General features: G+C 37.5%; 2 protein-coding genes across 5 annotated transcripts; one reads left to right on the top strand and one right to left on the bottom strand.

Moving 5' to 3' along the window:
• Window positions 1-41,928: 41,928 nt before the first annotated feature.
• Window positions 41,929-194,375, bottom strand: PPP1R12A (protein phosphatase 1 regulatory subunit 12A). 4 transcript variants are annotated; one of them, XM_082634438.1, is made up of 25 exons: window positions 193,916-194,375; window positions 134,897-135,027; window positions 114,029-114,147; window positions 104,754-104,913; window positions 101,308-101,452; window positions 99,841-99,915; window positions 98,921-99,009; window positions 98,598-98,755; window positions 92,291-92,415; window positions 84,849-85,064; window positions 83,496-83,590; window positions 82,540-82,644; window positions 81,463-81,594; window positions 80,890-81,066; window positions 74,464-74,554; window positions 72,831-73,031; window positions 72,420-72,588; window positions 69,773-69,894; window positions 65,726-65,791; window positions 60,256-60,272; window positions 58,876-59,011; window positions 55,401-55,505; window positions 50,085-50,132; window positions 46,870-46,920; window positions 41,929-44,117 (listed from the first exon to the last, which is right to left on the bottom strand). In XM_082634438.1, the coding sequence occupies exons 1-25, from the start codon at window positions 194,150-194,152 to the stop codon at window positions 44,031-44,033; spliced, it is 3,057 nt and encodes a 1,018-aa protein (XP_082490564.1). In that variant the 5' UTR covers window positions 194,153-194,375; the 3' UTR covers window positions 41,929-44,030. The 4 variants fall into 4 exon arrangements, with proteins under 4 accessions (XP_082490564.1, XP_082490563.1, XP_082490565.1 ...); XM_082634437.1 differs by having other exon boundaries at window positions 81,463-81,630; XM_082634439.1 differs by lacking the exon at window positions 81,463-81,594.
• On the top strand, window positions 94,651-95,403 carry LOC309811573 (transcription initiation factor IIA subunit 2-like). Its single transcript, XM_082634441.1, has one exon. It carries the CDS (start codon window positions 94,779-94,781, stop codon window positions 95,106-95,108), a length of 330 nt encoding a protein of 109 aa, XP_082490567.1. The 5' UTR covers window positions 94,651-94,778; the 3' UTR covers window positions 95,109-95,403.
• Window positions 194,376-288,358: the final 93,983 nt, after the last annotated feature.

The following is a 288,358-nucleotide window of genomic DNA, read 5'->3' on the forward strand; positions in this document are numbered from 1 at the left end:
TATGTGTTTTATACTGATAAGTTTTCCCTTCTACCATCAACTGCTGTTAATCTTAGGCCAGATTTGTGGCCTGTCCGGGAAAGATCTAGGTTTTGTGGTGCCTGAAGCTTATAAAACTTAGGGCACCTTCTTTATGAAAAAGAATAGGTTAAAAAAATAGTTAGGGCCTCCCTGGTGGCGCAGTGGTTGAGAGTCCGCCTGCCGATGCAGGGGATACGGGTTCGTGCCCCGATCTGGGAGGATCCCATATGCCGCGGAGCGGCTGGGCCCGTGAGCCATGGCCGCTGGGCCTGCGCATCCGGAGCCTGTGCTCCGCAACGGGGGAGGCCACAACAGTGAGAGGCCCGCATACCGCAAAAAAAAAAAAAAAAAAAAAAAAAAAAAAAAAAAAAAAAAAAAAAATAGTTAGATGTGGGAACAGATGTATATGTATGACTGATTCACTTTGTTATGAAGCAGAAACTAATAAAAAAAGAAAAATTAAAAAAAAATAGTTAGAATGAGCAATTTTAAAGATTATAAATTTTAACAAATTGAAAAGTGCCATAAGCATCACAAAAATCCAGAAAAACAACCTAAATTATTCACTATTACTCTCTGACATATTTCTATAATACTGTTTTATCTGCATTTTTTTTTTTTTTTTTTTTCTGTACGCGGGCCTCTCACTGCTGTGGCCTCTCCCGTTGCGGAGCACAGGCTCCGGACGCGCAGGCTCAGCGGCCATGGCTCACGGGCATAGCCGCTCCGCAGCATGTGGGATCTTCCTGGACCAGGGCACGAACCCGTGTCCCCTGCATCGGCAGGCGGACCCTCAACCTCTGCGCCACCAGGGAAGCCCTGAATTTTTACTATTTATTTTGTTTTATTTTATTTTTGCCTGCACCACGCGGCTTGCGGGATCTTAGTTCCCGACCAGGTATTGAACCGGGGCCCACGGCAGTGAAAGCACAGAGTCCTAACTGCTGGACCACCAGGGAATTCCCAATTTTATTATTAATTGATGCATAAAATATCTGACTTCATACACAGATGTATCTTCTATTTGTAGTACACAAATATATATATTTGTGCATCATAAGCACAGGACCTCTATTGATCCTACCAGTTTTTCATTATCTGTCACTCCTTTCCATGTCCTAACCTCCTTACTCAGATTAAAGCTTATCATTATTAGCCTCCTCTGTGCCTACACTTGCTCAGCTAAAATAAAGCTAATTAAAAACAGCGTGGCATCCTTCCTAACTCTCCTTCAAATGCATGACCATAGTTTCAACTGGGCAGTGCGTACTATCTGGCAATCCTGCAGTCTTAGTAAGCTTGTTCACCTGTGCTGCAGAATGACTAATTCACATCAATCCCTTAAACCTCCAAAACCTCCTTATCCAACCCTCGCTCTCAGTTGATGCACTTGTTTGTTGACTAAAGTAGGACCTATGTGAGTGGGGCTCCTCATCTTGCCCCACACCTTTACCCACTTTCCTACATCTGGATCTACTCTCTGCCTCCTTACGTTTAGATGAAGTTCTTAGCTCCTTTCGAAGGCAGTCCTGGCATCTGTATCTTTCCCCTTGCAAGAGCTTTGCTCCTACAATTAATACTCTTCTCTCATGCATAATCAATTTCTTCTCTTTTAAATAATTCCTTTCAACATACAAATGCACTCTATATTAATTCCCTCTGTTTTAGTCTTCTACTTACTGCTGAAACAACTTAACATCTTAAACAACACAATTTTATCATCTTACAGTTCTGTAGATAGATGTCCTACAAGGATGGGTCTCACTGGGTTAAAATGAAGGAACCAGCAGGGCTGCATCACCTTCTGGAGGCTCTCTGGAAGAATCCATTTCCTTGCCCTTTCCAGCCTCTAGAGGCTGCCCACATTCCTTGGCTCTTGGTCTTCAAAGCAAGCCATGTCCCATCTCTCTGTGCATTCCCACCAGAGCCACATCTCCCTAGGATTCTCTTCTGCCTCCCCTTTCCACTTTTAAGGATCCTTGTGATTATACTGGGACCACCTGGATAATCCAGGATGATCTATTTTAAAATCAGCTGATTAGCAACCCTGATTCCATCTTCAACGTTAATTCTCTTTTGCCATAGAACTTATATTCACAGGTTCCAGGGATTACGGCCTGGAACTCTTCAGGGCCATTGTTCATCCTACCACACCTTCTTAAAGAAAAACATTTTCTCAGACTCTAGAATCGAATCTGGTCAATGTCCTATTTCTCTGTTCATGTTCACAGTCACAAGTCTTGGAAGAGTTATCTTCATTCACTGTTGCAGTCTTGTGGGAATGAGCCATTAACCTGTGGGGTCTGGGCTAACTCTGGCTAGCTAGTGTTGTAACTGAATTGTAGGACATTCAGTTGGTGTCCAGAGAGTGGGAGAATTGGTTAGTGTGGGAAAACCACGCACACATTTGGTGTCAGATATGTTGGGAGAAAGAACACAGTGTTTCCCCTTTTACCTTGTTAAGATGAAGATGTGATTTCCTGACAACCCAGCAATTGCACTCTTAGGTACCTACCCTAGAGAAACTCCGACATGAACACAGGGACACATGGACATAAATGTTCATCGCAGCACTAATTATAATAGTGAAAAAATGAAAAAGTACTTGTAGTTAGCAAGAGAGTGAATATATAAATTATAGTTTATTAGTATAATGGAACATTTATATCATTTCAAACTAGTTTCAAATGGATATGTAGGGACTTCCCTGGCAGTCCAGTGGTTAGGACTCTGCACTTCCACGTTAGGGGGCCCAGGACCTGATCCCTGTTCGGGGAACTAAGATCCCCCAGTGCAGTGAAAAAAAACAAAAAATATGTAAAGTATGATGTTCATATAAATTTCCAAAAGGTAAAATAGTATATATTTTTAACAGATACACATTTGTAATATAAATACAAACATACCAATTCAGCTTATTAGTTACTTCTGAAGACAGATGGAGGGAAAAGATATAGGAGCTGTAATGTTGCTGTTATTTATGTTTTATTTCTTTAAAAAGGAAAGAGATCTAAGATAAATGTGCATTAACATTTGTTAAATCTCAGTGTAGGGGGTACCTAGATTATTTGTTATATTATTTTCTGGACTTTTGTATATTTGAAATATGCTAGAATTTAAAGTAATTTTTAAAGGAAAAATACTTGGACTTGTATAAATAGTTTCATAAGAAGAGTTTTGACTTTAAAAGTCTGAAACTTTAACAAAATTGGACTTGCCCAACATGTCTTTGGGCAACCTTAAAATGTCCCCCTTTTTTGCCAAGCAAAAGAAGACATAAAATTGTAGAAAACTTAATGAAGCCATGTACCCTGGAAATATGTGAAATGGTTTATGGCTTGGGGCAAAGGAAGAAAACTGAAGCCATGCCAATGTCAAAAGTCACAATTCCCTTTAGAATCACCAATCTTTCTTCTAATATCTGGACACAGATCCTTAAAATGGCTCCTAAACCAGTTTCCTTCAACAGGCAAACAACTGGATGAAACCGCTGATGCCTCTCATTTTAACCAGTTCTTCCACTATCATTCTTTTTTTCATACATGGGTGCCACTATTTCTTCCACTAAAAATTGGAAGAAATATTCCAATTTTTCTGATCCCCCTTTGGAGACTTGGCAAGCCCTTGCCACTTTCCAAATGGTGAAAAAATGTCTTTGTCCAGGAAAACTTTGTGTGAATGGAACATTTTGGTTCTCTGGGCACAGATGGAGCACCTGAGCTCAGTAACACGCCTGGTTGGGCAACTTTGCTGAAGACGCTCCACACATTGTCATGACTCATTGCTCTCAGCATCAACAGGAATTGGGCTGTGCCAGCAGATCTGAAAAGAAACTTGTCTACTGCTGTGAAAGTCGGTGACTTTCACAGAGCCTGGTCCTGATATCAGCCTTTTCAAGAAAATTTAAAGAGAAAAGAGATCAGAGTAGGAAGCTCTTCTCCATTACACTTAGTCCACTTGTGGCTTTCCAAAGAACAAATCTTAAAGTATGTGATTGAACTTCATGCCTAAGTTGTATGTGTGCTCAATAGAGAGAGAGAGAGAGAAACAGAGAGAGAGGAAGAGAGAGAAAGAAAGCCTTCTCAGAACAATTTAACTGGGAGGTGTTCATTCCTAGTTTTGTTACATCATAGGTGTTTTTGACCGTGAGAATAAGATAAATCTTTTGATCCAAGGTCCTACATAGAGCATTCTGGATGCTGCTAAAAGAACTCCATCAACTCTTATAGCTCAGCTGCCATGTCAGGAAGTGAAGATAGAAAGCAAACAACAGTGTAAACTTTCCAGTGAAGAGGAAGGACTTTCTGTGGTCTGAAGCTCAAAGTCTTGTTTCTCTGCAAGCAGAAATCTTCAATACCCCAAAACACCATAAAATTCTTTTGAATGTTACTTCTGCTTAGATGACTTTAAAATTAAATCATGAATTCATCATCCTTTTTGGCCCACAGAAAGCTTCAGTGATGTACACCTCACCCAAGATGGTTCCATTGATACACAGTGGTGATGAGGCATGAATTCAACTCAGTCTTGGAGTATGTACTTTAACGTATATTAAGCCAATATTTTCAGAGCTTTTTGCCATTAAAAAAAAAATTGAAATTAAATGGATGACATAGATGACATAACACGACTTCTTATTCAAATCCAAAGCAGCCTTTCACTGGAATTCACTATTGAGTAAAGCTGAGATTGCCTTTTATTTTGTAGACACTTGGGTTTAATTTAAATTAATGAAGATAACATTTTGCATAATAATACTTATAGCAGTTATTTATTGCTTACTGCAAGCTAAGCACCATGATATTACTTCGTATACAATGTCTAACTTAACCCTTTAAACAGTCCTATGAGGGGAGCATCAATATTACTTCCCTTAAACAGATCAGAGAATTGAGACATTAGAGATTATGTAATTTACCCAGTGTCACACAGCTAGTACATGATAAAACCAAACATTTCAGCACGTATCTGTCTGATTCCAGAGCCCGTCCTTATATGTCAAAGGAATTAATTTTTAATGCAATAAAATAAACAGCTTGACCAGCTCAGTTTCTGTGCATTTTCCTGTGAAAGATTTCCTTTGATTTTATCACAAGCTTAGGGCTTCTTAATCAGTGAATCTTAGGGCTACGAACAACTAGACCGGACAAACCAGGCGGCATGGGCTCCCTGCACAGCTCCTCCCCTCTCTTTGCATCCTTGTGTCTGGCGCACAGCAGGTATAAGTGTTTGTCAAATGTCACACAAGCAGGATGGCTATCCTAAGGTGGCCCTGGAAGTAAGCTGACTGTCTCCCAGGGTTTTACTTGGGAGGCGGGGACAGTTTGGGGTAGGGAAGTACTCCTTGGTGTTTGTGCCCTAGCCAGCCTTTGATCCTCAGCTTTGCAGATTCAGAACTCTGATTTTATCAGCATCTGAAGCACTTATTCATGTCTCAGGGACACACAGTCATGTTAATGTAGCCCACTTGCCTGGGCTACGTTTGCTTAAGAGCCAAATAACTCAATTTATAATGAAAAATATGAAGGTCAGAAACCCAGGAACGTTAAAGTCATCGTGAACAGTGTGCATTCTCCAAGAAGGCAGACCTATGTGGGAGTGAAAGCTGGACTGTAAGCTTACTTGGTAAATATGGAAAATGAACAGGAGGGGTTAACTAGAGGAATCCAGTGTTTACTGGCCTCTGCTAAGAGAGCTTGAGACATTTATCTCCACAAATAAGGAGAGCCCTGCCAAACTGAACAGAACAGAATGGCTCTCCCCAGGACCTTTGCATTCCGACTCTTTTTTGCTAAGGAGGCTGCTAACTCTGCTACTGAGGGACACATTCTTCCTTTGCATATGCTAATGACTTTAATCTGGTTACGGTCCTGTTTTATTGGTCAGACCTCTTTCAGGTGAATTTGCATATTGCTGCAAAATCCATTTATTGACATTTTTTAAAGTTTAATTCCCCCAAGGCAATTTTATTGGTGGCCATTCTACTATAACTTCAGTGTACTAATGACTAGCATTTTCTAAGGCCACTCAATAGATCTTCCAATAGAATTTGCTCCTCCTAATTTTAAAGTCAATATATAAGCTGTATGAAGAAGAGGATTATAGTCATTCATTCAATGAACATTTAAGGGGTTACACCTACTATCTGTCAGGCTTGTTCCATGCAAGTTACTGTTTAAGCAATAGAGTACAAAGGCAAATGACACCTCCTACCTTCAAGGAGCCTGCAGGTGTGTAAACACATATGTAAACAAAAACAGATACCGTAAAAGACTATCTGAATAAAAAGACTTGTAAACAAAAAGATGGTGTTTAGTTCTAAATAGAAATAAGAACAAGTTATTATAAAATAGAAAACTAATAAGGACCTACTGTATAGCACAGGGAACTCTACTCAATACTCTGTAATGACCTATATGGGAATCTAAAAAAGAGTGGATATATGTATATGCATAACTGATTCACTTTGCTGTATAACAGAAACTAACACAACAATGTAAATCAACTACAACGAAATCCCTGGGGGCGCAGTGGTTAAGACTCTGTGCTCCCAATTCAGGGGGCCCAGGTTCGATCCCTGGCCAGGGAACTAGATCCCACGTGCATGCCTCAACTAGGAGTTGGCATGCCACAACAAAGGAGCCCACGTGGGCTTCCCTGGTGGCGCAGTGGTTGAGAGTCCGCCTGCCGATGCAGGGGACACGGGTTCGTGCCCCGATCCCGGAAGATCCCACATGCCGCGGAGCGGCTGGGCCCGCGAGCCATGGCCGCGGAGCCTGTGTGTCCGGAGCCTGTGCTCCGCAACGGGAGAGGCCACAGCAGTGAGAGGCCCGCGTACAGCAAAAAAAAAAAAAAAAAAAAAAAAAAAGGAGCCCACGTGCCACAACAAAGGAGCCGGTGAGCTGCAACTAAGACCTGGCACAACCAAAAAAAAAAAAAAAAAAAAGACCAAGTTGTTGTGCAAGCACAGACTGAGGAGAGATGCCTTCACCAAGAATGAATGGGAGATTTTTTTAAGTAGACAGAGGAATATGCATTCCAATAGACGGAACCACTTATGGAAAGGTACAGAAATATAAGTGCCTCCAAGGAATGGAGAAGGTACTGCCTCTGGAAGCTTGGGAGTGGACACAAAGGTGGGCTGGAGGGGACACAGGCATAGGGATGAGTCTACTTGAGTCTTCAGGGCCAAAGACACAGGAGACCTTTCCCACCTTCCCTCTTCCCGCTGGAATTCTCACCTCTTTTGCCTCTTGTGCCTCTGGCTATTAATTCTCTGTTACTTTCAGAAGCCTCTGCTTTCCTCAGGTAATTCCTTAAATCAGCGATTTTTAAACATTTATTTTTTTATTACATACTGCATATGTGTGGTACACTATTCAAACGAGGTAAGGGCACAGTGCGACAGATCAGGTTTCCCTCTGACTTACGACGGCCAGCCACAGAGTCCTGCTCTTCTGCGCCCGGGGGGGGCCTCTGGTTCCAGCTTCCTGCATAGCCTTCCAGAACGTCTCTGCATAGGCAGGTATGTGCACATGTTTATACACAAATGCATGTATGTATATAATTTTTTACACAAATAATAGACTACTACTACATCTTGCTTTCTTTGCTTTACAATAGATTTGGGGGATCTTTCCTTTTTTTTTTTTTTTTTTTTTTTTTTTGCAGTACGCGGGCCTCTCACCGCTGTGGCCTCTCTGTTGCGGAGCACAGGCTCCGGACGCGCAGGCTCAGCGGCCATGGCTCACGGGCCCAGCCGCTCTGCGGCATGTGGGATCCTCCTGGACCGGGGCACGAACCCTTGTCCCCTCCATCGGCAGGCGGACTCTCAACCACTGCGCCACCAGGGAAGCCCTTTCCATTTTTATGTATCCTTTTATTCATTCATTTGACAAGTCTTTATGGAGTGCCTACCATAGGCCAGGCACACTTAGGTGGTGAGGATATAGCAGTGGGCAAAATAGGTAAAATGTCTGCCTTCGTGGAAATTATATTCTAGTAGAAGGGGTACAGGAAAGAAAGACAAAAATCAAATAAGCACTGAAACACATAGAATGTGCCAGATGGTGATAAGTACTATGGAGAAAAACAAAGCAGAGTCCTGAGAGGGTAGAAGTTGGAGAGTGGCTGCAATGGTTGCAGGAGAGATAGAGACTGACAGATCTTGTTCCCTATTGGTCCAGTAGCACTCTGTCAGATGAATATATCATAATCTGTTTAATCAGTCCCCTACTGATAGAAATTTACATTGTTTCTAACATTTTGCTGTTACAGTGATGCAATTCTTGCACATATGTCATTTGACATATCCAAGAGTATATTTGTAGCTCAAATTCCAAGAAGTGGAATTGCCAGATTAAAGTCATTAGCATATGCAAAGGGTCTGTGCAGTTTTAAGAGATTTTGCCAAATTACTCTCAAAAGAGTACCAATTTACAGCCCTTTCAGCCATGAATGAGCGGACCACATCTTCATCAACACAGTATGTTGTCAAGATTCACGATGTTTGCCTATCTGATGAGTAAACCATGAAATCTTATAAGTCTAATTTGCATTCACTTTTTATGATCGAAGGTGAGTTTCTTCTCATGTATTTAAAGTCCATTTCTACATCTTGTAAACTATCTGTTCATATCCTTTGCCAAGTTTTCTATTATGTGTGTGTGTGGGGGGGTGGGGTTGGTTGTTTTGTTTTGCTTCATTTCTGATTTGTAGAAACTCTTTTCAGTAAAGAATTTACATCCTCTTTGGGATGTGAGTAGCAAATATTTTACTGAATGTGTCAGTTCTTTTGACTGTGTTTATAATAAATGGCTTTAGTGATACAGAAAATTTTTGTTATTATGTAGCTTAATTAAACCATCTTTTTAATGGCATCAGAAATTATTATTCTTTTTAACTTCCTGTGTTTTCTTCTAGTACTTTTACAATTTATTTTTTAACATTTAAATATTTGGAATCCATTCTGTATAAAGTATGAGGCATGGCTCAAATTTCTTTTTGACTGATTACCTAATTGTCCCAACAGTGTTTAAGAATAATTCCTGTTGGGCTTCCCTGGTGGCACAGTGGTTGAGAGTCCGCCTGCCGATGCAGGGGACACGGGTTCATGCCCTGGTCCGGGAAGATCCCACATTGCCACAGAGTGGCTGGGCCGGTGAGCCATGGCCGCTGAGCCTGCGCGTCCGGAGCCTGTGCTCCACAATGGGAGAGGCCACAACAGTGAGAGGCCCGCGTTCCACAAAAAAAAAAAAAAAAAAAAGAATAATTCCTCTTTTCTCCATTTTTAAAAAAATCCCACTTTTTCATATGCCAAATCTCAATAAACATTTGGGTCCAATTTGGATTTTCTAGTCAACTCCGTAGATTTGACTGTTCATTTATTCCACAAATGTATATGTGCCAGGCACTATTCTATACATGCATCAGTACCATATGTTATTTTATTTATTTATTTTTGTTTGGCCGTACCACGTGGCTTGCAGGATCTTAGTTCCCCAACCAAGGATCGAACCCGTGCCCCCTGCAGTGGAAGCACGGAGTCTTAACCACTGGAGCGCCAGGGAATTCCCATCAGTACCATATTTTAAATGTTTCAGCTTATAAAATACATTTTACTGTCTGATAGAAAAATGCATCTCATTTTTCTTATTTATTTTAGACTTTCCCTGGCTCTTTTTATTTGCTTGTTTTTCATTTGAACTTTAGAATCAATTTTCTAGTTCCAAAATAAATCATCTTAGTGTTTTTCTTGGGATTACCCAAAATTTTATAGATTAATTTAGGGAGAATTCACATCTTTGTCATGCTGAAATTTCCTGAACAAGAGCATGGGATATCATTTAGTATGTCTTTTTGTGTGTCCCTCACTAGTTTTCATTTAAATCTTTCACATGTTCTATACATTTTATCCTTTCTTTCAGTTTTTGTCTTCTTACTGGTTGTGTAATAATCTTTAGTTTCTATGTACTAATTTTGAGTTCTCTTATTGTTTCTGACAGTTTTTCATTTGATTCCCTTGAGTTTTCTGGGTAAACAATCATAGCATCATCAAATAATGATGATTTTGCTTCACTTTTTCCAATTTTTTAATTTTTATTTATGTCATCTAATTATGTTGGCTAAATAATAGTGGTGATAAAGAAGACCCTTAACTTATTCCTGATGTTACTGGGAATGCTGCTCTTTGTCATAGCTAGAAGCAGGAGTCTCCATTAGGTATTTTAATCATAAAAATCTGAGGTGCTTACCAGAGATCAAACTCTTTGAAAGAGATGAAGTTTATACAAAGATTCTTTCAAGTGATGGGGAGTTATCATAAGGCTATATTTAGACAAATGAGGGAGATAAGAAACACTGATGGTGTGTTTGCTAATTACTCTTTGTTTCACCCTTTTTTGTTAGCCCAACACTATTCTAACAATTTTATATATACCAGATTATCTGAAATTAATCTCATCAAGGATTACAGGCTCTACACAGAGGCAAAATGCCCCAAAAGGAAACTTAATTGATAGAAGTTTCAGTGTCTTGCTCTGACATTGCTCATTCTTTAAGGGATGTACCAGAGGAGAATTAAATTGCCAAACAGAAAGAGTAGGAAGGGAGTATGAGATCCAAATCACCTGGTAGTACAATAACTCATCAGCCTCTAATTAGCCAAAATTTGGCCTTAATTTAGAGGCTATCTTTTTTCCCCAAACATACAAAAATTTGGCCCCTGCTTGTCTAATCTATCAATACTCAAGTTTTCCTGTCTAGAAAAGTTGCTTTGAGATTGTGCAAAGGCTTTCACCTTTATTTTCCACATCGCCTTAAATAGAAGAGATCTTTAAAAAGATCTGTTGAATGTGTGATAGGTAATTAGTGCATCCTGTGTGGTTTTATATTACCAATATGTTGCAATGTCTCTTGAACAAAGGAAAGGCTTTAGTCTAAATATACATCAGCTTTTATTTATTTATTTATTTATTTATTTATTTTTGTGGTACGTGGGCCTCTCACTGCTGTGGCCTCTCCCGTTGCGGAGCACAGGCTCCAGATGCACAGGCTCAGCGGCCATGGCTCACTGGCCCAGCCACTCCGCGGCATGTGGGATCTTCCCAGACCGGGGCACGAACCCGTGTCCCCTGCATCGGCAGGCAGACTCTCAACCACTGCGCCACCAGGGAAGCCCCAACATCAGCTTTTAAAAAGATGATGAATGTAGATAGTTTCCAAATGTCATATTACTAGAAAACTATGTTTTTGGATTATTAACACTTGGACTTGTACTGAGTGTTTATCAATCATTATGGTTAAAATTTACTCTACCTTTTGCTATTTTATTTTTCATTTTCCTTTTAAAACACCCAAAAGGCACTGTAACCCTCTAAATCTGTTATTCATGAACAAAACGCATGTTGAGGTAAGGACATTTCTAAAGCCCCAAATTGCTGACTTTAAGAGGGTTTAGTCTGATTTTTTTCAAGGATGCAATGGTGGGAGGGAAGAGTTGAATAATTTTAGCACTATTCTACATGTGATAAGACGAAACTAGGACCATTTTAACAGCCTGGAAAAGGTTTGTCGAAACAACCCCTTTGCTTTCATTCTCCAAACTCTATTTAGAAGATCTGATTAATTGTCAATATAGGATCACTTTCCTAAATGGATTAATTCTCACCTCAGGTTCCTGGCTAACCTGTGGATCAGCAGCTTCCGAGCATTTTGACAATTCATAGTAATAAATATGTTTTACATTGTGAACTTATGCATGTATGTGTATAGTTTCTTAAGATGATACTTAATCGATCTACAGGTTTTACACTCTCTTATTTTCTGTTCTTAATCTAGCCTATCCCTTTCTGCTCTATTCATTTAAAAAATTCCTAGTTGTAACTTCTAACTCTGCAGTTTGAAAAACAATGCTATAGTCCACTGCTTCTCAGATTTTAATCACCTAGGGATCTTGTGAAAGTGCAGATTCTAATTGGGTAGGCCTGAGATACTGCATGTCTAACAAACTTGCAGGTGATGCTGATTGATGCTATGGTTTGTGGAGCACGCTTTGGAGAAGTAAGCCTGAAGATATTTATCTTTGGTTCTTGTGGCCCAATCTCTGGTTTATTCTGCTGAGACAAGGGTCTTAGAATCTTATTAAGTCCTTCTTTTTGTATTTTACATTTTGTTGGGGTGAACAATTAAATCTATAATTTCAGGTTGTGTTAAGTGCAGTGAAGAGAAATGACACAGGCTGAAGGGAAAGGTCATGGCAGTGAGGGGCGTTGGATGTTTTAGGCTGGGTGTTTAGGCAACGCCTAACTGGGACAGTGACATTTGACAAAGACCTAAACGAGGGGAGAAAACTGTGGGAAGATCTGGAGGAAGGACAGTCCAGGCAGAGAGAACAAAAAGGACACAGGCCCTGTATAAATAACAAGGAAAAACATACTCAATAGTTTCTAAACCAATAACATCACAACTGGTATTTCTGTTGCCTTATGTTACTATGAGTATCACAATAAATGTACAAAGCAGTGTTCAGAAAGAAACAGGCCCGTATCACAGGGAAGCAAGGCCCAAATTTCTTATTCTTCCATGACGTTATTCTAGTTGTATGGTACATAGTGTCATTAAAGGTTTGAACAATAAGACATAGTATAGGCTATTCAAGAAGTCAAAGGAGGGGAAAGAAAAGAGTTATACTGAGAAAGTATGGTATATTTGGCCATTTTGTAAATGGCTGAATATCACCAGTTTCATATGGTTCAACCTAAGAGCAAAAAGGAAGGGAAAATTGAGGGAAAGTATTTCTAAAAGATATGTTCATGCCACGTTAATGCTTTGAAGGACTCAACAGAAATGAAGATGGCCCTTCAGTATCAGAATCACCCAGGGGCTATATAGCATATTAGTTAAGATATGAATTTCAAAGTCAGACTTCATTTAATTGAATTCTGCATATATGTATACCACTTACTGCGTGATCTTGTCTTCTGCCTCAGTTTCTTTGCCTGTAAAAGGAAAAAATAATAATACTTACCTCATTGGGGGTTTGAGTAGATTAAATAGAATAAAACTGTAATGAGCTTAGAAATGTGCTTTAGTAAAAACCAAGTTTCCGGGACTTCCCTGGTGGTGCAGTGGTTAAGAATCCACCTGCCAATGCAGGGGACACGGGTTCAACCCCTGGTCCAGGAAGATCTCACATGCTGCAGAGCAACTAAGCCTGTGCGCCACAGCTACTGAGCATGTGCTCTAGAGCCCACGAGCCACAACGACTGAAGCCCGCGTGCCTAGAGCCTGTGCTCTGCAACAAGAGAAGCCACCACAATGAGAAGTCTGCGCACCACAATGAAGAGCAGCCCCTCTCGCTAGAACTAGATAAAACCCATGCGCAGCAATGAAGACCCAATGCAGCTAAAAATTAATTAATTAATTAATTAATTGATTAATTAAAAAAGAAACCAAGTTTCTACTAGATGTGTGATGTTATTTCTATCAGTCTTCTTCAATCAGAAAGGAAACCATGATGTTAGCAGTCATTTATGTGAGGGCAAATACGAATTTGGAGTTCCTAAGTATTTTTATGTATTTACTAGAGGAGATCAGGCTTTGCGGTCAAAAGGATCTGGATTTGTCTTTGGAGGAATTTATTTACCTTTTCTAAGTATCATCTTTTTCATCTGAAAAGTGAGCAAAAGATGTACCTAATTCATATGGTTGTTGTGAAAAGTAAATGAAATTATTTATGTAAAATCCTCAACGGAAAAGTCACAAAGTACTTAATAAGTCATAGCTATTACTATTAATAGTAATTAACTACATTGACCTGAATATTACAAATAGATTTCCTTACAGTTTTCTAAAATTAACCAATTCAAAAAAGATGTTAAATTTTTGTTTATTTTACAAACATCTTTGAATATTCTGTAATAGTCATTGCCTAGTTAATTTGTTTTAAATTGAATTAGAGGGACTTCTCTGGTGGTCCAGTGGTAAAGAATCTGCCTTCCAATGCAGGGGACGTGGGTTCGATCCCTGGTCGGGGAACTAAGATCCCACACGCCGCAGGGCAACTAATCCCGTGTACCACAACTACTGAGCCCACACTCCTCATCTAGAGAGCCTGCGTGCCACCCACGCACTCTGGAGTCCATGCGCCACAACTAGAGAGAGAAAACCTGCACACCACAACTAGAGAGAAGCCCAAGAGCCACACGAAGATCCCGTGTGCTGCAAATAAGACCCGATGCAGCCAAAAATAAGAAATAAATTAATAAAATAAATATTTTTAAAAAGTGAATTAGAATTTTAAAAAACATAAATTCTGTAGATGCATTCAGTTTCATATAGTTCATCTGTATAAACAGTGTTGTAATTTCAGGATGAGTACCACATAGAAACATTTAAAATATTATTAAATGTATCTTAAAAATTACAGTGTCTAGTTGTAAAGTTCTATGCAACAAAAGTGTAAAAAAAAATACAATGAAACAAAAATTCTGTTTGGTCTTTTGGTTAAACAAAGGCATATTTTGTTGTTTATTACAATAAAGAGGAGGCAACGAAAGGACTGACAGAGCCTAGTGAAAGGGGTGTCATCTATCTGAAGGGATAGCTTAAGCTCCATCTCCCTTCCTTAAATCTCCATTTAGCTCTGACACAGTGGTGCTGCCATTCATAGGCTTCAACTCTTAGGAGATATTCTTCCAACCAGAATGTTCTTATAAGTGATGTAATTTAAAAGGTGGGGAAGAAAGAGCAAGCATATTTGCTAAAATCAACTCAGAAGATTGAGAGAGAAGCAGATAGAAGGTGAACAAGGAAAGATCAGCTCAGATTGAGTCTTCAAATTGTTGTGAGAGGCATTTGTTTAGAAAGATACTCCTAGGGGTCCATATGTTCAAGGAGGGAAAGAATGAATTCAAAGATAATGTCATTGAGATGTATTTGATTAATGTAAAGGACAACACTAATGGTTATAGAAAAAGTGCTTTTCTATAACTTGAAAAGATAGAATTGATACACAACTTCATAAAACTTCATTGACCAGGAATGTATTTTCCCCTGAGGCTCAAGAGCTTTAAAGCCACATAAAATATTTCATTGTTTTGTGATTCATGATGCTGGCACATCTTACATCACATTCAATTAAAGAACAGTGCGTGTTTCTTCACATCATCTTCCCACAGAGAAACTGAGAAACACGAAGGCAAGTGACATAGTCAGGAGTAAAAATCTTCACTTCTATATTAAATATTTTTGTTCATTTCTTGTTTGGTATCTCCATACTCACTTTGAAGCTGTTGCTTCCAATGTGACTGGGTACTCATATTTTTCAATGTCTATCAGTCTGCAACAGTTTAGTTTTGGTCTGAACCAGATAGATGGTGCCTGAAGGTCCCTTCTACATGCATTGTTTTGACTTTGAAAGGAATGAGTCAGTATGACAGAGCGGTTAAAGTTCAGTATTTGGTTTCAGACAGGGCCCGTTCAAATGCAAGACCTGGCTTATTTACTTCAAGTCTTTAAGTCTCACTTTCCTTAACTGTAAAATAGATAGCTTTTATAATGCTTACTGCATTTGATTATTGAGAGCATTAATTGCATATAAGACAACCAACATAGTGCCTGACACATGGTAAAAACTAAAGGCGCAATAATTATTTTTGAGCTCTTTATTAGATAATGTTTGGAAAATTATAGGACTAGAATTTACTTATTAGGATGGGAACTTAAGTCCTTCTTGATTCACGAAGTGTCCTTAAGCTATAACGATCTCTTCTGCATTTGCCACTAATTGCACACTTAGGATACCTTTATTATTATTTTCCATCGCAGGGTAGAGATTATTGCCTCAAAGCATGAGATAAAAAAGACCAGCAATGAGATTCTACTTCTGGGAAGAGGGAGGAGATAAACTTTTCCCTACTTCTCTCATTAAGTATAGCTTAAACACTCTGCACATTCTCTGGAAAACAAACATAAATAGACTCTGAAAGGTGGAGAGAAGAAGCCAGACCAGATAGGAACCTTGGGACCCAAGGAATGACATGGCGGTAAATACCCTGAGTTTTCTTTTTGCCTTATGTATGCTGGACTGGGTGATGGAGAAGCTCACAAAAAACAGAAACACCAGTAGGTATAGACCATATATACATGTATAACTGAATCACTTTGCTGTACACTTGAAACTAACACAATATTGTAAGTTAACTGTACTTCAATTTTAAAAAACACCATAGATAAATAAAAATGGAATTCTAAAAAAAGTTTAAGTAACCTATAGGAAGACAGTAAAGAGAAAACAGAAATTGTGAATGATAATACTTTCCTCCTAAGATCAGGAATAAGGAAAGGATGTCTGCTCTCACCACTCTTCTTCAACATAGTTCTAGATGTTCTAGCCAGTGCAATAAAGCAAGAAGAGGAAATAAAAGGCATACTGATCAGAAAGGTAGAAGTAAAACTGTTTCTATTTGCAAATGACATAATTGTCTACATAGAAAACCCTAAGCAATCTACAAAAAACTTTTACAACCAATAAGTGAGTTCATCAAGGTTACAGGATACAAAGTAAGCATATTAAAATCAACTTTGTTTCTATATACTAGCAATTAATATGTAGACACAAACATTAAAATATAATATTACCTACAATAACTCAAAAAATTGAAATACTTAGATGTAAATATTACAAAACATGTCTAGGTTTTCTATGCTAAAAACTACAAAACACTGGTGAAAAAAATGAAAAAAGATCTAAATAAATGGAGAGACATACTGTTTTTGTTGATTGGAAGAATCAACATAGTAAAGATGACAATTTTCCCTTATTTGATATACAAGGTTAATGCAATTGCTATCCAAATTCCAGTAAGACTTTTGTAGATACAAACAAGATTATTCTAAAATGTATTGGGTTGGCCAAAAAGTTTCTTTGGGTTTTTCTGTACGAACTTTTTTGGCCAACACAATATACAGAAGGGCAAAGGAAATAAAACAGTTAAAACTTTGAAAAAGAAGAATGAAGTAGGAGGAATCAATCTTTTCAATTTCAAGATTTATCATGTAGCTTCTTTAATCAAGACAGTGTGGTGTTGGTGGAAAGATAGATACATAGATCAATGGGATAGATTAGAGAGACCAGAAAAAGACCCACATAAATATGCACAAAAGATTTTTGACAAGGTACAAGTACAATTCAATGAAAGAAAGGTAGCCTTTTTAAAATATGCTGCTGGAGTAATTGGATATTCATTTTATTTTCTTATTTATTAATTCTTTATTTATTTATTTTGGCTATGTTGGGTCTTGGTTGCAGCATGTGGACTCTTAGTTGTGGCATGCAAACTCTTAGTTGCGGTATGCATGTGGGATCTAGTTCCCCGACCAGGGATCGAACCTGGGCCCCCTGCATTGGGAGCATGGAGTCTTACCCACTGGGCCACCAGGGAAGTCCCAGACATACATTTAAAAAAAAGAATCTCAACCTAAACCTCAGATCTTATCCAAAAAGTAAGATCAAGGACATAACTGTAAAATATAAAACTATAAAACTTTTAGGCAAAAACATAAGAGAAAATCTTTGAGATCTAGAAATAGATAAAGCGTTCTTAGACTTGACACCAAAACCATGATCTATTAAAGGAAAAACTGATAAATTGAACTCCATCAAAACTTAAAAATTTGCTGTGCAAAAGATCCTGTTAAGAGGATGAAAAGACAAAGACTAGCATTTAGAATACATAAAGAACTCTCAAAACTTAAGTTTTTTAAAAACTCCAGTTAGAAAATGAGCAAAAGACACAAGGAGGCATTTCACCGAAAAGAATATATAGATAGCAAATAAGCACGTGAAAAGATGTTTAACAACATTAGCACTAATAGGGAAATATGAATTAAGATAAATCACTACACACTTACCAGAACAGTTAAAATAAAAAGAAGTAGTGAAGATCCTGATGAGGACAGGTGAAAACTGGATCATTCCCACATTGCTGGTGGGAACGTAAAATGGCACACGCTCTGGAAAATAGTTTAGCAGTTTCTTTAAAAAATAAACATGCAACTACATAATGACCTAATAATTGTGCTCCTGGGCACTTAACCCAGAGAAATAAAAACTTACGTTCACACAAAACTTGCACACGAATGCTTATAGCAACTTTATTTATAAGAGCCCCAAACTGAAAACAACCCAGATGTTCTTCAATGGATAAGCGGTTATAAATCTGTGGTACATCCATATCATGGAATACTCTTCAGCAATAAAAAAGAATGAACTCTTGATATATGAACAATCTAGATAAATCTCCAGAGAAGTATGATGAGAAAAAAAATAAAAGGTTATGTACTATATGATTCCACTTATGTATCATTTTTGAAATGATAAAATTATAAAATGGAGAACAAATTAGTAGTTCCCAGGGGCTAAGGACGGGTTAGAAGGAGGAGGGAAGTGTGTGTAGTTATAAAAGCACAACATAGGGATTCTTGTGTTGTTGTAATCTGTATCTTGACTGTATTAATATCAATATGCTGGTTGTGAAATGATACTATAATTTTGCAAATTATTACCATTGGGGGAAACTGGGTAGATTGTACATAGAACTTCTACTTTTTTTTTTTTTTTTGCAGTACGCGGGCCTCTCACTGTTGTGGCCTCTCCTGTTGTGGAGCACAGGCTCCGGACCCGCAGGCTCAGCGGCCATGGCTCACGGGCCCAGCCACTCCACGGCATGTGGGATCTTCCCGGACAGGGGCACGAACTCGTGTCCCCTGCATCGGCAGGCGGACTTTCAACCACTACGCCACCTTTGTTTTTTTACAACTGCGTGTGAATCTGTAATTTTCTGAAAGTAAAAAGTTTAACTGAAAAAAAAAAACCCACCAGAAGTCCTAGATTCTGATCCTATGTCTAGGTGATTTTTAGAAAGTCATTACATTACTCAGCTTCAGTTTACTCAACTGTAAAATGGAGGAAATGATACCTGCACTATATCCTGGAAGTGGGGAAATAAAGAGAAAAATTTTTAAAGAATTTGCACATGGCTACATACTCAGAATCAGACTTCTAGAACAGAAGGGACGTTAGTAATTTCCTATTTCATTGGTCTCCAAATTATTTTTTTCTGGACCACAGCCACCACAGGTTGGACATTGTGGAGAGTGATGGGAAGCTCTTTCTAAAGTCCCACCCCCACTCCCCTCACCACTCAGCCTTGCTTTCCTTTGTTTTCCATATTAGAATTCTGAGGGATTTTGTAGGAGAAAAGTGTTTCTTACTTAAGGCATTTTGAAAACAATTCTTCTAGTCCCAATCTTTCGTTTTACTGACCAGGAGACTGGTAACCAGGGAGGTTTAGTGACTTACTCAAGACACTAAGGTAGTTGGTGGTGGAGCTGAGAACAGAACTAGGGCTATTGACCCTCAGTCCAGGTTTTTTTTTCACTAAATCATGGTGCAAATAGCTTAATCAGGTAATACATTTGCTAATGTAATAACATGTATTGTTGTTTAGAGCCATAACTTCATACAGTCTTCCTTAAACAGATGGGGTGAATTTGTAGACATGTTGGTAACGGTGGTATTGGATATTGTTTATAGGTGGATGGAATTCAAGGAGTGTCTTAAACATACATCAGTTACAGTACATATTTGGAAAAAGCTTGTTGGTGCCACCTAGTGGTTCAAGTGATAGATATTAAGAGTAGTACTTAAGATATTTTAGAACCCCACTTTTGTTAATGCTATTTCTTTTTTTTCAAATAATTTTTATTTATTTTTGGCTTCTGTTGGGTCTTCGTTGCTGCATGCGGGCTTTCTCTAGTTGCAGTGACTGCGGGCTACTCTTCATTGCGGTGTGCGGGCTTCTCTTGTGGCGGAGCACGGGCTCTAGGAGCGCGAGCTTCAGTAGTTGTGGCACGTGGGCTCTAGAGCGCAGGCTCAGTAGTTGTGGCGCATGGGCTTAGTTGCTCCACGGCATGTGGGATCTTCCTGCACCAGGGCTTGAACCCGTGTCCCTGCATCTGGCAGGCAGATTCTCAACCACTGCGCCACCAGGGAAGTCCAATGCTATTTCAGTTGATACGCTAAAAGTCATTGCCAGCTACCTCAGCCACTTTATGATGTTTTAGGTGAAAATGCTTTTCTAAATACAAAATAAGAGGCTCATTTTGGTTTAGCTATAAAGTTTATCTCTGCTAATTAAAAAGTTTCTTCTTGATAGAGCAAATTACTTAGATAAATTATTTTCAAGCCCAGATTACTTGTTAATTGCAACTAATTTTTAAGTCAGAATAGTGAATCCTTAGTACAGATCCTTAGGATTCCTGTAAAACTAATAGTCAGGCTTAAAAGTATTAACATTCTTTTTTACAAAATCTGCAATTTGGATCTTTTACTAAATCAAGTATTACTCTGTATAAAAAAACCTTGTGGGCTTCCCTGGTGGCGCAGTGGTTGAGAGTCCGCCTGCCAATGCAGGGGACACGGGCTCGTGCCCCGGTCTGGGAAGATCCCACATGCTGCGGAGCGGCTGGGCCTGTGAGCCATGGCCGCTGAGCCTGTGCGTCCGGAGCCTGTGCTCCGCAATGGGAGAGGCCACAACAGTGAGAGGCCCGTGTACAGCAAAAAAAAAAAACAAAAACCTTGTGACCATGTTAAAGACTAATGTCATAAGGCCTGCAATTAGAATTAAGTGCACAATTTAACCATTAGAAGGGTTTCAACTCTTTGAAGTTTTCTAATGAACGTATATTTCTTTCAATGAAAACTTATACTTTAGCAGATATAATCCTTTTCCTAACATCAAAGCAATTATTTGAGCAGACCAATACATCCCAACAACTGTTGAACACTTAAAACGCTTAATTACTTCCACATTGTTCACCATGTAACAATTTTCATTCTTTTATGAGGGGTCATGAAAGGAGTGAATCATAAAATAATTTGTTTGCTAAAAGGTGTTATTAACTTTAGAAATTTCTGGTCTTCTGGGCTGGCCCACTTACCAAAGCTATTTTCGGAACAATGATGACTAAATACTCAAGTACACAAAAGATACTTGGTAGACAAGGATAAGGGAGGTTGTTAACAAGCCTGTGGAGGGAACCTGAATAAATCTGAGAAAAGCAGGATACAAAAGCAGACATGGAGAGAAATGGAACCAGTGACAGAAAGAGAAGAGAAAAACATTTAAGGAACAGAGGTGAGGTACCATCATGGCAAAAGCAAAAAAGGTCTGAGATAATGCTGAAAAAGTTTAACGAACAGGAGAAATTTGGAAAGCAAATTTACATTCCCATGTAAAAATATCAACCTGTGCAAAATTATGCAGTTGTTCCAGATTTATTAATTGAATATTTTTAACTATTGAGTAGAGGTACATTTTCACAATGCCAATTCAAAAAAGTTTTTTTAAGAAAACATGCAAATGTAGCCCATTTCCAAGGGCTTGGATCAGAGATGAAGTTTATGGGTAGCACTCATTAGTCATGTCAGGTAATATTAAATTCCTCATGTAAGTTACCCACTGACTAATTGAAGCTCTTGCCTCCTTAAAAAAAAAAAATCTGGACTCTATTGGAATACCCTCAGTTTTTTCCAATAAAAACACTTCAGACTGAATGTTGAAGACAGGTGGGAAAAAAATAGTTTTTTTTTTTTTTTTTTTTTTTGCGGTACGCAGGCCTCTCACTGCTGTGGCCTCTCCCGTTGTGGAGCACAGGCTCCGGACGCGCAGGCCCAGCGGCCATGGCTCACGGACCCAGCCGCTCCGCGGCATGTGGGATTTTCCCGGACCGGGGCACGAACCCGTGTCCCCTGCATTGGCAGGCGGACTCTCAACCACTGCGCCACCAGGGAAGCCCAAAAAATAGGTTTTGAAGGAAAAGTACATGAGGGCTTTTATGCTGACTTCCTGAAGTCACATGAAGTGGAATGTACACTGAGTCAGATATTGTTCTGATCCTGGCTTCATTACTTATGCCCTCAGCTCATGACTTCAGTTTCTTCTTCTGTAAAGTGGGCATAATACAGCCTCTTATGGTTGTTGAGAGGATTAAATCATATATAGATTAAATCATAGGATTAAATCATATATATGTGGGTAGGGCGCTTATCAATGCTTGGCACACAGAGGGTGATTAAGAAATGGTAATTTACTTTTTCAGACAATATTTAGTAAAGCAATCAGCAAAGCATTCTAAGTTCTTTCCCATGGTCTTTTAGTTTCATTGGCAGCATAGACTTGAACTGGCAAAGAAGTCACGAGCTGTTTTTAATGTCTCACATAAAATTCTTAATGCCCTAAGAATCTATTATTATATATAATTATAACAAGTAGATTTTGTACCTAGGGACACATTTTAAAATCTTCTAATAATTACGAGATAGTGAAACTCACTTCTTCCATTTTAACTTGAGGTCGCAAATTTTTTAGTTTAGAGCCAACATGGAACTTTTTAAAGAATAAGGGAATAATAACTATGTAGGCTACAAAAAGAGCACTTCTATTTTTAGGATTAGTAGTATCGACCAAATGTGAAAAGCTGGTGGCGTCTAAAGAGATTTTTGTACCAAGATTTGAGAAAATACTCTTGCTCCTATTAACATTTACAAAGATGTATAAATGAATACAGACTATAACTTTTAAGAATTCTATTTAAGACTCACTACCCCTTCTGATATTATTACTGTCCAAAATCCAGACCATAAACATGCCATAATTGATAATATGTCACTATTGAGATGTAGTGTCTACATGAGGGCTCCTCAACAACAGTTTAAAACTCACACACTCTCACATTAATAAGTTGTGCCTGTAGGCATACTTTCTTAACTCAGTGGTTTACTGATGAACTTAGCAAAAGAAAAGAAAATGGTTGGCATATTGGTAAAGGGCAAGTTCAGCCCTTTTTAAAAAATCTGGCAATTTAAAGTAAAATTATAATGGAAAGTTTAAATAAACTTTTAAAACTTTGAGCACTAATTATATGTAAGAAATAGTACCTAAGTATGCCTGTTTATGTAGCTTTGCCATTTGAAATCTTGCTTAATATTTCTCTTATTAAGCCACTAAATGTATTTTGTCTGTTTTTTCCAACTAGATTATTTAAAAAATTAAAGCCCTTCAATACTGTTCTTTGCTTTTTCAAATTCATATTATTGTCTCTTTATTTATATCTAATATTATTCTATTTGGTTTGTTATTCAATCATTCATTTGCTCACTCGATTTGGGCAAGGTTCGGATTTGCCTGTGTTCCTTAGGCACATATTCTAGCCAGGGCTGCAGGAGAAACACTTAGAAGTGCATTTCTTTTTTTTTTTTTTTTTAACATGTCTATTGGAGTACAATTGCTCCACAGTGGTGTGCTAGCCTCCGCTCTACAACAAAGTGAATCAGCCACACACACACACACACACACACACACACACACACACACACACACACACTCATCCCCATCTCTCCTCCCTCTTGCGTCTCCCTCCCACCCTCCCCATCCCACCCCTCCAGGTGGTCACAAAGCACCAGCTGATCTCCCCGTGCCATGTGGCTGCCTCCCACCAACCATCCATTCTACACTTGGCAGTGTACACATGTCCATGCCACTCTCTCACTTCGTCCCAGCCCACCCCCCCCCATGTCCTCAAGTCCATTCTCTAGTAGGTCTGCGTCTTTATATATTCGTCTAGAAGTGCATTTCTTTAATCTGAGCAGTTATTGAACTTTCCTTCAGCGTGGTTACAGTTTACCTCTTAGCCTCCTCTCTCTCTTCTATCTCAGGGAAAGAGATATGTATGCAAGTGAGTAGAGGGGCTTCCAAATGTTGCTCCATTCCCCAGGTCCAGATGGAAGGAAAGATGGGGTGAGCTGCACAGTTACAACCACTGCCATGTGCTCAGGGGCTCTGAAGGTATGAGAACGGAGAGGGCCTTTCACACCTGTGATGTAAGTTACCAATACCCATTGTCCTCAGCTCTTGCTCTTCATTCGTCACTTATGCCTCTGTGACATCCTAGCCTATTTGCCCAAGGATTCTCTGGTCTGATTAGGAGAGGCAGACTAAAAGGCTATAAAATCAATCCCAACTCTGCAATTCTATGGTGTTCACTAAACCTTTTTATTAAATTTCATCAGTGACAAAATGCTTCATTAAACCTAGATATTACTATCATATTTTTTGTTAGATTCAATGAATATCTTTTTTTTTCCTATGTCACTGAACTAGTTTTACCTTTTAGTATATCATATGCATTGTTCTTTCATGCTTAAAATAGCCCCTAAAATGGATTCAATCTGTACAAGTGTAAAGGAAAGGAATGACTCATTTTAGGGCCTTAGACAAAAATAAGATGTGCTGCTGACTTATGGTCTAGTGAGAGGAACTGATGTACTCATGGCCAATTATAACTACTGTGGCAGAGGCAGAAAGCAGTGGCATGAGAACCCAAAGAAAAACAGGCCTCTTGAGAAGGGTGCTATTTTAGCTGAGTCTTGACAGCTGCCTAGGAAACAAGGTACATGGTGGGCAAAGGCCTGGAAAGTCTGAGGCCTGTTCTGAGAATATTTGTTTTCATGGGTGGAGTGTAAAGGGGGCAAATCAAAGTGGGATCAAAGAGGTAAACCTGGCACAGTGCCTGGCATATGGTGGGTGCTCAATCAATATTGAAAGAAAGGAAGATGCATATGTCACTCCTGTGCTCAAAAACTTCCCATTATACTGAGAATAAAATCCTGGGCCTTACTCTGGTTCATGCGGCCCTGTGTTTCCTGCCCCCTTAACCTTCTCACCTTATTTCCTACCACTTGTCACCTTGGCTAGTGCTGCTCACTGGCTCCCTTCTCTTCTTCAAGCATGCCAAATCTGTTTCTGGCTCATGAATGGCAGTTCCCTCTGCTAATACCACTGTCCTTTCAGATATGCCCACAGCTCCATCTGTCACTTCCGTCAGGTCTCAGATCAAACATGTCCTCCTCAGAGGTGCCTTCCTTGACCACCTCTTCTGGAATAGTCACCCCAGTTACTATCCACTTTCTCTATTTTGATTTTTCTGTGTAGCACTTATTCATGCTTGATACTACATCCTTCGCTTATTTGTTAACATTCTATCCCCCCCACTAAACTATAAGTTAATTCACTGAGGATAGGGACTTTATTTTGTTTACCTCTGTATCTCCAGTGCCTCATATATAGTTGGTTTCAGTAAATTATTTAGGGAAGGAAAGGAGAGAGCAAGGGACCAGCTGATGGAGGGCTTTGAATACCATGTCCAGTTATTCTGCAGGACACTGTCTCACTAGCCATACCTCTTTACTCAAGTCTGGGCTTACATATGGACCCTCCATAAATTCTTAACACCTTTTCCTTCATTAAAGAGGAATATATTAAGTACCTAGCAGGTAGTTAATATATTATTATGCATGCGGGAGAAAAAAAAGAAATCAGTGGATGATTCTTTAAGTCTACAAAGGGCACTTATTATTGCCAGATGCTGGGCTAGGTGCTCGGAGTATAGCAATGAACAAGACAGATTTGCTCTCACGGAGCTTAGAAGCAAGTAGGGGGAGCTGCAGTGAAGCATGACCAGCGTTTTTTATAAGGGAGAAGCGTAGGTACTCTTACCTGCTCTTATTAGAGGAAAGGATGTTCATGCTGAGACCTGAGAGATGAGTTAGCCAAATAAAAGGGGAACAATAAAGAGTACCTCAGAGTGAGGAAGCAGAATGTGCCAAAGGGGGTGGGAAGAAATCAAAGAAGTCTGATATGCCTGGAGCCTTAAGTACTCTGTCTTCCAGGTACTTACATTCCAGTGGGGAAAAAAGACAGGCATTTGAGGCAGTTAAATAAGAATACAAGGATCTACAGGAGGAAGACCAGTGGTCATAGTAACTGAGTGAAACAGATCCTATAGAAGAGTCTTAGAGGAGAGAAATGAAGGGAGAATGTGGGCTAAAGGTAACTACAGGTCTTCAAGGAGAAGAAGGGATGCAAGAAGAACATGGAAAGCTGGTTGGGATGTAGCTAGATAGACAGAGGGAATGGACCTTCTGATCAGGAGAACTGGTGTTTGGAGGAATAGGATAAGACAGGACTGCGTAGACTGTTAAAGTGGGAGAGGACGAAGTGATAAGTCTTGGTAGCTAGCTTACAAAAGGAGGCCTTGGAATTTATTTGAGGATGATTAGGAGATAGTGAAAGTAAAATGTCAAGGAACAAGTAATTTAATAACAAATATTTACTGAGCACCTACTGTGTGCCAGATACTAGACAGTACCAATACAGCAGTGAATAAAACAAAGTTCCTGCCCTCATGGAGGTTACATTATAGGAGAAAATATCAGGTGATAAAAATACACAGGTTAGGGCCTCCCTGGTGGCGCAGTGGTTGAGAGTCCGCCTGCCGATGCAGGGGATACGGGTTCGTGCCCCGGTCTGGGAGGATCCCATATGCCGCGGAGCGGCTGGGCCCGTGAGCCATGGCCGCTGGGCCTGCGCATCCGGAGCCTGTGCTCCGCAACGGGAGAGGCCACAACAGTGAGAGGCCCGCATACCGCAAAAAGAAAAAAAAAAAAAAAAAAAAAAAAAAAATACACAGGTTAAACTGGGCAGGAAGGTTACTACTCAGAGCCAAGAGAAAGTGATGCAGATGAAATACTATTTAAAAGCAGGGAAAGAAGGACATGAGCAGAGATTAAATATGCTGAACAAAAGGCAAGACAAGAGCTCTGGGGTTTTGCTTTGCTTTACCTTCCTGACTTCCAGTTTGTTTATCCTCATTATTGAGAAATTAGTCTGAAGTTAAGACTTTTAAGGAATCAAGTATTGACTGAAGCCTGATATATTCTAGGTTAGTAAAAGTCTTAATTTATTTTACATGCAACTTTGTAACAATCTAAATTATTTAAAACAGGGATTCTCTCAGTCTCTCTGTTGCCTTACATGGGTGCCTTGCCTAAACCAGTCATCAATTGTGTAATCAATAATTTTCAATAATAGTTGAAATAGAACTGGTATATTGCACATGGTAGGCATTCAGTAAATATCTATTAAATGAATGAATGTTTTCTAATTATTTAATAAGTTAGAGCAGAATCAGAGTTTTTCTGATAATGTTCTCATTTACTTGAATTCTCATATACTATCCTGAATGGGAGAGAAAAAGGAGGGGCAGTATGTTCCTGCAGGTCGAAAGGATATTTCCGATAATTGCCAGTATGTCTTATCTATGCCAGAGGCCACCACCTAGGAATTCCTTGGGAATATGAAGGTCACCCATTAAGTGTGTCCCAGGGGGAAAAACTGAGAACTACTCCCTTAAAAATCACCCCCCAATTTTATCACTCTACAAATTACTTGTTTTCCTTTTTCCATATCCCTTGCTGATTTGCATCCAAATGTATACATATTAGTTGTATATGTATACTTTATTCATTATTTTAAGTAATATTAAGTTGGACATTTTAAATAAAACAGTCTAGATTCTCTACGGCAGATTCAGTTCAGTTATTCTTCTACTGTATAAGGTAATCCAACAGGTTTATTACCCAGGCATTTAACAATGAGTTGAGACTAATTGCCTTGGAATATGGCAGAGTTTCCTTGTTTCTTTAAGCTTCTCCAACACTTCTCCACCCTGCAAAACCAATCCACCCCCACCCAACAGCTGACCCAAGGATGACTCATGTTCTTCACTTTAACACACCTTTTACTTTAGTTTATATACTTCCTGCTATCTGGGATGCTTCTCACTCCATGAAAATTCTATTTTTAAAAGTTTAATTAAAAAATATCACATTACATGGGCTTCCCTGGTGGCGAAGTGGTTGAGAGTCTGCCTGCCGAGGCAGGGGACACGGGTTCGTGCCCCAGTCCGGGAAGATCCCACATGCCGCGGAGCGGCTAGGCCTGTGAGCCGTGGCCACTGAGCCTGCGTGTCTGGAGCCTGTGCTCTGCAACGGGAGAGGCCACAACAGTGAGAGGCCCGCGTACCACAAAAAAACAAAAAACAAAATATCACATTACAGAAAATTTGCAAAATAGAGGAAAAATATTACCTACAGAGCTATTCTCTAATATAAAACATTATATTTTGGTCTACTTGTTCAAGTCTTTTTTAAAGCTAGTTTTTAAATTATAAAATTAATACAAAGGTTTTGTTTCTAGTAATAGCAGAGTAGCTTATATTGGACTAAGCCTTCCTACAGATAACAGTTATTGACTTTGGATAAAATATATAAAATAGCTGAAGTGACCAAAAGCCAGCACAAACTGGAGAGGACTCAACCCTGGAGAAAAGGGAATCACACTTGGTGAGATCCATGTTTAAACAGATTTACCCCTGAGGGCATTCCCCAGTGAGTGCAGTAGAGAGTAACTAGAAATTAAGCTGCACTCTTATCAACTTGAGGTATCAGAGGACACAGTTTGGGGCTGCCAGACGAGGTGGAAATTCAGGGGGAGATTTTTGGAAATGAGAGCCATTGAGATGGGAGTTCCAAAATATGTGCACAAACTTCTTTCAAATTTTTGGATGACCTCTGATTTGCAAATACATGGTCTCAAAAAGCCTAGGAAAGAAACAGCTAGAAAATGCTGAGTAGAGATTCCAATTGTTGCCCACCATAGAAGAGACAGAGTTTGGAGTTTGAATCCTACTCTCTTAGTCCACTTGGGCTACTGTAATAAAATATCACAGGCTGGGTGGCTTATAAACAACAGAAATTTATTTCTCACAGTTCTGGAGGCTGGTAGTCCAAGATCAGGGTTCCAGCATGGTTGAGTGAGGGTTATCTTCCAGGTCGTAGGCTTCTTGTTGTATCCTCACATGGCAGAAGGGAGTAGGGAGCTCTGTGGGATCTCTTTTATAAAAGCACTAATCGCATTCATGAGAGCTCTATCCTCATGACCTAATCACCATTCCAAGACCCCACTTCCTAATACCATAACATTGGGTATTAGGATTTCAACATGTGAATTTGAGGGAGACAGAAACATTCAGACCATAGCACCTACCAAGTCCAAGGGGCTTGGTACACACTTCAAGCTTTTAATCGAAACTCAAGAGGGGCACAACTTTGAAGTAAAGACTATTTCCTAGAACTAAAGATTTGTTCTAAGACTAAGAGTAAAATTGAAATAGGTCTATCCTGTAAATGTAAAAAGTGAACATATACAAGTTCAAAGTCAGCAGCTGGTAACTTAGCTGCTTGCTAGAATGGAAATCAGAGCTTTTCAGAGAAAGATGAACTCATGTATTATCTACAATGTCTAGAATAAAAAATATTAAACATATAAAGACACAGGAAAACCATGACCCAAGATCAAGAGAAAAAGCAGTCAATAGAAACAGACCCTGGGATGACCTCTATGTTAGAATTAGCAGACAAGGACTTTAAAGCAGTTATATTTTCAAAGACAACAGAAAAAGATAGTTATGGCAAGTGAATAGATAGAGGAATTTCAGGAGAAAAACAAAATCTATTTTAAAAGAACTAAAATGAAATTCTAGAACTGAAAAGTACAATATCTAAAATGAAAAATTCTCTGGATGGGCATGACACCAGATAGAAGATGGCAAAAGGTTCAATGAATTGGAAGAAAGATCAACAGAAAAATATCCAGTCTGAAGAGCAAAGAGGAAAAGGATGAAGAAAAATGAACAAAGCCTTAGTAAGTTGTTAGACAACATCAAACAACCTAACATGCATGCAACTGGAATCCAAAAAGAGAAGAGAAAAATAATGTAATGGTAAAGAAAAATTATTTGAAAAAATAATAGCTGAAAATTTCCCAAATTTAATGAAAATATCAACTTACAGTTCCAAAAATTTCAGTAAACTCCTTGTAGCAAAAGTACAAAGAAAACCATACCTGTGCACTACCAAACTTCTGAAAACCAAAAATAAAGTCTTAAAACAACCAGAGGAAAAAAATGTATTACATATAGGGAACAAATGAAACAAATTATGGTTATATTCTCATCAGAAACAATGGAGGCCAGAAGACAATTGTGTGACAACTTTAAAGAGCTGAAAGAAAGAAAAAAGTCAACTAAGAATTCTATATCCAGAGAAAAATATCTCCAAAAATTAGAGACAAAAAAAAAAAAAAAAAAAAGAAACCTGAGAGAATTTATCACCAGCAGGCCTTCACTGTAAGGAATAAAAAAGATGTTCCTCAAGTTGAAAGTAACTGACATGATATGACATGTCTAGAGTTTGTCCAGTGCTTTGAAATGAAGAAGGGCTGCAGAAATGGGCCTACTTAGCAGACATTTTAAAAATATTTATTTATTTATTTATTTATTTGGTTGCGTCAGGTCTAGGTTTCAACAGGTGGGCTCCTTAGTTGCAGCATGTGGGCTCCTTAGTTGCGGTAGGTGGGCTCATTAGCTGTGGCTCACAGCTTCCTTAGTTGTGGCACACAAGCTCCTTAGTTATGGCATGTAAACTCTTAGTTGCAGCATGCATGTGGGATCTAGTTCCCCGACCAGGGATCAAACCCATGGCCCCTGCCTTGGGAGTGCAGTCTTATCCACTGTGCCACCAGGGAGTCCCAGCAGACATTTCTTTTTAACACCTTTATTGGAGTATAATTGCTTTACAACGGTGTGTTAGTTTCTGCTTTATAACAAAGTGAATCAGCTATACATATACATATATCCCCATATCTCCTCCCTCTTGTGTCTCCCTCCCACCCTCCCCATCCTACACCTCTAGGTGGTCACAAAGCACTGAGCTGATCTCCCTGTGCTATGCGGCTGCTTCCCACTAGCTATCTATCTTACAATTGGTAGTGTATATATGTCCATTGCATTCTCTCACTTCAGTCCAGCTTACCCTTCCCCCTCCCCATATCCTCAAATCCATTCTCTACATCTGTATCTTTATTCCTGTCCTGCCCCTAGGTTCTTCAGAACCTTTTTTTTTTAGATTCCATATATATGTGTTAGCATACGGTATTTGTTTTTCTCTTTCTGACTTACTTCACTCTGTATGACAGACTCTAGGTCCATCCACCTCACTACAAATAACTCAATCTCGTTTCTTTTTATGGCTGAGTAATATTCCACTGTATATACGTGCCACATCTTTTTTATCCATTCATCTGTTGATGGACACTTAGGTTGCTTCCATGACCTGGCTATTGTAAATAGTGCTGCAATGAACATTGGGGTGCATGTGTCTTTTTGAATTATGGTTTTCTCAGGGTATATGCGTAGTAGTGGGATTTCTGGGTCGTATGGTAGTTCTATTTTTAGTTTTTTTTGCATTACGTGGGCCTCTCACTGTTGTGGCCTCTCCCGCTGCGGAGCACAGGCTCCGGACTCGCAGGCTCAGCGGCCATGCCTCACGGGCCCAGCCACTCCATGGCACGTGGGATCTTCCTGAACCGGGGCACGAACCTGTGTCCCCTGCATCGGCAGGCGGACTCTCAACCACTGCGCCACCAGGGAAGCCCTATTTTTAGTTTTTTAAGGAACCTCCATACTGTTCTCCATAGTGGCTGTATCAATTTACATTCCCACCAACAGTGCAAGAGGGTTCCCTCTTCTCCACACCCTCTCCAGCATTTATTGTTTCTAGATTTTTTGATGATGGCCATTCTGACTGATGTGAGGTGATACCTCATTGTAGTTTTGATTTGCATTTCTCTAATGATTCGTGATGTTGAGCATCCTTTCATGTGTTTGTTGGCAATCTGTATATCTTCTTTGGAGAAATGTCTATTTAGGTCTTCTGCCCATTTTTGGTTTGGGTTGTTTGTTTTTTTGATATTGAACTGCATGAGCTCCAGCAGACATTTTTAAAATCATATGAACCAGTTGAACAAATCTCTGTAAGACCCTGTAGAAAAAGTTTTGATTTGAAGTGACAAGATTCTGGATCTTAAAGGAAATTGGATCTTTGGAAAAATCATATTGCAAAAGGAAATACTGGAATGTTTCCACTGCTGCTTGGGCTTGAGAGTGAGGAGGTATATCATGAAGTGTCCAGTTTTATTGAAACCACATGGAAGAACTGCAGGACAAAACTGAGGAGTATTTTCCCTCCTTTCCAAAACAAGTGTGACTCAGGGAGGGCCCCTTTCTCTAAATCTTCTGCTCAGCTCGAAAATTTGTGAGCTGCAGTCTGTGCATTGAAGATGAGATTCACTAACCTGTCCCTAGACAACTTCTGGATTTCTAGTAAAAAAAAAAATCCTTTCATTCAAAGGAAAATAATGGACATCACGCTGCAGTTTGCAACTCCTTACTTATGTGAATATGTGAACTGGCTTATTTATTTCAGGTGAAAGTGAAATCTGTCCTTGCTCTACGTTCATCCCAGAATTGAGAGCATACTAAAGCACATTACAGGGCTTCCCTGGTGGCGCAGTGGTTGAGAGTCTGCCTGCCGATGCAGGGCACACGGGTTCGTGCCCCGGTTCGGGAAGATCCCACATGCTGTGGAGCGGCTGGGCCCGTGAGCCATGGCCGCTGAGCCTGCGCGTCCGGAGCCTGTGCTCCGCAAGGGGAGAGGCCACAACAGTGAGAGGCCCACATACAGCCAAAAAAAAAAAAAAGCTATAAAGCACATTACAAGCAACACATGCAGTCTAAGAATCTTATAATGATATGGTCCTAATTCTTCCCTTCCATCTTTTGTGCTATTGTCATACATTTTACTTTTACGTGTTATAAACCATCAATATATTGTTTTTATTTTTCATGTAGTCAATTATTTTAAGAGCTATTAAGTATAAGAAAAATGTCCTTTATATTTACCTACATTTTAAGCACTTTCTCAAATCTTCATTTCTTTGTGGAGATCCAAATTACTGTCTGATATCCTATTACTTCTGCCTCAAGAACTTCCTTTAGGACTTCCCTCGTGGCACAGTGGTTAAGAATCTGCCTGCCAATGCAGGGGACACAGGTTCAATCTCTGGTCCGGGAAGATCCCACATGCTGCAGAGCAACTAAGCCCATGCGCCACAACTACTGAACCCATGTGCCGCAACTACTGAAGCCTGCATGCCTAGTGCCCGTGCTCCCCAACAAGAGGAGCCATTGCAATGAGAAGCCCACATACTGCAGCAAAGAATAGCCCCTGCTCACCACAACTAGAGAAAGCCAGTGTGCAGCAACAAAGACCCAATGCAGCCAAAAATAAATAAATAAATTTATTTTTTTTTAAAAAAAGAACTTCCTTTAACATCTTTCTGTAGCCTAGATCTGCTAATGCATTTTCCCAGTTTTGGGCCGAAAAAGCAGTTTTCCTTCATCTTTAAAAAATAGTCTTGTTGGGAATAGAATTCAGAGTCATCAGTTTTTTTCTTCTCGCACTTTAAAGACATCACTCCACTGTTGTTTGGCTTGCACAGGTTTGTATATAACGCTTTTTTCCCCCTTTGTCTACAAGATTTTCTCTGTAACTTTGGCCTTTCAGCAGTTTGAATATAGTGTGTCTCGTTTTTCTTTGTTTTTTAAATCCTTCCTGGCATTCTCTTGAGCTTTGTGCAACTGTGGTTTGATACATTTCTACATTTTCAGAAAATTCTTGACCACTATCTCTTCAAATATTTCTTCTGTCTCATTTTCTCTCTCCTTCTGGAATTCAAATTACACATATATTAGACCACATGATTTTGTCCCACATCTTTTGAGTGCTGTGTTGTTTCTAGTTTTTTTGCTTTTTTTTTTCTTTTTGAGCTTCAGTTTGGATAATTTCTATTTACCTACCTATCATCAACTTCACTCTTTCTTTCCTTGGCTGTGTCAAATCTGAATGTGTCTGTAGAAGATGTTCTTAAATTTGTTATCCTGATTTTTTATTCTACCATTTCATTTGACTCTTTCTTATAGCTTCTATTTTTCTTTTTTTTTTTGGCTGTGCCACAAAGCATGTGGGATCTTAGTTCCCTAACCAGGGATTGAACGTGCACCCCCTGCAGTGGAAGCGTGGAGTTTTAACCACTGGACCGCCAGGGAAGCCCCTCTTATAATTTTCTTGTCTGTTCATTCCTGTTCCTCACCTTTTCCACTGAGAGTTAACATGTTACTCATAATGATTTTATTTATTTTTATTTTAAATTTTTTTCTCATAATGATTTTAGATTTCCTATCAGATAGCTCCAATCAATATTCATGCAACCTCTAAATCTGGTTCTGATTGCTTTGTCTCTTGACAATGGGTTTGGAAGAGCTTTTTTGCTTTTTTCTATCTTGTACTTACTGATATCTTGCTGCTTATAATGCGTAGAACAGTAGAGATTGAGATACATAGTATTTATTACTGGATATGACACCTCTTCTGCTGGCCTGTAGAGGGTTGAGTCAATATAGTTAGGAATTGAGGTGGGTTTGTCTTTTGTTGTTGCTACATTTACCACTGGTTTTAAATTTCACTGGATTTACCTTGTGGTTAGGGTGAGAATTGGTTTACTAGAGACTTTTTCTCAATGATGTTCTGCTTCTACCTTAAGTCTTCTCTATTAGTTTGTTCCTCACAAGTGGTCTCTCCCTGCTCTTGTGCCTTCCCCCCACCATACACTTCTGTTGCTTGTTACCTGGTACTTGTTATTTGGTGCTTGCTGGGGGGTGGGGAGGGCAGTGAGAGGCTGGAAGAGCTCTCTGTATTCCTGCTTCAGCCTCAGGCTCAGCCAGACCCTGTATCTCTGGTCTCAGGAATGGAGTTTTCACAGTGATCTTGTACCTCACCTAGAGGTAGGAACCTGTAATGGACGGAAACTTCAATATTACTTGATAAGCACTGAATAATAAACTCATTTTATAGTATAACATTATCTTCCCTCAAACAAAAATCTCCTGTTGGATTCCTTTTGTAGGGATCCATTAAAGGTGATGCTTTCTTCTTTGAGGTGAATCTGCTCCACTTCAGATTAATTTTATCTGATTACAAACCTCCCCACTCCAGTTTCAAGAGTAAAAGTAAAATCTTCCTTAGTATTTTTAAGATTGAGTGGAACCAGTAATATGCTCCCAACATAGCTAGAGATTTCTCACTCCCCACTGATAATCCTTTTCATTCTCTACTAGTACAGACTTCGAGAATTTTTTTTTTTTTTTTTTTTTTAACATTTAGTTCCATTTCAGCCCAGGTGATCTAGATTTGAAACCTATAGGCCTATAGGCTAGTAGTTCTCAAATTTTATCTTGCATCATAATCCCTTGAGGGCTTGTTGAAAAAGACTGCTGGGCCCTATCTTCAGTTTCTGATTCAGCAAGTCTGGGGTGGAGCCCAAGAATATGCATTTCTAACAAGTTCCCAGGTGATGCTGACACTATGGGTCTTGTGATGTTCTCATGATGATCTACTGATATAGATTAAATATATATACATATATATGAACTGGTTAAGTCCATTTTCCTTAAAGGAGTTTAGCTATAGTAAGTAGTGACCCTGGTATATCTAGTCACTTAAGATATGCAGCAAAAATGGATGCATATTTTTAGATGTAGCTGAGTCCCTTCAGCATGCTGTGCAGTGTTTATGATGCACTGTAGGGAGTGCAGGCAGCTTAGGCTGAAATGTAAGAAGGCAGTTGTGTTGCCTTTCCTAACTTAAACTTGCAAGAGACTTAAGATTTTAGGACATTTGCTGCCCTATACCTGGAGTTTTAGGCTTTTTCTCTCTCTAGCAAGAAGAGAAAAGGCAAAGTAAGGGGAATGGCTGCCCCTTTTCTGATCAAATGTATGGGCCTGTCATCAAGGTGCTTGTTTCATATGAAAAAAATCCTTTTCCATTTCTATTTGATTTCCTGGTAAACTGGATTCGATTTGTCTGCATGTGCCCTTTTTCCCAGCCAGGTATATGTGGTATGATTGGACACATGATCTATTTTTAGACTATCACTGGTGTTACTCAAGGTTTGGGCTATATGATCTCCTTTTAACTATTAACATAGGATATCTACATTTTAGGTTCTCACAAGGGATTTTACTTTTGAATTCTCCATTTCCATTTAGAAGATGAACACGTGATATTGCAATGCAGTAGGTCTTAAAATATGGTCCCTGGACTAGCAGTATCAGCACCATCTGCGAACTTGACAGAAATGCTAATTCACTTGCCCCATCCCAGGCCCTAAATACTGAATTAGAAAATAAAAGTGGCGCCTAAACTATATTTGAACAAGCTCTCCAGGTGATTCAAACTTGAGAAACACTGCTGTAGGGGAATGATTAAGCTAACCAGTCCTGGGACATTCCTAGGACAAGAAAGACAGTGAATACTACACACTTGGATTATAGTACTTTGATCTCTCTTGCAACTATGTCATAACATTTGTGGAAGCACATCTTATATTCTAGATTTTTCTTTTGAAAGCAGAAATAAGAAACAACCATCTGAAGAGAAATACTACCCCACAAAGTAGAAACAAATGAGGACAATGTACATTAGGTATATAGACCAACTGTAAAATCCATGAGAAAATTCCTGCTTGAGAAGTGATCCAAAATGTTTATTTTGCCCAATGAACTGATGGGCTTCTTTTACATAGTAACGATGTTTGTAATAATCCATTTGTCCACTTCTAACTTGGTTGTCAAAGAGTTTTAGCAAATGTTTTACATTTAATTAAGTTTCCCCTTAGGAAACTGAGCCTAGATTTTCTAATATAATTATTCTCCCCAATTTATAATCCAATTCTTATCTCTTGTAAAAAATAATTTTACAGCTATAGAGTATGTGGCTTTATTATAAAGAGTGACAAAGTATTCTTGAGAAAAGGGTATGGACAAAGATAATAAAGCTCTTCAAGGAGCAAGTCTAGTGCATAGCATGTGGTCAATACACGTCTAAACAAGTCCCTCATCCAGCTCTCGGCTGCCTCTCCGACTCTCCGACATTCTCTCCTACTATTCTACTTCTTGCTCACTTAGCTATATAACTACATTAGCCTTACCGTTTGTCAAAACCCTCAAGAACATCTGCACCCCAAGGCCTTTGCTTACGTGGCTCCCTCTGCCTGGACATGCTCTTCTCCCAAACACCTGCACAGTTTTTGCCCTCCCTTCCTTCCAGTTTTGGCTCAAATGTTACCTTCTCGGTGAGGCCTTCTCTGACAAGCTCTCCCTCATTCCTGAAATCTCTTATCTTGCTCTATTTTTTCCATAGTATCTGTTATCTTCTAATGTTGTGTAGCTGCTTATTTTCAATCTTCCCATTCCTTGAATGTAACCTCCACAGGCAGGGATTTATCTTTACCTGTTTGCTTCTGGGTGTATTCCTACCCCGTAGGGCAGTCTGGCTTGGAAGCGCTAACAGGAACTTGAATGACTGAGACAAAGTCTGCAGGAATCAGAATGCTTATATTTAACATGTTACAAAGCTTTCTTAAAAACCTAGATGCCAGTCAAGACTTTTTCCTCCACAAAATGTATCACAATTATTGATTCACTCTTCCCTTTTAAAATAGAAGAAACAGATGAAAGAGAATTTAAAACCAGAAAACCAAGGTATGTATAGGGTGTCTGGAACATAGAAAACACTAAAATTTACCTCCCCTCCTCTCTGGTTTTTCTACTACTGGTCACAGTAAAGGAAGTAGTGGACATCAGAGGTGCAGTCTAGCATGGAGTAAGAATGAGATAGGCAGGACTCTAAATTTCAGACCAAAAGAGTAGATGAGATTATACAACTCTTATGCAGAAGATCATTCCGCAACAAGCTTAGTTGCATAACCTTGATCTGTATGTAGGCTGATAAATGGCCCAGATGACCTCAGGATATTTTCTGAGAAGTATTATGTAAACTTTAAAAACACCCAAAAGTAGGGATAATCCTGACATTCCAACAACTATGAATTTTAATGAAAATAAGAAATATGGAGTAGCGACTATCATTATGTATTTACTAAAACACTTACTAGCCCATACTTACCAGCTGCCTCTTCTGTGGCAATTGCATTTTGTATGGCACACCTATACACTTCTTGACACATCCCCCCACTTTTGGTAACAGGAACTGGGGTCCACAGATGGATTAGATGTACACGAGTAGAGAGTCAGTGTTCCTGGAATCTGTTAGGATAGATGTGGCATGGTTATAGAGGGGTACTTTTTCCTTTTTTCCAATGGTTGAAGGAGGTCCTCTGAAATCCACCTCATTTCTTTCTCCCTTACTGACCCCAGAGTAAAAAAAATTGGTGTTTATGGTTAATTGGGTATATTATTCTAAAACTTTGCTTTAATCTAAGAAGAAACAATCCTATTAAAATTTTTTACACATTAAAAGATTCTTTGGAAATACGTTATAAACATTTATCAAATGATCCCAGAAAAAGTAAATTACATTCTAAAGTAAATTAGTACTTTTAAAAGTCACAAATTATTAATGTGATTTCGTCAAAGTAATAATATAATAACTACATTTGTTGGGCATCAATCCGCTAAGCTCAAGAACTGTTCAAGGCACTACACAGATATGTCATTTACTTGAAAAAACTGAGTCCGAACGGATAAATGATTTGACCAGCGTCACACAATTATAAAGTGGTATAGGTGAGATTTACATTTACATCTGACTGAATCCAAAGCTCCTTCCACCCTGTCAAGTGTTTAAAAAATCAGTACCCCATAGGTTTTGCAAAGATATGCTATGGATCCCACAAAATTTTGATTCAAATTGTTTGCTAAAATGCTTTCCTCAAATTTATAAATACACTCACATACATGTCAAATTGTAAAACACTGGAGAGCACATACACACTAAGTTATATTGTCAAGTTACCTCATTTTTGTGTGGAGCTTCTTATGTCCAGTACTTGGTCTTGATTTTATTGAGGTCAGAACATACTCACACTAGAGTATACTGCTAGAGCACATGTTTAGCACGGTTATTGTGAAAGCAACTGAAGTTAAGATGCATCTGCTCAGTAATGCTCTGATCCTAAGAATCATATAGTAACAAGTGGGAGTCATGCTGTTATCACACATATCTTATACAGACCTATTTCATGTTGTGAGTACAGGCATCCTTCAGTATCTGTGGGGGATTGGTTCCAGGACTGCCATGGATACCAAAATCCGTGGCTACTCAAGTCCCTTAAATAAACTGGCATAGTAGTGTTGGCCCTCTGTATCTGTGGAGGCAGAGGGCCAACGGCGCTTTCTTTTGGGTTGGGGTCACATCTGTGAGTTAATGTGAATACAAATTTTGTTTTATATATTGGTATTCCACACATTTTCAGTGGGGGAGAAAAATGTGCTGCTAAAACCACAGCACTATCAATGTTGTCTATCTTACTTGGGAAAAAGAAAGATTCTTGGGAATTAAGCTCTCATCACCAATTTAAAAAATCTATTTTTGAAGGATGCAAAGGTTCTTTTGCATGTAGGTATATGAAAATCTTTTACAAATTTATGGTCTACTGGGCACAGTTAGAATTTGCACCAGGAAATCAACTAGATGCTTCAGCATTAAAAGCATTAATCTTTTTAAAAATCCCATTACAGGGCAAATGGTTTAGTAATAATAAGTCCTAAGGAGAGAAAAAATTAGTGGGTGTGGGGGAAGGGATGTGGGATTAGAGAATGTGGAAGAAAAAAAACCAAGAAATGCCATCCTCAAAGTGTAAAATGATCAAACTAAGTGATATAGGGGGAAAAGTCCTAGATTAGGATCTGGGGAAAAAACAATGGCAACCACCACTAAGTTTGAGTAAGAGCTCTGCTTTGTACTAGGCTTGGGATGTTGACCCAGTTAATAATCTCTACATCTCAGCTTTCTCACCTGTAATTTCTCACCTTTATTCACCCAGCCTGTTGTAAGAATCAAATGAGGTATCCTATTGAAACAGACTTGTATCAGAACAAACCTGTAAGAATAATTGAGCATGCGGAAGGGGAGAGAGGGTAAATCCTTCTCTTTCCCACTCCCATTGTCACAGACCTGTAAGACAAAGTACAGGCCCTACAAGCTGAATATTATTCAGGACAAAATCTACTAATATTGCTCATTTCTTTATACATTTCCTCCATGTTTTCTCTTCAGCCTTTCAAAATTAAAATATAGTTAATTTTTGTGACCTATATGTTTATTGGAATTTAAGCAGTGACAAGCTGTGACAGCCGGGCTCAAAAATGCTTACTTCTAATATAAACTTTAGAAAACTTGTAGTAAAATTTCAAATTATAGTAATAAGATAGAATTATTTATGTCACATTATAGAATTTTAAATTTCTGACTCCTGTGTTTTTATATTTATTACGTTGTAATCTGCTCATTTTGGGGGCTTGGAACAACAATATGACACTATGTCACTTACCTAAGGAAGCACTCTGTTGTTTCATAGCACATAACCCCAGAGAACCTTTCTAAAAGGAAAGTCAAGAAATGTATTTAGGGACTTCCCTAGTGGTCCAGTGGTAAAGAATCCACCTTCCAATGCAGGGGACGTGGGTTCGATCCCTGGTTGGGGAACTTAGATCCCACATGCTGCAGGGCAACTAAGCCCACGTACCACAACTATTGAGCCCGCATGCTGCAAACTACAGAGCCCACATGCCCTGGAGCCTGTGCCCCGCAACTAGAGAGAGAAAACTCACGCACCACAACTAGAGAGAAACCTACACGCCACAATGAAGAGCCCAAGCCACAACAAAAAGATCTCGCATGCCTCAATGAAGACCCCATGTGCTGCAACTAAGACCTGATGTAGCCAAAAAAAAAAAAAAAAAAAAAAAAGAAATGTAATTAGCTATTTAGAGATATATAATAGGAAAATAAATACTTCATTCTACACCCAATCCTTTTTGGACAATGGCTCTCATATGTACATCACCCCTGTGGAACATGCGAATTCAGACACACAGACAGCGTAAAACATGGAACATCACAGAAAAGACTGCTTATCAGTCAGCTTTCATCTTTTCAACCAAAGGTTTTCTCTAGCAAGATATGGCTAACGGATTGTTAATAACTGTTAACAGAGTTTGCTCTGTTTTCTGCTTATAATGACAAAGTGAAGGACAACCTACAAGGCTGTTATTTCCTACGGGAAATACATGGTCCTAGTTTGGAGACAATTTGACCTCTGGATATTTTCTTCTTACAACAACACTCAGTGAGTGCTGACACTGGGAGTCATGACTGTTTCAGATTAGCCAGGAAAGACTAAGCGGTAATAAACCTTTAAGCAAAAGAATAAAGTAGCGTAATGGATTAGTGAATATCTACTTTACGTATGAATACTCTCCTAGATAATTCTATCTGTGCATTTGGTTTGAAGTATTTGCATGTGAAACTTTTTGTATGGAGGACAAACAACAGTAATATCTATCATTCTGTGAGCATGCACAGGGAAAGTACTAGAAGTAGAAACAAGAGACACAGGCTTACTACAAGTCTTTTACCAAAGTTCCCAAACCAGAAATGCCTCTTATCTACTTACAGATGTGTAGTAGATGGGGGTTGAAACTTGGACAAATCTAGGTTGGAGAATGATCTACTATTTTACATTTCAATGGAATATTATCTTTATACGTATTCCCAAGCCTATGTTTGCAACTACAAAAAAGCATAGGTTTAATTTAGAAGCCACAAAATATTTAGGTAAATGAAATCTTTTGCTACAAAGCTACTATCTTGAAACTTACTTTTATCATTATTTTTTACCCACTTATTATCATAAAAAACTAGTTCTCAGATTCTGCACACAGACAGCTTTATGTAAAATATATAAACATTTGTCCAAATTGATACACAGATTGCATAAATATGGCAATTAAGATTGCATTTACAGATGTGCATGTACAATGTGCAAATTATCACAATATTACAATTTCAAAAATTATTCCAATTGGAATCCAAGTAAAGCAATTAGTGAAAAAATACCCATGCAGAATTTAAATATCTCAGAACAAAGTTGTAAACGTCTTCAGTAAAAGTTCACACATTTAAAATAGTTTTATTCATTTTATTTGTATATGTCAAAATACATTTTTATTTCCAAAATAGTGGGTTTTGCAACTAGTTTCATGCAGAAACAAGGTCTGCTCAATACTACCAATAAAATCAATATAGCACAGTAGCTGTTCAGTTTTAGATACAAAGAATAAATAACCTAAATACAAAACACTAAAATATTAGAAACATGTATTTAATCATTCTTCACAGGCATCCAAACTTCACAAATATAATCCTTAGCATGCCTAACTGTTGTGCAACCAGAACATGTTGCAGTCACTCAAACTGACCAATTATCTGTATATTTTACGTCCACATAAGACCATGGAAATTCTTTATATTCAGACCAACCATTCATACAGTTCAAATATAACCAAAAATAAAATTCCCACAACTATCCTTGTACCTTTAAAAATCAAGAATCCTGAGCTTGGTAGTAAGAGCATAACCTTATATCTTCATAAAACCAATCAAGAGAGAGAGGACTTAAAATCCTGCTTACCAAAACACCCTTTCCCAACCCCAAAGTAATCTAAAATAGGCAGTAGAACACAATGACCTTTTAAAATGAGGGGGGTACAAATTCACATTTAATATAGTATACAATACAATCAATAATACAATTAGCTACTATAAGCTTTACAATGTACAATTTATTCAAATGGCTGAACTGTTCAGTGGTTAAGGAGACAGTTATGTGCCAGAAAGATAGAGTATTTTTTGCATGGTTTAATGAAAATATAAAAGCTATTTGTCCAAATAAAAGCCATCTTCATATGCACTTGGTTTTGCTTTTTTTTAAAAAAAGGCCACTGAAATGTATAAAATGGTCTGAACATGATGGTGGTATCAAAGTCAATGCCTCTTCACATGGCAATAACAGTGCATTTAACACGAACTCACGTTAAGTCTGCAAATGATTTCATAGCATTACTCTGGCTAGCACAACAGTATAGACAGCACTCAGATAAATACAGGTATGTGAAGTGTGAAGCAATTACCTTATGGAACTTTAATTATGGTTGAATACTACCAAATGAAAACTGCAAATAAAAGTAAAAGCATTTTACAGTAGAAAACTTTTGTAAAGATAGGGCTCCACATAAACGTGTTATTTTAAAAGTCTTTATATCACATTGTTAGCAAATTTTGTTTTTAACACTATTATGGAGTAGCCTACTTTGCATTAACAGACACTGGAAATAAGAAAACAGTCAAGCATGCCATGTGGTGGTCTAAAAATCAAAACAATACACTTATTTATATATACAGCATCACTCAGTACCTGCTAAAATGAATGTGAAGATTAAAGAATCTAACATCTTATACTACAATAATAAAAAACAAACAAAAACAAAACAGTGACCAATGAAGGCAGAAAACAGGACTTAAAAGAATCTAATCTCAACTGACTTTAAAGCATTCATATAAGGAATAAATGCATATTGCACAAACGGTGAAAGCAAGTGTTCCACCAAGCAATTCAGTTCCAGGCGGGGGACAACACAGCATTAGCCTAATATATGACAATGATCTCAGAAGAGCAAGTGTTCCTTTCTGTAAATGAGAAAGCTGTGAGACAGGAGAAGAGTCTGCCACATGAAGAGTTAGAAGGAAAAAGTACAAACCCAAACTCAGATGTAAAGCAAAAAAAAAAAAATTAAATATCGAAAAACTGGAAACTGTGGCACATCAAAAAATGCTGAATAACTGTCTTCTGTGAGAGCTGAGTTTTTGTTGACACAAAAGTATTTATGTACAACTAAGGCTTACTGGTTAAATATCTGAGGCATATCTGGCCTTGAACACTTTCCTTATATGCTGGAGCTGTAAACAAGTTTTCTCAGTCATAAAAAAAAAATCTTCTCAGCAGCTGCATTAACATGAAACAATGGTCTTGATACAAGGAAAAAAACAAACAAACAAACAAAAACACCAGAAAATTAAACAAAACAAAACTCCTAGATAAGAGGGCATTTGGCAGGATATCCAAAAATGACAGTCTCCAAGGATTCTTCCCAGGCTTCCAGTGACTGTCAATTATGGTCCACTGGGTTACTAATATGTGCAATTCCATTACTTGCTGCTTTTTCTTTTTTTATTTGGAAAGTTTGCTTATAACTCTGATCAAGGCCCCATTTTCATCCTTTAGCCTCTGGTTGTCTGCTTTCAGGTCTGGTAACATCTATGAGAGGAAAAACAGAAGAGAAAATTTTAATTCAATAAAAAGATAAAATATGATTCTTAATAAATGTTATATTTTTACCACAAGACACATGAACAAGCTTTGTCAGTTATATATATTTCTAGTGACTAAAACATGTATCAGGGAGAAATCCCCCCTTTGTGAAGCTAATTAGTTTAATAAATGATGAAATGAAAGGTTTATTCTCCCAAAGTTATCAACTGAAATGTACTAAATCACTTGACATTATGAGTCACGAGCACACCATATTAGAGCAGCCAAGGAAAGGAAGCCTAGTTTTGTTAGGATAGGCTCTTAAAGGGAATTCCTTTAAGAGTTCCTGTCAGCCTAAATTAAGGCCTTTTGCTTTATTTATGTCAGACCTCAAACCATACTGTTATTCCACAAGAAAACCAGCCTACTTAGGGAAGTTTTGAGGGAATTAGACTTGTTCTAAATTATTAAAATTCCTTAAACGATTTACCTTGTATTAAGTTTAAGTGCCTAGTACAGTGTCTGATCCAAGATAAATGCTCAATTAAATGGTTACAAAGCAATTATTTCTATCATTAGAATAGTATAAAATAATTTATAAGCCCAAGTAGTAAGTCTGAATTTATAAAAATATCCAAGCATAGAAAAATATAACTAGTATTTGGAGTAAACAGAAAAACACACCCTTACATCCTGAAAACAAAACTATTTTTTGTTTTACAGACAGACTGAAGGAGGGGGTGGAATTATAATAAGTTAATTGGATTTTCTACTAAGAATGATTTAAATCACATGTGCTCTGTCAGATTTGCTTGGAAATGGAATAGCTTATATTTTAGACATTAAAATATACTTTCCAAGATATTTAGGTCTCTTTCCTCAGCTTTCAAAATGTACTAGGTTATCAAATTAGATACAAGTAAAACTACTTGCAAAATTACCTTAAGCAAAATCTTTATGAAGAGTTTAATATTATGTGGAACCAATCCATTCTTACCTGTGCTCAGAATGCATGGATATAAAATACAGTAATCTGAAGTTTATTAGGATAAACTAGTACCTTTATTAGGATGCCTCTGTTAATAGAAAACTAAGTGAATATTAACGAAGGTGGTTCTGACTGAAAATGAGATTGTTTTGAAAGGCAGGTACTTCATGTTTAATCTTCGGCTTCAACATATATTACTTATATGTACAATACATGTTCCATTTCCTTTCTAGTAAAGAATTTTAAACAGCCATATGTTTAAGTGCTAACAGATTCGTAGAGCCAAGATGTGCGCTAGCTTTGCGAACGTGCAGACCAGTCTTTTATCTAATGCCTCGATCGTTCCCTCAGTTTACCGCAGTTTACCAGTCACAATGCACAATCAGTAACACTTTCCAGCATGCCGAGAAGCCATGCATAATTAAACAGTTACGTGATAAGCTCCAGACACAATGGCGTTAATGTGTAAAAGTGAGCTCAAGACACGCTTACTAATACAAAAACACCTGCCTGGCTCTACTAAGAAGAAATGATGAAACTATAAGTTATAGATTCACAGACTGCAGTTGCCTACAGAACCCTGAGCGCCTGGCTACCACTCTTGTCAAGGCCCTATTCTCAGTCAGCAGTCGCTCATTTAATTCTCTCAGAGTTTGAATTTGCTTTATTTGGTGCAGATTCTGCAGGAATCAGAACATAAAGAAATAGAAGATAAAAAATAAGAAAGTGGAAAAGAGTACAATGAAAACATAAAGAATCACAGATAACAAATGTAAGAAGAAAAAAATTAAGAGTCTTAAAAGAATATTCCATGAAATTTGCAAAAGTAAACAGTATAGTTCTAAAATTCTTTATCAAACAAAATACACAGGCAAACAAAATCCAAAAACATTTTCTCCAAAGCCATTCAATAATGTTTTAATAAGAAACTAAATAATTCAATAGAAAAACATTTAAATCTTGAAATTCTAATTCTATGGGCATAATTTCCTATGCATTAGTCCATTAATTCATAATGTGATAGATATTTTATGCAAGACAATGTAATAAGAGGTAATCAATTAACTATGTCATTCTTTTTTCTCCTGAGAAGAATGTACCTTCCAATATTCAAAATGAACTTATTCTCACAGGTGATGCAGAGTTTGATAAACTGTACCTCTGACTGTCCACTACTCTAATGTCCTTTATTTTTTTTAATTTTTTAATTTTTTTTGTGGTACGCAGGCCTCTCACTGTTGTGGCCTCTCCCGTTGCAGAGCACAGGCTCCGGACTCGCAGGCTCAGTGGTCATGGCTCACGGGCCCAGCCACTCCGCGGCATGTGGGATCTTCCCGGACCGGAGCATGAACCCGTGTCCCCTGCATCGGCAGGCAGACTCTCAACCACTGCGCCACCAGGGAAGCCCCTAATGTCCTTTATTTTCAAAAGAGATTATTTTTATAGTGATCCCTCCTCACCAGTTATTCTCCAAGGAAAAGAGTATTTGAACTCCAACAAATAAATGATAAATCCCAAATCTTACAGTCATTATTGTCCAATTTATTCTATACCTGAACATCAAAAGTGCTATAAAAACTGATTAACAAAAAGATTTGAGTTTTAAACACTTTTCTAGCTCACCTAAAACCTGGATTCAGGAAGAAAGAGAAGCACAAGATATAGATAACTCATAAACTGTATAAGCAGCTTTAACAACAATTAATGTAAACACAGTATCTGTAATGGTACTGTAAATTTTGAGTTTATACTGCAGCATGATTTACTTACTTTGAGCTCTTCTTCCATTTCAGATATTCTTCTTTCTAGAGCTCTTCGTTCCTAGATGAATTTAAGGTACTAATGTTAATGATATAATTATTATATTCTTAAATTTTCTTCTAAATTGTGAAATCGTGACACTTTAGAATAAAAAATTAAATCAGGAGCAGTGTAGAAAAAGATGCGATGCCAGTGATGTGTAAAGAGCTTTCCAAAATTTGAGAGAAATAAATATGAAGGTCATTATTTTGTTACTTCCTGTAAGCTCTTTCTTTAAAGCTTTGACTTTCTGGTAAGATGCTACATAACACGTTCAAACTGTTTTTAGTTCACATAAAACTTAGGGATAGAGTAAACCAATACTCAAGACTGAGGATTGAATAGAAAAGAAAAAAAAAAAAACTCACACAAAGATGCAATTACTCTATAGTGATAAAAAGCAGAAAAGCAAGAAGCAAACGTGCCTAAAATATGTGTACTTCAAAATTTCAAAAGGATCTAAGAGATGTTCATCTCCTCCACCCACAATGTTAACTAGTCATTATTTGTCCAGTTGACTTCATAGCTTTGTATTTAGTTTGATACCCTACGTAGCATTAATGCAGTGAATCTAATGAAGAAGCAACTGTAGCATTTATTTTAAACTACCTTGTTTCAAAGAGTGATAGGCAAAGGCAACATACAGTATATTACTGCAGTGTACAGTTTTATTCTCCCTTAAATAATAAGCATTCTAGGGTGTTATGCAAAAAGCAAGCAGCAGTAATTAATGTGCTTAAAACTTTGGTTAGGTCATACCGCCCAGAAGATACTGACTCTTGCCGGTCACCTTTCAGATACAAACCATTTAAATTTAGTTTAATCATACTGAAACTATTTCTAAGACATTCTTTCCCAGATTAATAATTAATGTTGATATTTAGTAAAGCAGTACATTTACTGTAAATGTTAACGTTTTTAGAGTATGTGATTTTAAAAAATAGATGAAATCCTACCCATAGTCTTTTAAGTACTGTGTTATTCTACTATTAGCATGTTTAAACATTATTACACATTCAAAAATGTTACTTTTGATAAATAGAACTTTCTCCTATTTAACCATACATCCATGACACATTCATAAAAACCACTGCACTTCTCAAAATACTAGGACATATAATATCATATTTGATCCTCATAACTTTGTGAAATATCAGCAACAGCATTATTTCCTCCAACTGACAGGTAACAACCCCATCATTCTCAATTTTATTATGTGCCTTCAAGATTTTAACTATGTAGTGGCAAAGCAAGACAAGAACACTATACTGAACTGCCTCACTGCCAAATTGACAACTGTAAAGTTGCAGGAAATTTCTTATATTTAACAAATAAACTTATTATCATTTAAAAATATAGTTAAGAGAAAAAAATGCATATAAAGTGCTTAACTCAGTGCCTGCCTGGTATGTAAAAGAGTGCTAAATAAAAGTTAGCAGTTATTATTAATACTATGATTACCAATGTCTGTTAAACTGAAAGTAGATTAGCTACTTCATAATTTATCTGCATTTGACAGGCAGAAAGAGGAGGTCAGGTGAGAATGTCAGAATGTGAACATGTATATATTGTAGGTGTATAAGCCTAGATGGAAAAAAAAAGATAGACATTAAACCGTCACTTATCTCTACATGATAGGGAGATTTTATTTTCATCTTTTGTTAAAATTTTTGTAATAAATACATTACTTTCACAAAAATAAAATATTCTTAAAAATGTGACTATCTCAAAAATAAATAATATTTTGATTAAGTATATGGTTATCTATGTCTTTCATCTCAACTATTAGTATGGATAAAAGAGAACTGAAAACATTTCTTTACTGTTTCGCATATCTTGGATATAAAATTCAGTAAGTTATATTGTGATATAATAATCAACATTAAATTTAATAAAATAAGTGATTCCAAATTTTTAGCAATTATAAGTTAGATCAATAGTTTAAATGGCCCAGAACGATGATTTTTAAAACCTCATGAAATCATAGTTATTATACGTTACAATTTAGTAAATGACACAGACGTTAACTATTATGTTTATATATTCGGTATTTTTATCATTTCTCTCCTTTTTTGGGGTCAACAATGTAAATTTTTTTTTTTTTTTTTTGGTATGCGGGCCTCTCACTGTTGTGGCCTCTCCCGTTGCGGAGCACAGGTTCTGGACGCACAGGCTCAGTGGCCATGGCTCACGGGCCTAGCCACTCTGCGGTATGTGGGATCCTTCCGGACCGGGGCACGAACCCGTGTCCCCTGCATCGGCAGGCGGACTCTCAACCACTGCACCACCAGGGAAGCCCAACAACGTAAATTTTTAAAATGGAATGGAAGAAAATATTCTCATATCAAGTGCTCTTGACTATTCTTTGATCTAGAGATCAGAGCTCCACAGTATGTAATTGCTTCTCTGGCTGAAACCTTGAAAATCTAGCCACTGCTCAGCTGTACTACAGGTACTCTTTGAGTTAATTTTTCCATAAACTTCTGATCATTTATAGATCTTCAACTGCTCAGACTAACTTGTGGAGTTTTTCTTATGCCCACTGCCAAATTCCTGGGCAATAATAATAATAAAAGGAGAAAAATACAAGTGAATATATCATGGCCAGATAAAAAATTGTAAAAGACATAAAATGGTAAAAGGATTTTCTTGTAATCTTTTTTTTGTTTGTTTTAGAAGAGCCTACTTAAGTTAAATATTTAAACTCAAAATTAAATAATACTGTTAAATTAACTTTAAAAAGAATCTGAAAATTAGGTCCCCAGATCTTTAAAAACTTTAAGAATGGAAGTATTTTAATTTTGTAAAGAATTAAACTAAATGTATATATGATTAAAGTGTTTTAAGTATATCACCACAGAAAATCAAGGAGAGATAAATGGCATTTAAAAAGTATCAGATTCACTATCACAATGTGTACATTTAAGAATTAAGGCAAGATGTTTTTTTGTACATTAAAAGAATAACATGGTAAATTAAAATTAAGAAGGTAATTTCACCCCATAAGACTCTATAAAGAAGATAAGCAAGAAAACATTCATAATCAAATTACTGAGTATTAATTTAAACTAATGAAAACTACCATCCATAAAAACAAAACTAAAGAAAACCAAAACAACCTACCATTGCTTATATAAAAAACAAAGGGGGAAATTGATTACTTATTCAGTAAGATGGATACTTACCCTTTTTTCCATTTCCAATAGTGACCTATCAGCAAATCTTTCTTGTCTCTGCAAGGAAGTAAGAAATATAAAAGAGATGTAACTGCAATAAAGATGGGGAAAGGGAGAGGACCACAGTAACTCTCCTCTACTGGTATTCAAAGAAATCACACTATTCAGGAGTAATACCCAGGTGTAAGCAAAGAAGAGAGAAAACAGGATTTCTACTGAAATAATAAAGAGTTAGAGGAATGCTTAGGAATACAATGGTCTCCATAGTTCTCATCGTTTATGTATCGTTTCTCCTCGGGTCTTTACAGTTGAGCTGAGAGTAAGGATGGGTGAGTACTATGGAACAAAGCCAAAAATATCCCAGTTTTCCCTCCGATGTTCAAGCTCTCTTTTCCTACACCAGGAAGAGTGGCTAACCTTAGTGCTCAGATTCCATGACCTTGACTGAAATGTACTTTGGACCAGGTTGTGTGACCGTATCCATGCAGTCAGACCAGTAAACTGGCCTTTTGGTCCTCTCTCACAGCTACCTTAGTCTTGCTCACTCCTTCTTCTCTAGAGTTTTTTTTTCCCAATCATCCATGTTCCAAAACTGGTAAGAGGGTTCATATCCACTGTCACTTATGAGAAATCCTAACCATATAGCTTTTCTTCTGGTAAGCTCAGGTCTCATTTTTTTCTGCTTCTTGTACTATGCAATCAACTAAAGTTGATAAATACTGAGATCTGGGGGATGAAAAGGACCCTTGGGGTTTTAAGCCACATGCTGCACTCAATACCAGAGAGCTGTGCATATGGGTATTGAGCACAGGACCAGTTAAAAAACAAGTGCTTAGTTCTCATTTACTTTGACCTCTGTTTATACATCTCCCTTGGGAATTCCTGGTCTATTTGCTGAAAATGAATTCATCAAAGGGCTCATTCCCCAGAAGCCAATCTGCTGAATAACCAATTTAAAAAATTTACCAAACATGGTTTTTGACTACTTAATAAGAATGCTCTGCTATGATCATTAACCACAAAATATACTTTAAAAAACTCTCTCTACATACATATATATGGTTCATCACTGATTAAGCACAACTTCACTGTTTACTTTGGTGATTTAAAAAACATTTCTTGGGACTTCCCTGGTGGCGCAGTGGTTAAGAATCTGCCTGCCAATGCAGGGGACACGGGTTCAAGCCCTGGTCCGGGAAGGTACCACATGCCATGCAGCAACTAAGCCTGAGCGCCACAACTACTGAGCCCACATGCCACAACTACTGAAGTGCTCATGCCTAGAGCCCGTGCTCCACAACAAGAGAAGCCACCGTAATGAGAAGCCTGCGCACTGCAATGAAGAGTAGCCCCCGCTTGCCACAACTAGAGAAAGCCGGCACGCAGGAACAAAGACCCAAAGCAGCCATAAATAAGTAAGTAAGTAAATATATAAATAAATAAAATAAAATAAAATAAAATAAAAACCATTTCTTTAGGGGACTTCCCTGGTGGCGCAGAGGTTAAGAATCCACCTGCCAACGCAGGGGACATTGGTTTGATCCCTGGTCTGGGAAGATCCCACATGCCGCGGAGGAACTAAGCCTGTGTGCCACAACTACTGAAGCCCGTGCACCTAGAGCCCATGCTCTGCAACAAGAGAAGCCACCGCAATGAGAAACCCGTGCACCACAACAAAGAGTAGCCTCCGCAAGTAGAGAAAGCCCATGTGCAGCAACGAAGACTCAACTCAGCCAAAAATAAATAAATAAATAAATAAAATAAATTAACAAAACAAACCAAACCAAACATTTCTTTATATAGTTTTCTCTTCTGTCAACCCTTTCAACATTCATATTTTTGTATCATCAGGGCTTGTAAACCAAGATACTTTTTGACCCCTTTTTGCACAATTTCTCTTTTAACGTTATAGTATATAAATAAAGATCTAAATCATGGCCATCTAACTTGTTTAATTTAATTTAATTTTTTTTTTTGCCCACACTGCACAGGTTGCAGGATCTTAGTTCCCCATCCAGGAATTGAACCCATGGCCTCAGCAATGAAAGCACGGAGCCCTAACCACTGGACTGCCAGGGAATTCCTAATCTGTTGTTTTAAATGATTTTATTTTTTGTGCTTACTCTTTCTGGAAAAATAGAAGTTAATGTATTCCCATTGCTTACTGTTAGAAATCAAATTCAGAATTTCAAATAAGATGAGACTTTCAGGGATTTCCCTGGTGGCACAGTGGTTAAGAATCCACCTGCAAGGCAGGGGACACAGGTTTGAGCCCTGATCTGGGAAGATCCCACATGCTGCGGAGCAACTAAGCCTATGTGCCACAACTACTGAGACCGCACGCCACAGCTACTGAAGCCCACAACCTAGAGCCCGCGCTCTGCAACAAGAGAAGCCACCGCGATGAGAAGCCCGCACACCGCAATGAAGAGTAGCCCCCGTTCACTGCAACTAGAGAAAGCCTGTGAGCAGCAACGAAGACCCAACACAGCCAAAAATAAATAAATAAATATTTAAAAAGATGAGACTTTCAGCTAATCCTGATATACTTTTGATGTTTTTATTTTATTTTTAATTAATTAATTAATTTTATTTACTGTTTTTATTTTGGCTGCGTTGGGTCTTCAGTGCTGCTCGCGGGCTTTCTCTAGTTGAGGTGAGCGAGGGCTACTCTTCGTTGGGTTGCGCGGGCTTCTCATCGCGGTGGCTTCTCTTGTTGCGGAGCACGGGCTCTAGGTGGGCATGCGGGCTCAGTAGTTGTGGCTCACGGGCTTAGTTGTTCTGCAGCATGTGGGATCTTCCCAGACCAGGGCTCAAACCCGTGTCCCCTGCATTGGCAGGTGGATTCTTAACCACTGCGCCACCAAGGAAGCCCAACTTTAGTTAATATTTTTGGTAAATATTCTAGTTAAAGCTGTTAAAATAACAATTGGTAAACCTGGTGAATTCACATTTGACAAAATAATTATTCATCAACTGGTTTCTGGTAAATTAACCTATTTCCCTCCCTTGAAGACTGTACAGGGAGTAGGGTGGCTGGGTTAAGGCAGGATTCAAGGATTCTAGAGTCCTTGGCTAAATACTATCACATAGACCTGAACTTCAACTTTAATTCTTTTGGCTGCGCTGCGGCTTTTGCACCATCTTAGTTCCCCAACCAGGGATTGAATCCGGGCCCACGGCAGTGAAAGCACGGAGGCCTAACCACTGGACCACCAGGGAATTCCCAAGATTAATTCCTAACAGGATGATGGTTCCCTTGGAAAAATCCCACGTGACTATCAAAACTGCCACTACTATGTATATTCATGAACAGTTATAAAAGAAATGTTAAAAAAAAAACAAACATCAGGTGGAAAGATTCACAGTAGACTTAAATGCTCAGGATAAGTAACTCTAAAATTGAACAAAAAGTTTAATGTCCTATCAGTTTTACCTTTACATATATCCCTAAATTTTTGAAATGACATTTACATAGTGTAAGATACTAACTTTGAATATTTACTCATTATCTCATACTCTAATTACCCCTCCTATTATTAATTCAGTATACTGGGCATGATACTTAGAATGCCTGCTAAGACAGAAGCTGTCATACTCTTTAATGCGGTGACTTTATTTCTCTGGCCACAGGCAATGGGATCAGAAATTGGTACCTGACCCAAAGGAAGCTTGCAAGAGTTGTCCAGTGTCCTATGAAATGGTCACTAATAGGTCTATGGGCACTAACAGGACTGCTTCACGTTGATGATAACTGGCTAATTCTATCAGTTCCCCTGTCTTCTAGAGTTTGAATGAGAAACATATAGGAAAAATTAGATGACAAGAGAGTAGGCAGAAAAGCAGAGAAACATAGAGATGGCAGTAAGCAGTGGAAACACAGATTAGCTGAATCACCATACGACAGAATACTACAGTAGGGAGCAGTGGACATTTTTATTTAGAAAATATTATGACCAAATCTCTAGAGCTGAAACTATTTTCAGGGAACTAGTTATGATATTTCGCAGTGGCTCACTAAGCTACTAATGCAACCTGAAGAATGATGACGTTCCAGTTTACCATGAAGCCTAAGTGTAAGACGGCAAGTTTAAACTTGTGTGACAGCCCAAGTTTTTATGACACCTCACTATGAAACGTGTTCTTGTTCTGCTGTACTTCACTGTGTATCTTCATAGTAAACCCTCATTACCTGATGGAATCTGAGTCTTCATAACCTCACAAGGTTAGCGTGATGCCTGCAAATTTAGCACAGTCTCCACTGTACATAAACAATTGCTTCACAATGTAATAGTGGTTAACAACAAAAAAGGACCTGGTAATAAGTGTAAGTTCAACATAGAGAAGTAATTTTAAAAATTATGAGAAAGATGAGTATAAAAGAATGGTCACAGAAAGTATGCAGTCTCATTTATAGAACTGAGGATGCCATTTTAGATCAGTGTTTTCAAACTGGATTCTAAAAGTTTAGTGCAGAAATGTGTTTATGCTAGAAAGTCTTATGTTAAAATTAAACAAGTTTGTTTCCTTAAAAATTACAGGACTCGTTAGAGCCTTTAACATATAAATAAACCCTGTAAAATCTCCAAGATATAGAATATATAGTATTTCTCAGTTTCTTGGATCACAAAGCTCTTTCCTCTTCTTTTTTTTTTTTGTTTTGAAGAGGGGCAAGAGAAGGAAGAGGGAATGTGCCAGAACTATCTCCCAGAGCTAGTGTTTTATGAAAAAAGAGCTTGGGAGACAATTCTTAGATCATACACATCCTAGATCATATGTACAAGGCTGTGAGTTCTGCTTGGCTATCCTAGTTTTCTTGTCTAAAATGATCTCTGCTAGGTTGTTGCACAGAAGGAAGGTAAAAGGAGTTATGACTAAAATTATCTTCTTCCAGAATTATTATGTCAAATCAGGCTTTTTTGGATTAAACAGGAAACATTCATAATGAATAAAGATTATTATACAAAATTTTATGGCTTTAAGAAGATTCTGTATAGATGCTTTGCCTTGCTACATTTGGTATGCTGGAAATAAGCTGGAAATAAGCATTTAAAATCCTTCATGTACCACAACATAGGTATTAAAAGGCTTAAAAATACTTTGACTTTCTACAGTAAGGCTATATATGTCCATATTTTAAATTTACTTTAGAAGAAAATAAATTATCGGTAAACTGTATTATCTTGATTCTGTCCTACTAATAAATAAGCTATTATCAATAACCAAACTTATATCTAGAACACAAGAGAACATTTCAATGCAATTTTTAGATAGAACAAATCACAACCATTACCTTTAGAGTAACAAAGAGAAAAAGGTACAAACCTGGGTGGCCTTTTCCAATTGTAATTTAAGATCTGTCAGTTCCATATTTGTATCATGTAGCTGTGCTTTCAGCTTTTCATTTTCAGCTAGAATTTGTTCATAAAGCTATATAAATTAGGGGAGAAGAACAAATTACTTTTCTGCTTTTTTACTATTTTAAGAAGATTTCCCATTGATTATATTATTAAAACAGAAAGATTAATGTAACATATGAACTATTAAAGAAAGTATTAAAAATATTTTAATGCTTTGTGGTCTCAAGGCAGAAATTTTTGGTTATTCAGGTGTATTTGTCCCACATAAACTCTTTAAAAACTAGTTCTGGTATTTAAAATTTATTACTTCACTGAAAATCCTGACTTTTCAGTTTGATTTTAAAAATTCAGTTATCTGATAAAGAGGGACCACACAGCTGCACAGTGACCTCAGCTGGAGTTCAGGAGCATTATGATTTTTATTTGGGGTCTGTGAGCTTTTCTGCCTATCATTCACTCTTTAATTCCTGATACTGAGATGGGAGTATCAGTTGCATTTATCATTATACTTGTATTATTTTTACTAAAGGTAAAAGGAAAGTGAAATATTTCTTGAACACTTTCATAGCCCTTGAATCTACTACTTCTTTTTTCCTCATCTCTACTACTACAACCATAGATGTCTACAGTCATCTCTTACCTAGACATTTCTATTATTAGAATTGTTCTCCTGACCTCTCTTTAATCTGTTTTATACAAAGCAGCAAGAGTTAAATTCTCAAAATGACAATCTAATAATTTTCATAGGCCAACCAATCCATTAACCTCGATACATTAAAAACCCTTGGATGGCTTCCCAATGTTCTCAGTATAAGGAAATCCTTATAACAGCCTGTAAGGCACTGATGGTTTGGTCCCAGCCTACACATCTGTAGGTGCAAACTCACGCCGCCATCCCCTTCGCCCTACTAGCCATACTGAACATTTAATTGCTTCAGTACATCGTGTACCTCCCACCACCAGGCTGGCTTGTGTGCTTACCCTTCTCTCCATCTGGAACACTTGTTTCTCCCATGTTTGCCAGTTAACTCCTAATCGTCCTTCTGTTCTTGGCTGAAGTGTTACTTCCTTAGGAAATCTATCCTTAGGTCCTGTCACTTTCTTTTGTTAGACACTTTTATAAAACTGTTTCTTTATTTCAGGATAATGGTTTCAATTTAAAAATTATCCATTGATTTGTATCACTGTATGATAAGGTCTGTCTGGAAGATGCTCATAAGAGCAGGGACAGGATCTCCATCTCCACTGCCCATGAGCAGAACTTCACTACTAATTTAAGCACAATTCAGTGTTCAGTTCTTTACTGAACGAATGAATCTTATTCCTAACATAAACTGACCCCCTACCTTCCTTTTCTTGTTGATTTGGCTTGTAAGAAAGTGGGTGATTCAAATAGCCGCCAAATACCTGGGGACATGTACAAATACCACACAACCTTTTCCTCCACAACAAACTTCATTAGGTTTATTCAAAGCTTACAATATGAAGAATCATGATCTTCAGAATTCTAGATTATTTTGTTGCCAGGGCTCATTTCTTAATTAGTTCCGTCCTTAACCCTTAACAGCACTTGAACTATCTCACAAGTTTTTTGGTTACCTAGGAAATACTATACTCCTGGGAAAAGCTATATTCTTTGTTTGGCTGCTTCCTATTAACAAATAAAAGATTTCACACGCACACCCCTACCCCAAATCTACTCAGTGCCCCCTTTCAGCTACCACAGTATTACAGTACTGGCCTGAGAGACTTAAATGTGCAGGAAGTCCTGGGTACTTTCCCTTTTCCTTCAAATAAACAAATAGTTTTTTTGTTTGTTTGTTTTTTTTACATCTGATGTGTTAGTTTCTGCTTCATAACAAAGTGAATCAGTTATACATATGTTCCCATATCTCTTCTCTCTTGCGTCTCCCTCCCTCCCACCCTCCCTATCCCACCCCTCTAGGTGGTCACAAAGCACTGAGCTGATCTCCCTGTGCTATGCAGCTGCTTCCCACTAGCTATCTACTTTATATTTGGTAGTGTATATATGTCCATGCCACTCTCTCACTTTGTCACAGCTTACCCTTCCCCCTCCCCATATCTTCAAGTCCATTCTCTAGTAGGTCTGTGTCTTTATTCCCGTCTTACCCCTAGGTTCTTCATGACCTTTTTTTTTCTTTCTTAGATTCCATATATATGTGTTAGCATACGGTATTTGTTTTTCTCTTTCTGACTTACTTCACTCTGTATGACAGACTCTAGGTCCATCCACCTCACTACAAATAACTCAATTTCGTTTCTTTTTTTTTTTGCGGTATGTGGGCCTCTCACTGTTGTGGCCTCTCCCGTTGCAGAGCACAGGCTCCAGAGGCGCAGGCTCAATGTCAATGGCTCACGGGCCCAGCCGCTCCGCGGCATGTGGGATCTTCCCGGACCGGGGCACGAACCCGTGTCCCCTGCATCGGCAGGCAGACTCTCAACCACTGCGCCACCAGGGAAGCCCCAATTTCGTTTCTTTTTATGGCTGAGTAATATTCCATTGTATATATGTGCCACATCTTCTTTATCCATTCATCTGTTGATGGACACTTAGGTTGCTTCCATCTCCTGGCTATTGTAAATAGAGCTGCAATGAACATTATGGTACATGACTCTTTTTGAATTATGGTTTTCTCAGGATATATGCCCAGTAGTGGGAGTGCTGGGTCATATGGTAGTTCTATTTGTAGTTTCTTAAGGAACCTCCATACCGTTCTCCATAGTGGCTGTACCAATTTACATTCCCACCAGCAGTGCAAGAGGGTTCTCTTTTCTCCACACCCTCTCCAGCATTTATTCTTTCTAGAGTTTTTGATGATGGCCATTCTGACTGGTGTGAGATGATATCTCACGGTAGTTTTGATTTGCATTTCTCTAATGATTAATGATGTTGAGCATCCTTTCATGTGCTTGTTGGCAATCTGTATATCTTCTTTGGAGAAATGTCTATTTAGGTCTTCTGCCCATTTTTGGATTGGGTTGTTTGTTTTTTTGTTATTGAGCTGCATGAGCTGCTTGTAAATTTTGGAGATTAATCCTTTGTCAGTTGCTTCATTTGCAAATATTTTCTCCCATTCTGAGGGTTGTCTTTTGGTCTTGTTTATGGTTTCCTTTGTTGTACAAAAGCTTTTAAGTTTCATTAGGTCCCATTTGTTTATTTTTGTTTTTATTTCCATTTCTCTAGGAGGTGGGTCAAAAAGCATCTTGCTGTGATTTATGTCATAGAGTGTTCTGCCTATGTTTTCCTCTAAACAAATAGCTTTTTATATTCTACTTACCATTAATTGCCCAAAACTGAAACTTTAAGTAAGTTATTTCAATAAACTGATTTAATTATGAGCTTCCAGGAGTAATATCCAAACATAAAAATCTCAACAAAAAGATTATTTTTAATTAAATATAAATAAATAACCCAGTACCTTTTTAAAGTCAGTTGAATCATCCTTTTCTAGCCTGCTACTGTAAGGTTTTCTTTCTTCTGAATAACTGTATGATCCAGAGCGACCCAGCAAGGAATCATACCGATCACTAGCTGATGTAGAACTGATTTCGTATCTTCAAAAGATGAGTTTGAGTCAAAATCTTTATTATAGGCTTTCACAACTTACATTAACATGCATCCTAGTATATTTAACTAGATATTCCAAAATGGTAGGTAATATTCTCCTTCATCGGTTATCTAATTAACTTTCATAATATATAATAAATAAATGGGAAGTTATTTTTAACACTAATTTCCCTTGAGAAGGGGAGTTCAAAATCTCTATATTTGAAAGTCGAAACTGGTTTTACATCATGATAAATTATTTCAACAATTTTAAACTGTATATTTTTTCCCCCACATTTTAACATCTCTAAAATCAGAACAAGGCTTACAAGTGATGGGTATTATAGTTTAACTGGTAGCACTTTTCCTTTTTTTAAGTGGCATACAATTGTATTTTAAAATTAGTAACATTTTAGATGATGAACTAACTAGAGTCTATCTGAAGTGACAGATAGTACTATGCCATTTTATATAAGGGACTTGAGCATCTGTGAATTTTGGTATCCGCTGCGGAAGCCAGGGCGGGGGAGGGCGGATCCTGGAACCAATCCCTCAGGGATACTGAGGACAACAGAACAGTTTGTCCTAAACAAGAAGAACATATCTCATTTGAAAATGAGGATCCTCTTATTATCTAGTTCTGAATTTGCGTTACTTTTTCTGATAAATGCTACTGCCTCTACACTTCAATTCAACAGAATCATCAGTATATAAAAATTTGTTCTTAGTTTTATAAAGCTTTGGTTAACAATTATGGGCAAGAGGAACAAAAATTAGATTCAAGGATATTGTGGAGGTTCTCTGAAAAGATGAACAATTTGAGCTAGAAGACACTTTTAAAAAGTGTCTTCATTGGTTTTCTTTTATCTGAAGCAGGGATAAGAGAGAAGATTCTGAATACCTAGTGAAATAAATTTCTGGTGGGTTTCATCAGTCTCTGATGTGAATAATGAGATGGTCAGTGTTGAAGTAAAACTTAGGATGGTTAGGAAAACTAAGAAAAGTTATCACTGTTGCAAAGATCTGAGAAAAAATCTTTCTTAGTGACTTACTGTAACTATCTAACTAGAAGTAAAGCCATTGATGAAGAAAGCTATTAACACTTATCAGGTCATCTAAATATCTATAGATTTTTTATTATTAAAATAATTCTACCAACTTAAAAAATTTATAAATTTCTAGCAACATATTTTTAGAAAGGATAAAAATGAGAAAAAGGTCAGTAAAAGAAAAAAAAAAAAGTAAAACATACCTAGAAATGGAATCCGTCTATAAAGAGAGAAAAACATAAGCATAACTAAATTTTTATGCTTTCATTAAAGTAACTTATTGATTAATCAAGAAAATTTAACACCAATACTGTTTTCACACTATTAAACTAACACCTATTTATTATATACACTTTAATGTGGTTGTTCTTACAAAGAAATTCTAGAACAGTCACTGTATATTTCTACTTGTCTAATACTATACGATTACATTTGCCAATTTATAGTCATATTTTGTGAATTTCTACAAAATGGCGCCATACATTATTTTTTTAATTAGAAGGGAAAAAAAGAGAGACTAAGACATATCCATTACTTACAACCCGCTTAGCAGGAAAAAGTAACATTTATATTAAGAAATGCAAGTTTATTATGGGACATCTCAAAGCAATTATCTTTCCCATTTTTCTGTTTTTGAGGCCATCAGAGGCAAACAAATGAATGCCTAAAGCATTTTATGTATGACAGTATATACATATTTTGCTTAAAACTTATTTTCTGGAAATCCAGCTACATGTTCCTTCAACGTTTAGCAATTAGGGGACAGGAAACTATAATTAATTTTCTTAAGCAAGTGGTATGCTATACTGAAGTTCCAAAACTCTTCTTATCTAAATGGTGAAATGATTAATAGGATAAAATAGTCTTATTGAAGTCAAAGAATTTTTGGGGGGTGGTCATCTTTAGCTCTTTCTCTTTCTATTGAAACACTCACTTAATCTATAATTTTCTATAAAGTAACTATTCAGAAATGGTTTGTTAAATTTCTGAATTTAGATATTTATACTTACCCTTGAATGCACTGTGATATTACTGGGTTCCTTTGGGACTGTCTGAAGTCTCATTCAGACTAAAAATGTCTTCCTAAGTCTATTTAAGTTTCCTTTGCAAAACCAATTTCTTACCTGCTTCCTATTTTTTTGATGTAATGCTTTATTCATTGATTTATTTTTTAATTTTATAATAATGAACAATTTTGAAGTTAAATTTCAATTTTCATGATATTCAAACTCATAAGCTGCTAAAAGAGTAGATTTTGAAAGTTCTTATCACAAGAAAAAAAATTTGTACTTATGCGTGGTGATGATGTTAACTAGACTTATTGTGCTAATCATTTCACAATACACAAATATTAACAACTTTATACATGTGCAACTAATATAATGTTATATGTCAATTATATCTCAATTTAAAAAAAGAGCAGAAACAAACAAAAGATATTATTTATCCAAATTCAGGAAACTAGCCACACATGAAATAAAATGTATACATATCAAATGAAAACATCACATCTCACCTCACAGTCTGCACTCTGGTTCACTGATTTAAAATTTAAGAATAAATAAAAACTCCAAGTAGTCAGAGAAATCACTCAAATTCTATTTCTTTGCCTTTAAAAAGCATGGTGCTAGTATTGGTTATGTTTTATATTTTAAAAATTGTAGTAGAAAGCACATAAAACAAAATATACCATGTAAGCCACTTTTAAGAGTATAGTTCAGTAGCACTGACGATATTCACACTGTTGTGCAACAGCTCTCTAGAATTTTTTTCATCTTGCAAAACTGTGATTTTATACTTATTAAACAAAACCTCATATTCTCCTACCCCTAGCTCCTGGCAACCACAATTCTACTTTCTGTTACCCATGAGTTTGAATACTCTAGGTACCTCATTTAGGTAGAATCACACAGTATGTGTTTCTTGTGAATTGCTTATTTCACTTAGCATAATGTCCTTGTGGTTCCCTGTGTTTCAAAATAATTTTTCCAAAGTAAAAAAGCCCTTTAAGTTTTTCTAATTACAGTACCATAAACTCATATAAAATACCACAGTATAAAAAGTTCCTCTATAATTCCCCATCTCTCAAACACCCTAGATAACCACTGTTAATCTTTTCTGTATACATCTTTGTGAACACATAAAATATCTATCCATGCAAATACATTTTGATATATTCCCAACTAATAGACAATTAGGATGTTTTCAATATTTTGCTTCAAGAGCCATGCTGCTGTTAACACTTTAGACTTGTCTTTCCAAACTTAAGTCATTTCATTGGGAATAAATTTCTCAAAGTGGAATTGCTAAGCTAAAAGGCATGAACTTTTTCTCAAGCCTTCAGATTTGTACTGCTAAATTGATTTCCCAAGAAAACATATTAATTATAATCCCAAAATCTTATATGAAAATGCCTATTTCAATACTAATCATGCCAAACCTAAGCATTATTAACCTTTGCCAATTTCACTTTTGTATTAATTGTTATATCTTTGGTTATTAATCAGAGTAAATGTAGTTTAAGCTTGTTGGCCATTTATATTTCTTCTTTTGTAACATTTATAAATTTCATGGATTCTGCCTCTATTTTACTGTCTTTTAAATAGTACAAATATTAATCTTCTAAATGTTACAAAAGAGGGCTAAGCTTATTCACTTTTTAAAATTTTATTTATTTATTTATGGCTGCACTGGGTTTTCATTGCTGTGCACAGGCTTTCTCTAGTTGCGGCAAGTGGGGGCTACTCTTCGCTGCGGTGTGCGGGCTTCTCACTGTGGTGGCTTCTCTTGTTGTGGAGCACGGGCTCTAGGCGCACGGGCTTCAGCAGTTGTGGCTCGCGGGCTCTAGGGCACAGGCTCAGTAGTTGTGGTGCATGGGCTTAGTTGCTCCACGGCCTGTGGGATCTTCCTGGACCAGGGATCGAACCTGTATCCCCTGCATTGGCAGGCGGACTCTCAACCACTGCGCCATCAGGGAAGCCCCAGCTTATTTACTTTTAACTGAGCAAATGTGTCTCAATTTTAATACGGGAGTCTTTTTTGCCATTTTCTAGATTTACATGTTTAAATAATCAAATCTGCTAATCTTTTCTTTCTAGTTTCTTGCCTTGGTGTCTGTCTCACTTAAATTTTTGATTTATTACTAATGTTCTTTTCATGGTAAAAGTTTTATCATCCAATAGTTTAATGAAACCAAATTATAATAACCCAAGCAACAGAAGCCCCATTTTTGGAAATAATGAACCATATTATGATAAAGTAATTCAAATTTCATCTTAATTTTAATTTATATCCTAAAGGTAGCTTCACAGGTAATTCAAAATATTTAACAACTTTTTGGCAACTTACAATTTACTTTGAAGCAAAAAAGTATATGCTACAAAGCCATTTTTCAATTTGGTGAACTGGGATTCTATAAACTGGATACAAGTTTTTTTATCAGACACACTTCTGAGATAATGATAAAATGCACCGAAGAATTGTGTTGCTCATACTTTTTCACAGAAAAAAAAGGGCTGATGCTACAAATTTTCATAAGAGAGCAACACTTACTTAGTGGAAGCACTTTTCTAGTCTATTGTAAAGACACTATGGGTTAGTGTCTTAACCTCCACTCTTCCTTTTCCTCATGGTACAGCAGTCATTAAGTTTAGATAAGATAGTATGTAGCCCACATTAGCAGCAAAACAGCTGCAATATATCAGTAGTAGGCCTTGTCTGACATAGAGGGTTGTGTAATATAACTGAATTATAATAAATTCTCTTTGTTTAATCCAGTTTAAGCTGGGTTTTGCGTTACTTGTAACTGAAAAAAATGCTAGCACAAAGTAAGATCAAAACAATCCTCTATTTAAAATGAACAAAAACTATTTAAATTGTTTGGAACTAAGAAAAATTTTCTTCATAGAAACAATATTCTACTCAACCTTAATGTATCTCATGTATAATTTTAACAGTAAAACTTAAATATAACATATATCAATATGCTTCAAAATCACAACTTTGTAAGCCAGAAAATCTTTCCCCTCCTATCCCAGCCTGCTGGGATGGGGGATCTGGGTGATATGGCAGTGAGAAGGGTCAGCTGGAGATGGTTTACTAATTCCTTTGCTTTTGTTTACCTGTCCATTGTTTTTCCTTGAAAGATGGGAGTTCATAGTGGGCAAGGAAGATGATGGACAAGTTTACAGAATATAATAAAGAAGAGACATAGGTGAAATGGGTGAGTGCTGACAACTGATAGGCAAAGGGTTTAAAAATGACAAAACTTTTGCCCTGCCAATAATTTACCCTTGTTAGTAATTAATTCCTCAATCTGTCTAGCTATCTAAAGGTAAAATAAAAGTAACTTTTGGGTCAAAATAGGCCCTAAGAGTAATGTCCAGAGTCACCTAGCACAGAGAACCAACTTCTGGGCACTTCACATTGTTGCAGATCCCTGCAACTGAAAGTAATTTTAACAGCTTTATGTAGGAACGCCAAGTCAAAATGAAGAAAATATGATCAGAATACCATTTCAGGCTAGACAGTGCTGAGTTTAAAACATTAAGACTAACTTATGTTGTACAGATCTACCCTTATGTGAATACAGCTCTTCTAAGTATGTCAGCTTTGTGCACAGCCAAACAATAGGGAACAGAGGGGCAAAAAAACTAGTGGGAAGAAACTTTCATCATCTGCTAGCTATGCAAACTTGTCATTCAAACTTGCCTTAGTTTCTTCATCAATACTGAGGGGGCAAGGTGGGGGGACTTTTCCTGAAGATTATTGGGGAAGATCAGCTGTGATAAGGAATGTGAAATCTTTTAGAGACACTACATTTCTAAACAAATGTAAAGCAAGTTAAAATGACCTATTATCTTCTCCAGAATACAGCTTTGCCATTTACAAAACTAAAATCTGGATCTGGTAAGGTATGCACTACTTCTGGATATTCTTTAGATATTTTTCTTTGGTCAAAGGTTATTACAGGTAGCCCCTGCTTTTCAAAAGTTCGTTTACGCCACTTTGCTTTTACGAGAAAAGGCAAAAAGTGCACAGTACTCAACATGTTTTACAGCGAGCCATTACAGAGGCGGCACACCCTCAGCAGCAAAAGAGGCACCGCCAAGCTCCTTCCCTGGGAACTACACTCAGTTTAAGCTGTCACAGCTTTGGACTGTGTCTTTGAGCACCACAATTTATCTCAATTTATCTCTTGCAACCGGTAGCAAGATGTGTCCTAAGGTAATTCCCTCTTCACTTTATGTGGCTTACTGAAGATTATGGAACACTCTACTTTTGGAGAGCAGTGGAAACCTGTATTCTCTTCTTTGTTTTTTCTTTTCAACTTTGAAGGTTAATTTACATATTTCTTTTCAACTTTGAAGGTTAATTTACATACAATAAACTACATCCACTTAGAGTACACAGTTTGATGAGTTTTGACAGTTGTGTATATCCAAAAAAATACCTCTACAATCAAGATCTAGAACATTCCCAATGTCTCTAAAATACTCTTTGTGCCCCTTTCCAGTCCCTCCACGCCTGATTCCAGAAAACCACTGATGGTCTATCCCCAGCAGGCAGGTACAGTGTGCAGTAACTGTCTGACATAAATAAATATAAACACAAGTAAACAGTAACCCTTAAAAAATACGAATACTTCTAAATACAAAAAGTAATGTTATTTACCTGAGTTTCTTTCTTATTGGATCCCTCTTCTGTATCTGATTGTTGTTCTTGTTCATTTTCATCACTCTAAAATAGATTTTAAAAAAGTAAAGATAAATTTCAAACGATTAATATTTAAATACATTAGGATTTTTATAATTTAAAATGACCCTTGAGAAAAACCTAACAGGAAATGGATCAAAAGGAAAACTGTTTTTTAAGTGTGACTTTTTTTGCCTTATTTAGAGGAAGCCTATCTTGTCTGCATGGTACAATATAAGTAGGTTAGCGTATATGGTGAAGAAAGACCATGTACCTAACATTCTGATTTAGGAAACACATACTGGGGATGAGGAAGCTGGAGGCTTAGCATGAAAAAGATGATACTCAATTTTATATTGTAATGTTACTGCATGTACTTTAATAGTCAATATAGATACTATGTAGCTGCTCAACTATAATGAGGCAGCAAAAATAGGAAACTCCTTAAGTAAGAAAAGCTCTATTCTATAAGCTTGGCAAGATTTATACAACGGTCCTATTATATTTAGGTAGTTCAGCTATCTAGAAATTTTTTGGGAATTTACAGCACACCAAATAGAAAACTAAGGTCTCAGTAGGCTAAAAACCTAGACTCCCAGACAATAGGAATATTCCACTAGAAGGCCTGAACATCTCAACAAACCATAAAGGATTGAAAGAAAAGGGAAATTTGCAATCAAACATATCTGGCTCAGGCTCACTATAAAAATACCACAGGCTTTAAAACTAAATCATCCTATTTCACACTGGTACAGCTATTTTCAGCTGTGTGACTTAGTGTAAATTTATTAAAAAAATTTTTGAGCCACAGTTATCTCCTCCACAAGTGGGGATAAAAACCTTATAGAATTGCCCTAAGGATTATAGAGGATCTTTGTACAAACTATCATGTGGTACCTAGCAAAAATGATATGTGAAGTTACTGAGTGAACAGGAGAAATCAATGCTGCTACTGCCAGTATTACTTATTAATATAAATGTATTAATTCCGCAACATGAACTAATTATCTTTATGCGTTACTGTTTCATGGAAGAACACAGGAACTGGAAATTTAAAAACTGGGGAGGGGACTTCCCTGGTGGCACAGTGGTTAAGAATCCGCCTGCCAATGCAGGGGACACGGGTTTGATCCCTGGTCCAGGAAGATCCCACATGCCGTGAAGCAACTAAGCCCATGTGCCACAACTACTGAGCCTGCGCTCTATAGAGCCTGTGAGCCACAACTACTGAACCCGCATGCCTAGAGCCTGTGCCCTACAACAAGAGAAGCCACCACAATGAGAAGCCCGTGCACCGCAACGAAGAGTAGCCCCCACTTGCCGCAACTAGAGAAAGCCCGAGCACAGCAACAAAGACCCAATGCAGCCATAAATAAATAAATAAATAAACTTATTTAAAATGAAAAAAAAAAAAAGTGGGGAGGCTCAGACGTCCTGAAAAGTAGTAACTAAGGAAAAAAAAAGGAAACCTAATAATATAACAGAGTAAAAACACTACCTTATCTTTGACAGAGCCCTTGGTTCTTTTTGTATATTTTCTGATATAGGTCCAATCATGAGGCCATGAAAAGGGAAGGAGACTTGTGCTGATGGTTGATTACAACACAATTCAATGCAAGCTCAAACTAAAGAGATGAGTATTGCCCATATGGATCTCAGGAAGAACTCTTATAATGCTGGTTAAGTGTATGACTCCAGAAAGAGGATTTCTGAAGGGAGAGCTGGTGTACATAAAATTGGGGAAACATAAATACTGTATAATAAACCTTTGCCTGTCAAACCCCCAATACATATAAGGTATTAAAAAGATAATTTTTAAGTAGGAAGAGTTACTATGTTAAGGTGCTAAGACTGTGAGGTTTTATGTTACTCTTATTAAAATGTTACTGGGCAATCAGTGAGAATCAACCAGACATCATGTACTTCCTGACAGAGGACAAAACACCCTGCCAAGAGAATACTGAACCAAAATCTGATCATTTCTCTACCTCAAACTACCAATTTATAGGAAACATAAAAAGCTCCATGACTGTGTTAAACTACAGTTCAGGGATATAACCCAGTTCATTCAAAAATAACTGTAAGAAGAAAAGAGATGGAGGACATAACTGATTACAAGAGACTTTAAAGAAATAACTAATCATAATGTATGGTCCTTATTTGGTTCCTACTCAAATCAGCAAAGTATAAAATTAGAACAGGGACCTCCCTGGTGGTCCAGTGGGTAAGACTCTGCTCCCAATGCAGGGGGCCCGGGTTTGATCCCTGGTCGGGGAACTAGATTCCACACGCATGCTGCAACTGAGAGTCCACACGCCGCAACTAATAGACCTGGCAATGCCAAAATAAATAAATAAATAAATAAATATTTAGGACTTCCCTGGTGGCGCAGTGAGAATCTGCCTGCCAATGCAGGGGACACAGGTTCGAGCCCTGGTCTGGGAAGATCCCACATGCCATGGAGCAACTAAGCCCGTGCACCACAACTACTGACCCTGCACTCTAGAGCCCGTGAGCCACAACTACTGAGTCCACACCCTGCAACTACTGAAGCCCGTGTGCCTAGAGCCTGTGCTCCATAACAAGAGAAGCCACTGCAATGAGAAGGCCGAGCACCGCAACAAAGAGTAGCCCCCGCTCACCACAGTTAGAGAAAGCCCACGCACAGCAACCCAACGCAGCCAAAAATAAAACAGTCTATGGAAAAACTGAGAAATCTAATACTAAATGCCTACTGAGGAGGGTCTTGCAACAAAGCAAATAAATTCTAGCCATATGCCCAGAAAGATTCAGGAATTGTAGATTAAAAAAAAACCCAAAAAAATCAAAATAAAATAAAATAACTATTTAAAAAATAAAATAAAATTACAACAAACCATTTATGGCAATATGAGTCAACAGGACATTAAAACTGACTGGATATTCAATATTAAGGATTTATTGTCAATTTATTTAAAAATAAACGTGATCATGGTATTGTGATTATTGTGGTTACTTTTATTATTTTTTAAAAATAAAATTTTAATATTTTTTAAAAAGGTGTCCTTATTTCTTAAAAACACAGACTGAAGTTTTTACATATAAAATGATATTACTAAGATTTTCTTCAAAATAATATGAGAGTTGGGAAAGTGGTGGGGATTTAGCTTAAACAATAAAACCTGGGGTGGGGCCATATACTTTTTTATGTTTGAACTTTTCTGTATTAAAAAATTTTTTTAATGAAAAAAAAAATCAACTGGCTAAAAAAACAATCCTCCCAAAACCAAATTATTTCTGCCTTCCTGTAGGTATATGTTGTATTGAAACAGTATAAATTTTACTTTAACCAGGTTACCCCATAGCTCTTCTTTCTCTTGCATATGAATATCAATGTCAGGCATACAATCAGGGATCAAGAAAAAAAAATTTTAATTTATAGGACTGTTATAATTTGATAAGTAAAGCACTGCATCTATCCAGCATCACCTGAGATGGAAATAGTTATGTATATCATAATCATATTCATGAAAATAGGATTAAATGTAAAGCATCTTTCTTTCAAGAACCGCTAAGATAGGGGCTTCCCAGGTGGCGCAGTGGTTGAGGGTCTGCCTGCCGATGCGGGGGGCGCAGGTTCGTGCCCCGGTCCGGGAGGATCCCATGTGCCGCGGAGCGGCTGGGCCCGGGAGAGGCCACAGCAGTGAGAGGCCCGTGTACCGCGGGGAAAGAAAAAGAAAAAAAAAAAAGAACCGCTAAGATCAATGAGCAGTTTAGCCATTATACAATAATCAACATCTGTACACTGAGCTGCAGCCATTATTATTTTTATTCCAATATTGGGACAGTATTCTTGCTTTTAATACCAGAAATCTAAGTAGTTGTTTATTCTTATAAAGAAGAACTCTTCTGATTTAAATAAGTCAGCTCTAACACATAGTGATGATCTAAAGAATATATAATCTGAGGCATATAAGAAATCATTAGTGTACATTCTTGGAAAGATTAAGCATACTATCAAGTAGTTATATTTTAATAGCTTCTCACATCTTGTGTCCAGAATGAAACTCCTGTAGATCTTCTTTTCTCTCTTGGTCGCCGTCGTTCTCTGATTGATTTAGGTTGTGATTTATCTTCTCCCTCTTTTTCTTCTTCTCTCTTTTCTCCCTCTGTTAAGGATTAAAATTATTCATATGGCAGCCATGTATCTTGATAGTATTTTGCAGTGTACATGTGAAAATAATTCTAAGTCAACCTCCTTTGTGAAGCCTTCTAAAATTCTCCAATCAGAAATAATTTTTGCCCCTCCCAGTGCTCCTATAACACTTGGCTTAAACATGTATCTGTATCTCTCATTAGATACGTTTTTGAGAATCAAGATAAGAACTAGTTTTAATTACGTCATTTTTCTAGTGCCTAAAACAAAAATTTTGCTAAAAAGACACACTTACTATTTGCTGAACAGAAAATAATTGAATCCTACGAAGAGAATGGGGTCCCAGTTATTAACGTCTGACAGAAAGATAGTTATTATACCTAACATTAACACTTCAACATAGTTATTATACCCAAACAGTGCATAATGATGGAACAGCTAGTGGGCATCATACAAATTTATCAGTTTCTGCTTCTACCATTCCCAGTCCTCCTTCAGCAGTAGAACGAATACAGTAGTCACTTAATTTTCTATTAGTATCTAAGAGCAAACCTTTTTTTTTGTTGCTGGGGAAAGAATTATCTTTTATTAAAAACAAATCAATGTTAGTCTTCAAATTTGTTCCCTTCCTCGGATAGTTAAAATAGCTTCAGACTTACATACTAGAAGAATATTAGGGCCTCTGAATATGCTGTAAAAAGTAGACAGGGCTTCCCTAGTGGCGCAGTGGTTGGGGGTCTGCCTGCCAATGCTGGGGACACAGGTTCGATGCCTGGTCCAGCAGGATCCCACATGCCGTGGAGCGGCTAAGCCTGTGTACCACAACTACTGAGCCTGCGCTCTGGAGCCCACGAGCCACAACTACTGAAGCCTGTGCATCTAGGGCCCGTGCTCCACAACGGGAGAAGCCGCCGCAATGAGAGGCCCACACACCGCAACAAGGAGTGGCCCCTGCTCACTGCTGCAACTGGAGAGAGCCCTTGGGCAGCAATGAAGACCCAACGCAGCCAAAAAAAAAAGTAGATTGTAAAAAAAAAAAAAAAGATATATATGGAACAAAGTAACGTTAAAAATGATTTTTAAAAGGCTCCTTGTGTCATTGTCTCCTTGCTGTGCAGAAAAAGAAGCAAAAGAAACCCCAGAATTATAGTATTAAGAGGGGTTTTAAAGTTGCTTTTAGAATTAGTTTACAGCAAAGGTCGCAAACTCCAACACAGAGAGTGGCCATCCAGGCAGGTTACATAGAGGTAAAATGGGCCAGGAGGGCACTACTCCAAAGGGGTGGGGGTGGGGCTGCTACTACTTGGCTCTAATCAATTGTTGACCTGTGAGAATTCAGAGCTAGCGTGGCCATATCTTCCAACTTTTCAATAGAAGACAGAAATCTGAACTTTTATGCAGATACCCCTAATTTTAAATGTTGGCTCAAAATTTTTACAAACATTAGATGGGCCTCACACTTAGTGGTTTAAAGAACTGAAATATCTCAATGACCAACAAAAGAAAAGCCAGCTGGAAGTTGAAAAAAATTTAATTTTCTGAAGTTTATTCCTACATGATTACTGATATTATCGTGACTACAATGAAGACTTTGCTTTAAAAAAATTTTTTTTTAATTAATTTATTTTATTTTTGGCTGCGTTGGGTCTTTGTTGCTGCACGTGGGCTTTTCTCTAGTTGCAGCAAGCAGGGGCTACTCTTCATTGCAGTGTGCGGGTTTCTCATTGTGGTGGCTTCTCTTGTTGCAGAGCACAGGCTCTAAGTGCATGGGTTTCAGTAGCTGTGGATCACGGGCTCTAGAGCACAGGTTCAGTAGTTGTGGCGCACAAGCTTTGTTGCTCGCCGGCATGTGGGAACTTCCCAGACCAGAGCCCGAACCCGTGTTCCCTGCACTGGCAGGCAGATTCTTAACCACTGCACCACCATGGAAGCCTGAGATTTTGCTTTTAAAATATAAAATACCTACAATTAGGAATAATTTTATTTAGTAGCCATCTCTTATTTAAAGGAGGAGTTAATTAGTGTTTACATAGGAAGCTTATATGAAATAATAGGAAATGTTAATAGCATCAATATGCCAATATATAGCTGAAAAAGAAATCTATTTCTCAAGAAATAAGCATAAAAATAAGTTTTTTTGGCAAGGACATTACATATGTTAAATGATTTTTATTTAAAACAACTTCACAGAAAACAATTAAAAGATATCTACATAATATGCAAGAAATGACTTGAAACATTAATAAAATGCTCCTGGAAATAATCACCCCACCAGTTTTTCAATACTAACTTTTCTATGTTGATGGACATAAAGATTTTTGAAGGCAATAAAGATATACGTATCAATGCCAGACCATATTATTTTCTGTCTTTATTTTCTACTTTTCTCATTCTCAACCATCATGTTCTTTCTGGTTAGGGAGAATGAGTCCTAGTTTAGGATGTTGTTTCTCTTCTGTTAAACTATTAGTTAGGGAAAACCAACTCAAAGAATTAATCTGAAGGAAACAAAGTGTTTTCAAAATTTGGTCTTCTTACCTCTTTCATTTTCCTTTGTTAATCCTCTGGAGTAAGCAGAAGTTATACCTACAAGACTATTTGGCCTGTTTAGTTGACTTGAAGCATAGAGTGAACTACTCATGGTAGAAAGCGAAGAGGATGGAGTGGTTGAACTTGAAGTTGATACTGGTCTGTAGCGTTGATAAGTCTGTGAAACATTAAAATTAACACCCATTTGAAATATTAAACATAGATAAAAACTTATAAGACACTTAAATTATTTCAAAGGAAAAGTAATGTTCTAATCATGTCAAAATAATTTAGATTTCCAGTTAAAATCCTTATGGATATTTTGTATATGGTTTGTTAGTATATAAATCTCTTGCATCTTGAGAATCACAGGAGCTATCCGTGCCACCTGACCTAGCGGTGTTGTTGGTATACTATTACCTCATCATATGTTCTGGAGTACTTTTGTTTATGTTCATCTTCTCTAGATGTCTCTGACTCCTTCTTTTCTTCTTGCTTCTCTTTATCCTGTTTTTCTTTTTCCTCTTTTTCTTTTTCTTCATTTTCTTGTTCTCTGGTTCGGGTAGAACGACTCCTTCCTATCGTTTTCTCAGCTTCCTGAAGATCAGTCAATGTCACCCCCTGCACGCAAAGAAAGATAAATTTAACTATGAGAGGCACTAAGGCTCATTTCAAAGGAATATTTTATAAGTAGATATATTAAATATGAATGTATTAAAAGTCAAAGATGCATGTTTGGAATTGGTTTGCAAATTGAAACAGAATTTCTAGTCACATTCATTCTATGAAGAATCATCATGAGCAAGCACAATAATAGGTACTGGGAAAGAAATAAAATATGTGCAAGAAATTGTCTCTGTATTCAAGAAATTAAAAGAATAGCACAGGAACTGACCATATGAATATAAATATTCCCAAGAAGTTCAGAGAAAGAATGAAAAACCAATATATGCATTATTTATATATTAAATTGATATGTATTTATGTTTCTATATATGTATATGCACACAGAGAAGATTTCAGTAAAGAAGTAATTTTTGAAGGTTAAGTCTTGAAAAGAATAGGTTGGATTTCAAGAAGTTAAGACACGAAGACAGAAAAAATATGTTAAGTAATGGCAAGGATTAAACACTTGACTCTGGGGACTTCTCTGGTGGTCCAGTGGTCAAGAATCTCTCTTCCAATGCTGGGCATGTGGGTCTGATCCCTGGTCGAGGAAATAAGATCCCACATGCCGCGGAGCAACTAAACCCGCGTGCCACAACTACTGAGCTCACGTGCCTCAACAAGAGAGCCCACGTGCCACAAACTATTGAGCCCATGCACTCTGGAGCCTGCGCGCCACAACTACAGAGCCCACATGCCCTGGAGCTCACGCGCCATAACTAGAGAGAGAAAATCCACACACCACAACTAGAGAGAAGCCCACACGCTGCAACGAAGAGCCCACGTGCCTCACCGAAAAGACCCCATATGCCTCAACAAAGATCCTGCGTGTTGCAACTAAGACCCGAGGTAGCCGAAAAAATAAAGAAAATAAATAAATAAAATAAATAAACAGTTGAATCTGGACTTTGGAGCCCCTCAACTGTAGGAAAGGGAAGACACGAGAGATACAGGAGAGAGAATGGCGATGGGGTAAGAAGTTGATAACTAGCTTGAGTGACATTTTTCTCATAATTGTATATCAGCTTTTTGATATACCTAATATAAAAGACCTATTTCCCATACCTTCCAAATACGCATAGAATTCTTTAATAATTATGCGACATCATATATGATTAATTTTAACACTGATCAAATACCCTGAGCCAGACACTATATTAGGAGTAGAAAAATAAATACTTAAAGACATACAAAGGCATATGCTACTTAGACGAAATGTAACATTAACAGTATAGCCACATAAAAAGGCTACGGTAGGATTGCTAAGGCAGCTTTTATCTTTTAAGATTATTCATATTATATAGTGACATCAATATTTTCACAGAAATGTGAAAAAGTGAAAGATAATTTATTTTGAACTTTTATATATTATACACATTAAATATACCTGTGTTGATCTTCTAGACTGTCTTGCTTGTCTAGATCTTGCTTTTCTTTGGGATTCAGACTCTTCATCTCTAACAGGAGTGAGGTATGATCTACAGTAATAAATAAAAATTGTCACTTGGAGATGCAATACCTGTGAATGTAATTACACATGAACGTGCGTAAGTGAAACATTTAAGTTTAGCATTTTAATGGATTTTAAGAAAGAGTCTTCAGAAAATGGTTAAACCCACTCTGAAATTCAACAATGCAATTTGATAGTTTTTTAGATTGGAACTACTCATATTAACATATTTTTAAAGTTCTTCCTAACCACAGTTTTGTTTGTTTTTAAACTAGGTAGCATCATTCCTCTTAGCTCCTTTCTTGATTTCCTGCAACACCATCCTAGATGATATGTGAAGTTACAAGGTTAAACTCTAGACTGTCAATGTCTTTTTATGGTAAAGGACTGAATGTAATATTTAGGATATGGGGTGACTAGTGAGGAAGCAGCACTCCCTGCATTCTTGTCATTGTGCATTTACTAATAATGTTTTTGGCAGACATCACACTCTTGTTCATACCTTAAGTCCTCTAAAAATTCAAGTGTTTTTATACACGAACTGCTTTAAAATCAGCATCTTATTCTTGGGTCACTGATTTTCTCATACAGAGAAGAGGATTTGGCATTTATGTTCACTAGATTTTATATTATAAATCTAAGCCTATGTTCCATCCTGTCACAAGGTATGCACAATTTCAAAAGCATGCAATCTATGTCAAGAGGTAAATAATGAATTAAAGGGTTGAACAAGCAAAGACAAGGCAGAACCCTGCAACATAAGAAAACTTCCTTCTTATGATCAATATTATTCAGGAAGTTCAATTGTTAACACTTTATCTAGTTATACTACCATCTAGCTCACATTTCTCAGAGAACATTCTGAACTTGAGTATCTCTATTTTCTGTTGTTCATTAAGTTTATCAATAACCTATCATCATACCCCTATCTCCAAATGTTATTATTTAAAAACTGTTAACCTTAGTGTTCTTCTCAATTTGTAATTCATTCTGCTCTTTAACCTCCCTGACGCTATTCACATATTTGTAACAAACTTTAGAATTTATTCTTTGTTTTATGCCTTATGTTTTATTTTTTCTGTGTCCTTTAAAGCTCTAAGTTCAGAGAGTATGACCCATCTTCAAACACCTTACAGTTATTTACAGTTCCTTCAGAATTCTTTTTAGAGAACTCTCATTCTTTTTGATACATAGGAACGTGTCTTTCCCTCCAAAGTCTTGAATTTTTTGGAATCTGTCTCTCTAAAACTAGAATACAAGATTCATTATTCCTAGGATTTGTCTCCTTGGATAACTAACCCTAAGACGACATAGTCATTTCTCACCCAAGATCCTGGTTGCCTCCATTTCATCAATTAACTCCTACTTATTGGTTAAAGTTAGTTCTAGAGGACTGTTTCTTCTTGCTTCTACTCTAATCACAGATAAACTGTAAAGCAAGGTAAGTCAAAAATTCTCAAGAGGGTGTTTTTACTTGAATGAGACATCCAGCAAACTTAGTTGAAAATCCCATCACTTCTATATTCTGACTTGTTGTTTTTATCATCTGCTTTGAGAAAATGTCACTTGTGTTCTCTATTCGGCTGAATAACTTATGGCACTATATGATAAGGATAAAACTTTTTTTCCCTCTTTATCCGTATGTTTTCTATCATTTTTTACCTCTAGGTTTCTAGAATATCCTGAACAATTATGTCTTTTTGCTATCATAGTAGCACTACATTTATCTCATCAATAAGGCACAGCTTATCAAATTGAAGCATTTCACTGAAGAGCTCTATCCTATCAAATTTGGTTTCTATTAAAAACTGGTACTGACTTAAGTTCATAAATAAAATTTTAATTTTTTTAATTAAAAAAAATTTGTCTCCCTAAAAGTGAAAGGCAAGGGAGAAGTCACTAAATAAAACATTTTGCTTACCACCATTTCCATAGTTTAACTTTCTCTTAGTTGAAATTCTGTATGGCTTCATCTGTACCAACGCACAAACCCAGAGATGAATACAACTGGTAGGATACCGGCCCTCTCTCCCTTCTATGATGCTCAAAAGCTTGATATTCCTTTTTCTCCCATTGTTTTATTATTTCTATTCTATATATCAATTCTCTTGAGTTTTAAGGTTTTTATTCAGCTATAACAGATACTTTCTCATTTTTATTACAACTCCAGTGATTTTCTGGGACAAGAAAGAGGATAACCAATAAATTTGTTGTTAGAGTTTAAGAAACATTAATTCTGCAATACGATTTTGGTATCGTTTGTTGTAGAAGTTGATTATATAAATGTGGAAAATACTATACATTCTAACCTTCTCCAGGAAAATAACAATATATTAGAGGGTCTGAAAAGGACTGAGGGAAGAAACCTGTTTAACTGTGTTTAACTCAGCATTTTCCAAGACCATTTAAGCAGGAAAAACTTTTTTTTTCTTTTGTGGTACATCTATTAAATGTGTAAAAGTTCTCTGTGAAATATTAGCCTGTAAAATGGCTATTTTTTTCATCCATTCATTTAACACTTATTTATGCATCTACAGGTCCTATGCAATTTACTGCCTTTTGGACTTCCACCAGATGAGGAAAAAAAAAAAAAAATAACAGAAAGAGAAGAAACCTAGATGTGATAGCAAATCTAGTTTAACAAAAGTTTATAGCAGCCTAGACAGCTGCATGTATCACTTCAGCATTTCATGAGCTGCTCTGAAAGTACAAATGGACATGAAAGACTGAATTCTTATTTCCACTATGTACAAAGTTTTCATATATAGTTTAAAAGAACTGCATTGTCACTATGCCCCTTTACCCCATGGCAAATAGCACTATCAACCATCACACTCTCTCCCAAGAAGCCTAGATTCTTTTTCAATACTTTCAAGCTGCCATGAAAGTTAATAAATCTATTTATCATATCTGGTTTAACATATGCAGGTTAGGGGCATAAAAATTACTAGCTGAAAGACTTGTAAAATCTGTTCATTTAAAATTTCCATACAAACATTTGCTCCAAATTAGCATAAAAACCTAGCCTATCGACTTGTAATATACGAAATATATTTGATGGTCCCCATCTGAAATTCAGTTCCTTTCTCCTCCTTGAGGTGTCTATACAGAGCAGATCTCTAAGAACAGGATGTAGAGAAAACAAATAATTCATATTTTTAATATGTGTTTAATTCCAAAGAGGTGATCATCAAAAAGATGGCAGAACATACCAAACTGCATTACTATATCATATTGTCATATTGATCTCTTTTGTATAACTGTATAGGGTATATAATTTTACTTACTAGTCTTAGATTGCCCACTATTTTATGAACAATCCAAAGGTTATTTTTAAATTAAGGTTTTTTCCCTCAGTAAAAGCAATTATTCTATATATTATTTCCCCGACATTTATTAGCTGAAATATTTATATTTGTTTATAATATTTATATTTTGGTTAGTCAACCAAATTACATCTCTAAAAAACTGAATACCAGCCCTTGCTTCTCACTCAGCATTTTTCCTTCCAGAAGGAAAATAAGTGGACAAATGGGAGCTGGCTGAGCCAAGGCAAAATGGTAGAAAAGAGTAGTTGTACCGAACCATGTGAATTCATACTACAAATACGAAGTTATTAGTAAGGTACTGTTTTGCAGTTTGAAAAGACTATGGAGAATTAGAAATGCCTAAACAATGTAAGAATTTGCCATCTTGCTCCATCTATCTATCTGTCTATCTATCTATCTATCTATCTATCTAGATATTCTGCCACCCTGCAAGGCTTGCTGGATCTGTTCCCTGACCAGGGATTGAACTCAGGCCATGGCAGTGAAAGCCTGGAATCTTAACCTCTAGGCCACCAGGGAACCTCGCCATGCTCCATCTATTTAAAGCTAGCTTCTCCTCCCTGCTCCCCAATGCCTCCTCCCTCGAATTAATCAATTGGAAATCTTTATACAAACAGAAAATTTTCATCCAAACCTGATCAATGAAAACAGGAAAAGTCAACAATAATGTGGAATTTAATAGTGTATACAGTAACTTTACATAATATCTAAAAGTACATATGTAAGGGTACCTAAAAATGGCATAAATGTATTAGTATCTTTTTCAGCCACAGTATATTCTTAAATCACCATACATACATCTGGGGGCAAATTTTCAACTATATACATTTTGAAACCATTAATGAAATTTAATTAAAAAGACAAACAGGGGAATTCCCTGGCAGTCCAGTGGTTAGGATCTGTGCCTTCACTGCTGAAGGCACTGGTTCAATCCCTGGTTGGGGAACTAAGATCCCACAAGCCAAGCAGCGCGGCCAAGAACAACAAAAAAAGACAGACAAGGCCAAAATTGCAAACAATTATTTGACATGAAACAAAACACAAACATTAATATTATTGCATACATCACTGAAACAAGTGAAACAAAATTTCTGTAATGTAGACCAGGAAAAATGTCAATAGACATATTTTATTTCTTATGATATGAGAACCTGCTCTGTCCTAACAATATCACCAAATATTTAATTCTCAATCTTTAAAGTCTTCCAGGATTTATTCTAAAAAGCTGAAACTCAATACTTTCCAACAATATAAAAAAATAAAGAAATCCGAGGTTAAGAATCATCATTTGCTTGTTCTGAAACAACTGATGATTTTGGGGAGACATTCATTGGCTTTAATTGTCATTGGAAAAATTTTTTTAAAGTATGGAATGCTAGAGATAGAAAGGATTCTAGAAGTTAAAAACTATATAAATCAAATACCTCATTTTACAGAAGAATAAATTCTGACCCACAGAGAACTCTTACCTTAGGATTAAGGCACAGCAAGGAGTAAAAGACCAAGACCTCCTGAACCTTTTCCCCTTCAGCTCCCCACCTCCCAAAAAACCAAGGCCCTCAAATTCATTTTCACTAGAAGAGAATGATGAGTGCCTATGAACCTCTAATTTCTGTAGGCTATGTGGTCTCATTGAAAACACCTCAAAAACCTAAAACGGACTAAACTTAAGAGAAAAACAAGAATAATTAAAATATGATATGACCTATACTGGTATTCAAGAACCACAGAATGCTAACTGCCTATAGTGCTGTTAGAGAAGTATCATTAAATTTCACCATCAAAATAGAAATGAAGCATAAATATATTGACAGAAACTAAAGATATAATGATAGGAAAGAAAACTTTTTTAATTAAAAAAGTTTTCAAAACATTGAACATTTTGTTACTTTTCATATATTCACCACAAATATTACTATAAGGATGCTACTACTTACAACAGGCCATGCGCTTTGCTAGGCATCAGAGACAAAAGATGTTTAAGACTGTATATGAATACTATGTGTTAGAAATAAAACCAAATTAATCTGGTTGATATTTTAGTTAAGGAAAATATCAGTTCTGTAGCTAATTTTTCAAGAATAAAATATTTAAAGAGGTTACGTTTAGTTTCCTAAGATGTTCTTTCTCAAGAGGGAAAACCAAATTCAAAGCTAGGGACTATGCATGATACAGCAGACAGAACCCTGGACTGATTCTCCTGTAATACTGGGCCTAGCCTTAGCTCTCATACTTACTAACCACATAAAAGTGGAAAAGTCACTTAATATCTCTGGGGATCAGTTTCCTTCTGTAAAGGATATCATAAAAGATAATAGGTAAATTCCTTTCCACATCTATGATTCCATACCAATTGGCTGCAACAGGAAGAAGTGAGCAATGCTCATAAAAATGTTTTAAGCACATAAAACAAATTCACAGACCCTTTAAAAAGTTTACTTAACAATTGCCTTCTATGTACCAGAATTAAAACTAAGTGAATGTAGTTAACATACTTAAAATGATTTGGCTTACACATATGCATAAGAAGCCATTCTTCACCAAAAGAATTTTAAAATGAAATTCTCAAAAATAACAACAAAAATCGTTAAACATGCATCAAATTTCTTAATAATGAGGTAGAAGGGGGAAACAATGAGAAGAATAAAAACCTGTTTTTGTCATGTTACATCTAGTTTTCCATGAGTATGATTTGCTTAGTATGTGTTTAGAGTATGCGCTTAGATCTTCATCACAAAAATGTTTTGAATTAAAGAAACCATTAAAACTAAGATGGCTAAGTGTGAAGACAACTCTCTGGCTCAGGGCCTTTAAACAAGCACATTAATTCTGTCAGAGGTGGGTTACCAAGCCTAAAGGCTAATAATTGCTAATTATATCAATTTACATAGTTCTGAGCTGATCTAGGTTACCTCATGTATTAACCTACAGAAGAGATAGTCACCAACTTCCCAAAATTAAAAAACCAAACAAAGCAAACAACTTTCATCATTGGGCAAGATAGATCAGCAGTCCTATTAGGACCTTTACACACCTGCGTCTCTCCCTGACCTCCGAAGTGGAGGAGACAGTGCCAGCAGTAGTTGCAGTCAGGGTTGTGGTAGAGGCTGCGGCATTTACAACAGTTGGAGCAACAGGAATGGTCACTGCCGTAGGAACACTGTCCTTTTCCTTTTCAGTACTATCCTCAGCCCACAAACGATTTGAGGTACTATAGCATCATAAGCAGCAACACAAAAAAGAGAAAAGGGAAACAGCTAAACAAGGAAAGCACTTTCTAGCAGCTGAAAACATGTGACTACAGGGATGGATTTTTTGAAAACATAAGGTGAGACATCTTTCATCTATGAACCAAAAAGTTCACCCAGAGCTGTCACAGAGAAATTTACACTTTAAGCAGCTTAATGCAAGGAAAGTTCGTAAGTCAGAAACTTAATATTTTTTCCCCAGACATGCATAACTGCCTCTTTTTGGAACCAATTTTTGTTTGTAAATCATTTAACAAGGTCAATGAAAAAATCCAGAGCCCCACAATCTTCTAAACAAAAACGCATGCACATACATAAGCACACAGTAGGCCTGAACACAAAATGTATCTGTGACTCACCTGCTTTGTGTGCCTGCTGAGGAAGAACCCGCTGTAATCTTTGTAGTAGTGCTTGTGCTGGAAAGCAGGCTTTTCTGAAGCCCAGCTGCAGAGGTAACTGTTGGTGTTGATGTGGTGCTTGGAACACTAGAACTAATCAAATCATCTTGTCTTCTACCAAAGGAGCAACTAAAGGAAAGAGTCATATCTATATAGAATGTGTTTGGATGTGTATTCTATAGCCAATGCCTATACATTATACAGATTCACAAGGCTAGGAAAAGAATCTAAAAGACTGTGTTCCTAAATACGCCACCGGCTCCAGCACCAAGAGTTGCATCTACAACTTGCTAGAGTCTAGATGATTTCCCTAATTTGGTAGTGTCTCATTTTACTGCATCCCCCACCCACCAACGAGATTCAAAGATGATCTGATAGTTCACATTTCTGGAGTGGCTCCAGGTCACATGGTCATGCCAGGTTGGGTCTGGAAAAACACTTTGGTTTGGTTTTACTCCGGGAAAGTTAAGACTTAAGCATTTTCTAAGAAATTGTTTTGGCAATGGGTCACATCCCTAGGAGTGACCCATGCCTGTATTATACTTGTTGATCTTTTAGTCTTTTTTTGGTTGCTTTTAGCAGAGAAAATAACACATAGATTTTCCACCCCCTCTCCAATATGATATTACCAACATTCCAATTCAAGGCATTTCCATTGCTCTGAGTTCTAACACAGGTAGAAACTTTCCAGGTCACCACATGAGATCAATTAATTGATCTATTTCAACTGCTCTAGTCAATTATATAATTGACTTATATATAATTACATACAGAGCTCCTTTTTTAATATCCTATAATCTAAAAGATACTTCATAGCATATCAAATTTAATTTAAAAATATAATAGGAAGGCATAAGTAGGAGCAAATTTTCACCCATCTTTAAATATATATTCTGTGTCTTTAAACGAAGTTTTATTTAAATAACAAAAGATATATTTAATAAAGGCACATTTTTAATGTTATATTAAGTTGAGAGCTCCAAACTGCCTCATATTTTAATAAAAGAATACATAAAAGTTACTTAAGAATATTATTACCTTTTATAATAAGTTGATCCTTCATTAATTGAGCTATTCTTTTTGAGATCATCTTCCCATTTTCTTCTTGTATATGAACTACTTGTTCGCAAACTTGAAGAATCTCTGTGAAAAAAATATCCTTCAGAATCTGGTAGATAATTTTAAAATAGGGTTAAAGAAGCTGTATTTTAATAAACATCTGTTGAAGCAGAAACTAGTAAAATCCCTTAGAAGAACACTCTGGAATATTTATTAAGAAGTGAAAGCAATTCACTAAGATTCCAGTTCTAAGATTCTATCCCAAAGGTATAATCCTAACTATAGGGGGGAAATTTTAATGTTTGCAGAAGTTTTATTTATGATGACAAAATATTAGACAATTTAAATGCCCATGGTTTGGGGAGGGGAAATGGTTACTTTAACCTCAGCAAATCTACTCTATGGAACACTATGTACTAATGAAAAACAGTGCTTAATGAAAATACATACTAACGTATAAGACATTACGAGATCTTAAGTGAAAGAAAAAGTCAAGACACAAAATTGAATATTATAACATGATTACAATTATATTAAAAATTCTCATACTCTGTATGTGCTGAAAAGTAGGAAGAAACAAATTAAAATGTTGACAATCATCAAGTAAGGGCTTTTTCTCCCTTCTTCTTTCTCCTTTTCTATTATGTTCCAAATATTTAGAAAGCATATACAAGTCTGTGACCTCACCTGCCACCACTGCCCCCTCACTCTGTTACAAGCATAATGCCTTCATTTTTTTTTGCTATTTCATGAACATACCAAGCCTGCACCTCCTCAAGTCCATGTACTTGGTGTTCTTCCTATTAGGAATACCCTCCATCTCTTCCTGAAATCCATATCCCACATAATTACAACAATGCTCATGTTTTAACTCTCATGCTAGATAGTAAAGATTTTATAGTAAAACAAAATAAAACAAGTCATAATGAATCCACCTGTTTTCTTTCTCTTCAATGTCAGATGTACTGGCTAGTCGTCTTGGTATTGTAGGTGTGACATATGCAAGCCTAGTTCCTTTACTATCTTTCTCCTACACAACAGGGAGAAAAAAGTGAAAATAAATCTGTGATGATTATAGGTGCTGCTAAAAGTATTATGGAAAGAGTATTCAACAATGTATAATTACACATCCATCATAGTTTATTTTATAATATTTCCATAATTCCTAAACTCCAAAATTGATGTCTATCAATATTCAAGTACTGTAAACACTAAAAGACAGCCTGTTCAAATTAATTTTCTTTTCCTTCTTCTTTAATCTAGAATTAGCTCTTTTTTAAAATAAGAAAAATTCCTCCACATTTTAATGACTTTTTCTGAAACTTCTGTAACATTTACTGTAATGTCGTATTGTAAGATAAAATATCTTTACTTCTTTCAGAGAAATAAGGTCTCAAATACAGTTCACTGATAAATCTCAATTATTTACATTATACAAGCTATTTACTACCTTGATATACTATGTTTTAAAAATATAACATTAAAATATACAAAACAAAAAGTTATTTAAATTATATTTAACCAAATCTGGCTGAGAGTATAGTGACAATGACTTCTGTTACATTCTCATTATACTGGCATCAAGTACTTGGAAAACAAATGGAAAAAAAATTTATACAAAATAAAAAATATTTCAATTACTTAATGAGAAATTCATTTCCGAATTTCTGATGCATGTAAACACTCCTGTCTAGAGCAAGAAAACTGTAAGGAAAAAAATGTCCAAGCACTAAAAATGCAATAGAAAATAAAGAATCCAATTATACAAAATAGCACTGAATGAACTGTGATGCATTCTATTTAATGCAATTTAATACTGCCTTTCAAAATATAGTTATTAAAGTTGCTCACTAGGACAAAGCTGTGATGTATCAGATGAAAAAGCAGGTAAAGAAATTGCAGATATTGGATAAATGCAACTTATGAGTATAATCACATTCTAGAACAAATGTGTTCCTAAACTTTCAAAACCCTTCTTAATAAATAAAATTAGCTTGCTCCTTGATACATTTTATTGTAAATTCTCAAACAGACTAAAGGATTCCTTTAATTGAGTATAGTCTCATAATTTATGTTTTGGGCAAATACACGTGATCTTCCCCATTATTATATCCCATATAAACATCTGCTTAAGGTAGGTACATTTGTATTATCATGTAATTCATTAAGCCAGGTGAATTAAGTTGATACATAGATCTAATGATACTTAGTAGAAAATCCAACGGATCTGATTCCTGGAAAACAAATTATCGTAGTTTTTATAGAAACCAAATTGTGAAACAGATTACCTTTTCTTTATTATCCAAAGAGGAGGAAAGCCTGGGACTTGAAGCTGAACGCATAACACCTGCAGTGTCTTTTTCTTTCTGGGCCTCTTTAGATGCTGTGATTTCTGCAAGTGCGCCATAACTACCAGTCTTTCTAAGTCCTAACCTCCAAGATGCAGGAGACTCATCTTTTCTCTCTTCTTCTTTGGGAGAAATTTTTGTAGCTGAAGTTGGAAACTGTTTTTATATTGTTTTATTTTTAAGGAAAAGGAGAAAAATTATACAATACTGATCAGTCCTTAAACTGAAAATGAGAAGTTTACAGATAATATGTTTAAAATTATAGTTAATAGTTTCAGGAGAAACACTTTTACTAAGCAGGTTAATGTCTTAGTCAAAAATGTAAAGATCTAAAACTGAAGAAGGAAATACTACCTTTCCAGATGTTAGATTTAAGAACACACACTCCACACTTTGTATCACACAGAAAAATTATGATGCAAATACAGAGAACAGAAATGAGCACACCATAATGACTTAAAACCATGCATCTTTGAAACCAATATTCATATTAAACTTGTTATGTTGTAACCTAATATAAATCCTTGCACATCGAAATGCCTCACCATAGATTTTTCACCCTTACTGGGCACAAGAACAATGCCAGTTTTGCGCAAGCCCTGCCTCCATGATGCAGGATCTACTGATTCCACCACAGGCATGATAGGAGCAATGAAATCATACTAAAGCCAATTAAAATAAGACAGGTAAAGAGATAAAGATTGAAAGTATGAAAACAGGAAAGGAAGTTATGAGCAAAACAGACTTTTCTCTTTTTAAAAGAATTTTATAATAAATTAAAACCCAACAACTGGGTAATTATCCAATCTTTAAAAGTCACTGGGAACAAGTTCCAGTTTTAGCATGAGAGAATCTGAAAGAATCTAATACAGAAACTTCTAAGGCAGTTCAAGGCACATAGAGCAGATAGTATTACAGTATGAAGTGAAAAAACTACTGCCCTTGAATTTTGTTTTTATTCATTTTGTACTTGGGTTAAAAAATTTTAAATCCATCATCATCAACAAAAAAGTAATCATCAGTGTATTTCTAATTATAATATTTAATTCATTAATATTTTAAATATCATAGCCTTAAATTTACTGTTTGATTTTTCCACCAAACATGAAACATTTCAATTAAAAACTGTTTTTGCACAAATATTTATTTCATTTTCAGGGCTTTCTAACTGCCCTAAAAATGAAACGTCTGTTGTCTGTAACTAGTTCACCTCATTAACTTCACTTACAGAGTTTCAATATTCAACCACAGTTAAATATAGATGGTAAATATAGCAACTATCTAGTTACTACAAGCATAGGATATAGATTAAAAAAAAAAAAAACCAAAACAACCTTTCTTTCACACCTATTACCAAGGTTTGCCATAACAGCAGTTTAATAGAGCTTGTTAAAGCACCCATAATGTTGGAGGGCTAATTCCTAGACAAAACTGCTACAAGATACCTCCAATACTTCCAATAATCAATTCCTAACAATAAGGTTGCAAAGAGACTCAAGATATACAAGCATTTTTCAGTTCCCAAAATGCTCGCTGAGGCATTCCAGGGCGCAAGAACAAAATCACAGGGGTGCTGTGGGATATTTTAAAGTTTTGAGAGAAGTACAGTGACATCTGTTGGACACTGCACAAATTGCCATTATTAACTTATTTGTACCTAACTACTTAATAAATGAAACCAAGAGGTATTTTTTTTTTTTTTTTGCCAAATGGCACTGTGAAAAAAAATTAGTAAAACACTAAGGTGTCCACCTACTGAGAAAGTCCAGGAAGCTCTGTAATATTTTACATAATATGATAGGCACTGAGATGATTCCTTATTGATTTCAGAGTTTAAAGTCATGGTACTTGAGAACAGAGGTTGGCAAACTTTTCTTTCTGTAAAGGGCCAGACTGTAAACTTTAGGCTTTGTAGACTATAGAGTCTCTGCTGTAACTACTCATCTATGCCGCTGTAGCACAAACCCAGCCATAGGTAGTACACAAATGAATGAATGTGGCTGTGTTACATAAAACTTTATTTAGGGGCAATGAAATTTGAATTTGTGTCACAAAATATTCTTTTTCTTTTCATCCTCCCCTGCCTCTGCCAAGCATTTAAAAGTATTAAAACCATTCTAACTTGCAGGCTGTACAAAAAACAGGTAGTGGGCCACCTTTGGCCCACAGACCATGGTTTGCCAATCCCTCCCTACCCCAGAACTTCCCCCAAACTGGAAACAAATGTTATTCCTCCATGATAAAATCGTCATATAGCAAATAATATTTGCTGAGTGTTATAACAGAAGCTAACATTTAACAAACATTTACTTGTGTGAGGCCCTAAACTAAGTGGTAAATATGGGTTATCTCATTTAATCCTACAATCACCCAATGAAATAGCATTTTACTATTATCCAATATTTTAGAGTTGAGAAAAATGAGGCAATATTATCAAGTTTGAAATTTTGTTGCACTGTTACGACTTATATACCTCCTCTCCACCTAACATGGATTTAAATACTGGTTTATGTGTTTAAAAGCATCTTTCAATTTTTGGTATATAAATAAACCTCTCTGAAAAACTCAAGTATACCTAGTCCCTGAAATTCTTCTTTTGGTTTTTATAACTAGGACACTATTTTGACTTTCCTACTCTCTGACTACCCCTCTCCTGGTCTTTTTGTTGTTGTTGGTAGCAACTGTCCTTGTCATAGCCCTGTAACATAAGCACTCCAAGAGTCTGTTCTTGTATCTCCTATCTTCTCTTTATACTTTCTTCTGAATGTTGGGAGTAGGGTCTTCTTATATCCTCAGGCTAAATATTAATTGTATTCAGCTTATTCTCAAATTTGTTATTCTCCAGCTCAATCTGACTCCTAAATTCCTAGTCCTGAATTTCGATTTACCTGTAGAATGGACTATATGTAACTAAAATTGGAACCTGAAACTCAACATGTTTAAAGTCAAATACCTTTATTTTCAAACCAACTCTTCCTCAGTTCCCTATTTCTGTTACTGGCACCAAAAATCTCTTCAATCCCCTAAATTTCTTTTTTTTTTTTGGCCCCATTGTGTGGCATGTGGGATGTGGGATCTTAGTTCCCTGACCAGGGATCGAACCTATGCCCCCTGTGCTGAAAGCACAAAGTCTTAACCACTGGATGCCTGGGAAGTCCCAACTCCCTAAATTTGAAACTTTGTAGTCATGTTTGACTTCTCTGTCATCTTCCTCCATCTACAAATTAAGTGCCAAGTCTCTAAGTCTCCTCCTCTCCTTTATAAGTCCACTGCCACTTCTCTGGTTTATATTCTTATCATGTTAGGCAATTTCAGTGACTTTGTAATAAACCTTCTCTCAGTCGGTCTCTCACCTTCAAATACACCTGCACATTGCTGCCAGAGTGACATTCTAAAATTCTCTCATGGCCTTGTTCAAACATCTATGATCCTCTACTATCTATCAAATTATGAAAATGTTACCATAGTAATGAAAACATTCCAATTTGGCTCTGCTTTTCCTGCTTTACTTCGTATATGTAGCCTATACATCAGTCAAACTAGACAACTCATTTTTCCTGCAACACTCCACATTATCCCTACTTTTTTTTTTTTTTTTCTTTTTGCGGTATGCGGGCCTCTCACTGTTGTGGCCTCTCCCGTTGCGGAGCACAGGCTCCGGACGCGCAGGCCCAGCGGCCATGGCTCACGGGCCCAGCCGCTCCGCGGCATATGGGATCCTCCCAGACCGGGGCACGAACCCGCATCCCCTGCATCGGCAGGCGGACTCTCAACCACTGCGCCACCAGGGAGGCCCTATCCCTACTTTTGATCACACTGTTTCTCTTCTCTCTTTTTCAACAGACTATACAAACTCTCCTCTCTGTTAGTTGAAATACTACCTCATTCTTCAAGATCTATCTCAAATGTTCTAACTCCATTACCTCAAATCAAAAATGATTTCTTCCATTTAAAAACCATCATTCTACAATTATACACTTTTACTGGTATACTTCATGTACCCACAGCACATAGTAGTCTTACTAAATTTTATTATGATGTAGGTTCAATAAGCAAGAACATGTAATTCCAAGAAAACTCTGAATTTTTACCATCTAGCAAAGAAAATATAGTTTATGCTTATTGGAATATACATGTATACAGCAGAGTAGGTAATCCTTTTCAGAGATCTCAACAATATTTATTTTGACTAGAGAGTTATATATAAACATTGTTAGTTAAACTTATTGTTAGTTGAAACTTTAACTAACAATAAACTTATTGTTAGATAAAAATTTAATATAAAATGTATATTATTTAACTTATTGTAAGTTAAATAATGCGATAAACTTACTATTTTTAGTTTACTTACTATTATTTAGTTTACTATTTTAAATCATAAGATCAAACTAATGGTTTTATAGATAATATATCCATAAATGATAGGCCTGATCTCACTGCTACAGGAATCATTCTATAATTTTAGCTGACAAGTTAACAACTTAAGAGAAGATCATTTAAAGTGAATATACCTATGTTTCTCTGCAGTTATCATGAGTTATTATAGAATATAAGTGATATTTAATACTGTTTTAGAGCTTCCAGTTTCGTGATCTATTCCTTGCCATGAATGTTAGAGAGAGAGAGAGAGAGAGAGAGAGAGAGAGAGAGAGAGAGAGAGAGAGTGTGTGTGTGTGTGTGTGTGTGTGTGTGTGTGTGTGTGTGTGTATTTAGATACATAGTTTATGTACTGGTGGAGGAAGCTAGAGAACTTAGGATAACCTGTCTAGATAATAGAAGCAGAGTAGTAAGTGGCACCTAAAAATAGACAGAACTCTTAATTAATTACAAAATCTTTTACGATGCATTTACAAATTAAGAATTCATCCAAGGAAATTTCTGTTAGGTCTCTAAGTTACAAGGAAAATCTTGAAACAAATGAAAAAAAACCCACTAAAATGCTAAATTAAAGTAAATACAGTATCACTGAACATGGTAACAGGCTTTAAGAATCATATAATACTGATAAAACTTAAAAATACTTCATTTTTTTGTACACCATGACTTTATTACTTTGAATAAAATTTGCCCATAAAACTTTAAGAACAAAGACTGAAACAATGTAATCTTTAAAGCAAGTTATGATGCTTTAAGTGGAGAATAAAATGGAGTTTCTAAATATGCAAATTAGAGAAACAGTTGTCATTAGATCAATTTAATTACAGAATCAGAAGTAATACTGAATAAGAACTTTTATAGCAAAGAAATTACTGGCCCACTGATCTAACAGAGCTATTAAGTATTTGCTTTCAGTGAGGGCAGTTGGCATAAACTGAGAAGTAAACTGCCATAAATCTAGGGTTATGCTTGAGAAAAATATAATTGATAATAAGAACCCTATTGTAATTACTTGACTACAGTAGGAAAGAGATTGCTTAGTTAAATACTCAAAAGACTGACAGCTGGTTTCTTGGCCAGCTATTCCAGGGGGGATGGGGCTTCTGGGAACTTGATAAATCTACAGTTCTAACAGATAATCAAAAGAGCTAAAGTTTAGTATTCACTGAAGAAGTATAAAGGGGTTCTAGAATTAATAAAGCTTTAGTTAAAGCAGCTCATGGTGACACCAGTTATGGCATAACTATCTTGAAAATTTTGCAGACAGACTGCTTCTGGAGAATTTCATTTTAAAGCATATGAAATTATGACCATTTGAGGATGGGTTCTAACTGAATTCAAGAAACCCTCAGTTCTAGAATACAGAAGGTAATAATTCAGTCACAGAGTCTTCTGATATTCAAACTGTACCAGTGAAATTCATACATTTCTACCACTAAGAATTCATACTACTGCTTTCCTTTGGAAGAGTTTTAGAGGAGGATTATTAATAACAGTATGGATTTTTAAAGAATTCTCTAGTTTATGATTTTAAAAGGTTCAAATTTTGACCACTTGGAGCCAAATCCAAAGATTAGCAAAACTGACAATATGATAGAAACACTGTGGGGATTTAAAATCAATCCTCAAACCCATGCAAGCCAAATAACGTCAGATAAACAACAAAACAAGAAGTCCAAAGGCAGAGACTTAATAAGTAAACACAATGTATAATCCCTGAGTGGACACTTAATTTGAAAAATCAACAGCTAGAAAGATGTTACTAGGAGGACAACTGGGAAAATTTTGAGTATGGTCTGTATATTAGTGAACATAAATAATGGTATTATATCAATGTTAAATTTTCTAAGTATGATGATTTCAGTGAGGGAATGAAGGATAATGCCTTTGTACTTAAGAGATACATACTCAAGTATTTAGGAATAAAGTGTTACAGTGAGAGCGGTCAATTCTTAAATGGTTCCAGGAAAAAAAAAAAAGTACACGTGAGTGTGAATATGTCTACGTGTATGCGTGTGCGTGTGTGCATGTGTGTGTTACACAGAGAAGGAAATGAGTTTACTCCTAAAAGTTAGGTAAGGGCTGGTGGGGCCTTTAAAAAGAGACCAGTAGGTTAAAAAAAAAAAACAAACCCCCACAGAAAACCCTTAATCTTTAATTAGAGTTAAAAGAAGTATAGGTTCTGAAACAGCAGGGAAAAGAAAAGTCTTTAACAGATCAACAAGAAAGTAAGGATGAAGAATAAATGGAGAACGAAATAAGGAAGAGGAAGAAATGAAACTAACATTTTGGGAGCATTCAGTCACTAGCCAAACTCTCTCAATTACTGCTTAACAATGTTAACTTATTTTCTCTTTGTTATTATTTTTGTTTTGTCCTTTTTAGGAGGAACAGATAAGGAAGACAGTCACTTGCTCAAGGTCACAACAACTAACAAGAGGGGGGGTCAGCTGTTGACCTCTGGTTTGTTCTGACATACCTGGTGCTTTGTAAATGAATTAGAAAATCTAGATTCCAGTTCTCTCAGTAACTTGTGGTAGTACTTTTTGTGCTTAACTTATACACATGTGAAATTACCAAAATGCACCTTTACTCAACAGAAATAAAGGATACAAACCCCATGCTTCTCAAAAGTTCAATGGAAATAAAAAACTACCATGATCAGTAGTTTTTCATATGAAAAATTTTATCTTTCTGCTATTTATTGGGTTGGCCAAAAAATTCGCTGGTTAATGAATATGCTGCTCAATAAAGTTCCTGGTGAAAATGAAAAAGTCTCTTATTTTACTTAAAACCGAACAAACTTTTTGGCCAACCCGATATTTTTTTGTTAATGATCAACTGCAAAAAGTACTTGAAAAAAAGAATATAATAGATTCAGAGGAAATGAAAATACATTCTTATTCTAAAACCTTAAATAAACTTAGAACTGTCTTAATGCTTTAGCTCAAATGGTACTTACACAGAATACATTGATTTTTAACAAACACAATTTGGGCTTTTACCTTTTTAATAGGCGATGTAGGTGTTGCCTGACCAGATGACACAGTAGGTGTTGTAACAGCTACAGGAGCTGCTTGTGTACTAGAAGTATTGGCATTAGTTACAGAAGCCATGGATTTTGTCTTATCTTTAGGGAAAGGAAAAGAAAAAAAAAACACTAAGAGTCATGATTCTAGATTAATTCAGTTTCAATGGTATTGAAAATAGCATTTTATACTGTATTTTTGCTTAAGGTTTTGTTAATTCAGTCTTTTCCCACTATTATCCCTTTTAACAAGTGACATTTTCAAGGAGTTTCTAGAAATGTCTCAATAGGTATGGTATGAGACTTAAATAAGAACACAACACACAATCAGACTTTTAAGAATAAAAAGCACAAATAAAATCTGACTCTGACTTGTGTACTTTTAACACTATGGAAAATTTTTTTAAGTTTTAAATTAATATTTAAAACTTGAATACATGAATACAACGTAACTTCAAAAAATGCAAGAGCTATGCAGTGTTCCAATGAATAAACAACTTACCTTGCTTATCTAAAACTTATAGCTCTTCTTTATTCTAGGAAATCTAAAAGTGCTCTTTGTTGGTAATGACTTATATTCCTGTCAAACTATGCTTAAATGTCACAAAGAGCATTCCTTCTCACCCCTAAAAAATCTGAAGTTAAATGGGCACAATATCAGCTAAATTAGGTTAAATCTCTTCTCACAATGTATCAAGACAATTTCCAACTAGTAATTGATCACTTAGAAAAAGATTTTTGAAATATTAGAAAAAAATCAATATGATGCTAGCAAAAATTCAAAGACTGCATTTGAGCACATAAATCAAACTGGCCTTTAGCAAAAGTCACATATAAATTTAAACCTTTAAATTAACTGTAATTTATAAACGGGCTAGAAAATTTCACTTTTCAAATGGTCAAAAGTCATTTTAGGGCTTCCCTGGTGGCGCCGTGGTTGAGAGTCCGCCTGCCGATGCAGGGGACACGGGTTCGTGCCCCAGTCCGGGAGGATCCCACATGCCGCAGAGCGGCTGGGCCCGTGAGCCATGGCCGCTGAGCCTGCGCGTCTGGAGCCTGTGCTCCGCAACAGGAGAGGCCAAAACAGTGAGAGGCCCGCGCACCGCATTAAAAAAAAAAAAAAAAAAAAAGTCATTTTATCCAGTTTTAAAATATTCCTTTAGTTTCAAAATGGGATAGGAAAGGTATCTTTCTATACTTTTGTGAAGAAGTATACTGCTTTTAAAGCCCTATGAGATACTCATTTTCATTATACTACCTCTCTCCCTTCTTTAGGTCAGTTTTGCAAAGAATCTTCCACCATAAATTACCATTATGAGTAAGTAGACAACATTAACAAATACTTATCTTTAGGGCAAATACAAACTTCCCACTAATAATTCTGAATTTGCAATGATTCATTCAGTCCTATTTGTGACTAAGAAAACATCTGTAAGATGTTAGTAGGGTGAAAAGCATAATCTTAAACTGTATCAAAGGACAAGGCCAAACTGGCATATTTAAGAATCAGTATAACCACAGCTTTTCAAATAAACTGAATGAGCGAGAAACTCAGTCTAATAAACTTTTTTCTCATTGTTAAATCCCTCTTTTCATTCAACAGAAGCTAAGCCTATTCAGCACAGTTAAGTACAAATCACGTATACTCTAATTAGACATCCTCCTGGAAAACAATCCATCCAACCGGAGAGAGTAATTCAACGAATATTTATTAAGTGTCTGATACCTCAAGTACTGTCCTAGGCACTGGGGATATATATCAGTCAATGAAAAGACAAAATATCTTAACTGCATAAAGTTTACAGTCTAGTAGGAGAAATAAATAATAAACTAAAGCTCAACATGTGTTTTTTCATTTTATTTTCTCCTTCTCCCCTTATTTTCTCCAGGTTTAAAATTTTTTTATATTATTGAAATCTATACATCAAAGAATGTATATGCATGTATGCAAACATTTATGTTTGGTTTAAGAATAATAATGAAACAAACCTCAGGTGTCCACCATCTAACTTAAGTAAACATTATCAGTGTTACTGAAGCCCTTTCTATCCATTTGATTTCAATGAAGAATAAAAACTTCATGTCCTAGAGAAAAAAAAAAAAAAAAACCTAAAAGCAAAACTATGCTTCCCTATTCTCATTCCTTCAACTACCTCTGAAAAATTTATAAATCATTTGGAAGGAAACTAAACTTTTGGTTGAGTTCCTATTTTCAATCTGATTTATAAGAAACTGATTAAAAAATGGTTTGAAAAATATTTTATGAAAGAAAATTCAGCAAAATAGTTATTTAACATAAAAGTTTCCCAAGGAAATAACCTTACAAAAAGAAACAGTTTAGAAATTGTCAGATCACGCTGGGTTTCTGGCCAACCCACTTCTGTCGGCTCCGAGGCGGGAAGCGCCTTTTCCACAGGATATCAATGCAAGCCTGAATAAGAAGAAGAATTTCTCCCTCCTAAGCCATGGCATATCAGTTGTACAGAAATACCACTTTGGGAAACAGTCTTCAGGAGAGCCTCGATGAGCTTATACAGTCTCAACAGATTACCCCCCAACTTGCCCTTCAAGTTCTACTTCAGTTTGATAAGGCTATAAATTCAGCGTTGGCACAGAGGGTCAGGAACAGAGTCAATTTCAGGGACTCTCTAAATACATACAGATTCTGCGATAATGTGTGGACTTTTGTATTGAATGATGTTGAATTCAGAGAGGTGACAGAACTTATTAAAGTGGATAAAGTGAAAATTGTAGCCTGTGATGGTAAAAATACTGGCTCCAATACTACAGAATGAATAGGAAAAAAATGGCTTTTTAATGCCATCCTGTTATTGTTCATCACTTTTTGAAGAGAAGCATAGAAGAGACTTTTTAAAAATTTATTCTAGCATTGCAGAAATGACTACACTGTGCCATACTATCAGAGAATTCCAGTAGAAAGAAGCTTATAATTCTGTACCTTGTTACATTACCTTGTTATACAGCATGAAGAAACAGAACTTTTTTTTAATGACAAATCAAACATTGTGGCCTTCCTAAGACCATTCTTTAATAAATTCATTTTAAAACTCAAAAAAAAAAAAAAAAGAAATTGTCAGATCAAGCTATACCTCTACAGGGAAATGGCTGCTTTCTCAAGCTTGCCAAATAAAGTATGATAAAGCCTTGTTGATATTAGAAGAGTGAGAGAGAAGGAAACACACAGCATTTACATGGATTAATTCTTGAGATAGAGTTAAATTTTCCTGGCACAACTGGCTACAAGCAACAGGAAGAACAAAATTATCAAGTACAATGTTTCAGAGGAACATTTAAAGTTAGCTCACTGAGAAGAGAGAGATTGGTATGCTTAAACTCCAAATTGGGAAATTAATATAATACAATTTGATGGTAATTACTTCTATTCATACTTATAGAACAGAAGAGTTTAAAGAACGATCCAGATAGCCTAGTCCAATACTTCTCATTCTACAAGCAAGGAAGTTTCAACCAAAGGACAGGAGACTTGCTAGTTAGTGGCAAGACTGGCCTAAATCTGAAGTCTTTTTGTTTTAAATAGCTCCCTGGTGCCTAATACTGAACAGTGAACTGTATAGAAGGGACCAATTAAGAAAAAAATAGGTAGAAAAATCTCAGGAATCTCTGTGAGATATCTGGACTTCCAGTTCTTGAATTCTACTGCATGAGCTAGGAGATCTGGGTGCTGGTCCTGGCTTTCGTGTGCACATGTGCATATAGTTTAATTTGTAATGATATATTTTACTAGAGACTGGGGGCCAAGGCATGTCTCATAGAGGGAGATTAACTACATAAAAATAACTTTAAATACTTGCAAAAGTATCTGAGTCAATTTAAATTTCAATATCATTTCATCTTTCAAATGAACTGAACAAATTTAACTGAATGTTACTAGGTAAGCATGTACATTAATCTTATTTAAATTAGTAGACTTTAATTTTATACATTACATGAAAATTAACATTTATTACAAAGCAATTGATTGTTATATAGTATCCATGTAAAGCAGGTATTATTACCCTGATTTTACAGAGAAATCAGAGATTAAATAACTTACCCACATCTACAGTTACATGCAAGAATCAGTCCATGTTCTTGAACACTGTACATGCTGATTCTCATATAATTTGTTTTTATAATTCGAAATACTTTAATTAGTATGTTATACAAATAAATTATAATATTCAATGACTACCTGTTGTTCTACTGCCAATTTTACCTATATTACTGTGTCATCAAGGCAAAAGATATGTTGACTCACCTGATCAGCAATGTCACAGCAATAAATAAAAAATTAAATCCCTAAGTGACTAGAATCTAGCCATTTATAAATTTCAAAAACTCTGTGTATTTCCAAAAAATAATTTACTTGTAGGATTAGTAAGTTTCAAGAAAATAAAGAAATCCATAACACATCATCTGGCAACAAAGCTAGCCTGTGCCCATTTAGCAATATCTTGTTTTTAATGGGAAACAGGATTATCAGTACGTTCCTTAACATGTTTATTTAGTAAACTTTAGCTTCTCACATTTTCTTAGAGAAAATATTTTACTGAGTAAGTAAAAATAACTGATTCAAAACTTGCTGTTGTGTCTAGAGGAAATATGGGGAGTCTAAGAAATTCTAGGGCTCCATTTGTGTTTACTAATGATCACCAAACTGGTCCTGATAATGATGACAGTTTTTCATTGATAAAAAACTGAATGAAAATGCAATACCTTTTCGGATAAATACGTTAAAATGCCAAAATGCCAGGTTATACAACTCAAAGGTAGCAATCCTGGAATCTTATGCTCTTCAGGAGTTTTTTTGGGGGGTTTTGTTTTTCTTAAGATTTTTTTGATGTGGACCATTTTTAAAGTCTTCATTGCATTTGTTACAATATTGCTTCTGTTTTATGTTTTGGGTTTTTTTTGGCTGCGAGGCATGTGGGGTCCTAGCTCCCCAACCATGGATTGAACCCGCACCCCCTGAAGTGGAAGGCAAAGTCCCAACCACTGGACCACCAGGGAAGTCCCTCTTCAGAAGTCTGAGTGATTAGCTGATACAGAATAAAAGCAATTCAGTAAACAAAATCTATAAAAACATGTGAGCCAGAGGGAAAAAAAAACAGAAAACATATCCTTGATAATAAAAAGGGAAAGAATGTAAATTGTAAATTGTTATAAAAAGGGAAAGAATGTAAATAGTAAAGCAATTTGGCAGCATCTATGAAAAGTGAAAATATGATTCAATAATCCAATGTTTAAGTGTATCTATTAGAGAACCTCTTGCACATATACACAGGGAGGCAATTATAAAATGATTGCTGCAGCATTATTTACAACACAACATTGGGAATAAGGTAAATTTTTATCAAAAGGGAAATTAATGTATTTAATGAATACTATACAACAACTAAAAGGATAAGTTACATATATAAAGACACAGATAGATACAAACAAACCTAAAAAATACAACTTTCAAGTAAAAAATGCAAGTTGCATAACAACTCCTAGGGAATAATAAAAACACAAAACAACCTTATAATTACTATATATTACTTCTGAATGTAAGATAAGAGTATAAAAATAGACTAGAAGATTCAGAAAAAAAACTCACGATAGTGATTTGGGAAAGAAAGGAAAGAGAAGTAGATTAGGGCTGATGGTTAAAGAAGACAATGGTAATGTTTTAATTTTATTAAAAGAAAAACTATAAGCAAATATAGCTAAATGTCAACAGCTGTTAAGTTTTGGTAGTTGGAATATGAATGTTTATTATATTATACTTTTCTGCATCTTTAAATTTTCTCAAAACAAAGTAAATTTCCCCACACCTCTACAGGAAAAAATCTTGACTCCGCCCCAACTTTCTAAAACTTTAGTATTACTGAGAAAATATTTGGGATGCTGTTGGAGCCAGCTTCCTGTACTTTCAGGTCTCAGAAAGCAGCAGGAGCATTCTTGAGCTGCTGGGAACCCATCTAACCCTATCTGCACCATCCAAAGGGACTCTTAGAAGCCTCTTCACCTTCTACAAACCTAAAAATATAGGTCAGTAAAATGCAGAGGTGATCAATTCCCTGCCTCCAGGTAAGCAGAGAACAATAAAATCACAGCTATACTTAAATTTCTAACACTCCCTGAAAGGCAATTTACTGGCTTGGGAGGTATCCTAACAAGTAGCATGTCAGTCTGAAAAGTTTCAAAATTAAAGCCTGACCTCATCTTACTTTACACTTCATCAAAATTCACTGAAAATCCCTTTATCCTTCAAATTTTACCTGTTTCAGCTTCTGATTCTGAGTCATCTTCCTCATCTTCTTCACTAGAGCAACTAGATTCATCTTTTTTTCCTTCTTCTTCATCATCAACCTTTTCTTGTTCCAGAGATTCAATACGGGATGCGTTTTTCTCAGGCTCAATAATCAATGTCTCTTTGCTGTGAAAGGAAAAAAGCCTTGAAATAATTATAAACACAAAAGGTGAAAATACATAATGAATACATTAATTTTTCCTAGAACCACAAAATCTAATAATCATACTTGTGACTATCATGACAACTCATTTAAAACAATAACAAAACCTACTTTAATATTTTACTTACTTTTTAAAGGTTTTCTGTGATTGATTATTGTCCATATTGGCTGTTGATTCAATCAGTGGAGATTTCTTCTCCCGTTTTTCACTATGGAGCTTTATAAAAGTTATGCAAAGGAAAATAAGAATACTATTAAAATAACATTAATGAGTAAAATACAGAATTTAAAATAATAACAAAGTAGCTTCCCAAACACTAAATAAAAACAAAACACAAAACAAATAAAGATTTAAGTTTTACCTAAAAAGAAAAGGGCTTGGATAAAGAATAAAAAGAACTAGACAGTTTAAAAGCTGCACAGAAGGGACTTCCCTGGCAGTCCAGTGGTTAAGACTTTGCACATCCCCTGCAGGGGACATGGGTTCAATCCCTGGCTGGGGAACTAAGATCTGCTGTGCAGTGCAGCCAAAACAACAACAAGAACAACAACAAACCACTCCACAAAGGACTAAGTTGGATTTTTTTTTAAAGAAGCCTCCAACTTTAGTTTACTGAAAAACCAGGGACCATTAACCATTTAGGATGTCTGATAATATTTTACTTAAACATCTGCTTCCTAGTTTTCTAACTCCTTGCTTATCTAGTGTATGCTATTTTAGAAATCTGAGATTTTATAGTCTCTACCCTCTAAGCAAACTTTCTTATGAAATTACAAAAAGATACTATTATTGAGAACATATACATTATAGAAGTATTCATTTTGGGAAAGGGATGCTAGAGAAATGGGGATAAGCAACACAAAAGGCTAAAGAAACACCACCACTACTCCTTTATTCTCATTCACTGTCATTTAATTTGATCGCTAGGAATAACTTAAAACCAAACACTACAAAACATCACAAGAATGCTTTTTCAGCTGTCTAAAATTCAAAGTTATTAAGAGAATTCACTAATAGAGACAATTTTTAGACAGTCATCAAACATACCAGATTTTGTTTCTTTTGCAACTCTTCTAAATATCCTAAAATGTCTTCATCTGCTACATCAAAGGCTGTCTGGCCCTACGCAGGAAACAAGAGGGTTGGTGATAATAAAAAAATCAATAAATTATAAAATGCCTTCAGTGATTCTGTATGATCATACAGAAAGAAGTTAGATAACATTTTTTATGGTAGGTATAAAACATGGTACATATGACTTGAAGGAGATGTATGAGAAATCCATGTGAGAGATAAGCAGCTGATATACCTCCACTTACTTTTTTTGGTAACACCTTTATTGATCTATAATTCACATACAAGTCACCCGTTTTAAAGTATGCAATTCGATGGTTTTAGTGTATTCACAGAGTTTTACAACCATCACCACAATCAATTTTAGAACGTTTTCATCACCCCAAAAAGAAATGACATATCCATTAGCAATCCCCTCCCCACTCCCCCTCCCCCTCCCCCTGTCTGAGGCAACCACTAATATACTTTCTGTCACTACAGACTTGCCTATTCCAGACATTTCATATAAATGGAATCATACAATATATGGTCCTTTGTGACTGGCTTCTTTCACTTTGCAAACTGTTTTCAAGGTTCATCCATATTGTAGCATGTATCTACTTCATTCTTTTTCATTGCTGAATAATATTCCATTGCATGATATACCACCCTTTTGCTAATCTCTTCACCAGATGATGGACATCTGCTTTTGCTTTCTGGTACACAATGAATAATACTGCTATGAACATTTGTGTATAATTTTTGTGTGGACATCTGTTTAAATTTTCTTGGGTATATAGTTATGAGTGGAATTACTGGGTCATGTGGTAACTCCAAGTTTAACCTTTTTGAGATCTTATTTCTACTTTACTGCCATAAAAATTAATTAAATTCTTAGTAGAGTAATAAAATAAACATATGTATTTCCAAACTACTTAAAAGTTCAGCCAGCCACAGGTATGACTTAGTTTCAAAAAGCAGTCCAGGTGAACATCTGTCACATCTATTTTTGTTCATAGTGGAAAAGAAAATTTCAAAGAGCTGCTGGCCAAAAATAGTAAGGATTTTTCCCGCTGCTAGCTCAGTCCTTATAATAACCCTACTGGTACAAGTTTCCAGAATGCCAGAAAGTTCATTATTTAGAATATATTCCACCTTATATGTTTGCAAAATTTCTTAATTTATGAATTTCTAAGAATATCAATGGAAGCACCCAAATCTACTCGACACGTATGGTAATACTATTACAGAAAAAGTAATACTTCTTTGTCGAACAAGACCAAATCACCTCATAAGTAGCTGGAAAAGACTTAATAATAAAAATGAATAAATGATTCACAAAATGTTTTGCACAGTTAATAAAACTTAATAGAATTAAATAATTTATATTCTCATAACATTTTTTAGACTAAAACTATATTTTAGAAGTTAAAATATTTAAAGTACATTTGAAAGGCCTACCACTTTGTTGACCATCTCCATATCACACAGACTGTCCACTAAAATTCGACATGCTTCTTCTTTACCCCAATGAGCTGCAGCATGAAGAGGTGTCCAGCCATCATAATCTTTAATATTAACATCATAGCCTGCCTGTATTAAAAGTCTAAACAAATTACAGTGAATTAGATCATCATTAAAATCTAGAAATGATTGGACATAATTAACAGCTATATACCATGCAAGTTAACAAAAATTTGCAATATATTTCTTTTCATAGTTCAGAATCCCTCCTCCCCTCAACAAATTAGCTAGGACAAAAGAATTCTCAGAAAACACTGGCATAGAGGATCTTGAGTTACTGCCATAATAATGAATTCAGTTTTAATTAATTCCTAATGACTATGAGTCTTATGGTTTGGTATGGCACTGATTAATTCTTGTTAATATGTTCCTAACTGAAAATTTTGCAGGAAAGTCTATAAGTTTTCAAAACTATTGGATCCATTTGGATGTTAAACTGATTTATTGTAGGGAATGTCTTCAAGTGTCCATATGACATATCATCTCAAACTGAACGTGTTCTAAAAAGATACTGGGATCAAACAAAGTTATTTGTAGTGTCATTGTTGCCTTGCGGTTAAGGAACTGGTTTGTGAAAGCCTTCATGAAACTTTATGATCTACCATTGGAAATTTTCATAGGAAACTGACTGTTAGAAACAAAACAGAGCAAAACAAATATTCCAAGGGGTCAAGTATACTTTTCTGTAGCAGTAGAAAGCAGATATTCTAATCATCAACAAAGCTAGAAAACAGGAATACGTTTTAATACAATGAAAAGAGTTGCATAAATGTTAGTATGCCCTTATAACTGTATATTGACATCAACCTTTATTTTATTTAGAAATTAAGCCCACAGAGAACAAAGAATGGGTCTATAAATTGCACACAGCACAGCGCCACACACAAAGGCGAACACTAAATACTTTATAACTCAAATCTGGTTAACCTTTACCTTACTTTCCAAGATGTTGACCTTGAGAAGGGCTTCTTTTTACCTACAGGAGGTGGTAGTGATAGCTAATATATAACCATTTATTTATGTTTCAAGAACTGATCCCCTATTTCCTAACAATATCTAAAGCAGATGTTTTTAATTATGGCTCCATAGTGGAACCATCTGAAAAACTTGCTATTGAAAAAAACAAAAAACAAAAAAAAAGCTTTCCCAGCTCCACCCCAGTTCCATTGAATTAATCAGTATCTTGGGAGATGGGCCCTATCAATCTGTACTTTTAATAAGTCCTGCATATGATCTCACATCACTGCCTGTCTCCTGCCTGCAGATCAATATTTAAGAGCCAGTGATCTAAAAAACACTCTAATAGATATAAGTCAGAAGATTTAGGTTAAAAAAATATGGCCACTAACATAAATATTATCAGATACTTTATTAATAGAGACAAAAATAAGACTGGAATATAAGATAATAAAAATATACCCCCAATAGGAAATATGAACTATAATAATGTTAAATATCCTGAACAATACAAAATTCTAAGTACTTGAGAGTCTGTGTGGAGAGAAAGGTAGACACACCCCCCCACCCCCCCCCAAACATAAGGCTCTCTATATGCCAGGCCATGCAAGGATACTCAAAAAAATAAGACAGTATTTATTATGCTCAAGGAACTTCTAATAGAGGACAAAAGTTAAGTAAAACATCAATCAACCCTCACAGACAGGTTCTATGATGAAGCTGCAATAGGAGTACAGAGCTGAAAAGCATAAAAATCAACTGAAAGTGTGTTTGGCGGGGAGGGGGTAAGTGGGGAGACAGTTACATTTGAAATGGATCTCTTCTGTTTATTTTTGATTTCATATTTTCTTTCCTAAGTAAAATATTCACAAGTTTCAAAACTAAAAAAGAATAAATGGCTCGATAGCAAAGTCACTTTCCCACTGCTGACCTTTAGCCAACCAGTTTCCCTGCCCTAGAGATAACCATACTAACTACTTTTGATTAGATCCTTACAGAGAGATTTTATGCATACATAAATAAATACAACTTAAATTTTTAAAACATAAACACAAATGAGGCATAGTTCTTAACACATCCTAGTGCTCTTTCCATATCTATAAGTAGTGTTTTAATCGCTATAGAGTATTCTAGTGAAAGGATGTATCATGATCTATTCAACCATTCTACTCCAATTATAAACAATGCTGCTAGCACATACCTTATTTCCTATGTGAGTGAGAATATCTGTAGAAAAAATTTCTAGGGATTTCCCTGGTGGCACAGTGGTTAAGAATGTGCCTGCCAATGCAGGGGACATGGGTTCGAGCCCTGGTCCAGGAAGATCCCACATGCTGCAGAGCAACTAAGCCTGTGCACCACAACTACTGAAGCTTGTGCTCTACAGCCCCTGCTCTGCAATGAGAAGCCACTGCAGTGAGAAGCCCGCGCACTGCAACAAAGAGTAGCCCCCGCTCACCGCAACGAGAGAAAGCCCGTGTGCAGCAACGAAGACCCAACATAGCCAAAAGTAAATAAATAAAATAAATAAATTTCAAAAAAAGTTAACTGTACTATTCTAGGAGAAGGCTTAAATTACTGAAGTGAGTAGGGATTGAAATAGGAGGGAAACCTGGAATAACTGACCCACTTAAACTTCTTCACTGTTTTTACTGAGGAGAGGGAATAAGAAGGGATTGATATAAGAAACCAAAGTAGAACAAAAGCAACATAGAGGGTGCAGTAGATTTTGCTGAGGGCCAGTCTTATTAGCCTTCACATAGATATAACAAAAGTTATGCACTGAATTGTCTTGTCCATATAGTTGCCAACACCTTTGCACTGCATAAGTAAAAACCAAAACACAAATTTATTGTGACATAAAGAAGCTTTGTCCCAAAAATATTTGTCGATCAGTATATAACCCTATATCGTCTAAGTTGCTTATGGTTTAATATTTAATATTATGCTAACAGCACTCTGAATTCCAGTGTTCATGTAGTGAAAATCTAAAACAAAATCAGATAAATTACATGTAAATAAACAATCAGTAGGAATCAAGCTCTCAGAATTTGATAGTATGTTTATATACAACATTGTTCTTAGTCTCTGTATCCAGAGCTAACCTATCTGGGAATCTCAAAGTGACTCTAATAATTTACTAGGCCAGAAGGTAACATATAATGGTTGTCTGACACTTAAATTTCACTTATTGGAAAACTGCAATGGAAGAACAGTAGAATACTCAAAATTTGAGAGTGAAAGAAAGAACTTTAGAAATAAAGCAATAACATTCAAGGTAGTTTTCTCTTTCTCCCTATAAACAGACATTAAATAACTTACACAAGCTGTTTCAAAATAATGTTAGCAGGTATCTTAAAAAAAGGAAAAGTGAAATAAAGAAAACAAATCAAAGCAGAAAAACAACTGTGAGAAGCAATACTTACTTTAAAACTTCTGTATAGCCTTTAGCAGCTGCAACATGAAGTGCTGTACCTCCAGATTTTGCATGCCGGACATCATTTATATGGCCACTATTTAGCCATTGTCTTGCATCTCTAAGCATTATTCGTTCTTCTTCCTTTCGAGCTGCTTCTATATCAACCCCTGATAAAATAAAATATTTTTTTTCATTTTTTTCTCTATAGTAAATGTTTTTGTTCGGAAATAAAATTATCCAAAACATTCCAAGTTTAATTGAAAATTAAAAGTGAAATTATATTTTTGAAAAATGGGCTGCTTAGAACAAGCTGGTTAAATAAAGAAATGTAGGAATACTGTAGATGTTTTATTAGCATTCTCTATTGACTATTTAATTTTTGCCCTACAGTATTATTTTGGCTTTCTTTTTACCTTTTCTGCTTATTCCTTTTGTTTTTGAAGATTTGAATACTCCCCAAGGTATTCCCCATCCTTTGGTCTAAAAAAAAAGTTTGTTGTTTTAAACAATCATATGTATTTAAGTCTCAAATTTTTATCCACTGCTTTGACCAGTTCTCTGAACTCTAGCCTAGTAGGTACAAATGTTTATTGAACACTTCAACTTGGAGGTCCTGTCCTCATCTAAGATTGAAGAGACCTTAAATCAGATTATTCTTCTACCAACACCTCTTTCTTTTTCCAACATAGTACATTGTTCATGCCATCAGTATCAGTTTTATAATTTTGGTAAGTTATATAGATGTTTATTCATCTAAAAGCATTAAGCGCTATGCTAGGTTGAGGTGATAAGAGTGGGGAGAATTCAAAAAGGAACATGACCTTCAAAGAGCTCAACACCCTGAGAAAAAAATTAAAATAGAAATGATAATCCTGAAATTCCTCAGTGATCTCATGTTATCTTATGGCTTCAAATGCTGGTTATTTAATAAATAGCACATACCATGATGCATTTATACTCCAAAAGACAATGAGCTTATTTAAAAAGGTAAATATACTGCTTTTTTATCTTGTATCCCCACCATATGGATGGATACCTGATACAAAGTAAAAGGGATCAGTAAATGTTTACTGAATGAATGATGAATACATAAATACACGAGTAAAAAATAATTACACACACACACAACTCCTCAGCTAAGATCTCTTCTATAATTCACATCCATGTATCCAACTGGCTGGTTGGAATTTTTCATTCACTCATTCATTCAATCAATCAGTCAATATGTACTGAGTCTCTACTATATGTCAGGTACTTTATTAGGTGTTAGGGGTTTAGAGGTGAACCTATTACATGGCAGATGATACATCTGCAAAGGAAAAAAAAGCAGAGTAAAGGTACAGAGGGTAATGAGAAAGAGTTGTTATTTTATATAGGTTGGTAAAGAACAGTCTTTTTGATAAGGTGACATTACAGCAAGAAATAAAGTGACAGTCATACCATAATCTTAGAGAATATTCCAGACAGAGGAAAGTACTACAGATCTTCCTTGACTTACAATGGGGTTACATTCTGATAAATCCATCAAAAGTTGAAAATACCCTAAGTCTAAACTGCATATGATATACCTATCCTGTCATAGCTAAGTGCAGCCTACCTTAGACACGCTCAGAATACTTACATTAGCCTACAGTTGGGAAAAATCATCTAACACAAAGTCTGTTTTATAAATAAATTATTAAGTGCTGAATATCTCATGTAATTTACTGAACACTGTACTGAAAGTGAAAAACAGAATGGTCATATAGGTATAGAATGGTTGTTTAAGTGTATCAGTTTGGTTGTTTACCCTCATGATCACGTAGCTGACCAGAAGTTGCAGCTTGCTGCTGTTGACCAGCGTCACTAGGGAATATGTGCTGCACATCACTAGCCCAGGAAAAGATTGAAACTCAAAATCTGAAGTATGGTTTCTACTGAATGTGTATTGCTTTCACACCATCGTAAAGTTGAAGAATCGTTAAACTGAACCACTATAAGTCAGGGACTGTCTGTAGTAAGCACTACAGGGGGCAGGGGGCAGGGTGACAACATCTGACTCAATTTAAGAGGAGCACTTAAGCTGAAAACTGAGGTATAGACTGGGAGGCTATAACAATAATTCAGGCAAGAGATGATGGTAACTTGAACCAGGGTGTAGCAGTGAAGGTAGTAAAGAGGTTAGATTCTGCATTCTTCAAGGCAAACCAACAGAATTTGCTGTTAGTTTGGATGTAGGAGAAAAAGAGAAGTCAAGGATGAATCAAAGGTTTTTAGCCTGAGCAACTAGAAAAATTAAATTTTCAGTTTCGGAAATGTGAAGTTTGAAATGCACTAACAGACATCCAATTGGAGTTAGCTGGATATCTGTCTGGAGAACAGAGAAGAGGTCAAAACTAGGGATGTAATATAATACATAATAAAATAATATAACAGTCACTTCAAACTCAATGCTAAAATCTTATCTCAATTTTCCCTAGCCACTCTGCTTGCTGTTTGTCTTATATTTCCTATATTAGGTTCCAATACTTACCCAGAAACCCGGAAGTCATCCTTAATCCCTCCCTTTACCTTATCCCCAGCCTCCATCCAATTAGTCAGCAGATTCTGAGTTGCCATTCCTAAAATGTCTTCTTTTTTTTCTTCCTAAAATGTCTTCTTAATGGCCCCTAATCACTATTTTAGTTCGTCTTATGTCTCTCACACTTTGACGACTACAGCTGGCCCTTAATTCATTCTCCTCAGTTCCTTCTGAGTCATTCCCCACATCATCGCCAGACTGGTTTTTCTGTAGCAAAATACAATCATCTCTCTTTTCTATAAAAAAAAAATCTGTCAATGATTGCTCACCTCCTACAAGACAAAGCTCAGCTCTTTAGTGTAGCAGACAGAGCCTTTTATGATTTGGTCTCCATGCGTTTTTAATCTCTAGTCTTTCTCCTCTATCATCACCCAGTGTTCTAACCATATAGATCTTCACATAGATCAAGTACATCATGTGCCTGTGCTGTTGTGCAAGCTAGTGTCCTCTATCTGGAATGTATCCTTACCTTGCTTGCTTAGTAAATTACCATTTATTCAAGATACAACTAAACTGTTCAATTGAAGCTCAATCTCAAAAAAGTAGGCCATGACTGAAAAACATTTTTAAAATCCCGAGATTACAGAAGTTCAGGTAAAGTCATCTTCAAACTAGAGATCTCATTTTTTTCCCCAAATGTTTGCTCTTGGTGCTAGACCCAGCTATCCTCTTGAATTTTTCTTTTTTTCCCTAAATATTTACTTATTTATTTATTTGGCTGTATCAGGTCTTAGTTGTGGCATGCAGGCTCAGTAGTTGTGGTGCACGGGCTCTAGAGCACATGGGCTTAATAGTTGCAGCATGCAGGCTTAGTTGCCCCATGGCACGTGGAATCTTGGTTCCGTGACCAGAGATTGAACCCACGTCCCCTGTGTTGGAAGGCGGATTCTTAACCACTGGACCACCAGGGAAGTCCCTCATTACTACATTTGAGAGAAATTTGCAATAAGGTTTTCCAAATAGACTTTATAAAAACAATTATATACACTATATATATGTAACAGACAAAACCTATTATAATCTTTAATTACAAAATATCACCATTTCTATAATAATGCAATTTTATACATATAAAAATTTCCTTTCAAAAGATAATTAGCCCATCTTATTTAAAATGCCTTCTAATGTTATTCATAAAAGAAATTATAAAGCTGTAACTGTTAATACATTAAGAATAATCTTTCTACTAAATGAATTTTCTCAGACTGATTTATTTTATTTTCTTATGCTTAATTTTTTTTACTATGTCTTTTAATACATGAACATCTTTATTATAGTTATCCCTTTTCTCCTTATCATCTTAAAGAGTCTGACTTTTATTGTCTTTTATTATTCTAAATTTCCTCTGGACTTGAAATAAAAAAACAGCTACTTCTTACTTCTGGATTTATCTCATTTCATGCTATCTTCACCCAATTACAAAGCAGTTACCCCCTGCTGCCACCAAATTGTGCCTTTATATGAATTATATATAAATACAACTCAAGTTTAAAATTAAAGTACACGTGAAGAGAAATTTCTTATGCTTAAGAAAATCCAGTTAGAGAAAAAAAACCCACCCTTGTTCTTAAAATCTTTTCAAAAATACCACTGATTAGAGCAATAGACCATTAATTTTTGTTTAAACCCCACTGGACTATGTATTACAATACCTGTTTTCTAATTCCAGTGCTTTAACTAGGCTAGCAACCTTGAGAAAGCCATAACTTCTTTGAATATTAGTATAATGGGTTAAGAACACAGACCTGAACCTAGACTGCTGGGTTTCAATCCCTGATTTGCCACTTACTAGCTCTATTATCTTGGGCAAGACACAACCTACACTAATATTCAGCTCTTTTATTTGTAAGATAGGAGTAATGAAAGTATATACCTATCCACAATGTTGTGAGGATTAAATTAATTAACATTATATGTGAAGTGTTTATATCAGGAATAAGCACCAAGGTGTTAATTATCATGATCAGTTCTAAAAGTCTATGATTCTGCTTCTCTTTTACTGCATTGTGGTATAATAGGAAGAAGATCTTATAATGAATTTAATTGGTCCTTAATCCACCTATAATTGCAAGGTTTTTAAACAACGAAAACAATGTATATTGAACTAAATTGGGTGTGATATAATAAAGTGATTAGACTATTTAACATCTGTCACTGCTATAAAAAAAACAGTAGGGCTTCCCTGGTGGCACAGTGGTAGAGAGTCCACCTGCCGATGCAGGGGACACGGGTTCGTGCCCCGGTCCGGGAGGATCCCACGTGCCACGGGGCGCCTGGGCCCGTGAGCCATGGCTGCTGAGCCTGTGCGTCCGGAGCCTGTGCTCCGCAAGGGGAGAGGCCACAACAGTGAGAGGCCCGCGTACCGCAAAAAACAAAACAAAACAAAACAGTAAATGTTAGCTTGAAATGTAGCCAATTCTCATAGGTAAGAAAAAATAAAATCAAATTGGAATTTTGTTAGCTAAGAAATGCAAAAATTGACTTGTGTCCCACACTAAATAAAGAAAATTGCATTAAAACATTAACCAGAAATACTTTCATCTACTATTCAATCATTACTACTTTCAAAGGCAATCTACTCAGGCATGACTAGTTGTTAATCAAATATATTAGAATAAGAAATAAGAGCCAAAAGAGTGATTAAAGAATTTTAAAATATTAAATAATAACTTTCATACCAGGATAAATAATTTGAGAAATTTTGTCATTACTAGAGATATATTTAGGGTGCTCTTTTTATAAATGTTAAACACTATTAGAGATGCCTCTATCTTTTGTTTCTTCAGAATAAAGTTATGCTATATAAATTCATGTATTCCCATTATATGAATAAAATGAATATCATGAAATATTTTCTAAGAGATATTCCTAATAAAATGCAGTATGGTACAGTGATGAAGAGTGTGGGCTCAAGGTATCTGTTACACTGTTTGGGACTGAACTACATATAGCACGACTTCCTACATGTATGACCTTGGGCAAATCACTGAGCCTCAGCTTCTCATCTGTAAAATGGGGTGATAGTAGTATTAACCTCTTAGAATTGCTGTGAGGATGAAATGAAATAATGCTTGTAAAGCCTTTTGCTCAATGCCTGGCAAATAATCGGTATTTAATAAGAGTTAGCTATTATTTTTAGTATCAGCTCTTTACTTTGCAGTTTCAGGGTCATACTATATACTATTTTCCAGAATTTCCCCTCACCTATTATTTTCCCAGATTTACATTTTCCATCCTGACATTTCCTAAATTCCAACAGTGCACTGAACACTGTCATCTAGATGTGCTTTAGCAACCAAACTCAATATATCCCAAAACAAACTCATACACTCTCTAAATCCGTTCCTGCTTTGTCCCACATTTTCCCGAGTGAATTTATCCAATCATCACTTCTTAAACTGGAAACTTCAGGAGGCAAATTAGCTTGCCTCAATTCTTCCTTCATTTTCACATTCAATTCTCCACCAAGCTGTTTTAATTTTACCTTAATATTTTCTGAAAACAGTCCTGGCTCTTTGCTCTTTTCCATCTTAAGTGTAACCATTTTGGCCCTTTTCATCTTTCACCTGGATTAAGTGAAGAATCTTCTTCAAGGAAGGCATGCCACCATGTATCCCCCACTCTAATGCATCCTCCAGATTACCCTCAGCTGCTTTATTACTAAAAACCAAATCCAATCAGGTTAATGTCCTGCTTGGGGATCTCTGTTGCATCTGTCTAATGCCTACAAAAGAGATGTCCACCATCTGGCTCCAGCCTAATCTTTTCAAGCCTCAACCTCATACTAATTCCATCCTGACTTTTCACTCCATTCCAATTCTAATGAATTCTCCACGTATGCTATGTCTCCAATTCCTTTTCTTTGCACATGTTGATACCCCTGTCTCACATGCCTTTTTTGTCCACTACCCCCTTCTTTGCCAAGTAAACTCCCTCTCAAATGTCATCACTCTCAAACCCTTCCTGACTACTGCAAACAGTCATAGGCTTTTCTGTTCTCCCACATCATTCTGTTCCTACCTATATTTTAGCACATAGCACACTGCATTGTGGGGCTCTGTTTATATATTTGTCACTTCTATACACCGTGAAATCCTTAAGAACAAAGTGTGTCTCTTAAAAAAAAAAATACCCAAAAATACCCAGCACTCAGAACATATGCTGGCACCTTAATCAAAACTGAATGAATCATTACAACTAAAATCAGCCTTGCTAACAGTTTCCTTTATATAGAAGGAAACTAAAGACAAGAAGTTTTCAGTATATATCCCTGCCTTTCCCAGTTCATAATAATTGCTAACTACTATTAAACAATATTGTTGCTATCTATCTGGGCACTCACCAGGGCAAGCTGGACAGGTAAGGGACTCTTCATCCAGGTTGATGCTTTATACCTATTCTTCCAGCTTCTTCAAGTCTTGAAGATCCCATTACTCCAAAATTGCTTGCTTAGGATACAGCTGTTAAAAGCTCTTCTGTGTATTTATCCAAGCTCCAGTTATGACTACTTTCCTAATGTGTGCCTTGTTTCTCCTGATCTCCAGGTACCTTCAGCCACTTGTTACAATGCCTCAACTCTATTTAGGCATTTAAATATTTCTTCAGTTTTAGTGCCTAAGATATATATTTTTTAAACAACCAGGTAGTCATTATGAATTTTCCTAATCCCAAGGAATAAAAATCTCTTTTCAAGGAACTGACTTAGCTTCTATTTCGCTGCTTTTATTTCCTGATGAACCACATTTCAGCAGGAGTCAACCTTCTAAACCAATATCCCATACCTTAGGATAATACAGTTATCTTCTGATAATACCCATTTAATCACTGCCTAGACATAACTTAATATAGTGGAAATCACACAGTAATATATATATATATATATATATATATATATATACATATATATATATTAGTTTTTTTAAGTTGTAGTAAAATATGCATAACAAAATTTACCATCTTAATAACCATTTTAAATAGACAGTTCAGTAGTGTTAAGTACATTTACACTGTTGCTCAATCAATGTCTAGAACTCTTTTCATTTTGCAAAACTGAAATGCTATGCTAATTAAGCAACAAGTCCCCATTCCCACTTCCTCCTAGCTCCTGACGACCATCATTCCACTTTCTCTATGATTTTGAGTACTTGAGGTACCTCATGGTAAGTGGAATCATACAGTATTTGCCTTTTTGTGACTGGCTTATTTCACATAGCATAATGTTCTCAAGGTTCATCCAGGCTGTAGCATATGTCAGAATTTCCTTCTTAATGCTGAGCAGCATTTTCTGTAAGTATATACTACATTTTGTTTATTCATTCATCCATTGATGAACACTTGGTTTTCTTCCATCTTTTAGTTATTGTGAATAATGTTATAAACCTGGGTGTACAAAAATCTCTTTGAAACCTTCCTTTGAATTCTTTGGTTATATGCCCAGAAGAGGAATTGCTGTATTATACAGCTTTATATTTATTGAGATATAATTCACATATTATTTAAAGTATACAATTCAGTGGTTTTAGTAAATGTGCAGAGCTGTGCAACCATTACCACAAACAGTTTTAGAACACTCATCACTCCTGAAAGAAATTCTACCCATAAGCAACTATTCCTCATCTATAAATAGACACCTCCCAAATTTATATCTCCAGCTTGTACCTCTCTCTATTAACATATTCAACTGCTTGGATATCTAACAGGCAAAACAAACTTAACATGTCTGAAAAATGAACCCTGAGCTCTCCCTACAAAACTTACTTTTCCCACAACATTCACACCTCTCATAAAAACTTCACACCCATCTAGTGGCTCAAACCAAAAATCTTAGGATCTTCCCTGCCTTCTTCTTTCTTACACACTGTAGTTTTAATCACTCAATGATCTTCTTGGCCAAACCTTCAACATGTATCTAAAATCCAGTCTTCTCTCATCACTCTGTCTACTACCACCCTGCTCCTGCCCTTGCCGTTCTCCTACTCCTGCCCTTACCTTCCTATAATCTATTCTCAACACAACAGCCCCAGAGATCCTTTCTAAAGCAAGTCAGATCATGTCACTCCTCCATCTCAATCCCTCCACTAGCTCACTATTTCACTCAGATTAAAAGCTAAAATCCTTCCAGTGGCCCACAAGGCCCTATGTGATAGGGTCCACTGCTACTTCTGTGACCTCAGCTCCTTCCAGCCTCTTCCTTGTTCTGCCTGCTTCCGTCATACCGGTCACACTCGCTGCTTCTCTGAAAACACCAGGCACCCTCCCATCCTTGAATTCATTGGTTCCTCTGTATGCAATGTTCTTTCCCCAGACCTACATGATTCATACCATCACCCCAGTAAGACCTTTGCTTAAATACCACCTTATCAGTGACGACTTCTTGACCACTCTTTAAATTTGCAGTGTGTCTCATTCACCCCGTACACTTCCTTATCCCCTTTGCCTGTTTTACTTCCCTCCAAAGCTGTTATTGACAGATAATTTTATGCCTTACCCTACCACTCATGATACTTCTTTCAACTTTAAAAATATTAAAAAGACGTAGAGTTAAGAATCATATATTTTTTCAAGTAGAACCTTACTTCACATATTGTTAGGTAAACTGATTTTTTTTCCACTCAAATTACGATTGCCCTTCAATGTCAACAATCATTTATTGAAAAAGTCAAGTATCATATTCTTTACAAAACAGTTTTAAACATATTTTCCATCTAGGTTGGTCACCTTACCTTGCCGATTAACTTCATTTTGAAGTAGCTCTTCCATTGCCTCCTCCTCAGCAATATCTAAAGGTGTGTCTCCTTCACTGTTGACAGCTCCTACATGTGCTCCCTGACCAATCAAAAACCTGTAAAATTAAAGGGAAGAGAGTTAAGCAATGATGGTATCATCAAAACAAGACTGAATGCATAGCTAATGAGGCAAGCTCCTATGCAAGAGCAGCAATAAAAACCAAGGATAGCATAGGTATTATTTAAGTTTTAAGAAACTACCATAAAGCATGTTTTCTTTCCTTTTTAAAATTTTATATTTCCTAAAATTTTTCTATAATGTACACATATTAACTAATACAAAAATGTTATTTTAAAATAATTACCAAGTCTTTCATAGGATTATTTCAGACTGTCTCCATTAAGATTTTTCATTATCTCCATATTGACTAGTTTACTAACTGAACTTCATGCTCCCACTCTCATGCCATAAGCAATAGTTCTTAACCTTGGGCTCATGGGCATAATTCAGAAGGTCATTCAGCTGATACAGATATATTAAAACACTGTGTATGTTCATCACTATTTTGAAATTAAGGTAATTATTAGACCAACTACTAAGTCTTTTTATTTAATGTGTTACTAAAGAAGCACATACACACTTTGTACTCAATATTTTATTTTACGCATCCAAAACGCAATACTAAGAACATATTCACAGGCTTCATCAAACCTGACAAAGGGATCCAGATACAAAATGGTTGCGAATCTCTTTCACTATGCCAACTGCACATCTCCCAGAATCATCTATTTAACACAACCAGAGTCAATTTCCAACTTAAAATTCTTTGAATTGTCCATGCTAGGAGAAAACATACCTACATGGCCCTTACTGATCTGGTTTTGTCTTCTTTTCAGCCTCATTCCTCTTCCTTTTTGCATCACACTTTAGACTCCAACAATATGGAACTGTTTGTAGTTCCAGATTAAGCCATGTTCTTTTGGCATCCCTGATTTTACTTTTCTATTAAAGAATGGCTCCCTTTTCTCTGATGTTCCTAATCAATCTAACTCTTATTTGTAAATTTTTTTTTACAAGCTACATGACGATATTCGTATTATCAAAACAGTGAAGGAAAAAAAGCCCTCAGAGTTTTAAAAAAAAGAAGAAAAAAAGAAAAAACTCCCTTACATCTCTCCTTCTGTTATCATGTTCCCTCCCCAGGGATAAACACTATCAACAGCATGGCAAATATCTTTCTGGTACCTTTGCTATGAATTTATGTGTGTGTCTATAAAGAAATATATACAGTCACTTTGGAGGTTCTTTTTGTAAAACAAAAATTAATGGGGTTACTTTAAATGTACTGGAGTGCAACACTCGCCTTCTAATAGCTGAAAAATATTCCACAATATGGCTGGATCATACTTTTATTTAATGCCATCCTCCTAATGGATGTGTTCTTAAATGGACATTTGACATTATCAATCTTTAAAATTTTTCTCAACGTGATGAGAATAAAGCATCGTATCGTTGTTTTCTTTCCTGATTACACACGAGTTTGAAAAAAATCTGGATGTGTTCACTAGCATTTGTATTTTCTCCTTTTGTGAACGTCTTATTCACTTCTTTTGCTTATATTTTTGTGTGCCTTAACTCAACAAATACTTATGGGGTGTTGTTATAGATTGAATGGTTTTGTGTTCCTCCAAAATTCATGTTGAAGCCCCAAACCACCAATATGATGCTATTAGGAGGTAGGGCTTTGGGGAGGTAATTAGGTGTAGATGAGGTAGAGGTTGGAGAACCCATGATGGGATGAATGTTGTTAAAGGGGAAGAGAGTAGAGCTCGCTGCCTCTCTGCATGGAGGGCACAGCAAGACGGCAGCCATCTGCAAGTCAGGAAAAGAGCCCTCACCAGACACAGAATTGGCCAGCACCTGGATCTTGTACCGTCTAGTCTCCAGAACTGTGAGAAACAACTGTCTGTTGTTTAAGCATCCCAGTTTATGGCACTTTCTTACAGCAGCCAAAGCTGACTGAGACAGGTGTCTACTATGTATCTACCACTATGTTACATGTCAGGCATATAATAGTAAGCAAAAACAAATGCAGATCTTCCCCTCAAAGATCTTATAATCTAGAAAGAGAGCTAGATTAATTCCCTAAATACATGTAAAACTTTGATGTCTTATAACAGTGAGTTATGTCTACAAGTTAATAATAGAATAATTTGATTTAGTAAGGTCAGGAAAGGAGTCTCTGAACAATATATAGGTACTAGCAAACATAATGGAAGGAGAGTATGTTCCAGAAGAGAGAACAAAAGGCACCAAAAACCTGTGACAGGAAGTGTGTATAGCTAGACAAGGGTTTGGTTCATTCTCCTGAGAGTAAATGAAAGAATCAATCTCTATATAATATGTCAGGTACACCCCAAAGTCAGTAAATGTTTATTCTGTAAGATCTGTAAATGATCAACTATGTGTTTCAAAAAGATCACTTTGTGAAGTATGGAAAATAAATGAGAATGGAGAAAGAATGAAAGTAGTCCAGCCAATGAGCTACTGCAGCAGTAGACAAAAATTATGTTGGAAGCTTGAATTTGATGGAGGAAATGGATAAATTCTGAGATATCTAGGAGATACTAGAGATCAGCTGGATATGAGAAGCGAGGGTGAGGAAGGTGTCTATGATACACTGAAGTTCTTGACTTGTCTGTGATAGATGGATGGTGGTACTAATAAATGATACACAAAATAATAAGTTATTCCCTCCTTCTGACAAATAGATGTGCTACAAATATTTTTTCCATATTGTCACCACATTAAAAAAAAAAAGCAAACCTTTTCTTACAGCATTTTGTATTTGAGTGAAATTTAAAGGTTGTATGAAGTCAGGTCTGTCAATCTTTTGCTTTAAGAAGGACTTTACCAACTAGCTATTGATATCTGTGTGGAGATGTAACTTTTACAAGACACACACACACATAGAAAGAGAAAGACAGAAAAAGGAAAGAATATATACTATAAGGTTAACAGAGGTAGCATTAGGAGGAATTTGCTTTTTTAATTTTTTTAATTTTATTTTTTAGCCACACTGTGTGGCATGTAGGATCTCAGTTCCCGGACCAGGGATCAAACCCACGCCCCCTGCAGTGGAACTGTGAAGTCTTAACTACTGGACCACCAGGGAAGTCCCACATTAGGAGGGACTTGTATTAGTTGGGGTTTTCGTTGGGGGGGGGGATTTTTTTTGTTATCCTAGTTTTCTGCAGCAAGTCTATTTTGTGTATGTATATTAGACCACAAAAATGGCTACCATGCCATTTTGTAGCCTGGTATTTTTACAATTAATAATGTTATAAACATTTCTCCTTGTGCAAAACAATGTTTCATTTTTATGATCTTCACGGGGACTTCTACAAACAGAAGTCATATTTGAATTGAAGAAACTTTTTCTGTTTCACAGTTTTAAAAAATGTAATATAAAACTAATGAAGAACATTTACATACTACAAATAAATAAATAAATGAATCTGGAGCCAAAAAAATAAGATATTAGTGGAGTAGAACTTGTGCTATGCTCCAGGGGAATATGTACATATTCTGCTAGGCAAAATCTCAAACAATCAGAGATATTTACATAAAACCACGGATATTTTGCTTAGGTAGTAGAAATCATTCACAGGATGTAAAGACAGAATAAAAGGAAGACCTCAGAGTGGCTGCAGTGCTAGCAGAGGGAAGCAGAGTCTCAAGGAAATAACAGGTCAAAGCCAAAAAGAGACAATCCAAAATTTATATAAACAGGAAGGATGTTAAGAGAAACTAACAAGAGTAAAGTTCCGAAAACTGCTGGCAGGAAGTAGGGCCTGGAGCAATCCCTGAGCCAAAAGTTTAGGTATAAATATGTATGCATACAATTCACAAACCTCTCCATGACTCAAGAACTATTATTTGCAAATGTAAAATAAATAAATAAATAAATAAACCCCCATGGCATTAATTCTTATTCACCACGAATAATCTCAAAAAGCCATTCAAAGATTGGTTGGGTGAAAAAAAAAGCATAAACATTTAAATACTGCAGACTTCGGGTTTGGTTCCCACCTCTGTTTCTTGACAGTTGTGTGATATTCATCAACTTAAAACATTTGAAACCTAGCTTATAGGTAACTTACAGGGCTGTGTTATGTTTAAATGAGTTAATGTCTAAAAACAAAATTAAAATTCTATCTGTTATCACATCATGCAAAATCATCACACTTAGAAAGCAATGTTTAAGATAATGTGAAACAAAATACAGGCTATCTGGAATACCAGACACTCACTTTGTGGGACCCTTGGAGATACTGAAAACAGATGGTCAGATTTCCTTCAGAACAAAAAGGGCTGGGGTATTAAAAGCAGCTCATGGGACTGCTGATTAGGAAAAATACACTATATTTATTGTAAGATTTCTTGGGGGAAAAAAAAAACTATGAAGATTTCACACAGGAGTCCCAAACTGAAAGTCAGAATATTAGGCTGTTTCTCAGATGGGTAACTTTTTTGAATGCTTCAAGGTTTAAAAAAAAAAAAAAAAAAAAGGGCAGGCTTTTATTTGCTTAACAATGGTTAATGATGTCCTTAAGCAATACAAAAGAGGCCAACATAGGAGATGCCACCTATTGAATGATGAAAATCATTATAAATTACTGAAGTGAAAAATGGCAAACTGCTAGGTTTACTGAGATTTATAATAACCTACAGCTTTGAGTCAATAAATAATTTTGGATAATTAATAAACCTCAAATTCAAGACATGATTCAAATGGATTTCTACAAAATTATTTGCATATGTGTGAATTTAAAAATCTAAGAAAAGGTGTAAAACTTGTTAACCAAGTTATCGGTTGCAGCTTGGATGTGGTATATTAGATGGATAGGATTCTATCTGGGTTAGAATGATTCAGTGTTAACTGAATTCAGCAGACAAATTTGACAGTCTAATAATTATCTTGGATTCTGAGTTTTGCCAAAAGCCAAACCACAGAAGAGATTGAGAAGGAGAAATAGTTCATTTTAAAAATTTGATGTTTTAATTAAAGCCCCTGTCTTTAAATTAGAAGCTAATGAGAACACAGTAATCAAAGAGACAAAGAGAAAGAAATTTCAACAGCAAGAGCTGAATATATTTAATTTATTTTTTTTTTTAGCTGTGTTGGGTCTTCGTTTCTGTGCGAGGGCTTTCTCTAGTTGTGGCAAGTGGGGACCACTCTTCATCGCGGTGCACAGGCCTCTCACTGTCACGGCCTCTCTTGTTGCGGAGCACAGGCTCCAGACGTGCAGGCTCAGCAGTTGTGGCCCACGGGCCCAGCTGCTCCACGGCATGTGGGATCTTCCCAGACCAGGGCTCGAACCCGTGTCCCCTGCATTGGCAGGCAGATTCTCAACCACTGCGCCACCAGGGAAGCCCTGAATATATTTAGTGTTTAAACTTAATGTACATTGTTTTATTTACTGTAGAAAAACTAGTATCAAGAAATTGTTTTAGCCAATACATGGATTTTTCATGTATTCAATATAAGAATTTTTAAAATTCGAAATGTCAGTGCAGCCTTAAAAAAGTGGTTCTGTCATACAGATGAATCTCAAGGCCATTATGGCAAGCAAAATAAGTCAGTCACAAAAGGCCAAACGCTATATGATTCCACTCATATGAAGTGTCTAAAGTTGTCAAAATCATAAAAACAGCAAATAGAAAGGTGGTTACCAAGGGCTAGGGGAGTGGGGAGGGGAAATTAGTGTTTACCAGGTAGTTTTAGCATTGCAAGATGAAAAATCCTAGAGATCTGCTGCAAAACAATGTGAATATGCTTAACACTATTAAACCGTACACTTTAAAATGGCCAAGATGATATATTTAATATTATGTTTTTACCACAATAAAAAAAACCCCACAAAGTCAGAAAACCACTGAAATAGTTGTTTCTTGAAAATTTAAATGAATTACTCAAAGCCATCCAATGAGACAGAAATTATGAAAACTAAGCTACCTGAACTTTTCAAAGACGGGTAAGAGAACACTGTACTATTAACTTCAAAAATAAATGCAGGGCCTCCCTGGTGGCGCAGTGGTTGAGAGTCCGCCTGCCGATGCAGGGGATACGGGTTCGTGCCCCGGTCTGGGAGGATCCCATATGCCGCGGAGCGGCTGGGCCCGTGAGCCATGGCCGCTGGGCCTGCGCGTCCGGAGCCTGTGCTCCGCAACGGGAGAGGCCACAACAGTGAGAGGCCCGCATACCGCAAAAAGAAAAAAAAAAAAATAAAAAAATAAATGCAGACTTCCTTGGTGGCACAGTGGTTAAGAATCTGCCTGCCAATTCAGGGGACACGGGTTCGATCCCTGGTCCAGGAACATCCCACATGCCGTGGTGCAACTAAGCCCCTGTGCCACAACTACTGAGCCTGCACCCTAGAGCCCGCGAGCCACAACTACTTAGCCTGTGTGCCATAACTACTGAAGCCCACGCGCCTACAGCCCGTGCTCCGCAACAAGAGAAGCCGCTGCAATGAGAAGCTTGCGTACCGCAACAAAGAGTAGCCCCACTCGCCACAACTAGAGAAAGCCCACATGCATCAACAAAGACCCAACGCAGCCAAAAATAAATAAAATATATTAAAATATATATTAAAATAAATAAATAAGTAAATGCTATTTTCTTTTGGAAGCCGCTGAGCAACATAAAATCAGTGCAAATAACCTTATGCATCTTCAGTGGGAATGCACTTTCCTATTTCCTATTTGAAGTTCGATATCACAGTAAAAAACAGTTGAGGGCTTCCCTGGTGGCGCAGTGGTTGAGAGTCCACCTGCCGATGCAGGGGACACGGGTTCATGCCCCGGTCCTGGAAGATCCCACATGCCGCGGAGCGGTTGGGCTTGTGAGCCATGGCCGCTGAGCCTGCGTGTCCGGAGCCTGTGCTCCGCAGCAGGAGAGGCCACAACAGTGAGAGGCCCATGTACTGCCAAAAAGAAAAAAAAAAAAAAAAAAAAAGTTGAAAGTAACTGTAACAGTAAGAATCCAAACAAAGGTTCTGACCTGGAACTTTTGCAGGTTTTCTTTAAAATAACAGTTCTTTCCTTCAGCACCTGACAAATGTTGTGCCACTTCCTTCTGGTCTCCATGTTTCTGATGAGAAGTCTGCTTTAATGCAATGCCCCCTGCCCCAATGTTATAGTAGTTCCTTTCTCATTGCTTTCAAGATTTTTACTTTGCCTTTTGTTTTCAGAACTGCTCTGGTTTATCCTGTTTGAAATTTGCTAAACTTCTTGAATCTGTAGGTTTGTATCTTTTGCCAAGTTTGAGTAAGTTTTTAGCCATCATTTATTATTTCTTTAAATACTTTTCCAGCCATGCCCTCTTTCTCTTCTTCTGGGACTCCAATGGCATAAATGTTAGCTCTCTGGTATACTCCCACAGGCCCCTGAGGCTCTGTTCATTTTATTTTAGTCTATTTTCTCTCTGTTGCCCAGATTTGGTAATTTCTATTGTTCTGTTTTTCAGTTCACCAATTCTTCCTTCTATCGCCTCCATTCTGCTGCTGAGCCTATCTGCTATTTATTTCGGTTACTGGATTTTTCAGTTCCAAAATTCCCATTTGGTTCCCCTTCATATCTTCTATTTTTTGCAGACTTTTTTTTGGCTGAGACTTTTTTTCATTTGTTTGAAGCACACTTGTAATTGGTTGTTGAAGCCTGTGAGAGCTGCTCTATAATCTTTGTCAAATAATTTTAAGATTAATATCTCTGTAATCTTAATGCTGGTCTCTATTGTCTTTTTCATTCCATTTGAGAGGTTCCTTGGTATGACAACTGATTTTCAATTGAAATTGGAACACTCTGGGCATTATATTATGAGACTCTAGATTGTGTTTAAATCTTCTATGTTAGCTGACTATATTTGGCCCTGCTCTAGCAGAAAAGATGGGGAGATGCCATCTCATTATTACAAGCTAAGGGTAGAAGTTCAGGTTCCCCACTCAGCCACCATTGACACTAGCGATGGAACAGCTCCTTGTTACTTCTGACTCCCCACCAAGCCTTCACCGATACCTCTCTGGCTAAGGAGGCTATGGGTGCCTCACTACTACACCCTATGTGGCCTCCACTGACACCATAAGGGGAGAAAGAGTTAGGCCTCTTTACTGATGGGTGGTGGTGAAAGTATTTACTCTCTACCAGGCCTCTTCTGACTCCACCCCAGTGGGGAGGAGTAGGAGCTCCTTTTTACTGCCAGGTGGGGGTGTAAGTCCAGGCTTCCCACGTGGTCTCCAGTGCCAGTTAGGGGAGGGCTAGTTAACTATCCAATGGGGATGAAAATCTCAGCAGGTTCTGTATCTGGCCTAATCTGACATCATGACAGTAGAGGTGCTAGGGTACCTCATGATAGCCTGGTAATGTTGGAAGTCTACGCTCTCTACCTGGCCTCTGTTACTGAGGGTATGGGTGGGACCGAAGTTTTTTTCTGCAGTGTTTGGCTGGAGTAGTTTTTTTTTTTAATTTTTTTTTAAGGTTTTAGGGTGCCCCTCTCCTAGTATTTGGTTAAAGAGGTTAGGCTTTTGTTGGGGCTTTTTGGGGGGGGCAGTGTGGGGCCATTGGTGATTCTGGGTTATCAGGTTCCTCAGTTCCAAGTGTGGTATATCTGAGGCAAAGAGAAAAGCCAGAAAATTACTCCTGTCATTCTTTGGATCCTGAGATTCCCAGGTGTTCTGTCTTCTATCTTATAGAGTCTTTGTATATTTTATATATCATGTTCAGGGTTTTTAGTTGTATTCAGCAGGAGGAATAGGGAAAAAACGTATCTATTCTATTTTCCAAGAAGCAGAAATTCTCATTTTAATTGTCAGGAAATTGTAATGTTTATAACATTACCAATTTTAACCTTTTAAAAAATTTCATTTTGTCAAAATCCCACAGGTAGAAGTATTATTTTTATATATAAACCCTGTTACTAGTCCAATAACATGGACTAATGTACCTTGCCAAATACTGTGCTAAATTTCTGGCATCATGGTTTCACAATTATGCTACAGATACAATTAATTATGCAGATAGCAAAGACCAGGCTATTGTATGTGAGAGAAATGAATCTATTTGTGAAAGTGGGCTCTATTTTCCAGTTATCTAGGCACCCGGATTGTCAAAACAAAACAAAACACAAAAACAAATTCAAAATGTGCAGAAGGATTTCAATTCCTCTCCTCTCTTTGCAAAGCCACCTTTAAATACAGGAAATTCTGTAGGTTTTGTCTTCAGCATTTCTTATTTCTCTTAATTATTCCCCAGAGCAGTGACTAGACTTCTTTGACCACGCACTAACTCCTGAAAATGCATAGTTATTTATTAAAATCAATTACGTGCACTACTGTCTTACTCTATTACTGTATCTCCCCATTCCCAGAGGCAAAAATCCTACTCATTGTGTAATAATTCTAAGATGTACATTTTCCCCAAATTTTAACATTGCTGAAATCTTCTACAATCTATTGACCTTACAATCAGTTATGTCTTAGCAAAGGATAATGGCCACGATATGGTTGTCATCATCTGTCTTCATGTAACCCCAGTCACGGCTATTCATATTGTTTTCAAGTTCAACTGATTTATGTGCATTCATACCTTTGATACCTTAGTTACTGAGCTTAACTGTTACTTAAGAGGTCTTCCTTGATGGTGTCTGACGCTTTTTGTTGATACCTTGTAGTAAGATCAAGAACACACCACCAACGACACTGGCAGATCGCTACCAGCGGCTTAAGAAGAAAACCCCAAAGGCAGCAATAAAACGCGCTTAAGCAATGCTGCATCCAAGACACTGCAATCAGATAAAGAATGATACTGTGTGTGTGGGGGAAACCCCAAGGTGCTTAAAAACAAAATATCACACACACTGTACTACAGTTTTTTTTTTAACCTTTTAAACTGGTACATAAAATAATGACAATGTGTTATGACGATGGCATCTTAGATTTGATGAAATTCAGTTCATGTATTATAAACATACCCAAAGAAGTCCTGGCTTCCTACTGCACCTTTTTAATTGGCGTCTCAAACTAGGCCTATTTAAATTCACATTCCACTACGCTCTTTCCTCTGCTTCCCTCAATCTTGCTCTTTAATTCCTTAATACTAAAGTTAAAGGGCATCATTTTCCCAAATACAAAGGCTAGAAAGGGAGGCAGAATGGTGTAGCGTCTTAAAGTGCAGACTTGACAAGTTAGACTGTCTAGGTTCAAATCCTAGCTCTGCCAATTATCATGTGTGATTTCTCTCTATGACTCAGTTTCCTCACCTATAAAATAAGAATTATAATACAGGCCAACCATCACTCATCCAAACCCAGATTTCAAAACTTTTCTTTTTTAATTAATTAATTAATTAATTAATTAATTATCTATTTATGTATGGCTGCATTGGGTCTTCGTTGTTGTGCGCGGGCTTTCTCTAGTCGTGGCGGGTGGGGGCTACTCTTCATTGCAGTGCATGGGCTTCTCACTGCAGTGGCTTGTCTTGTTGCGGAGCACAGGCTCTAGGCATGTTGACTTCAGTAGTTGTGGCTCACGGGCTTAGTTGCTCCATGGCACGTGGGATCTTCCCAGACCAGGACTCAAACCTGTGTCCCCTGCACCGGCAGGTGGATTACTAACCACTGCACCTCCAGGGAAGCCCTCAAAACTTTTCATATTTTAGAAATATAATATTGTAGATTATGCAACACCCTTATTGAGTCTGGGGCAGTACTCCGTAACCAAACACGTTAATATTTTTGCAAAAAATAAGTTTAGTTAACTGGGGGAGAAACAAAGACTATAAATAGCCTCGTATCAGTTCAAGTCACAGTGAGTTGCCAAATGAGCCTACACCAAACTTACAATGTATTTTGTCATTTTTCAGAGTTTTGAGGGTTTGGAATTGTGCATCTGGGCCTGTGGGGTGGTGGCAGCAATATATTTTCATGTAATTGTTGGGATGACCAAAATTATGTATATTAAAGGACTTAGAGCAGTGACTGGCACACAGTAAGCACTCAATAAATGCTAGCTATTATCAGCATTATCACTACCTTTGATTTTTCCTCCCACCTTACTATCAAGATCCAGTGAATCACACCAAGCCTTATTAATTTTATTTTCCAAATTTCTTTCAGATCTGCCCCACTTCCAAGCTCACTGCCACTGCCCTGTCTCTAACTCCCTAATCCCTAATCTGTTCAAACACCCTAATCAGTCAAGAATTGTCTTCTTAAAATACAGAGTAAGGATCATCATGTTCCTAAAAACGCATCACCACTAAAGGTCAGATAGCAAGGCATACAAATTCCTCTGTGCTGTAGTCACAGCTCCCTCTTCTTGTCTTATCAGTTACTCTCTCCATATACCACTAACACTCCTCTCCTCAAAAAACGACGACTCCAGGGGGCTTCCCTGGTGGCGCAGTGCTTGAGAGTCCGCCTGCCAATGCAGGGGACATGGGTTCGTGCCCTGGTCCGGGAAGATCCCACATGCCGCGGAGCGGCTGGGCCCGTGAGCCATGGCCATTGAGCCTGCACGCCTGGAGCCTGTGCTTCGCAACGGGAGAGGCCACAACAGTGAGAGGCCCGAGTAACGCAAAAAAAACAAAACAAAACAAAACAAAAAAAATGATGACTCCAAAGAAGTCCAATGCAATCACGACCAGTACTTACTTGGTTAACCAGAAAAGCTGATTAAAATAGGGAATAGTAAGGGCTTCCCTGGTGGCGCAGTGGTTGAGAGTCTGCCTGCCGATGCAGGGGACACGGGTTCGTGCCCCGGTCCGGGAAGATCCCATGTGCCACAGAGCGGCTGGGCCCGTGAGCCATGGCCGCTGAGCCTGCGTGTCTGGAGCCTGTGCTCCACAATGGGAGAGGCCACAACAGTGAGAGGCCCGTGTACAGCAAAAAAAGAAAAAAAAAGGGAATAGTAAAACACAATACATATTTGAAAATAAATGCAAGACATTTATTTCAACGTAGACAATACTGGGGAACGTCTCCAATGACTTAAATCCATGCTCCCTTTCTTACATAAATGACAGTCATAATGCACTGTCTAAGACTTCAAAGTGTCTTAAAGTGAAACAAACACTAGAAGTCAACAGAAAAGCAATCTGAGTATATACTCCTAGATATTTTTTCTTTCAGTCTTTCATTTGTTGCACCCACACCTAATTAAACAGCAATTATATTTTTAGGACCTTGCCTTTATTGAGGCTTTCCAAAATATTTAACTTAGTAATAGCAATAACTTTCTTTTCTGTACACATTTCATCAGTTTTGGATATTTAATTAAATTATAAAATCACTAACAAGTGGAATAGATATTAATAGGCTAGAACACACACAACTAACTTTTGGTAGGCTTGCAATTCAACTGGTGGAAACAGAAGTAAGTGAGCCTAGTAGAAGTAGTCTATTTGTTGCAATGTTCAGTTTTAACAACTTTATGGGAATCAATCAATATGTTTTAACAAAGAAATGGCAAATGTTAGTTAATAGAGTGGAGGCCAGTTGAAAGAGCTTTAACCATGTATTATTTCCCATTCATGACTAACATGACTTTTCTCAGACAACTCCCAACTCCCAGAGGCAAAAACCCTGCTCATTGTTTAATATAACAGTTAATGTCACCTCCTCTGGAATCTTTCTCTGAATGGCCTAAACAGAATTGATCACTTCTTCCTCCGTGTTCCTTGTACATCTCTTCGTCCATTTATTCTATCTAGTACTGGCAAGTCAAAGCTTGAAGATTAGGAGCGGTTGCAGTCATTTTTACATCTTACAATGCCTAACGCTACTATAGGAGACAGTTGTGATAGAACAGAAAGAACATCAGAATTTGAGTCTTGAGAATGAGGGTCCAGTTCTGATTGTGAAATGGAAATAACAGTGAACACGCCCATAGAGTTGTTAAAAAAAAACTGAGTAGGAATGTATATGAGAATATTAGTTTCGGGCAAATATACCTCATTATTATTATAGCAAAATATAAATAAGTATCTTGTGAATAAAATTTTAGCATTTTCAAAGGATCTTAGATTCAGTTTCACCTTCTGAGACTTCTAATCAAAATATAGTCTGCTTTACACTAACTATGTATCATTCTTGACAAGAAATATGTAAATAACCGAAATGCATGGATTTGCCAACTCTTCTTGGTGCTCAAATACCCACATATCAAAGTAAAGAGGACAAATGACTACTTCACTCTCCCCTGCTCCTCTCATCTAGCTAGGTCTGCTCTAAGACCAAATGATCAGATGATAGTTTTCTTTATTAAATAATCCAGGAGAACCAAGAGCTTAGCTATTTTTCACTAAAAGTAGTGACCAAAAATAGAATTATGAATAACAACAACTAATTCAGCTAACTTTACTGATAACTAAATATATGCCATAGATTGTGCCAAGTGTCTTATAAACACTATCTCATCTAATCTTCACAATAATCTTATAGAATAGGGATAAGCGTTAACATTCCTATTTTAAAGATGAGGAAACAGAGGTTCAGAGAAGCTGGTAATTTGTCTAAAGTTAATAGCAATTAAATAGCAGAGTTAAGATTAAAGTAGAGTTGTCTCATTTCTGAGCTTGATATCAGGAATATTATAACGTTTCTCATAGGCATGGTGGTGCAATTTATATAGTTCTTAAATTGGTAGGAATTTCTGATTCTTTTACCAAAAATAACAACATTATTGAATTCCAGGCGGAGGAATCAGCAGGTGCAGACTATGAAGCAAGATGCCTAGTTTGTTTAAAGGCTCAGCAAGGGGACCCGTTTGGCCAACAAAGAGAGCCTGGAGAACGTGGAGAAAATGATACCAGAGAGGTCACAGAGGGTCAAACCACAGCCTGTAGGCCACCAGAACTCTGGTTTCTAAATGCATTATAAACCCACTGGAGGGTGAAGGGCTTTGAATAAAAATGTGATGTTATTCCACTTGCAATATTTTAAAAGGATCATTCTGGCTGCTGTGCAGAAAACAGATGGGGGGAAGAGGATGGTTATGGTTAGAATGACTCCAACTGCAATAATTTCAGTGAAGAACAGCATCCAGGATCAGGGAGAAATGAAAGAGGTGATGAAACAGTTAGATACTGGATATATTCTGAAGGATAAGCCAAGAGAAATCTTGAGGATTCTGTTGTATGTTTATGAAATAAAGGTTATAGTGAAGAAGCCATGCCATAGATAAGCCACCAGAAATATTTTAAAAAATTATATCCTTAAATAGCTGATTCTTTAATGATCAAATAACAAAGCTAATGAAACTTTTTCCATGCTGTAAATAAGACCATGAAGATGTCACTGAATGTCACTACCAGTATATTATAATGATATGAAATCTTAAGCAATGTCTTCAAAACTACTCCAAACGTGAAGAAAAATAGGTTAAATGTACTAATTAATCAACATTCCATTCTATATACTATGAAACTACATAATGCTAGCCTAACACAGGGCTAATTTTCTGTGCTACTGAAAAAGTTTAGTACAAACACTAAAGCTACTCAAGATAAAAGTGTTCCTTAAACATCTGTGGCAGAAGCCTAAAAAAGAAATGTAGTGACAAAATTAAAGAGACAAAAGAGATAATAATCACATCAATAACCAAAATGTTAATAAAACAAATCATTTAAGTTTTATTATTCAAATACAAAATAATTTTTTTATTCTTATAAGTCATAGGAATTTTTGTTTATATGAAAAATAAAGACACTGCCAAGGCTAAAGTTACAGTCATTCAAATGAATAACATTCACTGGCCCATCAAGAAGGACAAGCTGAATAAACTACAATGACACTGCACAATAGAGTACTAAATACTACACCTGAAGAGAACAATGAGAAATAGCTCTATAACCCACTATATAGTGGTCTCCAGGAAAGACTGTTAAATGAAAAAAGAAAAGTGGAGAAATAGTGTATGATAGTCTTTCATTTATCTGCAAAGGGGGAATAATACTTATATTAAAACACAAACTGGGATAAAATATAAAATTTTAAAATGTTACCCATAGGAAATAGGGTGGTAGAGTAGGGACTGCCATTAGAACCTGGTATTTTATGTAAATTATAAAACAAAATTAAACTAAACAAAAAACAAACTTAAACAATGAACTTAATGGTATATCTAGTTAGTGGCATAACCACACAGAAAAGAATTATTCCAAGTGACTTCAGCACACACAGTAATTTGATGGTATATTCCAAGTGGGATACCATAAGGACAAAAAGAAATGTCACCCCCCTCACCCCTGCCAAAAAACCAAAAACAAACCCCCAAACTTCAAACAGCTTTCAGTAATCATTATTGTTGTGGTACTGTTATAAGCAATCTAATGTATATGTAATATATGATGAAGCAAATTAGTAATTATGTGTTATTTTAATTCTATAGTTCTTGGCAATAAAGTAGGGGAGAAAGGAAATATTGATACAAGATAGAAGAGGTTAAAGAAAGACAACCTGATGCTGAATTTGAATTTGAAAGAATGATCAATGCAGCAGCAATGAGCACGTCTAGCACCCATTACAAGGAACAGGTTTCCTTAGAGAAATGGCAATTCCAGACCCAGGGCAGGAAATATAAAAGATGAGTCTGGAACATTTTTATACTACTAAAGAGCAAGGAAGCTTTTAAAGATCACTTTATTTGGTCATGTCCCAAGGTCTTAGAAGCCAACATGAAGAGACTCTTGTAGACCAAAGATGGTATAATTTGCTAATTAACAAGGGCAATAATTGCAATGGATTGAAATACATCAAGTACGTTTAAATGAATGTGCTCAAGTTATTTAGATCTCAAAAAAAATCAATTAGTCCTTTTTGAAGGTAACTAGTAAACCAACTCATTATTTTAAAAATCAGTTTTCCTATAAAACTTGTACAAGGGGTAACCAAATAGTAGATATGAGGCAGTTTCCTTTAAAAAATATTCCAGCTAATAAAAAAGAAAGACAAAACTTAAATGCTGCCATCGTAAAACTCCTATATCTTCATCTAATTATTTCTTCATCTCATTATTCTTTTATCTATTATTTCTTTATTTTATTTGTTATTATTTCTTGGTTATTGAAAGCCAAGTCAGAGGACTTGGTTTTCAATGTTTTGCACATAATTTAAATATATAATTCAGTTAGACTTAATGGCTAGAGTTATAATTAACCGATTGTTATAGACTGGAACAATAAATTGAATAAATTGAATACATAATTTCTTGGGCTCCATAATCATTCTAGTATGTCCAGAAGTCATAGTTCTAGTATGTCCAATTTTACTTCTAGTCCATAGCCCAATGACATCAAACTACAACTTTTAGGGAAGAATACCTTGATGTGACAGTGAGAATTTTATACTGCCTGTATTAGTTTGCTAGTATTACCATAACAAAATACCATAGACAAAGTGGCTTAAACAATAGAAATTTATTTTCTCATAGTTCTAGAGGCTGGAAGACCAAGATCAGGGTGTTGGCAGGTTTGGTTTCTTCTGAGACTTCTCTCCTTGGCTTACAGATGGCCACCTTCTAACAGTGTCCTTACTTTGTCTTTTCTCTCTGTGTGCAAGCCCCTGGTGCCACTTTTTGTGTCCAAATTTCCTCTTATAAAGATACAGTAAGATTGGATTAGGGCCCACCCTAAGGGCCTCATTTCAATTTAATCATCTCCATCTATACAGTCACATTCCAAGGTTCTGGGGGTTAGGCCTTCAACATATGAATTTTGTGGGGACATGATTCAGAGCGTAACACTGTCAATTCAGCACCCCAAAGGAAGAGAATAATGTTAATGCATACATTTCAATATGTGACCCATCAGTACATAGTAAAACAATGCATATACTGACCTTTAACATTATGCTCCCCAAACTCACTTCATTTATTCTTCCTCTAATCCACTCTGGCGAAGGGGCATTATTCAACAATCTCTATTTTTGGTTTTCCCTAAGACTTCTACCTTATTCATAGCAGGGAGATGTTGAAAGTAATTATTTTGGTGAAAATGTGAGAAAATTGAGCCAGAATATGAAGAGCTCTCATTCATCTATTCACTTGGCTTTTGCTGGGCTAGAGACCAGATGTGAAAGTGTTACTTGTCGAGAAACTAAACTGCAACCCCACGTTCTTTGTTCTGCTGTCTCCAATAGAGGTCAAACATTTAGAACTCGCTGCATCCTACCCAATCATCCACAGAGCCTCATAGTGAACTATCTGTGCGTCACTGTTTGCTTTACCTCTCAGTGCAACAGGGTTGAATTAGTACTATGCTGTGCAAAATGTAGTTGGTAAAGAAGCATGTAAACAACTGATATGTTAGAGATGATGAAGAATCAGCCAGGGGCCTCCCTGGTGGCGCAGTGGTTGAGAGTCCGCCTGCCGATGCAGGGGATGCGGGTTCGTGCCCCGGTCTGGGAGGATCCCATATGCTGCGGAGCGGCTGGGCCCGTGAGCCATGGCCGCTGGGCCTGTGCGTCCGGAGCCTGTGCTCCGCAACGGGAGAGGCCACAACAGTGAGAGGCCCACGTACAGCAAAAAAAAAAAAAAAAAAAAAAAAAAAAAAAAGAATCAGCCAGGAACATTAGGAGGGTTTCTGGAAGAAGTGATTCTAACACAAACTGCAGCTTGTGTCTGCTGCAGTCTGGTAGTAGCTGGTCAAGTAAAGAAATGAGGCAAATGAATCACTATGAGCAAAGGCACAATGATATGAAACAGCAGGGAATGCTGGGGAACTGCAAGTGGTCTAGTATTGACAGAGTGAAAAACGTAGAAAGCAATATGAGAAACAAGAGCTAGGAAGAAGCCGGATCATTCCCATTTTATAAATAATATTAATCATAGAGGCTAAGTAGCTCAGCCAAGGGCACAAAGGTCGAGGATGGCAGAACCAAGATTTGCAAACAAATTTAACTCCAAACACATCACTTAGCAGAGTGACCCAATTTTCCATGGTTTATAACTGTTGTCTCTACGTCATTATTAATAGGGCCTTCCTTTATCCTATAAATGCTCTGATTTGGGAGGTATCTTTCATTCTACCTCTTAAGCCACCATGCTGTATGTTTTCTAGACCCAAGAAAACTAGGATTTTGGATTTCATTAACTTCTCTCCCTCATTAGTGAAATTAATTACTGAAAGAGATAATGCTGGTGAAAATAATCATGCATTTAGAAGGGTTTTAGGCAATCATCACGTAACAAATAGCCCTGTATATACGAGAGTTGAACTGTCTTTTATAAAAATATTATCATTATTTAAAAAAAAGAATCTCAGAGGGCAGAAAGAGCCAAAAAGGAAAAGTCATCATTCTTTTAATTTTAATTTTGTTCAAAAAAACAATAAATTTAAATATAGTTGACCCTTGAGCAACATGAGGGTCAGGGGTGCTGACTTTCCCTGCAGTTAAAAATCTGTGAATAACTTATAGTTGGCCCTCCACATAAGCAGACCCCCTGTACCCATGGTTCCTCAGTATTCCTGGTTCCACAACAGCGGATTCAACCAACTGCAGATCACTTAGTACTGAAGTATATACTGTTCAAAAAAATCCATGTATAAGTGGAACCACGCAGTTCAAACCTGTGTTGTTCAAGAGTCAATTATACTTCAGTTATACCACAGCCATTAATGCCATAAATGCCTATATAAAGGTAGTTAGATCAGCAAAACTAAAGTCAACCTTGGTCAAAATAGGTCATGTTTGTTTGTATAAGTCCCATGAAACATATATTCCGTATCCCACCTTCCAAAAGGAAGAAAAGTTGTAGTTACTCTACTGAAACTATTAACACCTGCAGCAGACTGCTCACCCCTCCTCACACTTACTTCCTGGGATTAAGAAAACTGAATATGCCAGATACTTGTTTCTCCCAGCAAAGACATGGGCAAATTACCAAGCCCAGGCCAACATAAGTCCCTTAAGGGGAAATATGCTGCAGTCAGAGGGCTCTCTAGGGAAGATTTCCCTCCTTGATAGTCACAGAATATGGAGAAGATACTTTCCACTCCCCATCCACTTTTTATTTTGCTCTTGGATGTGCATATGTAAAAACACAATTCAGGAGCTGTGGCAATCATCTTGTGACCAGGAGGGGACAAGGCTAAGAATAAAGTCCATATTTGGGAAAGGCAGAAGAAGAAAACACCTGAAAGACTCCAAGCCCTGATGACAGCACTGAGCAGCTTAATAAATAAACCTGAATGCCCTTCCTCTAAACTATGTATTATCCTGTACAACAAGTACCCTTTCTCTTTAGGTCAGTTTAAGTTTGATGCTGTTACTTACATCTAAAATCATCCCAACTGACACAATGGGTTGTTAATCAAGTCTACAAGAGGAAATTATTCAGGACAATTATTATTGTCTTTTCAAACTCAGAGGCATGAATTAAAAAGGAAACACAGGATTACACATCTGAAGAAAGAAGCTGGGTTTTCATTTTCCCAAAAAGATAAAAAAGATAATGGTCAAAAGTTAATACACACTGAGTATTTCCTATGTGCCAGGAACTATACTTGGTGGGTTATCTCAGTTAACCCTCACAACAAACCTAGAAAATATTATTCCCGTTCTACAGAGGAGAAAGCAGATGATTATAAAAGTTAAGCAACTTGCCCAAGGTCATACCCGCTGAGAGTGGTGGAGGAAGCCTTCATAATCCACATTAGTTGACTTAAGAGCCTAAGTACCAAATATTTAAGGACAGCTGAAGATAAATGCACCTTAGCTATTTTTTTCTATGAAGATGAAGTCCAAGCCCTTTGTTGAGCATGAAAAGAACAGAAAGGAATAAAGAGAACCACAATTAAAATTATGAATAACCACTGTTGATTTACAATGGCAAAAAGAATCCTTCATTTTACACATAAAGAAATCAAAGCCCAGAAGGAGGAAACAAATTATCAAAAGGTGTAGCGCACTCAGTGTTAGAGTCAAATAGCTCAGATTTTCTGATTCCCAGAGCACTTTTCATTTCACCAAACACGGCCTCTCCTTTAAACTGGTATACTGTACCTCCAATACACATGGGGGCTGGAGGCAGTGTATGTGTGCGTGAAATGTACAAAGAAATAAAACTATGAAGACTTACTAAGAGAGATTCACAGAGTAGGACTACCATATTCAATATTTATTAGCTGATAAGCTTTGATGCGAGCAGATAGACAATAAAAATGTTTACGGTGCTGGATATACAGCAACAAGAAAAAATAAGATAATTCGATGAAAAAATTATTTTGTCAGGATATGTATACTTCCTTGTTAAATTTTTGAAGAATCAAATTTTCTCAGAAAGTACTCCCCTATTAAAGGTAGTTAAGAATACAATGACTATTTTCACTAAATTTTCATGTTTTTAGAAAACAATCTTAATAAAAACTAAGCATAAATATATTGAATAATTGGAGAACTATGTATCATATTCTTTCTTTAGCAAAGTAACCTAATTCAGAATTATTGTTAATTTCCCCTAACAATTCGTGATTACACAGGGATATACTAGATTGCTAAATATTAACCCTGAATCATTTGACAATACGTGTACTCAAAAGAAAAGGAGATGGGGCTGGAGAATGTGTACAATTACTCATATCAATTCAAAGTACCAAAAGTCAAAGGTGGTAGGGAGACAAGAAGATGATCTCACACCAAGAGACTATATTTGGATTCCCATGATCTACTTACTCTCTTTCCTGGGAAGAATAATTTTTATGAATTAAGGTAATGTAAGAGTTCACTCATTTATCTATAACAACAATTTCTATAAAATCTCAAGTCTCTAAATAGTATTTGGATAAAAACAAACACAGAACTAGCTTACTCTGCAATATCAAGATATCCACAAGAAGCAGCTGCATGTAGTGGTATCCAGCCTTCGTTATCAGGTTGATTAATATTTGCTCCATTTTCTACCAGAAACTTCACCATATCAACATTGTCATCAATGCAAGCCTAAAAACAAAATAGAAAGCAGGATTAGAAAATTTTTGAATCAGTACTCCCAACAACACATCAGTAGAATAAAATTCTTATTTTGAAGCTTTTATAACATATTTTCTATAAGGTAGTCTCTTGCCATCTTGATTGTACTGCTATGAAGTAGGCCAATGGTACTACCTAAATTTTAATAGTCCTTATTACTTAGATACTCATATAATACTGTATGTGACTAGACTTTTTATGCCAACCCCATGAGGAAAACAAGTACATGTCAACATGGAAACAATCAAAACATTATAATTAAGTACCAATAATATCCTCTATAGCAGTGGTTCCCAAACTGTGGTCTGTTTAGGGAGTGGGATCCCTTCAGGGAGGTGACAAGGTCAAAACTATTTCCAAAGTAATACTAAGATGGTATTTCCCTTTTCACTGTGTTGACATGTGCACTTGAGTATGCAAAAGCACTAGTGGTAAATATGTTTCTGTCTAAGAATATATCAAGGCAGTGGCAAAACAAACAAACAAACAAACAAAAGCACAGCACTTTACTGTCCCTGTATTCACCACTCTGCACTCACAGGTTTTTTTTCTTTCCCAAGCTATTTTTACTTATGAATGTCCTTGACAATGCAGTAAAAACTAAATTTTATTAAATTTTGACTCTTGAATATACATCTTTTAAATACTCTGTGGAACAAGACAGGAAGCATGAATAAAGCATTTCTTCCAAGTATAATGACTGCCCTGAGGAAAAACACTTGTGCAATTAATTTGCAAGCTGATCTAGCCACTTTTTCCATGGAACATCATTTTTTTAAAAAATTTTTATTGGGGTATAGTTGATTTACAATGCTGTGTTAGTTTCAGGTGTACAGCAAAGTGAATCTGTTATACATATCCATATATCCACTCTTTTTTAAATATTCTTTTCCCATATAGGCCATTATGGAATATATTTTTACTTAAATGGCAAACTATAGTTAGTCTAACTTGGATGTTGGCAGAAATTTTCTTGAAAATGAACAAAATCTGTCAAAAAAACTAACAGTATTTGTTGCCAATGATAAAATTCAAGCTTTCAGGAGTAAATGAATTAGTTATTTTAATTAAAAAATGCCATTTATATAACATGGGTAAAGTATTGCTTTAATTCATTTAAAAATGAATTAATAAATATATAGAGTCCTCTGTTTTAACCTCTAGTACTGTAAATATTAATATATACAACCCACAGAAACAAAGCTCTTTGAAGTCCTTCATAATTTTTAAGAGTATAAAGGGGTCCTGAGATGAAGCATTTTGAGAACCGCAGCCTATAGTAAATAAGAAGGGAACTTTTTCAATGCTTACTTTGTGCCAAGTAGTATGATTGGTGCTTTATCTATTTTACTGATTTGTATATATTATCCTCACAAAATCCCCCATGAGAATGGGAATTTTGCTGTATCCCCAGCACCTTTTACCATTCTTTGCACGTGGTAGGGGCTCAATAAATGAATAAATGAACAAGAAAGCTAAGATTCAAAGAGATCAAGTAGCCTGAATAAGCCACAGAGATGGGAAATGATAGAGCTGAGATTCTATCACAGATGTTCAGATTCCAAAAAATAAGCTCTTTCCACACTTAACACCATATCCACAGATGTTCCTATTTCACCAACTATTTCTCACCTATTTTGCAGTCTCTGAAACAGGATATCATACACTCTAGGCACTTAATAAGTGCTTGCTGTATAAATAAAACCAATTTTCCTTTACCTATCACAGAAGCAAAAGAAAACAGTTTTAGTAGCTTTTTCCTAGGGGGGAAAAATGACAAAGTTGGTGTCAGGAAAAGCACTAAGGACAAAGTACTTTACACCTAAAGTGGAAAAACACTGACAAGTGTTTGGCTGTAGGCTCTAGTTCTGGCTCTGCCACAGATTTTATAGCTGTGAACAAGTAATTTAAACTTTTTGGGCTCTGTCTTTCAAGTGGAGGAAAGAAGCTGGTGGGTTACATATCTCTAAGATTCCCTAACATATTTAACATTCTTATATATCCAAGATTCTTCCCTTTGGAACAAGTTACAGGCAATCTGAAGGCAAGATCTCAAAGTGCCCAAACAGTACACATAGCAAATGGTAAATGAGTATAGATAAACAACATTCATATAAAGTTTAAATATATACTGCTTGGGAAAAGAGTCTGTTTTTTCAAGGAGCAGTGGTTAAAGGGTAGGAGAGATTTGAGAACCACAGCTATCTAATAACAAGAAACATCAAAATTCTACTGTATTATGAAGTAGTTTATAAAATGTTATTTGAGATAGCTAATGACTCACAGTGGCTTGAAATAATATTAGATCTATTTATAAGTTTAAGCATTAATTTTCCTTGAGAAAAGATATTAAATTGTATTCTCTCTCTCAACCTCTTTTAATTCCTACAGGCTCCAAAACAGTATTCTGATTTTATCATTGATATAAAAATAAAAAACTCGGGGCTTCCCTGGTGGCGCAGTGGTTGAGAGTCCGCCTGCCGATGCAGGGGACATGGGTTTGTGCCCCGGTCCGGGAAGATCCCACATGCCGCAGAGCAGCTGGGCTCGTGAGCCATGGCTGCTAAGCCTGCGCGTCTGGAGCCTGTGCTCCGCAACGGGAGAGGCCACAGCAGTGAGAGGCCCATGTACCGCAAAAAAAAAACAAAAACAAAAAACAAACTCTACCTGATAAATGTTTTTTAATACAAATATGATTATTGTTTTTTAAAAATGGAGAAAAACGTCAAAACAAGAAATTATAATAAAGATATATGGGAAATGCTCACAATATATTAAGTTTTTAAAAAAGGATACAAAACAGTTTGCCTAATATGATTCTAATTTTACTTTAAAAACTACACAAAAGACTAGAAGAATATATAAGTTAATAGTCATTATCATTGGTTGTGTGACTATGAATAATTTTTATTCTTTAAATTTTTCTATATTTTCAAAATGTGTACAATGAATAGGCAGTGTTTACATAAAAAGAAAATCTAAGCCTTGATTCTTAAATGAAAAATATTAAATCTACTGTATGGATATGGAGAAACAACCAATTGCTGATAAAAGTGTAAAATTCATATAACCCCTTCAGAAAACCATTTGACAGTATCTACTAAAGCTATATAGAATTGATAAATAAATGGGGTGGGATGCATGTGTGTATGGGGAGAGTCTACTCATGTAATAGAATCCTATACATCAATGAAAAAAGAACAACAAACAAGAAGAACAAACTAATGCTACCTTCAACAACATGGGTAATCCCTGCAGACATAATACGTGAGCGAAAAAAAGCAGACACAAAGGATACAAACTGTAAGTTTCCAGGAAAAACTAATCCCTGGTTATAAAGCTCAGAATCCTGGTAAATTTGTGGGGAATAATAGGAGGGGCAGGAGGGAGCTTTTTGGAAGACTGGAAATGTTCCCTAGCTCTCTGATTTTTTACATAGGCATATATATATGTAAAAATTCACTGAATTATATGCTGTATACTTCATTGTATGCAAATTATACCTCATTTAAAAAAAAAGAAAAAGAAAAAAATAGGCTACCATGTATTAAAAGCCTACTGTATATTATCTCCAGTATAAAACACTTTATCTTTCTCTAAATTGCATATGCTAAAACAGGTCTTCCTTTAATTTCTATCCCCTGCCTCCCGAGGCTCCATGTATCAAATAGAATCTCTCTTTTAACTGATAATCTTTAAATATTATGAGTTCTCTCCGCTGCCCAAATTCTCACATATTCTTTTATAGGCTAAGCATCCCTAATTTCTCTGGCTATTCCTCATATTATATATGCTTAGAATTATATATGCTAAGGCCCTAGAAATACAAGGAAGGGAAAAGATCACATTAGTATAGGAGGCTAGTCCATAAACAACAATGATTAGGTAAGGGTATAATAGCAGTGGGTAGAAAGTACTAAAATATCATTGGGAACATAAAGAGATCTTGTGATTAAGACAGTCCATAAAGGAGAATACATTTGAGCAAGGTTTTGAAGATTACATAGGAGTTGTTCAACTCGCAATTCAACTAGAAGGAACTTCACTGAGCAGATGGACTATGACTTAAAAAATGTATGGAATAAATGAACAGAAAGTCATCCAGTGGTAGATAGTATCTGCAAGTTATAAAACAGAATAAAGCTAGGTGGTAAGAGGTCTGAATATATTGCAGGTAAAAAATCTGAACATAATGCAAAGATGACAGGATTTGACATTAGAGGTGGTTTTCAACCTAACTTTCTACTCCTACTCATCAAGAAAACCTGCTACACTCCCATCAGTAATAGTGGCTCAATTCAGCAGTAGGAGTAAGTAGGAGAAAACACTGTAGAATTTCAGGTAGATGATGTTTGAAAAACCTATTCAGAGTTTAAAAGCAGAGGGTTGACATGATCAGATCAGTATTTCAGAAAGATTACTGGAAGTAGTATGAAGAGAGGAGCCTGAACTAAGCAACACCAGTTACTCAGAATGGATATTAAGAGAAATCTGGGAGAAAATGTACAAGGCTTAATTAAAGATTGGATATGAAGGGCGAGGGACAGGGAGAGGTCATTCATGAAAATAAATACCACAGGTTTGAAAAGCAGGTTGGAGGAAGAAAGATAACTTTAGTTTTGGATATGCTGAATTGATTATAGGTGTCTGTATACTTATCTAATGATGCATATCCAGTAGCCACCTGAATATGCAGATCTAGAGCTTAAAAATGAATGTGGGATAAAAATATCTATTTGGGAATTACCTGCATTAAGGTAATAATTAAAATAATGGGACCTAAAAGCACTCAGGGAAAGAATGTAGAGAAGTGATTTCTATGAAAATAGTAAGAGAAAGGTTAAAACTAAATTATAATCAGTATATTCTACTTGGAGGACAAAGACATTTGTGGTATTTTATTCAGTCAGTTATAGAGAGTTCTCAAGAAGCTCATCATCTAGTATGGAAGACAAATACACAAGTAAATAAAAATATCAAAATGAATATGATAAATACAGTTATATGGCTGCACACTTCTTAACATGGAAGCCAAGAAGAGAAGAACTAAAGAAGAATGGTTGTAGTCAGGGAATACTTCCTGGAGGAGGCTCTACACCTGAACTTAACATATGAACAAGTAACAAACACTTCCTGGTGTATGAAGATGCAAAGTCACATATGGGGAGGATAAAGGTAGGCAGGATCAAGAACAGAGTCTTATTTGCCATCTTATGAGTAATTCTTTGACAGTGAAGATAAAAGATCCTCAGGACAAATGGTTAATTTTTAAAGTTTCTCCATTTTAAGAAGGTGACTGCCCTGGCTCTTTGAAAAAATTAAGTTAACATTAGGAATAGCTATTCCCCAGTAAATGAAATGTTGCTGATTTTGATTTTAAATGTTTGTTTTTAAGTCACTATAACTTAAGAAACATCAACAAAAATACCTGAAGCAGTTAATGTTAAATGTGCTTGTGCCTTTATTTTGTTTAAATGTAAAAAGTTTTTGAAATGTTTAAATATAAATTAAATGCTAAAGACATCGTTGTAGAACATATATTATAAAGGAATCTCAAGTTTGTGCTGTAAATTGTTCAGTGTTCTCCTGAATGTTTACAACGCATACACAATAAACTGGCAGACATGCCCATAAAAATATTCTTGCTAAGAGAATCAAAAGCTAACACATGCAGCACATTAAGATACATGACTTGCTGACTGTAAATATCTGACTAAATATGGTCAGTTTATTAAGCCATATATGGAAAGAAACAGAGCGACTCAAATACACTTCTAAAATCTTATCTGACATGATTTAAGTTTTTCTTAAATACATATTCCGAGCCATTACCAATAATAGATGATTGTGTGAAGACACTTTTGTCATTTAATCCCAGGTACGGGCAGCTTTGTTAACTTGAGCTATAAACTATCTCAATAAACTAGTTCAAGTACATAAAACATCTGTTTTTATTGAAAAGGAGGCCTAGTTATTCTTCTCAGCAAGTTAGCGCAAGGACAACCCAACCTTTGTTCCCCACTCATGTTTAGGAAAAAGTTCAAAAGCCTAGTAACAAAGAATTGAATTATAAAGGGGCTACACAAAGTTGGCTCTAAGAAGACAGAGTCCATGCCTTAAAGATAGATTCTGGGTGAGGCACGTGGAGTTGAAAAATCATTAAATTTCATTCCTAGAAGAGATAAAAACAAATGTGTTTAGCAACCATTCAATTCAATTGAGTAAAATCACAATTACAAAATAAACAGCATTTGAAATAAATTCTAACACTGTTATATTCCTTTTCATGAACAGACTCTAGAGCCAGATTGTCTGGGATTAATCCAGTTCTGCCAGTAGGCTGGTTGTCGTTGGGTCAATTATATAACATCCTGTGTGCCACAATTTCCTCTGGAAAATGAGGACAACAATAGTACCTACTTCAAAAGTTTACTATGAGACGTATATGAATTAATATATAAATCACTTAGAGTAGTACCTGTCAAATAGTAGGTACTATTATGTTTATATCAAGACATAATCCAAATGCTCAATCAACCCCATTAAATTTTTTTTCTTTTTCAATTCTCATCCAAAACTTACTATTTCATCCCTTTAAAATTACAAAACAAAGTTAAATGGTGGAGACTTGTCAAATATTCTTTGTAGTACCACTTTTGGTAAAAGTCCTCCTACTTACTAATGATTTCTAAGAGGATGATTAAATTTTAAAAGATGCATTAAGAAAATTTTAGGGATCAAACTTCCTTCCAACAAACTTTTACATATAGAAGTTTTAAATAAGCTCATTTGTACAAATTACATACAACACAAGACAGTAAAACAAAGGAAAAGATTTTGTTGTATAAATGTAATTATACCAACTTAGGTGAAAATATAATTATAGTCAATTAGATGAAATGCTTACAATTTGTACCTAATCATTACTAACACAGTTAATTATTGAAAGGTAAAAGACAAATTAATCTGAATACAGAAGTTCTCTAAAACAATTTCTACTTCCTTGAAACAATTCTTTATGACTCTTAGTAAGGAAAACTCAGTTCTACTCAACTGATAGGAAGAGAAATTTGTAGATACACCAGAAAATAGTCCATGCCCTAAGCATTCAGGGTGACACAGATGTCAGTGAGTATGTGTAAAGAGGAAGTAAACTGGAGATGTCCAAACAAGTTTTTGTTCTATTTTAAAGAAAACTTGGACATATCAAAGGAGGAATCACAGGTATAGTTCATACAAGAAAAATAATGAAGAACTCCGAGCAGCATTCCCATACTAAACAATAAAAAATATTGATAAATACCTTGGTCTTGCATTGAGACTGGCAAATAAATGAGCATGTACAATCTTAGGAGATCATCTATTATATTTAATAATGAAAACAAGTAAGTTCAGCACTGCATTTTAGTTCAATGATTTTTTTTTTTTTGCCTTTCTTATCTTATTTTTTATAAGCAGGTAGGGTCTCTAGACATAAAAATAAAGACCTGGCCTTACAATAAATCCTATGTTCAAATGATAAAAATGATTGGAAGAATAAAGTTCAAAACACAGATTATACACAATGGCTAAACCATGGGAAATTCTTCATTGGGATTAAGAAAAATTCAGACTTACATAATATATATAGTATCCATAGGAGACACAATGCCTGACAAGGAGAAGATCCAATTTATCTTTGTGGATTGAATGAACTGGACAAGGCAAAAAGACTATAACAAAAATCTGAAAAAAGTCTTTTGAGAAAAAATTTCTAGGGGAAAAGTATAGTCATTGGTATCTGTGGGAGACTGCTTCCAGTACTCCCTGCAGATACCAAAATCTGCGGATGCTCAAGTCCCTTATATAAAATGGGGTAGTATTTGATTATAACCTACGCACATCCTCCTGTATACTTTAAATCATCTCTAGATTATTTAAAATACCTAATACAATGTAAATGGTTGTAAATACAATGTAAATGCTATGTAAAGAGTTGAAAGCTTGTGGCAATTTCAACTTTTGCTTTTTGGAACTTTCTGGAATTTTTTTGTGGACTATTTTCAACTCTTGGTTAGTTGAATCCTTGGATGTAGAGGAGGGCCAACTATAATCGACACATTGCATAAACATTCATACTTCATCTAACAAGTACTACGTATTTGAATGAGAATGCCAAAAACTGGAAATCATAATTATTCCAAGATTAAAACACACCCTTTATCTACTCTTATTACACAACTGTTATTTCCTTTATTGATAAAGATCTATAAAGTAGTAAGTCAAACCTAGATCTTTAGAGGCCAAAGACTTTTATTTGAGGACTCAGTAAGGGAAGAATATTACTTCTAGAGTTTAGAATCCTTATGGGTATAAAAATGTTAAACTTTGGGATCATTCTTTGACAAATAACTTTTATGGACTGCCTACTATATATAAAGCAATGAGCCAGCCACTTTGGTGGATACAAGGACCAGCAGTAGAGAGTATATTTTTTGTTTCCTTTATGCACGCTGCCTGTCACATAGCAAGTCCATAATAAATACATGTAAAATGAATCAAAATAAAATGCAAACCTCTCCTTAATGAGCAGGTGTTTATGACCTAGTGTATGTGTACATAAAACTGTACTAAGTACTGTATAAGACATGCTGCCTTTATTACTGTTGCATGTGCTCCAGTCTTTTCTCACTACTGGATTATAATCTCTTAAGAATAGAAATTGTCTTATATATCCCACAATGCCTAACAGTGTTACTCAGCAAATTTTTCTTAATGGACTAAAACAATTGATCATGTAGTACTGTTCTCAGGATGCTTATAATCTACTTAGGAAAATAAGATAAGCAGATAAAGAAAAATACTAAGCAATTTAAAAGCAACACAGCATTAGTGCTGGGAAAATTGGACAGCGACACGTAAAAGAATGAAATTAGAACACTACTTAACACCATACACAAAAATAAACTCCAAATGGATTAGAGACCTAAATGTAAGACCAGACACTACAAAACTCTTAGAGGAAAACACAGGAAAAACACTCTGACATAAATCATAGCAAGCTCTTTTTTGACCCACCTCCTAGAGTGATGAAAATAAAAAGAAAAATAAACAAATGGGACCTAATGAAACTTAAAAGCTTTTGCACAGCAAAGGAACCCATAAACAAGACAAAAAGACAACCCTCAGAATGGGAAAAAATATTTGCAAATGAAGCAAGGGACAAAGGATTAATCTCCAAAATATACAAACAGCTCATAGAGCTCAATATCAAAAAAGCAAACAACCCAATCCAAAAATGGGGAGAAGACGTAAATAGACATTTCACCAAAGAAGACATACAGATGGCCAAGAGGCACATGAAAAGATGCTCGACATCACTAATTATTTTTTAATTAATTATTTATTTATTTTTGGTTGCATTGGGTCTTTGTTGCTGTGCGCAGGCTTTCTCTAGTTGCGGTGAGAGTGGTGTGCGGGCTTCTCATTGCGGTGGCTTCTCTTGTTGCAGAGCACGGGATCCAGTAGTTGTGGCACGGGGGCTCAGTAGTTGTGGCTTGTGGGCTCTAGAGCACAGGCTCAGTAATTGTGGCGCATGGGCTTAGATGCTCCGCGGCATGCGGGATCTTTCCAGACCAGGGCTCGAACCCGTGTCCCCTTCACTGGCAGGCAGATTCTTAACCACTGCACCACCAGGGAAGCCCCCAAATCACTAATTATTAGGGAAATGCAAATCAAAACTACGATGAGGTATCACCTCACATCTTGTCAGAATGGCCATCATCAAAAAATCCAGAAACAATAAATGCTGGAGAGGGTGTGGAGAAAAGGGAACCCTTTTGCACTGTTGGTGGGAATGTAAATTGATACAGCCACTATGGAGAACAGTATGGAGGTTCCTTAAGAAACTAAAAATAGAACTACCATATGACCCAGCAATCCCACTACTGGGCATATACCCCAAGAAAAACGTAATTCAAAACAACACAAGTATCCCAATGTTCACTGCAGCACTATTTACAATAGCCAGGACATGGAAACAACCTAAATGCTCAACGACAGATGAATGGATAAAGAAGATGTGGTACATATATACAATGGAATATTACTCAGCCATATAAATAAATGAAATTGGGTCATTTATAGAGATGTGGGTGGACCTAGAGACAGTCATACAGAGTGAAGTAAGCCAGAAAGAAAGAAACAAATACCATATATTAACGCATATATGTGGAATCTAGAAAAATGGTACAGATGCACCTATCTGTAGGGCAGGAATAGAGACGTAGACATAGAGAACAGACATGTGGACACAGGGCAGGAAGGGGAGGGTGGGATGAATTGGGAGATTAGGTTTGACATAAATACACTACCATGTGTAAAACAGACAGCAAGTGGAAACCTGCTGTATAGCACAGGGAGCTCAGCTCGGTGCTCTGTGACAACCTAGATGGGTGGGATGGGGTGGGGGGGAGGGAGGTCCAAGAGGGAGGGGATATAGGTATACATATAGCTGATTCACTTCATTGTACAGCAGAAACTAACACAACACTGTAAAGCAATTTTACTCCAATTAAAAAAAAAAGTTCACCTCCCCCAAAATAAAAGCAAAATAGCATTAATAAAAGAAAAGTGGGTACGTGAATAGAGATGAGTTAAAGAAATCTTTTTATACATAATAAATCCTTTACCAGGTTTCATTACTGTCTGAGCTCTGGAGATAGAAAGCCAGCTACAGGTAGCTGTTTTCCTTGTTGAATTCCTTTATCAGACATGATCACACACTGACCTAGAGGTGTTTAATCAATGAATATATACCAATAAGAAAATAATTTAATTTCAGGGAAAGTAATAAAAGCTTTTACATACTGTTTTATGCAATTCAATTAAAAACAACAACAACAGGTTACAAAGGAGTATGTATAATATGATTCAATTCTCTTCATTGATATTCCTTTGCAAGACTCTGGAAGAATACATGTATACCTCATTTTATTGTGCTTCACAGATACTGAATTTTCTTACATTGCAGATACTGCCTTTTTTTTTTTTTTTAACAATCTGAAAGTCTGGCAACTCTAGGTCAAGCAAGTCTATCAGTACAATTCTTACCAACAGCATTTCCTTACTCTGTGTCTCTGTGTCACATTTTGGTAGTTCTCCCAATATTCCAAACTTTTTCGTTATTATTATATTTGTTATGATGGTCTGTGATCAGTTATCTTTGATGTTAATATTGCAAAAAGATTATGACTCGCTGAAGGCTCAGATGATTGCATTTTTAGCAATAATGTATTTTCAAATTAAGGTATGTACACTCTTTTAAAGACATAATGCTATTTCACACTTAACAGACTACAATATAGTGTAAATATAACTATTATAGGTACTAGGAAACCCAAGAATTCATGTGACTTGCTGTATTTGGATATTCACTTTACTGCGGTGGCCTGGAACTGAACCTGCAATATCTCCGAGGTATGTCTCTATATGCCAAAATGTTAATTAATAGAAGTCAAAGTCATTGAGTTATTTTCCAAAAACCTTATAGTAAGGACATAAAATTCTTATGGTTTTCCAAAACAAAAAAGAAAATCGCATAGTTGTTAGCTATCTGTTTCTTGATGAATTTCTTCAGTGCTCAGCAAAATATGTGGCCAATAAATAGCACAGACTCTTCATTAATTCAATAAATATTTATTAAGTGCCCACTACAGCAAGATACCATGCCAGCTGCTAGGAATACACTGGGGAAGGATATAAACCAGATTTCTATACTTATAAAGCTTACACAGTCCAGCAAACAAGAAAGATAACTAAACAAACAATAACAAGAGGCATGATAAATGCTATGGACTTAACTAGAGAACTTAACCTAGATTTAGGAGAAGGAGAGGAGAAATCAGAATCTCTGAGAATGGTGTTAAGGAATTTCCACTTTAAAAAGGCTCCCCATCTAAACCATAAAAACACACTAGATTGAGAACCACTGATATCCCCAGTAACTGAAGCTAGAGAAATAAACAAGGCACAAACAGCATACGTAAAATGTGATCAGAAAAGCCTATGTCAAACCCGGGGAGCTATGAGAATTTAATAAAGGGGAGACAAAATAAAGGGGAAGAAAAAATAAAATAAAAATTAAAAATATACATAGGTATGTAAGTATGCAAAAATTCAGGTAGAGAAAGCAGTGTGGAAGAAAATGCAACTCGACAAACTAAAGGAAATGCCCCATATTTTGGTGCTACTTAACAACACAATGAAAAAAACACGAGATCAAAAGGTAAGAAGATAAACCCTATTTAACAAAAAATTCAGCCAATTAAAATAAATTCAGAAATCAAGACACAGTGGTCAAAACTCATAACAAGTGAATCAAAAATAATGTAAATATTATAAATTCTAACAAGGTAGAAATATTAATACAGCTAACAAAACAAGATTAGGGGAGAGAAGAGCAGAAACGAATGAGTGCTGATTTCCTAATCTTTCCTAATGAGTAGTATGATCTTTCTAAAACTGGAACGTGGTTCAAAAAAATCCTATTGCAATGTATTGATATTATTCATAGCCTGTTTTCTTAATCTTAAAGGAATATTTAAGGAAATACTCCGTAGTTATAAAGAAAATTTATCTAAAATTTAAACATTACTTCAGTATTCAGGTTTTTTTCTTTTGGCAAATTAAAGCAACTCAATTTTACACATTTTAATTAAAATAGTATACATAATATGTCATTTTAAATAAAAGTATATCAAAGAATTTGCACAGAGATTCTAAAATAATGTTTCCTAAATGAATGATGGTTAGTTATGGATAATCAACATCCACTAAGCAACTATTATTACTTTTTTTTTCAGCATATAGCACATTTCTTAACTCAAAGTTAAAAAAAGAGCCAAACACTTCCTACAATAAATTCAGTCTAATCAGAAATAAACATATATATAGATAAAATTACAAAACAATAAAGCCTCTCTAAAATTCTCCTCATTTAGTATACATGGATTATTTCAGTATACCTTTTCTAAAACCTCAAGAATTAAAACTATATATTAAAAATTGAAATATATATATTTCTATATATTAAAAAAATCAAATTCGGGGAAAGGGAGAGGTTTGGGAAGGGAAAGGCAAATTTTTTGATATACCATGACATGAATAGGTGGAAAAAATTAGGGAAAAGTCAATCTAAGCTTTGGAGTTATATTTTTACAACCTTTTCAGAAACGAAAGAGCAAAGATATGTCTAACAAATGTTGAGAAGCTGGTAGCTGTTCTGCTATATTCAGACATGCTTTGGCAAAAAATATCAAGGATGAAGTTAAGAATATATGAGTCTCGGTCCTGAGGGAAAAAGTTGAAAAAAAAATCTTATTTGGTTATTTTAACCAAATATTATTTTCCATTTTAGCCTACCAAGCTAGTCTGCGTTTCTGGGACCATTGATGGAAGACTTAAGGGAGCAGGAGTTAATACTTCCAAGTCCTAAGAGGAGCACCAAACCTTCAAATGGAGAGCAGAGGAGAAAAAAAAAAAGGTGAAAATATAGATGATTTTCAAGTATTCTGCTGAACACTAAGAAAAGGAGAACGAAACAGTTCCCAGGGAGCAAGGCACAGTAAATAGGAACGAACTGTTAGGTATTTACTAATATAAGTTGAGGAATGTAAAATACCACAAAAATGATTTCAATTTGATGCTTGTGTAAGTAGCCTCTAAAATAGCAATGATTCCTGCCTCATCCTCAACAAGTTTACATCCTTGTGTAAACTCCTCCCCTGGAGTGTGGACCAGACTGAGGGACTTGCTTCTAACAAATGGAATGAAGTAGAAGTAATGGTACGTCACTTTTAAGACTAGGCTATTAAAAGAGCGTAGCTTCCATCTTGGCATGAACCCTCTCTTGCCCTCTCCCAAATTGCTCACAACTTGGGAAAACTCAATTGCAGTGTCAAGAAGCAGTCTAATTAAGAGGCCCATGTGGCAAGGAAGCAAGACCTGCCAATAATGAGCTTTGAAGTGGATCCTTCCCCCCCTCCCCCCATCCCAAGTTAAGCCTTCAGACAACATGAAGTCCCAGCCAATAGCTTGAATTCAATCAAAGTACCTAGATAAACTACAGCCAAATTCCTTAACCATAGAAAATTTGGGTAATAAATGTTTGACATTTTAAGTTTAGGGGTAATTTGTTATGTGGTGATAAATAACAGCTACATTGCTGGATTTTTGATGAATGTAGAAGGCATTTATATCAGTTTTCATTGCTTCGGTTTGTGTGTATCCAAATATCCTGTTCCCTTCTGTACTTAATCTCTAATCTGTCTTTTCTCATGTATTTCCACTCCTCTTAAATGTGGTAAGTTAGTCCTTCAAGCTATTATCTAAATTTAGACCTATCACTCTATTTCCACAAATTCAAAGCTCTAATCACAATGGACCACGCTCCATTTCTTGAATATGCCAAACAATCTGAAACTATAACTTCAGAATAAATAACAATCACCTGATAATGTACCAGTACTCATGCTTGATGAGTAAAAAGGTATTTGATATAAAAGAAAATAACCTTCTAACTAACCAGAGTTATCCTAATAAACAATAAAAATTACTACTCTTTCAATATTTATGTTTGAGGATGGAGGGCATATGAATAGCAAGAATTAAAGTCAGCTTTTATACATTGCTTTGCATTGAGGGAAAAGGATATGTATAATTTTCTACTGCATAATTCATTCGTTTGATCATTTTCCCAAGACTATTATAAAAAGATGCCAGTATTTTTCATTTACAGATTATGGAGTTTTGACATTCCTTCAAATGTAAATAACTAGTCAAAAGAGAAAGTAATAAGGCAGAAATAAAAATACCTAAATTTTCAATTTGCCTCTTGAAACAACTGTCAGCATGCAGCCCTTCTGAATGCAATTCATCACAAAAATTTACTGTAGTATTTCCCAAACTGTTTCCATGAAATTACTAAAATGAAAAGGTTAATAAATGGTCTTTAATAAAAGGGTTCTTAAAAATAGTTAAATTTAGGAAATACTGGATTAAACAGATTTCTTTACTGCAGAACTTGTCAACAAGTCTCTTTTCCCACTGACATCTATTTTTATCACCAAAATCTTTTTTTTTTGCGGTACGTGGGCCTCTCATGGTTGTGGCCTCTCCGGTTGCGGAGCACAGGCTCCGGACGCGCAGGCTCAGCGGCCATGGCTCACGGGCCCAGCCGCTCCGCGGCATGTGGGATCTTCCTGGACCGGGGCACGAACCCGTGTCCCCTGCATCGGCAGGCGAACTCTCAACCACTGTGCCACCAGGGAAGTCCCAAAATCTATTTTTATGTCCAAGTTAAGGCAGACAGTCTGGGAACCATTGTCCCATACACACGATGTATCTGTAATATAACAAACAAGTCTCTCTCACAGAATGAACTAATTTCATAATTTTACACTGTTTTTCACCTCTAAGGGAAAAACCTTGAATGCAGATTTTGTGTACCAATAACTGCATGGAATCAAGAAACTTCTGAAAGGTTTTCTGTTGTTGTTGTTTATCTAAACCAAACAATCAATAATTAACGTGGCTAACTCAACACATTACAAATGAGATTTTCACTTTTGGGGATGGTTCTCCAGCTACCTAGAAGACTTTGACAAACACACGCATCTCTGCCAGAAAGACAGAAGCTACAAAATTCTGCTAAGATAGATGTGACAAAGGATCTTTAGATAAAACAAAACACAGTGCTAAAAACCCTACAAAGCACACGCTCATGCTCCATCACAAAAAAAGCAGGTTGGCAGGAGGAAGGGGTTGAGTTCAGTTGCCAAGAAAAGTAACCTGATCATAAAAATTCAATTCTTTCTGATCCTACGAATTAACTAAGGCAGTTTGGGACTTCTCGTGAAGAAGACAAAGGGAACCTATGAGTAATGGCTGAGGCACTGCTAGACCTTATAGACTGCTCCTCAATTTAGTCTTCTTTTAACCATCTTAATCCTTTATTTCTGACAACTTTTCCAGCCTATGTTCATGTAGCTAGAATTAAATCATTCTCTTCTTCCATTTTCTGTAACACTATGAACACACCTCTCCTAACACACTTAGAACACTGTGTGATAATTATCTACCCATATGTACTATTTCTGCGTTCATTTTCCTATCCTTCTGCTTCCACTACTGTGAGCTCTTAAAGGCAAGGACTTCATTATGTATTCAGAGCATAGACTACATTAGGCAGTAATCAAACACTGAATGGAGGAAACAGTAGGATTTAGCTTCAGTGTAGGACTCAGAAATAGGTTGCTGATTCTTTGTTACCTGTAGATGACTGTACCAGAAATTAATTTTTCCATGTCATATCTGACTTACTATAGTGGATAAGTTAAAACACATTTTGCAATCTTCCTATGTTAGGGGGAATAATACCTTCCCTTTTCTTACATGAAAAATCTATAACTAAGAATTTTAGTATCTACAAAGTATTAAACTATCTTGCAGTTAAACATACAATTGAGCGACACAGATCACTCAGAAAAATCACATTCTTCAAAGCAGAAGATGACTAGAGCTGAATAAGATCATACCAGGATAGAAATAAGTTATTGTTTTAGCGGCCCTTTGGTGGTGATCACTGCTGCTCCTGAATGTTTACACTTTTTTCACCTGTGTCCCCTAGTCAGGTAGCAGGAGTTCCAAGGTAGGAAAGACTCCAAACAATTAATGATTCCACTTTCACCTACCCTAACGCCTGCCTTTAGTGAAACTTGCACTTCTTAATTGTACCATATGCAGATAGGATCCCTTCCCCTCATCTAGAGTCAGATAAAATTAACGGTTTTATTTTTAAGTTTCCTTTTAGAAACATCAAATTATATAACCAATATCATGTACTGTTTGGTTACAAATAACATTACCATTCTAGCCTAAAACTACTGCTACAAAAGCAATTCCTGTTTTGTGTAAGACAGACTCCCAATGCACATAAGGTTCTTAGTAATTTAGCTGCTGTGGTAATAAAGGCAGCCAAGAAGAGAGCACTGAAGACAAAGTGAAAGCCAGCTAGTTTTTTTTTTTTGTTTCTTTTTTGGAGTGGTGCCTTGCATTTCACTGAAAGTCTAAAAGCTAAGTCTTGACCATATAAGGCTTTGGGATTCCCATGGATAGAAATGCCTAGGCAACAGTCAAATCTAATAACCTTAAAATACATGAAATACAGGTACTAAACTACCATGAGAGGGTTCTTATTTTTTGCTCCAGTTTCACTTAAATATATTCTTACAGATAATCCCCAAAGTGTTCCTGCAAAACATTACGATCAAATTCACAAAGCTGAAATATATAAAAAGTATATATAACTCACAGAAAATTCCTTAAAAAATAAGCAACTTTTAATGGAAATCCTCCTAAAGTCTGTTACACATCCCTCTGTCATTTTAAACACATACAAAAAAATGCAATTTCATTTCTCTCCATTAACTCATTATGGTGTCAACGATTAAACTCTTGATGTTATATAACAATGTCCTTCTGGACAATAGTGTATACAGCTAAAATGATACCTAACATGCTTTTTGGGAATCGTTTGCTTTTAATAGGTTTTCTGCTTTCTATCTTGCTCCCATCTGTCACCTCCCGAAACTACATGACAGCATCCTATCTTCATCTTAATTTGTAGCTCTTAATTTGCCAAACATTAAAAAAAAAATGAGCCTAAAATAAGAGTACATAGGGAGATGGGTTCAAGATGGCAGAGTAGAAGGATGTGCAATCACTCCCTCCTGCAAGAGCACTGGCATCACAACTAACTACTGAACAATCATCGATGCTGGAACTCACCAAAAAAGATATCCCACCTCCAAAGACAAAGGAGAAGCCACAATGAGACGGTAGGAGGGGTGCAATCACAATAAAACCAAATCCCATAACTGCTGGGTGGGTGATTCACAAACTGGAGAACACTTATACCACAGATGTCTACTCACTGGAGTGAAGGTTCTGAGCCCCACATCAGGATTCCCAACCTGGGGGTCTGGCAACGGGAGGAGGAATTCCCAGAGACGTGTGCAGCAGGACCCAAGGGAAAGGAGCAGTGACCCCACAGGAGACTGAACCAGACCTACCTGCTAGTGTGGGAGGGTCTCCTCTAGAGGCGGGGGTGGCTGTGGCTCACCACAGGGACAAGGACACTGGCAGCAGAAGCTCTGGGAAATACTCCTTGGCGTGAGCCCTCCCAGAGTCCCCCATTAGCCCCACCAAAGAGCCTGTAGGTGCCAGTGCTGGGATGCCTACAACCGACAGGGAGGGAACTCAGCCTCACCCATCAGCACACAAGCGGATTAAAGTTTTACTGAGCTCTGCCCACCAGAGCAACACCCAGCTCTACTCACCACCAGTCCCTCCCATCAGGAAGCTTGCACAAGCCTCTTACATAGCCTCATCCACCAGAGGGCAGGCAGCAGAAGCAAGAAGAACTACAATCCTGCAGCCTATGGAACGAAAACCACATTCACAGACAGACAGACAAGAGGAAAAGGCAGAGGACTATGTACCAGACGAAGGAACAACATAAAACCCCAGAAAAACAACTAAGCGAAGTGAAGATAGGCAACCTTCCAGAAAAAAGAATTAAGAATAATGATAGTGAAGATGATCCATGACCTCGGGAAAAGAATGCAGGCAAAGATCGAGAAGATACAAGAAATGTTTAACAAAGACCTAGAAGAACAAACGACTAGAAGAATTAAAGAACAAACAGAGATGAACAATACAATAACTGAAATGAAAAATACACTAGAAAGAATCAGTAGCAGAATAACTGAGGCAGAAGAATGGACAAGTGACCTGGAAGACAGAATGGTGGAATTCACTGCCATGGCACAGAATAAAGAAAAAACAATGAAAAGAAATGAAGACAGCCTAAGAGACCTCTGGGACAACATTAAATGCACCAACATTCACATTATAGAGGTCCCAGAAGGAGAGCAGAGACAGAAAGGACCCGAGAAAATATCTGAAGAGATTATAGTCAAAAGCTTCCTTAACATGGGAAAGGAAATAGCCACCCAAGTCCAGGAAGTGCAGAAAGTCCCAGGCAGGATAAACCCAAGGAGGCACACGCCGAGAAACATAGTAATCAAACTGACAAAAATTAAAGACAAAGGAAAATTATTAAAAGCAACAAGAGAAAAACGACAAATAACATACAAGGGAACTCACATAAGGTTAACAGCTGATTTCTCAGTAGAAACTCTGCAAGTCAGAAGGGAGTGGCACGATATATTTAAAGTGATGAAAGGGAAGAACCTACAACCAAGATTACTCTACCTGGCAAGGATCTCATTCAGACTCGACAGAGAAATCAAAAGTTTTACAGACCAGCAAAAGCTAAGAGAATTCAGCACCACCAAACCAGCTTTACAACAAATGCTAAAGAAACTTCTCTAGGTGGGACACAAAAGAGAAGAAGAAGACCCACAAAAACACACCCAAAACAATTAAGAAAATGGTCATAGGAACATACATATCGATAATAACCTTGAATGTAAATGCATTAAATGCCCCAACCAAAAGACACAGACTGGCTGAATGGATAAAAAAAAAGAACCATATATATGCTGTCTACAAGAGACCCACTTCAGACCTAGGGACACATACAGACTGAAAGTGAAGGGATGGAAAAAGATACTCCATGCAAATGGAAATTAAAAGAAAGCTGGAGTAGCAATAGTCGTATCAGATAACATAGACTTTAAAAAATAAAGACTGTTACAAGAGTAAGGGGGGACACTACATAATGATCAAGGGATCAATCCAAGAAGAAGATATAACAATTATAAATATATATGAACCCAACATAGGAGCACCTCAATATATAAGGCAAATGCTAACAACCATGAAAGGAGAAATGGACAGTAACACAATAATAATAGGGGACTTTAACACCCCACTAACCCCAATGGACAGATCATCCCGACAGAAGATTAATAAGGAAACGGAAGCTTTAAATGACCCAATAGACCAGATAAATTTAATTGCTATTTATAGGACACTGCATCCCAAAACAGCAGATTACACTTTCTTCTCAAGCACACAAGGAACATTCTGCAGGATAGATCACATCTTGGGTCAAAAATCAAGCCTTGGTAAATGTAAGAAAATTGAAATCATGTCAAGCACCTTTTCCGACCGCAATGCTATGAGATCAGAAATGAATTACAGGGAAAACAACGTAAAAAACACAAACACATGGAGGCTAAACAATACATTACTAAATAACCAAGAGATCACTGAAGAAATCAAAGAGGAAATTAAAAAATACCTAGAAACAAATGACAACGAAACCACAACGATCCAAAACCTATGGGATGCACCAAAAGCAGTTCTAAGAGGGAAGTTCATAGCAATACAAGCCCACCTCAAGAAACAAGAAAAATCTCAAATAAACAATCTAACCTTACACCTAAGAAAGAAGAACAAATAAAACCCCAAAGTTAGTAGAAGGAAAGAAATCATAAAGATCAGAGCAGAAATAAATGAAATAGAAACAAAGAAAATACTGGCAAAGATCAATAAAACTAAAACTTGGTTCTTTGAGAAGATAAACAAAATTGATAAACCTTTAGCCAGACTCATCAAGAAAATGAGGGAGAGGACTCAAATCAATACAATCAGAAATTAAAAAGGGGAAGTCACAATGGACACTCCAGAAATACAAAGCATAAGAGACTACTACAAGCAACTCTATGCCAATAAAATGGACAACCTGGAAGAAATGGACAAATTCTTAGAAAGGTATAAACTTCCAAGAACCAGGAAGAAATAGAGAACATGAACAGACCAATCACAAGAAATGAAATTGAAACTGTGATTAAAAATCTTCCAACAAATAAAAGTCCAGGACCAAATGGCTTCATAGGTGAATTCTATCAAATATTTAGAGGAGCTAACATCCACCCTTCTCAAACTCTTCCAAAAAACTGCAGAGGAAGGAACACTCCCAGACTCATTCTATGAGGCCACCATCACGCTGATACGAAGACCAGACAAAGATACTACAAAAAAAGAAAATTACAGAACAATATCACTGATGAATATAGATGTAAAAATCCTCAACAAAATACTAGCAAACAGAATCCAACAGCACATTAAAAGGATCATACACCATGATCAAGTGGGGTTTATCCCAGGGATGCAAGGATTCTTCAATATACACAAATCAATCAATGTGATACACCATATTAACAAACTGAAGAATAAAAACCACATGATCATGTCAACAGATGCAGAAAAATTTTTGACAAAATTCAACATCCATTTATGATAAAAACTGTCCAGAAAGCGGGCCCAGAGGGAACCTACCTCAACATAATAAAGGCCATATGTGACAAACCCACAGCAAACATCATTCTCAATGGTGAAAAACTGAAAGCATTTCCTCTGAGATCCGGAACAAGACAAGGATGTCCACTGTCGCCACTATTACTCAACATAGTTTTGCAAGTCCTAGCCATGGCAATCAGAGAAGAAAAGGAAATAAAAGGAATACAAATTGGAAAAGAAGAAGTAAAAATGTCACTGTTGGCAGATGACATGATACTATACATAGAGAAGCCTAAAGATGCCAGCAGAAAACTACGAGAGCTAATCAATGCATTTGGTAAAGTTACAGGATACAAAATTAATGCACAGAAATCTCTTGCATTCCTATACTAACAATGAAAGATCAGAAAGAGAAATTAAGGAAACAATCCCATTCACCACTGCAACATCAAGAATAAAATCCCTAGGAATAAACCTACCTAAGGAGGTAAAAGACCTGTACTCAGAAAACTATAAGACACTGATGAAAGAAATCAAAGATGACACAAACAGATGGAGAGATATACCATGTTCTTGGATTGGAAGAATCAATATTGTAAAAATGACTATACTACCTAGAGCAATCTACAGATTCGATGCAATCCCTATCAAATTACCAATGGCATTTTTTACAGAACTAGAACAAAAAATCTTAAAATTTGTATGGAGACACAAAAGACCCCGAATAGCCAAAGTAATCTTGAGGGAAAAAAATGGAGCTGGAGGAATCAGACTCCCTGACTTCAGACTATACTACAAAGCTACACTAATCAAGACAATACGGTACTGGTGCAAAAACAGAAATATAGATCAATGGAACAGGACAGAAAGCCCAGAGACAAACCCACACACCTATGGTCAACTAATCTATGACAAAGAGGACAAGGATATACAACGCAAAAAAGACAGTCTCTTCAATAAGTGGTGCTGGGAAAACTGGACAACTACATGTAAAAGAATGAAATTAGAACACTCCCTAACACCATATACAAAAATAAACTCCAAATGGATTAAAGATCTACATGTAAGACTGGACACTATAAAACTGTTAGAGGAAAACACAGGACGAACACTCTGACATAAATCACAGCAAGATCTTTTTTGACCCACCTCCTAGACTAATGAAAATAAAAACAAAAATAAACAAATGGGACCTAATGAAATGTAAAAGCTTTTGCACAGGAAAGGAATCTATAAACAAGATGAAAAGACAACCCTCAGAATAGGAGAAACTATTTGCAAATGAATCAACGGACAAAGGATTAATCTCCAAAATATATAAACAGCTCATGCAGCTTAATATTTAAAAAATAAACAACCCAATCAAACAATGAGCAGAGACCTAAATAGACATTTCTCCAAAGAAGACATACAGATGGCCAAGAGGCACATGAAAAGCTGCTCAACATCACTAATTATCAGAGAAATGCAAATCAAAACTACATTGAGGTATCACCTCACACCAGTCAGAATGGGCATCATCAGAAAATCTATAAACAACAAATGCTGAAGAGGGTGTGGAGAAAAGGGAACCCTCTTGCACTGTTGGTTGGAATGTAAATTGATACAGCCACTATGGAGGACAGTATGGAGGTTCGTTAAAAAACTAAAAATAGAATTACCATATGACCCAGCAATCCCACTCCTGGGCATATAACCAGAGAAAACCGTAATTCCAAAAGACACATGCACCCCAATGTTCACTGCAGCACTATTTACAATAGCCAGGTCATGGAAGCAAGCTAAATGCCCACTGACAGACAAATGGATAAAGAAGATGTGGTACATTTAGACAATGGAATATTACTCTGCAATAAAAAGGAACGAAATTGGGTCATTTGTAGAGACATGGATGGACCCAGAAACAGTCATACAGAGTGAGGTAAGTCAGAAAGAGAAAAGCAAATATCGTATATTAACGCATGTATGTGGAATCTAGAAAAATGGTACAGATGAACCGGTTTGCAAGGTAGAAATAGAGACACAGATGTAGAGAACAAACATATGGACAGCAAGGGGGGAGAGCGGGGTGGGGATGGTGGCGGAGGGATGAATTGGGAGATTGGGATTGGCTTATATACACTAATATGTATAAAATAGATAACTAATAAAAACCTGAAGAGAGAAAAAAAGAGTACCTAGAAACTATATGAGGACTTCTAAATAAAATAAAAGTACTTGTGCTTAAGCGTGTGCATTCTGCAACATCTGTTCCAGTTCCATGAATAATGCTTATTTACTAGCTGTTGTTTCGGTCATACAGTTTCCAATATGAGAAAACAATGATTCGAGCAATTACGCAGAGGACAGACCTCAGCAAGTCACATCAAAACTGACAACTGCTCTGAACCGGGGAACTCATGTCTGTTATTGGCGATGTTTTCCTCGCATGGGGGTGATGAAGAGAACAGTCACGTGATGCAATCAGTGCCGATCGTTTCAGAGCTCCTGGAAAAACCAGTGACCCCAAGAAAACGAGCAAAGACCCTGAGATAACAGTCCACGTTTACATTGCTTATGTTTCACTGACAACATTGCATGCTCATGTCTTTAGAATAATAAGATGTCCTGATAACTTACTGTGTGATTTTAATTGTCAAGGATTCAAGAGCAAACACAGGGAAAGTAGAAGTTCATTTCACAAAACTGAGTGTGTCAAGCTCAGTGGAGCAGTCATGTCTAATACAGATGGAAATCTTTTCGTTTTTAAAAAAATAAATTTATTTATTTATTTATATTTTTGGCTGCATTGAGTCTTCATTGCTGCGCACACGCTTTCTCTAGTTGCAGCGAGCAGGGGCTACTCTTCTTTGTGGTGCACGGGCTTCTCATTGCGGTGGCTTGTCTTGTTGCGGACCACGGGCTCTAGGCGCACAGGCTCAGTAGTTATGGTTCACAGGCTCTAGAGCACAGGCTCAGTAGTTGTGGCGCATGGTCTTACTTACTCCGCAGAATGTGGGATCTTCCCGGACCAGGGACTGAACCTGCGTCCTCTGCATTGGCAGGCAGATACATAACCACTGCGCCACCAGGGAAGTCCCGGGAAATCTTTTCTGACAGAGCTATTTCATGTTAACAAGAGAACAGATTATATAAATAAGACATGAAGGTAAACCCCCAAGCTCTGTTTTATCACAATAGTCTTCCTTCTCCAGAAAATATCTTTCAGAAGAGCAAAAACAGTTTCTGGACTTTAATACCCTTCACCAGCATGGTTCAGATCTTTTCAGTAACTATTGAACATATATCATTTATTGTGATACAACAGGTTGGGCATACAAATATGAATCATGATTGATACAGATCCATATGAAATACACGGTTTTAATTGGGAGCCAAATAGGAAATACTTTAACATGGCAAGCACCTTACTTTGTAGGAGCTAAGAAGACAGAAAGAGCCTAGAGAGAGAGGAGTCAGAGCTTCTAGGAGTATGTGTCTTTAAGAATAAAGAAATGGTGAAGGCTAAAACAATATTCCTAAAAGGTAGGGAGTAAGATATCAGATAGAGAGCGTGTGGTATTGCAGAAGGACCATAAAGTGCAAGAGATGATAGGTGATGAGGCAGAATTAAGTGGAGATAAGAGGGGGAGATGGGCTTCCCTGGTGGCGCAGTGGTTGAGAGTCCGCCTGCCGATGCAGGGGACACGGGTTCGTGCCCCGGTCCGGGAAGATCCCACATGCCGCAGAGTGGCTGGGCCTGCGAGCCATGGCTGCTGAGTCTGCACGTCCGGAGCACAGCTCCGCAACGGGAGAGGCCACAACAGTGAGAGGCCGGCGTACCGCAAAAAAAAAAAAAAGAGGGGTAGACTGTGGCTGGCCTTGCAGATCAGGCTAAGGAGACTAAATGTATTCTGTACAACAAACAAGGTGTGTCCAATATGAGTAATATAAAGGGATTCATCGAAAAGGAAAAAAAATTCCCACAAACTATCCTAAAATTAACTGAAATTATTTTTATTATGTTATTTAAATAGCTACTAACATAAACTTAGGCCGTTATACATGCCTTAGTATATATGTAAATCTAAACAAATTTATAAATTTTCTCATGACTTTTTTCTTTAGTTTGTAAAGGGGTCTGTGATGTCAACTGGCTGGGAATTTACCCCCATCCAATTGCAAACATGACATTTTCACTAAATTTTCACTAAATCCATTTTCACTAAATCCATCCATTTTCACTAAATCTCATTTGTTGCTGACAGTTAAATCTGTTATATTTGGCACCAACACCAACGCAAATGCAAATGTCTTCAACTGAAGCTAAGAAGCAGTATTCAGTTGTAAAATTCAACTGAAACTAAGAAGCAGTATTCATGGGTAGCTAGAAATACCCATCTTCCTGGCTACCCATGGTCATATATTTTAGATTATCTTCACAATGAAAACTCAAGAATTTAGACATTCTTATTGAGATAGTGATTAAGAGAAAAAGCATCTTAAGAATGCCTCCTAAATTTCTGGCTTATGTGATTAGATGGAAGACAATGCCACCATTTCCAAATGTGTCAGCTCTAAGATCTTAGAATTCTGAAATTCCCAGAGAAGAATATGGTGTCCTATTCTACATCTTCCTCCCTCTTTGGACTGAATCTCTTCTTTTTTGGTGCTCATTGTGAATTCCTGATTCTTGACCCCTTCCAATTCTCCCCAGTCCACCATTCACAGGCTTTATTTGCCTACTCTATTTCAACTATTCATTCAGCACCCCAGAATTTCTTGCCAGTCTTTAGGGCTGAGTAGTATCATCCATTTGCTCTCTGTGCTCTTATAAAGATGCTGTGAAGCAATGCTAGAAATATTATGAAACCATACTAATTTGGTCCATTATAACATCACTCTAACCTCACTGTATTATTCTACTCTCCTTCTCTTTCCCTGAATCCCTATCACATTGTATTTACCACTCCAAATCTCCTCCAGTCTCCTTATATTAAATCCTATTCCTCCACAATGCCACCTGAGATAAATACCCAATAGCTATACTTTTACACTATAAAGAAAACTGAAATGGTCAATGGCAATCTAAGATCTCACTGTTCCCACATTAAAAGTTCTTACATCTCCCTTCTTTCTTCTCTTTTTGGTTTGGGAGAAGAAATGTCCCACCATTCCGAAACTAATTCCTAATGACTTATTACACAAATGCCTTCTACTTTTCTATATTTATGCTTCAATATTTTACCCTATGCATCAGCCAACCTGAACTACTCACTAGTTCAATTCTTATCCTGGTATCTCTTGTAATGTTGCTCCCTCCTTCTATAATGCTTTCCCTATATCTCTGCCTAGACTGCACCCCTGCCCCAACAAAAATTCTTTCCATTCCTCTACATCCTAAAAACTACATAAAACACAAAAATATTTATTGACACTACCTTCCACGTATAGTATTTCCCACTTTTCCTTTACATTTTATTATAAAAATGTTCAAACATATAGCAAAGTTGAAAGACTTTTACTGTGAATACCTATGTATCCATCATCTAGATTATATTATTAATATGTTATTACTTGCTTGGAATATATAGCTATCTACCCTTTATCCATCATTCCTTTATCCATCCATTAATCCAGCTACTTTAAAAAGTACCAAAAAAGTAAGGCTGCAGAAATTAGTATAGATAATTAGTAAATTATCTCCCTAAATACTTCAGCATGTGTATCATTAATTAGAGTTCAATATTTGTTTAGTTTTCTTTTGATACAAAACTTACATACTATGAAATGCAAGGAACTTAAATGTATATTCACTGTGTTTTAACTAATGCATAAACCTGTGTAACCCGAACCTCTATCAATATTTAGAACCTACCATCACTACAGAAAGTTCCTTCAGGTTGCTTTCTACTCAACTCCCACACCCCCATTGTAAAAGCAACCACTACTTTTTTTTTTCACCATAAATAAGGTGTGGCTATTTAAAAATTTTATGTAAGTGGAATTCTAGAGTATACCCTTATTATGTGAAAGCCTTTCTGTAAGCAAGATGTTCATGAGATTCATTCATGTAGCTGTAGGTATCAGTGGTTTGTCCTTTTAATTGCTGAGTGGCTATTTCCTTGTATGGCGATATCATTATTTATCCATTCCTCTACTGATGAACACCTGGGCTGTTTCCAGTTTTCAACTGTTAAGAATAAAGCTGTTATGAACATTCTGGTATGAGTCTTTTCAGAACATATGTTTTCATTTCTTAGGCAAACACTAGGAACAGAATTCTGGGCAGACGTATATTTACGTTTATAAGAAATTGACGAACATTTCCCCAAAGTAACTGTACTAATTTATATCTCCACCAATAATGAGTTCCCATTGCTCCGCATTCTCACCAACATTTGATGACGTGTTTTATTTTGTTTTGTTTTCATTTAGCCACTGATTGGTGTAACATTCCCCCTTTCTGAAAATAACTGGCATTGTGTTTGTACGTTTCCTCTTATCCTGTGTGGAATTAGTTATATTTGCACTTGACTTGCCCCATTAGACTATATACACGTCTTGAAGCTACAAATTGTGTTAGTTCCCTTTCCCCCTACAATGTTTATAGCAGAGTGCTTTGCACATGCCAAAACAATAAATGTCAGTTTAATTTAATTGATTATTAAAATTTATTTGTCCTCCCCATTCTGGATAAGCAACGGCAAAAAAAAAATCCAAAAGGCACATATGTGAAATGAGGCTACAGACAAGCAAGGGTTGGTAACAATCCTCCAATTTTATCATAGTCCTCTGCTAAACTACGAAACAACCCTAAAATCATTTATTATGCTGTTTTTCCTATAATAGTGTCATATCTAGACACACATATATAAAAACATACAGAAACAGAACATAAGCTCCATGTAGACTCACAAGCAAAGGAATTTTTGTCTGCTTAGTTCGTTGATGTATCCTAGTGTCTAGAATAGTGCCTACCAGGTAATAGGCACACAAATATTTGTTGAATAAATACACATACATGTTTCTACAAATGTGCCTTTAAATCAATAGCAGTGAACTTAAAACAATCAACAACAAAGCTTCTTACAGTTATAACTTTAACACCTTTAAACCCTAATACCCATGAATATATCCTTTTATAAATAGTTAAGTTTCTGTCTGGGATTTTAAAATATTTTCCAAAGTGAATCTTCACCCAATCTGGAATGGTCATTATCTTTAACTTAAGTATACAAGTTAGGGAAGCATACACACTGAATTTTACAGAAAGAAGGTGGCTCCTGAATAGCCTCCGCAGATGTACCAAATCAAGCCGGCAATCAATGATATAGTATAGGATTGTCCACTTACTAAAAATCTTAATTTAACTATTCAACCTGTATACCTATGCACCAAATAAATTAGGGAGAGCAATTTCATACTGTCCACTTCTATTCAAAGCCCGAAGATGAAGTCTTTGAAACTGGTCGTTGTGAAGAGAATTCGCATTCTTCATACCATTGAACATCTCCTGAATATCTAGCAAACAGGATTCTATGTACTATGCTACGTGCTCAGGCTACAAACACAAAATTATGGAACTTACATTTTAGTGGAATAGGCAGTCAAGTAAATAAACAATTACAGAACTGTTACAGAAATGTGCAAGAGTTCAAGGACAACACTCAAGACGGCTCTAGATCGGGAACAAGTTAGGATAAGCTTCTTGGCAGAAGTAACTGCTTGAGATACCTAATCACATGAACCAGAAAAACAGAGGTCATCTTCTGAAGTGAAAACACACGAGTAATCATGCTCAAGAGTCAGCTTTCTCTAGAGCAATTGATCCTGTTCAGGAGGGTTCCTATAGCTTTTGAAGAACAGTTGAAAGCTATTTGGATTGCTGACATGACAGTTGAAGGGCATTTGATTTGTTCTCAGTTCTTAATGATTATAAATAAAGTCATTATAAAATCTGCATACGAGTTTTTGTGTGACCAAATGTTTTCACTTCTCTTGCAGAGGCAAAAGGCTTGCTTTAACTTGCTCCTCACTTTTTGGAGTCATTACAAGAAAAAAAAAAAAAAAACAGACAGTTCTTGGTGTACTCTGATGCTTTTGCAAAAATGTTCCTATAAAAGGGTTTCATCTTCAAGGAATTCATGGAAGAGACTCTGACAAGTACAGATTTCTGGTAACTGACTATACTGCTGAACTGAATGAATAAGCATTTTCAGAACTCTAATGGAAAACTGATGAATTCATAAAAGGGCTAACAAAAGGTCAAGATGGAAAAAAATTAATTACATGGGACTGAGTGAACTGATGAGGATGATTATAATTTTTGTGACTTTCTGTTTGAATCATAAAAAAAAAAATCCCACAAGGACTCAGAGGCAAAAGCTATACAAATCAATTTTCACTGCAAAGTAAAGGAGCTGTTACAGTGGAGGATTCCTGGACTGAATGTCAATATTACGACATAGTGTGAGTGTGTTTCGTGTTTGGTAATTGCAGTCATTGTTGCTTTTGTTGTGGTCATCTATTTACAATGCTTGGTGTCAGTCTATTTATCTCTTGTAAAAATAAAATACAGTGTGTGTGTGTGTGTGTGTGTGTGTGTGTGTGAAAAAGAAATACCTCTATTTCACCATAAGAACAATGTTTGATAAAGTTTTTGGTGGCTATTAAGAAGGTCCCTTCTAATTCTATTTGATAAGATTTTTGAAGTACCTAATCTTTTTTAATCAAAAGATTTGTCTCTATTTTGTTCATTATGTATTTTCTACCTTTTCTTAATGTGATTTATTATGTTGGTAGATATTCTAGGATTGAATTTTCCTTGCCTTTGTGAGATAAATCTTATACGGTTGTGATGTATTATGATTTTAAACATTATTTGATTCAGTTTGTTAAAAAAATTTTATTCAACATTTTTACATCTCTTTTTATGAATGAGTTTGGCTTGAAATGTTTCCTTCTTGTATTATACTTGTTTGATTTTGGAATCAAAGTTTTGGAAGCCTCATAAGTTGATGAGTTTTATTCCTTTTCCTCTTGTTCAAAACCTTTTGAGGGCTTCCCTGGTGGCGCAGTGGTTGAGAATCTGCCTGCCGGTGCAGGGGACACGGGTTCGAGCCCTGGTCTGGGAAGATCCCACATGCCGTGGAACAACTAGGCCCGTGAGCTACAACTACTGAGCCTGCGCGTCTGGAGCCTGTGCTCTGCAATATGAGAAGCCACCATAGTGAGAGGCCCGCGCACCACGATGAAGAGTGGCCCCCGCGTGCCACAACTAGAGAAAGCCCTCGCACAGAATTGAAAACCCAATACAGCCAAAAAATAAAAAAATATAAAAATAAATTAATTAAAAAACAAACAAACAAAAAACAAAAACATTTTGAATAAGGTCGAAATTATTTATTCTTGAGGGTTTGGTAGAATATGCTTATAAGACAATCTGGCCCAGGGATTCACCCACCTCCAGAATGGGTTTTAACCACTGATTTAATTACTTTAACAATTAGTGTATATTCTATTTTTCTTGGGTCAGTTTTTATACGTTTTGCTAAAAAATTGTTCATTTTATTTAGACTTTCAATTGTGTGGTTATAAAATTTCATCCTCTTTTCTTATCTAATACATACATGTAAGACTAGAAATGTCCCCCTGGAACAGTTTCCAGAACTTTTGATTTGTAGTGTTCTCATTGTCAAAAACATTTTCATTTTAAATTATTTTATTTAAAAATATTTTGTTTTTTCAGCTATACTGAGATATGATCGACAAATAAAATTGTAATATTTAATATATGTATACATTGTAAAAACAAACAAACAAACAAACATAGGACAATTGCATAGCTCTCTTAAAGGTAAATACTACCAAGCAGTAATAATAACAGCTATTTACTATCTGAATCTGCCAAAAAAGAAAGACAGTGAGAAAGAGAAAAAGAAGCAAAGTAAAAATTGGATTTAAATCCAAAGAGAAGTTACTGAATTTTAAAATTAAATCATTCAACAATTATTTACTGAGAATTCACTATGAGTCAAGCACTATGATAAATGCTTGGGCTTCACTGGTGGATAAATAAATAAATAAATGTATAATTACACCCTAAAAGAAGAGATATGAAAGAACAGGGTGGTAACAGGGAAAGATAGGTTTGAGGAGAATAAGACAGGGAATCAGCGAAGGTCTGCTTCAGAAAGTCACAAAGCTTAATGAATAGGAGTTAGCCAAAGGGTAGAGAGACTGTTTCAGACAAAGGGAAAATGCACAGGGACTCGAGGTATGAAAAAGCTTAGATAATTAAAGGTGTGAAGGAAGTGAAGCTAGAATATTGATGAGCAAAGGGAAGAGACTACAAAAGTCAGCTGATCCTGATAGGTCTAGTTAGATTTGGGATCTTTTTCCCTAACAACTTTGTTCAACTTGGATAGAGTGTCATCCACTTTATACTCATGGCAATTCCTCTAAGAGAGATATAAAATTCAAAGTGGATTTCAAGTCTATAATTAGTGTTCTCTATCAAAAAACACATTTCCTCTGAGCTTCAGCTGTTACTGATAATATCAATACCAATGTTTAGAAACACTGACATTTCCTCTTAAGCCCTTTTATTAGTATTGCATTTTATACGCCATTTTTATATAGTATTTCATCTAATCCTTATAGCTGGTCCAATTTTTCTAGCAAATGCTACATTTTTGAAATCTTTGATTCCTAAATTGAAAAAAAAGTACAAGATTCTTATTCTAAATTATAAAATTCAATTCAACAAGCATTTATTTACCTGATACAAAAAAGACAGTTTTCGGGGCTTCCCTGGTGGCGCAGTGGTTAAGAATCTGCTTGCCAATGCAGGGGACACGGGTTCAATCCCTGGTCCTGGAAGATCCCACATACCGCGGAGCAACTAAGCCTGTGCGCCGCAACTACTGAGCCTGCGCTCTAGAGCCCACAAGCCAAAACTACTGAAGCCTGCTGCCTAGAGCCCGTGCTCCACAACAAGAAAAGCCACCACAATGAGAAGCCCACGCACCACAACGAAGAGGAGCCCCACTCGCCGCAACTAGAGAAAGCCCGCGCACAGTAATGAAGACCCAACGCAGTCAAAAATAAATAAATTTATTTAAAAAAAGACAGCTTTCAGTGGTAAAATATGGAGGTTGAACTTTCAAAGTAACTTACTTTTTTTTTGAAAGCTTTGCTTCCATGCTGTTAACCTTATAAAGTAATTTTTAACCGGTTCTACCAAAATATCAGTCAAGCAGAACTTAAATTTTTGTATTATTCTAAATACCACAGTGTGGACCTTGATAATAAGTCCACTGGACCTTGATAATTTAAGTCCATATCTTGTTTTCCAGTTTCATGTGTATATGCTGTATTTTATCCTTTTTGCTATTACAGTTAATCCTTCAAGAAAATGAAGGTAAATATAAATACAATCATGAATTCACAGCTCTTCAAAAGAATGTGTGTGAAACCACACTACACAACTATTACTGTCTAGCTGACACACTTTCTCCTCTACTCAGTAACTCTGCCTTTCCACCCACACATTAGATTTTTTCCCCTGAAAATCTGCTGGTGTATATCATCTACAAGCAGGAAAGTAATTACCTTTATGTAAAAGTTCTTCCCTTTCGTCCCAATTCTGCTGGAATAGAATAAAATGATTCCATTTATATGTAGTGCTTAATTAAGCAGAGAAAATGTTCTAAATGACTAAAGTCATATCAGATACATTCATTATGGACCCACAATTAGATATAAACTCAAAGGCAGGTACTTTCTATTTGTCCTCCAACACCTAGCGAAAGGTCTGAAACAGCAGTTACGCAAATATTAGCTCCCTTTCCCTCTTGGTAGGAAAGGCTGTACTAGGTCCTTTCACTTACACTACCTCATTTCATCCTCCCAGAACCCTGCTACAGAATATTATGATCCTTACTTAACAGACTCTGAAGGGGAAAGGACTCCAATTGTAGAAGTTCTTCCTTCTATATTTTACTAGCTCTCTATTTTTTCAAAACCTACACCACTCTACAATATAACATTTTATGAAGCAATTGGCTTAAACTTTAATAAACTTGAAAATATCTGCAGACTTCACTTGCTTGATACTCAGCTTTCTGAAAGGCAAATAGCTCTAGGTACTTAAAAGGGCCAAATAAAAGAGTGTGGTAGGGCCTCCCTGGTGGCGCAGTGGTTGAGAGTCCACCTGCCGATGCAGGGGACACGGGTTCGTGCCCCGGTCCGGGAAGATCCCACATGCCGCGGAGCGGCTGGGCCCATGAGCCATGGCCGCTGAGCCTGTGCGTCCGGAGCCTGTGCTCCGCCATGGGAGAGGCCACAACAGTGAGAGGCCCGCATACAGCAAAAAAAAAAAAAAAAAAAAGAGTGTGGTATAGATGTAAAGCAGAAAGCAAGGTGAAAAAAGAACTATTGTTTAATTCTTCAAGACACATTGAAGCATCTTCACTTTGCTTGAAGTGAATACCAAGACCACCCAAGTTTAAACACAAATACAAAAACATTTCCAAAACCTAAAATAGCAAAAATTCATGTTTGAAAATCCGCTTTAACACGTTATGCTGTAATTCAATTCACAGATGGCTTGGCTAATCTTTCTTCCAGCTGCCATGTTACCAAAATAACCTTTCTTCACTAATTCTATTCATGTTTTACTACAGCTATTATATTCCTGCTTGGTATACTTAACACCCGTCAAACAATTTTTACAGGTCGTTCTGCAAATTTCTGTGTAAATATGCTGACAAAATAAAACTGAAAAGCCCACTAATCTAAAGATGTCACCACTAGAGCTTAGTAATATAAACTGGGGTATATGAAAACTACACACCGACACAGACATACACCTATGCAAGGCAGAGGGACTGCAAGGAGATTCATTAACATAGAGTAAAGGGACTTCCTTTGTTTTTCCTTTTCTCTCTCACTCTCTCTCTCTGTTTTCTTCCTTTTTTAGTATTTTCCAAGTTCTCTACGGGGCTTATGTATAACAAAATTAAAAAGAGAAAAAGACTAAAAAAAGTGAACATTCAGCAAATATCAGTAGAAAAAAATCAGATAGCTTTTCATGGCTTATTGTATATAAGACTGATTATACTTCATAAATTATCTAAGTTTATTTTTATTCATTCATAATTCAATTTTAAAATGTATTTCATTAATATGTAAATATAGGTTAAAATAATTCTCTGGCTCCTCTCACTCAAGGTCTCTAAAGTATATTAGTACAGGAGAGAGGCAGGTTGGAGGAGTGTAGCTGCCATTTAGAAGGCAGCCCTTGTGAAAAAGATAACAAAGAGAAGTAAAATGCCTTTTGATAAACTTCCCAACTACCCTAAGAAATTAAGACAAGTCCTAATGCTTTTCTTAGTTCTACTGGAACTTATTGCTCATGATTCTTCATTTATGATAAACATACTTTAGCCTTCAAAGACAGCTAACAACATAAAATTTACCTTCAAAACTGGGGGGAAAATTTTTCAGTGTCCAAAGATACTCAGCCTGTACTAACAAAAAAGATCATCAAGTTTACAATAAAAAATTTAAAGTATAGAATATTTCCTTGGGAGGAGATGAAAACAAGAAATTGGTAAATAGAGCAAGCACCTTCATTCTACTACTGTCTACTTTCACTAATGGTGGACTTAACCTCATTTTATTACTGTATATAAAAATAAATCTATTTTCTTTAAAAATTGGAAGACTGCTATACTCTATAGTGTATTGGTTAATAAGGGTTCATAGCATTTTAAAGGGAGTGATCTCCACTATTAGCCTCAGGAGCAATCAGGCTACTTGCTACAGTAAATTTCTGAAAGAATAGAAGGCTTCTTCCTATAAATGGGTCTCTGAGACTGGAAATGTTTAGTTAGGATACTAACTCATAATTCATTTCTCTTATATAAAGCTTTCTTTAAACAATGTTAAATTTTACAGTGTCTTGCAGAGTAAAGAGTACAATCGTTCCTAAAATTTACTTCTATTTAAAACAGGATGATGATCCAAAGCACTGTATTTAACTATTCCAGATCTTCAAAGAGCATAATGCTTGTGGTACTGTAAGTATCAATGATAACTGCCATACCTAAACGAGGGTCTAGTTTTACTTTTATTCCAAAATAGGAAGACAACAGTTAATAACAGAAAACAACAGATGCCTTTGAATTTTCTACTGAAACTAGTAACGGCTTTTCTTGTAGTCTTTTTGTTTTTCATCTCCCTGTCATCCACAGTCCTGTAAAACGCAGAAGTTCTAAACTTGGAATCAGATTATCCAATGAAAACAAACAAGCTTTTAGTAATGGAAAAAATGACTTAATAGAAGAGCAGAAGCTAGCAGAAAAGCAGGTATATGACCCCATTCATGTAAATTGAAAATGAGACAAAAGCATTTAATGAGGCTTTTTACATGATGTCTTGACAAAAGGGACATCTTAAAGAACTTAACAGAATCATAAAATACTAATATAAACCAGTGACCTGTTAGTTCTGTGTTACACTTTAGTCATTATATGTTCAGTTACTATATTTCAGGTAAAGGTATTTAGAACCAAGGACTGATAATTCAAAAATTAACTATACCACTATCAGTCAGGGTCCTACATTTCTTGTCTAATAGCACCTACAATCATAAACAGCAAGCTCTGGGACAGTAGAGAATATTAGCTGGCAAAAGCAAACCTTGGTGTTCCCTGGCTGTATAAAGGGAGCTGCTTGGCATACCCCATTGGTACACTTTAGATAACTGATCTACCAGATCTGCTCTAGCCTATCTACTGAACTATAATTAGCCCCAGGGATTCTTTAGGATACCAAGAGAGGTAGAATCTGGTGATTCAAGTAGCCCAGAGGCACTATAGCACGGTGTTCATGAGAACAATGTTGAGTCAAGATCCAACTCCCAGCTCTGCAATGTATAAGCTTTGTTGTGACTTTGGAGTCACAATTGCATCTCATTTTCTTCATTGGTATAATAGAAAAATAAGATTAAAAATATTTACCTCATATGATTGTTGTGAGACAATATAACTGCCTAAAACAGTGTTTATTATATAGTTAAACGTTATTTATGTTTACTATTTATTATTCCCATGAGATCAGTCCCTCTGAAGATGGAGAGATGTGAATTCCCACACTTTTTATAAGAACCTGTTACAAACTAAAAGTTCTATGGCCTAACCATAGCCTCTATTTAATGTCATATCATTTTCAAAATAAAAAGGGGAGGAATCATTTTGTAAACTGACAACAAATCATATTTATCATTTGGGTGGGACTAAAGAAGAGAGGAACTTATTGGGCGAGAAAAGGGCCTATGTGAGTTAGTCTAAAAGACCCAACTCAAACAGAACTGGATGGAATAACTATGACAACAATTAAAATGAACCTTCAAAGTACATTTCAAAATATAATATCCATTAATTACTTTGTCCTAAAAATTTTTTTTCTGATCTTTGTAAGAGCTACACAAAATTAAAATACTTTAAGTCTTGTTTACTCCACTATGAATTCCATTCCTTAAAAACATGAGTTAATGCATTAGAACATATGAGAGTTAATGCATTAGAACACATGAATAAAAAAAACAACCCTCCAATTTTGAGGGTTAGTCATTGTACAAAGCTGAATACTATCAGTTCAAATTATTTTAAAATTTCTCAATTTAGTATTCACTATATGCAACTCTATTAAAACAGAGAATGTAGCTAGTGGCTAAGAAAGTTAATATTACTGACTTGGAAAGCAGAAAAAAATGTATCAATTCCTAACTTTTTATAACATCCAATAAAAATCACTTTGTAACTTTAGCAAAGAATTCTAAAGATAAAAATGATAAAATACTGATCCAAAACCCAACTCTTTCTTGGTAAATAGGAAACCTACAGTATCAAATAAAATCAAAGGGAGACTGGAAGGAATATTTTCATCTCTGAGCTGAACTACTGAAATGGCTTCCAAGCTGCTATTTTCCATAACTATCAAATAAATTTCCTCCAATGGACCTTAATTCATTCACTCCAGTGTTATATTCTTTTTTTTTTTTCTTTTTTTCTTTTTGCGGTACGCGGGCCTCTCACTGCTGTGGCCTCTCCCGCTGTGGAGCACAGGCTCCGGACGCGCAGGCTCAGCGGCCATGGCTCACGGGCCCAGCCGCATCGCAGCATGTGGGATCTTCCCGGACCGGGGCACGAACCCGTGTCCCCTGCATCGGCAGGCGGACTCTCAACCGCTGCGCCACCAGGGAAGCCCCCAGTGTTATATTCTTTACCAATTTATACACCAAGTCTATACTTCTAGGCTTGCCACTATGCATCCTCCCAATCTTCCTTCACAGGCTATTCTCCATTTCCTAAAACTAAACCTCCTTCAGGCCCAAAACCCTGATTGCATTTTCATCACCTGGGTTCAGCTCCTTCCTCACTCGCCTCCTTCAGCACATTTTAAAGACTGTGAAAAATTCTACCTTACCTTTGTTTTATGAATCATCTCAAACATACAAACCACAGAGTTCTTACACCCTCCCCCACCTAGAATACCTTTTAACATCTTGTAAAATACCAGTGTTCAACTGAAGAGCCATCTGAGAAAAGATCTGTTGTCTGAACAATTGCAATAGCCTCTGGAACTGGCCTCCTGGTGGAACTCCCTCTTCCCTCCTCCCCCACACCTCAATCTTTTCTATAGGTAGCAGTTGTCTCTTAAAAATGCAAATCTGATTATATTAAGGCAATTAAATATCTCCAATGCATTTCCAGAGCTCTCAGTATGAAATGGATTTAATAGGACTTACTGGGTCCTACTAGATCTGACCTCGACCTACCTCTCTATACCTCTTGTGGTACAATTCTTCTCATCAGTGTGCTCTGGTCACACTTCCGTTGGGTTCTTCCTTGGGCCTTGCTCCCTCCCTCCTTCCTATGAAGGGCTTTTATATGTTGTTTCCTTTGTCCAGAACCTATTCCTCAAGATCCTACCCCTCCACTCTCTACCAACTTTACCAAGTCATACCAATTCATCCTTCAGCTCTCAGTTCAACCATCACTTCCACAGAGATCCCATCCAAACTCTCAAAACCTTTCGTTCCCTTTATTATGTATTTTTAAATGAAATATATTTGACATATACAATATTTTATGCTTTTCAGTCAAAATACTCAACACTGATTGATCATTCGATTAATGAGAGCAAAAGTTTGTCTGTATTCCTTAGCTCCTAGTACCAAGCCTGGCACATACAAAGAACTCAACAAACATTGTTAAATTCATGAAATACTCATAGTTCAGTCACCAACTAATCAGTATAGCAGAATCTCTGCCCTCTATAAATATAAATTCTAACAGTTTTATAATGAATCAGTTTAATAAGGAGCCTCAGCAGTCTCCTGTGAAATTTCAGCTTTAAAAGATGTAGTAATCCAGAGACTCCCCTGGTGGCACAGTGGTTAAAGAATCCGCCTGCCAATGCAGGGGACACGAGTTCAATCCCTGGTCCAGGAAGATCCCACATGCTGCGGAGCAACTAAGCCCGTGCGCCACAACTACTGAGCCTGTGCTCTAGAGCCCACGTGCCACAACTACTGAAGCCTGCACGCCTAGAGCCCGTGTTCCGCAACAAGAAAAGCCACCACAATGAGAAGTCCATGCACCAAAACCAAGAGTAGCCCCCGCTCGCCACAACTAGAGAAAGTCCAGGTGCAGCAACGAAGACCCAACGCAGCCAAATATAAAAAAAGGATTTTAATTTTAAAAAATTGTATTAAAAAAGATGTAGTAATCCAGAGTAAATGTTTCCATTGGTATTATACATGTCTAACCTAGAAAAAGATAAAACTTTAAAAAATATTTGAATTCATTTGAAATCTCACATACTTCTTATACCAGCAGTGTATAAGAATTCTGGTTTCTCCACATCCTTCTCAGCATTTAGTATTATCAGTCTTTTAAATTTTAGCCATTCTGGTGGATATGTACTAACACCTTACTGTGATCTTAACTTGCATTTCTCTGATGAATGATATTGAATAATTTTTTGTCATTTAATACCATTTGAATATTAATGGTGAACATTTATCACCATTTGAATATTTTCTTTTGTGATGTGCCTGATTGTGTATTTTTTCTTACTCATTTATAGTTTAATACATACATACACACACATACACACCCCTGAATGTAAGCCCTATGTCAACTGTGAGACAAATATCTTCCCATTCTGAAGCTTACTTCTCTTAATGCTATCTTTTGAGGGACAGAAATTCTTCATTTTAATGTACTCCAATTAATCAGTCTCTCCTTTTATGGTTAAAGATTTTTGTGTCCTGTTTAAACATATTTTCCCTACCTGAAGTTTATAAAGATATCTTCATATGTTACCTTCTTCAATATCTATTATTATATATTTCACATTTAGATCTACAATCCATCTCAAATTGATCTTTGTGTATGGTACAAAGTATAGGGTGTCAACTCCTTTTCCATATGGATAGGTTGACTGAGTTCTATTTATTTTCCATCAGAGTAAATAAGTCCTCTCACCTGTCTGTTCTTTTTTTTTTTAACTTTTATTTTATATCAGAGTAGGGTTGGTTAACAATGTTTGTTAGTTTCAGGTGTAGAGCAAAGTGATTCAGTTATATATATACATGTATCCGTCCTTTTTCAAATTCTTTTCCCATTTAGGTTTTTATACAGTATTGAGCAGAGTTCCCTGTGCTGTACAATAGGGTCCTTGTTGATTACCTATTTTAAATATAGCAGTGTGTACACATCAATCCCAAGCTCCCAATCTGTCCCTCCCCTCTCACCTTTTTGTTCTTAAAGATTAACCTGGCTATATCTGGCCTTTTTCATTTATATATCAGATTGTCATTTTTCACACACACACACACACACACACACAACTAGGATTTTGGTTCAGCTTGTGTTGATTCTGTGATTGGTTTGGAGTTAACTTCTTTATAATAGTCAATCTTCCAAACCATGAACATGGTATTATATATCCCTTCACTTATTTAGCTCAGAGGTTCTCTGAAACCCTTACAGGAAGTCTGGCAAGGTTAATACTCTCATTCTCTCACAAGTGTATGGTGGAATTTTTCAGAAGCTAAATATGTGAAATCACAACAGACTATGTGCAGAAATAGTTACGAGAATCCACTTATCTTCTATTAAGCAAGACATTAAAATCTGCAAAATGTAAAACAATGCCCTTCTTAATTAAATTTTTTGACTTGAAAAATGCTTATCTTTCATAAACATGTTATTTACATTGGCATATGAGCTATTATTTTTAAATAAATAAAACTTTAAAGATTTTTGAGCTTTACTTTCTAATTTGTTAAATACTGGAAGACAGCCAACATAAACAAAAAAGGTCTTTGAGTTCTTCACTATTTTTTTTACATTAAAATAATAATAGACAAAAAATAATAATAAAAATTTTAATATTATTTTATTGAGTTAATTATAGATTCACATGTAGTTGTAAGAAATAATAGAGATATTCCTTTGCACAGTTTCTCTTAATGGTAAAATTCTGTGAAAACTGTATACAGTAACATTATATCCATGACATTGACATTGATATAATCCATCTGTCTTATTCAGATTTCCCCAGTTTTACTTGCCCTGTTTGGTGCAGTCTGTTCTCAAGTTTTAAGAGTATAAAGGGGGCCTTGAAACAGAAAGGTTTGAGAACTGCTGATTTAAGATTTAACGTTTATTTATGCTTTTTCATTTTAATAGATTGTGCATTTATACAATCGACATTTGCTTCTTTATGAACTCACTTATTAATTCTAGCTTTGTCTTCCTCATTTCCTCATAATACATTATTTAGAATGACAGAGTAGGTATGTTTGCTCAGAGGCACCCAACCCCACCAGCTACTGTTGATGACCTCAGATGATATATGAATAACCTAAGGTGGATCAATTGGTCCCTTTCCTGGGAATCCAGAATTAGAACTCAGAAGGAGATCAATCTCTCTGGATATCTAGACCAGATACAAATTCTGAAATTGTTGGTGTCCTTTTATTTTGCCTTCAGAACTGGGAAAACAAGAAATCTAGTTTGCTGTAAAAAAGAATAAAGTGGATTTGGCGGAAACAATGATGAGAAACTTAGAAGACTTCCTGGGTTACATACACTTCCTGGCTCTAATTCATTCCAGAAGCCAAGACTCTATAAGACATCTCTATAATCTTACAGTGAATTACTTTATTTAGGCTAGTTCCAATGGGCTTTTCTTACTTACAACAAAGAATCCCAACTAACATGTGCAAGAGGTCTTCTACCACTTTCCTACTCGGGGCTCTCCTAATACCACGGGTAAGTATGTGGCTTTGAAAACTGGCTCCCTTTTTTTTTTGAGGGGCTCAAAAGAAAATAGTTGAGCCGATGATTTGGGGGTCTTAAGGTATATGAAGAACTGCAACTGTGTGTATATAATTATGTATACATTTGTTAACAAATCTAGAAAAAGGACTGGAATATAGGTTTTCCTCGGTAGAAATAATTTTATTATACAAAGCCATTCCACCAGTAAGTAATCAAAAGAAGGCTGTAACTGGTAAGATCTGCTGAAACAGTAGACAAATCTCAAACTGTAGAACTAGACACAGTTCTGCAGATGTGATCTAACAGTATAAAGGAACAAATTTTTTAAAAAAATCTAGACTAAATACTAATTTCGCTTTACACTGAATTAGTACATTTTAAAGTGATTATACTGTTGTCAGACACTGGGCTTCCTTTTACACTTTCAAGCAACATTTTTCTCATGTTTGTCAAAGATGGTCTCTACCAACCTATAGCCATCAATATTTTAATGCAGAATTTTACATTAATATCCATTATCTTTTCATTTTACTGTTTAAAACCTACTACTTCACGCTTTCTAGAGTTCTCTCTCAGCTTCTACAGTTTAATCTACTAAAATGTTGAATAAGATAGGGTCAAAAACACAAGGACCACTACACTTTATTCCTTCCTCTGGGTTGACACTGAGTGATTAATCAGTAGACTGACGTGTATACAGTGGTTCATCCAGCGGTTAATCCATCCAATCCTGCTAATATTCATGTCAGATTTTTGTCATGTTAACCGCAAAGATCTAACAAGAGCCTGTCCAAGTGCTGTACTACAAAATCAAGCTACACTAGGTTTGCAACATTTCCCTCATTTGAACTTACCAACCTTGTCAAAAAAGGAAGTAAAGATAGGTCAACAGAAAACTTGTTTTCAGAAAACTCAAATGGGCATCTAGTGATCAACATAACCTCTTCTAAAACTATACACTTAATAATGGATATTAGAATTCTGCTGGTTACAGTAGAAGACCATTTTTAACAAATGTACATGTAAGTTAAGGGCTATGCCATCAGTTATTTCCTTCTTCCTAGTCTTGCTCCATTTCACAACTCTTAAAAGCCCTCTTTTCACTGTCTTCAAAAATATTTTCACAAAATTCACATAACTCTAAGTTTCACCATTCCTGATGCTATTCTTAGAGATTTAAGGCCATTTTTTTCAATTCATTCTTAAAACAGGTATTCATCATTAAATTCATCATTTTCATATTCATATAAAACAAGGCAAAAGAGCTCACTGTATAAAAATTGCTTTTCTATCTTTTAAAATCCCTTTATTCCTCAAAACTATCTGCTTTTTTGGAAATTATGCTTATCTTTTCTTGGTAGTCTACGTGCCAAAAGCTTCAAAATACATCCAACTAAACCCCTAATTCATTTTCTTACTTGTAAAACTCTCCCAAGGTGTACATCATAATGACAATCAATCTTTCCTTATGAAATAAAAGGTTCAGAGAAAAGACAGGCATAATATAGAAATAAATATTTAAAACACCAGCTTCCTTGAGTGGACAAAGACTAGCAAACTAACATTCATTATGTCAATGTCTCTATATTTAATCCTGAATACATTACTGGAAGTAGCCATTCAGGCATTTTTCTCCAGTTCAGATTCATCTTCATCACTTTCTTCTGCTTGTTGTAAAAGATTCAAAGATGACATAATCCAGAATATCCATAACCATTAATAGTTGGGGTAATTTCCCCAGATTTTTTTCTATGCAAACAACATTTCCCTCCAAATAGAATCACATTATACATACTGTCTTGCAACTAACTTTCCAACACTTAAGTGTAATTTAAAAGGGAACAATTTATGTATCATCAGTCCATTTCACACATAAAACAAACATACACATAATCTCCCCCCACTCCCCAATAAGACTGGCTTTAAATGTCAAGGGTGGGTTAAAAAGCGGAAAAAATGCCACGGTAATTTTGAATTAAGGTTTAATATATATAGTAACCAGGCTCGCCGCGCCACTTCCCACTCGCAGCCTCATGCCTCGCTCCTCTCCGACATAGCAAAAATATCCAGCCCTATAGAGACTGAACGGTGCGTGGAGTCTCTAACTGCTGTTTTCCAAAAGCATGCTGGAAGGGATGGTAACAACAGCAAACTCTCCAAGGCCAAGTTCCTTATCTTCATGAATACAGAGCTGGGTGCCTTCACAAAGAACCAGAAGGACCCTGGTGTCCTTGACCGCATGATGAAGAAACTGGACCTCGACTCTGATGGGCAGCTAGATTTCCAAGAATTTCTTAATCTTATTGGCGGCCTGGCCATAGCTTGCCATGACTCCTTTATTAAGTCAACCTCTTCCCAGAAGTAAATTGGAGGAGTCTTCGGGCCTGGCCTCCAGCCCCACTCCCTTTCCTTCAGCCTCCCAATTATCATCTACCCCTCACAGCCCACACATACCCTGAGCCCGGCGCACCCACCACCCCAAGCAGGCCACTCCGGCTGGCAGTAATAAAAGCATATTGTTTTTTAAAGCACACACTGGAGAGTCAGTAAATTTGTGCAAGGGAGGGAGATGACTGGGAGGAATATAAATTAGATTGATGGAAACAGTTACCAGAAGTTGCAAAGTAAATAATAAAAGTGCATCTTGGGTGTATACATAATCATGGTTAATGATATCAACATAATCATCTCTAAATTTCTCAGGCTGATGGAGAGACGTCACTTACTGTTCATTCATTAAATGTCTATACACCCCTACTACAGTACTGTCACAGGCTCTGAGGATACAGTCAGCAAGACAGACAAGGTCCTGCCTTCACTGAGGTTACCTTCTAGTGGGGGGAAAACAACAAATGAATAAACAAACAAATAAACAAAGAACTATGAGAGTACAAAAACTATATAATAACCATTTCCTATTTCACTTAAGCTAAAACAAACCCAATGATGCTTGCTCAGGGTCAAAATAACCCACACAACCTTTCTGTAGAACTGCTACTTTTCTCATTACCTGTGCAACTTTAAAAAAACATTAAAATATGCAAAAAAGTCACAAATACTCAAAGCAACTCTAGTAATATTTTGAGCAAAAAAGAAAAAATATATCAATGTATAAGGTTTTTAGTTAAAGCTAATATTTTACCTTTATTTTCCCTGAAAACACAGCTTACTAAATTTAGAAACTGAAAAAAGTCAGAGGATTTTTTTTTTTTTTTGGCTGCACTGTGCAGCTTGCAGGAGCTTAGTTCCCCGACCAGAGATCAAACCCTTGCCCACTGCAACGGAAGCCCAGAGTCCTAACCACTGGACCACCAAGGAACTGCCAGAGACTGTTGAATGAATTCTTTTTGTGTGTGTGTGTGTGTGGTACGTGGGCCTCTCACTGTTGTGGCCTCTCCCGTTGCGGAGCACAGGCTCCGGATGCGCAGGCTCAGCGGCCATGGCTCACGGGCCCAGCCGCTCCGCAGCATGTGGGATCTTCCCGGACCGGGGCACGAGCCCGTGTCCCCTGCCTTGGCAGGCGGGCTCTCAACCACTGCGCCACCAGGGAAGCCCTGAATGAATTCTTTAACTGTACAATTCTTAGCAAAATCCAACAGTCCTGTGCTCTACCGCTCCACATCCCCATATCCCTAAAAAGACACACTCTGCCCTCCTCCACAGTATCATAAAAATAAATCTAACCTTACTTAAAAGTTCTTAATTAATTCTTCTGAAGTGAAACGCAAAGAAAATCAAACACAAAACTTTGCATGTATTTTTGGACAGTTCACCAAAGCCCTAAAAACTCTAATCACGAATCCTTATCCTGTGGTTTTCCTGTAGCCTCGTAAATTCTTTTCTATTTGGTATTCAAAGAGATCTAAGAAAATAGGCTAACTCCAAGACAAAACACCCTCCAAACAAGATTTTTATACATTATTTATAAGGAGGCCACCTCTCCTCAACAGCCTACATGTCCTTTAGCATACCTTTCACAGTTGATTGTAATTTCTTGCTTACTGCCTGTCTCCCCCAATAGCATTCAAATACACTCTGCTCCTGACCTACCTATACAGCAAGCACAATTTACTGAACGAACACATCCTGTGAAAAGCACTCCATTCACCGAGTCATGCAAACCGGAAACCAAGTGCACCCACATCTTTGCCTCTATTCCCTCACTTCAAACCCCTTCCAATTCCTACCAATTCTATTTCTTAAATATGTCCTGAGTTCATCTACTATTTACCAACTTCACCTCCACTAAGCTAGCTCATCTCTTAGACTCCTCAAGTTCCTGAACGAGTCTCCCTGCCTCCAGTCTTGTCCTCTTTTCAGTTGCATTCGCCACGCTGCAGCCAAAGTGATTTTTCTTAAAGAGAAAATTTGACTGTCTCATTTAACCTGATTAAAATCCTTCAACACTTCTACACACCTCCAGCTCTTTGCACATACTACTCCCTCTCTCTGAAATCGTTTCCGGCACCCTCCCCTCCCTTACAACTTCGGCTAACTTTTACTCATCACGCAGCAGCTTAAACAATAACTTTCTCCAGGAAGCCTTCCCCTTCCCCAAATCAACTTCCACACCACTTTGTACTACAACCATTACATATCATTACACATAACGGACATAAATGTATAACTTCCTTCTGTTTATCTATATACCCTAATACACTGCAAGCTGTGTTAGGGCAGGGACAATGACTGGCTGTCTTGTCATCATAACTACAGAGACGAATACCAAGCCTCTGCCAGTGCCTCCATTTTTAGTGGTGAACACTGATAAATACCTAATTTCATTCTTTAAAACTACAACAGCCTATTGTAAATTAATTCACACATTATATAACAACCCATTCCAAGTATATAATTACAAGGTTTTGGTATATCCAGTCGTGCAACCATCAGCACAATTAATTTTATAACATTTTTATCAACCTAAAAAGAAATGCTATACCAATTAGCAGTCACTCCCCATTCCCCCTCAATACCTCCAGCCTTTGGCAACCATTAATCTATCTTGTGTCTCTACAGACTTACCTATTCTGAACATTTCATATAAATGGAATCCTACAATATGTGGTCTTTTGTGACTGGTGTCTTTCACGTAGCATAATGTATTGAAGACTCATCTGTGTTGCACCAGGTATCAGTACTTAGTTTCTTTTTATTGCCAGACAACATCCCACTGATTTCAGTAACAAAACATACCACATCTTATTTATTCATCAGCACATTTTGTGCTGTTCCCACTTTCTGGCTATTTCAATAATGATGCTGTAAACGTTAACATACGTGTTTCTGTGTGGGCATATGTTTTCAGTTCTCGAGTATACACCTAGGAGTAGGACTGCTCGGTTATATGGCAACTCTATGTTTAACCTTCTGAGGAACTGCCAGACCGTTTTGAAAGTGGTTGAAAATGGTTGCACCGCTTTACATTACCACCAGCAGTGTATGAGGGATGGAATTTCTCCATACCCTAGTCAATACTTGTTATAATCTGTCGTTTTTATTATAGCCATTCCACTGAGTGTGAAGTAGTATCTCATTACGGTTTTGAGTTGCACTTTCCTGATGGCTAAGCAATTTTACTCTAAGCTCCATGAAGGTAGCGTTGATATCTCTTTTGTTTAAAAGCATATCCTCCCCCGTACTTAACAGTGTATGACACAAAGTAGGCCTTTAATTCTGTTAAGTGAATATATAAAAAGGTAGTATGGGTTTGGGAGTATTTCTTTTTCAGGTGTGCATGTTGGAAGCAGACGGAGTAAACACAAGAAGACCCTGAGATTGTAGTTTAGTAAGTGGAAGACTGACAACATCAAAAATAAGATGTAGACGCAGTGGTTAAGAATCTGCCTGCCAATGCACGGGACGCGGGTTCGAGCCCTGCTCTGGGAAGATCCCACATGCCGCGGAGCAACTAAGCCCGTGAGCCACAACTACTGAGCCTGCACGTCTGGAGCCTGCGCTCCACAACAGGAGAGGCCGTGACAGTGAGAGGCCCGCGCACCGTGACGAAGAGTGGTCCCCGCTCGCCACAACTGGAGAAAGCCCTCGCACAGAAATGAAGACCCAATACAGCCAAAAATATAAATAAATAAATAAATTTATTTATTTTAAAAAATAATAAGATGTAGATTATATAAAAAGGAGAACAGATCATATAAAAAGAGAACAGTTGAAACTCTAAGAATGAATGATATGGAAAAGAAAAAATAGACACACAGAGAACTTTGGAACATTCTTCTTTAAGAAAGAAACAGATCAGAAAAAGAAACTGAACAGGAGCATTCAGAAGACAAACAAGGAGGGAACAGGGTCATTACAGACTCAAGACATCTCTTAAGTTCCTGTAACTTAAACATAGCTTTCTCAGGGATATCTATCCTGACATTCTAGGTTAAGTCCTCCTAGTAAAAAATTTCATCTTACCCTAGATCTATTCTAACACTCACTGCCACCTCCTCTAGATTACACACTACATGCACACAGGGACCTTATGTCAGGCATATGATAAATAATGATTTATATATTTGTTCATGAATGAGTTAATCACTCATTTAAACGAATAATAGCAACATTTACCTGCAAATACAAATACTGTTTAATATTTCAAACAACTTACAAATTTTCTTAACACACAGAGTCAGACAGATTTTTCTATGGGTTCCTCAGAGAAGGGAGATGACATCATCACATTATGAACGTAACATGTGTGTCAGCCAGAGTCCTTTCAAGGTTAGTCTTCTATATTAAATATACTAGAGACTTTACTGAAAATATCTTTTGCATAAACAAGCATTAAAACAGCATGTTATCTTGGGCAAAACATATAAAATTGCAGGTGAAATCTCTAAGATAAACAATCCGAACGATACAATGTCATGAGTGAGCAAAGATATACATAGTGTAATATCCACCTATCATGAGAAATTGAAAATATACTAAATATTCATCATCAGACAACTGGGAAAATAAATTTTAGGATGTACTCACACATGTACACACAAACTCACACAGTGGACCCAATATTCATTAACACAGAAATACTTCTAAAAATGTATAATTTAGAAAGTAGGTTATAAACCAGAAAATTAAATATAAACTCACTTTTAGAAAATTATATATTGGATAGAGATGGATAAAGAGAGTCTATTAAAGTTTTAAATGGGGCTAGCTAGCTCCATGCCTGAAAATCTGAATAGCATTTATTTTCTTTTTTTATATTTTTCTATCATGCTTTAACTACTCAAATAATTATTATTCTTCAATTTCTGTTTGGGATAAAATACATATAGAACAATAAACAAACTTGAAAGTAAGCCATGTTTAAAATTAAAAAGGAGATGGTGAAGACAAAAAGCAAGAGTAGAAGGCACTGAAGGCCTAATAATTACTTGAGGCATTTTCATGTATACCACATTGTGAAAATCAGAAATTTAAAAACATTTTAGTGTTTTTATTAAAAGATGGCTAAAAGTTAAATAGCAAAAGATATTTTAAAAGGGAAAAAACTTGAATATTAGGCAAAATTTTTATGCAGATCATTCCATGTACTTGGAAAGGATATAAACTGTTGAACATGTCATCTGTTCTAATCTTTTAAGAAGAACTGTACAAATTAACTTATCTTTGAGAAAAACAATAGCTCTTAATGAAATATGGTGTCATGATCTGGCAACAGCCGCATCAAAATCTTTTGTGGAAAACACAAAAAAAGGCCATGGTTCAATTCACAAGCTATATAAGCTATTGACTTGTTTCACGCAAAATTCAGAACACAAACGAAGAGTGCGCTAAGTTAATCATAAAGCAATTCTGAAGCATACTCTCAAGTCCAAACAATGTAAAAAGAGTTGACTAAAATCCAAGACGGACTCTTTATGATCACGTTCCAATTAAGAAAAAGCTTTTTAGAAAATATCATTTAATCACTGATAGTATTTATTAACCATGATTACCCAGCATCTACTATTTTCACCCGACATGTCTCCAATGACTATCATCTTCAAAATTTACAAACCTCCCTGAAAGTAAAAAAACAATAACACAAACTCAACTCAACACAGAGGATATTCAAAAGAACCTGCTGGAACTGAAGCTCCGATAGAAAAGTTCCAGAAATGTTCCAAGCAAAAGTACAAATATTAGATTAATATTTAGAACCATCTAAAATAATTTTGAAGGCTAATAAAATGTATACACTTTAGTTTGTTTACTACAAAGTAAAGGTAATTGATGTGTGTGTATGTGTTTTAACAGTTAATCCAGGAAAATATACTTTCCCATGTGGTTAACTTCTAAACGGTATCAAGTCACAAAATTTCTCCTTTGCACTATTCAAGTATTCAAGAAAATGGTACAAACTTTCTACAACCTTATGATTTTTTTTTCGTTAGGAAACATGTTAAATATGTAAAATAGGTATTTTCAGCTCATATGAGTTAATAATCAAATTAAAGTAACACTTTTTAGTCACTGAAGCTCTCCCTGCGGAATATCTCACTCAGTGCACATAACGCATTTAAAATAGATTACTAAAAAGGTGACAGCTGAGGAATGCCTTCATTTCTTTCCATGGTTTCTACTGAATGTCATTTCAGAAATGCCTATATAACACATGACAATGTGGAATGTCTCCACCCATGAAAGAGCATTCAAGTCAAGCAAGCACACTTAGGGCAGTTACACAGAGCTCAACTTTGTCTTTTTATGGTTAGCCAGCATAACAATGAAAAGCTAAACAACCAAAATACTAACAAGGTCAGAAAAATAGTGACATACAGGGATCCATAGTGAAAGTGTTATTTAGGGAAAAAATATGATTAAGATCATTAGAAAATATGAATTAGCTTCTAATGACATATGCTAGGGATTCCTTTTCTAAGCCAACACTGGATGATTTGTTTAAAGAAATTTATTTTTAAAGTATGTTACATAAACTGAGCAAAATTCTACTTGTATAGGTAATCAGGAACACATTCCATTTCAAAAAAAATCTAAGATCCTGCTAAATTTTGACTGTAATAATGGTTACCTTTACATTATAATTATTATAAAGTAAGTTATTGGTATACACTTTTTAATTAGAACATTTTAATGTTTGCTGGTTGTTATATTTACCCAGACTGTCATCATTTTGTTCTCTATGAACTCTGCTCTTCACAAGATTAGTCTGCACTGTGTTCATTTTTTAAAAATCAACAAACATTTACTGTGCACCTGCTAAAATAAAATGCAGATACCAAAGGGGATTTAAAGAAAAATGAATCAAAGTCCCCACTTGAAGGAATTCACTATTCTGTCCGGAGATAAGATATACTAACAATAGCAGGTAGTGTGTAACTGCCAAACTTAGGGTTTAAATAGTAAGTGAAAGAATTACTGTGCAACCCCGTGGTCAAGCAGGTCCACACTTTATGCTTTGAGCTGTGTCTTAATACAAATAAGCTGGGAAATGCATTCCAGAGAAAGATTACATATGCAGAGGCTTATGGAAATATAAATATGAAACCAGTGGTTCCTAAAGAAAGCTTTCACCAATCTCCTGAATCTCTTCAGGTAAATTCTTTTTCCACTTCTTACTGAGTGATCAGGGACCAGGCACTTGCACCCTGATGATATGGCCTGCCACCACCTGTACTCTCTCATATCCTACCAAATGGAGAATATAGGGAATAAAGTTTTGAAATCTGCTCACCCTTAACTACTCTACTTCATGGAAGAGCATCAAGAACATCTGTTGTCAATACAGCAATAATCTTACAGACTGATATATGAGTCTCCACTGTCCTTTATTTGGATACTATATCCTTTTCTTCTTGTTAAAGTATTCTTTCTTTTATGAAATGATGATGGTAGGTTATCAAGTTGTTTGTTTTTAACGCCCTAACATGACAACATAAATTAGGTTCTCCTCTTTTAGTCATCAAAATTAAAACAAAGAACAAAAAACAAAAACCATTTCATTGGTCCGTGAAATGTACAATTCTGGGAACCAATGATTTCATAGGCAACAAGTAAATCACATTTCAGATGGTGCTCTCACTTACTACCACTAAGAAAAAAAAATTCTATTGCCTTTTCTAAGGTAAGACTTGAAATATAATTTGGCTAAATTCTGCAAAATGATTTAAGGAATGGAATATTCTTATGACTTGGATATTCCTACTAACAAAAGGCTTCCAATTAAAATCAAACATGATAAATATTAAAAAGTTTGTTTTACTCCAATAAAGATGTAAAAAAAAAGTTGTTTTTTTTTTTACTAATTCAGAATTTAAATTTAATTCAGGTAACTTTACTAGCATTTCATGTAATGTCTCAAGTCCTAATTATAAATAATAATAATCATTGTACAGAAAGTAAATTTCAGAAGATTAAGCTAAATGGTGGTGACAAGCCGGAGCTTGCTTGCTTGCTTGCCTTCCTTCTTTCACTATCGCTGATATGAGTTTACCTATAATTTATATCTTTTCATTGAAAAAGTTAAGTCTGTGAATGTATAAAGCACTTACTGTAAATGAGTATGTAAAAATGCCTAAAGCGTTAATATAAATTGTTATTAAGATAAAGAAAAATGAAGATGTTTAAAGACTAAGTAAACCCTGTCCTTAAAAAAAGAGTTCTGTTGCTGTTGTAACTTCCTTTGTAACTACTGAAAGCACCTGATCAAATATTATGCACATAATGGTCAGTCAAAAGTAATCTTGGCAGTTCCTAAAGTTTAGGACAGATTTAGAGATTAATTTAAATATGGCATTACTGCACTTCAATTACCATAGAAAGCCCTTAAAAGTTTTGACTAGCCAAACAACAGTAGATGAAGAAAATAATTATATGTATATGTATGTGTTTCATTTGATTCTCTACTGATTAACATGGAAAAACTTCCAACTACTAACCATCAACCATAATGACCGGAAGATTTAAGAATACTTTCTTCTTCAGACTTAAAAGACATGTAGCATAGTGTTAAATTTGGGCTCTGGAATCACATAAACCTGTGTCAGAACCCAGCTCTGCCATTTATTATCTTGGTAACCTTGAGCAAGAGAAAAGGGACATTGTGAGAATTAAATGAGATATTGGTTATAAAACTATCTAACATAATGTTTCACATGTAGCAAATCCTCAGCAAATGTTCACCAGCCAATTCCTTTCTTCAGTATAATAATGGGATAAGTCATGGCTACTGCATATCCAACGCTTATTTAGAAGAAACTCAAAAATGACTGTTGGAGGTCTTCAACCTTTCAAAGAGATATACCAAAATGCCAATACTCCATTTGCCAACCCCTGTGGAACCCACAAACTTTCAAAAGAAAAGTGGGGTGAAAATCATAATTTTGGGCAGGCAGAAAGGCAAAGAAAATAGCAACTTTGGGAAGTGTCAAGAAGTAACATGTTACAGCAGCAACAAAATAATGTTCTATATTTCGCCTCCCTCCAAAGGTTTCTAAATAGTTATATTTTTTAAAGTATCTAACTAGACAGTTTTTAAAGTACATCTCTTATGTGAACAGTATTGTAAAATGTGATAACAAACAGAAAACGAAAAAAATTTTTCCTCTATTCCATCTAATGTTTCTACCTGGCTATACCAGAAAATGCTCAGTCACAGCTTGCAATCACACTGTAGCTGAAGTACATGAAAGATGGTCTTGGTTATGACACTTCAAAGTCAGACCACAAAACTGTTGCCAGGAAGCACAGAGGTATCAACTGCAGAGCAGGCATTATAACAAGAGCACCGTGGGCACTGGTGCCCTACCAGCATACCCCCTTTATGGCTAGGGTTGTCCATTTACTTGTAGGAAGTGAGGGGCCAGTTTGGGGTTAGAAATTTTGTTTAGGTTTGTTCTGTTTGTTTGGTTTTTACGGTTAGGATGATTTCAGTAAAAAGTTTGAAGAGCCATCAGCCATTTAAATAAAATTATGTAGAGAAAATAACTTATACTGTATATTTTTTAAACACAGAGTTTAATATTAGTTATAAGGGATCCAAAAGATTCTTCCAAGATCTTAATATCCCCCACACAAAAAAGTAAACAATTATAAACTCTACATTCAGTTTTAAAGAGATTTCTCATATACGGCAATTACACTATTCTCTAACAAGAGACTCAATATCAGCTGCTTCCAGTCTCTCTTCCTTTTGGTTGGAAAACACTTTAAGTAGCCCCATTAGAATACTTTTTAAAAGAGAGTTACATTTCAGATTATGATTCAGTGAAAATGGCTTGGCTGAGAAGATTAAGCACTTGAGAAAAAACTCCACAAAAGTATTCCTTTTACTGACAAGAGGGGAGTCACATATTCCTCAAAGAAGCTTCAAATGGCTCCCTCAGAAGTAGATAAAATTTGTATTTTAAGAGCAAAGGGATGTAATATTAAACTTACCTGCAATCGGTATGTATTGAAAAGCAAAAGGAAAACTTTATTTTAAAATTATAATAGCAAAGAACATGGATTTAATTCGACTCTGTATTCCTCTATAGGACCTAGTTCAGACCTTTATAAAGAAGGTAGCAAATTGATGACTCAAGTGAATATTTTTCTATCTCTTACTCAATAGTTAAACTGGTTCAGAATTTTTTTAATAGGAAGGAGGTTAATATTAAAAATTTTTTTAAATCTCAAGACATTAAAAATATCTGCATAGAAGATCCACAACGAGTTCTACCACGTGCAAGAACTGTACTCTAAGTATCTGGGTGTGAATGTTTTAATAATTTATCTTACAACATACAAATGACTATAAAACTTCCTATCTATGATACAAGGTAAAAGATAAAATTCAATAAATCTTTAGTGAGCGCCTACTATGTGCCAGGCTCTGGAAATACAAAAATGTGGAAGATTGGGTCCTTACAGTCAGCCAGGAAAGACAAACTTAAAAACACACACTACTCAGTAAGAAGCATTTTAACAGCAGCAAAGAGGCAAAATGTAAGGTAAAATGAGCACCCCAGAGAAGTCTCTCTCCAGTGACGTAGTTATTATACAAATTCAAAGGACAAAAAGATCCTTTCTGGAGGACAACTGGGTTGAACCCTGAAGAATGACCAAGATTTTGACTGGCAAAGAGGGAGGGAGTATATTCTAGTGGTGGAAAAAGCAAGGCCATAGGCATGGAAGTAAAAAGAGTAAAGGATATAACACATTGGAGATATATCAGGTCTAACCTAAATGGTGAAACACTTTAAATGTGAATTTATGGAGAGTAGTGACATGACTGAAATGATATTGTTAAAAGATTAATGTGATAGCAGTATGAATGCTAGACTGGACCAGGGAGAGAAGAGGCAGGGAAAGCAATTAGGCTATTACTTTACTCTAGGGATAAAAATAATAAAGGTATGACCTAGATTGATAATAAGAGTAGCAAGAAAAAGAATTGATGCGAAGGCAGTTATGAAGACTGATTGTCTATATATAGACAAGGGGATGAGTAAACAATAATTAAAATGTTTAAAGCTTAATCTAGAGATTAATGACATCTTTATCAGAAACAGAGGCATCGATGAGAAGAATAGGTTTGGTGAAGAAAGAAAAATATTCATTTCAGGTTGAATTTAAAGAAATTCCTAATATTGATGTAAATAAACAGTTGCTATTCTACGGCAAAGGGGGTGGACCTCTATTTACTATATCACTACTTGAAGATATATTTTTAAATATAAAATCACAATATATTGAATAATATTTTACTTTAAATCAACAGTTCGTCATCAGTAGAAAAATGGAAATGAGGGATTGGAGCTCTGCAGCAATGTGAGAACTGGAAACTGACTTGGAAGTCACGGGCACAGAGGAAGCAGATAAGATTTTAAGGTAAAATCAAAAGGCTACACTCACAACTGTTGGAAGAAATCTCAATCCTGTATTTTATGCACACCAGTATCAGTAAGCATCAGCAATAAAGCATTCTATAGAAAACTATTATTACTCTCCTAAAACCTTTATAAATTATATTGAAATAAAGATACAGATCATATAGTATTAAGACTCTACCAGGTAGCTCTTAAATCAGAGCTATTGCCCACTGATAAAAATGAAATTCTACTCTAGACCTCAGTTCTAGAAAATCAGAAGTTTATAACGTAACTTCAGTACTGTTTTCTAGCTACTGGAGGGGGTTAGGGGAAGGGAGGCTATTCTAGAGACGAAGATAGGAAATTTGACTAGAAACACTGCTTTTTCTCCTATATGAATCACCTATTTTTATACAAAAAAAAAAAAGGAAACTATCTTTCGTAACTTCTAATGAGAAAGAACATTCAAGCAATTAAATAAAAGTTTAAATATAAGCTGTTTATATTAAAATGGAAGTAAAATATTAGATTACGAAGTGTATTTGTGGGTTGTAAAGTTGCTAAAACTTTTCTCCTGACAGTGAAATTTAAGACACTCTATCGGGACTTCCCTGGTGGCCCAGTGGTTAAGACTTTGCCTTCCAGCGCAGGGGGTAAGGGTTTGATCCCCGGTCGGGGAGCTAGGATCCCACATGCCTTGTGGCCAAAAAAAAAAAACAAATAAAAAAAAAACCCCCAAAACATAAAACAGAAGCAATATTGTAACAAATTCAATAAAGACTTAAAAATTTTAAAAAGGTCCACATTAAAAAAATCTTTAAAAAAGAAAAAAAAAAAGACACTTGATCAAAACCGAAAATGGAAATGAATATTCCAAAAGACTAACCAATAATTAATCTCGTAAAAACATTCTGGCTATTCTATGAGCTTTCAAGAGGTTAAATTAAAAAAAATTATTCAAGGGCTATTAAACAAATCAATGGGCCAATTTTGGTTTTATAATTTAAGTATTTAAAGCAATCAGTATTCAAGAGATTTTTAAGGTTAAAAATTTTTGTGATTCTTTTTTTAAAAAGTTTTATTTATCACCTTTCACTATCTGTTGTTCTGAATTTGCCCAAAGCGAACTCCTTGTTCTCTGTCACAATGGCAAAAAAGTACAAGAGTCAATAAACGAGGGTGGAGAAAACATAATAAAAATTTTAATGCTTGATATTTTAAAGACCTTGGCTTCACTGAGTTAAGGAATGTGCAAATAAATTACAAAAAGAAATTATGCAAATGATTATGCATAAACTTGGAAACCGGCTTATGTGTTTGTCAGCTAAAACAAAATATCTAATAAAGACAACACCTAAATAATGCCAAAATAACCATTGAATTCAGTTAATCAGGAAGACTTTGATAAGTCTGATAATTCTTGCAACATGTCCAAATTTAGAGGAGAAAAAAAAAAAAAACTAAGAAGCCTGTTAGATGCATTTTCTCTTTCTACCTAAGCCAATAAGAATATAAGTATTAGAAGTTTTCCTCCTTCTCCAAGCCAATATAATTGGGTTCCTCAACAACTGTAATAACTTTACATTTCTATATGACAACTTTAATAAAACATACTGATATAAACCATTATGCAACCTTATCCTGACCTCAAGCATACAATAATCTGTCTTTCTGAATCAATTCCATACTAAGCCATGTAAATTACACTTGAAAGAAATCTGAAGTCATCTTACATAATTACATTATCATTTCTAATGCCGAAAGTTTCTTTCATTTCAACACCATTTTTTAGAATCTAGAGTTATGCTATAGCTTAAAATAAACCTCAGCCAAATAAAAAATTTGTTATACATTAGAGACTCTAAATTAATGGAACAGATAAAGAGCTAAAGACCATGCTATATTTTTACTGGGTGCCACACGCTAAATTCCAGATTTGTCCTGCAATTTGTCAGTCATTACAGTTCATCCAGTCAACTTTGTAAACAAAGGCTATAAGCCAAGTTTGATATGAGAATTCAATTAAATAAAATTTAAAACAGTCATCATTCACTAAACAGGAAGGAGTAAAAGGAAAAATGCCACCACACACCTCTTTTAAAAAAGCAGCAATATGCATGAAATGTGAAACCGTAAGTTTCAACCTCCCAAACAAGTTTTTGTTACAGCATTAATCAACATAAAGCTACGATCTTCCACATATAACCAAGGCAACTTTGAGTTAGTTTACAAGTCTTTTCATTGTAAGGGGAAGCTATTGCTGTTAAGTCGTTTTCTAGTAATTCCAAGTTGTCCACTAAGAAAATGGAAAGAGTTTATGTTTTGACACCTATGACCATCACTGAAAAATTGCTTTTTAAGAAGAACTCTAAGTGGTTGTGTTGCTTTTGGCCTGTTAAAGGCAAAGCAACATTATCTCCGGATTGCCAATAGTTTCTCCTTATTTGGCTAACATTGAGAGATCCCAATCGGACTACTATAAAACTTTAACATGCACAAAGCATCCATTTTGAGAAAAGTTCGTGAACAGCTTTCTTTTTTCCCACCCCCCAAAAGAAAAATGAGAGCTTGGTAACCGGCTTTGAAAAGAGTGCCTCGTATTTATTCTTCTCTTTTTAACCCCAATGCACACCCCGGGACCTGGGGCCAAAGCAGCTCTGACACTGCGGCAAACTCTACTCCGAGTTAGAGACTCTTTCGTACGCTCCGGCCCCGCGGTGGGCAAGCCCTTTAGAACGCTTCCTCACGCTACCCACTTTCATCCTCTCCCCTTCAGCCGGTGCAGATCAGCTAAATTACACCGTTCCCCCCTCCCCAGTGGCCAAGAGTAATAAAGGAGAAAACAGGAAACCGTCTGCTCACGGCACTCGGCTTAGGGCGCTTGATTACTATTATCATCATCATTTATAATCAAGTCCTAAAAACTACAATAAATCCAACGCCCTCCTAACAAGCCAAAGACGTCCCTCTACCCAAGTGCCCCCAGTGCCTCTTGTTCGTAGTTTTCTTCAGCCTCCGCCGTCCTCCGACTCTATCACTGACATCGGGGGCCCAGGCACAACACCACACCGCTCCCCATCTCGACCCCAAATCCCAGACACACGTCCACAAATGGCCCTGGGGCCCCAAGCGGACCACAGTCCTCTTCCCCCTCTGCCCCGGAAATCTCCTGGTTCCCTTACTTCACCACCAACTGGTCTAAAGGGGGCCCCAAGCCTAGGGCCCTCCCTCTACCAGTTCTCTCCCTCCCTCCTTCGCGGGAAGCCGCCCCCTCACCCCGCGGCAGGGAGTCTCCCGCCGCCCCCAGCCTCAGGAGACCAAGAGCCGAGGGGAGGCCCAGGCGGAAGGCTAACGAGGACCCGCAGGGTCAGGAGAGCGGCGGCGGGGCGCACAGACCTGGTGCAGGGCGGTGAGTCCGTCCACATTGGCGTAATTGATATCAGCGCCGCGGTGCAGCAGCTTGAGGACCTCGTCCGTGTCGCCGCTGGAGCAAGCAGCCAGGAAGACGGCGCCATCATCGAACTTCACCTTGGTCTTCTGGCGCTTCACCACGGGAGGCTCGAGGTCCGTCTCGGAGCCGATCCAGCGCTTCAGCTGCTCGTTCCGCTTCTGCTTCGCGTCCGCCATCTTCATCCCCTCTCCTGCCGCCGGGTCTTCTTATCGCGAGGGGGGGAAAGGGGAGGCGGAGAGGGAAGAGAGGGGAGGCAGGGGGTGTGTGACTGTTTCTATGAGTGCTGGCCAGAAGAGGGCTGGGAACCGGGAGGAGACGCTCGAGACTTCCAGTATCCCACAGAGCACTGGGGCGGCGCGCCCGGCCGAACGGACCTCCCTTCCTACCTCAGAAGCCCTCCCGCCCCCCGCCCGGCTACCCGTCACCGGCGGCCAATCTAACGTAACTTCGCGAGATCCGGGCAGGGAGGCGCCCTTCGGCCAGTGCGCATGCGCCGTGGGCCTGTGCCCGCCCCAGGAAGAGCGCTCCCGCGAACTGTGGCGGGGGAGGCTAGGCCACCGGAGGGAAGCGGGTGTGGTCCAGGCCGCCTGGGCAGCGGGGGCTGGGACCAACCTGGAAGGGCGGAGACAGGGAAGGAAGGTTGTCCTGCCCCGCTGCGGGCTCCTGGGGTTCCGGAGGCCAACAGTCGGGCTGTATGGCGGCTCTTGGGGGCTGACCTGCCTCCAGGGCTGTCTCAGCTCTGCCGAGTCGTTTGCTCAGGGCGGAGGATTTTCCTATTGGCTGCGTTATTTGAATGGAATGGAGGATAGATAGGTCGTGAATTAAGCGCTAGTGATTTCCCTTTCTGAGGAACTCAGATGAATTTGCTAAGAACCTTTTAAAAGCAGGGTCTGTGTGTACAGCCGAGGGATTTGTTGGTAGTTACCCCAGATCTCAGCCCAAGGTGACCGCCTGGTGACAAGGGTTGACCTGCAGTAATTGCAGTGGCTTTCTGCCAGCCTCCACTGTAGAAACGTCTTTCCTCTTATGCTTATTTTTTCTTGCTTTGTTGTGTGTGTGTGTTTGTTGTTTTGTTTTTTTGTTTTCTCTCGCTCGTATTTTGGGTCCTCTTTCCCTGCTTTCAATGCTTTAATCCTGTCTGCTACTACCCCGGAGTTTAGCTCTGCCTTGTTACTGGTCCTGACCTTTTAAGGGATTTCTGGTTCCTGCTCCATCGCTTTCTAAGGGTGGATAAAGACCCAGCTGCTTCTAGAGTTCAAAAGGAATGTTAATACTACGCAATTGATTTAACCGGTATTTTGTGAATACTTACTATGAGCCAGTCATGGTTCCAGGTACTGGCGATACAATGACGATAACGACATATTTAAACCACCTTTTGAGATCACATGTTCAAAATGCTTCATAATTTATCATATCATAAAAAAGGCTTTTGAACTTTGTCATGTATGAGACCGCGCGCGCGCGCGAGCGATTTGTAACAAATACTGTCTTTTGAGTCATCTATTTGTAATCTGCACCAACTGATATTTTTCTAAACAATACAGTATTCTCATCCACTATTTTCTAGAACATAGCGCCAAAATAAGAGAAGTCATAAAAGGTTAGCATTGAATGGAACTTGAGGGATCATATGGACCGAGTCTCCAAAGAACTAACGGACTTACCTAATTTTTCTCGGCAGCAGGATTAGTATTCCTTCAGAAATATTACGCACCTGTACTGAGTTAAGCATTGTTCTAGATGCTGGAGATACAGCAGTGAAGAATTAAGCTTCTCTTATTTTCCAGTAGACTACATTACAGCTTATCATATTGAGAAATAAAAAATGGGTAAAATGTGATTAGAAAACCACCTGCCTGTAAGACAAAATTTTCTAAATAGCAATTACTAGGATAGTAATAGAACCCAGGTGTGGTTAAAATATTTCCTCTGAAAATATTGTAGAAATAGAAAGTGAGTGTAACATGCCTAAAATGCACCAATCAGAGCTTTGAATAATGACAGTGTTAGGTGCTGGAGAACCCTTAGCACTAAGATACAAAATTCCTATCCACTTAAAAAACTCCAGAATACAGTTCTTAAAATAAAAGAAAGGAATTTGAGGATTGCCTTGTCAGCTCTTCTATCTACCTAGAAAAACTGACAGCTTATCTTTACTATTTCCCAAGAATGTTATGGTCTATTTGGTAGCTCTTAAAAGTGCCCTGGAATATAGATGGGTATCTCAAGTTTTGATTTGGGGAAGAGTTTGGTAGGAAGTATGTTATTTTTGATTCAAGCACTTACTTTAGGATGTAAAATTAATAAAACAGTAGTTTATTAATAAATTGTTAAGTATCAGTTCCCAAAGGCCACCAGACAAAAACAAAACAAAATAAAAACCCACTGGGGCTGTTAATATATGCAAATTTCACTGAGGTTAGCTTTCCTTCCCCAGATCTAAGGGTCACGAAGTTCTGTGTTAATCTCATTGGAAGTGCTGTTAAACTGCCACCTGTTTGCCTTTTTAAGGAGAATTTTTTTAATGTTTTGAATTAATGATACTGAAGACCTACCACTAACTCCAGAAAAGGCAAAACTTTTTGTTTAAAAAACAACACAAAGCCAGTCGCTTCATAATACCTTAATAGCAGAATGAACTTAAAAATTTATCTAAGCAGAAAAAGAAATTGAAGAAATGCAAATATTTTCATTTCTTAATGCCCTCTGAGTAGATAAGGATGTCAAGATACTGTTCAGCTCTTTTAATGCAAATTAAGCCTTAAAATAGAAGTGCAAATTACACTGTATTAATTTGCTAAATGTTTTCCTTTGCTGCAGCAAATCATTAATCAGTTGGGGTCTTTAGTTATTACATGCAGGAGATTTTCAGAAGAGGATCTGTACACATCTTTTTCAAAACTTAAGTACACTACAGATATCCCCTACTAACCATTAATTTACTTGTTAATTATCAATTTGAAGACATTTTTAGTAAATCATAAAATTTAAATCTTCACACATGCACACACACACAAAGCTTAGATTTTTTTCCTGTTTTCTCTGATGTACCATCCTCTAAAGAGTGTAGCATAATATGTTATTATGCTCACAGTCAAGTTTATTATTAGCAAAATAACTAGAGAATGTAATAATATAGGATGCTTCAACATCTGGAAGGAGAGTTTAGGTGCATGAGCTCCATCTTGGAACACTAGCATTTAGTTGAAGGATTCATTCAAATGTCCTTAAACTGAAATTCTGAGAAAAGCTTCTAAATTCCTCCAGAGACCGGAATGCAAAAAAAAGGACAGAGTAGGCTATTAGTGAGAATAAACATGTGCAGTGATAACAGACACAACATCACTGGTAAAGACTATGCTCAGTTTTGGCAGGTGGGAATAATATGAGCCTCATGTGGTTGTTTTAAGACTAAATAAATAATGTATATTAGGAAGAAAAAAATGAGATTTTGTTTTCTTGTATTTGCCTCTTTTCCTTCCCTCATTAAAGCTGATAGCAACTCGGCTTCCTTGCCTCAGGGGATGTTTGTGGCAAGGAAGAAAGCAGAAGTTGCTTTCAAAACACTTTCCTTCCTAGCTTGAAGTGACCACCCCCAAATGTCTATTGAATAAGAATTTAGGGCTAGTAATCTGGTTGGAAGTAGTGTACCAGGTGGCTAGGAATTTATTGAAGCTACATTTGCATAGTATTATAGATCAACGCAAACAGGAACATTTTCTAAAATTGCTTGTATTATCACTTTTTAAAAATGTTATTTCATAATATCATGTAATATTATTTCTATTTAGGGTGGAGAAGGGGGAACCAAGCAAAGGGAATCTCCCAGGCCATTTGGGGGAGCTTCTGTGGAAAAGAAGGATTTCACTGAGAATAAAAAGTAACGCATAGGCTAAAAGGATGAGAAAGAAGTCAGTAGGCCTCTAGAGCAGTGGGGATTTGCTCCCTGATCTCTGGAAGTGTCCCTAGAATGTGACAAGATCTCAGAATGAATGGCTTAATGCTGCATAGAGAGGCTGGAACCTAAGCATTGGAATTCCCACTAGCCAAACATAGGTGTGCCCCAGACTTGGTCTATACTATGGTCTGAATGTTTATGTCCCCTCAAAATTCGTATGTTGAAATCCTAATCCCCAAGGTGATGGCATTAGGAGGTAGGGCTTTGGGGAGCTAGTTATGTCACATTAGTACCCTTGGCCCCTTCCACCATGTAGCATCACAGTGAAAGGACTACCATCTATGAACCAGGAAGCAAGCTCTCATCAGAAACTAAATCTGGCTGTGCCTTTGATCTTAAGACTTCCCAGCCTCCAGAACTGTGAGAAATAAACGTTTGTTGTTTATAAAGCTGCGAGTTTATGGTATTTTGTTTTAGCAGCCCAAATGAACTAAGACAACCGCAATGCAGCAGTTTGATAGACCAGAGGTTGATGGGTCACTACATATTGATTAACACCTATTATTTGTCAATCATCATTCTAGGTTCTAGGCATATAGGAATGAATAAAACAAAGTGCCTGCCTTCAATAAACTTACATTCTAGTGGGGAGGGACAAAAAATGAACACTTTTAAATGAATAAATAAATTTAGATACGGCTAAGTGTAGTAAGAAAAAAAATTAGGAAGAGAGATGGTAAAAATTGTCTAAAATTACTGGCAGTTAGGCAGATGTGGGGTAGGGAAGAAGTTTACTCTGATTAGTTAACCAGGAAAGTTCTGAGCTGAGGGGGTGTCCAGGTTTTGTGGTGCCTGACATTTATGCAATTTGGGGATTCCTCTTTAAGAAAAAGGATATAAAATTACACTCAATTAAGTGTAGGGCCTTGGAAGAGACCCATTGAAGTTAGAGGCCCTGAAGTTTTGCAGTAAATCTGCCCCCAGCTGGAACTTCAATGTCAGGAAGCCACCTGAAGGGATCATGCAGCCTAGGACAGATGTTCCAGCATTAACTAGTGTGTAAACATGGCTGTAGCACTGTGTAGTATGATCTCAGAAACTTGACACACACCCTGGTGGAGGTTAAAGACCACCAAGAATGACTGATATAGAATTCCCTACTGGTCAGGAGTTTAGGTTGAGATTAAGTTATTTATAGAAAATTAGGCAAGATGAGGACTCTTTAAGTGAGATTCATTCCCAATACATATATAAAGACTCAGCTTTATGTATTATAGCTGACATTGCATATAGCTGACACGTAGTTCATTTTCTATTGGTGCCATAAGAAATGACCACAAATGTAACACCTTATAACAATACCTATTTATTATCTCACAGTTCTGTAGGTCAGAAATGCAGGTGGGCTCAATTGGGTTCTATGCTCAGGAGGCCAAAAACCAGGTATCAGCTGGGCCGGGCTCTTAGCTGGAGGCTCTTGGGAGCTCATTTAAGTTGTAGTTGCAGGACTGATGTCCCCACTTCCTTGCTAGTGGTGGACTGGGAATCACTCTCAGCTCCTAGCAACCTCTTTCTGTTTCTTACACATGGCCCCCTCCATCTTCAAAGCCAGCCACAGTGTGTCAAATCCTTCTCATGCTTTGCTTCCTCTCTTTGACTTCCCCTTCTGCCACCAACCTGAGAGAGGTGTCTGTTTTTAAAAGTTGCTGAAATTAGATAATCTCCCTATTTTAAGGTCAACTGACCATATAAAATAACCTGATCATAATATCCTATTTGCAGGTTCCAGGGATTAAAGCAAGGACATCTCTGAGGGACTGTTTTAGAAATCTTGCCTGACACAGGGCTCAATAAATAATAGTTTCTTACCATCTTACATTTCAATGAACATTTCTTAATCACCTACTGTAATCCAAGAACTAAGAAAATGAATAAGACATTATCCTTTAGGTTAAGGAGTTTACACTTTAGTAGAGGAAATTGGTATTGAAATAGGTAATTTTAATACAATGATAAGAGCTAATACTTTTACAGAATTTACGAAGGGCCCATTCCTGTTATAAGCACTGAATGAATATATTACTGTACAGGGTAAAGAAAGGGATACAGATAAAGGGAAGGATACAGTTCAAGCAGTGTATACTGTTGAAGCACAGAAGAGTGTACTTTGGGTTGGGGGTGGGGGCTGAGGGGAGGGGCAGATAGGCACAGCCTATCAGGGAGATCTTTGAGAAGGAGTGATACATGAACTCATCCTCAAGGAAGAGTAGGAACTGGCCAGGCACAAACATGATGTGTGTGTGAAGGCGAGTGGGAATTTTCTATGTATAAAGGCAGAAAGAGGGACGGTTACCTAGTATCAGAGCACAAAACATCAAGAAAGTCATAGCAGGATCCAAAACTGGAGAAATAATAATTTTATAATGGAAGGTCTTAGATACAAAGAAGGGGGGCATATTTATCATTAAAATGATGGGGATGAAAAGGAACACAGAATTGTTCAGAGTAGCTCAGATAGCCCTAGAAAAAATGTGAAGAAAGCTTAATTTATCTTTGAAAATTCCTCTCCTCCCCATTTATCCTGTGACTCATTCTTGCTATTAGCAGATGTAATCCATCATTGGCATAAACTGAGAATTAAGATCTTAGCTAATAAGGCTTAAAGTATGACCCGTCTATCTCATTTTAAAAGAAAATTCTCAAAGACTGAAAAATCATCAGTGCAGTGACAAGCCACCAAAGCCCTCATATGTTTAGGCCAGAATGGGCAACACCTTTTCTTTCTATTTGAAAGGCTAGTTTAAATGGCATCTGGTGTTGTAGAGGGAAGCTAATGGGATGATGAGGACTGTGTGTCCTGCTGTTTTCTTCCTCTGCTCATTTGTCTGTTCTGATAGCGCCTTGGAGCATTAGGCGTATCCTACTGGGTTATCCCCAATTATGCTTCAGTCAAAGGGTTTGGTTAGACTAAATGACCTCACAGTTCCTTGGAATTTACAGAGAAAATTTATTTCTACTCCATCATCACAACGTAAATATAACAAATAAATGAAAACTTGGAATACCACTATTAAGATGATGGAGACTTGTGGTTAAAAATTAATACTAAAAATTGGGGAGAAATTAGATATAAAATAATACATAGATAACTAGTTAACTTATTCTAAGTTAAATATATATATACACACACATGCATACACAGTATAGTAGATGTCTCTTTTTTAATTTCACCTATCTGGCATGCCTTCCCTCTTCTATTAGTAGTTATGCATAGGTTTTCTTGGAAGGGAGGAAGGATTATTTGTTTCATTGCACAGAGTCTTGGAATTATCAGGTTTCCCTAGCCAGGAGTAGATACATAAACCAGTTAGGATTCTTGATTGCAAAGAAGACACTGCCTATTTGTACTAGTTTTCTATTGCTGTGCAACAAATTACAACAAATTTAGTGGCTTAAAACAACACAAATTTTATTTTTTTAATTTATTTTTTAAACATTTAAAAAATTTATTTATTTTTGGCTGCATTGGGTCTCCGTTGCTGCACGTGGGTTTTCTCTAGACGCGGCGAGCGGGGGCTACTCTTCGTTGCGGTGCTCGGACTTCTCACTGCGGTGGCTTCTCTTGTTGTGGAGCAGGAGCTCTAGGCGCACAGGCTCAGTAGTTGTGGCTCACAGGCTCTAGAGCGCAGGCTCAGTAGTTGTGGCGCACGGGCTTAGTTGCTCTGCGGCATGTGGGATCTTCCCGGACCAGGGATCAAACCCGTGTCCCCTGAATTGGCAGGCGTATTCTTAACCACTGCGCCACCAGGGAAGTCCCACAAATTTTTAAATCATAGTTTCTGTGAGTCAGGAGTCTGACACATTTTTGCTTGGTCTTCTGCTCAGGGTTTTTTGAGGCTGAAATTAAGATGTTGCTAGCTGTACCCTCAACTGAGGTTTGGGGTCCTCTTCCAAGCTCACTAGTCATTAGCAGCATTCAATTCCTTGTAGTTGTAGAATGGAGGTCCCCAGCCAGAGGCTGCTCTCAGCAACTAGAGGCTGCCCTCAGGTCCTTGCCATGTAGCCCCTCCATACAGCCCACGACATGGTGTCCAGGCCAGCAGGAGAATGTCCCTCCAGGAAGGGCCCAGTCACTGTTTAAAAGACCTTTCCCCATTAACTCAAGCCCACTCAGGATAGGCTCCTTTATTTAAAAAAAAATATTTTTTCACATTTTAAAATTTTAAATTAAAACATGTTTTAATTGTGCTAAAATATACATAATGTAAAAGTTACCATTTGAACCATTTTCCAAGGATACAGTTTGTGGCATTAAGTACATCTACATTGCTGTGCAACCATCACCACCTTTCATCCACGGAAATTTTTTCATCTTTAAAAACTGAAATTCTGTACCCAGTAGACAATAACTCCATCCATCCCACCCCCAGTCCCCAGAAACCATTATTCTACTTTCTATCTTTATGAATTTTACCCCTCTAAGTATCTCATATGAGAGGAATCGTACAGTATTTGTCCTTTTGTGACTGGCTTATTTCACTTAGCATAGTATTCTCAAGGTTTGTTTTGTTCATCGATTCATCTGTCCATGGACACTTGGAATGTTTCCACCTTTTGGCTATTGTGAAGAATATTGCTATAAGCATGGGTATACACATATCTTTTCATGACCCTGCTTTAAATTCTTTGGGGATATACTCAGAAGTGGAATTGCTAGATGATGTGGTAATTCTAATTTTAATTTTTTGAGCAATAATCATACTGTTCTCCATAGTATCTACACCATATTATGTTCCCACAAGCGGGATAGTCTGCCTTTGATTAACACAAGATCAACTGATTTGGGTCATTAATTACAAGTGCAGAATCCCTTCACCTTTTTCATATAATGTAATCACAAGAGTGAAATCCATTGTATTCACAGTTCCTTTCAATACTCAAGATGAGGGGATTATACATGGTGTTTACACCAGGGACAAGAATCTTGGGAGCATTTTAGAATTTTGCACACCACACTTCCATAAGCAGAAAAGACGTTTATGGAAAGGATGTTGAATGGTTCCAGAATCAGTGAGAAGGCCAGAGAATGAACCCACAACATGAGCAGGAACAAATGTAAGCCCGGCAATAATGCCACATTATATGAAAACTCTGATAGAGTGACATCGGTGGTGCCACCACCAGATAGCAATTGTTGTGATGACTGTGGTGAACAGCCTCCGAGAGGGCCCCCAATGATCCCCTCCTTGCGGTATTTGTCATGCCTTCACATTGCCCCTGTGTTCTTCTGAGTGACCGGAAGCATTCAGCACGAGTGATGACCTGTCACTCGTAAGATTAGCTAAGAGAAGACACTGGGGTTTCAGTCTGGTTCGTTCGATTACTCTCTAGAATCGCTCATCCTGTGTGACTCGGGCTATCATGCATGAAGACACTCAGGCACCTTTTTTGGAGAGGCCCACTTAGTGAGGACCTGAAGCCTCCAGCCAAGGGAATGAGCCTTCTTGAAAGCAGATCCTCCGGCCCCAATCAAGCCTGCAAGTAAATGACTGCAGCTCTGGCTGCCAGCGCCCTAAGAAGAGCCTTTGCATCTTTAGAGGGTTTTAAGCAAACAAAGACAAATATGGGAAAGAGATTATATGTACACACAGTACTAAACTATTTACCATCTAGTCCTTTACAGATAAGGTTTGCCGACCCTTCTACCACCATTACTGAGAACAACTCAACTTCCCAACATTTTCTCCAAATTCAAAGTCCTCGGTCTGAATGCCCGGTTGGTTAAGCCTAGCTCAGGTGCCCAAGACTTAACTGCTGAAGAACTGGAAGAGAGAATGTCTAGCCCCATGTAGCTTCTGTAGTGGGTGGCATGGTCCTTTCTCCCAACATGACTCACAAAATGGGAATTGTCTCTAATTAAAAAGTGTTCAGAATCTAGGTAACAAACAACAAGCAGAAAAATTATTTAATGCCATTGAAACCAATCAGATTAGCTCTCTTTAGCATTTAGCAGACAAAGTTGATTTGTCCAGATGATGATGCTCTAAAGAGACTGTCTAGTATTCTTGTCATCACCTACGTCAGTTCCTGTACTACTTGCTTTCTTAGCTTTTTTTTCAATTTTGGGAACTACCCCATATCCTTCTAACAAACTGATTTTTTTGCTTAAAAGCAGTGTCAATTTCTGTGCTGGAACAAAGAACTCTACCTGATAATAATATTATTGCTATTGTGTGAAGAAGATCATCAGAGAAAAATTTCAAATTTGTTAATAATATTTTATTTCTCCAAGACTTTGCTATTTTATTTCTCCAAAAGACCTTTTCCCCACAGGAAATATTTCAATATTTCAAACGCTTCATTTCTCCCAAGCAAATGACATCAGAATATGTTTCTGAACACTGGCATAGGGACTTCCCCGGCAGTCCAGTGGTTAAGACTCTGCAGTTCCCAATCCAAAAATGGGCAGAAGACCTAAATAGACATTTCTCCAAAGAAGACATACAGATGGCCAAGAAACACATGAAAAGCTGCTCAACATCACTAATTATTAGAGGAATGCAAATCAAAACTACAATGAGGTATCACCTCACACCAGTCAGAATGGGCATCATCAGAAAATCTACAAACAACAAATGCTGAAGAGGGTGTGGAGAAAAGGGAACCCTCTTGCACTGTTGGTGGGAATGTAAATTGATACAGCCACTATGGAGAACAGTATGGAGGTTCCTTAAAAAACTAAAAGTAGGGCTTCCCTGGTGGCGCAGTGGTTGAGAGTCCGCCTGCCGATGCAGGGAACATGGGTTCGTGCCCTGGTCCGGGAAGATCCCACATGCCGCGGAGTGGCTGGGCCCGTGAGCCATGGTCGCTGAGCCTGTGCGTCCAGAGCCTGTGCTCTGCAACGGGAGAGGCCACAACAGTGAGAGGCCCGCGTACCGTGAAAAAAAACCCCAAAAAACTAAAAGTAGAATTACCATATGATCCAGCAATCCCACTACTGGGCATATACCCAGAGAAAACCATAATTCAAAAAGACACATGCACCCTGATGTTCATTGCAGCACTATTTACAATAGCCAGGTCATGGAAGCAACCTGAATGCCCATTGACAGACGAATGGATAAAGAAGATGTGGTACATGTATACAATGGAATATTACTCAGCCATAAAAAGGAACGAAATTGAGTCATTTGTTGAGATGTGGATCGATCTAGAGACTGTCATACAGAGTGAAGTAAGTCAGAAAGAGAAAAACAAATATCGTATATTAACGCATGTATGTGGAACCTAGAAAAATGGTACAGATGAACCGGTGTGCAGGGCAGAACTTGAGACACAGATGTAGAGAACAAACGTATGGACACCAAGGGGGGAAAACCGTGGTGGGGTGGGGATGGTGGTGTGCTGAATTGGGCGATTGGGATTGACATGTATACACTGATGTGTATAAAATTGATGACTAATAAGAACCTGCAGTATAAAAAAACAAACAAACCAAACAACTAATACTAAACTTTCTTTGGGTTATTTGTATGGAAGTATGTTAATATAAATGTTTCAGACATTACATGAAATTTCTAAAAAAAAGACTCTGCAGTTCCACTGCAGTGGGCATGGGTTCGAACCCTGGTGGGGGAAGTAAGATCCTGCGTGCTGTGCGGCATGGCCAGAACAATAAAATAAAGTAAAACACTGGCATAATAATAATAATAAGTAGAAAATTATATTCTCATTATGAAACATAAGATTTAAAATTACAAAGAATACTCAATAATTTCTTTCTTCAATTAGATCTATAACTAGCTATTCTAGAATTTGAATTAGAATTTGTGTATCAGAACTCAACTGCCTCTTTCTTGTTAGCTATCACTTAAAATCAGTTTATATTATTCACTTATTCATTTGTTCATTCACCAAACATTTATGGCACCTGCCACGTGCCAAGCCCCTATTAGTGCTAAAGTTATAACAGTGTAAAACATATATTCCCTTAAATCAACACAATCAGTAATTCAATTCTGTGATCAAACTCAGCACCATAAATAATAGAACAGCCTGCATTACGTGCCCTTCCATTATCTATGATATATTTTTGCCGAAAATGAATAGCTTGAGTCTAGTCAAGCCTCTTAGATCAGATATCATTTTATAAGAAATAAGGGGGCTATAAGAACATATTAAATTATACCATAAGGATTTAATCAGAAAAACCTAAATGTAGGATAGTCTACAGGACAATTGGCCAGGCCTCTTAAAAAAAAAAACCAATGTTGTAAAAAATACAAAAGTGAGGATTTTTAGATTAAAAGAGACTGAAAAATATAACAACCAAATTAAACATGTGAATTTTGACTAGGTTCTGATTTGGAAAAAAAAAAGTTATGATTGATTGTTGGGAAAATTTAAATATGGATTGGGTTTTAGATTGATATTAATAATTTTTTGTTATTTGTGTTCTGAGATGTGGTAATAATGTTGTGATTACAAAATCTGTCCTTAATTTAAGGAGATGCATGTATAATTTAAGGAGATGCATGTATAAAGTGTCATGATGTTGACAAATTCCTTTCAAGTGGTTTGGCAAAATAAAAAAAAAATAAACACACATAAAGTAGATAAAGGAAATTTGGCAAGATGTTAACAATTTCTGAATCTAGCTAATGGGTATCTAAGTGTTTGTTATACTATTCTTTCAACTTTTCTGTTTGAAGATTCTCATAACAAAATGTTGAGAGAAAAAGCCCATTTCAGGGAGACTGTGCTGTGATTCCCTAATGGGGCCAATACCATTGTCCCAGAGGCATTTGGAAGTGTGGTGGGGGTATCTTTGGTTATCAGAATGTCTGGGGAGCATTACTATGATTTGATGAGGAGGAAGGTAGCAGGGATGCTAAATAACTTGCAATGTGAGGGAATTCTTCACCCAACAATGAATTACACTTCTCAAAATGCCATTACCTTCCCTGTTGAGAAGTACTAAAAACAAACCAATCAGTAGCTCTTCCCCCCAAAACTCCTTCCTTAACCCCATATACAATTCTAGTGTTTCTTCTTCAATCTGCAAAAAATAATCTTGATAAAGGAATCTTCATTCATGGTTTCCACTTCCTCATTTTCTTTCCATTCCTTAATTCACTCTAGTTTGGTTTCACAACCACCATTCCTTAAAAACTGGTCTTATCAGGATGACCAGTGATGTTATTGTTAAGTCCAGTGGACATTTTGCAGTATTTGACCATGATGAATACTCTCTCCTTCTTGAAAATTTCTCCTCATCTTTCATGACACCACTCACTCCTGGTTTTCCTCCTAATTTTTTTTTTTTTTTTTTTTGTGGTACGCGGGTCTCTCACCGTTGTGGCCTCTCCCGTTGCGGAGCACAGGCTCTGGACGCACAGGCCCAGCGGCCATGGTTCACAGGCCCAGCCGCTCCGCGGCATGTGGGATCTTCCCGGACCGGGGCACGAACCCGTGTCCCCTGCATCGGCAGGTGGACTCTCAACCACTGCGCTACCAGGAAAGCCCTCTAACTACTTTTAAGACTGCTCTCATACACTCCTTTTTCTCTGCCTACATTTTATTTCACAGGATTTCATCTGTAGCCCTTTTTTCTTTTCACTTTACAGAGTTTTTTTTTTCTCAGATCCCCACCTGAAGGCCAGATAGTGCATCTAAGTTCCATAGCTATTTATACAATTGCTTACTGACATGAAATATCTGAGCCTAACAAATGCAAAATGGAATGTAACAGCTTCCCACGTATACTTGCTTCTTCTCTTAGCGTCTTTATTTGAGGCAATGACTGGGATCTACTTAATGCTTTGGGAACCTACCGTAAAGCCATATATCCCAGGTGGCAAAGGAGGGAAGGGGTAGGACGGGGACGGCTTATGGAAGGAGATGACACGTCACTGACGCAATTAATCAACGAGGAATTGGATGAGGTGTTTGGGGGTGACGCAGTGTGAGTTAGGGAGGAGACTCCATCAGAACAGAGGCAGAAACACAAAGGCAAGTAAAACTACACTTCTGGAAGTGAATGTAATTCACAATCGATGAACCATACATGCTTTTTTGGCAGGAAGAACTGGCAAGGGATAGAGTTGTAAAGGTAGGAAGTAGATCATGTAGAGTCTTTTATGCCATGCTAAGGAGTTTGGCTTTTATCCTATCAGGTCAGAGTTGGCAGATTGATTGCCCACAGGCTACAGAAGTGATGTGTTTTGCTCCCGCTGTGTTTTAAAAGAGTAGAATTAGTTGTCAACACTTAAAAATTGAGAAATTTCACATACAAATTTGGACTTCTAGCCTGTTCTGAAGATTTGGGAGTTCTGGCCACATTTTCCCACATTTGACAGACTCTGCTGTCGCCACTCTGCAATAGTACCTATTGATCTGCTTTATTCAAATGTCACTTATGCCACCTGTCTGGCCCCTGCGGCCATTGGCAATTGCTACTTTTGCTTCAGATGCTGGTTAGCCACTGAAGAACTGTTAGCAGGGAGGTAGTATGATCAGACATTTGGGTCAGAAAGATCATTCTGGAAGAAAAATAGAGGTTAGATTCTGGGGCATAGGAAAGGGTACCATAAAGAAATGAATCTATAAATTCTAGAGCAAAAGTGTGCTGTGGGTAGGGAGAGAGAACAGACTCATTACCTCTCCCCAGACACCATTTACACTCCTAAACCACTGGGTAAGTCAGAGGAGGTAAGAACTTTGCAGTACTGGAGTGACAGTCGGAGACAGCCTCAAATAGGGCAATGACAGTACAGATGGAAAGGAGGGGTCAAAAGTCAATAAAGCTTAACCATTGTATGTGGGGTGTGAAAAATGAGAGGAGTGTAGGATAGTTTCTGAATGGATAATGAATGGTAGGGTCTAATTTTGATTAAAAATCATTTATTACACTGCCTAGGAGAAGATAAGTTCTCTTGCATTAATTAAGTAGAGTTGCTTTTCACGGTGATCACTTCGCTAGATGTATTTTCACATATCCCTAGTAACCATACATCAGTAAATTATACACCATTCCTGAGTAAAACTCTAGGAAAGGTAATTGAACATAAAGTAAGTGAAAGTTTTGACAAGAACTTGGTGGTCACCAAGAACAACTAAAGGTTCTTGAAAAATGAGCCACGCTAAATTAAGCTCATTGTTTTATTTTTTGTCTGCTTGTTTGTTTTGTTAAGCATGTGGGGCTAGGTCAGGATAATGTAGACAGAGAGTCAGAGAGGAGGCACAAGTTCTAAAGTTTCTCCAAGCTGCTTTGCCTTGACAGGAACATGATAGACACTGGATTTCTTAGCCTGACAATTTCTCCAACTCTATCAGTTTTCCATTTTCTTCAGTATTCTCCACATTATCCTAATCTCTCTTTTCCCATTTTTTTAACCTCTTCATTTTCTTTTTAGTTACCAACAGAGTGACTTATTTTTTCTTCTTGTATCTGTTGGACTTTAGATATTTCTAGTTTTCCCAACTATATGACTTTTACTTAAATCTCCAATATTATTACACCCATTGTACATATCTTTACCTGACTCATAAACATTCTCACTCCTGATACACACACACATACACACACACACACACATATATAGTGTGTATATATATGTATATATATATACACACACACTATATGTAAGTTATACGTGATTTCACTTATTTCTCAAATTATTTTAATTCACTTCATTTTAATCCTATTTCAGATTCATCCTTGTAAATTTTATCTTCTTATATCTTATTTTTAACTTTTGTAGATAAAATTCTATAACATGCATTTCATGCCTTTTAATACCTATTACGTCATTATCTGAGTAGCTAAGGATAAAGAAGCTTGTATGTGCTCCATTCACACTTATGGCTGTAAAAGAAAATATGAAAGATGAACTGAGAGGGGTGAGGGTTATAGTTGCCAGATATGTGTATTTAGATAGATAGATAGATAGATAGATAGAGATATGTAAGATACAAATACATGAAATAATGAATGAGAATGTCTTTATTCTTAATTACATCCAAGTAGGCAATCAGCTAAGATAGTTCTATCTGGAAAGGTAGCTGATTTTCACTTCTCTTTAGGCATAGGTTAAAAACAAACTCTGGAGTGGATAATAAGGCCATTCTGCTCACTTTCATAAACGCCAATGCAATGTTCTAATCCCTCAGGTATAGGAAATATTGGTACAGCATCGGATTAGTTTGGACATGAGATGAAAGCTTGAAAATCGGTCCCTATAACATTTGTCTTGTACATGTATAGTCATTCTGGTGTTTTTACTGTGGCACTCTCTCTGGCTTCCTTCATCTCCACCACTTCTATCATAGTTCAGCCCTGTTTAACTCATTTCTAGAGATGAATGTGAACAAAGTGTAGTTTTCTCTACTGTGAAGATTTCTGCTATGTTATGGACTTAATTCTGAAGACAAATATTTCCTCTTGCCTGGGTAAGGGAAGAAAAGAGGAAAAGTATTAATATTTTGAACTGGTGGAGTTGTTCTATATCTTGATTATGGTGGTGGTTACATAATGGTATACATTTGCCAAAAATCATAGAACTGTACATGAAAAAGAATGAGATTTACGGTCTTAAAAAAAAAGGGGGGAGTGAGAGAAACCAGTTAAGTTCTAAGACTGTCAAAGTTACAGCCAGAAAAAAAATATCATATTCATAAAGTCACTTTCATATTCAGATGATAATATTCCTAAGATAGTAACTATTACTAATATAATCTTCAACATAGCTTAGTTACTCTCTTCTTTAAAACTTTGAAAGAAAACAGTTAAGTTCTCAAAAGCCATCTTATATTCTAATCATTTGTTTTTCAGAGGTTTAGATTTAAAATTCAGTTAACAGTATCAAACTGGTTAACTAAGTGTGTTAGAGAGCCAGGCTCCGAAATGGCCCCAGTGATTCTCACCTCCTGGTGTTCATACTTCTGTGAAGTTCATTCCCACTATGCAAACAGCTGACCTGTGTAACCAATAGAATATTGAGGAAATCACAGAGTGTAATTTCCTAGCCTGGGTCATAAATGCTTTAAAGTTTCTGTCTTGCTTTCTCAGGGATCACTTGTTCTGGGAGAAGCTAACTGTTATGCTGTAAGGACACTCATGCAGCCCTGCTGAGATGCTCGCATAGTAAGGAAATTTCCCATGTGAGGGAGCCATCTTTGAAGGAGGTCCTTCAGCTTAAGTGAAGCCTTCATTGACTAATGTCTTCAATGCAGCCTCATGAGAGATCTAGAGCCAGAGTCATCCAGCTATGCTGCTCCCAAGTTCCTGACCCATAGACACTGTGAGACAATAAATGTTTATTATTGTTTTAAGCTGCTAAGATTTGGGGTAATTTGTTATATATCAGTGGACAACAAATACGCTAATATATTTTATTTTTCTGAAATATATTCAAACCTAAATATTCCAGGCTATACTGCATTGACATAGAATAATATCTGCTTGAATTTTAAGCTCAATTACATTAACTTATAAAGTGAGGATATTGCGATATGTAGATTTGCACTGAGTTCAATTTCTAGAACTTAGAAGATGATCAGTAAGTGATCATTGATTGAGAATTTTTTTTTAAATTTAGAGCCTGTTTTTTTGCAAGGACTGAAACCTAATCAAAGTAGCTTAAGTAAAAACAGGATATACCGAAAAGATAGAACCTCATAGAAAATATGTTCAAGAGGAACAAATTTGGGTTCTTGGGAACTGGAAGGTTTTCAGGTGGTATATCTCTCCCTCCCTCCTTTTCCTCTTTTTATCTCTCTATCACTCTATCACTCTATCACTTTTATCTCTCTATCACTTTTATCTCTCTATCTCTCTATCACTCTGTCTCTATGCTCATTTCCCTACCTCCTCCCTATATCTATTTCTCTTTCTGTCTCTCTTTTTCTCTCTACATCTCAAGTTTCTCCTCTCCTTACTGCTGCTTTAACTTTCTCTCCTCCCCTTTTCATCTCTCCTTCCCTCTGTCTCTCTCTCTTTCTAAATCTTTTCATCTTTCCTTTCCTCTCTGTCCCTCATACCCTCGCCTCCATTCCCACCTTCTTGCCTTTCCCTCTTCCTTCCCTTCTTTTTTCTCTCCACTTCCCTCTCCCTTTCCTTTTGTATCTCTTCCTTTCTTTTTTTATTTTGCATCATCTCTCATCACTTATTCTAGGTATCTTCTTTACCCTTCTCTTCTGAAGGATGCCTGCCTTCAAACTTAAAATATTATGAAGATTCTAAAATCAATGTAATAGAGTCTGTTAAAGTTTTCTGAAATACAAAACATCTCAGAAACCTGGAGGTTATGAAAACCTCAGCAATCTTGGTAGTATTGAGAATGTGGAAGACAACAGAAGTCTCAGAGTAGCTGATGTAAACATCTCAAAGTCCAGGGGTCCATGTACTTTACATATGAGATCTCCTACCTCTTTCTATCCAGGTTCTCATTCTTAGCCTGCAGCAAATTAGGGGAAAAAAAGCCAGAGGAGGGATGCTGCTAAAGTCAGATTGTTGGTACCAACAGAGTGTTGGCACCTGAAGAGCAAAAGACTGCATGGATTAAAAACTACAACAATGAAAAGCAGACACAAGAACTGAGAAAATGTAACAGTGTGGATCCAGTCAAAGAAAGGACAAACAGTCCAATACTCTTCAGTAGTCTGGAACAAAGCTCTAATAGTGGATATTCATTATAATAATTATGGAGAAAGTATACAATTTTATTTAGATATTTAAGAAGGCAGGAACATACTTTGTGAATATTTTGGTAAAATATTAAAAAGTACGCCCTTTAAAATGTAAACTTTGGACATTAAGGAAATTTAGATATGAGCAATATCAACTTTTAGATGATTTTTAATAAAAATTTAATTATATTAAATAATGTCTGTTAGTTTTTTTCCATTGTTGCAGGAGAAAAATTAATAAATTTAACTTTTGGTACAATAGAGTCCAACAGATCCTAAATACTAATAGCCTTAAAATTAGAAATTTTAAATGATACAAAAATATTAGAGGTTTGTATCAGCCTCATCTCGGGTACAAGCATGAAACTGTTTCAACAAGCAGTTAAAAGACAAACTTCCTTCTGCCCATGAACATACATTAGCAAGTTTTTCTTACTAGTTAATACATACCTTACTAGTTAATAGTGAGAATGGATCATGTGGGTATGTTTTCATTCTCCAGCTAGTTCTAAGATCCTCTAAGTTAGACTCAATTTTTTCTATTTTCCTGTGTTGTGAAGGATCATGTCCCTCACATTGTGCATGCTTAACAAATGCTTATGACTGACTTAACTGGCTGATAGTGGTTTCCAACTGGGGTTATGGCGAACATAATAGTTTTATTTCAAATATGCTGCTTAGATTAAACTCCCCACAAATGCCTATCGGAGTTATTTTGAAAAGTTTTTGTTTTCTGATTATAAAGCTAATTTATTCTCCTTGCAAAATTATTAGGAAAAAAATTTAAAATCTAAAGAAGAAAATAATGTCACATAATTCCATTACTCACAGATCTGTTAACAATTTGGTATACAGGACATCTTCCAGATTTTTTTCTTTGAATATACTCATGAATACATATACAGTTTTATTTTAAAAAAAAAAACCCAAAAGAGTCACTTTATACATAGAATCTAGTAGCTATCTTTTCATTTAGCAATATATCATGGACATGTTCCCGTGTCAAAGAATATAGGTGTGCAGTGCATGAATATCATTCTATGTACTTTTTTACATCAATCTTCTTTTGGTGATTTTCATGTACCTTATAAATTTTCAATTATAAAAAATTTCACAGCTGAACATATTTGATTTACCTTTCTTAAGAAAATATCTCTAGAAATGGAATTGCATAACAGAAGTTTGAGCTCCAAGCATATCAGTAAATATTTATTGATCGATCATCAGACTATATGACTGATTATAGAGGCACAACTATTTAGCTAATTTGGAATGGTTAATCTTTTAGCCATATGAAGATATATTACATAAGTATATTTTTGAAGGACTTCTAAGTAGCTCCACTGACAAGTATTTTGAAATATCAATAGTTACTTAGTAAAGAAACTTCTGCGAATCTTTGTGGTCTAAAGTTTTGGATAAACTCAATAAACTGTTAACTATCAAAGTCTTGATATCAGCATCTGCCAAGGGGAAATACCAAACCAAAGTTGTTTCTGTGGTAGGTACTAGCAGCAGTGTTAAGCATTAGTAATGTCCCTACCAGTGACAGAGTGATTCTTTATCATTGTAGTTTGGCTATCACATATCAGGGGAAGTGGTAAATTCATATTAGAAATTATAACCATTCTTTGGTAACTCAAGGATCTTGGGCAGATATTTTACCCTTAAGGGACTTTACCCTTAAGGGATCTTTTACCCTTAAGGGACTACCTAGTTAGCTGAATTTTAGAGAAAGCTTTTTGATAAACTCATGGTTAGACAAATACATGAATTCTTGAAAGTATTATGTAAGGCAGTTAATCTAACAAAGTTGATACAGCATGGTGTTTAGGAACATGATGGACTTCGATATTTGACAACCTTGGGATGGAATTTCACTGTTTTCCCTGGGGCACACAGCGACTTCTTTAAGCATTAGTCTTCTTATTTTAAATATGGAGATGATAATAATCTTAGAGTTGTTGAGAGGGTTAAATGTGGTAATACAAGGTGCCTATCATATGGTAATCAGTTAAAAAATATCAGTCCTTCTTCTTCATAATCATAGTGATGCTCTACATCCAGCAGGTACTCGTTAATGCTGTTGAAAAACAAGTGTTTAACCTCAAAATATTAACAATGACCACTAAAATTAATTCCATATTCATGTAGAATTCTGTATAATTTTGTGCGTAATCATATAAATATGTAGAACCACACTAATTTTATTGATTGTTAGAAATAAGCCTGAATTAGTAAAAAGTATGAATTAAAGATTTTTTAAAAAGTAAATATAGTTACATTACTTTTAAATTCATTTAATAACTAAACTAAAAGGAGGGTTTTCAGTGAGTTCTTTGGGGAATACATTTTGCTGTAGATGCAAAACTAGTGTTTTTTCACTTATACATTGTTAGTTATTGTATGCTATTAAAACTTCTTGAGGTATCCGTACAAGTAATTTAAAACATTTCCCCCCACTGAAATCTCATTCTCTAAGAGAATCCCTTACTCAAGATTAAAGGCAAAATTTGTCAACTCAGATTTTTAAATAAAAGTACAGGTTGACTTGCTATGATATTTTTCCCTCTGTGTTTTTTATATAAGGTGAATAAAGAAAAATGTGGGAAAAATAACCTCTTCTCTGAGACCATTTAGTTAATTTAAAACTTAACACTGAAAGTAATGTTAGGTTGGAACTAAAACGTTGTAAAGCAATGTACTAGAGACCCTGGGGCAACTTCAATCTAATTTAACTAATAAATATTAAGCTCATGTTATGAGTCCAGCGTTGTGTTAGGAATACAAAGATGAATTTAACGTGGATGTTAATGCTGGGAGGTAATTTGGAGATAATTTAATACAAACCTCTCAAGAGACAGAGGAGAAAATTAAGGCCTCTGAGAGATGAAGTGGCTTTCCCATAGTCAATAGATAAGTAGCAGAGCCAAGAGAATACTTCACGTTTCGTATTCCTTGCGTAGCCTCACGCTCCCTGCCCCAAAGGTTTTACAAAAGATACTTGGTACAGTTTTTACATTGACTAGAGCTCTTGTGGTTGGGCAATTCCAACAAAGCAGGTCGGGAAAATTTCCATGATAGTCAGCATCTCAAAATAGCAGCAGGTCTGCGCAGCTTTGTTCCTAACTCTGCAAGAATGAAAGAAATTCTAATTATACAACTAGCCCTGGACAAATAGTCCCTCTCAACAAACATTTGAGTGCTTACTATGTGCCTCACTCTGTGTTATATCCTAGGAATATAAAGTAGGCTGAAAACAGTTCTTATCTTTAAGAAGCTAGTAGTTTCTTAAACTACAGAGGAAACAAACACGTAAGGAGAGAATTTCAGTGACATTACACAGCCCAAACCAATGCCTAGAAAAACGCATTCCAACATTAAAAAATTATTATTTAAAAAATTTTTCTTAGTTTTAAGGTGATTTGGCCAGGGCACAAATACCCTAATCCTACTTCAACACTGTTACATAAAGTTCTTGTGGCAGAAACATATAAAAGAAACAAAGGCAAAGTAAAGCAGAGTTCGCACTGTGACTCCTAACCTCAATGCAGAGGAATATGACATACTGACCTATTGTTTCAAGGGAGCAACCGTTTTTCTAATCTAGTTGGATTTAAATGGCCTTAGGCCAAAGCACCATCAAACACTTAAACCCACATTTATTCTGGTCACATGGAACAAAATTAAGTATGAGACTGAGGGTGATCTAGCTGTTTAAGGCCTCTGACATGCTGGGCCAGTCCCAGCCTTATGCTCTGATAGCTCTGGAAGGGAGAGAATCAGAGAGCCCTACTTTTGATATTTAACACTTGGAAATACCACCCACTATCAAATATGGCCTGATCAGTGACTTTTTCCTTTTCCTTTTTTTTTTTTTTTTGGCTGCGAGGCATATAGGATCTTAGTTCCCCCGACCAGGACCCGTGCCCCCTGCAGTGGAAGTGCGGAGTCTTAACCGCTGGATTGCCAGCGAAGTTCCTGATCAGTGACTTTAAATTGAATCAACTCCTCCTCTCTACTTGGACAGTTTGGTGCCCTTGAATAGGCATTATTTCCTCCCTTCTTCCTGTCAGATAATCTCCTCAAAAACTTCAACCTGAATTTTATTTACAAAACTTTTTTTTAATGTTAGCAGATTAGTATCAATCTGTTTCATTATACCCTATCACCTGTTATGTTTATATGTAAACATATAAACACCTAAGATACTTAGTCTAAGTTTGCTCTTCTAAGTCAACAGAAGATTTGAAACTTTGGACAGAGGAGCTTATCATCCATATAAGAGCTTTAAATAGTTTTAGATGGGTCATGAGAAGTGGCACAACCATTCTGAATAATTACAGTGCTTCAGTTCTACTGTAAACCCATTTTTATTTTTGAAACTCATTCGCCCAGTTAACCTTGGCATTGCCCAAGAAACAGTCTGACGGAATCTGATGATTATCTCGTAAGGAAGTACAGAGCTACCTACAACGAAAAGCAACAACATAGCAACTGCAACTTAGGTCCAGAAAGCTTTGCTTTTAATCTCATTTTTCCATAAACATGCTCAAATCCATAATACAAGGTGTTTGCTTTTTTAAGTTTATCACTTTTTTTTTAACCCCAAATAAACTTCTTAAATGCGTTTATTTTAAATTTGGCCGGGGGTGGGGTAGGGAGGGGCGACATTTGAGTTTCCTTCCGAAGAAATTAAAAAAAAAAAAAAGTGTTGTGTGTCCCATTCCTTCTTCCATCTCCACCAGCCAAATAAGTATGTGCTGCGACGGCATTTCTGTTGCTCTGAAATGTTGAAATAGATACGGAAAAAAAGGCACCAAGCGTTCGTGTGGAGCGAAGGCACGCAGTGGGCTCAAGAAACCTTGGCAGGTGGAGCATCTCGCGTCTGGAGAGTCTCGCGAGGTGTCGTGACGCGAACTTGAGGCTCGCGCGGCTGTATGGGTTGCCGGGTGGACGCGCGTTTCTGCGTCAAGACCTCCCTGGGCGGAGGGGCTGCGGGAGAGCGCCTAAGTTCTGTCCCGGAAGTTGTCCGGCGCTGGGACGCCTTCCTTCAAGCCTTTGTGCTTGCACGTGTCCTCCACGACCTGTCTGGGGCGCCTGATGTGGTCGGAGGAGTCGGCAGGCAGGGAGGGTCTGGAAGTGCCCGGAGGGGGAAGGCCTGGCCGCCCGCGTGGGCCCTCAGGTCGGCTGTGAAGTCAGAAAGACTTGTCGATGGGCCTTCACGACAAACATGGGGGTGCCGACCACCTGGGACCCCTCTAACACGTGGCCCCGCTTCCTGTGCAGGACCCCTTAGATGGCACCAGCCCCTTGTTGCGAGCACTGGATCTCCGCTCGCAGACGTGCTCCGCGGGCCGGGGCTGGCGGTCAGCACGCGGCGTAGGGGCAGCGCCGTGGTACTCTGGATGGATCCGCGCGCAGCTGTGGCACGCGGTCTTCGAAGCGCACGCCCCGCGTGTGCTACTCGGTGGCGCCCCTGCCTGGTGGCCACCTGGAAGCCGGCAGCCACGCTGTCCTGATCTTGTTGAGGTACTGCATGCCCTTGGTGACGTCGGGGAGGATGATGGGGCTGGCGCTGTCAGGTCCAAAGCACCGCATCGTTTGGGCGTCGGCCGCGTCCCACTCGTACTTCTCGGCGGTCACTTTGAGGCCTGCTCCTTGAGTTCCTGGCGGGCAGACACCTCGACCTTGTTGGTGTCCTTGGCCAAGCAGTCGGGGAAGCGCCGCGCCTTCATGTGTAGCCGATGGTGCTTGTTGGAGGCCTTGGACAGGCACAGGTAAGTCTATCACTTTTGAATGGCATCGGGCTCAAAATTTTTGTGTCAAACCTCAGTGGTTCCCCCCCCAAACCACATTTTTATACTCCCATGAAAATAAGCATTTAATTCGCTTGCTTTTCAGATTACAATATGTAGGAGAGTTATTCCTTCGATTGAGGCATTCAGTTGAATTGAATACACGTTGATTGTGTGCCTGCAGTGTGGCAGGCTCTCTGCCAGGTGCTGGGAATACAAAGGTGGGGAATTCATGGTGTGCAAGGGCAGACAGGCCAGACAGCGATAATAAAATATTCATCAGTGCTATGGGAGCGGTCGGAGCCCAGTGCTAAAAGAAGGCAGAGCATGGAGGCGTAACTCTCCCTGGCTGAAAGGGAGAGCGGTGCTAGAGGAAAGCAGCTGTTGGGCTCGTTGCCACTACAATACGGCGTCCAATTTCAGCTTCCCCACAGTGCTTCTTGACATTCTGACTTTAGACCCTATCCAGCAGCTTCTTCCATTCCTTCCTCTGACTGTTCCAGCATTCACGGTCCTTTATGTCATTCAGCCCTTTTCATTTGTTTCATGTTCCTTTGCTCCTTGCCCTCTTCCCTGACAGCAAACCACCCGACTTCCTTGTTCACAGAGCAAATCATTTCTCACATGAACTCCCTCAACTTCCTACTGTTCTTCTCCATTTCCCCAGCCCTGGTATTTCACATGACACTTCTTTTTTGAGTGAATGCATGAATAGATAAACATATTAGGTACTGTTTGTACTAGATGCTGGGGATACACATGTCAGTAAGTTAGGTTTCTCTCTGCCCTCAAGCCGGACACAGTGTAGTCGATTCACATGTTACTCCCAACGATGGTTTACGCTTGAGTTCCAGACCCATATATTCATTGCTTTTATGTTTGTCCTCCATGTGCCTCCAAAGCAACATGTCCAGTACTGTATCCCCTTGCTCCCATGTTTGCTCTTCCTCCTATTTTACCTGATTCAGTGAGTAACTGCATCATCTGTCTAATGGTTCAAGCCAGAAATGTGGTGTTCTAATTAATCACCAATAGCTACTTATACAGTTCTCTTAATATCACTCATTCCCTTTTTTCCACTCCCTCTGCTTTTGTCTTAGGACCCTTATTCATTATCTCTTGCTTGAATTTTTGAAATTGCCAGCCTGGTGGCAATTACTTTTAATTCTTTCATCTAATTCCTTGCTTATCAAGCTTTATATCTAATAACAAGCTTGTATAGCTACTTCCTGATTTTCCAGATGTAGGCTTTAATTATTTACCGGTCATTTTAAAAGATGAAGATTTAGCTCTTTTTTTTCATCTTCTTCATACTTACTGCACACAGGACTTCCTTCTGAACACTGAGTCTAGCAATATCATTATACTTTTATTCTAGCTAAATCACTATTCAGTATTTACAGTATTATAGCTATGAAAATGTTAGTCACAACTGAGGCTTGTAAAATATCCACTATTATGTTTCCTTTCTGCACAACGTTTTCCCCCTGGAGATAATTTCTACAACTTTTTGATCCCTTTGTTTTCTACTAAATTGAACCATATGAAATTGCCACTTTTATTAAATATTAGCATTATGTGGTTCAAGGTAGAATGTTCTTTTTACTAAGCCAAATTCAGTTCTCTATCAGTTATCCAAATACCTCAGTACTTTTAGATAACTGAAATGTTCTGTAATTTTCAGCTTCTTGATACCTTCTGATGGATTAAGTTTCCTTTTCATTGTCGTGCTCCTGAAGAAATCTCTCCTGGATTCTTCTGACTTGCCCTAATCTGGACTAGTTGTTAGCTAAACCAGGGAGACAAGTATCATCCTAGGGCTTTTCTTCACTGGAATCCTGAGATCTGTCTCTTAATATACTGCAGCTTCCTATTTCTTGGTTTATTCCCTCATTTTGGAGGATCAATCTTCTGATAGCTTCCTGAGACAGAGTGCACAAAAGGTAAAGTTTTCAGATCTTGCCTGTTTAAAATATCTTTATTTGGCCCTCTCAACTAATTAGTTTGGTGTGCTATATCATTTCCCATTGAAAATCTCTTTTTTGAAGAATTTTGAAGGTGTTGCTCTAACACCTTCTAGTGTCCAGGTTTGCTGTGAAGTCCAAAGCCATTCTGTTTCTTGATCCTTTGTTTCTGACCAGATATTTCCCCCCAGAACCTTTTCTTTTTCCTAATTTTCTGAAATTTTATGGTGTTGTACTTTGGTGGGCGTCTATTTTCATCCACTGAACTGAAAACTTAGCAGACACTTGAGTCTCACTGGCCTGGCCTGTGTTTCGTGTTCACCTCTAAACAGATCATGGTGGACAGGAGGATGCTGTGCACTGATGGGCCAGTTCTAGGTCATTTGTCCTTCCTTGGAACTGATAGCTGAGGTTGGGGGTACATGGACTGACAGTACAGGAAGGGTGGCTTCCCAGGGAAAGCCAGGGTGTTGTTACTAAAAGAAACACAAAAGATTGGGCAGACAAAACTAGAGATGTCCACTATATAATGTAAACAAACTCTCTGTATGTGTAACTTAAAAAAAAATTGTTCTATATCTTTATTTATTTATTTATGGCTGCACCACACGGCTTGTGGGATCTTAGTTCCCTGACTGGGGATTGAACCTGGGCCCATGGCAGTGAAAGCACGGAGTCCTAACCATTGGACCACCAGGGAATTCCCTGTATGTGTAACTTGATGGAAGCCTAACATGTAATTGGGTTACTGAGTTCTGAATGACTGAATTTGCTGTGGTCCAAAGGGTGTGAATGACTGGCGTTGGTGGTATAGTGGTGAGCATAGCTGCCTTCCAAATGGTCTGAATGACATCCAGTGACTTATATTCAGCATATAGTACTAAGAATGAAAATCATGATAAAGTGAAGTAGTTACTTATATTTTATAGAGAGCATATTAACTTTTATTTGTTTTTTCAGAAAATATTTAAAAATGTCTAATTAAATGGATTCTGCAGATATAACTATAAACTTATCTCTTTCCCCAAAACCTGAAAATCAGTGATCATTTACATAATGCTGGTTTACAGAGTAAATTGTTTGTGTGAAAGAATTGGGACTATGTTCCCAGTTTAGGCCAGGAGCACGTTTAGCACTGTCTCTTGTCAGGCCTTGTCTTAGCAAAGTCCTCGTACAACTAAAGGTTTGATGCCCTGTTATTTCTCTATATCATTAGGGAATGAAAACTCATATTAAAAAGTTACAGGACGGGCTTCCCTGGTGGCGCAGTGGTTGAGAGTCCGCCTGCTGATGCAGGGGACGCGGGTTCGTGCCCTGGTCCGGGAAGATCCCACATGCCATGGAGCGGCTGGGCCTGTGAGCCATGGCCACTGAGCCTGCGCGTCCGGAGCCTGTGCTCCGCAACGGGAGAGGCCACAACAGTGAGAGGCCCGCATATTGCAAAAAAAAAAAAAAAAAAAAAAAAAAAAGTTACAGGACATGCTCTGAGAACAGTAAACCTCACAGCCAACCAACAATCTTTATTAGAAATGCTGAAATAAAAGTAATGAGTAAATTTGCATATAAATCTTCCATAAATACAAAAAATATTACTCAGGTATTTATTATCTCCATTTTATAGCACATTTGCCTTTGTTTAGGTAGTACATAAATCCAAGAGGAAAGCCTGGTGATTATCACTATAAAAAGCATTTATTGAAACTTCCTGTGATAGATACTTGAAACAATAGTGAACATGCATAAATGACATAAGTTAGTAAATGTTAAGGGTAAGCGAAGATAAAGTGCCTTTCATGTTAGGGTTGCCAGATAAAACACAAGAGACTTCATTAAATTTGAATTTCAGATAAAAATAAGTAAATTCTTTAGCATAAATATGTCCCTAGTATTTCATGGGAAATACTTCCAGTAAAAACTTTATTTATCTGACAATCTAATTTAACTGGGCATTCTGTATTTTTACTTGCTAAATCTGGAAAATCAGCTATTCTAGCATAATGACTTAATTTCACATAGGAACACAAAGATTATGAGAAGTTCTGTATCTATGGAAGCTGTGGCTAGAAGGAATTAGCTGGCAAATTTTCAGTTGGTTAGGCCATGTTCCGTTTAAATTCAGTTCAATTTAAGCAACATTTGCAGAGTATCTCCTACCCCCAGATGGAGACCTTGGTGCTGGATAATGTAGAGATGAATAAACTGTTTTCTCAAGAGAAGATGATTTCAGGCCTATAGGGGCAGGTGGTCCAGAAATAGTGTGTGAGGAGGAGAAAGCAATAATGCCATCTTTGAGCAAATGGGGATTTGAGCAAATGTGACTCTCAGGGAATAGTTGGGTGGATAAAATGATGTAACAGATGATGAGCAAGTAGAAACATCACTTTGAAAATATATAGCAGTAGATATTAATAATGTGCTACCTGAGAACTCTAGGTGGTTATATCCATGATTTTTAGGTGTGCATCTAGAAAAGAACCTCTCAGGTATTTATTTACATAGCAGTAAGCCTGACGGTTTAGCCTAACTTAAGAGTTTCTTCACACCATGGTCATAGTCTGAGAACCTTTTGCCTAAATTATCAATTTTGGGGTTTCAATATGCTCTGCAACTTGACTCCAGCAATACTGGATAGCACTTATGAGGCACTGTTCTAAGTCTTTCCATGAATTAAATTATTCATTTCTCACAACAACTCTTTGGGGCGAGTGCAGCTGTTATTTCCATTTTATAGTTGAGGCAAATCAGGAGTAGGAAACTGATGTGCCTATCAGACCACGTAGGGAATGTAAATGTGGGGGGGGCAGGCCGAGAGTAAGACAGTGAATGCAAGTGACAGCCTCAGAGTTGGGATGTAACAGGGAGACTGTGGCGAGCTGGGAAGCAGGTGACCGATCTCCAGCACTTTCTGGATCGCTCAGACTTGCCAAACCATCTGTTTTTTCTTGAGAAGTTGGAATCCAAAATTTAAGTGACATTTCCTAATTTTTGAGTGTTAGAAACTAGTTTAAATTTACAGCACTCAACTTATCAAACTAGAATTCGCTTCTGAGCAAATTTTGCCAGCAGTTTGTCATTTCTGCTTTAGATATATTTTGTTTTTACAAGCTAAAAAGAGTAAATTGTTTTTATCAAAATTGAAAATCGCTGAGCAAATCCTATTATGTAACACCAGCCCCAAATAAACATATTTTAAAATTTATTTTATTTATTTATTCTAGGCTGCGTCGGGTCTTCGTTGTGGTGGCTTCTCTTGTTACGGAGCACGGGCTCCAGGCATGCAGGCTTCAGCAGTTGTGGCTCGCGGGCTCCAGAGCGCAGGCTCAGCAGCCATGGCGCACGGGCCCAGCTGTTCCGCGGCGTGTGGGATCCTCCCGGACCAGGGCTCGAACCCGTGTCCCCTGCATTGGCAGGCGGACTCCCAACCACTGCGCCACCAGGGAAGTCCCTAAACATATTTTTAGACCTTAAGACTAAGTTGGGGGCTTCCCTGGTGGCACAGTGGTTAAGAATCCGCCTGCCAATGCAGGGCACATGGGTTCGAGCCCTGGTCCGGGAAGATCCCACATGCCGTGGAGCAGCTAAGCCCATGCACCACAAGTACTGAGCCTGTGCTCTAGAACCTGCGAGTCACAGCTACTGAGCCCGTGTGCCACAACTGCTGAAGCCCGCGTGCCTAGAGCCTTTGCTCCGCAGCAAGAGAAGCCACCTCAATGAGAAGCCCGCACACTGCAATGAAGAGTAGCCCCCGCTCGCCGCAACTAGAGGAAGCCCGTGCGCAGCAGCAAAGACCCAGCGCAGCCAAAAAGAAATAAAGGTAAATTAAAAAATAAAAAAAAGACTAGGTTGTAGCAGTGTGTGATGATCAATATTAAACATGAAAATTGAGCAGCTAATACTCAAAGAAAACAGCTGTTCCTTTTCTATAAAGTGGTGTTTCTCGATTTAAAAAAATATCATGATTCACCTTAAGAAATTAATTTGACATAACATGTACTCTTACAAATGTGTGTGATTATATATAAAAATATTTTCAAGAAAAAATATTCACTCTTACTACCTGTCATACATTCTGATACTTTTTATTCTATTCTATTCTATTTCATATTGTTTACTACATGCTGAATTGATTTCATAACCCAGTAATAGGTCATGTCCAAGTTGAAAATCTCTGCAATAGAGAACAGTTTTTCCTTCATAAGGATAATACAACTCTTAGCACTGAGTGAAGTAAAATGTAAAAACTATCAAGGTAGTGTGTATCCAATTTCTGTTGTGAAAATTCTGGCAATGAGAGATACCCACACTTAGGTATAATCTAAACGCTTCCTTTGCAGGTTAATTTTGTCTCTCTAAGGGAGTTAGGGCAGGACAACTACTTTTTAAAAACTCATTGAAGGCAAGCGAATACTACTTTTTGTATTCTCCCATAATGCCCAGGTCAAAGTTGTGGCTCAGTTAAAACTTATTGCTTTGATTGAAAGAATATACTATGGCTATTGATATGTAGGTTATTGGTTCCTGGCTGATTATTAGAGTTTTCTGGAAAACTTTAAAAAAATACGAAATCTTATTCAGGAAAATTATATTTGTATTTGTCCTTTGACCCAGAAATTCTCCTTCTAGCAATCAGCTCTGGTGGCTAGTTGGTTAATAAACTAATGGTGATACCACCATTTTAATTATTATGCAACTATGAAAAGGAATGAGAGAGATCTCCATGATATATGGCTAAGGAAAAAAAATCAAGGTGCATATATTTTTGCAAAAAGAAACACTGGTAGTATAAACAAGGAACTAAAATAGTTGTTATCCATAGGGTGATTTTGGAATAGAGTGGAGGGGAAAGGGAGAGATGAGGCTTAGAAATCTAAGCATGCTTTTTTTTTTTTTTTTTTTTTTTTTTTTTTTTTTTTCTTTTTGCGGTATGCGGGCCTCTCACTGTTGTGGCCTCCCCCGTTGCGGAGCACAGGCTCCGGACGCGCAGGCCCAGCGGCCATGGCTCACGGGCCCAGCCGCTCCGCGGCATATGGGATCCTCCCAGACCGGGGCACGAACCCGTATCCCCTGCATCGGCAGGCGGACTCTCAACCACTTGCGCCACCAGGGAGGCCCTAAGCATGCTTTTTAATTTAATTTAGGTTTTAAATCATGTAAATTTTTTTTTTTTTTTTTTTTTTTTTTTTGTGGCACGCGGGCCTCTCACTGTCGTGGCCTCTCCCGTTGGGGAGCACAGGCTTGGGACGTGCAGACTCAGCGGCCATGGCTCACAGGCCCAGCTGCTCCGCGGCATGTGGGATCTTCCTGGACCGGGGCACGAACCCGTGTCCCCTGCATCGGCAGGTGGACTCCCAACCACTGTGCCACCAGGGAAGCCCCATGTAAATATTTTATATATTAAAAACATAGAGTTAATTTAAAAAGAAAAATTCTAAAATTGAAAATAGAAACAAGTAAACCTTGACTGTGTATCAAATTGCTAACATAATTACACAGAGAAAAAAAAATTTATTTCCAGTGAATTTTGAATGTAATACTCTGTGCATCCTTAGTGAGATATAATCTAAGGACTAAAAGAACTATGAAGAAAACTTAAGGGACTTCCCTGGTGGCGCAGTGGTTAAGAATCTGCCTGCCGACATGGATGGATCTAGAGACTGTCATACAGAGTGAAGTAAGAAAGAGAAAAACAAATATCGTATATTAATGCATATATGTGGAACCTAGAAAAATGGTACAGATGAACTGGTTTGCAGGGCAGAAATAGAGACACAAATGTAGAGAACAAACGTATGGACACCCAGGGGGGAATGTGGCAGGGGAGGGGTGGTGGTGGTGTGATGAATTGGGAGATTGGGATTGACATATATACACCAATATGTATAAAATGGATAACTAATAAGAACCTGCTGTATAAAAAAATAAATAAAATTCAAAAATTCAAACAGAACAAAAAAAAAAAGAATCCGCCTGCCAGTGCAGGGGACACAGGTTCAAGCCCTGGTCCAGGAAGATCCCACATGCCGCGGAGCAACTAAGCCCGTGCACCACAGCTACTGAGCCTGTGCTCTAGAGCCCGTGAGCCACAACTACTGAGCCTGTGTGCCACAACTACTGAAGCCTGTGTGCCTAGAGCCTGTGCTCCGCAACAAGAGAAGCCATGGCAATGAGAAGCCTGTGAACTGCAGCAAAGAGCAGCCCATGCTCACCGCAACTAGAGAAAGCCCGCGCGCAGCAATGAAGACCCAATGCAGCCAAAAATAAATAAATTAATAAATTAATTAAAACAACAAAAAAAGGAAACTTAAACATCACTTAGTGATTTTTTTTTTTTTCCAGTATGCGGGCCTCTCACTGCTGTGGCCTCTCCCGTTGCGGAGCACAGGCTCCGGACGCGCAGGCTCAGTGGCCATGGCTCACGGGCCCAGCGGCCTCGCGGCACGTGGGATCTTCCCGGACCGGGGCACGAACCCGCGTCCCCTGTATCGGCAGGCGGACTCCCAACCACTGTGCCACCAGGAAAGCCCTCACTTAGTGATTTTTATCGTTGGTAGTGATAATTGGTATTATGTATTTTAACCACTATTGCATATTTTTGAGAAAAAATAAATGTTTAGGGTGATAAGATTTTTGTGTAAGAAGGACACATGAGTATGAAATCAAAGAGGTTAAAAAAACCCTATAAAGTTAAATTTGAATTGTAAATATTGATATTAACTCATTTTGAATATATGTATGTCCTATCTCTCTTTACTGAAAGGGTCTAGAAACAGTGACACCTCTGTAATGCCCAGATTCTTTTTATGTTTGTTTGTTTAAATATTTATTTATATATTTAGGCTGCGCTGGGTCTTAGTTGTGGCATGTGGGATCTTTGTTGCGGCATGTGGGTTCTCAGTTGCAGCATGCATGCGGGATCTAGTTTCCCAACCAGGGATCAAACCCAGGCCTCCTGAGTTGGGAGCTTGGAGTCTTACCCACTGGACCATGAGGGAAGTCCCTGTAATGCCTAGATTCTTGATTATCAAATTCCCTAAAAGGAACCAGATTCACTTAAAAAATGGCTGATTCCAAGTTAAGTCTGAGGCAATTAGGTAAAAGTTGAACTTGCAATATCTTGTGCCAGAAAGCAAGAAAGTCCTCAAATATTGGAGCCATCTTGAAATAGCTTCTGTTGATCAAATTGGAACAAAATAAGCATCCCAAAAGAATAACTAAATGATTATAAAATGTAAAATAAATTAAAAACTATTAGTTTTGAAGGGAGAAAGAGAGAGAGAGAGAAAAACACCTTACTTTGGAAATAAGTAAGACATTATCGATCTTTTTTGAAGGCACTGTTGAAACCAGTTAATGTGTGAAAGCTCCCCGACCCCTTTTTTTAACAAAAGAATGCCAGCTCATCAATATGGAAGAAATAATAGAATTAGAAAAAGCACCATTTGGAACTCCTAGTGGAAATGGATTCAGACAAAGATCATCAATAGAAGCCAAAATACATTAGGTGAGAGATTAATGGGGAGAAGGATATTTGTGTAGTGTCCAAGTATCACTCCATAGATTACTTGTTAATTGCAAAGGGTAAAAACCTTACCTTTGCAATGGAGATACCTGATCACCTAACATAGCTATCAAACCTAGTGTCACTGACAGACAAGCTGAATTATGTGGTTCCAGGTGTGGTCACAGGATTATAGTGTCAGTATGAATTACTTGTGTCAAAAATGTTTAAACTCAATTTAATCAAGTTTTTAGATCCAGTTTCTAGTTTACAGGGAAAAGGAGAATAGACAAAGAACAAGTTTAATGACACCAGAAGGCAGGTCAAATTGCCAAAAGGCCATTTTCTTAATGTTTGATCAGAGAAGCCTGAAAGACCTTTTAGTTTTGAAGGCAGATCAAGCAGGGGGTTGCTTCCCTCAGCTTTTATTGAAAACCCTATTCCTTCATAAGGATAACATGCTGAAGCTGCTGGTCTAGGCATTTAATCCAATATAAAGGAATATTTCTCATACAAAAGAACAACTCCAATTTCAACATGAGGAAGCAATTCAAATTTGAGAAACATTGAGCTCTACCTAGAATTGAAGACCTTTTTCTAAATAAAAGAAGAAACTGTTTCTGTCTAAATATGGGCATTTTAAAAAACATCTTTATTGGAGTATTATTGCTTTACAATGGTGTGTTAGTTTCTGCTTTATAACAAAGTGAATCAGCTATACATATACATATATCCCCATATCTCCTCCCTCTTGCGTCTCCCTCCCACCCTCCCTTATCCCACCCCTCTAGGTGGTCACAAAGCTCCGAGCTGATCTCCCTGTGCTATGCGGCTGCTTCCCACTAGCTATCTGTTTTACATTTGGTAGTGTATACATGTCCATGCCACTCTCCCACTTCGTCCCAGCTTACCCTTCCCCCTCCCTGTGTCCTCAAGTCCATTCTCTACGTCTGCGTCTTTATTCCTGTCCTGCCCCTAGGTTCTTCTAAATATGGGCATTTTGATTGCTCAGTTCCACTGAGCCCTTTTTGCTGCTTTGCTACATTAAGTTCTCATTGAATGTGCACTTGCCTTCTTTGCAATGAAAGCATATTAATCCCTAACATGACTTCTAAAATGTTCTTTAGACCTCTAACTGGATCATTTCTTGTTGATGCTGTTACACTGCTGTGACATTTTGAACTCACTGAATGGCACTGAAAATCAACTTTTAAAAAATTATAATAAAGCTTAGGTGAAATAGCAGAGAAGCATCTGATTCCTTCCTTCCCCACAAAATGGGGAGAGATTAGACTAAGGGCTCTCTTTGGTTCATTGGACAGAGATTGGGGAGATGGCAGGGCAGCTACATCCTGTTTCTGAGCGAGGAGAAAATTCAGGCTCACCCTTGTAGAGCTGCCAGGCAGCATAGCTTCTGAGCAGAACTGCCCTGTTTTTGCCACTGGCAACTCCACCCTTGCCGTACCCAGAAACACCCTCCAGTTTCCCCTCTTTTCAAACTATGCCATTTTCTTCCCCTACTGGTTAGCACACATCATTACTACTGTTAAATAACAAATAAGTTTTCTTGTATAATTTGGAGAAATCAATTTATAGTCTTGCCACATTCGTGTTAAATCTTAGGTAGCATTTCTATCTTGTAGTGAGAACAAGAACTAGGCTAACAGTAGAAAAATGATTAATGTGTACGTGAATAGAGCACCTGAGTCTTATTGTAATGCATGCTTATGGTCTAAGTTAATAGTTCCCGGTGTGTAATCTCTAGACTTGCAGCATCAGCATCATCCAGGAACTGGTTAAAATTGCGAACTTTGGGGCCCAAAACTTACTGAATCAGAAACTCTTGGGATAGAGCCCAAGAATCTGTGTCTTAACAAACACTCCAGGTAACTTCTTATGCATACTGAAATTTAGGAACCACTCTAAGCCATGAGATTCCCTGTAGTCTTTTAAGTCAGCAAACCTGTTTAAATACCTTCTATGTACTATGATCCATAAAAAATAATATAACAATCTTTGTTCAGAGGGTGGTAATATGGAACATAGGGAGAACAGAGTTTACACAGAAAGCTGTAACAGGCACTTATTATAACCTGTCTTCCCATCTCCCGGGTGTCCCCAACTTAGGGTCTGTGGGTATGAGTGAGTGAACCATTTTAACCAAAGGTGAAGAGGCTAAATTGACATATGTATTTGTAGCAATGGGTGGACAGCTCCTGATGTGGTTGAAGACAAAGAGTGAGTCCTCAGACTCAGAGTATAAAAAGAAGATCCCATTCTATTTTATATTGAGAAAAAATAACTAATAAAGAAAATTGCAAAATCGTGGGAGAGATGGTAGGATAACGGATGATCTGGTTTGAAGGGAAAATTTAAATTATGCATTGTCTGTGTAAACAACATTATCTAACCTTAGCCTGTTGACTCAGCTGGTTAGAGTTCTATCACAGTTTCAGTTCCCTACAGAGCCTGATAAATTATTCCTGTTCTTGGCCACAATCAACATCCCACAATTCAAAGCATCAAATAAAGGTGGCATGGGGCATTGGGAGGATTGTAGATCATTGCACGTTCCTACTCCCGGGCGAACACCTGAAGACTACTGAAGGTGGGCGGTAGCACCATCTTTGTAGGAGGTAGTAGATGGTAAATGGTAAATTTCTCAAATTCTTGCCCAAAGCTTTAACTGGTGCAAAGAGTTTTTTTCTTTCCAGGCAAATTTACCTTTATGAAGAAAGATCATAATAACTTCTCAAGGAAAGTTAGTAACATTTCACTTGGTGCTATTATAATTTTTATGTTAACGTCTAAAATGTCTCATTTGGTGAAATTAGTTCATTAAAATATTTGTATGAGCACATAAATATGTATTTTTCTATGTACATTAACTAGATCTTGAAGATATTTTTAAAAATTTAGAGGTTAATCTCCTGCATCCTGGGACTTCCCTCGTAGTCGAGTGGCTAAGACTCCTTGCTCCTGATGCAGGTGGCCCGGGTTTGATCCCTGTTCAGGGAACTAGATCCCACATGCTGCAGCTAAGGTTTGCATGCTGCAACTAAAGAGTCCATATACCACAACTAAAGATCCTGCATGCCTCAACTAAAAAAAGATCCTGCGTGCCTCAACTAAAAAAAGATCCAGCATGCTTCAACTAAAGCTCCTGCATGCTGCAACTAAGACCCAGTGTAGCCAAATAAATAAATTAATTAATAAAAAAACTCCTGCATTATAAGGAGACAGAAATTGCCTAATTTTTAAATATAGCAGACTACTTCCTCTAACACTAGCTAAGGATGCCTCAGTGTTTCCATGCAGAACTTGTTCCTAACTCAGCCTTAGGAAAATGCCTTAAGGTAAAACTTGAACACTACGTCTGTCTCTCAGCCGATTGTTTTATAAAGTTTCCGAGTTTAAACTTACCATAAATGTGGACAGTGTGGTGGAATGTTGATATGCTTGGTTTTTCCCTGCATCTAGTGTTTGAACAAATAGGAAGTGTATAGTGGACATAATAATAACACTGAATGTCAGTGGCAAAAAAATTTTTTTCTGTGTGTTTTCCTATCATCACTCAATACCAAGAACTTCTCCTGCCTGCTTTAAGAAAAAACGCAAAAGATTGCTTTTTTTCCTTTTTAAATCATGTTTAATGAAATAAAAGCCGGATATCCGAATACACATAGATACTTCCACAAGCTGATGGCTGGGTGCTTTCATCTTGGGCTACCTACGTGGAAATATGCCATGCTTTGTGTATGAGGATAATGTTATTGTCAACTATCATTAAGACCTCTTTTCTAGTAAAGGAGTAAACAATTATATGGAAATCAGAACTTACAAAATACATTTTAAAAAATCTTATAATCCATTAAATAGACTTGGCTCTCTGGTTGAAAAATAACCAACAAAAAGGATTTTGTTTCTTTCTGTTTAAAGTATTATAAGACACTTAGAAAGGATCATTTTGAAATCTAATAAACAGAATACTTTAGTTAAGGTATCAATATCCTCACTATAGGGTGGGAAGGAAATAGGAAAGATAAATTTTGGATTAATCAATTTACCGAGATAAATTAGACTCTTCTGGAAACCAGTGATTGCAGCCTCACATGTCTGCAGGAGCCGGGCAAGGTTACATGGGTGAAGCAGACTTTGTATAGCATGGAGACAGCCTTGAACTGAAGAGCCGAGCAGCACTTAGCTCAATCCATGTAGTAACAAGAGTCCAGTTCCAGAGCTTTTGTTTGTTGACACAAACTCCTAATGAGGTTTTTACAAAATCTCCAAATTATTTAATGCTGGGAGTTAAGTAATTTTTTAAAATAATCGTGTTTGTTAAACAAATCTATCTGGTGGATAGATTTGCCCTGTGGTCCACCAGTTTGTGATCCTTCATTTTAACCCTAAATTGTGGTATTCTCATGTTTCCCTGCTGCATAAAACATTTAATGCCAGTTGTAGATGATCACATGTTATTGTAAAAATAAGGAAAAGACAGCTACTTAATATTTGTTGAATATTTATTAGGAAAACTAATACAATTTGTTCATTTTGGGTGAAGGCTTCACCAGTTATCAATATACACACACCCATTGGCATGTGAACTTGTTTCCACTTAATGAGTGAGATAGGAATGTTAATTTTACTGACCCAACACCACTGACTCACTGGGAAAAAAAAATGGCCTCTTTCTTTCTCATTACACGCACACATGCACACACACGCAGGCACTGTGTAGCATGTATGCATTGGTAGAAGTCACTGTATAATTGCAAATCTGAGGGCCAGGGTCCATATCTCTACAGGTAAAGATCTAGTATATCTTCAGTCTAATGTATCTTCAGTGCTGGGTGTCTAGTAAAGCATATGGAAGCATTGAATGATTAGAGTTTCCAGAACTTATTAGAGCAGGCCATTTGAAAGTGACAGAAATCTTGACTTTACAGTTCTTATTTTCATTGAACTTTTAACACATGCTAACACAGTATGGATCATTAGTAGAAACAGGCAGTCATTGCCATGAATTGAAGAGACGCATGCTGAGAAAAAGATAAAGAATAGTGAGTTTCATTTTTTTTTATTGATAGTTGAGAATTGTCATCATATCAGGTGCCTATTATTTGTGTTAGAGGGTATACATTTTTAAAGTCAGCTTTTTAAATTTAAGTATAATGCATACATACAGAAAGTGCACAAATCATTAAATAGCTTAATGTATTGTTTTCAAAGAACCAAGCTTTAAACCTTTTGGAATGACTTGACAATCCATTTTTGCATATTTGGTCAGTTCTGAAATATACCAATATGCTTCTGAAAATAACATTATCCCTAACTTGTGCCTTTTTTTTTTGCCCTTGACCTTTTGGTTAAACTTTAGATCACTTGTTTCTGTAAAGCATCCAATACCTATAGTCTTTTCATCACACAGCACTAAGGCTATGTCTTGAGCAAGTTCATCAGTGTTACTTCTGGATTACACATTGGAGTTACAAGATAAACGTTCTCTAATATGACACATCTTTTAAAAAGAAAGACAAAAATAGTCCTTAAGAAGGGGTTTTGGTCACAGTACATAAAAATGTATAAAATCAATAGGTACTTTCATCCTTTTAAAATGATAGCAACTCTTTTTTTTTTCAGATGAACATTCTTGCAGAGAAAAGTAAGAAGAAGGCACATTAAAAAATTCTTATTATTAGAATCACAGCCTATTATAGATTCATCTAAGCAATTTTACTATAAACACATACCTATAAACATATAACGTCTCTTGACTGAATAGTTAAAGCAGGTCATATATCATAATTAAAACAAAGATAAACGTGGTAACCTCGAAACATGATTAAAAATTTTATTATCTTACATAATCAAAGCATCATTTAAGTAGGTGAGCCAAAATTATAACATGTAACTAACTCTATTCCATAAATTCAGAGGAAAGTTCATTGTCTTCTCATGGTAAGAATGCTATGTTGGGGTTCCCTGGTGGCGCAGTTGTTAAGAATCCGCCTGCCAGTGCAGGGGACACAGGTTCAAGCCCTGGTCCGGGAAGATCCCACATGCCACGGAGCAACTAAGCCCGTGTGCCACAACTACTGAGCCTGCGTTCTAGAGCCCACAAGCCACAACTACTGAGCCCGTGTGCCACGACTACTGAAGCCCATGCACCTAGAGCCCGTGCTCCGCAACAAGAGAAGCCACCGCAGTGAGAAGCCCGCGCACCGCAATGAAGAGTAGCCCCCGCTCACCGCAACTAGAGAAAGCCCACAGGCAGCAACGAAGACACAACACAGCCAAAAATAAAATTAAAAAAAGAAGAATGCTATGTCACTCTTTTTTTTTTTTTTTTGCAACATGCGGGCCTCTCACTGCTGTGGCCTCTCCCGTTGCGGAGCACAGGCTCCGGACGCGCAGGCTCAGTGGCCATCGCTCACAGGCCCAGCCGCTCCGCGGCATGTGGGATCCTCCTGGACCAGGGCACGAACCCATGTCCCCTGCATCGGCAAGCAGACTCTCAACCACTGCGCCACCGGGGAAGCCCCTATGTCACTCTTTACTTGGAGTTTTTAACTGATTACTTACACAAAGTTACATTATTATGATGGAGTTTTCAAACTGATGTGAAAGATATTCTGGATCTTCAGAATGATGGTGTAAAGTAGGCTATCTGTAATTATAATTAAGGGAAACAGCCCAAGTTTGGAATGTTTTCTTTCATCTTCGCATATATAATTTGCATGTTACAGAACCTCAGGCCTTTGCATTGCAAATTGTTGATTAAAGTAAATCATGTAGTCTAATCAGAAGATTCCAATAAAATAGAATTTTGTTCACCAATTCAGAAGAAGTCTGGCCTGTTGCACAAAAGTGCCAAGGAAAAGCTCTTTACACGGTGACCCCAGATAAAGCACTACTGAGGCTTTGTTTGTGGCGATATGATGAGCAGAGAGTTTTACGTATGTATCGACCTGGTCTTGCCTTCAAGTATATAAACCCTCAATGATGTGGTCCACTTCAGTGGACATTGTGTTAGGTATTGAGGAGTTGAAGATGAACTTTCACGTCTGAGAAATTTAATATCTTGTAAAGGGGAGAGACACAGAAACCCATAATCTCAGTATGATGCTGTGAATGTTAAGTAGGGAGCAGGCACAGGATGCCGTGTGAACATAGAGAAACTATATGGATTATGGTTTTCAGGAATGTTCATCTCAAGGTAGGGTAGCCAGTTAGGAGACAGTTGAAGTATACCCTACACAAAAGGTGATGAGGACCTGAATTAGGGCAACAGTTTTTGGGGTGGGGAGAAGGGGGTGGAGTCAAGCAATATATAGGAAATAGGCAGGATTTGATGATTGATTAGATAGGAGAAATAGAGGTAGAGATATAATAGATAGGTACATGCATATTATATACACACACACACATACATGCATGCATAGACAGAGGCAGAGAAAGATGATAGGTTTCTGGCTTAGATAAAGGTGCTATTAATTGAGGCTGGCAATACAGGAGAAAAGCCAGTTTGGGAGGAAAATACTATATTGATTGCGGCGAGAAGAAGTGGGAGATGAAGTGGGACGTTGAAGTTGGGGTACCTGTGGCACATCATAGTAGATATGTCAAATGTGCAGTTTGATATAAGAGTCTGAAGCATGCTTAAAGGTAAAGTGCTATCCTAGCTTCAGTACGTTACTTCTCGTGTTTTACTTTATTTGCTAGTTTTCAAATGTCATAAAAAATAAAGATTGAATAAAGTTACTACTGGAAGATATATTTAAGACCTAGTAAAGTAAGAGGATAATAAGTGGGTCCCGTGGTGACATTCTGAACCTTATTATCATCCTGATCATTCTATGTCCAACATCTTAAATACCCCTACGTACTTTAATTCATTACTGAATGCTACCACCGTCTCGGCTTCACCAAAACCAACCATGTTCTCATTCAAAGGAAGGATTTGAGAGCTTAATATCAAATCCAACTTTAAGTTCACCTGCAGTCTTGCCTTTCCCCTTAGTTTTAGTAACGGTTCCTAATCACATTGGCTCATGACTGAGCCATACTTCTATGGTTAACCCGAGCTGCACTCCAAGACCTCCAGCATTGCCTTATTCCCATCAATGCTTCCAGGTACAGGAGCCTATTCTAGACCTCATTTTTGGGTCCCTGCTGCAGAACTACCCTGATTCAGGGTGGCACCCTCGTGCCTGGGTCCGCTGCCTCCGTGTTGAATTTTATTGTTTGTGGAGCCCAGACTCACTCACACTTCATCTCAGAAATAACCTTAACAAGATTTCCCTTTGGTGAATCCCACCCCCTCATCTTCTCCGTCAGCCCAGGTGGTTACTGTGAATACTGTATGCTGTTCTCCAAGAGGCTTCAGACAATCAGTGCTTTGCATTCCCTTAACTCCAGTGCTCCAGTGATTGTCTCAGAAATGGTGTATGTCCCAAGCAGAGGCAATGCAACATGCTTCCCCCTGCATTCATGTGTGTGAATTTTCCTGCTGCATGACTAACAAAACATGTAGCCTTGGGAAGTGTTGGTGGTCTGAGAATGGAGTCATCCAAAGGGAAAGATGAAAAGACTACAACCCGATATTAATATTTGGGCCCTGCATTCATCTGTTTCTGTAGTCAAATCTAAACCTGGCCTGCTTAGTTATATTATTTTTTGTTTAAGAGAACTTGTGTTGGGGCTGTTACCTTTAACTGAAAAATAATCTTACTTGATTCTTAATTTATTCACTCAATAAATAATCATCGAGGATGCACAATACTTGGGAATTGGCTAGGTGTTGTGGATATGGAAGAGGATACATCAGAGAAAGTCCCTGACATCATGGAGCACACAGTTAGCTGGAGGACCACTGTTAGATTTCCATGATGCTGACTTCATGCTTACCTGGACTTTTCCTGTTACCTGTTGACAGATACCTTTTATTCTGGGCTTTGCTTGCGGACCTCCCAGAGGGCCTCTAACATTGAGCATGCAAAGAATTCATTCTCTTGTCTGGAGACCTTCATAGCTATGGGTCATCTGCTATATGGACCATCTCACTTTAGCAGGTCTCTCTAGACTCTGGGTCTCAACTATTGCCTGTCTGACCTATACCACTGCTATCTTAGCTTCAGTATGTTATTTCTTATGTTTTACTTTATTTGCTTATTTTCAGATGTCATTAGAAATAAGGATTGAATAACTTTTAGGAGTCAGATAGTGAGAAGGAATAGGAAGACCTCTTGTGCATTAGGAAAAGTTAGGTGCATATTCGTTTACCATACATGGCTTCTTTCGAAGAAGCATTTCAGAGCCACTTTGGTAGAAGAAAATGAATAACAATGATCATAATTTAAGTTGATCCCATAATCGTTCGTTCTCCTTCCTTCCTTCCTTCCTTCTGTACCTCCCTCTCTCCTTCCCTCCTTCTCTTATTTCCTTCCTTCAAAATATGTTTATGAAACTAATTCTTGGTACTGTTCTGGGGGATAAGGTACAGCTTTAAACCCACAAAATCTTTGCCCTTATGAAACTGGAATTCTAATAAGGCATTGAGTTCAGAACTTTTACATGTAATTCCATTTTAACTCTACAATAATTCATTTTTACCAGTAAGGAAATGGAGTCTAAGGTATATGGTTATGTAATTTGTCCTAGATCAGAGCAAAGGCAGAGACAGGATTCTGACTTAGGTGTGTCTGATACTAAAGCCCATGTTTGTAGAAGAAGAAATCAAACTAAGCACTTAAGTGCTATGAAGAAAAATAGAGCAAGGTATATGGGATACAGAGTGATGGGCCCAGGAAAGTTCTAGATTCAGAGGTAGAACAGAGATCTGAATTAGGCCATGTAGAAACCCAAGGGAAGGTAGGCAGAGGGAACAGGTTATGGGGCAGGAGCATGCTGGAGGTGTCTAAGGCTCACAAGGAGGGCAGTGCAAGGAAGGGGAGGGTTGCAGAAGAGGAGGTCACAGGGATAGACAGAGACCTGATGATGGAGCATCTTTTTGAACCATAGCAAGGACTTTGGGTTTAGATGATACTCGTCACTCTGCTCTAGCTCTAAAATGCAGTTCTTGGGGCTTCCCAGGTGGCGCAGTGGTTGGGAGTCTGCCTGCTGATGCAGGGGACACGGGTTCATGCCCCAGTCCTGGAGGGTCCCACATGCTGCGGAGCGGCTGGGCCCATGAGCCATGGCTGCTGAGCCTGCGTGTCTGGAGCCTGTGCTCCGCAACGGGAGAGACCACAACAGTGAGAGGCCCGCGTACCGCAAAAAAAAAAAAAAAAAAAAAAAAAAAAAAAAGCAGTTCTTTCTGTTCAAGATTCAGAGGGTTGAGAAAAAATGAATCACAGATAGGACTTTGAGAGCTCAGGGAGTGAATAAAACAGATGAGATAACAATGCTCAGGCTCTGGCCAAACTCACATCCCACAGTGTAACCACACCCTGCTTGCATTTCATGTCTGTCTTTGAACTGGAGTTGAGCAGAATGGGAGTGTAAGAAGTGTGTTCTGATCTCTTTCCACTCTGTGCCTGGGCAGAGAAAAAGGAAGATCGGCCCAAGTGGGTGTGAGATCAGAGGAGAATCATGCAGCTGATACTCTGTTTCAAAGGAATTCCAGTGTTCACCCACACTCCAGAATATCAGTGGGCATTTCTGCCAACACAAAGGCTGATACTGCAGTGTTATACTGATTTGCTGTCTATTTTATCAGGAACTACATTTGTATAACTCTGCATAACTCAAAGGTATAAGTCAAACAAGACCCCGTATAATGTAATTTGTAAACATGTTCTTATCTTACAGCTTAAAGTAAATCTCTCTGAAAGTATTAGATAATTTATGCTGCTTAGAAAAATCTTCACTATTTGTTTTAAATAATTAGGCCTAAGAGTGATTTTGTTTCTTCTACATTTTCTTTGTTGAATGGGAATTCATTCTCTAGGGAAAAAAGAAACTTTCTTAAAATAAGAAAGACATCATCCTTATTTTGTATGAAAAATGTTTGGTATTAGAGTTGGATGAAAGTGGAAGACAATACTCAAATATTTGGGGTTGGCAGAACAGAAGAATAGAAGAGGATAGAATGAAGTATTTTGAGAGCTTATTCTTTAAATCATCTTTGATTTTCTTTTTAACATGAGAAAGTTAAGGTTGGAGAAGTTCAGCTTAAGTTTGTCTTCCAAACTTTAAGTAACTTGTTCTTTCTGTTTTAACTTTTAGTTATCCCTGGTCTTGTCAAAGGTAGTCATTTTTATTATAATTGTATTTCTGTAGATGCCCATGAATATTATGGTGGAGAATGCCTTACATGGGATTGGTGATAGTATTTTGGGGAGAGTTTGCCAGCTATTTCTTTAATATATAGCTATATCTCTATACTTATATCCATGTCTATGTCTGTGTCTGTATTTTTAAAAATGTAATCTGTAGGAAAAAATGTATTTTGTGTAGGGACCCAGCACATACACACACACACAACTAAAACAGAAGTTTTCTTTTTTCTCTTTACTTATCTTCTCTACTCTTCAGCTCTGTTTTCTTTTCTGTTTAATTAAGAAGTCTAGTCCCAACCCACTGAAATGATTTTACAACCCACTAATGGGTCTCAGTGCTCAGTTAGAAAAGGCATGATTTTGAAAAAAATACCATTGGCTTATGATGAAAATCCATAATTTCTATAAAAGGAAGCTAAGGATTATTTTGGGATCACATTCCTAGGCTTTGGTAGTTGCTATCATAGAATCAACCCATTCTCTATTCCTGGGCTAGATGGACAATGGCCATGAGTTTGATCTCAAATCGTATTTATCTCCTTATCTTTTTATTCGTGGTGTCATTAATTAGCTGCATTGACCTTGCAGTACTAGAAAGAATAGCCGCAAGTTCTTGAAGCACCTGCTGTAAGTGTACTATAAGCTGTAAGTATATACTTATAGCTTTGGAAATCTAGGTTTCAGTAGCCAGAGAGAGAGAGAGAGAGAGAGACAAACTAAGAGAGAGCAAAGTTCATTACTGTATTCACACAGGAGACGCAGTCATCAGTCCACAGTGCACGTAGAACTTTCAACAAACTGTGAAAGCTTTAATCCTGCCCAATACTTAAAACCACATAGATCCCACAGAAGTTAATGGTTTGGGATGGATCTATAGTTTAAACCTTTCAGAACACATACTGTCATTTTCCTGCTCTTTATTCATTAGGCAACAGCACTGTGTTGAACCTCACAGTAGAGGACAGTTTTTGTTTTTGCCAACTTGATATCCATGAAATCTTCCTCCATGAACTAATGTTTCCTCTCCGGGACCACCTCCCCTGTCCCTTTCTCAGTTCTTGCAGTGAAAGTCATGACGGCAGGGACCAATTCTCAGTTCTGTTTGTTGGATTCTGCAGTACTTTCCTCCCCACCGCTGATTGCACTTGAACCCCAAAGTATATTCAAACTCATCCTAAACTTCAGAAACAATACCGAGGAGAGGTAACAGTAATCTAAAGAATTCTGGGGACTTCCCTGGTGGCGCAGTGGTTAAGAATCCGCCTGTCAGGGCTTCCCCGGTGGCACAGTGGTTAAGACTCCCTCTGCCGATGAAGGGGACATGGGTTCGAGCCCTGGTCCGGAAAGATCCCACATGCCGCGGAGCAACTAAGCCCATGCGCCACAACTACTGAGCCTGCTCTCTAGAGCCTGCGAGCCACAACTATTGAAGCCCGTGTGCATAGAGCCTGTGCTCTGCAACAAGAGAAGCCACCACAATGAGAAGCCCATGCACCTCAACGAAGAGTAGCCCCCGCTCACTGCAACTAGAGAAAACCTGCGTGCAACAACGAAGACCCAATGCAAACAAAAATAAATAAATAAATAAAATAAATTTATGTATATAAAAAAGAATCTGCCTGCCAATCCAGGGGACACGGGTTCAAGCCCTTGTCCAGGAAGATCCCATATGCCGTGGAGCAACTAAGCCTGTGCACCACAACTACTGAACCTGTGCTCTAGAGCCTGCAAGCCACAACTACTGAGCCCAGGTGCCACAACTACTGAAACCCGCATGCGTAGAGCCCGTGGTCCACAACAAGAGAAGGCACCGCAATGAGAAGCCCGTGCACCGCAATGAAGAGTAGCCCCCTATTCCCCAAAACTAGAGAAAGCCTCTGTGCAGCAACAAAGACCCAATGCAGCCAAAAATTAAAAAAATAAAAAAATAAAGAATTCTGTGATGCAGCATCATGATTTTTGCACCTAAATTGGTTTCTGACTTCGTGCCTCAGTTCTAATAATGGGCCACCCCGCCTTGATATGTGGGGCCTGAGTCATTGTTTGTAATTTGTCCATGAAAATCTGATGCTTTGCCTTATTCTTGCTTGGTCCTAGAGATGTAGATTATGACTGCATCAATTGTCTGACTTCACTGGTACTGCTGACGTGATTTACTCGCTCAGCTTTTCTGGGAACTTCTGGAGGACTGGCCTGTAGTCATTTGGCATCTCATGGTTAGAAGTGTTCCTATTTCCCTGTAAAAGCCACCTGAGTGACTACTTTACTAGGCTACGCCTTATTATTTGTTACAGTGTTTCAGGTAGTGCGTATTTTTCTCTCGCTTGGCCTCCTCCCAGCCTGTGGCTGAGGCAGTTCCAAATGCCTGCCCTATTCCCATAGATGAGTCTCTATCAGAGCTGAGCTCCTCCTTTATTTCCCTGCTGATAATTGGACCACATCTGGTAGACTCTCAAGATATGTGAAACTAACTTTTTGTTTTCTTTCCCTGTGTGCAATACAGTTTCTTGCTCAGGAAATAATTGTTGAACAAGCATGTCCATTTGAAAATTTGCATTGCTTGTCACAGTTGTCATTTTGTTTGAGGGGTCACAAAAGGAAAACTTGTACCTTGATAACTGTTTTAAGTGAGAAAAATTTGGGAAAAATGAATCTACCTCTTCAAGACTTATTATGAAATAAAATGTCAAAAGGTCATGTTCAGAGGATGTTTACTAACTGCAAAAAACAAACTTTCTTTTTTTAAATTTTTTAAAACATCTTTATTGGTGTATAATTGCTTTACAATGGTGTGTTAGTTTCTGCTTTATAACAAAGTGAATGAGTTATACATATACATATATCCCCATATCTCTTCCCTCTTGCGTTTCCCTCCCTCCCACCCTCCCTATCCCACCCCTCTAGGTGGAAACAAAGCACCGAACTGATCTCCCTGTGCTATGCGGCTGTTTCCCACTAGCTAGCTATGTTACGTTTGGTAGTGTATATAGGTCCATGCCACCCTCTCACTTTGTCACAGGTTACCCTTCCCCTTCCCCGTATCCTCAAGTCCATTCTCTAGGAGGTCTGTGTCTTTGTTCCCGTCTTGCCACTAGGTTCTTCGTGACCATTTTCTTTTTTTTTTAGATTTCATATATATGTTAGCATACGGTATTTGGTTTTCTCTTTCTGACTTACTTCACTCTGTAATAGACTCTAGGTCCATCCACCTCATTACAAATAACTCAATTTTGTTTCTTTTTATGGCTGAGTAATATTCCATTGTATATATGTGCCACATCTTCTTTATCCATTCACTTGTTGATGGACACTTCAGTTGCTTCCATGTCCTGGCTATTGTAAATAGAGCTGCAGTGAACATTTTGGTACATGACTCTTTTTGAATTATGGTTTTCTCAGGGTATATGCCCAGTAGTGGGATTGCTGGGTCGTATGGTAGTTCTATTTTTAGTTTTTTAAGGAACCTCCATACTGTTCTCCATAGTGGCTGTATCAATTTACATTCTACCAACAGTGCAAGAGGGTTCCCTTTTCTCCACACCCTCTCCAGCAATTATTGTTTGTAGATTTTTTTTTTTTTTTTTTTTTTTTTTTTTTGCGGTATGCGGGCCTCTCACTGTTGTGGCCTCCCCCGTTGCGGAGCACAGGCTCCGGATGCGCAGGCCCAGCGGCCATGGCTCACGGGCCCAGCCGCTCCGCGGCATATGGGATCCTCCCAGACCGGGGCACGAACCCGTATCCCCTGCATCGGCAGGCGGACTCTCAACCACTGCGCCACCAGGGAGGCCCTGTAGATTTTTTGATGATGGCCATTCTGACTGTTGTGAGATGATATCTCATGGTAGTTTTTTTTTTTTTTTTTTTTTTTTTTCTGTACGCGGGCCTCTCACTGTTGTGGCCTCTCCCGTTGTGGAGCACAGGCTCCGGACGGGCAGGCTCAGCGGCCATGGCTCACAGGCCTAGCCGCTCTGTGGCATGTGGGATCTTCCTGGACTGGGGCATGAACCTGTGTCCCCCGCATCAGCAGGCAGACTCTCAACCACTGCGCCACCAGGGAAGCCCCCAGCTTTCTTTTGATTTCCATTTCCATGGAATATCTTTTACTATCCCCTCACTTTCAGTCTGTATGTGTCCCTAGGTCTGAGGTGGGTCTCTTGTAGACAGCATATATACGGGTCTTGTTGTTGTATCCATTCAGCCAGTCTATGTCTTTTGGTTGGAGCATTTAATCCATTTACATTTAAGGTAATTATCGATATATATGTTCCTATTACCATTTTCTTAATTGTTTTGGGTTTGTTATTGTAGGTTTTTTCCTTTTCTTGTGCTTCCTGCCTAGAGAAGTTCCTTTAGCATTTGTTGTAAAGCTGGTTTGGTGGTGCTGAATTCTCTTAGCTTTTACTTGTCTGTAAAGGTTTTAATTTCTCTGTCAAATCTGAATGAGATCCTTGTTGGGTAGAGTAATCTTGGTTGTAGGTTTTTCTCCTTCATCACTTTAAATATGTCCTGCCACTCCCTTCTGGCTTGCAGAGTTTCTGCTGAAAGATCAGCTGTTAACCTTATGGGGATTCCCTTGTGTGTTATTTGTTGTTTTTCCCTTGCTGCTTTTAATATTTTCTCTTTGTATTTAATTTTTGATAGTTTGATTAATATGTGTCTTGGCATGTTTCTCCTTGGATTTATCCTGTATGGGACTCTCTGTGCTTCCTGGACTTGATTAACTATTTCATTTCCCATATTAGGGAAGTTTTCAGCTCTAATCTCTTCAAATATTTTCTCAGTCCCTTTCTTTTTGTCTTCTTCTTCTGGGACGCCTATAATTCGAATGTTGGTGTGTTTAGTGTTGTCCCAGAGGTCTCCGACACTGTCCTCAGTTCTTTTCATTCTTTTTTCTTTATCCTGCTCTGCAGTAGTTATTTCCCCTATTTTATCTCCCAGGTCACTTATCCATTCTTCTGCCTTAGTTATTCTGCTGTTGATCCCTTCTAGAGAATTTTAAATTTCATTTATTGTGTTCATCTCTGTTTGTTTGCTCTTTAGTTCTTCTAGGTCCTTGTTAAACGTTTCTTGCATTTTCTCCATTCTATTTCCAAGATTCTGGATCATCTTTACTATCATTATTCTGAATTCTTTTCCAGGTAGACTGCCTATTTCCTCTTCATTTGTTAGGTCTGGTGGGGTTTTGCCTTGTTCCTTCATCTGCTGTGTATTTCTCTGTCTTCTCATTTTGCTTAACTTAATGTGTTTGGGGTCTCCTTTTTGCAGGCTGCAGGTTCTTAGTTCCCATTGTTTTTGGTGTCTGTCCCCAGTGGCTAAGTTTGGTTCAGTGGGTTGTGTAGGCTTCCTGGTGGAGGGGACTAGTGCCTGTGTTCTGGTGGATGAGGCTGGATCTTGTCTTTCTGGTGGGCAGGTCCACGTCTGGTGGTGTGTGTTTTGGGGTGTCTGTGGCCTTATTATGGGTTTAGGCAGCCTGTGTGCTAATGGGTAGGCTTGTGTTCCTGTCTTTCTAGTTGTTTGGCATAGGGTGTCCAGCACTGTAGCTTGCTGGTCGTTGAGTGAAGCTGGGTTTTGGTGTTGAGATGGAGATCTCTGGGAGATTTTTGCCATTTGATATTACGTGGAGCTGGGAGGTCTCTTGTGGACCAGTGTCCTGAAGTTGGCTCTCCCACCTCAGAGGCACAGCCCTGACACCTGGCTGGAGCACCAAGAGCCTGTCCTCCACATGGCTCAGAATATAAAAGGGAGAAAAAGAAAGAAAGAAAGAAAGAAAGAAAGAAGAAGATAAAATAAAATAAAGTAAAATAAAATAAAGTTATTAAAATAAAAAATAATTATTAAAAAATTTTTTAAAGTAATAAAAAATTAAAAAAGAAAGAAAGAAGAGAGCAACCAAACCAAAAAGCAAATCCACCAATGATAACAAGTGCTAAAAACTATACTTAAAAAAAAACAAAAAAAACCCCCCAAAAAACAAAAAAAACGGACAGACAGAACCCTAGGACAAATGGTAAAAGCAAAGTTATACAGACAAAATCACACAAAGAAGCATACACATACACACTCACAAAAAGAGAAAAAAGGAAAAAAAAATATATCGTTGCTCCCAAAGTCCACGTCCTCTATTTGGGATGATTCCTTGTCTATTCAGGTATTCCACAGATGCAGGGTACATCAAGTTGATTGTGGAGATTTAATCCGCTGCTCCTGAGGCTGCTGGAGAGATTTCCCTTTCTCTTCTTTGTTCGCACAGCTCCCGGGGTTCAGCTTTGGATTTTGGACTTGCCTCTGCGTGTAGGTCGCCTGAGGGCGTCTGTTCTTCGCTCAGACAGGACTGGGTTAAAGGAGCAGCAGATTCGGGGGCTCTGGCTCACTCAGGCCAGGGGGAGGGAGGGGCATGGAGGCGGGGCAAGCCTGCTGCGGCACAGGCCGGCGTGACGTTGCACCAGACTGAGGCGCGCCGTGCGTTCTCCCGGGGAAGTTGTCCCTGGATCCCGGGACCCTGTCAGTGGCAGGCTGCACAGGCTCCCGGAAGGGAGGTGTGGATAGTGACCTGTGCTCGCACACAGGCTTCTTGGCGGCGGCAGCAGCAACCTTAGCGTCTCATGCCCGTCTCTGGGGTCCTTGCTGATAGCTGCGGCTCGCGCCCGTCTCTGGAGTTCCTTTAAGCGGCGCTCTGAATCCCCTCTCCTCGCGCACCAGGAAACAAAGAGGCAAGAAAAAGTCTCTTGTCTCTTCGGCAGCTCCAGATCTTTCCCCAGACTCCCTCCCGCCTAGCTGTGGCTCATTAGCTCCCTTCAGGCTGTGTTCACGCAGCCAACCCCAGTCCTCTCCCTGCGCTCCGACTGAAGCCCGAGCCTCAGCTCCCAGCCCCAACGCATCCTGGCAGGTGAGCAGACAAGCCTCTCGGGCTGGTGAGTGGCGGTCGGCACCGGTCCTCTGTGCGGGAATCTCTCCGCTTTGCCCTCTGCATCCCTGTTGCTGCGCTTTCCTCCGTGGCCCCGAAGCTTCCCCCTCCGCCACCCACAGTCTCCTCCCGCGAAGGGGCTTCCTAGTGTGTGGAAACCTTTCCTCCTTCACGGCTCCCTCCCACTGATGCAGGTCCCGTCCCTATTCATTGTCTCTGTTTTTTCTTGTTTCTTTTGCCCTACCCAGGTGCGTGGGGAGTTTCTTGCCTTTTGGGAGGTCTGAGGTCTTCTGCCAGCGTTCAGTAGGTGTTCTGAAGGAGTTGTTCCACGTGTAGATGTATTTCTGATGTATTTGTGGGGAGGAAGGGGATCTCCATGTCTTGCTCTTTTTTTTTTTTTTTTTTCTTTTTGCGGTATGCGGGCCTCTCACTGTTGTGGCCTCTCCCGTTGTGGAGCACAGGCTCCGGATGCGCAGGCCCAGCGGCCGTGGCTCACGGGCCCAGCCGCTCCGCGGCATATGGGATCCTCCCAGACCGGGGCACGAACCCGTATCCCCTGCATCGGCAGGCGGACTCTCAACCACTGCGCCACCAGGGAGGCCCCATGTCTTGCTCTTATACCATCCTGAAGCTCCCCCCCACACTGTTTCATTTTGATGCTACAACTTTTGAGTGTGTTCCTTGTAACCTCAAATGGATTTAAAAAATATTTTTATTATGATAAAATTATAATGTTATGATATGAAACTGTTTCATGACACAACAAAGTAAGAGGGAAAGAAAAAGAGGGAAAGAAAAAAGAAAGAGAAAGAAAGAGGGAGAGGAAGGAAGGAAGAAAGAAAAAAAGAAAGAGAGAGGGACTTCCATGGTCGTCCAGTGTTTAAGAATCCGTCTTGCAATACAGGGGTCATCAGTTCAATCCCTGTTCGGGGAACTAAGATCCCACATGCCATGGGGCAACCAAGCCCGCATGCCACAACTAGAGAGCCTGCATGCCTCAACTACAGAGCCTGTACGCTCTGGAGCCTGTGTGCCACAGCAAGAGAGAAACCCATGCAGCACAACGAAGAGCCCGTGTGCCGGAACGAAAGATCCTGCATGCCACAACTAAGACCCGATGCAGCCAAAAAAAGAAAAAGTTAAAAAAAAAAAAAGAAAGAAAAAAAGAGTCGGGTTCCAATGTAGTCCCCTGATGGTACTAACCCAAAGATCTTGCACTCTATTGTGTTCATTCAGAAATTTTATTTTGAAGAAACTAGAAATTCAGTTTAATTAATATTATGTGTCAAGTTTCAGTTGGCGAAAACAAAATCCTGTTAATAGAGGAAAAAATGTTGTGCTTCCTAAGGGAATGTGTTAGATTTGGAGTGTAATGACTAAAAGTACATTATGTTGATAAGTTAAATGTAAATTAACTAATAAAAACATATTAGATACACTTCCCTGAAAATACACATGGGATTGAAAAGTCCTCTAAAATGTCTTTGTGGGTTTGGGTATTCAATAATTTAAAAACACAACTGAAACATTTATTTAGCCCTTCTTACAGATAGACTTATCAACCTTGCATAGAAAGGTTTTCTCCTGTGTCTGGGTCTGAGAAGAGCAAAAGAAAAGATTCCGCTGGGAAGGGGTAAATGCAGGAAGGAAAATCCGTGTAGCAAGAGAGAATGCAGGACAAAATACTGCTGTAATTGCTTTAAATGCAGATCACGGGCTCTTTGCATTTTTGCCAATTCTGCTTAAGCACCAGAATATTAAAACTAGCTTTCAAGGAGCTCCCTGTCTCAGCGACCAGGCAGACATGCAAACAAATGATTGGGATAGAATGTAGTGGCAGAGCAGTGGAATGAGAGACAAAGTATCTGGTGAGTGAGCCATGAAGGCTTCACGTGTAGGTCTCCAAGGGGGGCTGAGACTTTGCTGGATGAAGAGGAAGAGAAAGGCATTGCGGGGAAGAGAATAGCTGGAGCCAAGGTGTCCAGATGTGAAAGCATCCGGCATGTTGAGGGAAAGAGTAAATGGCCAGGTGTGGCTCTAGGAGCAATAGATTTGGGGGAAGGGGTTACTGGCATGAAGTGACGAGAAAGGTAGGTTGGAACCAAATGATCAAAGACTTCTGATGTCAGGGAAGTTTGTATCTGATCTTAGCAAGTTATCAGCATTTTGGTTTTTTAAAATTTCAATAAAAAATGTAATATGACAAGTGTGCATCACCTGACTTTTACATCACAATAAAACAAGCCCTTTGAGGGTGGGACGTGTGGAAGCAATTGATTTCTCTGCTGAACACAGCCATCATTTATACTCTTTCTAAGGATTCTAACATGATGATACTATTTCCTTGTATTATCCCCTTTCCAATAGTGTTCTGTTGCCCTGGATATGATCTCCACACAGTCATCTATCACAAGATTCATAAAGGGATCAAATTCCCACAATATTCCTTGGATACATCTGTTGCTGTTTAATTTCAGTGATAACTTCTTGTCCTTAAATTTTTTTCAACTTGGGATGGTGAGCCTTGCTCATGGTGTCTACTCAGTGTGCTTAGAGCTGCCTTGAAATGGTACTTGTGGTCTCCCTCACACTCCTGGGGTATCATCAGAGGTTTTTAAAGAGGAAAAGGACAAGGATGTATTCAATAGTCTTTCTTCTAGGCTAATCTACCTGGAACACCAAGCCCAGGGCCTTGTTAGAGGACACTGCTGCCCTCTGGGTCATTGCCACCTCTCACTCATGCTCTCCAACCTCAATTAAGCAATGTGTCTATCACACACCACTTTTAGCTTCCCTTACCATTCTTTTCAAACTTTCACAGCTTCCTTAAAACCCTTCCAAGTGCCAATACCCTTTTCCTTTCTTTTTTCAAGCAACTGGTGATTGCCATTGCTTCCCAGACTATATTTGATCCATGGAACACCTGTTGTTTTTATCTGGTTATCTGTGGTTAACCAGAGTCAGTTAACATTCTTATCATGGTCATCCATGGCATTGATAGCCCTGGACGTATGACATCTACATCAATTCAGGCAAGACCTGCACCTGCATCATAAAGTAGACTAATCATCTTTTAAATACATAGTTATTGAGTACCTATTATGTGAAGGATATTTTAGGCACTGGAGAGACAGTGAACACTAAAACAAATGAGACATCTGCTCCCTGAGTTTCATGGCTTATAACAGGGGCAAACTACAGCTTGTGGATCAAATCTGGCCCGTCATCTTTTTTTTTTTTTTTTTTTTTTGCGGTATGCGGGCCTCTCACTGTTGTGGCCTCTCCCGTTGCGGAGCACAGGCTCCGGATGCGCAGGCCCAGCGGCCATGGCTCACGGGCCCAGCCGCTCCGCGGCATATGGGATCCTCCCAGACCGGGGCACGAACCCGTATCCCCTGCATCGGCAGGCGGACTCTCAACCACTGCGCCACCAGGGAGGCCCCCGTCATCTTTTTTTAATATAAAGATTTATTGAAACACAGGCACATTCATTGTTTATGTATTGTCTATGGCTGCTTTCATGTTAAAAGGGCAGAGTTACGTAGTTGCAACAGAGACTGATTGGCTTGGAAAGCCTATATGTTTACTCTCACTTTTTACAGAAAAAGTTTGCTGATCCCTGGTCCAGAACAGTGCTTCTTGAACTATCTGTAATCAAAAGCCAGTTTCATTTTATTTATTTATTTTTTATAAGTTTATTTATTTATTTATTTATGGCTGTGTTGGGTCTTCGTTGTGGTGCACGGGCTTCTCATTGCGGTTGCTTCTCTTGTTGTGGAGTATGGGCTGTAGGTGTGTGGGCTCAGTAGCTGTGGCTCGCGGGCTCTAGAGCACAGGCTCAGTAGTTGTGGCACACAGGCTTAGTTGCTCTGTGGCATGTGGGATCTTACCAGACCAGGGCTCGAACCTGTGTCCCATGCATCAGCAGGCAGATTCTTAACCACCGTGCCACCAGGGAAGTCCCCAGTTTCATTTTATATTGTATTTTATTTTATAGTGAGAGGATCACTTAACATAAGGTCTATCCTCTTAACCAGTTTCTAAGTGTATAATATATTATTATTGACTGCAGGTACAATGTTGAACAGCAGATCTCTAGAGCTTATTTATCTTTCTTGACTGAAACTTTATCCCCATTTCCTCCTCTCTGTAGCCCCTGGCAACCACCATTCCACTCTTTGATTCTATGAATTTGATTATTTTAGATACCTTATATTAGTGGAAGTATTCAATATTTATGTTTCTGTGATTGGCTTATTTTTCTTAGCATAATGTCCTCAAGGTTCATTCATGTTGTATATTGCAGGATTTCCTTCTTTTTAAGGTCAAAGAGTATTCTATTTTATGTATATACCACATTTTCTTTATCCATTCATCTAATGGTGGACATTTAGGTTATTTCCACATCGTGGCTATTGTGAATATTGCTGTAATAAACATAAAAGCACTATTATCTTTTAGAGATCCTGATTTAAATTCTTTTGGATTAATACCCACAAATGGAACTGCTGGGTTATAGGGTAGTTGTATTTTTAATTTTTTGAGAAACCTCCATACTGTTTTCAATAGCAGTGGCACCATTTTGCATTCCCACCAACAATGTAAAAGGGTTCCAGTTTCTCTACATCCTAGCCAACACTGCTTGTCTTTTTTTTGATAATAAGCAAACAGACAGGTGTGAGGTGATATCTCATTGTGGTTTTGATTTGAATTTCTCTGATAATTAGTGATGTTGAGCATTTTTTCATATACCATTGACCTTTTGCATGTCTTTTTTAGAGAAATGTTCAGTCTAGTTCTTTTTTTTTTTTTTTTTTTTTTTGCGGTACGTGGGCCTCTCACTGTTGTGGCCTCTCCCGTTGCGGAGCACAGGCTCTGGACGCGCAGGCCCAGCGGCCGTGCCTCACGGGCCCAGCCGCTCCGCGGGATGTGGGATCCTCCTGGATCGGGGCACGAACCCGTTTCCCCTGCATAGGCAGGTGGACTCTCAACCACTGCGCCACCAGGGAAGCCCAGTCTAGTTCATTTTTAAGTCAGAGTATTAGTTTGTTTTTTTTAACTATTGAGTTGTAGGAATTCGTCATATATTTTAGACAATAACCCCTTTTCAGATATGTGATTTGCAAATATTTTCTCCCATTCCATAGGTTGCGTTTTAATTGTTCCCTTTACTGTGCAGAAACTTTTTAGTTTGATGTAGTGCCACTTGCTTATTTTTGTTGCCTGTACTTTTGCTGTCATATCTATGAAATCATCACCAAGGCCACTGTCATGAAGTTTTTCTCCTACGTTTTCTTCTAGGAGTTTTACAGTGTTTGGTCTTATGTTTAAGAATTTGATGCATTTTGAGCTGGTTTTTCTGTATGATGTAAAGTAAGGGTCCAGTTTCATTCTTTTACATGCAGATATCCAGTTTTCCCCACACTTTTTGTTGAACAAACTATCCTTTTTCCCATTGTGTATTCCTGGTACCCTTTTCAAATATTAGTTGACCATATACGCACAGATTTATTTCTCTGCTTTGTACTCTGTTTTGATTTTATGTTTTAATTAAAATATTGTACCATACTGTTTTGATTACTCTAGCTTTGTAATATATTTTGAAATCAGGAACTGTGATACTGCAGCTTTGTTCTTCTTTCTCAAGATTGATTTGGCTATTCACAGTCTTTTGTGATTTCATATGAATTTTAGAACTGTTTTTTTCTGTTTCTGTAAAAAATGCCATTGGGATATTGATAGAGAATACAATGAACCTGTAGATTACTTTGGATAGTATGGTCATTTTAACAATATCAATTCTTCCAATCAGTGAACATAAGATGTTTTTCCATTTGTTTGTGTCATATTCATTTCTTTTATCAGTGATTTGTAGTTTTCAGTATACAAGTCTTTCACCCCTTTAGTTAAGGTTATTCATATGTATTTTATTCCTTTTGGTGCTATTATAAGTAGGATTATTTTCCTAATTTCCTTTTCAGATAGTTCATTGTTAGTCTATATAAATGCTACTGATTTTTGTATGTTGATTTTGTAACCTGCAACTTTACTGAATTTATTAGTTCTAATAGCTTTTTAAAAAATGGAATCTTTAGGGTTTTCTATGTATAAGATCATGTTGTCTGCAAACAGGAACACTTTTAATTCTTCCTTTCTAATTTGGATGGCTTTTATTTCTGTTTCTTGCCTAATTTCTCTGGCTAGGTCTTCTAGTACTATGTTAAGCAGAAGTGGTGAGAGTGGGCATCCTTGCCTTGTTCATGATCTTAAAAGAAAAGCTTTTAGCTTTTCACCATTGAGTATGTTAGTTGTGGGCTTGTCGTTGTGGGCTTGTCATATATATCCTTTATTATGATGAGGTACATTTCTTTTCTATACCTAGTTTATTAAGAGTTTTTATCATAAAAGGTGTTAGATTTTTTCAAATGCTTTTTCTGCATCCATTTACATGATCATATGATTTTTATTCTTTATTCTATTAATGTTGTATATCACATTAATTGATTTTTGTATGTTGAAACATCCTTGTATCCCAGGGATAAATCTCACTTTGTCATGCTTATGATCATTTTAATATGCTACTGAATTTGCTTTGTTAGCATTTTGCTCTGGATTTTTGCACCTCTTTTCATCAGGTTGGCATGTAGTTTTCTTTTCTTGTGGTGTTTTTGTCTGTCTTTAGTATCAAAGAAATGCTGACCTCTTAAAATGAGTTTTCAAGTGTTCCCTCCTTTTCAATTTTTTGAAAGAGAAGGATTGGTGTTAATTTGTCTTTAAATGTTTGGTAGAATTCATCAGTGAAACCATCTGGTCCTGGACTTTTCTTTTTGGGGAGGTTTTTGATTATTGATTCAATCTCTGTGTTGGTTAGAGGTTTATTCATACTTTCTATTTCTTCATGATTTTATTTATAGTATGTTTCTAGGAATTTATCTGTTTCTTCTAGGTTATCCAATTTGTTGGCGTACTGTTGTGCATCATAGTCTCTTTTGATACTTTTCATTTCTGTGGCATCAGTTGCAATGTCTCTTCTTTCATTTCTGATTTTAATATTTGGGACTTCTCTGTTTTTTTCTCAGTCTAGACAAAGTTTTTAAACTTTATTTTTTCAAAAAAACCAGCTCTTAGCTTCATTCATTTTTTGCTACTGATTTTCTGTTTTCTATTTCATTTATTTCTGCTCTTACCTTTGTTGTTTCCTTCCTTCTGACAATTAGCGTGTTCCTACTTTTCCTAGTTTCTTGATGTGCACAGGTAAGTTGTTTATTTGAAATCTTTTTTCTTTTTTAACACAAGCATTTATTTCTATGAACTTCCTATTTAGTACTGCTTTTGCAGCATCCCATAAATTTGGTGTGTTGTGTTTTCATTTTTGTTGTCTCAAAATATTTTTAAATTTCCTTTTTGATTTTTTTCTTTGAACCAGTGGTTGTTCAAGAGTATGTTGTTTAATTTTCATGCTTGTCAATTTTCCAGTTTTCCTTTTTCTATTGATTTCCAGTTTCATTTCTTTGTGGTATGATTTCAATCTTCTTAAATTTGTTAAGGCTAGTTTTTTGTCCTAACATGTGAGCTATCCTGGAAAAAGATCTGTGTGTGCTTGAGGAGAATGTGTATTCTAATGTTGTGGGGTAGAATGTTCTACATATGTTAGCAAATGTTTGCTCTATTGTGTTATTCAGGCCCTCTATTTCTTTACTGATCTTCTGTTCAAATGTTACAGTCCATTATTGAAGGTGGGGAACTGAAGTCTCCTACTTTTGTTGTATTGGTGTTTATTTCTTCCTTCAGTTCTGTCAATGTTTGCTGTATATTATTTATGTGCTCTGACCTTGGATGCATATATAACTGTTATATCTTCCTGGTAGATTGATCCTTTTATCAGTATGTAATGTCCTTTTTCTCTTGCGACTTTTTTTCTTTCAACCCCTGCTCTCTTTTGGTTACCATTTCCATGGAATATTTTTTTCCATCCTTTCATTTTCAGCTTATATGTGTCCTTAAATCTAAAGTGAGTTTCTTGTAGACAGCATGTAGTTGGGTCTTGTTTTTAATTCACTCAGCCACTCTATGTCTTTTGGTTAGAGAATCTAATCCATTTACATTTAAAGTAATTATTGATACAGAAGACTTTACTGTTACCATTTTGTTAGTTGTTTTCTGTTAAGATCAGTTAAAAAATTTAAGAAGTCAGTTGTGGACAGATGCTTTTGTAGATTATAATAAAAATGAATTACTAGAAAAACAAAATAAAAAGTCAAATATGAAAAATACAAACCATAATTACTATATCAAATTGTTATAAAAGTTCTAAAAATTTAATCTTAGTTTCTGTTTTTATCTCCTGGAGGATAAGTAATAAATAATTTGCAGATCAGCACTGGCCAGTAAACCATACTTTGAGGAGTGCTAGTCTAGAAGGAAAGATGGAAATCAATCAAATAATAACACAAATAATTATCCTAGAACAAATTTTACTAAGAGCTATGATTAAAAATCATGAAATTATGTGTGCCCTTGGTGCAGGGGAGACCAAGACAGAAATTTCTGAAGAGAAGAGCTCTGAGCTGAGATTAATGTATGTGAATTAGTCATACAGAGAGTATTTATTTACCAGAATCTGATGACAGTAAGAGAGCATCTGTGGAAATAGAACTACACGTGCAAAACCCTATGGTGGGAAGGAAATTAATACATGCTTGAAACTGTGTCAAGCACTTCATGTGTATTTTTCACTTAATCCCCCCAACAATCCAGTAAGTTCATTATTATCTTACACTCATGCTCTCCATCCTCAGTTAAGCAAAACATTAGCATGCCTCTTTTTATCATCTATCTTATAGATAAGAAGCCTGAGGAGTAGAGATGTGAAATAACTTATTCAAAATCACTTAGCTATCTAGTAAGGGGTAGAATTGGAATTGGATTCCAAGACTGTTTGATGCCACAGTCTGTTCTTTTACCCACTGTACTATGCTACTATCATATTTAATCTGAATAACCCATGATTTCAACCCTGAGTCATTTGCCTCCAGTTCCCAGCAATCTTTAAGAACCATCTTAATTTTACTGTCTTCCTTGGTAAAGCTGGAATCTATGATAAGATTTATCACACTCCCATTGTTTCCACTGAGAAAATGGATGGAGAACCAGAATATTCCATGAAGGTTAGGATTAGGCACCATAGCCCTTAGTAGTACATTTTTACAGGAGAGGTATGTAGCTCATATCAGAATTATGTTCATTTGTGAGTAATAAGAACTCTAAATAATAGTTGCTTCAAGATTGAAAGTTGTTTCTGTCTCATGTAAAACTGCACAGACAGATAGTTCAGACTCTATTCTATGAAGTCATCAAGGCCCCAGGCTTCTTCTCTCTTGCTTTTCTGACATCCACAGCAAGCCATCTTATGATCCAAGATGACTGCTCAGGCACTGTATTAGTTTCCTAGGGCTTCGGCAACAAAGTGCCATGAACTAGGTGGCTTACAATAATGGAAATTTATTGTCTCACAGTTCTGGAGGCTGAAAGTCTGAAATGAAGGAGTATGGCCATACTCTCTCTAAAGGATGTAGTGAAGAATCCTTCCTTGCCTCTCCTAGCTTCTGCTGCTTGCTGGCATTCTTTGGTTTTCCTTTGCTTGTAGATGTATCACTCTGATCTCTACCTCTGTCATAACAGGGCTATCTTCTCTACATTGTCTTCCTTCTGTGCCCATCAGGGTGTCTTCACGTGGTGTTGTCCCTATACGTCTGTGTTCAAAGTTTTCTCTTATGAGAATAACAGTTGTATTAGATTAAGGCCCACTCTAATAACCTTATCTTAACTTGATTACATCTGTAAAGACCCTATTTCCAGATAAAGTCTCATCCAGAGGGACTGGGGGTTAGGACTTCACTGTATCTTATTTTTTGGAGGGAGGTACAACTTAACCCATGACAGTCTCCAACATTATATCTACATTTCATCCTGCAAAAATAATAAAGGAAGAAGGAGGCTATGCTTCTTTCCTCTAAGGACACTTTCTATATGGTATACAGAAAAATTTTGCTTAGAGTTGTCATACTTGGGTGCAAGGGAGGTTGACTAGCTTTGTGCCCAGTTAAATTTGGAGATTCTGTTACTAAGGAAGAAGAAATGAATTCATACTGAGTGACAGCAAGCAATCTCTGCCATGTGGTCTAAAATTACTCTTTAAACCAGTTTCTCTGATCTATTGGATTGCAGTGCTTGACACTGTCATAGAAAGCTACATAGCATATCACCTGTTTTAGGCTGGGGCAGAGATACATGATTTCCTGGAAGTTTCTAACAAGCCCGTACCACAGTGTGATTGTGTGACTTGGTGATGTGATCCTGAGCTAGTCATTAAACTTCTCTGAGTCTCAGTTTCCTCATTTTTATATTAAGGATAATATCTACCTCTTGAAATTGATGTATAGCTTAAGTCAGATAATATTATATGTGAAAGTTCCTGTCATAAATAAGGTACTCTACATCTGGTTATTAAATATGAATCCTGGAAGGAGAAAAACAGACAAGGAAGGAGGAAGGGAAAGAAACATTGCTTTCTGCATATAACATTTTAATGCAAAGAAAAGCTTACGTGAAGAAAATGTGTATTTTCTTCGGTGTCTTTTAAAGCAAGTCACGTTTCTTTTGAGGAAATATCAATCTGTTTGCTCTCAGCAGTTCTTTTTGATGCGATATAAAGCCATCCCACACATTTTGAATTATTATTTGAAGGGTATTTGTTAGCCATTCAGGTCGGGAAACAACCCCTGAATAGATCCTCCCACGTGACCTGATCAAGAGGCAACCACTACTATTGCAGTTAGAGGGGTTGTGCAAATGACTCCTCGGGCATTGCACAGGCAATACGCTTAGTTTTTCCAGTAAACGTCATAGCAGAGCTTGCCAGTTGTCCCCCAATATCCAGTCCCCTCTCTTTTCCCATGAGGTTGAATGTTAAGCCTGGGTACATGGCCACCCACCCAATGATTGCATTTCTCAATTTCTCAGCTGGAAAGCTGGCTATCATTATTACACAATGGAAATAGGTTTCAAAAGCTGTCATGTGCAGTAACTTGGAAAGTGAACCAAACGCTCATGGAGACCATAGCTCTAAGAAAAAAGGTAAAAAAAAGAAAAATCAGGATATTGGAATGTATTGGTTGCTTCTTTAGTTCTTTCAGCAAAGTTTTCAAGGCAGATATAGATTCAGACTGTATTGAGTCAATTGCAAGCAGAGATGGAAGGGAATACAACTTTCCTAAAAGAAGATCTTTCTACCTCGGCCAGCAATCTAAGTTGACTAAGGGTTGAGTAATTTAGGAAGGGTTGAAAGAACCAGCTGCTTCTGCAGTCCAAACCATAGCAATAATATAGGTGGTTGTTAACGGTAGGAGTGGCAAGGAGATGGTTTTGGTTCCTTATTTTAATTTACTTATTATTTTTTGCGGTAGGCAGGCCTCTCACTGTTGTGGCCTCTCCCATTGCGGAGCACAGGCTCCGGACGCTCAGGCTCAGTGGCCATGGCTCATGGGCCCAGCCGCTCCGCGGCATGTGGGATCTTCCCGGACCGGGGCACGAACCTGCGTCCCCTGCATCGGCAGGTGGACTCTCAACCACTGCGCCACCAGGGAAGCCCTTGGTTCCTTATTAATCTCTACCAACTGCCTCTCAAGCGAGTCCAAATTAAAAAAATAATACATTTTCAAATGGATTTTCTTCAGTGTTCTATAAGAGCATCATTACAAACTTTAATGGTTTATTCATTGGCACAAACAATCTACGTAAAAAGACCGTGCTTATTATGTAAAAGAAACCTCAAATAAATTTATCTAGCTCAAAGATCTTCAAAGCAAAACATGCAGTCCCCTGGGGCAAAAGGGGATTTTCCAGTGGGTACTTGGACACACATAACTTAAAGAGGGTCAGTTTATAGATATTAAACTTTCACGTTTATTCTTTCTAAAAATTGATCTACCTGAGAATTTTCCTCACGGTCCAGAGTCATTGTATTTCTCTTTTGCTGACTTTCCTTCAAAACTGTCCTCCCACCTGACTAAGAAAGGCCTACCACCCCTCTCCCATCTGCAGTCTAGCATACTGCAAATGTTCAGTCCTGTATGGTGTTTGCAATAATTGTTGACTAACACTAATGATAACCAGAAGTCTTGTAATGAAGCCCTTCGGCCATTGTTGTTGTAGGGGAAAAAAACCACTTAATTTCAATTTATATGCATGGTTTTATTGCAAAGTAATATTATGGAGGTGATTAATATGACAGAAAACACAAAATACATTACATCATGTAATTCTGTTAGGGAAGTGAAAAGAAAATAAGAATTCAAGGAACAAAAGGAACTGTTAGAGAAGAATTTGTTCACGTGTTTTTAAAATGAATGATGGTGGTGTCAAATCACTATATTATTTACATTCTTTCTGATGCATTTAAGAGTGTTATAACCATTTTAAAAAAATGTCAAAATGTACAGTATGTCAGAATTGCATCTTTTCCTACTATTTAAACTTACGGGGAAGAGATTTTATATTTAGGCTTTAAAATGTTGGTGGGGCTTCATAGTATTTAAATGTTCTTTAATTGTATACTCAAGCAAAAATGTTTGAAGACCCCTTCTATTCCCCATTGTAACTGGATTACTTACTGCCCATAAGCCCTTCCTATGGACCCTCTGTTGCTCCGGAGCAAATAATGCCTTTGTTTAGAATTGCTGATAACTTCTGGATGGTTGCATATTGTCTGTGGAAGCCAAATGAAATCAGCAGAAGTTTTGTCTGCATAAAGTGTAGAGGATGTTAAACTTCAGACTTGGGTAGAATGGATGGGCCTTTCAGTTTAAGCCTTAACAGTAACATTAGGTTATTTGAGGTGAAGAAACATACATGGAAACACTAACAATGTATGTCTGTCTTTTTTCTTCTTTTGATGAGGTTTTCCCTTTTTTTCTTTTTTCCAGAAAAGGTTGAAAGTATACTTTCTCATTCCTTCCATATTTGATACTGTTACATGGAGATAATCTTGCTGAAACAATGTTATTCTACATGCTTTTCTTGTATCCAAAGCAAATACTGGTTTCCAGTCTTTTGTATTTTTTCAAATAGGACTGTTAAGAGTTCCCAGTTATGAACTGTATTAATCCTACTATAGCTAGAAGGCTTGGCAAGTGTTTTCTAATGAAACATAGTATACCTTATTAGGTTTGTTGCTTTATTTTAAACAAAGGAGATTGGGAAGAATAAGTCAATGGAATGTTTTAAAAACCACTTTAGCTTGATTTTCTAATAAGGAAAAAGTATTAGACTTGTATTAGCACACTGATCACCTTTAAAAACTGCTGTATGAAGATGGGGATTGAACATCATCTTAATAACACTTTACTTACTCTTGAACAGAAATTTCCTCTCTACCATAGTTCATATTAGTTGCTCCTATTAAAGCCAACTGCAACAAAGGCTAACAAATCATGGTATAATTTGTCTTGTAACTGGAATATATTGATTTTCTATATTTTTTTTCACCAATTTGAAATAAGAGAAATAAAACTTGCATTTATTTTACCTGTGAATTTGGATACTCAGTGGAGAATTTACTCAGCCACATTTCTCTGGGAACTGCCTTTTCTACCACAAGGATGTTTCCTTCCCTTGATAGTCTTATTTCTATGAAAATGCCCATTTTGGGCATGAAAAGAGTCGATTGATTGGACCAGGGGTTGCAGCTGTTCTCTCCTCCCCAACCTGAGCTGAGCCAACCAGACTCTCTTCCAGGAAGTCAGAGTCAGAGCTGAGAGACTGGAGTTTGTTCTCCACCTGGGACTGGGCCCATTGCTTATAACCTTGGAGCTGGGATACAACCTGCCTTTGGGAAAGAATAACTGGTTTTTCCCTAACATTAATTGGACCAGGAACAAGAGTAGAAATGATGGCCTTCATATCATAAGTTTAAATATTAGAAAGGCATAAATTAAGAGAACAAACTATTAAATATGGTATTTTTACCTTCCTGTTCTTGACAAATATAATTTATAACAGCCTTGGAGGTGAAGTTTGAAAATTTAAAGTTCTGAGACTCTTCAGAGTCTTTCTGCAGTGGAAAGTGACTTTGGAGGGAGAGATGGTTTATAGCTCCTCATCTTTCCATCAGGCACCACAAAGGGCTATGCATTGCATGTACTAGACACTCCAGGAGCTCATCAAAGCACCATCCACTTTGGCCATGCTTTTGGGACTAGAGGGGCACACCTGCAGAACAGTTTGTCCACAGGAAGACAGATCCAGAAAAAAAGATAGAGCAGGTCCTGGAAATAAACTCAGGCCCTCTGGGAGCAGGGAATTCTGTGTCCTGAAGTGCCCAGACCCTTTTCTTGAAAGGGCTATATGGGCTCTGGAAAGGCACAGTTGTGGGGTTTTTTGTTTTGTTTTTATTATTATTTTTAATAGGCTTTATTTTTTAGGGCAGTTTTAGGTATTGATACAAGTTTAGCAATAGTGAGCAGAAAGTTCCTATAGCAGAGTTCCTGTATACTCCGTCCCCACACTTACACGGGAGAGGCTATGCATGTGTTGGGGTATATCTTTTAAACCCCATGGACTCTGTGCCTCATGGGGAAGGGCACAGTCTGGGAAGGGCAAGAGTGGGACCCTCGAAAGTTCTGAGGCCAGGGCAGAGGTCCCTCTTGCCTGAGCCTAAGGGTGATATTGGAGAAGAAGAAGATAGGCAGAACTAATAAAACAAGAGACAAGACAGAAGGAGTTCCAGGGATCTTCCAATTCCTGGTTTTAGTCCCTTTCAAGGCTCTGCTATTTTCCTGTTCTAGTTTTGTTTTTGTTTTGTTTTGTTTTCTAAGACACTATGATATTTTTTTTTTTTTTTTTTTTTTTTGTGGTACGCGAGCCTCTCACTGTTGTGGCCTCTCCCGTTGCGGAGCACAGGCTCCAGACACGCAGGCTCAGCGGCCATGGCTCACGGGCCCAGCCGCTTTGCGCATGTGGGATCTTCCCGGACTGGGACACGAACCCGTGTCCCCTGCATCGGCAGGTGGACTCTCAACCATTGTGCCACCAGGGAAGCCCTCTTTTTTTTTTTTAAAGTTTGCAAATTTATTGACAGGTTGCTCTTCTGTTTTTTTGTTTAAAAATTTTTTTTAAATTGGGGTATAGTCAATGTACAGTATTATATAAGTTATAGGTGTACAATATAGTGATTCACAATTTTAAAGGTTATACTCCATTTATAGTTATAAAATATTGGCTATATTCCTTGTGTTGTACAATATATCCTTGTAGCTTATTTTATACATAATAGTTTGTACTTCTTAATCTCCTACCCCTATCTTGCTCCTCCCCCCAGCCCTCTCCCCACTGGTAACCACTAGTTTATTCTCTGTATCAGTGAGTCTGCTTCTTTTTTGTTTTATTCACTAGTTTGTTGTATTTTTTAGATTCCACATGTAAGTGTTATCATACAGTATTTGTGTTTCTCTGTCTGACTTATTTCACTTAGCATGATACCCTCCAAGTCTATCCAAGTTGTTGCAAATGGCAAGATTTCATTCTTTTTTATTGCTGAGTAGTATTCCATATATATATACACACACACACATATATGGCACATCTTCTTTATCCATTCATCTGTTGATGAACAGTTAGGTTGCTTCTATACCTTGGCAATTGTAAATAATGCTGCTATGAACATTGGAGTGCATGGATCTTTTCAAATCAGTGTTTTTGTTTTTTTCTTATATATACTCAGGAGTGGAATTGGTGGGTCATATGGTAGTTATATTTTTAGTTTTTTGAGAAACCTCCATGCTGTTGTCCATAGTGGCTGCACAGATTTACATTCCCACCAACAGTGCAGGAGGGTTCCTTTTGCTCGACATCCTCATCAAAATTTGTTATTTGTGTTCTTTTTGATGATTCCCATTCTGACAGGTGTGAGGTGGCTTTGATTTGCATTTCCCTGATGATTAGCATTGTTGAGCATCTTCTCCTGTGCCTGTTGGCCATTTGCATGTCTTCTTTGGAGAAATGTCTGTTTAGATCTTCTGCACGTTCTTTGATCAGGTTGCACGTGTTTTTGATGTTGAATTGTATGAACTGTTATATATGTTGGATATGAGTCCCTTATTGGTCATATTATTAGGGAATATTTTCTCCTATTCAGTTGGCTGTCATTTCGTTTTGTCAGTGGCTTCCTTTGCTGTGCAAAAGTTTTTAAGTTTAATTAGGCCCCATTTGTTTATTTTTGCTTTTATTTCCTTTGCTGTAGGAGACTGATCCAAAAAAAATATTGCTACGATTTATGTCAAAGAGTATTCTGCCTGTGTTTTCTTCTAGGAGTTTTATGGTTTCCAGTCTTACATTTAGGTCTTAATTCATTTTGAGTTTATTTTTATATATGGTGTCAGAGAATGATCTAAGTTCATTCTTTTATGTGTAGCTGCCCAGTTTTCACAGCACCACTTATTGAAGAGACTGTATTTTCTCCAGTGTACATTCTTGCCTCCTTCGTAGATTAATTGACCATAACTGCATGGGTTTATTTCTGGGCTCTCTATTCCATTCCATTGATCTATGAAGATCCATTTATGGCATTCTTATAAAACATTTCTCCACTTTTCTTAAGCTAGTTTTATGTGGTTTGTATTACTGGCAATCGAGACCTAACTAAGAGTACCAGGATACCCAACTAGGAGACTTTGAGTTGCCAATGTGATTAACATTTCATTACCTAAATTTATGTATTCATAAAGTGTTTACTTTCAAAATGATTTCACATTCATTTTATACTCCCCACAATATTTTGTGAAGTGAGAATCACTATTTCCATTTTGTAGATATAGAAATGGAAGCTCAGCTAACTTGCCCAATCTTCCAAAAAGATTTCCTTGTGGTGAAAAAAGGGGACTTGGGTGTATCTCTCTGACATTGGTGTGCATGACAAAGTACATCAGCAAGCGCTAACAGTGAAGTCAGGCAGACACCTCTTCCCACAAAAACTATTAGGAGCAAGGTAACAATCGATCAAAACACCGTTTGTATTCATTTTTAAAGCAATGATGATCCTTTTGAAATTTCCTCTTAACAAAGTGCAAATGACAAGAATAACAGACTTCAGGTGTCAGCCTCCTTTCCTTTGGTGGCTTACACCAGGCGTAAGTCAAAGGTTCACTTTCTAAGTGTGAGTGTGCAAGATGTAAACCCAAGAATAACTCTTCTTAGACTCAGTGGGAAGTTGGGATGGGAAGGGGAAGCAGGTATTAAATCTCTAACTGAGGAATGCAGAGATTCCTCAGAGTTTTAGGCATCTAACCACTATTTCTGGTTATAGAATGAAAGGGAAGGTGTGGCGTGTAGGCAGGGAACTTTTCTGTGGTTTTGACAATATGTCTCCCTGAAAATGGAGTTGGGGCAGGTGCCCAGAGAATAAGTCTGCTGGAGGTTAACAGCCCCTTTGGGTAGCACAAGGAATGGGGTATGTGTATGTGTGTTTGTGTGTGTCTCAAGCCAAGTAATATACCAAGATCATTTTGTAAAAAGAGAGACCCCAGAAGAATAAGCATCCAAAAAAGAAAATCTTAAATAAAATACATTTATACAATGCGATGACATTATTTTTCTCAATTTATAACTGAGGAAACTGAGGCTCAGAAGAATGAGTTAATTTGACCAAGATTATATAGTTAGTAATAATTAATTGCTAGGCTTCTTAAACCTTCAGGCAGATCAAGTCAACTCCAAAGTCCCCACATAACACAGTCCAACTATCAAATATAAACATATTCAGTATGAGGTAGGGCTGCTACATCAGAAGTTGATATCTTAGGGTAATTTTTCTCAGCACCTGCTTTGTTATTGTTCAGTATTTCTGTCACCCTGGGCCAGTATTGCTCCCACCATCTTGCACTGCATGGCCTGATTCTATTTTTCTCATATTGTGCTCTATTGCCCACTTGTAGCAGATTTACCTGGGATGTTTGGAGTCTACCACAAATCCGCTGAATCTTAATCTCTAGGCGTAAGACTGGGAATCTGCATCTTATCACACCATTCCAAATGATTCTTAGGTACACTAAATGTTGAGAAACATCAGGTAGGTGTATTGAGGAGTAAGAGTTAGGAATAGGAACAAGAGGACGAAGAGGGGAGCTACATTACATATTGAATGTATATATTTATGTATATAACACACCTATTACATCACATATTTGATATACATATTTACATATGCAGGCATGCTAGATTTCTAATGTTCATGTTAGTAATCTGGAACCCAGCTTCAAATCAGAAGTAAATTAGAAGTCCCCAAACAACCCACACGAATTTCCCTAATTGGGTGGAAAGGTAACAATAGAGAGCCCACACACTTTATTTTGAATAAGGGTTTGAAGCCACCCTTGAAACAGAGACTGCCTTTTTAGAATGTTGTAAAAGTCCACGTGTAACATATGGTTGAAAGAAACCCAGAAGAGTAATACTTTGTGACATGTAAAAATTACATAAAATTCAAATTTCAGTGTCCATAAATAAAGTTTTATTGGAACACAGCCATGTCCATTCATTGCATATTGTCTATGGCTGTTTTGTGTCTCAGTGGCAGAGTTGAGTAGTTGCTACAGAGACTATATGGTCTGTAAAGCCCCAAATATTTACCCTCTGGCCCCTTACAAAGAAGGTTTGTCTACTGCTGATATAGTATAACATATTTCTGACTCAAGATAAGGAAGGATTTCTCAAGACATAAAAAGTACTAGTCATGGGCTTCCCTGGTGGCACAGTGGTTGAGAGTCCGCCTGCCGATGCAGGGAACACGGGTTCGTGCCCCGGTCCGGGAGGATCCCACATGCCGCGGAGCGGCTAGGCCCGTGAGCCATGGCCACTGAGCCTGCGCATCCGGAGCCTGTGCTCCGCAACGGGAGAGGCCACAACAGTGAGAGGCCTGTGTACCGCAAAAAAAAAAAAAAAAAAATGTACTAGTCACAAAGGAAAAGATTGAGAATTCAATTATAGTCATATCAATCCTGGACAAAGATGGGGGCAGGACAGAGAAGAGAGAAGGAATAGCTATATAAAGAAATGGTACTTAGGAATTCCCTGGCGGACCAGTGGTTTGGACTCTGCGCTTTCACTGCCGAACGCCCGGATTTGATCCCTGGTCAGGGAACTAAGATCCCACAAGCTGTGTGGTGTGGCCAAAAAAAAACAAAAAACCAACTTAAATTGAATCGTGAAAAAATTTGAGCACATATCACTGTTTGTGCAGCTCAGAACACAGGCAAAGAGTGTGGATAACAGTTTCTCTCTTAACAAGGTCATTTACATGTGTAAAGTTACAGATTTTTCTTTTCACATTGGAGAAAGAAAAGACCAGAGGGTTCCTTCATTTTCCTGCATAAAAATCATAGTAATTGTCAAACTTTCCAGAGCTTAAGAATGGATTTTGTGTCTCTGCCATTAATGCTGTGGTGGGCACTGGGCTGCTTTTTTGCTAAGTGGGGTGATGTGCTGCTTGGTACCTTCCAGAACTGACCTAGAGTTCCCCAGTATGGCCTCAGGGATGAAGACCACATCTTAAAATCTCTTTCTAGAAAGAGAAAAATTGCCAAGAAATATTGTCAGTTGTTCAGAAATTTAGAAATATCTGACGGTTCCTAATGTAAACAAATAATGATCTATTTGTAATCTCACTATTACATATGTCTTTTAAAAGTTTTCTAATTTTTGTCTTCCACTTGTACAGTTTTAATCTACTTGCATTTGATTTGATTTTGTGTGTGATTAGATTACCAATTTTCCTAGTGACATTTACTGAACAGTTCATCCTTTCACACCCTTCTGTGAAGTCTGCTCTGCGAAAAATACATTTTTAAGTGAGATTGATTCTAGTCCTTTGACTCTGGTGTGTTTGTCTTTTCCTGTGCCAATGACAGTTCACTGTCTTTATTACTACAGCATCACAATGAATCTCTAAATTTGGTAGGCAGATCTCTCTGATCTTATTCTTTTTTAGAATTGTCTTAGTTCTGTGTGACCCTTTGAGCTTCCATATAAATTTCAGGATGATTTTGTCAAACATTATCAAGAATCCATTTACGATTTTGATCATTAATAGCTTTGACTTTATAAACCAGTTTGCACAGGTTGGCACTTTTATGATATTAGGTCTTTTGTCTTTTAAAATTTTTATTATGAAAAATTATCCATCACCTAATTTTAACAAATATCAACATTTTGACATACTTGTTTCGTCTATCCTCCAATTATTTTTACTGAAGTATTTCAAAGCAAATCTCAGAATCATGTCATTTCAATCCCTAAATATATCAGTATGTATCTCAAAAAAGGGAGAGGCATTTTCTTACATTACCACAGTGCCATTATCACATCTTGTGTTATTTTATTTCATATATTTAAAAAAAGATTTATTATTTATTTATTTATTTTATTTATTTTTGTCTGTGTCGGGTCTTAGTTGCGGCACACGGGATCTTCGTTGAGGCATGCAGAATCTTTTGTTGTGGCGCGTGGGCTCTTCGATGTGGTGCGCAGGCTTCTCTCTAATTGTGGCGTGCGGGTTTTCTCTCTCTAGTTGTGGCTCACAGGCTCCAGGGAACGTGGGCTCTGTAGTTTGCAGCACACGGGCTCAGTTGCCCCGTGGCATGTGGGATCCTAGCTCCCTGACCAGGGATCTAACCCACATCCCCTGCATAGCGAGGCGGACTCTTTACCACTGGACCACCAGGGAAGTCCCTCTTGTGTTATTTTAAACGTTTTTTTTTATTATGATCTAATTTCCAGTTCATAATAAATTTTCCCCAATTATCTAAAAATGTCTTTTTGCAGTTGATTTGAAATGGGATCCAAGCAAAGGACTCTCACTGTATTTGGTTATTATGTCTTTTACATTAGTTCTAAGGTAGAATGGTCCTCTCTTTTTTGGTTTTTCATGCCCTTGACTTGTTGAAGAAACTGGATTAGGTGTCCTGAGAAATTCTGGATTTGGCATGTTTCTTCCTATAATGTCATTTAACTTGTTTCTCTGTCTGTAGTATTTATTTCCTGTAGACTGGAATTTAGATGTAGAAACTTAGAATTAGATTCACATTATTTTGGAAAGAATATGTCATGGATAATTCTGTGTATTTCCTTCACATGTGTTATTTCCTATTACTTTACATCAGAGGACATATAATGCTGGGTTATCTCACTTTAATGTTATTAAGCTTGCCCCATAGGTACAAGTGGTGATAGCTTGACCCCTTCATTTCATAGTTTCCCATAAACCATTAATCTAATGGAACTACCATCCATTGATGAGCATAGCCTGAATCAGTTCATTAGGATTGGCAAATGGCAATTTTCTAACTCTATTATTTTATCTGCACTTATTAGCTGATATATTTTTTTAACATCTTTATTGGAGTATAATTGCTTTACAATGGTGTGTTAGTTTCTGCTTTATAACAAAGTGAGTCAGTTATACATATACATATGTCCCCATATCTCCTCCCTCTTGCGTCTCTCTCCCTCCCACCCTCACTATCCCACCCCTCTAGGTGGTCACAAAGCACCAAGCTGATCTCCCTGTGCCATGAGGCTGCTTCCCACTAGCTATCTATTTTACATTTGGTAGTGTATATATGTCCATGCCACTCTCTCACTTTGTCACAGCTTACCTTTCCCCCTCCCTGTATCCTCAAGTCCATTCTCTAGGAGGTCTGTGTCTTTATTCCAGTCTTACCCCTAGGTTCTTCATGACATTTTTTCCCTTAAATTCCATATATATGTGTTAGCATACGGTATTTGTTTTTCTCCTTCTGACTTACTTCACTCTGTATGACAGACTCTAGGTCCATCCACCTTGCTACAAATAACTCAATTTCGTTTCTTTTTATGGCTGAGTAATATTCCATTGTATATACGTGCCACATCTTCTTTATCCATTCATCCGATGATGGACACTTAGGTTGCTTCCATCTCCTGGCTATTGTAAATAGAGCTGCAGTGAACATTGTGGTACATGACTCTTTTTGAATTATGGTTTTCTCAGGGTATATGCCCAGTAGTGGGATTGCTGGGTTGTATGGTAGTTCTATTTGTAGTTTTTTAAGGAACTTCCATACTGTTCTTCATAGTGGCTGTATCAATTTACATTCCCACCAGCAGTGCAAGAGGGTTCCCTTTTCTCCACACAGTCTCCAGCATTTATTGTTTGTAGATTTTTTGATGATGGCCATTCTGACCTGTGTGAGATGATATCTCATGGTAGTTTTGATTTGCATTTCTCTAATGATTAATGATGTTGAGCATCCTTTCATGTGTTTGTTGGCAATCTGTATATCTTCTTTGGAGAAATGTCTATTTAGGTCTTCTGCCCATTTTTGAATTGGGTTGTTTGTTTTTTTGTTATTGAGCTACATGAGCTGCTTGTAAATTTTGGAGATTAATCCTTTGTCAGTTGCTTCATTTGCAAATATTTTCTCCCATTCTGAGGGTTGTCTTTCAGTCTTGTTTATGGTTTCCTTTGCTATGCAGAAAGCTTTTAAGTTTCATTAGGTCCCATTTGTTTATTTTTGTTTTTATTTCCATTTCTCTAGGAGGTGGGTCAAAAAGGATCTTGCTGTGATTTATGTCATAGAGTGTTCTGCCTGTGTTTTCCTCTAAGAGTTTGATAGTGTCTGGCCTTATATTTAGGTCTTTAATCCATTTTGAGCTAATTTTTGTGTATGGTATTAGGGAGTGTTCTAATCTCATACTTTTTTTTTTTTTTTTTTTTTTTTTTTTGCGGTACGCGGGCCTCTCACTGCTGTGGCCTCTCCCGTTGCAGAGCACAGGCTCCGGACACGCAGGCCCAGCAGCCTTGGCCCACAGGCCCAGCCGCTCCGCGGCACGCGGGATCCTCCTGGACCGGGGCACAAACCCGCGTCGTCTGCATCGGCAGGCAGACTCTCAACCACTGCGCCACCAGGGAAGCCCTAATCTCATACTTTTACATGTAGCTGTCCAATTTTCCCAGCACCACTTATTGAAGAGGCTGTCTTTTCTCCACTGTATATTCTTGCCTCCTTTATCAAAGATAAGGTGACCATATGTGTGTGAGTTTATCTCTGGGCTTTCTATCCTGTTCCATTGATCTATATTTCTGTTTCTGTGTCAGTACCATGCTGTCTTGATTATTGTAGCTTTGTAGTATAGTCTGAAGTCAGGGAGCCTGATTCCTCCAACTCCATTTTTCATTCTCAAGACTGCTTTGGCTATTCGGGGTCTTTTGTGTTTCCATACAAATTGTGAAATTTTTTGTTCTAGTTCTGTGAAAAATGCCATTGGTAGTTTGATAGGGATTGCATTGAATCTGTAGGTTGCTTTGGGTAGTATAGTCATTTTCACAATGTTGATTCTTCCAATCCAAGAAGATGGTATATCTCTCCATCTATTTGTATCATCTTTAATTTCTTTCATCAGTGTCTTATAATTTTCTGCCTACAGGTGTTTTGTCTCCTTAGGTAGGTTTATTCCTGCGTATTTTATTCTTTTTGTTGCAGTGGTAAATGGGAGTGTTTTCTTGATTTCATTTTCAGATTTTTCATCATTAGTGTATAGGAATGCCAGTGATTTCTGTGCATTAATTTTGTATCCTTCTACTTTACCAAATTCATTGATTAGCTCTAGTAGTTTTCTGGTAGCATCTTTAGGATTCTCTATGTAGAGTATCATGTCATTTGCAAACAGTGACAGCTTTACTTCTTTTCCGATTTGGATTCCTTTTATTTCTTTTTCTTCTCTGATTGCTGTGGCTAAAACTTCCAAAACTATGTTGAATAAGAGTGGTGAGAGTGGGCAATCTTGTGTTGTTCCTGATCTTAGTGGAAATGGTTTCAGTTTTTCACCATTGAGGACAAAGTTGGCTGTGGGTTTGTCATATATGGCCTTTACTATGTTGAGGAAAGTTCCCTCTATGCCTACTTTCTGGAGGGTTTTTATCATAAATGGGTGTTGAATTTTGTCGAAAGCCTTCTCTGCATCTATTGAGATGATCATATGGTTTTTCTCCTTCAGTTTGTTAATATGGTGTATCATATTGATTGATTTGCGTATATTGAAGAATCCTTGCATTCCTGGGATAAACCCTGCTTGATCACGGTGTATGATCCTTTTAATGTGCTGTGGGATTCTGTTTGCTAGTATTCTGTTGAGGATTTTTGCATCTATGTTCATCAGTTACATTGACCTGTAGTTTTCTTTCTTTGTGACATCTTTGTCTGGTTTTGGTATCAGTGTGATGGTGGCCTCATAGAATGAGTTTGGGAGTGTTCCTCCCTTTGCTATATTTTGGAAGAGTTTGAGAAGGATAGGTGTTATCTCTTCTCTAAATGTTTGATAGAATTCATGTGTGAAGCCATCTGGTCCTGGGCTTTTGTTTGTTGGAAGATTTTTATTTTTTTAATTTTTTTTATTCTGACTTCCTTGCAGTTAGGAAGTCAGAATTACTTTTTAAAAAAAATTAATTTATTTATTTATTTTGGGCTGTGTTGGGTCTTCGTTTCTGTGCGAGGGCTTTCTCTAGTTGTGGCAAGCGGGGGCCACTCTTCATCGCTGTGCGCAGGCCTCTCACTATCACGGCCTCTCTTGTTGCGGAGCACAGGCTCCAGATGCGCAGGCTCAGTAGTTGTGGCTCACAGGCCTAGTTGCTCCACGGCATGTGGGATCTTCCCAGACCAGGGCTTGAACCCGTGTCCCCTGCATTAGCAGGCAGATTCTCAACCACTGCGCCACCAAGGAAGCCCTTGTTGGAAGATTTTTAATCACAGTTTCAATTTCAGTGCTTGTGATTGGTCTATTCATATTTTCTATTTCTTCCTGGTTCAGTCTTGGCAGGGTGTGCATTTCTAAGAATTTGTCCATTTCTTCCAGGTTGTCCATTTTATTGGCATAGAGTTGCTTGTAGTAATCTCTCATGACCTTTTGTATTTCTGCAGTGTCAGTTGTTACTTCTCCTTTTTCATTTCTAATTCTATTGATTGGAGGCTTCTCCCTTTTTTTCTTGATGAGTCTGGCTAATGGTTTATCAACTTTGTTTATCTTCTCAAAGAACCAGCTTTTAGTTTTATTGATTTTTGCTATCGTTTCCTTCTTTTTCATTTATTTCTGATCTGATCTTTATGATATCTTTCCTTCTGCTAACTTTGGGGTTTTTTTGTTCTTCTTTCTCTAATTGCTTTAGGGGCAAGTTTAGGTTGTTTATTTGATATGTTTCCTGTTTCTTAAGGTGGGATTGTATTGCTATAAACTTCCCTGTTAGAACTGCTTTTGCTGCATCCCATAGGTTTTGCGTCGTGGTGTCTCCATTGTCATTTGTTTCTAGGTATTTTTTGATTTCCTCTTTGATTTCTTCAGTTATCACTTCGTTATTAAGTAGTGTATTGTTTAGCCTCCATGTGTTTGTAGTTTTTAACAGATCTTTTCCTGTAATCGATATCTAGTCTCATAGCGTTGTGGTCGGAAAAGATACTTGATACAATTTCAATTTTCTTAAATTTACCAAGGCTTGATTTGTGACCAAGATATCATCTATCCTGGAGAATGTTCCCTGAGCACTTGAGAAAAATGTGTATTCTGTTGTTTTTGGATGGAATGTCCTATAAATATCAATTAAGTCCATCTTGTTTAATGTGTCATTTAAAGCTTGTGTTTCCGTATTTCTTTTCATTTTGGATGATCTGTCCTTTGGTGAAAGTGGGGTGTTAAAGTCCCCTACTATGAATGTGTCACTGTTGATTTCCCCTTTTATGGCTGTTAGTATTTGCCTTATGTATTGAGGTGCTCCTATGTTGGCTGCCTAAATATTTACAATTGTTAGAGCTTCTTCTTGGATTGATCCCTTGATCATTATGTAGTGTCCTTCTTTGTCTCTTGTAATAGTCTTTATTTTAAAGTGTATTTTGTCTGATATGAGAATTGCTACTCCAGCTTTCTTTCGATTTCCATTTGCATGGAATATCTTTTTCCGTCCCCTCACTTTCAGTCTGTATGTGTCCCTTGGTCTGAGGTGGGTCTCTTGTAGACAGCATGTATATGGGTCTTGTTTTTGTATCCATTCAGCCAGTCTGTATCTTTTGGTGGGAGCATTTAATCCATTTACATTTAAGGTAATTATCAATATGTATGTTCCTAATACCATTTCCTTAATTGTTTTGGGTTTGTTATTGTAGGTCTTTTCCTTCTCTTGTGTTTCTCGCCTAGAGAAGTTCCTGTAGCATTTGTTGTAAGGCTGGTTTGGTGGTGCTGAACTCTCTCAGCTTTTGCTTGTCTGTAAAGGTTTTAATTTCTCCATCAAATCTGAATGAGATCCTTGCTGGGTAGAGTAATCTTGGTTGTAGGATTTTCTCCTTCATCACTTTAAATATGTCCTGCCAGTCCCTTCTGGCTTGCAGAGTTTCTGCTGAAAGATCAGCTGTTAACCTTATGGGGATTCCCTTGTGTGTTATTTGTTGTTTTTCCCTTGCTGCTTTTAATATTTTCTCTTTATATTTAATTTTTGATAGTTTGATTAATATGTGTCTTGGCGTGTTTCTCCTTGGATTTATCCTGTATGGGACTCTCTGTGCTTCCTGGACTTGATTAACTATTTTGTTTCCCATATTAGGGTAGTTTTCAACTATAGTCTCTTCAAATATTTTCTCAGTCCCTTTCTTTTTCTCTTCCTCTTCTGGGACCCCTATAATTCGAATGTTGGTGCATTTAATGTTGTCCCAGAGGTCTCTGATACTGTCCTCAGTTCTTTTCATTCTTTTTTCTTTATTCTGCTCTGCAGTAGTTATTTCCACTATTTTATCTTCGAGGTCACTTATCCATTCTTCTGCCTCAGTTATTCTGCTATTGATCCCTTCTAGAGAATTTTTAATTTCATTTATTGTGTAGTTCATCATTGCTTGTTTCCTCTTTAGTTCTTCTAGGTCCTTGTTAAATGTTTCTTGCATTTTCTCTATTCTATTTCCAAGATTCTGGATCATCTTTACTATCATTATTCTGAATTCTTTTTCAGGTAGACTGCCTGTTTCTTCTTCGTTTGTTAGGTCTGGTGGGTTTTTACCTTGCTTCTACATCTGCTGTGTGTTTTTCTGTCTTCTCATTTTGCTTATCTTATTGTGTTTGGGGTCTCCTTTTTGCAGGCTGCAGGTTCGTAGTTCCCATTGTTTTTGGTGTCTGTCCCCAGTGGCTAAAGTTGGTTTAGTGGGCTGTGTAGGCTTCCTGGTGGAGGGGACTAGTGCCTGTCTTCTGGTGGATGAGGCTGGATCTTGTCTTTCTGGTGGGCAGGTTCATGTCTGGTGGTGTGTTTTGGGGTGTCTGTGGCCTTATTATGATTTTAGGCAGCCTCTCTGCTAATGGGTGGGTTTGTGTTCCTGTCTTGCTAGTTGTTTGGCATAGGGTGTCCAGCACTATAGCTTGCTGGTCGTTGAGTGAAGCTGGGTTTTGGTGTTGAGATGGAGATCTCTGCGAGTATTTTCCTGTTTGATATTACGTGGAGCTGGGAGGTCTCTTGTGGACCAGTGTCCTGAAGTTGGCTCTCCCACCTCAGAGGCACAGCACTGACTCCTGGCTGGAGCACCAAGAGCTTTTCATCCACACGGCTCAAAATAAAAGGGAGAAAAAGAAGAAAAGAAAAGAAAAAATAGAAAAGAAAAGAAAGAGAAGAAAGGAAAAGAAGGAAGGAAGAAGATAAAATAAAATAAAGTAAGATGAAATAAAATAGTTATTAAAATAAAAAATAATTAAGAAAAAATTTTTTTTAAAAAGTAAGAAAAACAAAACAAAACAAAACGGACAGACAGAACCCTAGGACAAATGATGAAAGCAAAGCTATACAGACAAAATCTCACACAGAAGCATACACATACACACTCACAAAAAGAGGAAGAGGGGAAAAAATAATATATCTTGCTCCCAAAGTCCACCTCCTCAATTTGGGATGATTCCTTGTCTATTCAGGTATTCCACAGATGCAGGGTACATCAAGTTGATTGTGGAGATTTAATCCATTGCTCCTGAGGCTGCTGGAGAGATTTCCCTTTCTCTTCTTTGTTTGCACAGCTCCCGGGGCTCAGCTTTGGATTTGGCTCCGCCTCTGCGTGCAGGTCGCCTGAGGGCGTTTGTGCTTTGGTCAGACAGGACGGGGTTAAAGGAGCAGCTGATTCGGGGCTCTGGCTCACTCAGCCCGGGCGGGAGGGAGGGGCACGGATGCGGGGCGAGCGTGCGGCTGCAGAGGCCGGCGTGACGTTACACCAGCCTGAGGCATGCTGTGCGTTCTCCCGGGGAAGTTGTCCCTGAATCACGGGACCCTGGCAGTGACTGGCTACACAGGCTCCCCGGAAAGGGGGCGTGGACAGTGACCTGCGCTCACACACAGGCCTCTTGGCAGCGGCAGCAGCAGCCCCAGCGTCCCACGCCCGTCTCTGGGGTCCGCGATTTTAGCCACGGCTCGCGCCCGTCTCTGGAGCTCCTTTAAGCAGCGCTCTGAATCCCCTCTCCTCGCGCACCAGGAAACAAAGAGGCAAGAAAAAGTCTCTTGCCTCTTAGGCAGCTCCAGACTCTTTCCCGGACTCCCTCCCGGCTAGCTGTGGTGCACTAACCCCTTCAGGCTGTGTTCACGCAGTCAACCCCAGTCCTCTCCCTGGTATCCAACCAAAGCCTGAGCCTCAGCTCCCAGCCCCGCCCGCCCCGGCGGGTGAGCCGACAAACCTCTTGGTCTGGTGAGTGATGGTCGGCACCGATCCTCTGTGCGGGAATCTCTCCGCTTTGCCCTCCGCACCCCTGTGGCTGCGCTTTCCTCCATGGCTCCGAAGCTTCTCCCCTCCGCCACCCGCAGTCTACGCCCGCGAAGGGGCTCTTAGTGTGTGGAAACCTTTCCTCCTTCACGGCTCTCTCCCACTGGTGCAGGTCCCGTCCCTATTCTTTTGTCTGTTTTTTCTTTTTTGTTTTGCTCTACCCAGGTACGTGGGGCGTTTCTTGCCTTTTGGGAGGTCTGAGGTCTTCTGCCAGCATTCAGTGTGTGTTCTATAGGAGCAGTTCCACGTGTAGATGTATTTATGATGTATCTGTGGGGAGGAAGGGGATCTCCACGTCTTACTCTTACGCCATCTTCCTCAACTCTGCTAGTGTTGGAGGGTCTCCTGCAGAGGCAGGCTGTGGCTCACCGTGCGGTCAAGGACACTGGCAGCAGAAGTTCTGGGAAGTACTCCTTGGCATAAGCCTTCCCAGAGTCTATCATTAGCTCCACCAAAGAGCTTGTAGGCACCAGTGCTCTAGCTGATATTTTTGATGAAAGAACTACCTGTCCTCATCCACCAAAGGTATTTGGTTACTCTGAAATGCAGAAAGGCAGGATAAATGTTTAATTCTTTCCCTTTATTATCAATTTACCGAGTAATGATTTGGTACCCTTGCAAATTTCCATAATATCTAATGAGTTTTGTTTTGTTTTCCCCCCTCCCGCCCCTTTTAAAGCATCCTTCTGAACTCATTATCTACTTGTATGTGTTCATGTGCATGATATGAGGTGCAGTCTTTATTCCTCTGGATGTTTAAGTTGTCCCATTTTGGTTAGTGGGAACCTCTTCAAGCATGTTCCTATGTCCCTTGGACATGACTGATCACTTTTTGGTAACTTTTTTGCTTTCTGTCATTAACAAGATATCCCAAACCCATTTCCTGCCTCAGACATGGAATCAACCATTTCTTAATGGAGTTCTGATTCCTTTTGGTGGTGGATAGTATGTAAAGACCAAGTACAGGAATGACATTTCTTTTAGGCCTTTTTGATGAACAGAAATAAGACTATATATTTTATTTTATTTTATTTATTTATTTATTTATTTTTTTTTTTGCGGTACGCGGGCCTCTCACTGTTGTGGCCTCTCCCGTTGCGGAGCACAGGCTCCGGACACACAGGCTCAGCGGCCATGGCTCAGGGGCCTAGCTGCTCCGTGGCATGTGGGATCTTCCCGGACCGGGGCACGATCCTGCGTCCCCTGCATCGGCAGGCGGACTCTCAACCACCGCGCCACCAGGGAAGCCCAAGACTATATATTTTAAAATGAAAAAATTTTTACATAAAGATGATATATAATTTTGCATAATCAATTCTACTTTCTGTAGCAAGGCTGCTTCTGTACTTCTCATCTTCTCTCATGTACCCATTGCACCCATGGCAAGGTCTTTCTCTTCTTTAGGAAGTTCAGTCACTACAACTTGTGCTGTCATTAACAAGGAAGCCACACAGGCAATATTTATCAAACCTGTTCTTCCAATCATAATTGGGTCAGTAATTCTTTTTTCCACCATATCACGGAAGAGTTTTGTGTGAGATTATTTTTATTTCATTATTATTTATTTGGTAGAATTCACTTGTGAAGCCATCTGGGCCTGGGGATTTTTTTGTGGGAAGGTTTGTTGAAAATGAATTTAATTTGTTCAATAGATATAGGGCTGCCCAGATTTATTATTTCATCTGTGTCAGTTTTATTAACATGTATTTTTAAAGAGGTTTGTCCATTTCATTTAAATTGCTTAATTTATTGCATAAATTAGCTCATAGTATTTGCTATTATTCTTTTAATATCCATAGGATTTGTGGTGATTTTACTTTCTGATGTTTATAATTTATGTTCTTTCTTTGTACTTACTGATCAGTCTAACTATGGGTTTATCAATTTTGTTGGCCTTTTCACATAATCAGTTTTTGGCTTTGTTAACTTTTTCTATCATTTACTTTATATATCATTTGATTTCTTTATTATTTTCTTCTCCTTTCTTTGGGTGTTCTTTGCTCCTCTTTTTCTAATTTCCTAAAGCCATTTTATACCTTTATTTTTTGAAAAAATAAGCATTTAAAGCTGTAAATTTTCTTCTAGGAACAAATTTTTTTTTTTTTTTTTTTTTGGTGGTACGCAGGCCTCTCACTGTTGTGGCCTCTTCCGTTGTGGAGCACAGGCTTCAGACACGCAGGCTCAGTGACCTTGGCTCATGGGCCCAGCCGCTCTGTGGCCTGTGGGATCTTCCTGAACCGGGGCACGAACCTGTGTCCCCTGCATTGGCAGGCGGACTCTCAACCACTGCACCACTAGGGAAGCCCAGGAACAAATTTTTTTTTTTTTTTTTTTTTGCGGTATGTGGGCCTCTCACTGTTGTGGCCTCTCCCATTGCGGAGTACAGGCTCCGGACGCGCAGGCTCAATGGCCATGGCTCACGGGCCCAGCTGCTCCGTCCGCAGCATGTGGGATCTTCCCGGACTGGGGCACGAACCCGTGTCCCCTGCATTGGCAGGCGGACTCTCAACCGCTGCGCCACCAGGGAAGCCCAGGAACAAATTTTTATATGTTGTATTTTCCTTGATATTTAGTTTGAAATCCCACAAAATTTGAAATGTATTTTCATTGTCAGTTATGTGTAATTAATTGTCCATATTTTCAAATATGGTCATTACTTTGGAAATATTTTCTAATTTCCCTTGTGATTCCTTCATTCACACATTAGTTATTTAAGAGTGTGTTATCTAATTTTTAAATATTTAAGATATTTCTGACATTTTAAAAATTATTGATTTCTAGATTATATCCTTTATAGTCAGAGAACACACTCTGTTTAGGATTTCAATCCTTTAAACTTATTTAAAATTTATTAAGACTTGTTTTAGAGCCCAGAATATACTGTTTCGGTCAGTGTTCCATGTGCACTTGAAAAGAATGTGTCTTCTGCTCTTGTTGGATGCAGTATTGTATAAATATATTTAGGTCAAGCAGGTTGATACTGTGGTTTAATTCTTCTGTGTTTTTACTGAGTTTGTCTAATTGCTCTATCAGTTTTTGAGATAGGGTGTTAAAACCTCCAATGGTGGCTTTGTTTATATTTCCATTTAATTTTGGCACTTATGTTTCATGATTTTGGAAGCTCTATTAGGTGCATATACATTTATGACTATGATGTATTCCTGATGATTGAGTGTTCAATTGTTATGAAATGTCTCTGTCTCTGGTAATGGTCTTTTTCTTGAAGTCTATTTGAACAGATATTGATATGTCCCTTTAGCCTTCTTATGCTTGCTGTTTATACGATATATCTTTTTCCCTCTGATTACCTTCATCCAGTCCATGTGTTTTTGTTCAAAGTTGTCTTTTGTAGCAGCAGAGAGTTGTTGCTTTCTTAATCCATTCTAAAAAATCTCTTTCTTACTTTGTAATCCTTATTTTTTTTGGTCTTATTTTGTTGGTAGGACCTGAAGTACTATATTGAATAGTAGCAGTCGTAGCACTGTTCCGTGTCTTGTTCTGGATCCTAAGGAAATATTTCCAAATTTTCACCGTTAACTATAATGTTTGCATTAGTTATTTGTAGATAGCCTTTATAAGAGTAATGAAGTTCTGCTTCTAGTGTTCTTAGCTTTTCCAGCATGTATGTGTTAAATTTATGAAATGCTCTTTAAAAATCTCCTTAAATTATTATTTTTGGTATTCTTTTCTTATTTTTATTTGGAATAATAAAATGAATTACTTTCAAAAGATTTTTGGAATAATTTGTATAAGGAATAGATTACTTCTTACATGAAGTAAGAAGCATATGTGGGAGCATACGCATGTAAAATTATTTGCACATGGGGCTTTTTGGGTTTTTTTTTGAGAAGGTCTTTGATTAATATTTCAACTTATTTAATGGGTATTAATTTATTCAAGCTTTCTACTTGCATTTTAGCTTAAAATTAAATTTAATAATTTCATCTAGTTTTATATTTATTGATGTATATTTGTTTACAATATTTTTTAACCTCCATTGTATTTGCAGTTATTTGTATCTATTTCTATTCTTTTGTCTAATTTTAAAAGGCCTAGAATATACTCTTCTAAGTGGGGAGGAGAGGTGATCCCCAGCGTGGGGAACCTGTGGGTTGGACCACTTTCATTCATGTGGTCTTCTCACCCTCACCGTATCCCATCTGGTGTTCCATTCCAGTGACTCTTCCCTGAGTATATAAATCCTTTTAAGGAGCTGTCTTCCTTAGATGTAATTAGAAACTTTGACAAATGGGGACAAAGGGTAGGAAAAAGAGTGAAGAAATGAGGGAAGAGAATGCTCAGGATGGAGTCCAGCCTGCCTGTACTTGTAGCTTTTCATTCTAACTCTAGCTGAACTCTTGTGCTATCCTGATGCTATCTCCCCCATTCTGTTGGCTCTGGTTTGGAGATAGGCAATGACATTTTAGGGTAGTGTTGTGGAAATAAATGGGCACCATTAGAAAACCCTTTACCAGGCTTTTCCCTATTATTGCCTCTCAGTCTTCTGTGCTTGGTTGCCGTCTTACCCTCAACCCCCTTCTCCCAGTTACACCAGGCCTTGACCTCTATCCCTAAGAGTTTTCCGTACTTTTGGTGCAAAGTTCGGAGATTCCTCAACCTCTGTCTCACTTCTTTGGCATCATCAGAGTTTGGTTTCTGAAGAGGTAGCCAGAAGCTGTTGTTAATTTGCCATATTTTCTAGGACAACCAGTAGATTATTTGTAAAATAGAGAATCTGCTTAACATGTGACCATTTATTTTTAATTTTTTTTCTTAATTGTGATAGTTATAAGTGCTGGTCATCAGAATATTTTTGCTTCTTCTCCTGGGCACAGAGTAGTATTGCAATTCCCTATCCCTTTGCTAAAATTCAGTGTGGCCATGTGATTTGTTTTAGACAATGAAAAGTGAGCATAAATCGCTGTTTTACTTCTGGGTGGAAGCCCTAAGAGTCAGTGCTTGATTTGCCATTCTTTGTTATACTCTGTGACATGCCCTTGTTCAAGAGTTGGCAACATTTTATTGTCAAGGACCAGATAATTATTTTAGGCTTTGCGGGCCATATGGTCTTAGTTGCAGCTACTCAACTCTGTTGTAGTGCGAAAACAACCACAGACAATACATAGGTGAATGAACATAGCTGTATCCCAGTAACACTTTATTTATGGATATTGAAATAGAAATTTCATATAGTTTTACTTTTTATTTTTTCAATTAATTAATTAATTTAACATCTTTATTGGAGTATAATTGCTTTACAATGGTGTGTTAGTTTCTGCCGTATAACAAAGTGAATCAGCTATATGTATACATATATCCCCATATCCCCTCCCTCTTGCGTTTCCCTTCCACCCTCCCTATCCCACCCCTCTAGGTGGTCACAAAGCACCGAGCTGATCTCCCTGTGCTATGTGGCTGCTTCCCACTAGCTATCTGTTATACATTTGGTAGTGTATATATGTCCATGCCACTCTCTCACATTGTCCCGGCTTACCCTTCCCCCTCCCCGTGTCCTCAAGTCCATTCTCTACGTCTTCATCTTTATTCCTGTCCTGCCCCTAGGTTCTGCAGAACCATTTTTTTAAATTTTAGATTCCTATATATGTGTTAGCATACAGTATTTGTTTTTCTCTTTCTGACTTACTTCACTCTGTATGACAGACTCTAGGTCCATCCATCTCACTACAAATAACTCAGTTTCGTTTCTTTTTATGGCTGAGTAATATTCCATTGTATATATGTGCCACATCTTCTTTGTCCATTCATCTGTCGATGGACACTTAGGTTGCTTCCATGTCCTGGCTATTGTAAATAGAGCTGCAGTGAACATTGTGGTACATGACTCTTTTTGAATTATCATATAGTTTTAATATGTCAGAAAATATTATACTTTAAAAAATTATTTCAACTCTTAAAAAATGTAAAAGTCGTTTTTAGCTTCTGCGTCAAACAAAATAAGGCAGCAGGCCAGATTTGGCCTACAGGCCATAATTTCTTGGCTCCTGTTCTAGATGAAGGCTACTCCATAAACCTGATTCCCAGGGGGAGGAAAAGAGCCAAGCCCCAAACTGATCCATGAAAGATATCTGCTTTGGGGGAAAAAAAAAACCCAACTAGTTATTTTAAGCCACTCAGATTCTCTTTCAAATTACAGCATTACCTAGTGCAATCTGGTACACTATTTCTATGTGTAAATGGTGAGGCAGCAATGAATAACTAGAAGACAAACGTTAATGGAAAGACAAAAGAAAGAGAGAAAGGGCAGCTGAGAAAGAACCAGGAGGAGTTTGGACTGAAATTAAAGAGCTCAGGGACTTCCCTCATGGCGCAGTGGTTAAGAATCCGCCTGCCAATGCAGGGGACACGGGTTTGATCCCTGGTCCGGGAAGATCCCACGTGCCACAGAGCAGCTAAGCCTGTGCGCCCTAACTACTGAGCCTATGCTCTAGAGCCCATGAGACACAACTACTGAGCCCACATGCCACAACTACTGAAGCTCGTGCACCTAGACCCTGTGCTCTGCAACAAGAGAAGCCGCTGCAATGAGAAGCCTACGCACCACAACGAAGAGTAGCTCCCGCTTGCCGCAACTAGAGAAAGCCCGCGCACAGCAGCGAAGACCCAATGCAGCCAAAAAAAAAAGGGCTCATTAAAATTCTAACAGATTACCCATTCTTTTCATCTGAATCCCATTTCTTTACATTCTGATCATCTGCCTATTTGCACATTTAATACTGTATCTTCTACTCTTTCTGGGATGCTGGTATGTTGACTGTTTCAAATAATTAAAAAAAACCAAAGTCATGGAAGTACTTAAAGTAGAGCTGAAAATTGTGTCAAAAAGTCAGGAAGGCCAAAATAAGGAGCTCTGTTAAGAGATATTCTATCAACCAAAATATCTTTTCTCTACTCTGCCGTGGCAACTCCAGAATAGTATAGAATATGTAATATGCAGTATCCTTGTTTGAACCAGGATGCTGAGAATTGTGCAGCCAACAAATGTCTATTTTGGTGGCAAAAAGCGGCAGAGTCTCAAAAGAGACTGTACTGATTTTGTAGCACTTGTTGAGCTTCCCCAATTGTTAGTGGCAGAATTCCAGAGACACTCAAGGTATCCCCTTTCCAACGGCTTAAAACTGAATATTTACCTTGTGCGTCTCTGTAATTGCTGGAGCTCTGATTCTAACACGGTTGGTGTGTGTTAAATAATCTTTTTCTTTGGACGTGCCAGAGCAGGAAAGAGAAGAGATGTTTGTGGTGATAAACATTGCACTTGTCAGAGCCTCTCGCCCTAGAAATGTTGGTGGGAAAATAGTCCTTATTTGATCATTTTTAGGGTGAAGGAAATGAAAATAAGTTGTGTGCAGAGGCTCTGACTCCCTCAGGGTAGCTGAGTGGGAGAGAGAGTCTCTTTGGAAAACCTACAGTTTCTTCTTACAAAACAATGTAGCCTCTAAGAAGTTGAAAACATTTGGAGAAAGTACAGAAATGAAAAGCATTATTGTGTGAGTACAAAATCTCAAGAAAAAAAAAAGACGTTCTATAACAGGTTTACTTTTTTTCTTGGAAATCCTCTGGCCTACAATAATATGATTTGTTTAAAATATGGCACTTAAGTATTTAAATGCAGCAGGCCCTATGTGTTTAATTTCTTTGTTTAACTGATGCATAGTTTCCCAACTATGTAGTCACTGGTGTAAAATGTGAAGCTGTTCTGTATCTATGTGGTTCAGCTTTCCAGAATATTTGGATACTGACTTTAAATGTGTACAGTATCGTTCCTTTGCAGCAGTGTTGACTATGCCCAAACCTATTAATATTAGGCCCTCCCATAGTCCACTTTTCTGAAGTATGGTTAACAATGAGAAGAGTAGATTGAATTTATTAAGTGGTTAATCAGAAATGCAGGGACTACAGAGCATTACAAAGTTAAATTTCCATTCACTATGTAGAAAGTCTGATGCCTGGTAAATCTTTTATTTATTTATATTTTAAACAATTATGCCTTTAGTATATGGATTGATTCTTTCTGCACTATCAGTATGTATTCTGATGGAATTACAATATTTAATAGTATGAAACACAGAGCAAGGCATTAAACATTTAAAAAATAATTAGCTGATTCTCTATAAAAAGCAATGGAAAAAAGTTTTAGAAGTTTTAAAACTTTTAGAAGGAAAAAAGAAGTGAAATGGTAATCTCCAGTTAATGGTTTTACACAGAATGAATGTCTTCTGACAAAGGTTTGACTATTCTGGTGCCCTGTGACACCAATACATTCTTTTAGAGCATAGAAAAGTGAATGTGGATACCACGGTCTGGTCATGACCTCTCTGGATACATGGAACCTCTCCCTGGGGCCGACGTTCACTGGAGGAGGTCAGTGACAAGAATGTGGCCTTGAAGGAATCATAAATGGTTGAACAAGCAGAGAATATGAAAGAGTACATTTTCTATCAATCAACCTTTATTAGTCCCTGGAAGAGTGCATATGTTTTAGAAAAAGTAGTCCCCACACCTGGGAATTGGGGCCCAGGGCAAAAATGAATGAAAGAATAAGGAAACAGGCTGAGAGACAAAAGAAAGCTAAGGAGAGTTTATATTATAAAGCACGTGCTGAATTCCGTAATGTACAGTGTTCAAAGTAAACACAGTTTTAAACAAAATAGATATTCCTGGGCTTCCCTGGTGGTGCTGTGGTTGAGAGTCTGCCTGCTGATGCAGGGGACACGGGTTCGTGCCCCGGTCCGGGAAGATCCCACATGCCACGGAGCGGCTGGGCCCGTGAGCCATGGCTGTTGAGCCTGCGCTTCTGGAGCCTGTGCTCCGCAACGGGAGAGGCCACAACAGTGACAGGCCTGTGTACCGCAAAAAAAAAAAAAAAAAAAAAAAGCAAGATATTCCTAAGATATAAAGCATTTTATGGTTCTAAGTGTTCTTAGGCAGCTGCACAGACTTTCATAGGTCAAATAAGGTGATAAAATGTTTCTGTGTATTCTACAAGAGACTATTAATCTGAAAGATTTGGTACAGCATCCTAAAACATGTTATCCATCTTAGGAAAAATCTGTTTCTTAAGAGACTATTTTTTTAAAATTTTGTTTTTGTTGTTAGTCTAATTTTATTTTATTTATTTGTTTCTTTGAAATGTTTATTGAAATATATATACAGAGAAGCACACAAATAGCACATATATAGCTAAGGTGAACACATTTTTTTCCTAAGTGAATACATCCTGGTAGATGTGCTCAGTCCAGGAAATAGAATATTACTAGAAAACCTCTGCCTTCTCCTAATCACTAAATCCCAAAAGGTAAGCATTATTCCTGACTTTTAACTCCATGTATTAGTTTTTCCTGTTTTTTTTTTTTTTATTTTGTTGAAATAGAATCGTCAGTAGGTATTTCTTTGTATTAGGCTTCCTTTGCTCAACATTCTGTTGTAAAATTCATGTTGTTGCATTAACAATAGTTTATTCTTATTGTATGTTATACCATCATTTGAATATATCACAATTTACTGTTCTAATGTTGATAGAAATTTGGGTCATTTCCAGTTTCTGACTATTACAAATAATGCTGCTATGAATATATTCACACATGTTTTTGTGTGAACATACACATGTAATTATATTGGAAGTAAAATTACTGGTTCATAGGATATGAAACTATTCACCTTAAATAAATACCACCAAATAGTTTTTTAAATGGTTGTAAAAATTACTTTATATTCTGCATTTACTATGGCTGATAAGCTCCTATGAGAGCTGACCCTCACAGACATAATAACTATAAATTCTTGGCAAAATACAGATATACAACTACGTGAAGACATTGAGAAATGAATGAAATTAGGCAGATTCTGGAGGGGGAGTAAATTCTTAGGAGGAGGAAATGGAAAAGAGTGAGCTAACATTGTATTTCTTTTAGTCCGAAGACTGGCTGAAAGTGGTTCTGCATGGGATGGCTGTAATTGATAGAAATCCTGCATATTTTCAAATTTAAATAATCAGAGAACACAATTTGGTGCAAGAACTACTGGAAAATTTAAGGGGAATCTCAGAAGGGAGAGCACCTGTCTCTTGCCAACTCCTGGCATGCACAGAGCATACTTTAAAAGGCCTAGTTAGTAATAAAATAACTAAATTGAGACTTGAGCAACTGCCTACATTTTTAAAACTATTTTTTAAGTTGAAGTATAGTTAATTTACAATGTTGTGTTAGTTTTAGGTACACAGCAAAGTGATTCAGTTATACATATATATGTATATGTGTGTTTTATATATATATTCTTTTTCAGATTCTTTTCCATTATAGAGTATTACAAGATATTGAATATAGGTCCCTGTGCTATATAGTAGGTCCTTGTTTTTTACCTATTTTATATATAGTAGTGTGTGTATATTAATCCCAAACTCCTAATTTATCTCCCCCCGCCCCCGCCCCACCCCCGCTATCCCCTTTGGTAGCCATACTTTTGTTTTCTATATCTGTGAGTCTATTTCTGTTTTGTAAATAAGTTCATTTGTATTATTTTTTTAAGATTCCATGTATAAGTGATATCATATGATGTTTGTCTTTTCTGTCTGACTTCACTCAGTATGACAATCTCTAGGTCCATCCATGTTGCTGGAAATGGCATTATTTCATTCTTTTTATGGCTGAGTAATATTCCATTGTATATATGTACATCTTCTTTATCCATTCATCTGTCGATAGACGTTTGGGTTGCTTCCGTGTCTTGGCTATTGTAAATATTGTTGCTATGAACATTGAGGTATATGTATCTTCTTGAATTAGAGTTTTCTCCAGATATATGCCCAGGAGTGGGGTTGCAGGATCATATGGTGACTCTATTTTTACTTTTCTAGGAACCTCCATATTATTTTCCATAGTGGCTGCACCAGTTTACAGTCCCACTAATAGTGTAGGAGGGTTCCTTTTTATCCACACCCTTTTCAGCCCTTATTATTTGTAGATTTTTGATGATGGCCATTCTGACTGGTGAGAGGTGGTACCTCACTGTAGTTTTGAATGTTAGTCTAATTTTAGATAAGACAGGTGTTCTAGGCTGAATTGTGTCCCCCTACCAGCCTGTCCCACAAATTCATATGTGGAAGCTCTAACCCCCAGTACTTCAGAATGTGACTGCCTTAGCAGATGGGACCTTTAGAGAAATGACTGAGTTAAAATGAGGCCTTTAGAGTGGGCCGTAATCCAGTGTGATGATTCCGTTTTCAAATCCCGGCTCTGTCAACTTGTTTTATTGTAGGACCATACTATTGGTCCCTAGACTGTGGCATGTGGATTAGAAGTATGGATTTGGTGTGTGGGCTTGATCTTAATTCCAATTTTAGACAATCCACTGACTTTTAGTAATCTAGCATACTCTCGCAGCTTTGAACAAGGCCATCTTAATCCCCCCAGGCCTGCTCTAGGCAAGCCCCATGCTTTGATTCCACCTTATTTGTAGTAAGTCGAGTTAACCTTTTCCAGAATGCTGCTTTAATTGACGTTTCTTTTGTCTGGGCGTACCACACATCCACAGAATTAAATCTTATAAAAAGCAAAAATCTTCATCTTGTTGAAAGTTTTGACCTTTGTCACCACAGAAAACTTTCTTAACCTCTGTGTATCTTCCTTCTCATACCTTTAAATGCAAATAATGGCTATAGCTCCAAGATACAGAAAAATGCAAATATTTTTGATGTTTTGCAGTTTAATAAAAGCTCATTATTTTCTCTCTTTTTCTTTAGAACACATTCTTAATATTAAAGTTGATATAGGATAGGTGGCCTCTTTTGGATACCAGATTATCAGGAACACTCAAAGAATTAAGACTAAAAATATTGATAGGCTCCTCTTGGAATTGTGGTAAGTCCAGAAGTTGGGTGGAAGGAATAGTGCTCCAAAGTAATCACAGTTCATAAAGGCATGAAATGAAAAGCTGAGTTAGAGCAGGGTAGTGGTATCAGCTGACAAACACATGTGTGTAAGAAATATAACTTGTATAATTTTTCTGTGATTGAAATTAATATGCATTTTGAGCACTAGTTACACGGAGTGGCTGAAACATCACCTCAGTCAATTCAGGGTTTCACCACCCCTTTCCCCAAGCTTGTGGCCAGTTCGCAGCACCATATACAGAGTATCAATGCAGTAGTGAGGTGCTTTTACATCTTCCCTGGATTGTTTTAAACAATTCACGTGGGAATGTGCTGAGATGGATATTATCTGGTCCTGTTCATCAGTCCTTGCAGGTTGATGCTGAACTGTCTCTTGCTCATGGTCTAGTGGGAAGGAGAAATCTTTGGTTGCTAGTTGTCCCCTCTGTGAGCTGTATGATCCCTATGAGCTGACTTAGCCTCTTTCTGCCTGCACTGTCCCTTCAGCCAGCACTACGCCACTGGTCCTGCACTTTACTGAACCCTAGAGTCTCAGAGTCTCCCTGTTTTCTTGAGTGTCTTCTGAGAATGGGAACTCCAAGCCTCTGTCATTCTCCATCTTCCCTGTTCCCCTGCCCCAATCCTGGATTTCATCTGTGGGAAGAGTCAGGACACAGGACTCCTGAAGAGACCCAGAGTCTACAATCTTTTCCTTCCATTCTCTGAATCATTATCTTTCTCAGACCTGATTTCCAAAGAGAACCATAAATGCTGCCTCTAACTGATAATATGATCTCACAAAGATATTACTTATAGCATGTATTTATGCCCTGAGCTCTTTATTTGGCTACTTTTGAAGCTACTCTTTATATAGCTTAGGTCCTAGAAACTCAGAAGTTAAAAAGTGTTTACAGTTCTTTGTTCTGAACTGCCTCAACTGCCGCCTAACGGGAGAATGGGTCATATGTGAACAGGAAGTATGGAAAAATGAAATCAAACCAACCAAAACATACAAAGTTGGTGATTATAACAAAACTAGAAGAGTGCATAGAATCGAAACTTAACTACTAATTAAAATCCATGAGCCAAAAATTTCAGTTGCCAAAACTAAGAAGATAGTCCAAACACTAGACGGTTGCTATCTATCTATCTATCTATCTATCTATCATCTATCTGTCTACCTATGTATCTTTTAAAATCCATGAGTCTAGGGCTTCCCTGGTGGCGCAGTCGTTGAGAGTCCGCCTGCCGATGCAGGGGACATGGGTTCGTGCCCTGGTCCGGGAAGATCCCACATGCCGCGGAGCGGCTGGGCCCATGAGCCATGGCCACTGAGCTCGCGCGTCCGGAGCCTGTGCTCTGCAACGGGAGAGGCCACGGCAGTGAGAGGCCCGCGTACCGCAAAAAAATAAATAAATAAATAAATAAATAAAATAAAATCCATGAGTCTAGAAAGATTTAAACAGGCATGAATTGAAAATGAGGTATAGTGATCAATGGCAATGAGAGAGGACCAGAAGGAGGCCTAGAATAATTTTAAAGGTTCTTTAAAGGCAATGATTTCTTGCCTTTGATTTATGTTCAGATCCTGTGGGTCATGGGTGAGGGGCAAGTTCTTT

The sequence above is a fragment of the Mesoplodon mirus genome (assembly GCF_964341445.2).
Source record: "Mesoplodon mirus genome assembly, chromosome: 11".
Lineage (NCBI taxonomy): Eukaryota > Metazoa > Chordata > Mammalia > Artiodactyla > Ziphiidae > Mesoplodon > Mesoplodon mirus.

Bases quoted from the DNA above. Each gene is read 5' to 3' on its own strand.
- LOC309811573 (XM_082634441.1), top strand. From the start codon at position 94,779: ATGGCATATCAGTTGTACAGAAATACCACTTTGGGAAACAGTCTTCAG.
- PPP1R12A (XM_082634437.1), bottom strand. From the start codon at position 194,152: ATGAAGATGGCGGACGCGAAGCAGAAGCGGAACGAGCAGCTGAAGCGC. The intron at 104,914-114,028 runs GTAAGGTGACCA...TTATTTTATCAG, and splicing joins AAATGAAGTTAATCGGCAAG to GGGTTGATATAGAAGCAGCT. The intron at 99,916-101,307 runs GTAGGCCTTTCA...TTTCCTGCGTAG, and splicing joins TGGAGATGGTCAACAAAGTG to GGCCAGACAGCCTTTGATGT.